Source organism: Triturus cristatus, chromosome 12 (genome assembly GCF_964204655.1).
Source record: "Triturus cristatus chromosome 12, aTriCri1.1, whole genome shotgun sequence".
Taxonomy (NCBI): Eukaryota; Metazoa; Chordata; class Amphibia; order Caudata; family Salamandridae; genus Triturus; species Triturus cristatus.
This window is the reverse complement of record NC_140595.1, coordinates 202961034-203249391: the sequence shown is the minus strand read 5'-3', so window position 1 is coordinate 203249391 and position 288358 is coordinate 202961034. Positions and strand designations below refer to the sequence as shown.

The 288358-nt window shown below is 46.1% G+C and overlaps 1 protein-coding gene across 2 annotated transcripts; it reads right to left on the bottom strand.

The window, feature by feature from the left end:
- Positions 1 to 120984: 120984 nt before the first annotated feature.
- LOC146773067 (fibulin-7-like) lies at positions 120985 to 288129 on the bottom strand. 2 transcript variants are annotated; one of them, XM_085640091.1, is made up of 8 exons: positions 287788 to 288129; positions 242039 to 242195; positions 224438 to 224644; positions 176519 to 176644; positions 173920 to 174033; positions 141691 to 141828; positions 141467 to 141605; positions 120985 to 122443 (listed from the first exon to the last, which is right to left on the bottom strand). In XM_085640091.1, exons 1-8 carry the CDS (start codon positions 287848 to 287850, stop codon positions 122083 to 122085), a joined length of 1305 nt encoding a protein of 434 aa, XP_085496217.1. In that variant the 5' UTR covers positions 287851 to 288129; the 3' UTR covers positions 120985 to 122082. The 2 variants fall into 2 exon arrangements, with proteins under 2 accessions (XP_085496217.1, XP_085496218.1); XM_085640092.1 differs by lacking the exon at positions 176519 to 176644.
- Between the last annotated feature and the right edge of the window lie 229 nt (positions 288130 to 288358).

The window sequence follows — 288358 nt, the reverse complement described above, 5'->3', positions numbered from 1 at the left end:
AACTTGCTGTTTTATTGGTAACCAGTGTAGTTGGTTTACCAGCGGGAATGCATGTGTACATCTGGAAAATTTGAGAAGTAGACGGGCAGCTGCATTTTGGATACTTGTAATCTGTGGAGGATGTTTCTAGTTAGTTCTAAATAAATGGCATTGGCATAGTCGAGCCTGGGCAGGGTGATAAACATAGTTCAAATTTTCCTGGCCTCAAGAGGTAAGAGGGGTGCTATTTTCCTTAACGTTTGAAGCAGAAATATGCGTTTTGATACCACAGATCCAACATGGACTATCATAGAAATATTGCAGTCTACAAGAACTCTGAGGGTTTTGGCAGATGTTCTGTGTTTGGAGAGCATCCCCAACTGTGAGTGCCTGCATATGTGCATGGTCGATGCTGATTGATTTCTCAGCAGTGACATTAATCCCTTAAGGTAATCCATGTCAGCGATGCGGTCCCTCTTTACACTTTTATTTCATCTTGAATTCTCTAAGAGTATTTATTTGCTTTTCTCACGTGTCTCTGTAGGTTTTTTCCATGCAACATGTGACTCTATATTATACATACTGTTGAGAATTTCCTTTAGGTGGCTGGTGTGTGCAAGCTATGGTTTATGACGGGCACGATTTAGAGTTCGGAAGTTTATAGCAGAGGCAGTGATGGTTTCACTAATAAAACAAAAAATATTGGTGGACCACAAAGAGGAGGCATTGCATGAGGCTAATGGACATGCCAAGGTAAAATAAGCAGTCTATGAAATATGAAAACACACTGACTCATTTTAATAAGGTCAAGCTGAAATTTGTAGTTGCAGATCATCTGCTTAATGCTCTGAATCCTACACTGTGTCAGCAGTTATTACCGAGACTGGGTATTTAGGAAAAATATTCTAAGCTTAATAGAGGGTCTTGTTGGTAGTCATTGCTGGAATTGTGCATCATGCAATCATCGCATTTAATGCTTTTATGTCTCTCAGTACTTGCTGAGAGGAAAGCATACCTCAATCTTTTGATTATTGAGACTGGTCTGTGGTCAGTTAACTTTGCTTTTGATTATTTTTTTTATCTTTACACTTTGAGGTTTATGTGGCTCTATTTTTTCATGCTATTAGAAAGTTATTCATGAAATACTATTTAAATCCCCTTTAAGTCACATGATTGTTATGTTGTTAGTTTTTGTTATAATGAATTTTGGTGTATGTATTTCACAGTGTTTTAAATGATAAATGGTAACATGAAAAAAGTATAACGGTTTGTTTATTATTAGTAGTAATAATACATTGTTTCATTAGACTTTTTTCTGTGTAAGCATTTACCATTTAAAAGATATGCATAATAATAACAATAATAATACATTTATTTGTCGTGCCCTTGTTGCATTGATATGTGATCTAATCACAAGAACTGCCATGCTTTGGGACATTATAAATATATATAAAAAAGTTGTCAATTTCTGTACGTTATTTGTGTCTCCGTAAGACATACAATATAATGACAGTGGCAATCTATGTTGTTAGAAATTATTATTTAAGCTCTTAACATTCAAGGATACAATTGGTTTTCGATTGGTCATTAGTTGTTTTAACCTCTTGCGTGCCCCGCCCTTTCCACGCCCTGTGCCGGGCTTTCTATTAGCGGGCGGGGTTCATGACGAGATGGTCTCGTCATGGGCACAGCGCAACCGCGGCCCATGACGAGACCATCTCGTCATGGGCACTGAAGGGGTTAAAAAAACAGCCTGCAGTGTAAACACTCTAATCAGTTCATTTAGTATTTGGTGGAGTAGATTGACAAGGCTCCCTCTCCACCAAACCTGTTTGTCTCCCGTCCCAGGTAAAGAGGTGGCACCTGCTAGGTTTCTGATAACAGAGGCACAGCTAGTCTCCATCAGAAGTCTACGACCCTGCCCTGCATCCCATCTGGCACAGGGCCTCTGGTCAAGACATCAGAATGCTCGTCCTATCTAGAATTATCCTTCTGATGCATATTATTCCTGTTTATCCAAGGGGTATCCCTTACAAAAAACCTTTACGTTTTTTAAAAAAGAACCCTCACCCACCAACCTAGTTGGTGGCATGCTTCATCATAGGGTTCCCACCCAGGTGGCCGAATGCCTCCTGGGTGTGCTACGACAATATTTGTAAGTTCAATCTTACCACATTTGAGCACACCATCGCGAGTGTGTTCACTTTCACAAACTCAGGCTGAGAATTCAACTTGAGATTTCTGGTCCTGAAGAAAGCCAATCTATTGGGCTAGTATTTGCTGAAACATTTCGACCATTTTAATTTCTTGAGCACTTTTCACAAATTTTAAGGGACTTACAAGATCATTTTTGCTCACATACATCGAGACGAATCTTTTAATCCTACCCCAGGAATTGCACATTAAATCAATTTAGTATCCTGCAGGTCGTTTTAATTTATCACGTTCACACAAAAAAGAAAAAAACCCTGATCTGCTGTAATCAGGCGTCGAGCACACCCAGGAGGCATTCGGCCCCCTGGGTGGGAAACCTATGATGAAGCATGCCACCAGCTAGGTTGGTGGGTGAGGGTTCTTTTTTTAAAAACATAAAGGCTTTTTTGTAAGGGAACCCCTTGGATAAACTAGAATTGCCAGTTGATTCAAGAAAATACCTTTAGCTCGTTCTCATTGTTTAATATTTGAATTTGGGGAGACAAACAAGTCTTTGGACTCTCTCCTCTCTCTCTCTTATGTTTGATGCATATTATTCCTGCCCAGGGCCATCCTGCAAGGCATGGCAGTCCTGGACATGAAAAAACATCAATGACTCCACAAGCAGGATGAAAACACCTTATGATCACGGTGATTGATATTCTTTTTCTAATGAGATAAAGCCCTGGTTTGGAGGATTGTTTTTGAAAAACAAAAGAAAATGCTGACGGCTGTTATGATATGGTGTTTGGTTAGCATTATCGATTTTACGGTGGGGCACTTTGCCAAAATGTTCCCTGGCATTATGAAGGACGTCTCTGCTTATTGGTCTTCTGCTGGGCAGGCAGAGGCAAGGTCATTTGCTGCAATAGTTAGCTGGAAGACTGCCGATGGTATAACTTTAATCCATCATTAAGATCGTAAAAGTGCCTTTACATCATAAAAATAGCAATCATGATATATAAAAAAAATACAGAATAAAAAATGGCGGGGTTAGGAACTTGAGCCTTTTAACCGGTATCTCTTCATGTAACAACACTTCAATTCCATTGATAACAAGTTGATCAGGCCTATTCATTTCCATAGAACAATGCAAACAATGCTGAATGATTTTTTATAACAGACTAGGCATAAGTGCAAATTTTAGTAATAAAGTGCAATTTTCTTCAAGTGAGCATAGATATTCTAGATTTTAAAATATAATCGCACAGACGAAGACTAAAAAGAGAAAAAGAATACATCAAAAGAATTCTACAGTATAAAATCAGCCATTTCTAGGCCCACCCGTCATTTACGAATAGGATTATTCAATTATTTCAGCTCCTGCTCTTCCGTATGGATTCACTTCAATCGCCATAACCAGGTGGACATAGGATATTTCACCACTGAAAAAGTCACCAGCCTGTAGCAATCAGTCTGTAGCATCCAGCTGCATCCAAGTACCTCCTAATACCCAAATCTCTGCACAGCGGCAGCAGCAATTTCTTCTTCTGAAGGTCATAGGCGGAGCAGAAAAAAAGGAGGTGAGGGATGTCTACCAGGGGGCCTTTGCAGGCTGGACAGTTTTACCACTCCGGAATGAGCTAGTGCCCTTTTAGCACAAAAGACTGGTGTAGGGAGAGTATGGTACCTAATCTGCAAATACAGTTTGCGAACTAGAGGCGGCCAAATTTCATTAATTGACCTTTCATATGCAGGGAATGGTTTAAAATGTATATATTCTGTGGTTAAAATACCTCTGTTCCCTGAATGATATCAGTTGAAACATAATCCCAGAACATTGCTTTAGGATTCATTGTAGACAGACAGTTAACTTCCTCCAGACAAGACCAGAACCTCTCAATCCCCAATATCCTTAGGGCCGACCTTAGATAATTTAACCAAGGACTTTTTTTTAACAGCGTGGGAGTACATGAGGTCCCTTATGAGTTTGCGGTAAACTTCTAGGGCAGACAAAGTCCATAGCCTATGCCAGTATTGCAATGGCCTGAACTCAGCTTACCAGAGATCTGCCTAAAGGCCATGTCAGGATACAGTGGGATCAAAGCCATGCTCTGTGGAAGTGCAAAAAAGGACTTAATAAACCTGTTTTCCGATACAGTTAATATATCACATTTTGCTTGCCCCCCGATCTCGGAACCATATAAAACGGCTCCCAGGGCCTTAACATCATAAATCTCTATAGCAGGAGTGATTTTCATAAAAGACCTTTGATACTCTAGAGGTGTAGTGCAGCAGAGAGAAATGAGATTTTTGTACCTGCATGGTCCAGTCCAAGTTTGGTGTTAATCTTAGACCCAGGTAATCGAAGTTGCAAACCTGTTATATGGGATCTTTGTTGACAAACAGCTTACAAATTATGTTCTTACTTCTTGCAGGATTAAAAAACATAAATTTGATTTTTGCACTATTAAGCTCCAACCCACGCTTGTTCCAGAAATTGTTAATAGCTGCTGTAGTCCTTTAAGTGATTTTGAGATCAGCAGTGTATCATCTGCAAAAAGTAAAGTGGGTACACGCTGGCCTGCAACTGTGGGGGGAGTCACAACTGTCCCATTCCAGCCAAATTCCTACGTCATTTAAGTACAGCAAAAATAAGGGTGGGGACAGGACGCAGCCCTGTATCACCCCCGCAATATCCTTATGGGGTCGTGGAGTTGACCCTGCTGCCCCCACCTAGCCCTTGCGTAATGTTCTTCGTGCAGATTGGACGGGATACCCATCTTATCTAGGGCTCCCCACAGTAGTGCTCTTGGGACCAGATCAAAGGAGGCACAGATATCGGTGAAGTCAATAAAAAGTCAACCCCCTTTGATGGTTGCAAAAGATACAATTGAAACAAAAGATCTGATCAACCATGCTAATGCTGCATCTGAACCCCGCCTGGAACTTGGAGATTATGGGCCAGATGTAGGTGGCCTAATAGCGATCGGTAACGCTGAAATTAGCAGAATTCCATGTTTACGATCGCTGTGTGGCTGCGAGCAATGTAGGTGAGTTTAAACCTACTTGCAAAATAAGGAATCGCAAAATTGTGATTCCTTATTTTGCTCTTGCATTTAAGGAATCGGAAATTGCGATTCCTTAAATGCAATGTAAGTAGCACAAAAGTAAGTGCACTTTAGCCTTAAGGAATCGCTAATTACCACCAACTTCAAGTTGGTGGTAATTAGCGATTTCCTTTAAAAAAAAACACTTTTTTGCGTTTTTTAAAGTGCCACGTGGCACACTTTCATGCCCTTAGGGCATGTATGTGAGCCACATGTGCACACATGCACTTTTCAGGGGTGCAACAGGGTGTCCTTTTGACACCCTGGCACCCTTGATATAGCGCCCGCTATTTGCCATTCTTTAATAGCGATTCGCTAATAGTGAATATCTTCCCATTCATTCCTATGGGCCTCCTAGCCCATAGGAATGAATGGGTAGGTATTCCTTATTAGCTAATCTCAATTTGCGACTTGTTATTAAGGAGTCGCTAATATTTTAGCGATTCCTACCTACATTCAATTTTGCGAGGCCTTAATAGCGAATTGGTAAAATTCGCTATTAAGGATTCGCAAATTTGATTTTACCTACATCTGACCCTATATTTATCTCCTTGGTCCAGTTAAAAAAACTTGCCTGCAGAAGATCTTCTGAGAGGCTTCTATTAGACTAATCGGCCAGTAGTTACTTAGGATGCTATGTTGACATTTCTTATAAATCGGAATAATCTCTGCGGTAAGCCAGGTAGGAGGGATCTTCATACCCTTTAAAATTTAATTTGAGAGATAGTTCATACAGGGACCCAAGATCCCCAAATGGAATTTAAAAAGCTCATTTGGGATCCTGTCAGAGCCTGGCACTTTTTCTCGAATAGTGGACCTAATGGCCTCTATCATTACCCTGACCTCAAATTCCAAGGTATTATGGTTCTCGATTTTCACTGCCAGTGCTGCATCAATACCCACCCATGCAGGGTCTGCACTGCAGGAGTAAAAATTACTAACGTGTAATACCCAATCCTGGGGCTGTACAAAGTATTCCACCGGATTTCTCCCATAATTTCCTCTCAATGTCTGAGTATTCCAAAACCTTCTGTTACCTTTAGAGCACATGGCAAAGGTCAACTCATTCCAGATTGCATCTTCCCATACCCTCTTCTCTTTGGTCACTTCTCTTTTGTAAATCGCCCTACAATGTGCAAGTTGGGATTTATTTTTTAGCTTTAGCAGCTAGCAGAAGCTCTGTTGTAGCCACCCTACAGGATTTAGTATACCACGGAGCTTCCTTCTGGGGTTTAGGAGTACATTTGATGCACTGCATCAGTGTCTTTAATGTAAGTGAATAGCGTTTTGTGGGCCTTTTCTAGGTACGGGCCTCTCTCCAATGGGAGTAGCCCAGCCAATATCACTAGCTATTCCTTGGCCTTGTTGACCACCTTCACCAAGGCTTCCAGGTGTTTTTCAACCCATACCCAACTGATAGCTTTTCCATTGTTGGAGAGCACAACATCCCCTACTTGTGCATGGCCTTTGTTACATGGAGCTTGAGCTAACCAGCCCACCATCTACAAACTAAGGGCATTATGATCTCCTTACATTATCTGATTTCACAATCCCTTCGAATTACGGCACAACTTAGCCATTCTAAGATGTCCGCTTTCTTCTTATATTTCGACCTATTGTGGAGACATTTTGTCCTACGTTTGTTTCCATCTTCAATATTCGACCTTGGGACCGGTATTCCGGGAATGACGTAGTATTTGTCAGGGGCTTTAAATAATGGCACCACCCTGCCAGGATCAGCCCTGCCGGTTACCATGCCGTTATGTGAAAGTTTGCTGCTTTAAAGGTAAGATGTGCGCCTACTGAAATTCAGCTTAAGCGGTTACTTTGCCGCTGACCGCGGCCCCCGCAGGGGGCCACCAGAGCGGTCGGCGCCCTAGTGTCGCCTGGGCACCGGTCACCCCTCCCCACGCCCCCCTCCTTCCGGGGGGGCAGGGACTCCGGCCGGTGTCCCCCTCCTCTTTCCTGCCCGGAAGTGACGCGACGGGCGTCACTTCTGGGGCTCCTCTGGGCGTGGGGGAGGCTATATAGCCCTCCCCCACCATGCCGGCGACCTCTTGTCGCCTCGCACGCCGCATCCCTCCCTACAGCTTACCCGGCGTGGTTGGCAGGTGGGGGTGAGAATATTGTAATATTTCCTTTTTTCGTTGCAGGCGGAGTTACAAGGCGATCTGGAAGCAGGCCGGTACCAAGGGTACCTCTGCGTGGCACCATAGGGGGTGCCAGAGCCAAATCCGAGGAGCCTCATGGGAGGGTCCCGGAAGCCGTGTCGGTGCCCCGCTAGTCCTTCGGGCGGTTGTGGGCCTGAACAACCAGGGGTTTGCTATGCTACGCTCCGCCCCGGGAAGGGGCGTGAGTAGAAGTTACCAACGGTCACGTGATCCTGGAAGAGAATCACTTGGACGGTAGCATAGGCGGGGTTCGCCCCAGTGCTGCCCGGCTCATCAGGCGGGCAGGCGGCCCAGTTGGTTGTCTGCCCTTGGATCGCCCGTAAGATAACCCACCTATTACATAACGGTGTATGTAATAAACCTGCAGCATTTTGTACCCAATCAAACAGTCTGAGTGTGTGTTATTATTGGGTAATGTATTTTGTTGGAGGGGGGACTGAGGGGTGCCAATGGCGATACTATATAATTGACACTTTATAAGACGTTGGTCTAGATTTGTCTTATGTTCGTTATCCACATGCCCTAATATGTATTAAAACGGAATTCTCTGGGGGCCTTCCGGAGCAACGAGCACAACGCAAGGGTTTTCCAGCTTTCCGGCTGTGGCGACTCGGCATTACATTTAACATATTATTATTCAAAATAGAGCGGTGATTTATTTCAATGCGGTTCCGCTACTAAGTTTGTGCCTTTAAATACGAAAATATTACTGATTTAGTTATTTTAAATTGAGGGCGCATAAATGCCATAGCACCGGCATAACGGTGGTTAGTCACCACGCTATAAGAACATCTTTTTCCGGTATTACATTCAACATCACATAATTTTCATAGAGTGGGGATTCGTTACTATGCGTCCCCGTAACTATGATTGTGTATTCAAATATGAATACATTATAGTTTTAGGTACTTGAAATAGAGCGCGCATAAGTGCCATAGCAGCGTCATGATGATGGTTATCTATCACGCTATGACGATATCTCTTTTATATATATTACGCTTTTTGTATATATATTATACTTTTCATGACACATCTTGAAAGCCCTTCAGAGAGCAGCATTTGCCGTAGTTAGTGTGTGACTTTTTTACTTAGATTGCACATTTTTTTCTTTCTATAATACGTCTCACCATGGAATTGTGATGATTTCTACTTCTAAGTAGTTCCTTCTCTGTTTCCTCTTTTTCCGTATGGTAACTCTACGATTTGTTTTTCACGTGGTATAATATTGGTTGCAATTATGTCATTTCTTACCGCCAAGGGACGCACTGGAATACTTAATGATATATCTGATATTCGTCACCTTTATTGACAGGTCATACATGAGGACCTGTGAGTCAAAAAGTCCCTCGAAGTGATTGTGGTGACTTGATTACTAATATTTATTCTGGATATTTGGAACTCTCAAATTTCTTTGGTGTGAGGTGAGTCTGCCTATTTTTATGATTAGCATTAGGTACTACTCCAAGTAACACATTGTTGGATGGAGCCAAAAATGGCTTATTGGTATTATAGTTGTCCTGTGTACGTAACAATGAGGCTATGCTTATGACAATACTTTTGGGCACTACCACTAGGTTACCAGTTTTACTGTTTTCATCTTAATATTGTCATCGCTGGCTTACTGGTCACCCCCTTCTTTTTGTTTTAGATTTCAACATACATGTGCTTTCCTTTTCGAGGCTGACTGTGCCCTCTGAGGTCCACACCTACCCATCATATTAATCATATGTACTAATCAGCTGGATACTGAATAGGTGAGAAATAGCCTACAATATTACGTAATTTCACCCGTAGTTTTTCTTTTTTGTCACTTGAAATTTGCAATTAGTGAGTTCCATTAGCAATTGGGTTTCTTTGCTGTTTGAACTGGGTGATGGCTCTTTCTAGCCCACCCACCTTTTCTTTAATAGGGTTACCATTTTCCATAGGTTGGGTTAAACAATATTTTTGATATTGTAGTGTAGACAGGGTTCTGCTTGCACAAATTGCTATGTTAGCATAAGCGTATTAGAAGTTTAAACGCCATTTTGACCCTTTGCCGCTTTTGCACACTACACTACGTGTAACTGTTATTGTAAGTTAAACTGCTTGCTTTTCTTCACATGAGAACGGTCTGTTTTTCACATCCCTAGACTTACACCGCGACCTTAGTCTGTACACTGTGTGCAGAAGTCTTCAAGGTCATAATAACAATGTATGCTGTTGATTCAGGTTGACCGGCCCACGCTCTAGACACAACATGCACACAGCTGCAAATATCTGAAACTCGGCTTTTAATATTGCATTGCTTGCATGATGTGGGCACTTGGAGAAATCTTTTCCATCTACAGAGAGCGTTGCTGATCCTGTGATGTGATTCATCTCAACTGATCTTGGAGGTATGGGGTTCCCCGTTCAAACCTAGAGACCTTCTATTATTATAAAACTAGCTCCTAGCCAGGGGAGGGTGGTACACAAGGTGCTATAAGACCTGTTTCCACTATCATTATAACATGATTTCTCCCTTTGTGTTTTATGGAATTGTAACAATGCTGATTGTTTTATTTCTAATCATTTGCCTGCTGATGTTAGCCAAAATACTGCATCTTAGAGCATGTAATTGAAAATGAACATTTTAAACTTTTCCGTGTCTCTGATTACTCATGTTGTGGACTTGTATGAGAATAAAAACAAGTGTTCTTGATTCCCACCATTCCTGAGAGTACCCAGAAGTCGCTTGCTCTGGGTTGTCTAATCATTGGTAGCTTCGCTGTAGTACGGAGAACGAATGAGACACTGATGCTAGTCGGATAGGGGTTCTGGGTACTGAGGTGAGATTTTTGGTACACCACAATTCACTGAGGTCCTGGTTTCCTGTACCTAGTTCTGTGCATGAGCAGACTCCCCGCAACATGGTGCACCTAACGTTTGGTCTTGTATTCAAGACGCTTTAGTAGTAGTGCTTATATTTGTCCACACCACCCTCACTACGGTTTCCGGTTGACGGAAGTGACGGATTAACCTACCTATAGGGATAAATTATAGGTTCATTCAAGCTTGACAGTTAAAAAGGCTTGCATTTTGAATTACTGCCTCTTTTTTGTGCTACATTTCTTATAGATTGTTTTTTCTTCTCTGTGTCCTTATGGGTGATATTAATATAGCACCGCATAGTCGCGCGGCGCTCCGGGTCTACATGGGGTGCCCGACGATGGTATGTCAGTAATTTTTGTGGTGAGTGCCGATGCAGCGTTCCCCTTGGAGCTTTTCTACTCTTGGGTTACATTTCCTGCAGTAAATGCGGATGATGAAACATTCCATTCTTACACTCGCACCACGATACCTGCGAATTGCACACCATATAGGACACAGGAGAATCCGATTTCGGCATGGCAGCATCGCATTTGGTTTAATTGCGCCCTCCCCCAGCCGTAACTCCTGTTCGGTTAGGCCCCTTGTCAATCCCTGGGGCCACTTGGCCAGTCTTGGCCGGGTTCACACCACATCCACGTTATTTGCAAGCCCCAGTGGACGACGTACGTCAGCTACATACCGCCTTGATAGCGGTACACAATGGGAGTCTATGTACGCTTCGTACAACAGGCTCCCATTGACTTCAATGGGGCTCCGAACGACCCGTGTCCATCAGCGCTTGTTCGCATTGTACTCGGGCGCTCGGAGCCCCAGAGCACGAGTTGGTTGGAAAACCCTCAGGATCCGAGTCGGACGGAGCCTTTTCCCAGCAAGGACGTGAGCAGCCCCGCCTAACTGATGGTAAAGGCAAGCAGGACGACTTTCCACGTCAACGCCCTCCGTTTCAGAAAAAGAAAGTTGCTGCATTAACCGCAAGGTATGCCACAGATAGTGAGAACACAGCTTCGGAACCTGACATGGGCACTAACACTGCTAGACAGCGCAGCAGAGGTTACAATAACGCGGCAAGCACTGCGTCCGTATCTGAAGGCGACAGCAACTGACATGTTCATCACAGTAGAAACTGCTGACACTAAAGTGGCTCCCCCTGACAGACTTTATGAAATAGTCCTTTTAATTAAGGGTGACATACAACGTACAATAAGAGGGATTTTTGGGGAAAATCTGACCTCTACATATGACATTTTGTTAGTGGAGGCGGACTGGCCCCCACCTTTCATTTTGGCCGCTCCTAGAGGGGAGGAGGTAATCCTCCCCTCTTTCGCACACACTGTGCCAAAGAAGCAGGCGCAGAACTTTGCAGAAGAGTGAGCTCAGGTGCTTGCATCAGTGTTGTACCGTACTCAGGTCGGTTGGGATAAGCTTTCGCCCAGCCATGAGATTCCACTGCGGTCAATGTCACAGCCACAGCCCCAATATCCCATGCGGCAAGAAGCGAAAGCTCCCGTTGCAGACATCCTTGAACAATTGAAATATCAAGGTGTAATTGAAACGTGTGTGTCGCCCATAAATAATTCTCTATTCTCTGTGACCAAACCTGGTGGGTCGTACCGCCTAGTTTTGGATTATCGACATTTGAACTCTCATTGTTGGACGTCTGCGGTACAGAATACCCACAGTTCTGCCCTGGTTGATAGTCACGTGAGAAAAAGGTTTAAGACCACACTTGACATTTCAAATGGCTTTTATAGTCATAATCTGTCCTCTATTAGTAGTCAATGGACAGCCTTTACTTCTGGCAGCAAAAAAAAAACAGTTTACAATATTAGCCATGGGCTATAAAAACAGCCCGGGCGTCTTTGCCGCACGTGTTGTCTCTCTGTTAGAGAGCATTGATGCGTAGTCGTATGTTGATGATATCTATCTCACAGACGAATTATGGCCGCATCTGTGTCGCGTTGACCGTATCATTGTCATGTTTGCAGACTTCGGTTACAAATTTAACTTTGCGCAATCACACATTGCAGAGTACACAGTGTTGTTTTTGGGCTATGAGCTCAACAACGAAGAACAAGGTTTAGCACCTCACTTCCTGGAGAAATGTGCATGTTTGCGCGCTCCAACAACTCTGAAAAAACTATAATCTTTGCTGGGTTTTTTTAATTTCGGGCGTACTTATATTCCCGGTTATGCCCAGCGTATCAAGCCGCTATATGCCTTGATACAACCTACTTTTACCAAATCTTGCTGGCTTCCAGAACATTTATCAGTACTGCAATATTTGCAGTCTGATCTTCTTGAATCCAAATATTTACTGACACGTGACAACCACACAAACCTGGTAATAAGAATTGTGCCAGGCGCAGTGGGTTTTATGTATTTCACATTTAATGAGGGAGACACAGTCCCTATAGCTTACAAGTCACACTTGTACACTTCGGCTGAAATGCGCTTTTCTTCTGTCAAAAAACTTTTGACTGCAGTGCAGATGGCGATTCTAAAAAAAAGAGCGCTGTTGCAGGGGAAACGCATGTTGGTTGTCACACCGTATCCTGCCCTTGAGGCAGTGACGAGAGCCAGTGCACCGAATTCTAAAGCTTTGCATCCACGTTGGATACAATGGGCCACTTCGTTGACGTCTCCAGACGTTTATCTTTGATTCCTCATTGGAAACTCAGGAGTACTTGCAGTATGAATTTGTTCATCCTGCTCCTCAGTCCATGCGGCCGCTTGAGTATTACCATTGTATCATTTACACTGACGGTTCGGCGCGACTGGATAAATGCATGCTTATTCAGCAGCCTGCGCAATAGTGGTAGGTACCATGGTGAATGGTGAATTCAAGTCCGATGTCGTGCACACGCAGACATTAGGGGACTGTACCGCCCAGTTGGCAGAGCTACGTGCTCTGGTGCTTGCACTAGAGTTTGCTGATCACCGCGTGACTACTCTTATTGTAAGTGACTCTTACTACTATGTACAGTCTTTCAATGAAAATGTATTCTTTTGGACTCAGAATGAATTTGGGATTCCAAAGGTAGCACAATCAAACATAAAATGCTTTGGGTTCGAGTTGCAGAACTTAAAGAGCATCTGCCTCTCGTGAATGTAATTCATACTCTTGGTCACCAGCGCGTAGGAGTACACGCTGTTGGTAACAGTTTAGCTGACGAAGCAGCGAAAACAGCAGTGGTGACATATCTAGTAGCAGCAGTTACAAGATCCAAAAGTAAGATTGATGATGACATCTTGGCAGCTATTGCTGCGACCGAGAAGGGAGATAATTACCCTAGAGGTTTCCCTTCCAAATACTCTTATCATTTAAGTCCTGATAAAGTTCCCTATGTGAGAATTAACGACCTTGGTAACAGATTGATTCCCAACGCGGACCGCAGACTTTCCTTGATAACAGCCGCTCACAAAGCCATGGCCTCAGCTCATGCAGGCGTTTCAGCGACTGTCACTATCTTGCAGCAACGTTACTGGTGGCGCGGATTGTATAAACAGACTCGTGATAATGTCCTTAATTGTGACATTTGCCAGCAGATTAAGTCTTCAACTGCTGCGCGTCCACCTCAAACACAGTTGTATATATCTAATAAACCACTTGGGTGTGTTTATTTAGATCGCTGCAGTCCATTCGCCTCTGATACTGCGTATAAGTTCATCTTAGATGCAGTGGATTCGTGCACACGCTTTGTATGGGTATGGCCACAAAGGAGTGCTGATGCTCGAACTGTCATCAGGGATTTGTGTGTCTTTGTGGGAATTTTTGAATGTGATACCCTCCATTCGGACCAGGGTCCGGTGTTCGCCTCTAAGGCGTACAAAGAAGCCATGAGGTCTTTGGGGGTCCAAGTCAATTTTTCATCTCTATACCAGCCTGATGGCAATTCTGTTGTGGAGCGAATGAACCACAATCCTTAACAGCTAGGGTTTTAGGTACTGGCAGAAACTGGTTGGCCCATTTGTATAGCGTACAACGTGCACTGAATAATCTCCCTAGAAGGTCTCTGGGTGGGCGGACCCCATACGAAATGCTCTTTGGCATAAAAATGTTTGTCCTGGACCTTGATGGTCTAGACATGGCGGCGTCAGCCGCACCCTTTGACGTAGATGATCATTCTGCTGTGTTGCAGAATCTACAAGAGGCTCGAGACAGTCTTGCAAAGGAACACTTGTCCTCCACAACTGATGCTGCACTTCTGATTCCGGTAGTAGGCTGGCTACCTCGAGTCGGTGACCTGGTCCGTGAGAGGTGGAAAATAAGAAGGAGTTCGGCCCCTCTTATCGTGTACCTGTTCCAGTGCTTGGCGTGCAGGGTACAAGAACAGTCATTTTACCTCCACTTCCTGGTCGCAAGGATAACAGGTACATCTCCATTGACAATGTCAAACTACGAGTGGCCGATTCTTCTTAGTATGACTCCAGCGGTCTCTTGTCCAGCAATGATGAGAAATTCTGTTTTGGCCTCGGCAAATACGAACAAGCCTGACATTGCCATTGAGATGCATACAGTTACTAATCCATTGTTGAATCCACCGGCTGGTGATCCCCATGAAGATACTGAGTATACCTATCCCACAGATGTGTCGTTGCCTGGTGTGCAGACAAGTGCTATTGACCAGTCAATCAATCAATCAAGTATACTTTATTCGGTTTTAGAATTAAAACCATAAAAGTTACATAAATCCATAAAACAGTTCAAACATACAATGAATAACAGTAAAAATAAATAAAAATCCCATTAAAAAAAGCAATATATACATCTGGTACTAAAGACTGATCGGGCGGGGAAAGCACACAAGAGGAGTGTCTGCCAATGGCTCTCTGTACAAATCCTGGATCGCAATGATGATTTCCAAAAACCTACTATAAAAGATACACATTCTGGTTTCAACAATTGTAGATAAAAAAGGTCTCGGCGGACCTGGATAAAATTCAGCTTCTTTAAAAGAGGTGTTAAAAAATATCTACGAGGTACTTCATAAAATTTACAAAAAAACATAAAGTGTAGCAGATCCTGAGGAGACACTCCGTCGCAGCCACAGGGTGCTAACACCTGACCTCTGCAGCTCCCTTTAGGAACAGCAAGCATCAAGTGAAAATAGTCTAAACGAAACCTGATCAATAGAAACTGCTTATGAGATGAAAGTGGCCACAAAAGATAGGGCTCAATGGATGGCGATGTTTTGAGCACCATATGTTTGCGGACAATAGTTTTTCCAAGTTCTAAGTCATCTCTACCAAACTTTTTTAAGGTAGCGAAAGTTTTATTTACAAATTCCACATCCTTCCCTTCAGGGTAATCGAATCAGGTTTTAAAAACAAGTCCGGCCGTCCCAGCTCTTCACAGCATCCCTTGATATAGTTTAACCATGGAATGCGTGTCATATGATCAAGGCTCATGTTCTCTCTTAAAATCTGATGGTTAAGAGCTAGATCTTTATTTAACCAGCAATTAAGCCAGTACAACAAGGGGCGCATAGTCAAAGTATCCCCTATATAAGGCACCCCCAGTTCCTCGTCAACTACCAAATTTGATGTTCCGCTGGGCACTCCTAAAATGCGTTTTAAAAATCATTCTCCACCACCTGCAAAGCATCAGTTGCTACATAGCCCCAACTTTCACTCCCATAACTAGCAATGGCAACACTTTTGGCCTGGTATATCTTCAACATTGCCGCGATTGGGTGACTACCCATCTTCGCGGCAACGTTGAAGATTGCGGCATTTGCCCTTATTACCTCCCCATTTTTCCTCTTGATCAGGGCCCCCCAGTTTAACCGGTCATCTACCAAGACACCCAGGTAAGAAAATATCGTGGTCACCGGAACATTCTCATTACCCACTTTGATAGGGTACTGTTACTTCGGGCGGATCCCGACCTGCATAATATAGGATTTCGAGTTATTATTTGCAAGGTCACGATCTTCCATAAATCTTGGGAATGTATCAAGCAGGGTCTGGAGTCCCCTTGCCGTCCTAGCGACGAGGACCGCGTCGTTCGCATATAGCAGGACGGGCAGACCCCGTCGCCCCACGTAAGGGAAATCAACCCCTGTTTTTACCAGGGTATTTTCCAGATCGTTGATAAATAGATTGAATAAGAAGGGGGCCAGGATGCATCCCTGCCTAACCCCCTCTCTATTTTAAAATCCCTGGATACACGAAGATCCCTGGCAAATCTAATTTTGGCCTTGGTGTCCCTATGTAGATCCTCCAGGAAGTCAACCAAGTTATCCTCCACCCCCATGGCCCTCATGGATTGCCACTATTTCCCCCAATTGACACAGTCAAAAGCGTAGGAAAGAGCCATGAAGGCCATGTATATTGTACCTTGGCGGGCGATTGTGTACTTCCCCAGGATCATATACAGGTTAAGGCATTGGTCTCAGGAAATGAGGGGAAAAAGGTCCCAATCCCTTACTAACCGTAAAATAAGCATAAATCCTTCTCGTGCTGGTTCTTGCCCGTAACAGGGGGAAGGCCCCTATCCCCCTAATTTAAGGTAAAGTTCTGAAGGTGTGTCTGGGCAAGAGTTTTGGTCTTATATTTCAGGGGAAAAGATTTCCAAATCAGTACAATTTGATCCGATGGAGTGAGTAATTTATTTGTACTTTATTCATAAGAATGAACGTAGAGAAAGAGATGGCACAGCCAACACGTGTTTTGCCCCCTACATGGCCATCCGGCCTGGGGCTTCCTCAGGGTGGGTAAATTCGTATTAACTTCTCGACGATGTTTAGGGTAAAGATACCAAATGGATTCTTAAGTCTCGGCTAATGCCTTGTACGGTGGATTTCTTCGGCTTCACCTGAAGACACACCTTCAGAACTTTAAGGTTAAGGCATTGGGCCTGGGTAGACCACCCTGGGCGAAAAGCGTATTGTATGTCGGAGATGATTTTCTCTGCCGCCCAGGAGGATAATCTTCCCAAGAACACCCCACCCACAACCTTAACCACGGAATCAGGAAGGGAGATCGGACGATAACACAAGGTACTATCGCGATCGCCCCTCTTGAAGACCGGCACAATGGTCGAGGTGCCCCAGGAAACCAGGCAACCAATCCTGGCGGCCGCATTAAGCACTGCCATCAGGACCGGAGCCCATCAGTTGACCAGTCACGTTTTTCATTTGACACTTAACTCTACAACATCGAGTGCCCCATCGAAAATTTCAGTTTTTGCTGTTTGGTTTAAAAGACATTTTTTAATTCCCCCTTGGACTTACATTTGGTTGGTGCTAATCTCTATTTTTTTGTTCATGTCGATTGGATTTGTGGTTGTATTTTTTCGTCTAGTAAATGGACATTATCTTACAGAAAGATCTGCAATTAGATTAATTGATGGAACTTTGTCACCCCACTCCTCATCACACATCATGAAGAGGGACCAGACTTTTGTCAATATTACTGCCTGGCCTGTGTTAGATGGGATTGTATGGGATGCTGTAAAATTTCAAATTCATGGCCCTACAGAGGTGATTAATGTCCCCAATGTACTTCGTGTTTCTATGGGGGATGTTGTGAAACAAAACATACGCTCTGATGATTGGGATGTCCAAGCTGTCGAGGCTCTTTTTTCTGATTTGAAATATTATGCTGCATTCGATGCTGAAGATTTGTACTTAGACTCAGCGAATTATGCAGAGTTATTTTGTTACCAACACTATGGCAATCATTTCCTGCATAAAGCTAATACATTTGGAAATGTGGTTAATTATACACAATGGGAACACTGCCCAGCCCCCATTGAAGGTAGTTCGAAAACTCTATTGGAAAAATTTACATATTTTACTGATTTTAGTCGATCCAATCCTGAAGCCTTTTATTTCAAAGTGATTGCGGGACCCACTTCCAAAGTTAGACTCACACACACTAAATTATTGTATTCAGAGGGGGCGTGGGGAAGAAGGCAGCGTAGGAGGACGCATAGATCGGAGCTCCTACCTGCCGCCCGCCGAAAATAGCACCAGCGGGCCTCTCCGGGGGGCGATATCCTCCTGGGTGACGGCAGTGGAGCCCTACTGGTAGGGGGCTGTTGGAGCGGGCCCTGCAGCCCCGCGATAGACGCTGAGAGCCACGGCCCCAGGGCGGCCTAGTGGGCGGCCCGGCGGGCCTATCCCTCGGCGCAGCAGTGGGTGGCTTCTCCTAGCGGTAGTCCGGCATTCCGGATCATCGGGGCCAGCCTCTCTTTGCCCGGCGGCCACGGCGGCAACCCAGACAACACGCGGGTTGCCCGCGGCGCTGCTCAGCCGCCTCCAGATTCGGGATTGCCGGGGGGGCGCCGGACCGGAGACAGAGCGGTGGGACCCATCGGAGCAGCTGCCGGGGCTGAGGTGTGACTGGGACTGGGCGAGCCTGGCCGTGGTTGCGTAAGGGGCCTGTGGACGGCGGTGAGCGCTCCCGCGGCCCAGCGGGAGGGGAGCGACAGCACGGTGAGCGCCGGCGGCCATCACACCATGATCTCCTAGGGCGCGGTGACCCCGACCTCTTCCGCTGTGCAGAGGAGGCTCCTGGGCGCGATTGATGCGGACCCCTGGAACCGGATCTGACGGATGCAGCAAGGTCTGGGCCTTGCCCGGGTCGCCTGAGGAGAGAAAGAAACCTGTGGAGCCCCGCATACTGCCCCTGTGTGCACCGGTGGAGTTGGACCAGACAGCGGGGGTGGCGCGCGGCCTGGAGAGTTGGGGCCGAAGCTGGCGCTCCCCCTGCTCCATAGAGACAGCCTGCAGTCCGGTGAGTGGATACACCTTGGGCTGGATCCGGTGTTGGCCCTGAGGCGCTCTCGTTAAGCCTGATTGTAAACACTCTGCCGCTGATCCTGGGGCCCCGGGGCAGTCCCCTGATTGCTGGTGGGGGGGCCTGGGTCCTAGGAGCTGCTCCGGCCACCAGAGCTCCTGACTTTGCGGCGCCCGGGCCCGGACTTTGCTTACAGGCCTGCTGTGGCCTCCCGGGGAGTATTGACTGCGCTTTGTAGAGAGGCGGCAGGACAGCCTAGGGGTCGCTTACCACTTTGAAGGCTCCAAGAAAGAGCTCCACTTGGTTCTGGAATGCTGATCGCTGTTCCAGCCTTGGGACATCTTGTGGAGTGGTGATCTTGGCCGCAGCGTGGAATTGAGCCTCCTATTGGGGAAGGGAGAGAACGGGGCGTAATTCAGGAGATCTGCAGCGTCCTGTCCTGATCAGCGGAGGTTCCGCTTGCTGGACGCCCGGGACAGGCGGGGGCCCCCCTAGCACGCGCCTCTTTTTTGTTGTAGCGCTGAAAGCGCAGGGGCATGTCCACGTCCAAGACACGAAAGGGGAAAGCTTTGACAGACGTATTTGGTCGCTCGCTGTCCAATCCTAACATGGCGGCAGCAGCGCCTGGGAACGTGACCCCCAAACCCCCAGCGTCCGCAGAGGATGAACCGATAACAAAGGCGTTTTTAGAGTCGCTGTTTTGCACTCTCCGTGAAGACATTCAGTCAGTAAAAACCGAGTTCGCAGCAGAAGTCAAGGAGATGAGGAGGGATATGGATGCTATTGGAGAACGAGTGGCCTCTCTGGAGGAGAAAAGCGACGCTGGCGTGACAGAGATAACAGTGCTCCAGCAAAAAGTCATCAGAGTGCAGGACCAACATATGGACATTCAATCACACCTGGAGGACTTGGAAAATAGGTCCCATAGACATAACATAAGGATCCGGGGGGTGAAGCCAGCGGACGACACCAAGGACCTGTTTAGTTTCTCCAACAGCCTCCTCCGACACATCCTCGGTGACTCCCACACATCAGACATTATCCTGGACAGAGCACACAGGGTTGGGCCACCTAGGGCACCCAATGCCCCACCAGCAGACATCTTGGTCTGTGTACAGGACTTCAGGATTAAGGAAGCCATCCTCACTAGGGCACAGTCATTGCATCCTATCTCTTTCTGCGGTCATTCCCCTGTGCTATACCAGGACTTAGCTCTGATCACCCTGCAACGCCGCCGGCAATTCCGCCCTGTAACTGAGCACCTTTGGCAACTGGGGATCACATACTCATGGGGTCACCCCTTCCGCCTCATCTTCCGCTATATTGGAAAACTTCACCAACTCCGCTCCCTGATGGACACTTGCCGGCTGCTGGGCATTGCCCTACCGAATGACGATGACGACGCACACAGCGCTGGATCGGGACCGGAGGTCTCTCCGTCGGGATGGCAAAGACAGAGCAGGCGGAGACGCCCTTGGAAACCGCATCAATCTGAAATTGCCAGGAGCCAGCGGGCGGCCGTCACGGCTGTCTCGGAGGCCCTCGCATGCGAGGGTTCTAGCACTAAGTGATGCCCAGGGGGATATGTGTCTGCTTTTTCTGCCTTGGCCCGGATCTCTGGCATGCTTCCACATGGAGTGTAGGTGGGCAGCGGGTGGAGTGGTGCTCTACCCCTTGGCCACAACACGGAGCCCCCTCTTTTCTCTGACCAGTCATCTCAGGATGGCGGACAATGTCAACTGACTTTATGCAATCGAACTGTCCCCAACTGGTTGTTGTATTGGGGCCGAGGTCCAGGGAATTTTGGGGCCTTTCTCTTTCCCCTCTTTTTTTTTTCTTTTTGGTTGGGTCCCCTCGTCCACCCCCTTCCCCTGCGCTCTGCGTCTCAGCTACTTGAAGGGGTGGATTATCCTTCCATATGCCCACAGTTCTTAGTCTACACAACTGTCCGCGATGTACTAAAGCTCCCGCCTTCTGCTACATTTCATGTCACATAACCCGGTCCGTATCTTGATGTTTAATGTGCGTGGCCTAAACAACCCCATTAAGCGGAGGGCAATCCTTCATTACCTGGAGCACTCTAACGCCGACATATGTCTCCTTCAGGAGACGCACCTTATCCCCAAGTACCACCATAGAATGAAGTCCCGTGCCTTCTCCACACAAATGTTTTCTTCTAACTCTACTAAACCGGCTGGGGTTGCCATACTTGTCTCCCGCTCCTTCCAGGGTAGGGTGGTACAGAAACTCAAGGGTCAGTTGCTCGTATATCAATTTCAGGTCGCTGGTGTTTCTTTTATAGCGGGCTCCTTCTATGCTCCCAATGAGGGGCAGGAAACATTCTTCCACAATACTCTTACTGAGGCAACACCCAATTCGGAGAGGTGTCTATTGCTGGGGGGGGGATCTGAATATGGTATTTGATAACATTCGCGACTGCTCCTGTCAGCGATCAAGTCAGGTTGGTGCTCTCTCGTCGGCGGCCTCGGCACGTTTCCAAGATCTAGGTATAGTTGACATTTGGCGCCACTTTCACCCCCACAGTCGAGCACACAAGACATACGCCAGAATAGATTATCTCCTCGGCTCCACCCCGATGCAGACTCTTGCGTGCGACTTCGAGATCTTGACAGCATCTCTTTCAGACCATTCCCCGGTCATCGTCTCCTTCCGGTTCCCCCCTGCGCGGCCACCGATGAGACACTGGCGACTTCGCGACACACTGCTCCACCGGGTTTCCACTGTTGATCAAATTAAAGTCGCCATCACTAACTACCTTGCCCTCAATAGCACCCCGGACACCTCCTTGGCAACACAATGGGTGGCTCTCAAGGCGGTATTGCGAGGGGAATTTATAGCTATTTCTACTGCCGAAAACCTAGAACGTAGTCGCAAATGAGCAGAGCTCACCCAACGGGTGGCTGAGCTAGAACAGATGCACCAACGCACGGGGGCAGCCAGGGCTTGGCGCCAACTCTGTGTGGAGAGGAAACAGCTCACGGTACTCGATCAGGACCGAGCCGAGTATGCGGCTCTCCGCCTCCGTCACTCCTATTATGTCGGGGGTGATAAATGTGGTCACCTCCTCGCACACAAGTTACGAGAAACTAGGCAACGTCAGGGAGTGCAGGCTATCAATACTCCCGGGGGGGAGCTCACCACTAATGACACATTCATTGCGGAAGCCTTTAGAGACTTTTATGCAACACTGTACTCAGGCGACACTTTAGATGCACAGCACTGCAGCGATTATCTGCAGGCGGCAGCGATAGCCGCTCTCAACAAAGCACAGGCTGACTACCTCGACAGGGACATCGGCACGGAAGAGGTTATTGCAGCAATTTCCCGGCTTAAGCTGGGTAAGTCACCTGGGCCGGACGGTTACACGGTGGCCTTCTGTAAAACGTTTTGCGCACAAGTAGCGCCCATACTGCGGGATTTGTTTAACACCTTCGCAAATGGCGGGGCTATACCAGAGGAGATGGTGGAGGCATCGATAGTAGTTATTCCGAAGCCCGGGAAAGATAGGACACAATGCAGCGCATACAGGCTGATTTCCCTGTTAAACGTTGACATCAAGTTGTACACCAGTATCCTCGCCACTCAGCTGGCGCCATATATGGCCCAACTGATAGAACCGAATCAGGCTGGCTTTATCCCGCAACGGCAAACGAGCGACAATACTAAGAGAATCCTCCACCTGATAGAGAAGGCGTCCCGTTCTACAGGGGAGTACATGCTGTTGGCTATTGACGCGGAAAAAGCCTTCGACAGAGTCCATTGGCCCTATCTAGAGCAGGTCCTGATCCGATTCGGCTTTGGTGATAAACTGCGCTCTCGGATACTCAACTGTTATCGCCTGCCCAAGGCGACCATTCGGGTAAATGGCCAGACGTCCTCGCGTTTCTCCGTAGGCAGAGGCACTAGGCAGGGGTGTCCCCTTTCACCCCTCCTGTTTGCACTCTATATGGAACCGCTGAGGGTTTGCAGCCACCCTCTTATTACAGGCATTCGTTTTGGAGGCGACACTCACACCATCAGCCTCTACGCTGATGATATTTTGCTCTCCCTCTCTAACCCGATCCCGGCAATGCGCGCTCTTTTCGTAGAACTGTACTGCTTCTCGCAGGACTCCGGCTTTAAGGTCAACATTGATAAATCAGTTGCATTAGATATATCCCTCTCCACTGCCACACTGGCCCATTTGCAAGACGAACACACTCTCCAGTGGTCGACCTTTTCGATCCTGTATCTGGGAATTCAGCTGGCGCTGTTAACTATGCCAACCTTCGCTCACTCCTCCGCACGGAATTGGGAAAGTGGAAGTACCACACTTTATCGTGGTTAGGCAGAATAGCTGCCATTAAAATGACCATCCTCCCCCAAATCCTGTATCTCTTCCAGACCCTTCCCCTTCGGTTGGATTCAACAGACACAGGCTGACCGTACGAATTTCATCTGGCAGGGCCGTAAGCCTCGGTTCAAACATGCAATCGCGGTTCTCCCGCTGGAGAGGGGGGGGTTTCGGGATTCCGGACTTACAGCTTTATTTCAACGCTGCACAGCTCCGCTACCTGGTGGAATGGTACCGCCTCGAATCGGAGAAACACTGCCTGTTTCAGGCTCAAGCGGTGGCAGCTATGCCCCTACAAGGCATCCCCTTTCTTCGGAAAACAGAGAGACCGCCCAATCTATATGCCTCATAGATCACGGGGACGATCATGGAGGTTTGGGACCGCACCAGCATTGCCCACGAACTGACCTCCTTTCCCTCCCCACTGACGCCCCTCTTTAATAATCCTGAATTTCACCCTGGCAATGATCCTAAGGCCTTTGCTGCATGGCGTTCCTCCGAATGTCGTTCCCTCGGTCATCTCTTTGATTTAGAGGGGATCCTCTCATTCCCACTACTTAAGACACATTACGCCATCCCTGAATCGGAACGTCTACGGTACCTACAACTTAGGCACTGGGCGCTACACCCGCAAATTAAACCCGGTGCCCAACGCCTACTGACTCCATATGAAAAATGGCTTATCACCCGCACATCTGATAAAAAGCTTATTTCTGACCTATATAAATAGCTGCTACTGAGCACTACTCACACTTATAACGCAGGACGATTGCGCTGGAAGCGGAAATTGAGATGCACCCTTAGCCATAAAGAATGGGAAGGTATCTACCACAAGGCACGGCACTCGGCATACCACATAAGCCTCACAGAGACATTGACTAAAGTAGCTACTTACTGGTATTACACGCCCTAACTTCTTCTCGTGAAACATTTGTCCTTCACGTAGCTAACACCCGCACCGAGGTGCATGCGCTTTTGAATACTGATCTCCCACTTCATTTTGGCGCTCTAATTCACACTATATTCAATGCCTCTTCAACAACTGGCTTGACGCATTTTTTCAAAATTGTGGGCTCCGGCCTTGTGACCTCGTTTCAAACAATATTTGGTGTGATACCGGCATTTTTTTATTCTATTTTTTCCAGCATCTTAGGCAGGTTACCATTAATTCTCGCCTTGGCTGCCGGTGTGCTGCTGTTGATTTGTTTTCTCCGAAATGGCGGAACAATCTGTGTCACAAGACAGCCTACCCCGGCTGTTTCAGCTTCGCAATCGGATGCTTGAATACTATGGAACGCTACCTCTGGCCACTTTGGCCAGAGGTAGCGTATGGATAGCCTATGGATTATCCTTCCGGTTCTCATACTTTACTTGCGTGCAACCTGTCTTCCATTGCCTGGATTGTTCATTTGAATGGGCTCTGAATTTGTGTCTCTCCAATATGGCATCTCCTGCCCCGGTTTATGATCGATTGATGAGTCCCTTAGTGGCTCATGAGTTGGACTGTTCTAGTATCGGGATGATGGCCTGCACGGCAGCGCATGGAGTTCTAGGGAATCGGGATATATGTGCAGCAGCACATGACTTCCTGACACGGAGTTACCTTGAAAAACACGCAAGTTGTCCTCTGCTGGTGCTAGAGGCTCCGGCTATCGAAGAACATGTATGTTCCTTTACTTTATTAAATTGGATGGCTGAATCCTTTACTGACGATAATAATGACTTCCTCTTGGAGGCTGTTGCAACATACTGTTCCTATACGCTGATGGATTAAATTGGCACTTGTCCATCTTCAAACCTTAGCAGTTCTTGAATTTTTTTTAGAACTATTATTTATGTATTTTCTCTCTCAATGCAGGGCAGTATACCGCCCCTTCGTGTTTTTGTTTATTTTTTTTTTACCTCACAACTTCGAACTTATCACTTCCAAATTATCCGGTTTGACAAATTATGAACTTGGTTCTGTCTCACTCGAACTTGAACTCTGCGTTCCTAAATTGCTTCCCTTTTTGTTTGTGGTCCGATCAAGGGAGGGTGTAGTGAAGACAAGGTTCTGCTTGCACACATTGCTATGTTAGCATAAGCGTATTAGAAGTTAAATGCCATTTTGACACTTTGCCGCTTTTGCACACAACACTACGTGTAACTGTTATTGTAAGTTAAAGTGCTTGCTTTTCTTCACATGAGAACGGTCTGTTTTTCACATCCCTAGACTTACACCGCGACTTTAGTCTGTACATTGTGTGCAGAAGTCTTCAAGGTCATAATAACAATGTATGCTGTTGATTCAGGTTGATCGGCCCACGCTCTAGACACAACATGCACACAGCTGCAAATATCTGAAACTCGGGTGCTTTTAATATTGTATTGCATGCATGATGCGGGCACTGGGAGAAAGCTTTTCCATCTACAGAGAGCGTTGCTGATCCTGTGATGTGATTCACATCAACTGATCTTGGAGGTATGGGGTTTCACGTTCAAACCTAGAGACCTTCTATTATTATAAAACTAGCTCCTAGCCAGGGGAGGGTGGTACACAAGGTGCTATAAGACCTGTTTCCACTATCATTATAACATGATTTCTCCCTTTGTGTTTTATGGAATTGTAACAATGCTGATTGTTTTATTTCTAATCATTTGCCTGCTGATGTTAGCCAAAATACTGCATCTTAGAGCACGTAGTTAAAAATAAACATTTTAAACTTTTCTGTGTCTCTGATTACTCACGTTGTGGACTTGTATGAGAATAAAAACTAAAGAGTGTTCTTGATTCCCATCATTCCTGAGAGTACCCTAAGTCGCTTGTTCTGGGTTGTCTAATCATTGGTAGCTTCGCTGTAGTACGGAGAACGAATGAGACACTGATGCTAGGCGGATAGGGGTTCTGGGTACTGAGGTGAGCAGAATCCCTGCAACAATATTTTTGATATTAATGTTCCATCCTTTCTATTAATTAGGAGGATCTCTGTATTTTACAGGCTTGGCTATTTTACACTTTTTTGATATGGCTATTTTACACTTATTTGATATGAATGTTCTTTCCCTTCGTACACATAAAAATGTTGTTCTTGGTTATGAAATTTATATACCCTATATGATATGAATGTTCTCTCCCTTTGTACACATAAAATGTTGTTTGTGATATTTATATATATGTATATTTGATGTGAAATTGTGTATTTCTTATTGTTATGTAACACAATTTGTTTTTAAATTGTGGGTCTTGTTGGTGTTCTTATAATGGTCATTTTATGTATGTACCATGTATGTGAGGTTCAGTCATATGATTTTGTGGGTCGTCTGTATTTAATAATGTCTTTTTTGATGTTTGTCATGTGTTATTGATGTCACGTTTTGTTTATAATTGTTACAGCCCTGACGAAGTTCCCTCTGGCCAATTGGGAAGGAAACGCGTTGGCTGTGTGCCAGTTTTAAAGATTGATTAAATAAAAGAAGTAATTTTGGAACGAATTTGGCTTGCTTGATTGACTCCGCCACAAGTGCACCTTCCATTTTTCTTGAACATTTGGCTACTATTGGCACCTCCGGACGGCGGGTGCAGGAAGTGATTGCACCACTCACTAATAGAATGTACACAAGGATTTGATGTGCTTGACCCTGGTCTGCCGTTTGTTCTTTTTCTGTTGGCATTATGATCGCTATTGATCCATTCAACTTCTACCATATCATGCACGAGTGGTCATTCAGTCAAATGTATTAAGAAATATTTGATCTGACTAACATGGTCAGGTCAATTGTACGTATGGCTGCCCTTGCCATTCAACCTAGATCTATTGTTTACAGCCCTAAGGTCAAATTTTGGGGACAATGCCAACAGCTATGCAGCCCTAGGGGTCCATTCCACTATGGGAAGATCTTTAGGAGGGATTTTCCTTTTAGCATTCAGATCAGCTGTTAAATTTAAATTTGCAGGCACAAGTGGCTCAAAGTTTCAATTAAGAGCACCTGTCATCAACACCATCCGTTTGCCCTTATACTCCAGGATGAAATCCTCAAGTACACTCATGGCTTTGGTTTCTTCGTTCCTGCCAACTACCCGATTATACACATTAAACAACAGTAATGAGTTGCCGCCATGAAAGTCCTCCCGAAGTACTAGCACATCCCGAGACTTAAATGGTAGTTATCTTACTGAGATATGGGTAGTCACCCATATTTCCAAACCACCCAATGGTTTTCCCCTGGGTGACAGGGTAGCGTCGATACAGAAAGAGGAGTACCCAATCCTAATGACCGGAGTTGTGCTCCAAGTCCCCTGGAAGAGACAGATGTCATGAAGAACTATAAACTGCCCCAATCAGAATCCCCAAACTTAGGCCCAATACCGACCACATTCCAAGAGAGTAAATTCATCAAATTGAAGGTGGTAACTATGGCAACGTCTTGTCCACCCAAGGCACTAGCACTCTCTTGTGTGCATTCTCTAATCAACCCATCGGAGGCCATTTTAGAGCTTGCCCCCTCACTTCCTATCAGTTGGCCAGACACTCTTATGGTGGTTACGTTATGTTTTCCTTCAGGTGTGTATGGGCTTGCACTATCCATGGGCTCTAGATCTCGCACCCCATTTCCTAAGGAGTGATAGCCTACAGACGTGCCCTAAATATCAATAGTGCCCAGTCAATCGATTTCGCCCAACCTGCTATACCAATGGGAGCTCTGATCTTCTAATCTTGGGGATTATGGGCAATCTGTTCCTTCTCTGTATTTAATCTGTATTTGGGTGTTAACAGTGCAGATTCTATGAGCATCCGTGGACAGGAGACCATCAACCAGTGATTGGTTCTTCAGAGTCACTCTCACCAGATCACAGAGGATTTCAGGGATCACAATCTGCTCAACTCTCAAGATGTCGCTCCTAATGAGTGAGTGGCATTTTTTGACATTCCGAAACCAATTAATCACTTTGTTGGTTAAGGAATCCTGTCCTTCTCTATGTCTCTCTGTGACTTTGAGAACATGAGATAGGACGATCTGGGGCAGGTTTGTGAGTTGTGCCGTATGAGCTGGTTCCACTAAACACTAACCCTACCTGCAACACTAACCCTCCCTGTCGATGGTGGTGGGGGGGTGCCTGGGACATGATAATCCCTTATAGGTGCCACTCTATGAGTCTGCGCCCCTTGTGATGTCACGTCTTAGGTCACGTCTGCTCATATCCGCCCCAAACTCACCCCTTTCTCCCTGGTGGGGGATATGAGTGTGCTGAGGCACCCCTGAGCTTGCTTAAGCAGTGATAGAAGAGAGTAACCAGATCGCAGAGCCCTGTGATATACGAGCGAGGGGAAGTCTTGTAGTCGTAACCCCTTGTGCTGGGTGGGGAATGTGATACCTTGGAGACTTTACACCCCAGTATACACCTTGGTCTGTGTGACCCGTATACGGCTCTTGTGTAGCATCACCTCACAAATCTTGCCCTACAAACCTTTTATAACCAATTTCAGATCCTATACCTCTTCCTTCAACCCCACTATCATCTCCAAAATGTTATCAGCACCGATGAGTGTGATAGGCATCTCTTCGTAATGAAGGTTAGCCCTCTGCTCCCACCCCAGACTCGTCATACCCTTGGGAACTTGATACAGAAAATCTGTTTTCAGATACAACATCCCTATTGGCCAGAATCGGCGTAGTTTTCCCATTGGCCTGGTCAGCGATAGCTGGGTTCCAACCATTTTTCAAAGAAGTAGAATCAAGGGTCTTCCTTAATAGACATATCTGGCACCTTCTTCCTTGCTCTTTTCTATTGGACAGGGAGTGTGGGTACCACTGGTGAAGGGATTTTTGGTGCAGTGGAGGGGTTTAGTATCTCCTCAACTTCCCCCAATCGCTCATTAATTCTGCTCATCACACAGCTCCCCCCCCCCCCCCCCCCCCCGCTGATTTCAAACTTTTCTTTGCCATTAGAGAGCTAAAGGCAAAATCAGCAGCCTTCCTGTGTCCCTTTGTCTGGGTTTAAACAATGGGGTTCTGTACCAGAAAGAATATCGGTCCAGCAGCATCCGCTCTCAAAATTTAATGCACCCCTAAATGTAACAGCGTAGCCGAGAAAGTGAAGTTTGGGAAATAGAAAGTCGCAGTACCTTTTGGACATGAAGTTAGAGGGTTGGGTCAGCCCGGCCTCTGACGGGCGTGAATGGGCGTGGACTGGCCCGCCTCGGCGCGTCCTGGCCAGGAGGGAAACCGGTGCGCCGGGATATAGCCACCCTACGGGCAACGTCGCCGTACTTGCGCCTCCAGGCGCAGGAATTTCTGGGAGGTGTAGTCTCCCCGGCAGAAGCTAACGCCCCCGCAGTCGTCCCACGCAGCAGGGAAACCGGCAGTGCTAAATGCTTTCGTCGGGGGTAGGCCCACCCGCTGGACAACGTTGCGGTACTCGTGCCCCTAGGCGCATACATTTCTGGGTGGGTGTTGTCGCCCCCCGGGCAGCTGCCACCAACCCACGAGGTCACGGCCCCAAGCAGTGTGTTCAGGCGCGTATGGAAGACTGCCAGCTGCCCCGGTCTAAATGGCCCTGTAAGTACCTACAAAACTATGTAGCAGGCTTTTCTCAACACTCTTTTTCTCTTCATCCGTTCATCCCTCCAGCCCATCTTTCCTAAGTCATGCTCCTGCTACCCTTTTTGTTACGAACCCTGGGCCAGGAGCTCACGCAAATTAAATTTTCAGATAATTATATGATGGTGGGGCATGAATGAGCTCTGACTATTTTGGCATTTTAAGCAAAAATTAAATTTCCAGTTATATATGATGGTGGGGCATGGATGGGCACTGACTATTTTTGCATTTAAAGGAATATGATTTCCCCTCAAAATCCAGTGTTTTCACACTAGTTAAAAGTTAACCATGTAATTCACTGTTTTATTTTAGTCTAAAGCATTTTAAGCTATATCATAATTGTTCTTGATCTCAGACTTTTGTCTGCAAAACTACAAGTGACTTGGATTGATCTCAAGGATGACTATGTTTTTGGCTGTGTTGTTTTTTAGGTTCCTCTGCCTCTCTCTAGTTGAAAGTAGCCTCTGGTATTTGAGCTGATAGTGCCTTATAATGTTGGTCATGTGTAGTCTACATTTTTAGATTTCAGTTGTCAGTGGCGCTTCCCCACTTTAATCTGTACTGATACTACGGATAGTATTTGCTTTTAGAAGCATGACTGTCCCCTTGGCTTTTGACTTCGGATTAGCGATTAATGTTGCTGGTTATTTTATGGCCATGAAGCGGTCTCCTCATGTTCTAGTTTCTTGAGAGACATTTACTCAGTCTGTCACTGGGACAATTTCAGTGACATATTTTGTGACTTATCACAAGCGGGCAAGAAAGAGATAATAGAGATGCGCTCATTACTCCTAAACAACGCCCAATAGAAACTCAGAGGGTGATATGTGTGACCACATATTGCACCAGGAGCAACGAGATTAATAAGAGTATCATTGATGAACACTGGAAACTTATCTCAGACGATCTTTAGATTACGGATCCGCTGATGAACTCTTTAAAAAAAGAATGAAACATCAGAGATCATGTGGTTCAAACTCTACTCGCCACGCCCCCTAAGTCCACTATTCAAACTCTTTGGAAACTTCCAGAAATAGTGGGCCATTTTAAATGCTCGAAATGCAAAGTGTGCAAATTGACCATTGAAACGAAGAAATTATGCTATACGCAACACACCATAGACCTAAATGTACACTCCAATTGCAACTCAACAGATGTGATTTATGCCATCTTATGTCCCTGTAATGAGTTGTATATAGGCCAAATGAGGCAAAAAATGAAAACTAGGATATTCCAACACTGCAGCAGGATTCGATGTGGCACAGTGGGAGCACCCCTTGTTGAACATTTCATCGCGAAAGCGCACAAACCAGAATCAATAAGATGGTTGGTTCTGGAAAGGGTGTCTCTGGGTAGTAGGGGTGGTGACATTAGTTCTATTCTGAATGTGCGAGAATGTAAATGGATGTATACTATGGACACAGTGAATAATGGCCTTAACCAACTTGATGGCACGAATGCACAACTTTTCATTCTCAACACTGAATAATGTGCATTAACCATGGTACCATTGACCTCTCACCTGTAAAGATATTGTGGCCTAATGGAGAGCATGGTAGGACTGTCTCCTAATGGTTTACTATATTCTGTTCATATGGCTTAGTTGTAATGTGGGCGTAGCAAAGACATTCCACTTGTGTAAAACTCCTCTTTATAAATAACGCTACTGTGTAGTTTGACCAGAAAGAGCGCATATGACAGCATTGACATGCATCCTAGTATTAATGACATTATTGAAAACCACAATGTTTTACTAAATGTAATACTCAGGATGAAATGTCTCTTTGTGCATTGTACTTTATTTTCTCCATAGACTCCTAAATCCAAAGACATATGCCAGTTAGAGTATTGTACACAAGATCTTATACTTCTATTTAAAATGTATACAACCCTGCAAATTAGCGGCCAAACCGATCTCTTTTTTAATATCCCTGGCGTGTCACCGACCCTTGTTTGAGAAACCGTTGTTAACCAGTGAGAGGCCTCCGGTATTCACGTTTTGATATGTGCAGACAACGAGCGGCTGCTCTCAACGTGCACATACCACTTGCGCCGGTTATATGCAGAATGCTGTAGCTGCGGCTTATTCTCTCTTGAGGATTGGAGCCCGATGGTTAAAATTATAGGTACGTGACATCGTCATTAAGATCCAATAGCGGGTACAGTTGCCCACTAGCCATGGTCACTATAGATCTACTACTTGTCTCCTACTTTATAGTAGTTTTAGTTTGGTGACGAACGCGGTTGGTTTAATAACGCTGTGCATGGTACGTTGGAGGCTAGTCGATCACCTCAAATAGGTTTGTTTAATCTCTTGGTCCCCTTTGCTGTAGAATTGTACCATTCGTTTGGGCTTTCTCTAATCTCCGCTAATGCTCACGCTGCCACCTCGTGTACGACCAGTTCATTTGGTACGAGTGCGGTAGTCATTTATCCATTTATTGAATTCCTTATGTTTTGTGCGCATCGAGGGCCATTAAACGCTCCCTCTTACCCCACTTTCGCTTCAATAGGGTGTCAACATGCCAGCTAAATCATGAGAATAAATATATATATATATATATGTATATTTATTCACTTAAAAAAACATAGGTTTCACACATTTTATAGTTAGGTGGACATTTCACTCATAAAACACCAATGAAATTCCCCCGTTATAGTTAGTTCTGATAACTATAACTCACGAGACCGCAATCCACTGCTGATGACGTCACATATTACATCACTCATGACATGGTCAGTGGCATCACTCATGACATCATCCTTTTGATAGAGTGGTGGTCGCGCGAGTTATAGTTATCTGAACTAACTATAACGGGGGAATTTCATTGTTTTTTTACGAGTGAAATGTCCACCTAACTATAACATGTGTGAAACCTATGGTTTTTTAAGTGAATTTGCAAGGTTTTTTAAATGCTAATTCCTAACTATAAAAGTCCAATTGGCCGCACACCGCTCCACCTACCAGCGCCCTTGGGGCGACCCGGAGGAGGGGCTAGCGGTGTGCGCTCCATTGTGGTTGTTTATAAAAATGGCTCCCTCGAGCTTTGAGCTGACGAGCTCCTGGACGACGCACCTGCGTGCCTGTGCGGGCACTGAGGCCTTTGACGGTTGCTTGGCGGCCCTCTCTTCCACCCCTAACTATTTTCTCTACTGAGGAGGGAAGTTATCCCGAAACCCGAGCCATGTCTCGGGCGATATTTTAAAACCCGGGACATGTATCGGGTCTAGAGATCAAACAAGTACTTACTTGCACCCACTGGGGTGAACCACTCGGGAACTTCATGTACCAGCTTCCCTTGGGGCGACCCGGAGGAGGGGCTAGCGGTGTGCACTCCATTGCGGTTGTTTATAAAAATGGCTCCCTCGAGCTTTGAGCTGACGAGCTCCTGGACGACGCACCTGCGTGCCTGTGCGGGCACTGAGGCCTTTGACGGTTGCTTGGAGGCCCTCTCTTCCACCCCTAACTATTTTCTCTACTGAGGAGGGAAGTTATCCCGAAACCCGAGCCATGTCTCGGGCGATATTTTAAAACCCGGGACATGTATCGGGTCTAGAGATCAAACAAGTACTTACTTGCACCCACTGGGGTGAACCACTCGGGAACTTCATGTACCAGCTTCCCTTGGGGCGACCCGGAGGAGGGGCTAGCGGTGTGCACTCCATTGCGGTTGTTTATAAAAATGGCTCCCTCGAGCTTTGAGCTGACGAGCTCCTTGACGACGCACCTGCGTGCCTGTGCGGGCACTGAGGCCTTTGACGGTTGCTTGGCGGCCCTCTCTTCCACCCCTAACTATTTTCTCTACTGAGGAGGGAAGTTATCCCGAAACCCGAGCCATGTCTCGGGCGATATTTTAAAACCCGGGACATGTATCGGGTCTAGAGATCAAACAAGTACTTACTTGCACCCACTGGGGTGAACCACTCTGGAACTTCATGTACCAGCTCCCCTTGGGGCGACCTGGAGGAGGGGCTAGCGGTGTGCGCTCCATTGCGGTTGTTTATAATTCCTAACTATAACGTGTGTGAAATCTATGGTTTTTGCAGTGAATTTGTACGGTTTTTTAAATGCTAAGTTATGTATGTATTATTATATTTTTTATATATTTATTTTACAACAAACTACGTATTAAAACATTTTTGGGGGGGGGTTTTCACCGTGCGCGCACCCCGCGATTTTTTAAAAAAACAATTAAAAGGTTTTTTTTCTGCCTTCGGGGTCCTTCAGGGACCCCCTGACAAAGGCTAGGAGGTCAGGAACTCTCTACCCTGCCCCCTTTTCACGTTCGCCACCTTCCTTTTTCACTCTCGCACTCAAAACAAACAAAATGGCGGCCGACACTTCCTGATTTCGACCGATTCGAACGTTGACTGACATGTAACCACCAATCAGAATTACGCTCGCGCACGTTAGGGTGCGCGCACGGTGCGTGCACGGTGCGCGGCTATAGATATTTATGTACTTTAACTGCAATTTTCTCCGGAACTACTGAACAGATTGACTCCATATATGCAAAAGGCACATCCCTGACCTGAGGACTACCTCTTTGCCAAATTTCAAGTAATTCTGTTCAGCCGTTCGGGCTGTACCTTCGATTAAAGGTCCTATGGGAAAATGCATGGGGAAAACGCTTTTTGGGACCCCCCTTTTTTCTCGGCCCCCGCTTGACGAATCCCCCCGAAATGTTCAGGGTAGGAGCTGAGCGGAGCGCCCCATTAGTTTTGAAAATTTCGCGAGGATTCGTCAACCGGCGCCAAAGTTATTCAAAATAGAATTTTGAGATTTCCTATGGAAACACGGTCCTAACTATAACTATCTACTGGCGACTGCCAGTAGATAATATATATATATATATATATATATATATATATTCCTAGCGCAGTCACCGTATGTCGGCTCCCCATGTAGGGTTTGACTAGAAATTCTCTCCTTAATCGTACAGGGCTGTATTGATTCCAATTCATTTTCACCTCTGTATGTTACGCCTTCAGAAACCAGCCCTTTGAACAGGTTGACATAATACCAGACCTATTCTTGTATTTTGGGAACCACCCTATTATTTTGGAATTGTCTTTTCTTCATTTGACAGATTTATCCTGTCACTGTGAGGGATCCCTTGACCCACAGTTTTAATACAGATGCTCGTGCGTGCACGTTTGGCCGTACTGATCCCATAATTCAGTAAGTGATATGTTAGTACCGGGATAGACAGTTATTGACCCCACATGACGGAACAGCTCGCATTTTGATTCTGTGTCTTCTCGGCATTTAGGAGCTCTGTTGACCCCACTCTCTTTGACTGCCCAGCCGGACTGAACGCCCTGATGGCCTGATTAGGTAATCCTTACCTTTTAGTATGAGCATTCACTACCTAACTTTATAAAACCATACCCCCCTAACACGGAGTATCCAATTGCTTTTTGGTGCTCCTTGTTCACACATTCCTGATGAAGACCCACTTTAAGGCTTGAATCACCTCGAACATCCTAGTGGTCAAAACGTTGACTACTAATTCTGCACAAGCCCTGACGACTGTAATTCATTATCAGTGTCTTCTAATGCTATGTGTTCTAACTGGAACAATTGACCTGTGATAGGCCGGATTGGTCTCACTATGTGAATTTGATGTATATATGTCACATCACCTTTCCCCTGTCCGCCACCCTCACTCACTCACTTTGATCTTAAATACCCTGACCCTTCCTTTCCAACACTAGAGCACCTTTTTTCAAAAATACGTAAATTGATTCTAGATGTAAGAGCAACTGACTTGCCGAAACTAAAGTGAATATTGCTTTGAAAATAAATTGCATTCACTGCAGACTATGCAAGATTGGTATTGTAAATGCTGCTATTTCTTTTGTTTTGAAAAATTGTTGCTACTGTGACCAATTGTTTATTGTACTGCAACTTCTCCAGCAGGTAAAAGCTTCTCAATTTCTTGTTCTGCTGAGGTATTATATTACAATTGCTTCTGCCTTTTTTGACGCTCCTCCTATTTGTGATATACATTGAGTCATATACTTTGTAGCAGGGGGTAGAACTTCATAAGGCCCCCCCCCCCCAAAAGTATATCCCCTACGTTTGACAATTGAAATTTTGTGGTGTGCATTTTCTTATTCCCTTCATGCAAAATATGATGTTGTCTTTGCGGAGCTTTACTCTCCATATCAGGTAGAGGATTTGCCTTTGCTTGAGATTTCTTCTCATCGGGTGAACATTTTGAGATTAGTGCTTCAATGTTTAGCGGACAGCTTAAAGCTTTAACCACCTAATCATCTTCAGAATTGAATAGTAGTGATGCCGCCTTGCAATGTATTACGGGTATCCTATAATTAACTAGCATGTATAATATTTTTCTTATTCAGAATCTCCCTTAGTCTGTGTATAATATATGCCAATACAGTTATGCTCCTTACCCTTCCACCTGCATCACTTTCCCCCATAACATGTAATGAGGGCCATCTATTGCCATATTTTTCCGACCTTAAATCATTTAAAACTTACCATTTTAATTTACTTTGGCATGAAGAGCTATCAGTAGTAGTATTAAGACCTGAGTGAGTATTTTTGCACAACTTATGTGAAATTGGTGTACACACACGAGTCCGTAGAGTCTGCTTCTTTGGTGGCAGAAGTTGGCACCATCTCAGAGGGGAGCTGTAAGCTGGTTTCTTTCATGCTCTCTTTCTTTGCCTGCTATGGGTCACTTCTGTTGCCTGCTTGTGCTGTTTCTGCACAGTCTTCCCTGGAAAGAGTTAGACTGGTGTTCAATGAGAAAGACTTGTGGAGTTTTGGTTAATGCTGAATGGATCCCTGAACTAATTAAAAGTAGGGTTTATTGTTACTGCTCTTGCAGCAGATTCTTGTAGATTAATCCTGTGGGTTTCAAAGCCTGCTTGATTGTCTTTCGACTTCCTTCAGTTTCAAGAGATTCTGCTGGGCCCATTGGCTTTACTTTCAGATGCATGTAGTGCTAGAGTCACTCCTATGGTTTGAAACCACGTGATGACCTTTTGACTACCATGATTTTAATTGACTTTAGGTGTTTTTTTTTACCCTAGCCTGAATGTACGGTATTATTTTTCCCTGCATATGCCTTTCTTGCCTTGAAGATTTCTTTCGTATCTCTTGTAGTTTTAAAGTGGGAGTTGTCACAGAGTAAAACAGCTTACCAAGAACAGAACGTGTGGGATGTGCGTTTGAAAGCATGAGAGAGAGAGAGACAGAACAATGTGGAATGTACGTACTTCTTAGTCTCAAAGTGCAGTGTTGTAAGCAGTGGTGCTCAAATGTGCATTATGTTGTACATTGGCAGATGAAGTGTGTGATGCTAGAGTCAGTGGTGCACAAATGTGCATTGTGTTGTACATTAGCAATTATTATGAAGTTCTCACTATTGGCTTTGACATGCTCTCATCTCATCTTGAATCCTTAGGTTATTCACGTTCAAGGTTGTTTTGTATTCTGCTGGATAAAGGCTTTTGTAAGCTTCGCTGGGACAATGTGTGGGAAGTGTGCTTGGTGCCTTTTCCGAGAAGAGATTGTTGTCCCCAGAGAAATGTGTGGCATGTACAGCTCTGTCTTGTAGTCAAAATACAGGGGCCTGGCCACCTCTGTCTTGACCTTGTCACAGACCAGTACTGTCAGCTCAATTTTTCGTAACAGAAGAAAGGGGGCGAGATTTCTAGAACCTTCGCCTTTGGTTGAGTAAAAGGTATTAAAGGCGGGGGATCTTGACCCAGACGAGAGCTCAATTGTGAGGCAAGCATGTCGTCACAAGAGAACTTGTGATATGAATCCCAATCGCAAGTCCAGCCTGGCTGTCAAAGGAATCCTCCAGCTTGAGTTGACATGGATGTCAAGTGAACGATCGGTGAGGTGTTTTCTTTGAGCATTAACCTTTGATGGGTGTGAGAGTCTGTGTGCACATCCAAGGTAATCGTCTGATGTATTTAGTGTATATATCTTTCTGACTTCTTGCGGGGCGTCCAGTAAAATTTGCTTGTGTTTTATTCCTGCTTGTGTTGAATTTCATATTATTATCCATGCATGTAACAGTTGCATTTGCCAAGTGTGTTGTTATTGCTTGTGTGTGTATGTATATGTATATATATATATATATATCCAATCGAAACTGCTCCCCAATTGAAGATGCCACACACTATCGTTTTTTTCACCTTTTATTTGGCAGGCAGCAGCGAACTCAGTTATGCCCTTCCAGCGTGTCATCCGCCATTAGCGCCATACGCGTTTCGGGTTCTCTCCCTTTATCACTGGCTTGGCTTTGCGGTGGAGAAGCGGCTGTACACAATTGTCCCCCTCACGGTTTTAAATGGCATAGTCCCGCCCCAATGGGCGTGTGCATGCAGTGCACCTTGGTTAACGTAGTTCAGGTAAGTATTACCACAATGGCTGCGGCCGTTCTTTTCCCCTCCATAGATTTCAATCCCATCGGGTCGCTGTTACGGACAAAGACAGGTTGGCTGCTAAGTTTTCGCCTGACCAAAGCGGTAACGATGTTCCTGTGCGCGCCTCAGACTCAAGGCGCAAGGACCTGCTGCAGTCTGCAGTGGGGCGTCTTCGTGGCCAGAGCGGGCCACTACACATCCAATCGAAACTGCTCCCCAATTGAAGATGCCACACACTATCGTTTTTTTCACCTTTTATTTGGCAGGCAGCAGCGAACTCAGTTATGCCCTTCCAGCGTGTCATCCGCCATTAGCGCCATACGCGTTTCGGGTTCTCTCCCTTTATCACTGGCTTGGCTTTGCGGTGGAGAAGCGGCTGTACACAATTGTCCCCCTCACGGTTTTAAATGGCATAGTCCCGCCCCAATGGGCGTGTGCATGCAGTGCACCTTGGTTAACGTAGTTCAGGTAAGTATTACCACAATGGCTGCGGCCGTTCTTTTCCCCTCCATAGATTTCAATCCCATCGGGTCGCTGTTACGGACAAAGACAGGTTGGCTGCTAAGTTTTCGCCTGACCAAAGCGGTAACGATGTTCCTGTGCGCGCCTCAGACTCAAGGCGCAAGGACCTGCTGCAGTCTGCAGTGGGGCGTCTTCGTGGCCAGAGCGGGCCACTACACATCCAATCGAAACTGCTCCCCAATTGAAGATGCCACACACTATCGTTTTTTTCACCTTTTATTTGGCAGGCAGCAGCGAACTCAGTTATGCCCTTCCAGCGTGTCATCCGCCATTAGCGCCATACGCGTTTCGGGTTCTCTCCCTTTATCACTGGCTTGGCTTTGCGGTGGAGAAGCGGCTGTACACAATTGTCCCCCTCACGGTTTTAAATGGCATAGTCCCGCCCCAATGGGCGTGTGCATGCAGTGCACCTTGGTTAACGTAGTTCAGGTAAGTATTACCACAATGGCTGCGGCCGTTCTTTTCCCCTCCATAGATTTCAATCCCATCGGGTCGCTGTTACGGACAAAGACAGGTTGGCTGCTAAGTTTTCGCCTGACCAAAGCGGTAACGATGTTCCTGTGCGCGCCTCAGACTCAAGGCGCAAGGACCTGCTGCAGTCTGCAGTGGGGCGTCTTCGTGGCCAGAGCGGGCCACTACACATCCAATCGAAACTGCTCCCCAATTGAAGATGCCACACACTATCGTTTTTTTCACCTTTTATTTGGCAGGCAGCAGCGAACTCAGTTATGCCCTTCCAGCGTGTCATCCGCCATTAGCGCCATACGCGTTTCGGGTTCTCTCCCTTTATCACTGGCTTGGCTTTGCGGTGGAGAAGCGGCTGTACACAATTGTCCCCCTCACGGTTTTAAATGGCATAGTCCCGCCCCAATGGGCGTGTGCATGCAGTGCACCTTGGTTAACGTAGTTCAGGTAAGTATTACCACAATGGCTGCGGCCGTTCTTTTCCCCTCCATAGATTTCAATCCCATCGGGTCGCTGTTACGGACAAAGACAGGTTGGCTGCTAAGTTTTCGCCTGACCAAAGCGGTAACGATGTTCCTGTGCGCGCCTCAGACTCAAGGCGCAAGGACCTGCTGCAGTCTGCAGTGGGGCGTCTTCGTGGCCAGAGCGGGCCACTACACATCCAATCGAAACTGCTCCCCAATTGAAGATGCCACACACTATCGTTTTTTTCACCTTTTATTTGGCAGGCAGCAGCGAACTCAGTTATGCCCTTCCAGCGTGTCATCCGCCATTAGCGCCATACGCGTTTCGGGTTCTCTCCCTTTATCACTGGCTTGGCTTTGCGGTGGAGAAGCGGCTGTACACAATTGTCCCCCTCACGGTTTTAAATGGCATAGTCCCGCCCCAATGGGCGTGTGCATGCAGTGCACCTTGGTTAACGTAGTTCAGGTAAGTATTACCACAATGGCTGCGGCCGTTCTTTTCCCCTCCATAGATTTCAATCCCATCGGGTCGCTGTTACGGACAAAGACAGGTTGGCTGCTAAGTTTTCGCCTGACCAAAGCGGTAACGATGTTCCTGTGCGCGCCTCAGACTCAAGGCGCAAGGACCTGCTGCAGTCTGCAGTGGGGCGTCTTCGTGGCCAGAGCGGGCCACTACACATCCAATCGAAACTGCTCCCCAATTGAAGATGCCACACACTATCGTTTTTTTCACCTTTTATTTGGCAGGCAGCAGCGAACTCAGTTATGCCCTTCCAGCGTGTCATCCGCCATTAGCGCCATACGCGTTTCGGGTTCTCTCCCTTTATCACTGGCTTGGCTTTGCGGTGGAGAAGCGGCTGTACACAATTGTCCCCCTCACGGTTTTAAATGGCATAGTCCCGCCCCAATGGGCGTGTGCATGCAGTGCACCTTGGTTAACGTAGTTCAGGTAAGTATTACCACAATGGCTGCGGCCGTTCTTTTCCCCTCCATAGATTTCAATCCCATCGGGTCGCTGTTACGGACAAAGACAGGTTGGCTGCTAAGTTTTCGCCTGACCAAAGCGGTAACGATGTTCCTGTGCGCGCCTCAGACTCAAGGCGCAAGGACCTGCTGCAGTCTGCAGTGGGGCGTCTTCGTGGCCAGAGCGGGCCACTACACATCCAATCGAAACTGCTCCCCAATTGAAGATGCCACACACTATCGTTTTTTTCACCTTTTATTTGGCAGGCAGCAGCGAACTCAGTTATGCCCTTCCAGCGTGTCATCCGCCATTAGCGCCATACGCGTTTCGGGTTCTCTCCCTTTATCACTGGCTTGGCTTTGCGGTGGAGAAGCGGCTGTACACAATTGTCCCCCTCACGGTTTTAAATGGCATAGTCCCGCCCCAATGGGCGTGTGCATGCAGTGCACCTTGGTTAACGTAGTTCAGGTAAGTATTACCACAATGGCTGCGGCCGTTCTTTTCCCCTCCATAGATTTCAATCCCATCGGGTCGCTGTTACGGACAAAGACAGGTTGGCTGCTAAGTTTTCGCCTGACCAAAGCGGTAACGATGTTCCTGTGCGCGCCTCAGACTCAAGGCGCAAGGACCTGCTGCAGTCTGCAGTGGGGCGTCTTCGTGGCCAGAGCGGGCCACTACACATCCAATCGAAACTGCTCCCCAATTGAAGATGCCACACACTATCGTTTTTTTCACCTTTTATTTGGCAGGCAGCAGCGAACTCAGTTATGCCCTTCCAGCGTGTCATCCGCCATTAGCGCCATACGCGTTTCGGGTTCTCTCCCTTTATCACTGGCTTGGCTTTGCGGTGGAGAAGCGGCTGTACACAATTGTCCCCCTCACGGTTTTAAATGGCATAGTCCCGCCCCAATGGGCGTGTGCATGCAGTGCACCTTGGTTAACGTAGTTCAGGTAAGTATTACCACAATGGCTGCGGCCGTTCTTTTCCCCTCCATAGATTTCAATCCCATCGGGTCGCTGTTACGGACAAAGACAGGTTGGCTGCTAAGTTTTCGCCTGACCAAAGCGGTAACGATGTTCCTGTGCGCGCCTCAGACTCAAGGCGCAAGGACCTGCTGCAGTCTGCAGTGGGGCGTCTTCGTGGCCAGAGCGGGCCACTACACATCCAATCGAAACTGCTCCCCAATTGAAGATGCCACACACTATCGTTTTTTTCACCTTTTATTTGGCAGGCAGCAGCGAACTCAGTTATGCCCTTCCAGCGTGTCATCCGCCATTAGCGCCATACGCGTTTCGGGTTCTCTCCCTTTATCACTGGCTTGGCTTTGCGGTGGAGAAGCGGCTGTACACAATTGTCCCCCTCACGGTTTTAAATGGCATAGTCCCGCCCCAATGGGCGTGTGCATGCAGTGCACCTTGGTTAACGTAGTTCAGGTAAGTATTACCACAATGGCTGCGGCCGTTCTTTTCCCCTCCATAGATTTCAATCCCATCGGGTCGCTGTTACGGACAAAGACAGGTTGGCTGCTAAGTTTTCGCCTGACCAAAGCGGTAACGATGTTCCTGTGCGCGCCTCAGACTCAAGGCGCAAGGACCTGCTGCAGTCTGCAGTGGGGCGTCTTCGTGGCCAGAGCGGGCCACTACACATCCAATCGAAACTGCTCCCCAATTGAAGATGCCACACACTATCGTTTTTTTCACCTTTTATTTGGCAGGCAGCAGCGAACTCAGTTATGCCCTTCCAGCGTGTCATCCGCCATTAGCGCCATACGCGTTTCGGGTTCTCTCCCTTTATCACTGGCTTGGCTTTGCGGTGGAGAAGCGGCTGTACACAATTGTCCCCCTCACGGTTTTAAATGGCATAGTCCCGCCCCAATGGGCGTGTGCATGCAGTGCACCTTGGTTAACGTAGTTCAGGTAAGTATTACCACAATGGCTGCGGCCGTTCTTTTCCCCTCCATAGATTTCAATCCCATCGGGTCGCTGTTACGGACAAAGACAGGTTGGCTGCTAAGTTTTCGCCTGACCAAAGCGGTAACGATGTTCCTGTGCGCGCCTCAGACTCAAGGCGCAAGGACCTGCTGCAGTCTGCAGTGGGGCGTCTTCGTGGCCAGAGCGGGCCACTACACATCCAATCGAAACTGCTCCCCAATTGAAGATGCCACACACTATCGTTTTTTTCACCTTTTATTTGGCAGGCAGCAGCGAACTCAGTTATGCCCTTCCAGCGTGTCATCCGCCATTAGCGCCATACGCGTTTCGGGTTCTCTCCCTTTATCACTGGCTTGGCTTTGCGGTGGAGAAGCGGCTGTACACAATTGTCCCCCTCACGGTTTTAAATGGCATAGTCCCGCCCCAATGGGCGTGTGCATGCAGTGCACCTTGGTTAACGTAGTTCAGGTAAGTATTACCACAATGGCTGCGGCCGTTCTTTTCCCCTCCATAGATTTCAATCCCATCGGGTCGCTGTTACGGACAAAGACAGGTTGGCTGCTAAGTTTTCGCCTGACCAAAGCGGTAACGATGTTCCTGTGCGCGCCTCAGACTCAAGGCGCAAGGACCTGCTGCAGTCTGCAGTGGGGCGTCTTCGTGGCCAGAGCGGGCCACTACACATCCAATCGAAACTGCTCCCCAATTGAAGATGCCACACACTATCGTTTTTTTCACCTTTTATTTGGCAGGCAGCAGCGAACTCAGTTATGCCCTTCCAGCGTGTCATCCGCCATTAGCGCCATACGCGTTTCGGGTTCTCTCCCTTTATCACTGGCTTGGCTTTGCGGTGGAGAAGCGGCTGTACACAATTGTCCCCCTCACGGTTTTAAATGGCATAGTCCCGCCCCAATGGGCGTGTGCATGCAGTGCACCTTGGTTAACGTAGTTCAGGTAAGTATTACCACAATGGCTGCGGCCGTTCTTTTCCCCTCCATAGATTTCAATCCCATCGGGTCGCTGTTACGGACAAAGACAGGTTGGCTGCTAAGTTTTCGCCTGACCAAAGCGGTAACGATGTTCCTGTGCGCGCCTCAGACTCAAGGCGCAAGGACCTGCTGCAGTCTGCAGTGGGGCGTCTTCGTGGCCAGAGCGGGCCACTACACATCCAATCGAAACTGCTCCCCAATTGAAGATGCCACACACTATCGTTTTTTTCACCTTTTATTTGGCAGGCAGCAGCGAACTCAGTTATGCCCTTCCAGCGTGTCATCCGCCATTAGCGCCATACGCGTTTCGGGTTCTCTCCCTTTATCACTGGCTTGGCTTTGCGGTGGAGAAGCGGCTGTACACAATTGTCCCCCTCACGGTTTTAAATGGCATAGTCCCGCCCCAATGGGCGTGTGCATGCAGTGCACCTTGGTTAACGTAGTTCAGGTAAGTATTACCACAATGGCTGCGGCCGTTCTTTTCCCCTCCATAGATTTCAATCCCATCGGGTCGCTGTTACGGACAAAGACAGGTTGGCTGCTAAGTTTTCGCCTGACCAAAGCGGTAACGATGTTCCTGTGCGCGCCTCAGACTCAAGGCGCAAGGACCTGCTGCAGTCTGCAGTGGGGCGTCTTCGTGGCCAGAGCGGGCCACTACACATCCAATCGAAACTGCTCCCCAATTGAAGATGCCACACACTATCGTTTTTTTCACCTTTTATTTGGCAGGCAGCAGCGAACTCAGTTATGCCCTTCCAGCGTGTCATCCGCCATTAGCGCCATACGCGTTTCGGGTTCTCTCCCTTTATCACTGGCTTGGCTTTGCGGTGGAGAAGCGGCTGTACACAATTGTCCCCCTCACGGTTTTAAATGGCATAGTCCCGCCCCAATGGGCGTGTGCATGCAGTGCACCTTGGTTAACGTAGTTCAGGTAAGTATTACCACAATGGCTGCGGCCGTTCTTTTCCCCTCCATAGATTTCAATCCCATCGGGTCGCTGTTACGGACAAAGACAGGTTGGCTGCTAAGTTTTCGCCTGACCAAAGCGGTAACGATGTTCCTGTGCGCGCCTCAGACTCAAGGCGCAAGGACCTGCTGCAGTCTGCAGTGGGGCGTCTTCGTGGCCAGAGCGGGCCACTACACATCCAATCGAAACTGCTCCCCAATTGAAGATGCCACACACTATCGTTTTTTTCACCTTTTATTTGGCAGGCAGCAGCGAACTCAGTTATGCCCTTCCAGCGTGTCATCCGCCATTAGCGCCATACGCGTTTCGGGTTCTCTCCCTTTATCACTGGCTTGGCTTTGCGGTGGAGAAGCGGCTGTACACAATTGTCCCCCTCACGGTTTTAAATGGCATAGTCCCGCCCCAATGGGCGTGTGCATGCAGTGCACCTTGGTTAACGTAGTTCAGGTAAGTATTACCACAATGGCTGCGGCCGTTCTTTTCCCCTCCATAGATTTCAATCCCATCGGGTCGCTGTTACGGACAAAGACAGGTTGGCTGCTAAGTTTTCGCCTGACCAAAGCGGTAACGATGTTCCTGTGCGCGCCTCAGACTCAAGGCGCAAGGACCTGCTGCAGTCTGCAGTGGGGCGTCTTCGTGGCCAGAGCGGGCCACTACACATCCAATCGAAACTGCTCCCCAATTGAAGATGCCACACACTATCGTTTTTTTCACCTTTTATTTGGCAGGCAGCAGCGAACTCAGTTATGCCCTTCCAGCGTGTCATCCGCCATTAGCGCCATACGCGTTTCGGGTTCTCTCCCTTTATCACTGGCTTGGCTTTGCGGTGGAGAAGCGGCTGTACACAATTGTCCCCCTCACGGTTTTAAATGGCATAGTCCCGCCCCAATGGTAACATTGCGCTGTGAGGTCCTCCCTGAGTCCGCTGCTGCCTCCCGAATAAAGAAGGTTGAAACATAGCGTTGTGTGGGTATCTTCAATTGCGGAGCAAGTTCATTTGGAATATGTGTGGCCAGCTCGGGTCACGAAGATAACCCCGCTGCTCGCCGCAGATCCGTGTGCCACAACTGGGGCACGAGACACGGAACAACGTACCTGTTCGCAGGGGCATCACTACAGCAACGAACTCGGAAGGGGACAGCCGGCGACCCGATGGGCAAAAATCACTGAGGGATAGATGGCAATGGCACCCACTATGGACCTTCATTACTACTCTGGACTACGTTTACCAGGGTGCTTTGCAAACAAACACGCCCACTGGGGCGGGATCAAGACCTGCTTATCACCTGTGCAAAATCAATGGCCATGCTTCCACTCTCCCGACTAACACCATGCCATGAGGAAGAGATTGACTCTCGAAACGCGTAGGCAAGTGGTGTAACATTGCGCTGTGAGGTCCTCCCTGAGTCCGCTGCTGCCTCCCGAATAAAGAAGGTTGAAACATAGCGTTGTGTGGGTATCTTCAATTGCGGAGCAAGTTCATTTGGAATATGTGTGGCCAGCTCGGGTCACGAAGATAACCCCGCTGCTCGCCGCAGATCCGTGTGCCACAACTGGGGCACGAGACACGGAACAACGTACCTGTTCGCAGGGGCATCACTACAGCAACGAACTCGGAAGGGGACAGCCGGCGACCCGATGGGCAAAAATCACTGAGGGATAGATGGCAATGGCACCCACTATGGACCTTCATTACTACTCTGGACTACGTTTACCAGGGTGCTTTGCAAACAAACACGCCCACTGGGGCGGGATCAAGACCTGCTTATCACCTGTGCAAAATCAATGGCCATGCTTCCACTCTCCCGACTAACACCATGCCATGAGGAAGAGATTGACTCTCGAAACGCGTAGGCAAGTGGTGTAACATTGCGCTGTGAGGTCCTCCCTGAGTCCGCTGCTGCCTCCCGAATAAAGAAGGTTGAAACATAGCGTTGTGTGGGTATCTTCAATTGCGGAGCAAGTTCATTTGGAATATGTGTGGCCAGCTCGGGTCACGAAGATAACCCCGCTGCTCGCCGCAGATCCGTGTGCCACAACTGGGGCACGAGACACGGAACAACGTACCTGTTCGCAGGGGCATCACTACAGCAACGAACTCGGAAGGGGACAGCCGGCGACCCGATGGGCAAAAATCACTGAGGGATAGATGGCAATGGCACCCACTATGGACCTTCATTACTACTCTGGACTACGTTTACCAGGGTGCTTTGCAAACAAACACGCCCACTGGGGCGGGATCAAGACCTGCTTATCACCTGTGCAAAATCAATGGCCATGCTTCCACTCTCCCGACTAACACCATGCCATGAGGAAGAGATTGACTCTCGAAACGCGTAGGCAAGTGGTGTAACATTGCGCTGTGAGGTCCTCCCTGAGTCCGCTGCTGCCTCCCGAATAAAGAAGGTTGAAACATAGCGTTGTGTGGGTATCTTCAATTGCGGAGCAAGTTCATTTGGAATATGTGTGGCCAGCTCGGGTCACGAAGATAACCCCGCTGCTCGCCGCAGATCCGTGTGCCACAACTGGGGCACGAGACACGGAACAACGTACCTGTTCGCAGGGGCATCACTACAGCAACGAACTCGGAAGGGGACAGCCGGCGACCCGATGGGCAAAAATCACTGAGGGATAGATGGCAATGGCACCCACTATGGACCTTCATTACTACTCTGGACTACGTTTACCAGGGTGCTTTGCAAACAAACACGCCCACTGGGGCGGGATCAAGACCTGCTTATCACCTGTGCAAAATCAATGGCCATGCTTCCACTCTCCCGACTAACACCATGCCATGAGGAAGAGATTGACTCTCGAAACGCGTAGGCAAGTGGTGTAACATTGCGCTGTGAGGTCCTCCCTGAGTCCGCTGCTGCCTCCCGAATAAAGAAGGTTGAAACATAGCGTTGTGTGGGTATCTTCAATTGCGGAGCAAGTTCATTTGGAATATGTGTGGCCAGCTCGGGTCACGAAGATAACCCCGCTGCTCGCCGCAGATCCGTGTGCCACAACTGGGGCACGAGACACGGAACAACGTACCTGTTCGCAGGGGCATCACTACAGCAACGAACTCGGAAGGGGACAGCCGGCGACCCGATGGGCAAAAATCACTGAGGGATAGATGGCAATGGCACCCACTATGGACCTTCATTACTACTCTGGACTACGTTTACCAGGGTGCTTTGCAAACAAACACGCCCACTGGGGCGGGATCAAGACCTGCTTATCACCTGTGCAAAATCAATGGCCATGCTTCCACTCTCCCGACTAACACCATGCCATGAGGAAGAGATTGACTCTCGAAACGCGTAGGCAAGTGGTGTAACATTGCGCTGTGAGGTCCTCCCTGAGTCCGCTGCTGCCTCCCGAATAAAGAAGGTTGAAACATAGCGTTGTGTGGGTATCTTCAATTGCGGAGCAAGTTCATTTGGAATATGTGTGGCCAGCTCGGGTCACGAAGATAACCCCGCTGCTCGCCGCAGATCCGTGTGCCACAACTGGGGCACGAGACACGGAACAACGTACCTGTTCGCAGGGGCATCACTACAGCAACGAACTCGGAAGGGGACAGCCGGCGACCCGATGGGCAAAAATCACTGAGGGATAGATGGCAATGGCACCCACTATGGACCTTCATTACTACTCTGGACTACGTTTACCAGGGTGCTTTGCAAACAAACACGCCCACTGGGGCGGGATCAAGACCTGCTTATCACCTGTGCAAAATCAATGGCCATGCTTCCACTCTCCCGACTAACACCATGCCATGAGGAAGAGATTGACTCTCGAAACGCGTAGGCAAGTGGTGTAACATTGCGCTGTGAGGTCCTCCCTGAGTCCGCTGCTGCCTCCCGAATAAAGAAGGTTGAAACATAGCGTTGTGTGGGTATCTTCAATTGCGGAGCAAGTTCATTTGGAATATGTGTGGCCAGCTCGGGTCACGAAGATAACCCCGCTGCTCGCCGCAGATCCGTGTGCCACAACTGGGGCACGAGACACGGAACAACGTACCTGTTCGCAGGGGCATCACTACAGCAACGAACTCGGAAGGGGACAGCCGGCGACCCGATGGGCAAAAATCACTGAGGGATAGATGGCAATGGCACCCACTATGGACCTTCATTACTACTCTGGACTACGTTTACCAGGGTGCTTTGCAAACAAACACGCCCACTGGGGCGGGATCAAGACCTGCTTATCACCTGTGCAAAATCAATGGCCATGCTTCCACTCTCCCGACTAACACCATGCCATGAGGAAGAGATTGACTCTCGAAACGCGTAGGCAAGTGGTGTAACATTGCGCTGTGAGGTCCTCCCTGAGTCCGCTGCTGCCTCCCGAATAAAGAAGGTTGAAACATAGCGTTGTGTGGGTATCTTCAATTGCGGAGCAAGTTCATTTGGAATATATATATATATATATACATACATACATACACATTTGAATGTTGTTCATTTGACATCTGGGAAAGCGTTTCTGTTAGAGAGCATTACATAAATAAAACCCCAAGCCTTATACTGAGAACAATCTTTGATGTGCTTCATTTTATAAAGTGAAATCCCTTTTTTTGCTTTATTGTGTTTGAGTGGTGTTGTGTATTATCTGGGAGGGCGAAGCAAGACAATGCGCTGTCATGCTTGGGCTACACTGTCGGAAGTATGGAATTCTCCTCTAGTTATACCTCCTGCCATCAGTAGGGTTTTGAAGAATCAGTGTCTGTACACTCAGGATTTCTTTGACAATCTGAGTTTTAGGGAAGAAGTTATTTCTCAGACCGCCTGTCCCAGATTTCAACATACACATCTTGATGCACAGAGGAGCTGGAATTCTGTATATGTCCAGATAAGCCAGAAAGCTTGATCTGCAGTGCAAACTACCACCCTACAGCAGTTTATGCAGTCACTACATTTATCCAGTGGTGGTTGGTGACATTTGAAAGTGGGCGGGTGTAAAATTTTGGGATGGGTGGAGGGGTCCTATAGCGAGCTTAGCGAACGAGCCTGAACGTTATTAAGAGGGTTTCTCCACCCAAGAAAATCTTGGAAAAAAAAGTGGGCAAATGATGCATTTTCAAGCAAAGTGTAGTTATGACATCAATAAAGAGATTTCATAGGTAGCTGCTTATTTAGTATAACCACAGAATTTCAAAACAGACTTTGAGATAACTATGCTGAATATCTCACAGATTTCTTTGTTTATTGATATACCTTTACAAATGAAATCTACTGAGGAAATACAAGTTATTGTGATTTGTCGGACTGGACACAGAGATAGCAAGGAATAATATAACAAGTATTTGCAATGCAATAGGTCTCAGATTTTACGCGAGTTTAAGCTATTGACATTGTAAATGACAATGCTTTTTATTTATGTTTCAAAAATGAAAAAAATAGGCTTTGATATTTGCAATGTCCCTAGCTCAAACTCGCGTATATACAAGACCTATTGCATTGCAAATTCTTGTGTCTTTTCTGTTTCTCAATGAAAGGGGGAGTTGAGGGGTCTCTAACCAGAAGGGGGAGGGTGGGATTTTGAGCAATCCACATACTTTGGCAATGAGAAAGGAAAGAGATCCCGGTGTTGTTTTAGTTACCAAGGCAACCATTGAAAATAACCCATTTAAGGCAATGACATGACCTCATAGGAGTTCAGAGGCTCCGACCCCGACCTCTCAGCTGACAGAGTTTGGCTATGGAGCAGTGAGACGCTGCTCCCACAGTGAGCGCGGGGGCTGTAGAGCAGTGAGACTCCGCTCCCTCAGTGAGCGCAGGGGCTATGGAGTAGTGAGATGCTGCTCCCTCAGTGAGCGCGTGGGCTGTGGAGCAATGAGACTCTGCTCCCTCAGTGAGCATGGGTGCTGTGGAGCTGTGAAACTCTGCTCCCTCAGTGAGCGCAGGGGCTGTTGGGCAGTGAGACTCTGCTCCCTCCGTGAGCGCGGGGGTTGTGGTGTAGTGAGACTCCGCTCCCTCAGTGAGTGCGGAGGCTGTGGAGCAGTGAGACTCTGCTCCGTCAGTGAGCGCGGGGGCTGTGGAGCAGTGAGTCGCTGCTCCCTCAGTGAGCACGGGCGCTGTTGAGAAGTGAGAGGTGTGCTGGGGTTGTGGAGCAGTGAGACCCCGCTCCCTCAGTGAGCGTGGGGGCTGTGGAGCAGTGAGACGCTGCTCCCTCAGTGAGTACGGGGGCTGTGGAGCAGTGAGACGCTGCTCCCTCAGTGAGCGCGTGGACTGTGGAGCAGTGAGATGCTGCTCCCTCAGTGAGCGCGGAGCTGTGGAGCTGTGAAATTCTGTTATTTCAGGGAGCACAGGGGCAGCACTTACTTTCTACTGCTTCAACTTTTCGTGACCTTGGTAGGGTGTTCTATTCCCTGGGCCTCCTGCCCAGCACCAGCCTTGTGCCACCCACCACCATTGGCAGATGGCGCAATGAGTACTCCTGGGAGGACCAGGACACCCTGAGTGTGAGTGCACCCTCTCCAAGGAGGGGGTCGGTCTCTTCTCAGCAGGGACTGGGTCAGACCTCCTACCAGACCTTCACACCCCCTGACTCTGCCAGTGAGGGGGGGGGGGACTCTGCTCTACCCGGGAGACCAGTTGTCCCTCTTCCACCCACAAATGTTCCTAAAAAAAATGTTTATTTTGCTTACAGTGCCGCTTTTAGAAATGCAAGTGTGGAACACTGATAAATATGTCCTCCGTGGATTGATGTCACCGGAAACGGGGCAGTTAGGTGGTATAGGATAATATCAAAACTGCGTGAAGCCCCGAAAGAAAGCATGCAAGTGCTACAGTGCAGGTCCAGAACATGCTCGTTGTCAGCGAGGATGCCGGTTTTATCCACACATTTCCCTGGTTTCATCATGGAGGCGTCCGTTACAGAAAAAACAAACCTCTCCAAAGAACCTACAGTAAGAAGGCGAAGAGCAGAGCAATTGTTATTCCTCGTGCATTTAGTGGACTTTAAAGTTTTAAGGCTGCTGCTTCAACCAGAATAGTACTATGACCACCTAACTGTTAGCTACAACGGGAAGGAACCGTGAACATCATAAGACGCTACTTTATGAAAATACTTAAAACCTGTTGCTTCTGTCTTCAGAGGGATGGTCGGGAATCATAGAAGTGCACGCCAGGGCTTTAAGTGGGGGGGGTCTGTGGGGGTCTGAGCACCCCCAGTTTTTTTAGGGGGCCTCGAAAGGGGTCTCTAGGGGGCTCTATTCTCGGACCTCAAAGGTAGGGTGACCAGACGTCCCGGTTTTTGTTTGGTGTTTCGAGTGAGCATGCGTGCACGCACTGCTTAAGGCGTGACATCATTGTAGCAGGAAGGGAAATCCTTTGAAGAGAGACACTTTCTCTCGGGATTTCCCTTCTCTTTGAACACGCAGCGCCACCTACGTCATCGTGCCAGCCATCGGCACAACAACAGCTGGTTAGAACCGGCACGACCCTGCATTTACGGCCTGCAGCAAGATTTCTCCAGCAGCCAGTGTGACCCTGCTCTGCGAGGGACGAGGGTCTACAACAGAATCCAGCAGCAGTGAAAAGGAAACTTAATTTCGTGATGCCTCCCCAGACCTACCAGCACCGTCGGGACCCTGCCTCTGCATCAGAGCTGCCTCAGCCAGGATCCTTATGAAGCCACACAAGACTTACCCTCCCAGCCTGCAAGCCTGCAACGTGAGTGTTTTAATGGCCCTAGACAACTGGTATAAGCGGTTATGAGGATGCGACTTCATGATTTTCTTAAGCACACAATGCTAGTTATCTTGATTTATATCACTCCCCTTCTCGGAGAGGCCACACCCCTTTAAGAAATTTGCCACGCCCCTTTTAGAGCACCCCCAGTTTTTTTTCCCCACTTAAAGCCCTGGTGCACGCAACACCGAAAAGTATCTCAAACTGCGTAGGGAACTTTTCATACGAGCCCAAGGAAGAGCAGATGGCGGAGGTTTCAATTTTAAACAAGCTGTCGCCATTGCGCGAATGAAAAAAAAAGTGCTTACCGACTAATTGAAGGAGACAGTATAACGCCGCAAGTAAAAGATCCAGTCCTGATGGGCGGTCCCAAAAAGAGACAGGGCGGTAACAAGGAGGGACTAAGAAGCCTCATTATCAATCAGAAGCCAGCATTTACCATGGATGATGACGCCAGCCAATGAAAAATGTGTGCGGGGCTTCCACACCACTTCCAAAACATACCCTAATACAGCATGCCTCGCAAAGCCAGCAGCGCATGCGCTGCAACGCTATGCTCGACCTAAAAAGGCAGTAGGGCACCCTTCAAGGCACTATAAGTCTCATTAAGGAGATAAATGTTAGGATCAGCTCAGGCCAGTGGTAACAGGAAACTGTCTTGGCTGATGCCTTGGTTACCCTGATCCCGAGGTGACAATGATGGTACCAAGGAGTATACAGATTGGAGAATTTCAGACTTAGGATAAGTAAGAAAAGAACAATAGAGAAAACCGTCGGGGAGTAATAGGGACAGGCACTGGTCCTGAATAGCAGGCTCAACTGACCGGGAGAGGCTGTAATGGAAAGTAAATACTAACAGCAAGACATGAATGCATACAAATCAGGACACTTGGAGGCAACAGGAAAGAATACTTCAACAATATAACAAACACAAGTCAGCAACATCTAAAAAACAAATCACCCTGCCAAGACCTTTTGTGGCAGCCAGTCAAGGTGTCTTCACCCTGCCCAAGCTCCTGGAAAAGGCAGTTTCACGTCGTAGTGTACAATTCAAATGGATAAAATCAAGGCATTAGTGACCATGAAAATATGTGGTCTGTGTATGACAAATGTATATGGTGAAAGTATATGTTTACTCCTGACTGACCAGGTGTAAGAAATACCTGCAAATAAATATAAGGCAGTGTTATTAGTGTCTTTTTGTAACTATACTTTATAACTTTTTACATGTAGCTCTTGTGTCAAAATGCAAGAAAGTATTTAATCACGTTGGTAGAAAAGCAACCGTTTAACGCACACAGCGCAAGTAGCTCACTAATAAAAGCTGTTTTGGAGGGGGCAGACAGTAAGGGGAGAAACTGCAGATAAAATGCATCTTTGGAGAAAGCAAGGCAGTCGGTGCGGGCTTATGCTGGTTGTTGACAGTCACTGCTCCCTCTGAGAACACCCGAAGAGTCTTTAGAGCAGAGGCCGCCGCCGAAGGGGACCTAAAGGGCTGGCGCCATAACCGACGCTGAGCCCCCCCCCCCCCCCCCCCCCCCCGGCGAAATCAGTTTTTTATGCCACAGAGCAGTGAGCTCCGGCGTGTCCCCCCCCCCCCCGCTGCGGCCGCCACGTAGTCACCAGCCCCCCCCCGGCCAATGAGGGCCGAGGCATTATACAAACCAAGCAAAGGCGGTCCAGCACCTGGGGGGGGGGGGGGGGGGGGGGGGGGAGAGACATGGCTTGGCAGTTCGGGCTGGACTGTTCCCATGAGGCACAGGGTCAGACTGATTTGCATATGGCCATGTCTGAACTGGGGTGGTGGAGTGAGCTAAAGAATGATGATGGATTAAACCCAGATCAGTTGACTGGGGGTGAGTGTTTGATTTGCTCTAACGCTCCGTCCATCATACCCTTTGGTATCATTTTGAATTATTCAGCACTTTCTTGGAATGGGCATTACACGTAAGACACCCGATAAGGGGGAAACTCCACTACCTCGATGATTTTCTGTTCACAGGCCCCGCAGCATCCCCTGAGTGTGGCGACACCCTAGCAGCATTTGTAAAGTTGGCAGGGGAACTAGGGGTACCACTATCAGCTGACAAAACGGTAGGCCCAGCAACAACAATCACCTTTCTGGGAATAGAGCTCGATTCAGTCACTGGCACATCCAGGCTCCCCCCGGAGAAAGTGGAGGATTTCAGGGAGGAAATCAGGAACCTCTGTGGGCGGGACAAAGCGACACTGAGGGACCTTCAGCGACTGATTGGCAAACTAAACTTTGCGGCCAGGGTAATCCCAGCTGACAGGGCGTTCGCCAAGTGGCTGACTCAACTGACAAGTGGGCTCACCCACAAGCACCACCACGTCAGGCTAGGAGCAGAGGTCAAGAAGGACCTAGCTATGTGGGACACGTTCCTGGCAGACTTCAACGGGTTACTTATATGGAGGGAAGGCTGGGTGACCAGCAAACAGATTGCGCTCTACACCAATGCGTCAGGCAGCACAGACTTTGGGGCAATCCTGGGCAGGAGATGGTGCGCAGGGGAGTGGCCCGATAGCTGGCGCAAGGCAGGCGTGACCAAAAACATCACCTTCCTGGAGCAATTTCCCATCATAGTCGCACTCACGGTCTGGAAGCGCGAACTGCAAAGCATGAAGCTGACATTGTGGTCCGACAACAAGGGGGTAGTGCAAGCGATTAATAGGGGCACAGCCAGATGCCCGGATACACTTCGACTAATGCGCAGATTGGTTAAGTTACAGCTGGAGGGCAACATAGACCTGCGGGCACGCCACGTGCCAGGGGTTGACAACGAGATCGCAGACGCCCTGCCCCGCGCAAGGATGGAGCAGTTCAGGGAACTGGTACCCGGCGCAGAGCAGGAAATGACCCCTTGCCCGGGCCAGCTGTGCGACCTGGCGGGATAGATTTGTCAGAGCTGGTCAGCCAAGCCCTCAGCCCGGCAGCTGCTAGGAGATACAGAACATACATCAATACTGTGATGCGAGTAGGGGGGATACTGTCAGGAGTTGACGCACGGTACGTCTGCCTAAGGACCTCAACCCCCAGGGAACCTTGCGATAAAAAGGGGAGGAGTTACGTCCTTAAATCGGGACGACGCACGCCGGACGGGCGTGCGTTATTCTCGTATGCGACCCTGTCGCATTATCAGAAGGAGTCTTCGTTTTAGTTCTTTAACAGACGCGCGGATGCGTCTGAACCGTCCCTCACAGCCTGGATTTTCACGGAGCGGAAACCGGCAGCAGGCGCTGCAACACCAGCACCAGAGCCGACAGAGGAAATTCCGGACCGGACACCCGGCAGTTCGTCATGAATGGGGAAATGCTGTGTGCTTCGGAGTAGTGGATGAAGCTGTCTGCTTAGACGTAAACTAGAGCCCGAAACGCTATTCAACGCTCGGAGGTAAGAGCGTGAGACATGGCCTAGATAGAGCGGGCAGGAACTGCTATTCCCCATATGAGCACTAGACTTGGCCTCAGCGCTGGCATAAACGGTTCAATTATTGGAGCACGAGACATTGCCTTACAGAGTTGGTAAACACGGGCAACAGCTGTGCTTAAATCCGTGATGGTAAACCTCATCCCTTTTTGTTTTTTCTCCTCTCCAGACACAGGGAATTGACTAGCACGTTGTCCTAGGGTAATACCTGATGGAAGTGGCTCCAAGTGGGAGCGTGTTTGTACTTTTTGCGGAACCCAAAACCTGCCTTCAACAGGAAACAAGGAGTTACTTGTGACTTTCAACGAGGGGACTCTTTTTGGGGCTATTGGAATCAAAACTCTGTGTTAGGGCACTACGTTCCATATTGGTTTCCCTATTGTTCCAAGATAGGGTGGTCTAAGGACATTTGGTGTAGATCGCTCAGAGGGTATGCTGTAATACCGAACTTCTGAGCTTAAGAGAAACTTGGTGGTTATTTGTGGGACAGGTCAGCTGTGATACCTACTAGCGAGACTCAATTGAGAGTAGTGTTGCATGCACTTGTATTATTTCACCTCTCTGTTCTTTATTGTCACAGGTCCTACTTCCTGCTGTTTCGCTTCCCGTTCCCTTCCCATACTTGATCACCCTAATACTCTGTGCCTTCAGTGTAGGAGTTGGGGATGTCAAGGAGTGGAACCCTTATTGCCTCGCACGAACCCTGAGGAGTGCCCGTCTTTGGACAGGATCGTTACAGATACAGTCACTGGGAGAAATAGCAGCCACCCGCAGGGCAGCAGAACGATTCATACGGTGGGCGTTTAACTCCCAGAAGTCTAGGTCATGGACACAAGCCCACCTGTGAGCCGTGGCATACTACTCTAGGTTAGAGACTGGGCTGGACCCCGTGGCCACACACTACATTAAGGCGGCGATGAAGGGGTGGAAGCGAACTGAGAGCGCAAGGAGGAATACCAGACGCCCGATAGACTTCGCAAAACTAAGTTCCTTGCTGGGGGTGCTGCAAGACATCACGAACGACAGTTTCGAGCAACAACTATTCAGGGCAGCCTTCGCCACCGCATTCTTCAGGGCGTTCCGTGTCAGCGAGCTGGTAGCTCCCACGAGGGCGGGCCCAGAAGAAAGCTGCCTACAAGCAGGGGATGTCCAGGGGAAATAGAGCTGCTACTAAGGCGTTCAAAGACAGACCAAGGTGGCAAAGGGGTGGTGGTGAGGTTGCGGTGCATCGAAGACAGGAAGTGCTGCGCACTGTGCTTTTTGATTGCTCTCATGGCAATACGCCCGGCCGGCGATGGCCCGCTGTTCAAACATAGGGACGGTACTTACAGCAGATTCCAGTTCACCTCGATCATGCGCCTTTCACTCAGCAAAGCGGAACTGCCTCCATTGGTGTTCGGGTCCCATTCATTTAGGATAGGGGCCACCAGGACAGCCCTGCAGCATGGGATGTCCGAAGAGGGGATACAGGCGGTAGGGAGATGGCGGTCAAAAGCCTACCGAACTTACATAAGACCCCAGCTCATGTAAGACAGTAACAACACCCCCCGCCCAAACACTTCAATGACTACTTGTCATTTCTCCAGCAGGAAGGAGACCGCTCTTGGTTTGGGTGGTAGGACACTCTTTCATAACTCGAATGCAATCCTGGTGGCAGCAGGAGGGGTGCAGGCAAGAACGACGGCCGACGGACACCTGCATAAGGTGGTTTGGCCAACCGGGAATGAAATGGGAACCGCTGCCGGCGAGGCTCGCGGAACTGAGGGCAGAGGCCGGCGGGCACCCGGACGTCTTGATCATACACCTGGGGGGGGGGGGACAACTTGGCTAAATGAGGTAGGCGGGACCTGCTTCAAGATATACGAAGAGATCTGATGGAGGCGGGCAGAGCATTCCGAGACGCCTCCATCATATGGTCCGAACTGATCAGCAGGAACGAATGGCGTGGGGCACAAACACAAAGCGCAGTTGAGAACTCGAGAAAAAAACGGAACCTCACCGTGAGCAAATTCTGCAGAACCAACGGGTTGGAGTCAGTTAGGCATGGCCTCATCCGCAAAGGACAGGGTGCACCTGTCCAATAAGGTCATGTGGGTATTCTGGAACAACCTTTGGGGCGCAATGGCATTGGCGGGTTGCAAATAAAGGAGCCAACGGAGGGGGGAGCCGCAGGAAGACGGAAGGCTCCCTGGCGGCGTGGCGAGAAAACTACAGGGATAAGGGTTGGTACGAAGGCACACTGGAGGGCGGTGCGCCAGAATAGGACCACTTACCTTGGGATGCCTTACGGCTGGGTGAGTTGGCCTATGGCCGGAGGCTAGGACCACTCACTCTGGGATGCCTTACGGCTGGGTGAGTTGGCCTACCACAAGCGGGTAGCTATCGGAGACGGCGCTCGCTGCCCAGCCCCCGCCAGATGGCTGGGCACAAAAAGAATCGGCAAGGTAGCGAGTTGTGGCCTAACTCTGGGACAAAAGCTACACCCCTGGAAGGGCATATCCAACCGAACGAAGCAACGACCCCGTAGGGCCAAGAGACAATACAAGCCTGCAAATGACCTGTGTAACGAACTGTCAGTCTAATATGCAATGTGTCCAATGTACATATGATTTTGCAAACGCCAAGTATATCGAGATGCAAACAAAGCAAGACACAAGATGACAGCTCAGCAAAAATGATTTATGGCAGGATGTACAACAGTAGGGATATGTATATGCGGGTATGCATAATAAACTGCGGCCAACAATGACCACCACAAGAGCAAGTCTATGTTGGCTTATTTATGATAAGGAATGCAAGTATGGAAAACCGGGAGTGGGGCAAATGCGGGGGTCATTGAATTAGGTTGCCAAGCTTCATTGCTCTGAAGTCGGCCTTGCCTCCGCCCTGCAGTTTTCTCTGTTTTGCTTTTTTTCTCTGCTCTGCTCATGTACCACACACAATTGAGAGATTGCATAGTTCATTGTTAAGCATCAGGATCAAACCCCTCATCTTTCAGATAACTCTGCTGCTCCCCTGAAAGAAATTTTACGATAAATGTTCATTGTCAAGTTAATAATTACTTCTGACTCGGCCGAAGCAGATGCCTACACTCCGGAATATCCAGGCAGGCACTAGGGTTTCACTGAACCACCTGGGCGCACATCTCAGATTTACAAGCCAACTCGTAAATGTGAAGACTAGCACTAAATGTGCCCTGTACTTTGGGTGAGTCAAATGTAATTATTCACCATAGGAAAGTGAGCAGCTTTGCTATTTCACAGCCTTAGTGCGGCTAAGTATTAATGAAATTTTAGGCAGTGGAACACCAAAGTTGCTCATATTCCTTTGAAGGAGTGAGACAGTTGTCTCCCAAGCAGACGTCTATTGTGCCTACTTCTATCACACGACGTGGCAAAATTACGCTTCCTATATGATAGAGCCAGACAATTTTCCACCTCCAAACAACCCACAATATCTCACTATTTTAAAACTGTTCAGACTTGCAACAAATGGAGCTTACTTGTCAGCAGTAGGTGCTGGTGCACCCCAGCTCTGAGTGGAAAATGCCATCTGGTGGACCCCAAATAAGGCTGTATTTTACTAATAGACTGTTACCATAGGGCCTATGGCTCTTGCTTGCAGTGGGGCCCACAGCATGCTTAACTATTCCACTTTGCAATTTGATGCTCTGAGTGAATGGAGTTGGGGATTATTCCCCCCGCTGTTCTTCAAATATTCCCCATCCACACTGTTGATATAAATACTATGAGTCTGCTATTATGACTTCACCTTCATGTAGGGCACAGCACAACACAAATGTTTGTGGTAATATGTAGTGGGCACGTCGATAACATCCACATGGTCACAACTGTTGAGCTATGCTGCTAAATAGTGATTTTGTATTTGTGAGCACATGTACGCTTGCGATGTGCCCAGGCAGTCTGCCAAGATCTCCAGCAAGAGCGTCTCTGCCCACATTTTTAGCGAATTCTTTCTTATACAGTTAAAGTCTCATGACTTTGAATGGGGATATACAGAATAGAATTCACTAAAAATAGTTTGTGGCTTCACTTCAGCTCTATACTCATTCCCAGAGCATTGGGTTGGCTCTGTTTAGTTCACGAAGCAGGGAAAGTAAAGGAAACCACAGGGAAATTGAGATGTGTGCAACTCCTATTGCTTTTTTTGTTCTTCTTCCGGCCCTCCTGTCCTTTGGTGAATAAATACTGTGTACAAATGACTCGGCTGAAGCAAATGCCTGCACTCCAGAAGGCCCAGGCAGGCACGAAGGTGTTATTCGGTCTGCTGAGCCACCTGGACCCACATCCCAAATTTACAAGCCAAGCCATTAAAGTAATAACTGGCACCAGGGCTTTAAGTGGAATGAAAAAACTGAGGGGTCTCGCAAAGGGGCGTGGCCAATGTAATTAAGGGAGTGGCTTAAAAACACGTAAGCTAAAATTTTGTGCTTGGCATAGTGTGCCGCCCGACTTGTATTTTGCGGTTTCTGTTATTGCACCCGGACATATGATACAACAAGTAACATCATACCTACAAGTCAGGACTATTGTCTTTGTCAATAGTTGTTAGTTGCATAAGATAAATAAGCAGCAACTATGGCTTGTATATAATATTGAAAAAGCTTTCACTTAAAGCCCTGGTGACACCACAACAATTTTGCTGCTCCTGAGTTTCAAAAGGAGAAGAGAAATCCAGAGAGAAAATGACTCTCTTTAAAGGATTTCCCTTCCTCTAAAACGCTCACTTGGCATGACGTCATGCTGTAACTTCTCCACTAGTGAGAAGTGAGCAGTGTGTGCACGTGCACATCGATGTGCCTGCTGTCACTGCAGTCCGGAAAAAAATGGACCACCTGTGCCGGGGCACAAAACAAAGCCCGATAGAGACCCGTTTCGAGCCCCCCTTTAGAGAACTGCCGGTGCTCAGCACCGGTGAGACCCGGCCCACTTAAAGCCCTGAACACTAACAAGTCTTTACGCTAATTTGACTCGGTCGAAGCAGATGGACTCCGGGATGCCCAAGCACAACTGCGCCAGTGTGCTATTCAGTCTGCTGAGCCAGAGCCGTGCACACATCCCATATTTAAAAGCCAAATAGTTACGCAAATCATAAATGTGAAGACGGTCACCAAACAACTCACTGACTTACCTGTGGGTGGATTGGAAGCACGATGATGATCGAAGTATGCAGCTCCTTTTCAAAGCTAGCAACGCATGCTTGCGGTCTGTCTTTCTTCGTTCAGCACCGAGGAGACTGAAACACAGCCTCCTCCCACCGCTGTATGACGTCACATGCACACGTTCGTACCGCATCTTTCAGCCAATGCAGATACTGCTCCTACTGTTAAAGGAGCGCCTAGATTGGCTGGGGAAGACAACTTCACCGCTCATACTGAGCCCAGGGACTGCAGCTCTTTGAGTCACCCCCAGCTCCGGTATGCACAGGTGATGAGACACTGAGAGGCCTCTAATGCACGTGTCAGGTTGGCCAGAGAGCTGCAGCAGCCCAAGCTGACATGCGCACTTGGACTCCGTCAGTCAGTCTGTCAATATTGTTACTCCCCACCCCCTCCTCAGATTTGCACTGGCTTCTCCAGGTCCCGCCACAGTCCACGATGTTGTAACCAGCCACGGCTGTGGCAGGTCTTCAATGTAATTCAAAACAGTTTTAGCAGTATTACATTTTATTGAATTGGGGTGCAAAGGACGCCAAAATATAACTGTGGCAACGCCCCCACGCCCTAATGGAAACACCACCCCTGCATTTATCCCTCCACTGTCACTGCAATAGTGGCAGAGCCTTCAGCTCATCTGTGTGCATAACTTGATTTCTTGTAAGAGGTTCTATTCTCAGTGTTGCCAAAATCATCTAGAACAAAGCTGGCAATATCTCTTCATATTTCTCTATTGAGTCAGCTAGGTCCTGGATGAGAAGTTGTAAGCTACCACAAGCATGTAGAGGATAAGGTGCTGGAGCTCTCCTCACTCCAGTCTCGCAGCAGCCATCTTCCATAGATGATCAATAGACGTGTATAAAGATAGTTTGTTCAGTAATGACCCGCACCTTAGAGTTGAGTCTTGAAAGCCCATTTTAGAGCTTTCACAGCCTCTTGTTAAGCAATTGCCTCTCTATCATACCCTAAATCGTTCTGACTCTTCCCTGCTGTTTTTCAATGTACTTCATAGAATGTATTTGGGCTAAAGCCTAAACTGGATAGTCCTAAATAGGTGACTTATATAAAGCAGTTTGATTGTGTTTGTCTTCAGGAGACTTGGTCCTTGGATTTTTTTTTAATCAATGGTTTTGTTTCTTTTGTGAGCCTTCAATTGCGTCTCCTTGGGGTAGAGCTAAAGGTGGCCTACCCATACTGATTGCTTTGAATAGGGCCGGTGCAATTCAGAATTCCCCATTTAAATCACTGCATTATTTGGCACTTTGTTTTGAACGGCCACTGGTTAGGTTTAGATAATATTATTGTAAAAATGTACAAGAATAATTCTTTTATAAGGGGGCGCTAGAGGGCGCACAGCGGAATGGCTGCCTCTTGAGACAGCTCCGCCGGACGGGGAACGAAAATGGCGAAAAAAGCATGACCGGGGCCGTTTTGAAGCCAGGAAATGTCGCTGCACTGATCGGAGGCTGCCCACAATAGAAGGGGAGCACGAGAACAGCCCAGCTGCCCTGCAACCCCTGAAAACACGGGCTAAAGTGATCCGTGACGCGAGAGACTAACGGCTCCCAAGATGGCGGCACCCGCTGAAGCGAAGACGCGATCGTGCAGGTAGCGGCCCAGCCACTGAAGAACGCTCCTTGTGGGCGATGCGGACACTGAACTGCCCTCGGATATCCTTTGCTGGCGTGTCGCGGTGGCCCTGAAAGTTCAGACAGCGACCGGAGAGCGCTGCGGAGGCCGCGCTCAGACGCGGTGGCGCTGCGGACGGACGCTGCCCTGGACGGAGCGACATGCTGCCCGATGGCCAGAGGTGAGGGCTGGGCCATGGTGAAGCTGCGCGGCTGGAGCAAATGAGTAGCGCTGGGCTGCGGTGGCGATCGTGGGAACGGAGGGACGCTGCGGAGAGCCGGAGTGGACGTGTACTACAAACTGACTGCATGATAACGTGAAGCCCGGACACTGGCGAGATCCATAGGAGGCTGGAGCGACGCTGCTACCGAGAACATCACACGGTGCGCGCCCTGGGGGGTGCCGACTACGCAGGCCTGCCGGTGTGCCGGTGAGAGCTGGGCCACATGGCGGTCGTGGGGGCGCTGACGGACGGCACTGGATCCCAGAGTGGCATAAAGAAGTGAGAGCCTGAACAGCGGCCATAATACCACGACACCCCCTAACCCCACCCGAAGGAGAGAAGGTGCTGATCGGTGACTGTGTCGGCCGGACCCCCGAGGCCCAAGGGCGCCAGTGGGCAAAATGGGGAAACCAGAGGAGACCCAGTCAAAGCTTCCATTTGAAACTAAGCGCCAGGCTAAAGGCGCTGTAATGCCACCAGATGAAGTACCGGGTGCTGAGGACTCGACACCACAGGGCATGGCGGAGGCGCTGAGGGCCATCCAGAGGAGCCTGCAGGATGTCCATGGCAAACTAGACACTATCACGCTGCGTGTTGACAACATGGCGGCGAAACTGGACGCGCACGGGGAACGCCTGACAGAAGCAGAGACCCGCATTGGGGCGCTGGAGGACGCTTCGCAAACCACGACTCAAAAGTTCACGGAGGCTGAGAGACTGATGGAGGTGCTAAAAAACAAGGCAGAAGATTTGGAGGCGCGCTCGCGACGCAATAACGTGAGAATCACGGGGGTTCCGGAGTCTACCAACACTGGACGGATGGAGACGTACGTCGAGGAGCTAATTAAGGAAATTGTGGGCGCGGAGCACCTTTCCCCGATGTTCCTCATCGAGCGGGCCCACAGGTCACTGGCCCCGAGGCCGAAGCCCGGGGCGCCTCCGCGGCCTATAGTCGCCAGAGTCCTCAATTACAGGGACCGCGATGTTGTCCTCCGCATAGCGCGTGAAAAGCAACAGATCACGCACCAAGGGAACACCCTGGCGTTTTATCCGGACTTTACAATTGCAGTTCAACAAGCGCGGAAAGAGTTTAATCCGGTAAAAAAGAAACTTCGTGAGATGGGGGTCGATTATGCCATGCTGTATCCCGCCCGGCTTCGAATAACACACGAAGGGCATGCGGCGCTGTGCCATTCGCCACGAGAGGCGCATGACCTGATCAAAAAAATCGGTGCTAAGCGAAAGGAGAGGAGGAGAGTTGAGCCACATGCGGACGCGGACTGAACGCCTGTGCAAAGAAATACCAGAAGAACGGCTAAGCGACTCCACACCATGAGCTGCGCCTGTGGCCCTGACGGACTGGGCTGCGAAGGGCGAAATGGCCGGTAAGGCGACTTCTGGCAAGGCACAGACGGAGACTGCACCTGCTGCGCACATACATGCTGGGGACTGTGAGGAACGGATGGCCGATGGCGGGGCCGCTATGTCCGTCATGGTGATACAGACCTACCTATTGCCTGCGGACCACCGGTGGTGGGACGCCATTGCCGGACGGGACCTGCGTGGCGTGGGAAACAGCCGTCCCATGCTGGGAGGGCAAGGGGGATTTTACTGGGACTAAGGACGGCCCCACCAGAGGAGCAGCAAGAGCGACAATACCTGCCTCCCAGGACTAGATCATAGATACATAGGTAAGCTGCGGGAGGAGGGACAAACTAATGACTGGCGAGAACTCGTTGGCCAGCAGGACAGTAAAACTGTAAATGGGATGTTATGAACGCTGCTGCTGCCGCGATGGGCCCTGGGGAAAGTCACTCAGATGCTTACACGGAGATGGGACCCACTGGGGTCTGATCAAGTAGTTGTCCCTGTCCACATCCATTGAGTTGGATGGAGTAGTGTGTTCTCGGCGGTCCCCCCAAACAAAGGGAGATCCCCGAATTCAGTTACTCTAATGTTTAAACTTAGTTATGGGGTATGTCTTTGGCATGGTTGGGGTGCTGAAGTGGGTGGGGGGAAGGGGGGTATGGTTGGGAAGTTGAAATGTTGGTCACGGTACATGAGGCGCACTGCTGAAATCCAAGTACGTTTGCTGAGAAAAAAGAAGGTCATTACCCGCTACGCCAGCGATAGGGGCGCGCACTGGAGGTGGGGGTGCATGGGACATACATGCTGACACGGGGGAATGGCTGATACAGGATTGAGGGCGGGATATATTCGATTATTAACGTGGAACGTCCGGGGACTTGGTAACCCCAAAAAAATTAGGCACACGTTGGCATATCTAGACAGGCAGCGCGTAGACATTGCACTACTGCAGGAAACCCACTGCGCACCGTCACGCCGAATAACTGTGGGCCGTCGATGGGCTGAATCAGTGCACTATTCCTCTTACTCCTCATATGCGCGGAGGGTGATGGTGCTCATCAGAAAAGGACTTAAATATACAATTGAGAAGGTCGAGAGGGATGACGTGGGGCGGTATGTCATTCTGACTGGTCTCCTGCGGGGGCAGCGGCTGGCTGTGGTAAATGTATATGGGCCTAATGTGGACGATCCGCAATTCTACCAGTCATTGTGGAGCAAACTGCGCGACCTGCAGACTTCGCACGTGGTGTGGGGTGGAGACTTTAATCTTGCGCTCTGCGACGACATTGACCGATCAGGGACGACTACAGAACCACATAGGCGCGCACTCCATGTCCTCCAGGACATAATGGCAGATAGAGCACTCACTGATATTTGGAGGAGTAGACACCCGGCTGAGCTGGCCGCTACTCATGTGACTACGTCGCGAGGTAGCTGGTCCCGTATTGATTACTGGTTGGTCTTAGGGGAAGTTGCACTGTGGACGAGGGAGGTTTGTCACCTGCCTAGAACACTTTCCGATCACAGCCCGGTGCTCCTCACCTTGGAGCTCCCAAACTACACTCCACCCCCATTCAGCTGGAGATTTAATGCTAAGGCACTCATAGACCCCCTATACGCTGATACCATCGGGCAGGCGATACAGGACTACTTTGACAATAATGCGACCACTGCGACCGACTCGGGAGTGCTATGGGAGGCCTGCAAGGCCACTATACGTGGCGTCTGCATCAGCACTAATGCGGGCATCCTTAAAGATATTCAAAAGCAAATCGGAGCCAAAGAGGACGAGCTCCGAGCACTGGAGCGTGAATACGAAAGCACTCAAAATGCTCGGACATTGGGGGACATTCGGACAGCTCTGTCCGAGTTTCAGAAGCTTGCGGACGATGAAATTAAGTATACCATGAAACGACAGGTGGCGAGGGCCTACGGGGAGGGCGGCAGGCCAGGTAGGCGGTTGGCGACTAACATATGCGAGGGACGTGCACCGCAGAACATACAGGTGATACGCGGACAACTAGGAGAGCGGAAATATGGTGAGCGAGAAATATTAGGGGAATTTATGGCTGCATACGGAGAGCTGTATACCTCCAGGCCTACGGCCTCCGAGGCTGAAGTCGGGGAGTACCTCGACGATGTGGCGATAGCGTGGCTTTCGGACGCACATCGTGAATACCTATCCCAACCCGTCACAGTGGAGGAGGTCACAGAAATAATTAAGTCGCTGCCGAATGGTAAGGCTCCAGGCCCTGATGGCTTCACGTGCGAATTTTATAAGGCGTTTGTTGACCAGCTGGCCCCCCGCTTGGTGGAAATGTATGGTAATGCCCATGAGCAACAGCACCTGCCGCCAACCCTACGCGAAGCATTACTATTAGCACTCCCCAAGCCACAGAAAGATCCGGAGCTCTGCGACTCATATAGACCGCTGTCCCTCATAAACGTAGACAACAAAATATTGGCCAAGCTACTGGCTGCTCGACTAAACCCGCTGATGCCCAGACTGGTCTTACCTGACCAATCTGGATTCATACCCGAGCGCTCCACGGCGCACAATACACGAACGCTGTTTGCGCTTTCCCATTATTTGACACCAGAGACGAAAGCTGCGGCGGTCTTTTTAGACGCGGCCAAAGCATTTGACTCGTTAGAGTGGACATATATGACTAAGGTACTGAGAAGGATGGGCTTCCCACTCATGTTTCTCCAGTGGATCCATCTATTGTATGATGCACCTGTGGCGAGGATTAAGGTAAATAATTATATCTCAGACACCATAGATATACGGAGGGGGACGAGGCAGGGATGCCCGCTATCCCCTCTCTTGTTCGCATTAGCACTGGAACCTCTTGCCTGCAGGATAAGACAGGGGCATCACTATTCGGCCCTGCAGTTTCCGCAAAGGCCATTGCACATATCGTTATATGCAGACGATATGCTGCTATACGTGAGAGATCCGCAGACCAATCTGAACCCGCTACTGAGGGAATACATAAAATTTGCGCGTCAGTCTGGTGTCACTATAAACTGGGCCAAATCACTGATTATTCCCTTGACCGACACCACGCACCCGCACCACATAGATTACCCATTGGAGTGGAAAACGGACCCGGTAAAATATCTGGGTGTGTGGTTTCACAGGGACCCGGAAATTGTGATCAGGGCTAACTACGGGACGGTGATTGACACGCTGGAGGAGAAGGTGGGGAGATGGATTCAATTGCCTTTATCGCTGGCAGATCGTATTGCTATAGTAAAGATGGTGGTACTGCCGAAGTTACTCTACTTGTTCGCTAACATCCCTATACACCCCCCACGGGAGGTATTCCGCAGGATTGCTTCGATGGTCCTCAGGCTTGTCTGGGCGGGAAAGACAGCTAGGGTGGAGATGCGGACGCTCACATTACCGTACAGTCAGGGAGGGTTCGGGGTCCCAGACCTCTATCTCTACTACCTTTGTGCGCAGGCGCAATACGCACATTACTGGTACCACAGGATTCCATTTCTCACCCACACTGCGATTGAGGAGGGAGATGCATTGCCAATCCCACTTGAGGCGATCATTACTCACCGTAGGCCCCCTTTGCACACGCGAGACATAAATACTGTTGACGCCACAAACAAAGCATGGCATACCATGGGCAGATTGGCCAATAAACTACCGCTGTATGCCCCGGCGCTCAGGCTTCAATGGCATCCGTCCATCTCGGTAACGCAAGAAAGGTTGGGATTGGACCTATTGCGCCAAGTAGGCATCGACACTGTAGGAGACTTGTACGAGGAGGGGACATTTAAAACACTTGCACAATTAACATACATTAGTAATATGTCTACACTTTTTCGTTTTAACTATCATAGGATACAAAAAGCTGTAAAGCAGCTGTATCCAACGTACCCCCTAGAACCGCAGGCATTAACAGCGCTGCAATGGCTGATAACCACACCTGCAAAAAAGCACCTGGTATCAACACTATATATAAAAATGCAGGAGGACATAGCGGGAAACACACACGCTTCCATGGGCAAGTGGAACAGCTGCCTAGACACGCAGTTAACGGAGGAGGAGTGGACAACGGCCTGCACACTGACGGGAATGCTGACGCCCAACGGCAACCTCCGCATACTACATTTCAAATACCTACACCAGACGTACTACACGCCGGCTAGACTACAACGGTATGGGCTGCGTGGGGACTCTAGATGCGAACGCTGCGGGTCTGAAGGGGCAGATTTCCTACATCTGGCATGGTCCTGCGCAGCAGTGGGAGAATACTGGGAGCAGGTGACGAGAATACTGGGGGTCATGGTGGGAGGTGGGGTGCGCTGCGAGGCCAAAACCTGTTTGCTGGGGCTGCTGCCCGACTTACGGGCCCTAAAGCGTAGATTCTGTGTGATTGCGTTGCTAATGGCCAAGCGAAGGGTCTCGCTATGCTGGAATGGGAGGTGAAGCCCGAAACCGAAAGACTGGCTTATGGACTTAACGTACTGTAGAGATACCCTGAAAACTTACGAAGAGGAACTCCCTGCGGGATCGACGCCCAGAGACTACTGGGTATACCTAACCCAATATCTGCAAACTGTTTCAACAGAGTCCACGAACGATTAGTACGCAAGGGGAAGGACGATGGGTATAACAGACCTCTGATTAGGAAATGAAAAGGTAACATGGATGAAGGGTGCTGTTGTGCTGTGACCGCAATGTTTTGGTTGTTGTTTGATTGTAAATTATAACAAATGCCAATAAAAAAAAAAATAAAAAAAAAAATTCTTTTATAAGCTCACATAATCTAATTCCCAAAGGTGATTTTAATGTATACTTGTGCAATTTACCCCCTGAAAGAGGCGTGTAGGTCGTAAAATTCCCAGGGAGCGGATCAAATACATTTTCAGAAACATCAATTGGTGTTAAACTCAATAATAATCATCATGAAATTCAATCTCCATTTCGCTTTTGATATCCGTAACGCCTGATCTCCAGAACTTTCCACTTTTATTGGCAGGGGTCTTTCTTCTTCAATTGATTTTATGGTCCTGTCAGATGATCTTTGTGCAAAGGTGTTTGCCTTTATGGTATCCCCTCAGTGTGCTAGTGATCACATACCTTTAATTCCGACCAATATGTTGTAGAGATAAACAACTTACTTACTTTAGATCGCTCTTTTTCTGGTGGATACCGTTTCTCCCAGCAGGTTCCTCAACTTTTGAGTATCACAATGTGCCCTCCTTACACAGAAACTTTTCTTGACAGGTATCCCACCTTGATAAGGGCGTTGCAATGCCCATTGCTCCACCTGCGGAATCACGCAATTTCCCTGGAGCCATAAGAAGCCCTTGTCGGTATGCTGACGTCAGTTTCCACCCATTTTTTTTCTCATGCCTTTACAAGGCTTAATTGTGAAACCATCATCACAAGTGCAATTACAGATTCTAAACTTTAAATCAAAGATATATATATAGATATATACACATATGTCTGTTGAGGTGTTCGGTGCCGGGCACTGCTTAAGGAGCATGCTATGCAGTGAATCCAAGGCACCATGGAATTGATCAACAGCGCTTGCTTCACAATTTTAAAGGTTCAAGCAGTATCGAATGGAGTGAGCAGAGGTGAGTGCTGCTGTGAATATAATTTGAGCATGGGTTATTTTCAGCTAGTAGCAGTTGGATCAAAAGACACCCAGTTGAAAATTACTTTTGATGTTTTGTAAATTTAAAAGGCAATATAAGAAGCTGTCAGCAAATGGACGCAGCCATGTGGGAAGGGCTAAACAAACTGAGGCATTATAGATTTTTTTCAAGAATACAATCTGCAGCGCTCACGTCAGGAAATAAATTAGACATAATGATTTTTACACAGTGGTTATCTAAATAATATAAAGTGTTCATTGCAGTGTGAGTTATTTCCATACTGTCTTTTTAAAACTAGACGAGTGGCTGGCAGTGGTAGGGTGAACATATGGAGAGTTTGTATTTACCTCAAGAATCTGTGAAACAGTAAAAGACAATACGAGAAGGTGCCAGCTCTCGGATGCAGCCATGTGAGAAGGGCTGAATGGAAAGAATTGTTATAAGAGGAATTCCAACTATAAACTGTGCAGCGCTCTTGTTTTGAATGAACTATACTTCACAAATGAACTATAGAGGACGATTTCTACACCGTGTATATCCACACTGCAAGAACTGCACATTGCACAGATGATTTTATTGTATTTCTTTCAACTAGTGAGTGCACAACAAAAAAGCATGTTGACATTTAAGTTAATTCAAAAGAAAGACTAAAATTAAAGTAACTTGTTAATGTAATTGGCATCACTTGTTGTGAGAGCTTAAATAGCGAAGCAGAAATGGCGCACTTTGAGGTTGATCAAGGCTGCAAGATCAGCCGAAATGTGTTCCTGTTAGAAAGTGCTGTTTGCTCATAAAAATGACATTGTTTAAAGATCTTTCGCTTGATGTGCAAATAGGTGTTTTTAACACACACACACACACACATACACACACACACACACACATATATATATATATATTATCTACTGGCGGTCGCCAGTAGATAGTTATAGTTAGGATCGTGTTTCCATAGGAAATCCGCAACATTCTATTTGGAATAACTTTGGCGCCGATTGACGAATCATCACGAAATTTTCAAAATAGGTGGGGCGCTCTGCTCCGCTCCTTCCCTGAAAGTCTCGGGGGGATTCGTCAAGCGGGGGCTGAGAAAAAGGGGGGGTCCCAAAACACGTTTTCCCCATGCATTTTTCCATAGGACCTTTAGTCCAAGCTACAGCCCGAACGGCTGAACAGAATTACTTGAAATTTGGCAGAGAGGTAGTCCTCAGGTCAGGGATGTGCCTTTTGCAGGTCTGGTGTAAATCTGTTCAGTATTTCCTGAGAAAATAGCATTTAAAAGCATATATATATCTATAAGCGCGCACGCTGCCGAGCGCGATTCTGATTGGTTGTTAGATCTTAGTAAACATTCGAATCAGTCGAAACCAGGAAGTGTCGGCCGCCATTTTGTCTCTTGCAGTCTGAGGGGGTGAAAAACAAAGGTGGAGAACGTGAAAAGGGGGCAGGGTGGACAGTTCCTGACCCCCTAGCCTTTCTCAGGGGGTCCCAGAAGGACCCCCAAGGGCCAAAATTTCCTTTAATTTTTTTGGGAAAAATCGTGGAGTACGCGTAGCGTGCGCGTACGGTAGAAACGGAAAAATTCCGCGAACTGCGTAACGTGGGCGCGCGGTGCGCTAAGTGCACCGTGCGCCCACAGCGTGCGCACGGTGCGCGAAGTGCACCGTGCGCGTACTGTACGCGCACGGTGAAAAACCTTTAAAAAAATAAAAATACATAACTTAGCATTTAAAAAACCGTACAAATTCACTGAAAAAACCATAGGTTTCACACATGTTATAGTTAGGAATTAGCATTTAAAAAACCTTGCAAATTCACTTAAAAAACCATAGGTTTCACACATGTTCTAGTTAGCTGGACATTTCACTCGTGAAAAACCATTGAAATTCCCCCGTTATAGTTAGTGCAGGCAACTATAACTCACGCGACCGCAATCCTCTGCTGATGACGTCAGATATTACATCACTGATGACATATGTGTCTTTCTGAAAAAAAAATATTTGTAATATATGTATAGCTAAAAATTATTGGAAGAAGACATGGGTAAATAAGTGTCTAAATACAGTGATGTAATATCTGACGTCATCAGCAGAGGATTGCGGTCGCGTGAGTTATAGTTGCCTGCACTAACTATAACGGGGGAATTTCAATGGTTTTTCACGAGTGAAATGTCCAGCTAACTATAACATGTGTGAAACCTATGGTTTTTTAAGTGAATTTGCAAGGTTTTTTAAATGCTAATTCCTAACTATAACGTGTGTGAAACCTATGGTTTTTTTCAGTGAATATATATATATATATATATATATATATCCATATATATAATATCTTGCATCTTGCAGCCTTTATCAACCTCAAAGTGCGCCAGAGAAGATACAACCCTACTACTCCCTGTTTGTTTATGTACCACATTGCTGTAGTATTGTCTGTTGAGGCCTGCAATGACTGACCGCAAATGGAAGGGAGCAACAGCTTGATATGCTATTATCGTTTTTCTGGAGACCAAAGTTCTTGGTTCTCCAGATTCCTCAAATTAGGTCCCCACCCTAGAGTGGAGGCATCCGTTATCACTGTGGCCACCGGAGGAGGAGGGTGAAACGACTTTCCTTGAGACAGATTGCTGGACACACCCCACCACTGAAGATCCGCTGCAGTGTCTCTGGAGATCTTGAATGACTCTTTGAGATCTCAGTTGTGTTCAAACCACTGCCAGTGGAAGCACCACTGGAGTGCCCTCATATGCCAACGTACATGGGTTACCAACAGACATTGGAGGCTATCAGACCTAGCAGATACAAGACTGGAACCATAGCTCCATTCTGAAACATTGGGATCGTAGTTGTAATGTCCAGAATCCTCCTCCGCGGACGGTAGGATTGATTCACCGTAGTGTCCAGTACTGTCCCTATAAACGGGGACCCGTCCTCCCACCGGTAAAGCATGCTCTAAGAAGGGAAAACTAGGACTGCTTTCCAGTGACATTGGAGGAGGAGGAAGATGGCGGCTCCTCGCTCTATAACCTGTGCCGCCACCTATTACTTCTGTAGAGGGATTGGATGGTTGCTGCTGCTGATATTGTTGCCTTCCACGAAAGGAGATGTTCCTGCCAAACTCACAAAACCCCTAATGCCTGTAATTCCTGGGCTGTGATTGAAGGCCCAAAGATCTAGTTGGTGCCTTGCTTTCTTTGCCTCTTTCTAAGGCAGAATCTGCTTTGGTGTAAAACAGTCTTGAACCATAGAAAGGCAAATCCATCAGGGCATTTTGCATGTCCGTGGAGAAACCAGATCCTCTTAGCCAAGCGTGCCTCCTTGTAGCGTCTGAAGTCCCTATTGCTCTTGCAACTGAATCGGCAGAATCCAAATCAGACTGAATGACTTCTGAAGCAGCAGCCTGACCATCATTTAGCAGTTTGGTAAGGTGTCTCTGAACATCCTCAGGCAGTTCTGGGATTCAGTGACATACTGCCCGAGAAAAACACTTTCTTCACCTACTGCTCCATTTTTCAGACTCCCTATCTGCTGGGGATGAAGGAAAAGACCCAGGAGTTAGTTTTGAACAACAAGAAGCTTGTACCGCCTAACTCTCAGGTGAAGTGTGAGAGGACAAAAGGAGTGGATCTCCTGGAACTGTATTGTATCTTCGAGCAACGTGTCTAGAGACTGCAGAGGACAACATAGGCTTTCTTCAAATCTCTAAAATTGGTTCAGTCAATGCCTCATTGCAAGACAACAAAAGCTTTAATGTAGAAGAAGTAGAATGAAGTACTTTTGTGAGCAAATTAGACTTAAGCTCAGTAGATGGAAGCGGCAGTTCCAACATATCAGCCACCTTTCTAATGACTGAATGGTACGATGTAACCTCTGGTGAAGGAATGCCTTTTGGTGACAATAACTCACATTCTGGGGAATGTCTAAACCCCTTGCCTTTGCTAAACCCTCAAAGTCCAAACCCAGAGACACAATCTCTCCTTCTTCCAGTTCAGGACCTCTTTCACCAAAAACGTACTGCTCCTCCCCAGGGAGCCTCTGAGTCTCGCTTCGAAATCTATGCCTTGGCTTCAATAGCAGCGTTGGTAATGGTGCAGGTGATTCTGGTACCTGTGTCAGAGGCTATCGGAACTCGAGTTGAGTGATGGGATGCTGGAGCAGTTTCAGCCGGTGTCGGAGAGGGTGCAACTGACGTCGGTAACACTTGCTGAACTTTATCTAGCAAAGGAGCCGCCTTCCTCAGCACAGTAGTTGGCTACGAAACCTGGGACATCGGCATAAAAAGCAGGAATGATGCCTGCTGATATTGTGCTGGAAATCCTCCTAATGAATACGATAGCAGATTCATAAGGAGCACAGGCGTAAAAGATGAAGTCATCGCCATGCTGAAAATGCTGTACATAGCATTTAAAAAATTGGAAGGGTTCGCCCCATGAGCACGGAAAGTTGGATACTTCTGTGTCTCTTGAGGAGATGTAGCAGGAGGAGGAAGTGGATCCACCTCCAGATGAGGACGTCCAGGTTAAATCATTGGCGGCCTTGGAATTGAAGGCGATGCCGGAAAGGCTACTGGAGACTGGTCAGGTGTCACCTCACCTTGATCTTCACGCAACTTTGGATGTGGAGACACCAACTTCGGAGACTCATCTGTTGCAGGAGGACATTGGAAACCATGACGCCACTTATTCTTTTTTCTCTTCGCTGAGACTTCCAACACCCTCTCTTCTCCTGTCTTGCTTTGGCCATGAAGAGTTTCACTCCTGTCTCCTTCATGTTTAGTGTTTATCTTCTGGCATGATGAACAGGCATCAAAGTCGTGGTCCGAACTCCCAACACCAAAGACAATCATCATGAGGATCAGTGATCGACATCTGACCCTCTCACTTTCTGCCAGGCTTGAGCCCAGATTTCCTAGGTGGAGATATTTTTCCCAGCAACAATGTTGCAATTCTGGAAAAAAACTTTGAAATAATCCTAACTCTCTGGAGAGCCTATCAGAAAACCATTTCACGTTGTAGGCACGGAAAAAAGGGAACTGACATCAGCATGCCAACAAGGGCTTCGTATGGCTCCAGGGACGTCATGCAGTAGGCACTGTAATGCTCTTTTTGATGTGGGAGAGCTGTCAAGAAGAGTTTCTCTGGAATGCTGGCACATTGGGATATAAAAAGGTGAGGAATCAGCAGGTGTGTTGCTGTGGCTAAAAACAAGGGGGTGCTGTTAAAATAGAACAAGATCAATTCCACTGATCTGGCACACGGTAGTGGTACCCATTTTATGACATGCCTAGATGCCAATGAGGTCCCCAAATTAATTCTAATTTCATTTGAGGAGATCAGCAAGGGTTTAAACAAATTAATGTTGAGGCCTCCTTGGTGTTCTGCAGAGAAACTGTGTAGGTGGTTTGATCATTCCTGTACAAAGTTTCACAAGTCACTTAAAATTGCAAAATATAGACACTCATAAAATCCAATGAAAGTTAAATTATGTAGGGCTGAATGAAAAAGGGTGCTCAAACTTAGACAAACAGCCATCAGGGAGGGGGCCTGTGCTTTCTTAGCTTTTGGCAGTGCTTTGCTCAACAATGCCGAATTTTTAAAAAGTGGTAATGCTCCTTATTTTAAGAACTTTCATTTGTCGTTAATCTTCTCTGTTATTTCCCAGCTAAATTGGAGGAACACTTTGCAAATGGACAACCCCTCCTGAGATCATACTATGATTTTCTAACACGATGCTCTAGTGAGTCTTGTCTTTGAAATAGGGAAGGTCAGGTCTGTAATTCTAAAAACACAGGGGGGCACCAGGTCCAGCTGGAGCCCAGCAAATATTGTTAAGGACAATATAGATCTCTGGGTACCAATCATTACAAATGTATTGAGAGGAGTATCAACACCCACCCACCCAGGGCTTTAAAGGAGTCTGCGATTGTGCCAATTTTAAAAAAAGGGGACAAAGTGGTCCCAGCTTGTTACAGACCAATTTCTATCCTGGATTTGCTGCTCAAAGCGGCGGAGAGGGTTATTTTAGCCAGACTTGTATCATGCGGCCAAGATAATCATATTTTGTCAGATGTGCAATATAATTTTCATTATAGCTTGGGAATCATAGACCAATGTTTAAACCTTTATTTGTTAATGTTAGTACACAGTAGCAAGAGCTGGGGCAATCAATTTAGCTTTGATGAATTTGTCCTGTGCTTTTTTCATAGTGTAACTTGAGGGAAGCTCTGGCACAAGATGTTGGACCTGGGTGAGGATTCTTCAATTGTTCATTTTTAGCCCCACTCTATACAAATACTACCGCTGGCGTACGATACAGCCCTTATGGTGAACGTGCAGATTCTTTTGTGATCGGGAGGGGTGTCAGACAGGGTTGTTTCCTGACTCCTTTTCTGTTTACCTTATGTATTAATGATCTGGATTTTCATCTTAGTTCACTAGGTCTGATCACACCCTAGATTGGCGCCCACTCGGTCCTAGTGCTCCTGTATGCTGATGATGCTATGCTATATGGCATGTTCCGCAGACAGGTTAAAAAAAACAACTGGATTCCTTCTTTAAATTTATGGAGGATTTGCACTTGGAAACAAATTTAGCAAAAACACGTGTGATGGTGTGGAATCCCAGATCAACAAAGATGAAGTCCTTTTTTTATTGGTTCATTGTCGATCAACTAGGTTAAAACCATTCAATACTTGGGAGTCCCGATGTACTTGGGTCTCACTTGGCACCACCTCACTACCATTAGAATGGAACAGTGTGAGAGGTACATTGAAGCCATTTTTAGATTTACAAAGAAATTATGCTCAAACAATAAATGAAATCCTTGAGCTATATAAGAGTAAATGCATCTTGGTTACAAAAAATGGGGCAGTACTCTGGTTTATGCTGATCACAAGAGGATCCAAAGGCTAGAGATGCATTTATGCCAAGACTCCTAGTTGTTCTGTCTAGTAGCTCTGTTGTGGCTTGCCAGTCGGAGCTGGAAGCCAGGTAAATTGCAGATTTCATTAAATTACATCTGTTGGCTTTTAATTTTCGGGAAAATCTGAGTAATCATTTAATCGCACTATCAGCTTAGATTTTTTCTTCTTGGTGAACAGCCTCCGAAATCCATGGATTGAGTACATAAAGAAATGGGTTCGCCTGGATAGGCAAAAACTGACATTTTCTCTACCCCATTCTTGAAATCTGTGATCTCAGAGACCAAGTAAAAACACTGTTTATAGAAAAATGTCAAGACTAGAATTTTGGTAGAATCATCTAAATCCTCTATTGTAGAAAATGTGCTTATTTCATCTGTCAATAACATTTAACCGTACCTCTTGTTTACACTTAATTTGTATCACAGATTTCTTTAGAGTCGGTTTAGGTTTAATTTAGTTCATTTTTCTTGAAAAGCTTATGTGGTCTAATCTACCCCCTGTCCATGCAATAATCGTTCTGTGCAATCTTATATTCATTTTATCTTTTTTTGTCACCTTTACGCCAATCCCAGAAGGCAGTTTCTGGTTCCAGTTCTATGTCACCTGAACATAAGGTCTCATATGATGGCATACACTTGTTTACAACAATTATTTTTGGTGTCTGTGTGTTTTTCTCTTGTTCATTTTTTTTGTTAATTTTTTTAACTAACTGTATTAAAAGCAGGGGCTCCATTCATTGATGTACATTCAGCTTGTATGTTCTATTTTAGCGACACATATAGACTTGTTGTTTTTAAGATTGTCCGTAGATTCTTTTTTATTGACTTCATCTAATTATTAATATTTCATTAGAATGTCCTCATGGCAACAATGAAATGTTTTTTTCTGTGTTTTTGGATTATTTTGTCTTTTTTGGCATAGACATTGCCGAATAAAGTTGATTTGATTGAGTGATAAATAAAGCAACCACTTCTAAAACAAATATTTTACACATGAGAATGCAGGGCAGGATAGAAGGACAGGGATGTTTAAAATTAATAACATAAAAAGCAGAATGGTGTAGCGTATTTTGGGGACAAATAGATCCAAACAGAATTATATTGGTTATGTTTTTTTTTTTTTTTTTTTTTTTTTAAACCTTTATTGACATTTTAATCAATTACACATATGGGCCTACAACCCCCGGGGCCGGCCGCTAAACAGTCAGAATAACAGAAAGCAGGGCTATCACAGTCAGTACCTCGGGGAGCAAAATCTCGTCGCTAGCATACTCTCAATCTCTGAACAGCCCAAGTAAGAGACCAGGAAATAAAGGTTTACATTTTATAATAGAAAAGGATGGAAGGATCAGGTGCCAAACAGTTTCCCAGCAGCGAAAAATGGCAGGCAGAGCGATGAACGTCAACAATATACAGCAGTCTATCTTAGCAATGGCGCTTGAAACAGGAAGTTCAGGATGTGGAGAAAGGACACGGCCATTTGCGCCTGCAACCCCCTGCCCCAAGACCCAGGAAACTCCACGGAAATTATGGCACTCCGGAAACAGCAGTGATTAACAACAAAGGAGTTCTATCATGCTGATCCCAGAAAAAGACAGGGAAGAATAAGAGAAGAAAAAGAGGCCATAGAAAAAGGAGGTGAAAGACTAAAGAATCCCCCCCCCCCACCCCCCACCCTGCACCTCTGCAGATGAGTACGGCCCCTCCCCCCAGCAGTGTGCCTGTCGCCCCGGAACCAGACCCGAAATATAGAAGAAACAGAGAAGAAAAGTGGGAAAAGAGCCCCCACCAGACGGGGGGGTAGAGAGAGTATTAATAAACTGGAGGAGGGCCTACAAAACACGCCCCCGGCTTCTCCCTCCCGCACCATACGTTGTCCCATAAAGCATACAATAAAGAACACAAAATCGACCCTGTCAAAAAAGGAGTAAGAAGCATTACGTACTTGGTACACTAACAGTTATGCCGTGTGAGCACACAACTCCCGAGCCCGCCCGCCTAGTAGGTGACCACCTCTGAAGGGTCAGCCTCATCCTTGGCCACTCTTTGCAAACCCACCCATGCATACCCCTCGTCCCAGTGCCATGTCCAATGTTACCAGGGAGAGAAGTGTCCAATAAAACTCAGGAAGCGACACACACAGGTAGGGTAGAGGGCTCTGAAGATCGACACAGTCAGTTCCATGAAGGATCGTCTTTCCCAGTGCCGAGCCAGGATTTACACTGCACACCAGGCCCAGGAAGGCGGAATCAGCCAGGGCGGGCGACCGTAGCCTGGATGTTGCCTGGGTTGTCGGAGGCCGCGCACGGGACAAGGCCACCACCCCCCACTCAAGCCCAAGACCCCCGGAACCGACCAGATCCACCGCCAGCTGATCATACGTTAACATACTGTCCGGAGATTCCAGGCGTGCACTATTCACCGGGGCGGCCACGACACTGTCCCCCCGTGCGCGGCGTAAGAAGCCCCAGTGTACCTGGGGATAGGCAGGCGGCAGCTGTTCCGGTGCTAATGTCACTCCATCGAGCTTGCTCCCCAACACCGAGGCGCCGTGAATCAAGGTGGAGTGAAGGGCACAGAGAGCCTCGAGAAGGTCACCGTACCCCAGTACAGCTCCCGGCGCACGCTCCGCTACGCTCCTCAGAGTCGCACCCTCCCAATCCTGCTGCAACCCAGTGTACAGGATGGTGGACTCTGGCATACCAAAATGGCCGCTGGATAGGTCCATCCCAGATCGGGACCGGGACTCAGACACAAGCGCCTCGGGTTCCATGGCACTGGTAACAGGGTCCCGAGGGCAGGCAAACAATGTGTCCGGCGTGTGGTCACGGGCCACAGTCGTCCCCACCACGGACCAGCGCCCGCGAAAATCCGGGAGCGGCCCGCAAGAATCGGGGCAAGGTACGGGCGACGTCCGGGCAGCTCACCGGCGAAGGATGAAGCAATCACCGGAGAGTCTTGGAGTTGCCACCTCGGGCACGCACGCGTTCAGCTACGCTTAGTGGTAGGAGCGACCTCGGCGAAGCGCAGTCCGGTATTCGTACCACTCCGGTAGTCCGATCCCACCCAGTCACCAAAGGCCGCTGTTGTTGCACTGCCGCCCGGCCACGGCGTCCACTCGAGGTCCCGGCTCCAGGGCTGCACAGGCCGCAAACTTCAGACGGACATTTCTCCGGCGGTACCGCTGCTAGAAACTTCGGGGTCACACGGCCGGTCGCCGCTCGCGTTCACCAACACGGGTAGATAGCGCAGGCTAAGGATCTCGTGCAGGATATCTGTGCGGGGTGCGGAGGTTCACGGAGCCGGGAGCCTACGCTGCCGTCCCGTTCGCCATCTTGGCTCCTCCATATTGGTTATGTTTAATGTTGTCATAGAGTAATGGAATTTGGCAAATACCAAACTATGGCACTTTGTTCACCCCAATATTATTTGGTTCACACTTGTCAGACTGTGTTCTAACAGAGAAAAGGACCGCTAATGAGTTATGCTCTATTAGACAAAGACCTTTGGGAGTAAGACAAACCTGTCACAGAATCTCTCATCTGCATGTAACATAAAATGGACTCCAGCCCATGTGCCTCAAAATCACTAAACACACACAATAGTTGGCATTTAACTATATACATTTGTGAGAAGCTGGCTTGGTATATGGTGCACACTTATGTAAGTGGGCACCTTGAACCAATCCAGATGACCCTTATGGTGGTTTTTTTTTTTTTTTTTGAAACATTTTTTATTGTTTTCATAGCAACAACACAGTGCAAACCCCGCTTCCTCCCCGGTCAAAGAATGTATTGCACATACAGAGTTACCAGCCAATATCCGGGAGAATAAGCTTCCAGCCCATACGGGCCCTCCCTCCCCACCCCATGTCAGTGTGCCTCCTATCTTTCGCCTCGCTCCTGATGTGCCCCCTCCCTGCCATAAATCAGACATGGGTGCCCACCCTCCACTAGGGAACCATGGCTTTCCCCCGCGCTTAACCACACCCTTGTTTCCAGCGCTCGCTACTACCCCCCTTCTACTCCCCGTTCACCGCCTCCTCCTGCCCGCCAGATGTGTCCCCCTCTGTCCCGTTGTTAGCCATCAGCCCCTGAAGTTCCACCACCAGCGCCTCCCACGCGCGGGCCGTCGCCAGCGCCTTTTCGTCATCCCTCCGAAGAGCTAATTGCAACCGGAGCGCACCCTCAGCCCCCGCCCAACGCGCAAAGGCCGCCCTCCACCGCAAGAAGCTAGGCCCCGTCCTGGACTTCCAGTGCATAGTCAGTTCCCTCTTGGCCATTATCAATCCTAAGTCGTAAAACTTGCTAGTGACCTTCGTCCGGCGGGTGTGTGGGAACCAAAGCAGTAAACAGGCCCCCAGGTCCGGGTCAATAACACGGTCCGTCACCTGATTTAGGCAATCCATAACCTCTGCCCAATAATCACCCAACTGAACGCAGGACCAAAACATGTGACGAAAATCAGCGCCCTCCCTTCCGCACCGCGGGCATTGCGAGTGCGCACCCCCAAAATATTGCAATATTTTAACCGGCGTCAAATATGCCCTGTGCAACGTGAAAAATTGAACCAACTGGAACCGGGCGTTGCGCGTACCCTTCCAGGCCCGCCGCACCAGCGTGGTCCAGGTAGTCTCGGGGATCGGTTTCTCAAGGTCCAATTCCCACTTGCCCCTCAAGGCGGCAAGGGGCGGTAGGCCTTCCGACGACAGTCTGCGGTAGAGACAAGTAATGGCCTTGGACGTCCCCGCCGCCATCACTACATATTGGCAACCTGCAGCGACCGGTGGCTCCGAGAGCCCCGCATTCCAGTGCCGCTGAAGGCTCGCTACCAGGGCCGCGTGAAGTAAAAAGTCCCCACGTGGGAGCCCATAGGAGTCCTGCAACTCCTGGAAAGGCAGCAGCACCCCTTCCCGGAATAGGTCGCCCACCATCTGCACGCCCAACTCCTCCCAAACAGCCAGCCCAGACCAGTCGCCTCCATGCGGGAACGCCGTACACATTCCCAAAGGAATCTCCGGGGCGTAGGGGCGAGTTATCGCCGCCCTCCGCTGGCACCGGTTCCAACACAGCCGGAGTGTACGCTCTTCCAACGTAAGCAGGGCAAGGTCCAGCCTCTGCTGCAAGACTATGAAGGCTAGCACATGCCGCGGAATCAACCTGCCCTGTGGGCCCTCACCCTTATGGTGGTTTTAGTGGTCTTTGACAACCTTAGAAAGCTCTCTAAGTGGTAGCTGTGGAGAGCAGCCTTCAGGCTTAGTCCAGGAGTGTATAGTAGCTTGTTTTACCAGAACATAATCTTATTGGTATAGATTAAGTGAAAAAGAACCACACAGTATATTTATATAAATATGTATTTATTATAAGACAGAAACACATACAGATATATCCTAGCCGGAAATATACACAATATTTTTCAATAGAAACAGGTAAGTAGTAAGTACAGATACACAGTGGTCGCCAGGGGGAAACCAAATCATATACTAAAATAGTGGTATTCAAACCACGACTCAAGTCAAGACTATACCTAGAAGATGTAGAAGTGCCGGGGACCCAAGGAACCACCCGAGTTAAGTAACCAGGAACCCGTTTGCAGAGTGTGAACATGACTGCGGGCTCAATACAAGTCAATGGGTAAGTCGCAGTTGCGACTTTAAAGAAGGACACTTCTTAGTGGACCCTGAAGAAACCACGAAGAAGACAGAAGGTTGGAGAGTCACCTCACCCGTGGATACCCTAGGAACCAGGATACCTACACCAGGGAAGCTGGGTGCATAGGTGTGAAATGGCATCGGAAACCACCGCCAAACTCAATGGAGGACTTCAGGAAGCTGCTGCTGCTGGAGAATGTGAAAGTGTCCGGTAGAACCCAAAGGTGGATTTAAGTTTAGACGTACCTGCAAGCAGAGGGGACAGAGTCTATGCCACTCAGGAGTGACCAGGAGGCACTTAAGAACAAATGCCCACAGATTTTGAGTGTTGCAGGAGAGCTGACGGTGACCTTGAAACTGCAGCTGGGAGGACCAGGCGACGCTGTGGAAGACCAGGAGCCATTCACGAACTGTCCCACGTCAGAGGTCGAGAGTTGAGGGGTCAGTGCCTGATGGGAGCACAAACAAGCCTGTGCAACTGCAACCAACGAGGAAAGTCAAGAAGGTACAGTGTCGGGACCAGCAAGGTCCTGGTGACTCACCACAAGCAGGGGAATCAGGGCAGGCCCTGAGCCATCAGGAGAGCCTGCAGAAATCAAAGGAGACCCTCAGTCGGACCCAGAGGCTGGAAGCACTGGAGTCGCAAGAGGACCAGCTCACCAAAGATGCAGGCACACGGTGTAAGTGATGCTGTGAGGACGGGGATCTTGGTCACAGGAGATGCTCAAGGATGAGGCTACTTGCAGCCCGAAGATCTTGGAGGGAGGAGGCCAACAAGCCTTTGCAACAGCAAGTCGACATGGTGCACAGGGGTTGGGTTCCTGCGGCTCCGACGAGGGATACTGGCCTCAAACTTGGTGAGAGGACATGACAGGCCTTGAGGAATGTAAAGAACCACCACCTTTGTTGCTGCGGGATCTCGGAGTCCATGGGAACCAAGGATCAGCAGACCAGTCAGCTTAGTTGCGGTGCCTGCAGATGCAGGGAAGTGACTTCTTCACTTCAAGGGAGATTCCTTCAGGTGTCTTGGATGCCCACAGGGCTTGGAAGGTTCCTGTATGGAGCACAGGCACAGACGTTGCAGCAGCCAAGCAGGGCATCGAGATCTGGAGCAGCAGGAGTCATCCCAGTTGCAGCCTTGATGCCCCGAGCGATGTCCAGAGTACCCGGACGGTCGCAGAAGTGGTCTTGAAATTAATCTTGTCCCATGAAGAATCTAGGGACCCACCCTGAGGTAAGCCCTTAAGTACCCTAAGGAAAGGGATGGGATGATTCAGGGTTCCCTCCCAGGTGAGGAGTCAGACAGTGGTCTGGATACTCCCATGTACTTTGTCCAGTTTCACACCAGAGCGGGAGCCAACGGTTCCCTGAGCTGGATGGCACTGGACTATGCAAGGAGGGCACCAAAAGGGCCCTTCAAGCAGACTGAGTGGCACTGGCAAGTGCTCCCACCTGGCCTAATACACTAAAACCTGTTTGTGACAGGATACCTATTGTTCTGCCTTCCCCTGTTCGAGCTTGGCTCAGCAGTAGGATGGCAGAATCGTCTCTCTGGTCGGCAGCAGCCATGTTGCGCTGTGCAGGTCTAGAAGACTGATACCAGGAGCACTGAGGGCCTCCCGGTGCATTGAATCATACCTCTCACACAGTTTACATTGTAGGGGTATGATTCCAACATGTTTTCATGGAATCATACCTCCCACACCGTTTATGGTGTGGGGGTATGATTCCAACATGTTTAATACCAAACATGACAGGGTTCGTTACAGTCCATTTAGAGATGGTCATCGCGTAATGACTCATGGCCACTCTATCATAATGGCTGATGCACTTACAACCCAGGAGAATGGACTCCGAAAGATGTAGGGGTGTCCTGCTCATGCAGGGTCACCCTCAGACTTAGAACTGAGCGCCCTGCCTTCAGGATTGAAAGGCCTGCTCTAGGGGTGTATCACGGTGCGAAGACGGAGTAGGGTAGACGGTTCCATACTTACCGGCATCCCAGCACAATGAAGTCCTATTCATTCACAAGCAGGCTTCCACGCCAGGATGGCCCTTTAACTCCTCGGAGCTTCCAGCCAAAGTGGAGGGCCATATAGAGAACCGGATGACGTTGTCCATCGAGGACCAATCTGGGGAAGTCGTCACGAGGGCAAAGGGGGAAAAAGCTGTTGGATTAGAGAGAAAGAGGGCGAACGCCGAAGAGTGTTAAGAGAAGGAGCCAGGCCAAACCGTGAAGACTGGAGGCAGGAATCGCTCCGCGACTGAAGCCGAAGAAGACGTTCAGCGGGAGGAGGAGACGCCAGGAGGCCAACGACCCCGCGCTTCGCCCCTCCAGTCTTTTGGAGGAGCGTGGCTGGACAAGGTACGATTCCGCCTTCGGGGCTTTGTAGGGCACTGGGTGGAGAAGGGAAACAAGTAGAGGGAGGACATGCTTTCCTTCACTTTGGCAGTTTCCGAAACCGGAGGGCACTCGGTGGAGGGCTTAAACAGGGTGCGGTGTTGTTTCCCCACGGGATCCCTACCCTTTGTCCTGGCATTCCATTTCAACCTGGTGACCCTAGTATTTTCTTTTGTTTGTTTTTGTTCAACGGAGGGACATCTCCATTCCGACCTGAGGCGGTAGCAGTTCATGGTGACCATAGGAAGAGACGCTTCCTGTCATAAATGCAAGCTAAGACTTTGATAATTTTAATTTCCCTGCTACTAATGTAGTAGTATTGTGTAGTGAATTGCTGATGCTATAGGATAGGATCTCAAACAGAAACAAATACTCTGTGAGTATTAAACTTACTACTCAGAGCTTCCAATCATCATCTGAAGTCTTTTACGGTCCAAGGTAGTGGGGGGCCCCAGGGCCCGCTCTCAGTCTGACCCTTTTCAGTCTCTATGTGGTGTCGCTAGCAGACCTAATCTCATCCTTCAGCTTCAAATTCTATGCTTATGCTCACAAAACTCAATCACTAATTCTTCATCTGGATGATGGAGATGATTCCCTTCAAGACTGCTTTTTGAATCTTGTATGGGAATGGTTGCCAATTGAACGAACACCAACTCACTCCGACTCAACTCAGATAAAACTGAGGTCATGGTGTTCGAAAATCCCTTCTGCTAGAACTCATCTTGGTGGCCTCATTCTTTGGAGGCTTGCCCATGTCCCAGTACCAACATCTGTAACGTAATAGTCATCTTTGATACAAATCTGACTTTTAGTGCTTACATCCGGAAACTTACTTCCACTTATTTTCTTATCATAAAAATACTAAAATAAAGTCTTACCACTCATCCCTACAGCCTTCAGACAACAGTTTACCCAGTCAGTTATCATAAGCAGATTGGATTACTGCAACGTCTTGTTTGTGGAACTTCCTCTCACTATGTCTCGTAGGATACAACACATTCAAAATGTGGCACCCAGATTAGTATTGAATATTCCTAAATATTCTACTGAACTCTCCGCATGGTAAAACACTTCACTGGCTTCCCATTCAAAATAGATTAGTCCATTTGTCCACACACAAGAAACATCCATCCATCTCTCCCTCCCCCCACTTCCACTTCTTAACGCATGACCCTGCTGGGCCTCTGGTTTCTTCCACTGCCCGCGTTGAGGTGTGTGTCCTTCTCTATGATAACCGTAAAGGTCTGTAACATTATCCATGTGGAACCAAATTTAATTTGGTTCTATAAAGCCTTGAAAACTTATCTGATTCAATAATAAATTTTGTCACTTGCCATTGTGTTTCAGTATATTTACTTACAGTCTGCAGCGCCATGACTCCTATAGGTGTTTGCTCGCTGTACAAAACACAAACCAGTAAATCATCTCTTCATGGTGCTTTTCTGCAGGTAATCAGTAGAGTATTGGGTTGCATTCCTGATGCACTTCTGTAGATGAAAGCTTCCAGGTAAGAAACGTGCAGACTCACAATTGTCTTTTCAGATGACCATCATTCTCACTCGATGCTTTGTGCTCGTGGGTTGTCTTTAATCCATTCTTCGTTTGCTACTTGTTTGATACACAAAGCACCCTTTTCATTCTACTGAGCATATATCATTTCTGCAGCACCATCACCAAGAAACGTCTGATTCCACCTGCGATTAGTACTGAAGTAAATCCAGTAAAAAGACTAAATGTTATGCATCCGAGTGTTTGTGAAGCTAACCGTAACATATATTTGAATGCATTTAGAATTACATTTACTACTGCTTTTATATGTGATACCAAGCCTGGCGTTTTTGAAACATGAAATCTAGTTTCTAAGCTTTCAAGGAAAGCTGGCAGTTAGTTAAGTTGTCTTCAACAGCTGTGTATTTGTGTCTCACTATGTGCAGTTTTTGTTGTATAATATTCGTTTGCTGATTTTAATGCTATGCTTATTTCAATAATAATGATACTAGGCTCACTAATTTGTCAAAGCCTGCATATGAAAATGTTTTACTATCTGGCCAGCCGAGCAAAGTAATTGCACTTTGCAATGGTGGATAAAGTTTTTAACCACCATGTAGGAGAGTAGGGTCTGCAATCCTATGATCACCCAGATTTTTTGCTTTTGCTTCATTGGTTTACGACTTTCCCCGGCTGTGGGCCTGCCAATCAGACCCACAGCCTAGCTGTTCTCTCTCGAAATTATCACATGTACATTAGGTGCATCCACTAATTGGAACTGGGCCGCCTTGTCAGTCCCTGTCTCAGCATACCACAGGTATCCAGGGCATCGGTGTACCCAGGGCCTACCAGGGGCTGAAGCATGTATTATGCCACCCCTGGAATGGCCGCCCAAATCTGACACAACTGGCTGCACGACAGCTGGGGCCACGTGGTGTAATCACCCGTTGCTGTAGGTGTAGTATTCCTACACCTAAACCCTAAAAATGGACACATGGATTCCTATCAGTCACTCCTATAGCAGGCCTTATCAATCCTGAAGGCAGAGTGCAGGGAATCATGTGGCACGGTGCTCTGGCGCGAGCTGAGCCCGTCGACGGCTTGCGGAACCAAGTCCTAATAGCCGTTCCATGGTGACGCGGGCCAACTACTTTTAATGCAATTGCTAACTTTGGCCTCACCTCGCCTATACATGTCGAGTAAGGTGTCATACGAATGGGAATACGAACCCCTCGCCAGCCCCGGCGACGGGGTTAGCATTCCCCCCTTTTAGAGGGACACGACATGGAAGTAACCTTGAACCCCGGTTAAAGTTGACTCAAGCCTCAGCATCACAAAATGGATGCTGCCACCAGACACAAGTCTGACCTCCTGCTGCTGGGGGACCTTCCAGCAAAGGGAGCTTGGACAAAGGGTTTTCTGTCGAGGGCGGTGTTAGCACCATCCCAGACAGGGTTTGTGTATCCCAGGTAGGCAGGGCTGAAAGGAAGGTGATTGCCAGTGGCACCCCGGTGCTCACTGTGCATAGCCCGGCTCAAACCAGTTTCGGGGGCACACCAGCCCCTGAGCTGGCGCGAAGCCGGACAAAGGACAGGGGTGTAACCACCCCCCTCCTGGCTCCACCCATAGGTAGAACCTAGTCACGGGCCAGCCCCTTTTCTTAGAATAAAGGTAGGAGCGAGTCCCCTTCCCAAATTGGATAATCAGATAATCGGATAACTCCGAATCACGAACTACTTTCCACGAAAGGAACTCTTGACTATTTCTGAAGACTCTCCCTTGTGGCTAAGGAGTAGCCACCCTGCACCAGCAGGCACCATCTAAGCGCTTGCGGTTTGCTGTAAGTCTCTCCTACGGATCAAGACTGCCCAGCTCGACGAGACCCGAGTCCCTGCCATCTCTGACCTTTTACCTACCTCATCAGCCCAGCTGAGAGTCGTAGGTGTGACGAGACCTGCGGGACCGGCTATCTTCAGAACCTGCACGACGCTTATCTAGCACGCCCACTGAGGGACCCTCGAGTGAGTGCACCTAGGGTTTGAGAAGCCCTAACCCTGAGCAGCTCCAGCATCGAAGTCTGCCTCCCCAGCATCCCCGAGATCTGCTTGGGGGCCCTTCCGCTCCTTGTTGTTCACCGCGTTGTTCGACCACTTGCCGACCGGCTTGTGGCCCTCTTCACGACGCACCACGATTGTTTCAACAGAGGAGTACCACGGACCCTCCTGGTCCACTCCCAACGCCATCTTGGCTCCCCCGCTTGGGTGGCCACTGCCAAGATCCGCTGCCCCTGCCTGGGCCCCGCATCATCGACAGCAGACACCTTCGTGGGACAGCTCGCCCTCCATCCTGGTCGCCGCCGCGCCTCCTGGTCCGAGGAACAGCCGAGTCCGACGTCACCCACTCACCTGGTCGAGGTGACTTCAGCCGGTACCCTCCTGGTACCCACACGATCGCTGGCTAGCGGTTGAGAACTGAGTCCCCTCTGCTTTCAGGTTTCCTTCATCACCGATCCAGGCTTGGATCGCTCCGAACATCGTCACTGGTCGCCTGCCAGCAACTTCTTCTTTCAGGCTCCTGAGACTACACGAGGACTCCCGACATCTTGCCGAACTTCACGCAGCCGCAGCCTCCGGGCTAGGTAACTCGAGCATCTCGGTGCTCCATCGCAGGTTCGCTCTACAAGTGTCCAGTTCCTTTTTCGTTTAGTCCCACTGATCGGATCACTCCGGAATCAGTACCTCCAGACTCTAACCATTCGCATTTCACTGTTAGTGTAGATGGTTTCTCGTGCCCCTCGGGCATTTGTGTAAATTGTGCAACTGAAGTATTTTCCTAAGAGTTTTGTAGTGTGCTTAGCTCCCTGACTCATAAAGAGCCAGGGTAGTCTTGTTATAAATAAATATCCTTTTATTTTCATAACAACTTGTGTGGTGTCCTTTCACTTGGTGTTCAAGGGGTATATGTGATGGTAAACAGCTGGCTTAACACGCCCTCTAGAGTTTAGCCTAAAGACTGCTCGTATCCACGCTACTAGGATAGCTGGTCTAAAAGGTTGACTTACAACCAATCATCAATAAGGGTCGTTTGGAATGATACACAGTGATCACTAGAATAGTGAGCACTACATATCAGGCCAACTTCTCACATTGGTGAGCAGCGGTTGGGATTTGAGCTTGCTGTTGTTTTACCACACACGTATCCTAAGAATATCGCAGTGAAAGATCACATAAGTACCCAGGTACATATAACTTAACTTAGAATACTCCGAGTTCTACTGAACCGGCTGTTGTAGTGTAACAGGGCTTAGCACACCCTGACTACAACTCTTAGCAAGGGATCAGTAGGTAAACCCATAGTGTAGGTAGGTGCAACACTTACACCTCACTAGAAAAGCATGTCGATCCACGGAGAGTCTTCGCAGACTCCCTTAGTGGTCAGTGACCCTCCACAGGTCGTGTCACGATATGCAACTCTTAGCTTCAAGGAGATGAGACAACTGTGTGCCTCCAGGAAGCTAAACCAGGGTTCTAACCCTACCATCGCAATACTGATAGGTCTCTTAGAGGCGTACGATGCTAGGAGGTCCTCTAACCCAGGTCCCCCCAGTGCAGATGGGAACATGCCTCCCTTAGAGGGAACCCTCGGTGACCCAGACCTCGACCTCCACACAGAGGAGGAGGACGAGGACGAGTTATCGGGAGACGAGGCAGACAAAGGTCCAGTGGTAGTCGGCAGGCTTACAAGGACCAACTTAAGCAGGCATGAGAACGGAACTGGGGGAGCCCCGGGCCCACGCTCAAGCAGGCTTAACCTTGGGAACGGACGAGCTAGGTCTCTCTCCAGAGGCTCTGGCAGATCGGTTCATACACATGTCTCTCAGGCACCCTCTCAGAGAGGAATGACTTCCCCTCAGAGGAGGGAGCATGAAGCGAAGATGCGGGAGGTCAATCTAAGGATCGAGCGGGAAGAACTTGCCCTCGCCAAAGAAAGACTTGCCTTAGCCCGAGAGCAGAAATTAAGTGGGTTAGATCCCACTGGTGGCAGCATTCTCAATAGAGAGAAAGACAGGGGTATAGACACTAGACACCTGAGTAAAATAGTGCCCCCCTTTAAACAAGGGGACGACATCCACAAGTGGATAACTGCCTTGGAGAGGGCCTGCACTGTCCAGTGCGTCCCCCCAAGTCAGTGGGCAGCTATACTGTGGCTTTCCTTTGAAGGTAAAGGAAGGGACAAGCTCCTCACTACAAGAGCTGAGGATGCTAACAACTACCACGTCCTGAAGAACACACTGATTGATGGGTTCGGCTTAACCACGGAACAGTACCGGGTGCTGTTCCGGGACACCCAGAAAATTCAGTCTCAGGATTGGGCTGACTTTGTCGATTGTGCCACTAAGGCTTTGGAAGGCTGGTTGCTGGGTAGCAAGGTTACCGATTACACAGGATTGTACAATCTTATCATGCGAGAACAGATTTTAAACAACTGTCAGAACCAATTGTTGCATCAGCACCTTGTCGACTCGGATCTGACCTCTCCCCAAGAATTGGGAAAGAAGGCGGACAGATGGGTCAGAACAAGGGTCAAGCAGAACCAGAATCAGAACCAGGGTGGTCAGAAGAAAGCAGACCAAAAGGGTAACAAGAACGAACAAAATGACCAGAAGTCTTCGACAGGCCCCCAACAAACCAAAGAGGGTGGGGGTCAGGCTTCACAGAAGAAGAAGACTCAAGAAGGCCAGACAAAAAGGTGGTGCCAATACTGTAAAAGTAAGACTCACTGGTTTAGTGAGTGCACCAAGAAAGGAGGGCAAACTCCTACCACTGCAGCCCCTAAGGCACCTGCGCCCCCTAGTACAGTCAGCAGTGGTAGTGCGCCTCCCAAGGCATTAGTTGGGTTAACCTTGGGAACCGAGGGGAGTGACGACTTAGTCGGCACGCTCACTCAGGCCGTCCTTGTCTGTACCGGGGATATGGATATGTCCCTTGATGCCAGTCCCAATACTTTGGGCAAATACAGACAGACACCTTTGATAAATGGAAGAGTGGCTCAGGCCTACAGGGACACGTGTGCCAGTGTCACCATGGTGACGCCTAACTTCGTGGACCCTGGACAGATCATGCTAGGTACCAGTTACCTAGTGACCAATGCCAGCAACGTCACTACCAATCACAGTATGGCAGTTGTTGATTTCTCCTGGGGAGGGGTAAGTGGCCCGAAAAAGGTTGTGGTTAGTTCAGACCTCCCCGTAGAATGTCTGTTGGGCAATGATTTGGAAACGTCACAATGGTCAGAAGTGGAGCAGAGGACTCACATGGAAATGTTAGGTTTGCCAGCACATGTCCTTGCTGTGACCAGGTCACAGGCCAAAAGATGCCCCACTGAACAGGTGCTGGATCCTGGAAGAACGGACCAGACACCTTCCAAGAAAAGGAGCAGTAAGGGTAAGGCTTCGCCTTCCCCCTTGCCCCAGGTCGTGGATCAAGTCTCCGAGGAGGCTGACCTTAAAGAACTGAGGGAAACTGAGCCGCAAGAGCTTGAACCTGGTCAGGTTGAGTTTCTGGGCTCAGGGGGACCCTCCAGGGAAGACCTGGGGAAGGCACAGTTAGACTGCCCCTCACTTGAACCCCTCAGACAGCAGGCCGCTGCTGAGGCTGCAGGGAACGCCACAGGTACCCACAAAGTGTACTGGGACGATGGACTCCTGTACTCTGAGGCAAGAGACCCCAAACCTGGTGCGACCAGGAGGCTGGTCATCCCCTTGTCTCTGAGAGGTTTCCTTCTCACCTTGGCCCACGAGATTCCCCTTGCAGGTCACTTAGGCCAGAATAAGACTTGGGACAGAATTGTTCCACACTTTCACTGGCCCCACATGTCCGAAGATACGAAGGAGTTTTGCCGCTCCTGTGTCACTTGCCAAGCCAGTGGTAAGTCAGGTGGCACGACAAAGGCCCCCCTCATACCACTACCAGTGGTGGGGGTACCCTTTGAACGAGTGGGGATCGACATTGTCGGACCAATGGAACCCCAGACAGCATCAGGGCACAAGTTTATACTGGTGGTGGTGGACCACGCCACCAGGTATCCTGAAGCTATTCCCCTTAGGACCACTACAGCACCTGTGGTGGCACGGGCCCTACTTGGAGTGTTCTCCAGAGTGGGCTTCCCTAAGGAGGTCGTCTCAGACAGAGGTGCAAACTTCATGTCGGGATATCTGACTGCTATGTGGAAGGAATGTGGTGTCAACTACAAGTTCACCACACCCTATCACCCACAATGCAATGGGCTTGTTGAGAGATTCAACAGGACCCTAAAAGGGATGATTCACGGGCTACCTGAAAAGCTTCGGCGGAGATGGGATGTCCTGATACCCTGCCTCTTGTTCGCCTACAGAGAGGTCCCGCAGAAGGGGGTTGGCTACAGCCCTTTTGAGCTTCTGTTCGGACATCCTGTAAGGGGACCCCTTTGTTTGGTAAAGGAAGGATGGGAGAGACCTCTCAGAAAGCCGGCATCAAACATTGTGGACTATGTGCTCGGTCTCCGCTCGCGGATGGCGGAGTACATGGAAAAGGCGTCTAAAAACCTGGAGGCGAGCCAAGAATTACAGAAAGCTTGGCACGACCAAAAGGCTGTCCTGACTGTGTACCAGCCTGGACAGAAGGTGTGGGTGCTGGAGCCAGTGGCCCCAGCAGCACTCAAAGACAAATGGTCTGGGCCCCACACGATCATTGAGCAAAAGGGAGAGGTCACCTACTTGGTAGACCTGGGAACTCCCCGGAGCCCCCACAGGGTGCTCCATGTAAACAGGCTCAAGGCATATGTCGACAGGGAGGGCATGGGCTTGCTCATGGCCACAGATGAGGGACAGGAGGAGGAGAGTGACCCTCTCCCAGACCTGCTCTCTCAGAACCCTGACGATGGATCAGTAGATGGTGTTGTCTTTTGTGGCAGCCTCTCTGGACATCAACAAGAGGATTGTAAACAGGTTCTTCAATCCTTTCGACATATGTTCTCTCTGACACCCAGTCAGACCAAGTGGTGTACCCATGAGGTCGACACTGGGGACAGTCTGCCCGTAAAGAGTAAAATCTATCGGCAACCTGATCATGTCAGAGACTGCATCAAGACAGAGGTGCAGAAAATGTTGGAGCTGGGAGTCATTGAACCCTCGGACAGCCCCTGGGCTAGTCCCGTAGTGCTCGTGCCGAAACCTCACACCCAGGGCGGTAAGAAAGAGATGAGGTTTTGCGTGGACTACAGGGGTCTCAATGCAGTCACTAAGACTGACGCCCACCCGATACCAAGAGCAGATGAACTTATCGACCAGTTGGCCTCGGCCAACTACTTAAGTACGTTTGACCTGACCGCTGGGTATTGGCAAATCAGGTTAGCTGAGGAGGCCAAGCCCAAAACAGCATTTTCTACCCCGGGTGGGCATTATCAGTTCGTGGTAATGCCCTTTGGTTTGACAAATGCACCTGCCACCTTCCAAAGGCTGGTGAATCGAGTTCTCACTGGGTTGGACGACTTCTGTGCGGCGTATCTGGACGATATCGCTGTCTTTAGCTCCACCTGGGAGGATCACCTGGTCCACCTGAGGAAAGTGTTAGAGGCCCTGCAGAAGGCAGGCCTCACTATCAAGGCCACCAAGTGCCAGATAGGGCAGACACAGGTTGTATACCTGGGCCACCTTGTAGGTGGAGGCCAGGTTCAACCATTGGAGAGCAAAATACAGGCCATCCAGGACTGGGCTCCTCCAACCACCCAGACTCAGGTTCGAGCTTTCTTGGGCCTGACTGGTTATTACCGGAAATTTGTCAGAAATTATGGATCCATTGTGACCCCGCTAAACGACCTGACAAGTAAAAAGATGCCAAAAAAAGTTCAGTGGACAGCAAGCTGTCAGAAGGCATTCGATGACCTAAAGCAGGCCATGTGCACAGCACCTATCCTAAAGAGTCCAGACTACTCCAAACCATTCATTGTCCAAACAGACGCTTCGGAGCTGGGTGTGGGAGCTGTTCTATCGCAACTGAATTTTGATGGTCATGACCAGCCAATAGCTTTTATTAGCAGGAGGCTGACCCCCAGAGAGAAGAATTGGTCAGCTATCGAGAGGGAGGCCTTTGCTGTGGTTTGGGCCCTGAAGAAGTTGAGGCCATACTTGTTTGGCACTCACTTCAAGATTCAGACCGACCATAAGCCCCTCTTGTGGCTAAATCAAATGAAGGGTGAAAACCCCAAACTACTTAGGTGGTCCATTTCCCTACAGGGGATGGACTTCACAGTGGAGCATAGACCTGGCACTGATCATGGCAATGCCGATGGGCTCTCCAGGTATTTCCACTTAGAGCAAGAAGACTCACCTGGTCAAGGTTAGCTTATTGTCCCAAAGTTTGGGGGGGGTCATGTAGGAGAGTAGGGTCTGCAATCCTATGATCACCCAGATTTTTTGCTTTTGCTTCATTGGTTTACGACTTTCCCCGGCTGTGGGCCTGCCAATCAGACCCACAGCCTAGCTGTTCTCTCTCGAAATTATCACATGTACATTAGGTGCATCCACTAATTGGAACTGGGCCGCCTTGTCAGTCCCTGTCTCAGCATACCACAGGTATCCAGGGCATCGGTGTACCCAGGGCCTACCAGGGGCTGAAGCATGTATTATGCCACCCCTGGAATGGCCGCCCAAATCTGACACAACTGGCTGCACGACAGCTGGGGCCACGTGGTGTAATCACCCGTTGCTGTAGGTGTAGTATTCCTACACCTAAACCCTAAAAATGGACACATGGATTCCTATCAGTCACTCCTATAGCAGGCCTTATCAATCCTGAAGGCAGAGTGCAGGGAATCATGTGGCACGGTGCTCTGGCGCGAGCTGAGCCCGTCGACGGCTTGCGGAACCAAGTCCTAATAGCCGTTCCATGGTGACGCGGGCCAACTACTTTTAATGCAATTGCTAACTTTGGCCTCACCTCGCCTATACATGTCGAGTAAGGTGTCATACGAATGGGAATACCAACCCCTCGCCAGCCCCGGCGACGGGGTTAGCATTCCCCCCTTTTAGAGGGACACGACATGGAAGTAACCTTGAACCCCGGTTAAAGTTGACTCAAGCCTCAGCATCACAAAATGGATGCTGCCACCAGACACAAGTCTGACCTCCTGCTGCTGGGGGACCTTCCAGCAAAGGGAGCTTGGACAAAGGGTTTCCTGTCGAGGGCGGTGTTAGCACCATCCCAGACAGGGTTTGTGTATCCCAGGTAGGCAGGGCTGAAAGGAAGGTGATTGCCAGTGGCACCCCGGTGCTCACTGTGCATAGCCCGGCTCAAACCAGTTTCGGGGGCACACCAGCCCCTGAGCTGGCGCGAAGCCGGACAAAGGACAGGGGTGTAACCACCCCCCTCCTGGCTCCACCCATAGGTAGAACCTAGTCACGGGCCAGCCCCTTTTCTTAGAATAAAGGTAGGAGCGAGTCCCCTTCCCAAATTGGATAATCAGATAATCGGATATCTCCGAATCACGAACTACTTTCCACGAAAGGAACTCTTGACTATTTCTGAAGACTCTCCCTTGTGGCTAAGGAGTAGCCACCCTGCACCAGCAGGCACCATCTAAGCGCTTGCGGTTTGCTGTAAGTCTCTCCTACGGATCAAGACTGCCCAGCTCGACGAGACCCGAGTCCCTGCCATCTCTGACCTTTTACCTACCTCATCAGCCCAGCTGAGAGTCGTAGGTGTGACGAGACCTGCGGGACCGGCTATCTTCAGAACCTGCACGACGCTTATCTAGCACGCCCACTGAGGGACCCTCGAGTGAGTGCACCTAGGGTTTGAGAAGCCCTAACCCTGAGCAGCTCCAGCATCGAAGTCTGCCTCCCCAGCATCCCCGAGATCTGCGTGGGGGCCCTTCCGCTCCTTGTTGTTCACCGCGTTGTTCGACCACTTGCCGACCGGCTTGTGGCCCTCTTCACGACGCACCACGATTGTTTCAACAGAGGAGTACCACGGACCCTCCTGGTCCACTCCCGACGCCATCTTGGCTCCCCCGCTTGGGTGGCCACTGCCAAGATCCGCTGCCCCTGCCTGGGCCCCGCATCATCGACAGCAGACACCTTCGTGGGACAGCTCGCCCTCCATCCTGGTCGCCGCCGCGCCTCCTGGTCCGAGGAACAGCCGAGTCCGACGTCACCCACTCACCTGGTCGAGGTGACTTCAGCCGGTACCCTCCTGGTACCCACACGATCGCTGGCTAGCGGTTGAGAACTGAGTCCCCTCTGCTTTCAGGTTTCCTTCATCACCGATCCAGGCTTGGATCGCTCCGAACATCGTCACTGGTCGCCTGCCAGCAACTTCTTCTTTCAGGCTCCTGAGACTACACGAGGACTCCCGACATCTTGCCGAACTTCACGCAGCCGCAGCCTCCGGGCTAGGTAACTCGAGCATCTCGGTGCTCCATCGCAGGTTCGCTCTACAAGTGTCCAGTTCCTTTTTCGTTTAGTCCCACTGATCGGATCACTCCGGAATCAGTACCTCCAGACTCTAACCATTCGCATTTCACTGTTAGTGTAGATGGTTTCTCGTGCCCCTCGGGCATTTGTGTAAATTGTGCAACTGAAGTATTTTCCTAAGAGTTTTGTAGTGTGCTTAGCTCCCTGACTCATAAAGAGCCAGGGTAGTCTTGTTATAAATAAATATCCTTTTATTTTCATAACAACTTGTGTGGTGTCCTTTCACTTGGTGTTCAAGGGGTATATGTGATGGTAAACAGCTGGCTTAACACGCCCTCTAGAGTTTAGCCTAAAGACTGCTCGTATCCACGCTACTAGGATAGCTGGTCTAAAAGGTTGACTTACAACCAATCATCAATAAGGGTCGTTTGGAATGATACACAGTGATCACTAGAATAGTGAGCACTACATATCAGGCCAACTTCTCACACACCACATTAAATTATTTCACTTACAGTCACTAGATAACTACAGACTTTCTTTAAATAATAGCAATTCTTTTCACAATTCAATTCAATGTAGTTATTTGTTACGGAACTCCTATGGAGGTCCACAAAAATACACCAACACAAGAAAAAACATACTTTATTTTTTTTCCCTTTTTTTTCACACACTACAGTAAATCAAAAACGGAGGAAAGAGAGAAAAACATACCTTGTAAAGGATGCAAAATCTACATTGTCCAACCAGCAAACCAAACTCCCCAAGAATGTCCTAATAAATGGCCAGAAATGTTTTAAAAAATGTAAATATCCCATGGCAAACCATTTCATTTGGTGGGGACAGGACAAAAGGTTGAGCCTCCTGAGCAGAGTGAATATTAAATTTGATGAATGAAGGTCTTAAAAACATGCGCCGTGCACTTTGAAGTTCCGGACACACAAATAGCACGTGATTAAGATCCTGAATTTGTTAAAACCCAATTCACAGATTCTCTCCCCTTTAGGAATTTTTCCCCAGATGCCAGTCACTTCTCTCAGGGGCAACAGGTTGGTTCTCAAAAGTAGTATCAACCTTCTAATCCCATGTGGGAGAATCCATGAAAGATAGGGTGAGGTGTACTCCCCACGGCACTCACACAGATCACCTCATTGCGGGCTTTAGATTGACTTAAGGCTGTGTCTCTTACCATACTAATCGTGCTTACGGAATTCTTTAGGAATGACTTCAGTACAGACTTTGGCATGGGTGAATCACAATTTAAACTAAGCCCAAATGAGTCATTTGCGTAGGCAAATGATCTAAAAAAAGCCGATTTATCTTTTGGTTTAACAAAGATTTCCATTCTCAAAGTTGCCCTAAGGGTGCCCTCATCTCCCCAAAAGAGGGAGTTCCCCCACCTCAGGACCTCTGCCAAGGATGAAGTATATGACGAGACTAGATGGAATTCCAAGTGTAGAACATGTGGGGCAGCCAAAGAGTTTAAATTACAAATTTGGTGGAAAAACCGGCCTTCAGCCTTATCAAAAGCAAGCCAATAGTTCCTATCCAATACTTCTGCAGCGTATGTTAATGAAGGGGGAATTTTAACCTTAAATACTGACAGAACATGATTAAAATGGCGTCTCCCACAGGTTTTATAAAATCTATTTAAAGCGCCAGCCTGGGTGGCAGCCTTACCAACACACCGTTTGATATGCTCTGAGTCTCGCCCGTTTTTTGAGAAAACCTTCCCCAGATACAAGTCGACCGATTCAAGTTCTTCATGCCCCAACAACCACTCATACCCTTTCTTTATTCTGAGACCTTTCTTGCGGAAGACTAAAGTTTTGCTTTTAGCAATATTAATTTTCAGAAAATGGACCTCCGCATATTTGGTCAGGGTATCCAGACGACGTTGGAAGCCAATAAGAGTTAAATCGAAAATTACAACGTCATCGGCATATAGTAGGGAACCAGTGGACATTGTACCAATTCTAGGGGCATCCCCTCTCACTGAGTTTAATTTGCCGGGGAGGTCATATATATAGAGGGAAAACAAAAGAGGGGCCAACAGGCAACCCTGCTTAAGCCCTTTATAGGTCTTAATCCTACAGGATAACCCCTGCGAGCCTCTCATCATCACTTGACACCAAGTGTCTGTATGTAATTCTATTATAAGGCCCAGGAGGTGGTGTGGCATACCAAGATGGGAGAGCTTTCTCCACAGCGTCTGTCGATCCACATTATCAAATGCCATGGAGAAATCAATGAATGCTGTACAGACTGACATGCTTTGTGAGAAGACCTATTTCTCTACGATGGTCTGGACAGCCGCAATGTTATCCAGCGTTCCATGGTTCTTTCTGAAACCTGTCTGTTCTGGCGGTAAAATGTTCTGGTCATGTGCCCATTGCTGCAGATGATGAAGCATACTTTTTGCAAATACTTTGCCCTAAGCGTCCAGCAGCGCTGTCTGTCTGAAGCTAGTAGGTAAACTTTTTGGGCCCTTTTTAAACAACGGAACTATGATACTCTCCTTCCAAGAGGAGGGAATACTAATCGTTTGAAAACAGAAATTAAACAGTGGCTCCAAAAAGGCTCCCCATGCAGCTGGTTCCTTTTTGATTAACATAATCAGGATACCATCCGGTCCTTGTGCGCCGGAGGTTCTGGCATTCTTTATATGACCTACTACCTCATCCCTTGACAGGGAACCATATTCGATAAAGGAAGACTCCTCTGTTACAGGCATCTGAAAAAGCACGGAACTGTTAAGTTTATAAAATAGTGAAATATAGTCCACCCACTCTCTTTCTGGGATCTGAATGGGGAGTGCCCTCTCTCTAGATTCACAATATTCTCTTCCAGGGGATCCTCATCAAAGTCATAAGCACTGAATATTCCCGCCCATGTGCGGGGACCCCGGAAATAATCAAAATTATATATGAAGACCATATATATACAGCTCTGTATATGTATACACATATAATATTTTTTCCAAGCAAATGCAGCCCCCATAGAAGGCTAAACAATGTAGATACAATTATCTAATAATGCACCATAGGTATAAAAATACACCTAAATCTTTTTGTTGTTGTTTTTGTAATGAGGTAACACACTCATAACAAAGGAAAAAAGAACACTGTGCAAAACACAGATCCATCAAACATTGTTAGCCTGCAGGCTGCATTGCAATACAATACCATAGAGACTGAAAAGCCTTGTACAGGTAAAAACTGGCACCGTGCCTTTAAGGCAGCCCTGACTCCAATATCCCATCATGCCTCAGGGGTGACAGTTGGGTCAGTTGTTCTTTCCGGCTCCTTCTGTCAGGACCCTGGAATTCAGCTCTCTTCTTTTTTGACTTTTCAGTCAAGAATTTTTACTTTTCTAGTAATTTTTTGGACTTCCTCTGGTTAAACTCTATCAGGGAAGCGTATATCTGTGTTTTCTGACTAAATTTAACAACTTTTTCTGTCAGAAAAATGCCTTCTTTATTCATGCCGTGTCCATCCTGTGGCAAAAAGAAGGCCACTTCAGACACACACTAGGTGTGTATTGTCTGCCTACCAGAGTCTCACTCTCCTGCATCCTGCCGTCACTGCAAGGACCTTTCAAAGAGGACTTTGAAAGAGAGAGAGAGAATTAGGCTTTATGGCCTTTCGGAGCGGTCGACGTCGAAGCAGCTGGTCTCTGTCTGTTCTCCATTGGCGTCGGGCTCGGCGTCGAAGACTCCAGTGGCGGGATCGTCGCTGAGAGGTGAGGAGTCCAGGGGGAGTCATGCTTCCAAACGAAAGTCCACGTCGACACTCGATCCGGCGGAGAAGCGCATTTGTTCGTCGTTAGCTACTTCGAAGTCAAGAAAACATCCTTCAACGTCGAAGGAGGCTCATTGCCGATCAACGTCGAGAAAACACCGTTCGACGTCAAGACATCGCTCAACGTCAAAATCGACACCAAGAGAGAAGTCGACGTCGCAGGAAGAGCACAGGCGTTCGACGCCGAAATCAACATTGACGGCGAGGCAAAGATCGGTGGTCAAAAGATCTTGCAAGATCTTCGACGTCGAGACATGATTCGCCGTCAAGAGAAAGACGATCCTCTTCGAAGGTGCTGTCGACGCCGAGGCAAAGATCATCGTCACAACAGTCAACGTCGAGGCGGGTGCCTCCGTCGGAGTCGACGTCGAGGCGGGTGCCTCCGTCGAGGTCGACGTCGAGGCAGGAGCCTCCGTCGAGGTCGACGTCGAGGCAGGAGCCTCCGTCGAGGTCGACGCCGAGGCAGGAGCCTCCGTCGAGGTCGACGTCGAGGCAGGAGCCTCCGTCGAGGTCGGCGTCGAGGCAGGAGCCTCCGTCGAAGTCGACGTCGAGGCAGGAGCCTCCGTCGTCTAAGTTCTCCAGATCTTCGGAGAAGATGGTGACGTCGAGGCGAGATTCCCCGTTGGGTTCTAGACCTCCGTCCAGGACAAGCCCTCCGTCGACGACAAGGCTCTCGACGTCGAAGCAGGACACATCGCCGGTGACCCATTCGGCATCCAAGTCCAGGTCTCCGGTGATAGGCCTATCACCGTCGAGACGGTTCCCCGAGGTGGGATACCAGGAGACGTCACACATTCGTCTGACGCTTAGGAAAGTATCAAGACGCAAATCTCCTTATAGGGTGATATATACCACATCGGAGCACGATTCATCGCGTCCGATCTCCATTTCACCTTCAGCCTCTCAAGATTCAAGATCAAGATCCGGATCACCGGAACTGTTGGGTGTCTCTCCAGTTCCTCCGGTGGAGCATACATCTCAAGACGAGGGCCATGCTCTACCTCAGAGCCCCGTCAGGAAAATGCCTCAGAATCCTTCCATGATTCAGGCAGTTAAGGAGTCCTTAACAAGACTAAGGACTCTGGATCAAACATTACGACCAGCAAGATCCCATTCTCGAGGAAGAGAATTGCGAGGGTGCTCACGCTCGTCCAGAAGGCGATCCAGGTCTACCTCTCAGAGGAGAGAATCAATCAGATCGGGGAGAAGGCGACGGAGGTCTCCTTCATCTTCCTTGTCAAGCCGTTCGTCCAGAAGGGATTACTCACCCACACTCACAGATACTCCACCATCTAGAGTGTCGCTAGTGGACGATATCACCACTTTTCAAGATGTGCTGTGCAGAGGGGCGACTAAGTTGAACATTCCCATGCCTGTTCAAGAAACCACCTCTTCTGTCATCTTCGAGACCCTTCATGAGAGAGCGGTGTCTCGTCCATTGTTGCCTTTAGTCCCTGGGTTGCTTAAACCAGTAATGGACATCTTCCTAACGCCAGCGTCTATCAAATCCGCGCCGGCGCGGATTCTTAAAAAATACCGTCCAGCCCCCGAGGATCCTCTGTTTCTCAAGGCGGACCCTCCACCGGACTCGGTGATTACAGCTGCTGCCAGAAAAACGTATTCAGTGGTGTCATCATCCACAGTGCCGCCAGATAAAGACAGTAAATCGCAAGACTCTTGGGGCAGAAGAGTATGTGGCTCGGCGGCCTCAAGTCTGAAAGTGGCTAGTGCCTCAGCGCTTCTGGGGCGCTACGACAGATCACTATGGGATTCCCTGCAGCGATTTATAGAAAAAGTGCCTTCTGAAGACAGAAAGGACTTCGAAGAGATCCTGCACGAGGGCAGTCTAGTTTCAAACCAAGTGATCAGCGCAGCAGCGGATGGAGCAACGTTGGCAGCGCACTCATATGCTCACGGGATTTCCGCCAGAAGGTCCTCTTGGCTGAGGCTGACAGCTTTGAAACCGGAAGCACAGGCAAGAATTCTAAATCTGCCTTTCTCGGGTAGTTCGCTTTTCGGTTCTCATGTGGACGACGAGATGGCTCGGATGAAGTCAGAACTCGACACCATGAAAGCCGTGGGCTTAGAGAAATGGAAAGAATTCCGTCGCCGTAGGGGAACCGACAGGCGTAGCTACCAGCAGAGGGTTCAAACCCCTCACTGGCAGAAAAACCAAGATCAACAAGGGCCAAAGAAACAGCAATTTCAGTCCCGTAGATCATCCAGGGGACGTGGAAATAACCGCCAGGCCGGCGGTGGAAACAAGGCTCAAGGAAAGCAATGAGAGCCTGCTTCCTCCAATGCCGTCCATCGCTCCGGTGGGAGGAAGTATTGCACACCATCTCCCAGAGTGGCAATCCATCACAAAGGACAAATGGGTTCTGAATATACTGCGGCATGGATACTCGCTTCGTTTCCGGAGTCCTCCTCCCTCGATCCACCCTGTACAATCATCTCAACACCTCAAGATGTTAAGAGAAGAAGTAGCGACCCTGCTGCTCAAATCAGCAATAGAAAAAGTCCCCAGGGCGCAGAGAGGAAGAGGAGTCTACTCCAGATATTTTCTGATCCAAAAAAGAAATGCAAAAGCAGAGTTCAGACCCATCTTGGACTTACGGACACTAAACAAGCATATCAAAAGGGAAAAGTTTCGCATGCTTGCGCTTCACCAGATATATCCGCATCTCCGGCAAGGCGATTGGATGTGCTCGCTGGATCTGCAAGACGCGTATTTTCATGTTCCCATAGTAGAGTCTCATCGGAAATTCCTAAGGTTCATGGTGGGGACCTCTCACTATCAATTCAAGGTCCTACCATTTGGCCTGAAATCGGCCCCTCGAGAATTTACAAAATGCATGGCAGTAGTAGCGGCTGCACTGAGGCGCGCAGGAGTCTTCGTCTATGTCTATCTAGAAGATTGGCTGATAAAAGGACCATCGCCTCAGAGTGTGCACTCACAGCTGGAACGCTGCCTGAACCTGTGTCACAGATTGGGGCTTAGGGTGAACTTCAAGAAATCCAACTTCACACCAACCCAAAGGATACCCTACCTCGGTGCAACTATAGACTCCGCAGTAGGAAAAGTGTTTCCTTCGGAGGAGAGACGGTCATCCCTGATCTACAAAGGAAAGCAGATTATGACCAACAAGCTCTCTACAGCGCGACAGATTTCGTCTCTGCTGGGGGCCATGGCATCCTGCATATTCCTGGTGCCCAATGCCAGGTTGAGGATGCGTCCTCTCCAACAAGATCTGGAGGACAAATGGGACCAAAGGAATTCACTGTGGGAGGAACCAGTCTGTCTTTCCTCAGCGGCCAGGCAATCAATCAAGTGGTGGTTGAAACCACTCAATCTACAGGTGGGGCTTCCGTTTCATCAAGAACCCCCATCTCAGACGTTGATCACCGACGCATTCCTGCAGGGTTGGGGTGCGCATCTGGGATCCCTACAGACTCAAGGACGGTGGTCAAGCAGCGAAAGGTTGTTCCACATCAACATGCTAGAACTCAGGGCAGTCCACCTAGCCCTCAAAGCATTCCTGCCAGCTATCAGGACGAGTCCCATTCTAGTACAAACGGACAACACCACCACAATGTACTACCTGAACAAACAGGGGGGTACTCGATCCAGGACGCTCTTGCTGGAGGCTCAGTCCCTGTGGCACTGGAGCCTAGCAAGGAACATTTCAATAAAGGCGGTGCACCTGCCAGGAGAGCTCAACGTAAAAGCGGACTTGCTCAGTCGTCATTTTCAAGATCCAGACGACTGGGTACTCAACAACGAGGTACTAGAGGGCATCTTCAAGGAGTGGGGACGTCCGCAAATAGATCTCTTCGCGGACAAACACAACGCGAAATGCCGAGGCTTCGCCTCAAGATAACATCGACCAGGATCCATAGGGAATGCCCTTTTGATCGATTGGTCAATGACATTTGTGTACGCCTTTCCGCCGCTCCTGCTGATCCCCAAGGTGGTGACCAAGCTGCAACACTCGTTTGCCAAGATGATCCTCATAGCACCGGACTGGCTGAGGCAGTGGTGGTACACGGATCTCCTCCACATGTCGATCCGACCTCACAAGCGCCTGCCGTGCAGACCGGACTTGTTAACCAAGATGCAGGGGAAGATTTACCATTCCAGTCTTCCCTCGCTGAGCTTAACAGCATGGCTCCTGAAGTCCTCCAGTTTGGCCATTTAAACCTTCCTCAGGAGTGTATGACCATACTGAAGGAGGCTAGGAGGCCTTCTACAAGACACTCTTATTTCTGTAAGTGGAAGAGGTTTTATGTATGGTGTATGCAACATCAGTATAACCCTACAAAGTGTCAGGAGGAAGTGATTTTGCCTTATCTCCTTCACTTAGCCAGACTGGGGTTGAAATTTTCATCCATTAAGGTTCACCTAGCGGCCATTACAGCATATAGGCGTCAAGCTGCAGGTGGTTAAGGATTTTTTGCAGGGGCTCAAAAAGGTTTACCCCCCAGTAAGGCCTCCCTCGCCTTCTTGGGAGCTGAACCTGGTTCTATCAAAACTTATGAGTTCACCTTTCGAGCCCATACATAAAGCTACTTTGCAGCACCTTACGTGGAAAACAGCTTTTTTGATAGCTATCACTTCAGCTCGTAGGGTGAGCGAAATACAGGCCCTCTGTTCTAAAGAGCCCTACACTATTTTTCATCTGAATAGGGTAGTGATGAGAACTCATCCATCTTTTTTACCAAAGGTGGTGTCAGATTTTCATGTTAACCAGACTATCTCCTTACCTACCTTTTTTCCCAACCCCTCATCGCCAGCTGAGAGGGCGTTGCACTCTTTAGATGTCAAGCACGTTCTTAAGTTCTACCTAGATAGGACTTAGGCTGTCAGGAAGGCTGACCACTTATTTGTTAACTATGGTGCTGTCCGCACAGGTTTTGCTGCATCTAAGCGTTCCATTGCCAGGTGGATTGTGTCAGCCATTAAATTGGCTTATCAGCTGGCGCAGAAGCCACTGGCCGCTCGACCTAAAGCGCACTCCACAAGAGGGAAGGCGGCTACTGCTGCTTTTCTCAATAATGTCCCACTCTCCGAGATCTGCAAGGCAGCCACTTGGAGATCTGTCCACACATTTAAGAGGCATTATTGTCTGGATTCGGACACCAGAGCAGACACTCAAGTAGGACAAGCCTCCTTGAGGAATCTGTTCAATAACTGAATTTGTCAATGGTTTATTACTCCATGTATAGTGCAGTTCTCAGTTGCCTGCAGGTGGAAGGTGGACTTGCTATTCTATTCAGTGCTTATGACTGTTGATGAGGATCCCCTGGAAGAGAAGGATAAGTTACTTACCTGTAATCCTAGTTCTCTTCCAGGGGTATCCTCATCAAAGTCATAAGCAACCCACCCGCCTCCCCAGGCAATTTTGAGATTTGTATTATTTAACATGGAGGAAATATATCTTTGTATGTAGGACTACAGTCCCGCAAAGAACAACTGACCCAACTGTCACCTCTGAGGCATGATGGGATATTGGAGTCAGGGCTGCCTTAAAGGCATGGTGCCAGTTTTTACCTGTACAAGGCTTTTCAGTCTCTATGGTATTGTATTGCAATGCAACCTGCAGGCTAACAATGTTTGATGGATCTGTGTTTTGCACAGTGTTCTTTTTTCCTTTGTTATGAGTGTTTTACCTCATTAAAAAAAAAAAAAAAAAAGAGATTTAGGTGTATTTTTATACCTATGGTGCATTATTGGATAATTGTATCTACATTGTTTAGCCTTCTATGGGGGCTGCATTTGCTTGGAAAAAATAATATATGTGTATACATATACAGAGCTGTATATATATGGTCTTCATATATCATTTTTATTATTTACGGGGTCCCTGCACATGGGCGGGAATATTCAGTGCTTATGACTTTGATGAGGATACCCCTGGAAGAGAACTAGGATTACAGGTAAGTAACTTATCCTTCTGCAATCAATTGACAATACTTTTTTTAATCTTTGCCTCTCGCAGCTTCCCTCAACCCAATCGATTTAGCATCCATCTCATTTCTCTTTTCTCTGAGTTTATAACGGCGTCTCACTCGCTTAAGGCGATTAATTTCCTGTTGTATACCCTTGGAAAGTTGTAAATGTTGTTTTGGACTAAATGGTTAATTTCTTGATTTAGTGCCTTCAGCGAAGGGGTGCCCTGGTTTATCCTACGGGGACCAGTGGAATCGGAGCTTACATTTTTTATCTCCTTCATTTGGGCCTCAAAAAAACGGTATATTATTAGCAAAAACATGGCCCTGCTGTACTACAAAAGTTTTCTTCACTATCGCACCTATCTCTGTGGTATTTTTTTGTGTCCAAAATGAATGTCCATTAGCTTTATAAAAGCCACCGAGCCCTGACCCAAGTTCCCTTGATTCAGTGCAGGTAGATTAAAGACCAATGTCAAGCTTATTACACTGTGATCACTCCATACTGACGGAGAAACCTCTAAGTTTTCACAGGCCCCAAACATTTGGTAGGAAACAACCACATAGTTCAGTAGGCTTTGTGTATGATGGTATTGAAAAGTAAATTGTGTTATTTTATCGACTGGCACCCTCCCATTTAAAATGACCAAATCTGCACTTCTAATGCTATCAAGCAGGAGGAATCCCCGTTTATCTGTTTTTATTTTATCCGGTAGAGAGGGATCAGGAATATGCCAGAAATCCTCTTTATCTGGGTTAACCTAAATCTCCAGTGCAGAATTGGAGATTTTCGCATTTAGATCTCCCACTGATACCACTAAGTGGCATTCTTCCATGTTAGATATCTCATTAATATATAAGAAGAGTGAGCTCAGCAGATGGTCAAAATTTTTCCCGAGGGGGATATAAAGATTTGCCACTAGGAAGAAGGTAGGCCCGCCAGACTCTCCCAAACATACCAGCTTCAGGCAAATACAAAGATTTGATGGATGGTAAAAAAAACGTTCTGATTCCAATTAATCGAATTCTTAAGCAGAATGGACCCCCCTCTAGCATGTCCCCTTTACGAGTGCTTAGCATGACAGGAGAAAGTAAAAAAGCCACCACAATCAAAATCTTTACATAACCAAGTTTCTTGTAAGCAATTCTTTGCACATTTCACAAAATGTGTACCATTTTCATTATTATGAAAACTTTAAAAATCTTTCTCTTTGTAGACACCTTCAATGTACAATGAATGTTTAGATATCTTGGATTATATTCATTGTATTAAACAATTTGCATATATGAGATGTTAGTAAAGAAGTGGTACAATCCTCAGTGTTGAAATGCACAGGTTGTTCTTTCTACAAGCAGTGCAATGAATATAACTCCTTCCATGAATGATGCAGACATTAATTTCCCAAATGGGTATACTCTTTTTCAGGAGGCTACCTTCGAACTGTAAGATGTCAACCAGTTTTGTAGTAAAACCTTATTTAAGCCATGCAATACTCTTTTTCATATGGATTAAATGTAGACATTTCAAATTCCTGCACTGAGACTAAACTATATGTGGAGTCCCATTTACTCAACATATACTGATGATCATGTTAATTCTAAAGTTTGAAAATTATGAGTTGTTGATGAGGTTCCATGGCACTCTGCGGATTGTATCACCTATAAAGAAGACTGTAATGCAAATATTGCTTTATATTGCTCTTGTTCATGCTTTAAATTTTCTAGTGTTTAATAAGCCTCTATCTCTCTAATTTCTCTTGCTAAATCTCTTGAACTATTAGCTGATTTTTGCCATTCAGCCAGGGAAATCCAAGAAATAATATCTCTTTTGGACCTACTCTTTTGTTTCTGACCCTAAGAAAGGAACTCGCATCAATTTCTTTGGTGTCTAGTAAAAAATTACTAATGCCATGTTTACATAGTTTACCAATACTGTAAGTGTTAACATGGACCCTGCCATATCTAGGTTGTAGGATCCACTCTTCTTTGGCAAATCTTTGATTATTGTCTCTTCTATGTAAGTTCTAATTACAAGTTCCTTTATATTCAGTAAATTCTGTCTAGACATCGAATGGAATAAACAATCGTCCAGCACATGAAAAACCTCCAAAAATATTATGTTTGATAGTGATTCAAAAACATGAAGTATTTAGGATAGTAACATGCAGGAAATAATGTTTGGTCCCTTAATTTGTCAACCGTCAGTCCCCAAACCAATTTCAATGGTATTGCTTTTTTCAGTGTATTCTACCACGAAAGCAGGTGAATATATTAATTTGTATTTATAATAGAAGAAGGGAGATTGCCCGCAGAACTCTCTCCCGTAGGCCAAAGCACACCCACGAGTGTCAACTTCTCCTTGTGCACTACCCTCTTTCTTCTCTTCTCGTTTCTCTTCTTTTCTTTGACTATCCCCTCCCACTCAATACCATTCCTTTTGTAAGACAGTGGAAAGGGAAACATCGAACATGTAGACCACTTACCTGTATCATTGGCAAACATAGCCAGTTTGTGATGTTACCCCACGATGGAGAAGCAATGACAATTGTATATTTAAAAAAAAAATTCTTAATAAAATACTTGGAAATTAAAAAAGAGACACACAAGTCAGGTTTGTATAATTCTCATTATAGAAGTAGGTGTTGGTATTGAATCAATGTTTTGAAGGGGGATTGAAATAAGGGAATTTTCCAACAAGTTCAAGTTTACTTTCCCACATTGGAGTGATGCAGTTTCCCCATTGATGGTGTGGGAGCAACATTTTTTTGGCAATAGATATTCACAAAAAAAACAATCAGCTTATTTAGTATAACAACACAAATAAACATAGTTGTTCACTGTGAGGTGAGGCTCTGTATCGTACATGGAAGCAAAGGTCTGTAGATCATATCCTATTCATTGGGGAACCATCCTGGAAGTAGGGTTTGATCTAGGTTTAATTGGAAGGTGTGTGGTAGTTGAAGAGTCCTGCTAGGCCCAGATCAGATCATCTAAGTCCCCCCAAGACGCATCATCCTGCAGCAGTGTGGTTGTCAGGCTCTAACGAGACTCTTCAAAAACACACTACTAGTGACTGTACAATCCTTGCTTACTTGGCCTCCTAGCTGATAGAGCAAGAAATCCAATTTCTGGAACATATTCACCATATACCATCCGAATTAAGGACACCACCGTTGCCAGACCTTCTATTTTGTTCTGAGTTCATAACTGGGAAAGTCTCTCATTCTGATAGTTGAGAATTGGAATGTTTTGAATTTCAGACACTTGGATTAAGCAACTTTTCAATAGGTTCACAATTCAATGTTAATAGTGGGACTGATGTTTCTGTAGCATTTCCAATCAGTTTGGCACTTAAGGCATGTTGATTGTGCTCAGAAATGGTTGGTCTTCACTCTTAGGAGGTTCTGACTGGGTTTAATTTTTTGACGTCATCAATCGCACAGTCTGCGTTTTTTTAGGAAGTACCACTGGTTTGTTGTACTGCATGGAACATCTGATAAGGGTTCAGTGAATCAATGGACCGTGTTGCTTCTTTTTCTTCTTTACTGTGGTTATATCATAGTTATGGTTCCTTTTTTTAGGTTGAGCCTGGGCAGCTCATGCACTGCTGTGAGGCATGCAGTAGTGGAGTATGGTTTTTAAGCCCTGCCCACTTTCTGCCCATATTTTTAACTGGCTTGTGTCATTCTCCTTTGTAAACTCTGGCTTCCGAGTCATTATTAGGCTTGTTAGTCCCTCCTTGGTACCTCCTTGTCTGCATTTGTTACCTCCCATAACGACTGGACCTTTTACTGGTATTGGTACATGGTCTGTCTTATAAGTCGGTGAGCACTATTTTATTTAACCCCTTCCCTGCTCATGACGGAACCGTTCCGTCATGAGCCACGGTTGGCGTGTGCTCATGACGGAACGGTTCCGTCATGACACTCCCGTTGGCGGCCGCTCCGCCTACGCGGCGCTGTTTCCCCGCCTGTGCGGGGGGACAACGCAAATGGGCGGAGTCATGACGGAACCGTTCCGTCATGAGCACAGCTCAACTGTGGCTCATGACGGAGCGGCTCCGTCATGAGCACAGGCCCGCCGCGCTGCCCCCCCGCCCCCCCCAGCGCTGCAGCGGAATGTCCGCAGCAGCGAAGGGGTTAATGCTATTCCCCTGTTCCACCCACTACCTTGCAGCATGCCTCCCGCTTTTATCCAAATTTTTACTAATGGCAGTCCGCTTTAACTATAGCAGCCGTATTTTGTATTTATTCATTTTAGCAACGCGGTCCGCATTTAGTGTCCGTGCCTATTTATTTTGCTTACCTAGTGCCCATATGGCGCTTTCACATTCCTAGAGGCAGCGCCCCTGTCTTGACACAAACCGCTCTAAAGATAGGTACGCGGCCAACATTAAAGTGAAACCGCGGCAAGGGCGCTTTTACCCGAAAAAAAACATCTGTTTGTCAACTTGACAAAGAGATGCTTTTCTTTTGTCAAAGCCCCCATGCCACGGTTTCACTTTAATGTCGGACACGCACCTTTCTTTAGACGCGGCTTGTTTAAAGAAAGGGGCGCGGCCTTTATGAATGTGAAAGTGCTGCATGGGTGCTAGTAAAAAAACAAATATTTGCAATGCAATAGGTCTCGCATTTGCGAGAGTTTAAGCTATTGCATTGCCAATAGCTTAAACTCTCATCAGTGCGAGCCCTATCCCTATTGCATTGCAAATGCTTGTTAACTAATACTACCACAGGTTCTCCATAGGCACACATAAACCCATTCATTCCAATATCTATACGACAAATTCTCCGAGCTTCTGTAACCAGCCAGTCACAGCAGGCAATGATGGTCCTGTGGCAGACTTGATCAGGCTTCATCAAGTTAACTGCAAATCCTGTAACACATCAAGATGGGGTATTCTTCCCTTCTGTGAGATTTGATGCATACATCCTGACTCCAAACATTTCACATGGTGTACAGATCAACAAAACATGTTGTGGCATAATATTTAAAGCTCTGTGTGCAATATGTGGGTTATTTGTCTCCCCTTTGCCCTAGTTTTCTCTGAGGCCCTGGGTACAAATTAAGTAAAGCAAACATAAGGAGATGATGGACAGAGTGCTGAAACTTTTCAAACACTCACTCCCAGTCACAGATCTGGGTTGAATCCATCATCATTCTTTAGCCTTTGCCACCCCAGTTCAGACGCAGCTATATGCAAATCAGTCTTGACCCTGTGCCTCATGGGAACAGTCCAGCCCGAACTGCCAAGCCATGTCTTCCCTGGACCGGAAACCAGCATCTTGGGACCGGTTTCGGTCTAACAGTCTTCATCAGCCAGGCTAGATTGAATCCAGTAGCAAAGTGAGCAAAGGACCCACGTCTGGGCATAACCTGCCAACTTAGGGCAAACAAAGCAAATATAAGGAGATGATGGATGGAGTACTGAAACTTTTCAAACACTCACCCCCAGTCACAGATCTGGGTTGAATACATCATCATTCTTTAGCTCACTTTGCCACCCCAGTTCAGACACAGCTATATGCAAATCAGTCTTGACCCTGTGCCTCATGGGAACAGTCCAGCCCGAACTGCCAAGTCATGTCTGCCCTGGACCGGAAACAAGCATCCTGGGACCGGTTTCGGGCTAACAGCCCTCATCAGCCAGGCTAGCTTGAATCCAGTGGCAAAGTGAGCAAGGGACCCATGTCTGGGCATACCCTGCCAACTTAGGGCGAACAAAGCGGACTGTGTCTGAAGTGGGGTGGTAAAGTGAGATAAAGAATGATGATGGATTCAACCCAGATCTTTGACTGGGGGTGAGTGTTTGAAAAGTTTCGGCACTCTGTCCATCATCTCCTTGTTTTTGCTTCGTACAAATTAAGTAAACACAGTGTGTTTGGGTAGAGGTGGCTCGGAACCCGCATAATGGCACAAAAAACACAGTAACCCAAAAACCTACACCCAAAATGGAAAAGTAACCACCCAAGTCAATTTTAATGATTTTATGGTGAAAGTGGTATTCCTAAAGCCTTGAAGTCTGGTTAATCCACTAGGGATCTAGTAATCAGGGCTTGTGACACTTGGCACAGTTCAGGGAGAGAGAAGTTGGGGCTTCGAACTAGGGGTTGGCAACACTTGTTAAGATTCACTCTGCGTAATTCTGCATAGTTACATAAAAATCCCACAAGGTTCCGCAGAGTTCCCTGAGCGGGCAGAATTCGGCATGCCATGCTGCCCGCGCTCATTTTTAGCGCCAGGAGGCTAGTTCCGTGCTGTAAAATCAGTGCAAATGGTACCATGCGGCGCGCCAGAGGGCGCCACTTTTTTCTGTCGCTCAAGTCGATTTTCTACTTGACCAATAGCTTTCTCTGCAGGAATGGTTGCAACCTGCCGCAACTGTCCACATTGAGATCTCGCCAGGAGGCGTTCTAGCGTCTGAAAATCACGCTAGGGGATGGATATTCTCGCACGCCAACTTAACGTTAGTGAGCTGCTCATTAGAAAAAACTCCACCACACTGCGGTTGGTAGATTTTGTCGGAACTCGCTTGGAAAACAAAGTGGGCAAACCTCCACAGGTAGAGCGGGAAATTTTTTTTTGATAACCAATTTTATTGATTTTATGAGGTAGTGAACAAAGTAACAGCACCAGTTATGGTTACAGTTTACAAGACAAGGCAGAGACGAAAACTTATCACGTCTGTATATAAAACTGACAAGCATGAAGAAGATATTGACATTCCAACCCCAGTCCTTGGTTGCGCAATTCAAAACCATTAGTCCTCCACCACCCCAACCCATTTGCTCCACATGCAACAAATTTTTTTTGGGATCCTCTGGTGGCATACAGTGGCCGTTCTTGCGCGGCACACCAGTCGACTCCCCTGCACTAGCGCACCATTGTAGGAGAAGCTGGGTTCAGCCAGTGGGCCTCTATGTCTCTTTTGGCCACCATCAGCGCTGTGTTTAGGAAGAGTTTCTCAGCCCTGGTACCGTCCAACCCCTCGGTGACGCCCAGGAGCACGGTCAATGGGTTAAGGGGAACCTCCTAGCCCAGGACCTCAGTGAGCTCCCCTGCCACTGACTCCCAATACCTCACGATCGCGGGGCAAAGCCATACTATGCGATAAAAGTCCGCTTGTTGGTGTGAGCATTGGGGACAGGAAGCATTGGGCTGAAGCCCCGCGCGGTGGAGACGCTGCGGCGTGAGTTAAGCAATGTGAAGGTAGTATATTTGGACTAGCCGAAGCCATGCTGAGACTGTGATTGTTTTGGGAGCCATCCATGCGTCTACCCAGTCAGCTTCCTCTATTGACCCAAGCAAACCCTCCCACCTGTCGCGGAGTTGAGATAGTGAGTTGGGGTGTTGTTTGTGAGGGAGCGATAGATATGGGAGATCCCTCCCTTCACCAAATTGCCGGTCATAACCTGAGCTTCAGGTGGGCTGTACTCGGGCAAGGAGGTGCCCTCTGAGATGTGAGAGTGAAGGGCGTGACGTAGCTGCAGGTATCGAAAAAACTGGGAAGAGTGAAGAGAGTATCGGGCCTGCAAATCTTGAAAGGAGTGCATGTGGGTTCCACTCCAAACATCCCCCAATAAGGAAATTCCAATGAGATCCCATGATCTGAATCCTGAGAGGTTAGCAACCTCCCAGAGCCTGGCACCGCACCACAAGGGCGTATACTGGGTCAGTTTATCCGAACAGTTTATGTGCCGCAAGGAGGCCCGCCAGGCTAGGAGTACATCGCGTGTGACCTCAGGGAGAGTTTGAGAAATGGTGTTGCTGTACAGCATCACTTGAATGTTGGACAGGCCCAGGGTGTGTAGCTCCAGACGATATGCCGGGTCGGACCAGCTACCATTAAACCAGTTATGCATGGTGAGGAGCCGGGTCGCTAAGTAATAAATATACAGGCTCTTCATCCCAAAACCGCCGTCAAAGGGTGGGATCCGGCATTGGGTGAGGGCCAGTCTGGGTCTCCGCCCGCCCCATAAAAATCTAGTGGCCAGGCTGTCTATCTCCCGAAACCACGATCTGGAGAAGGAAAAGTGCGTATTCTGGAGCATGTACAGGAATCTGGGCAGAATCATCATTTTAAATAAGGCTATTCTGCCCAGGGGGTTCAGTGGCAGCGTTTGCCATTTGAGAAGGTCTGTGCGGACCCGTTTCACCAACGGGGTGACATTGAGTGACCAGGCGAGGTCGGGGAGAAGGGCTACCCATATCCCCAGGTACTTGAAGGACTGCCGTCGAAGAGGAATCGATGACTGCCAATCAAAGCACTCCCGTGAGAGGTGGAGGGGAACCAGGATGGATTTGGCTGAGTTTAACTGAAGGCCAGAGGTGCACTCAAAAAGATCCAAGGCCTGAAGGCATCGGAGCCCAACCGAGCAGGGTCGGCTAAGAATAGCAGTACGTCGGCGTAGAGTGCAATTTTATCCTCTTCAAGGCCGGGCCATCTCCATCCCGTGAGAAACTGGTCAGAGCGGACAAGACAAGCGAAGGGCTCCATCGCCAACGCATGAGAGGTGAGAGGGGGCACCCTTGCCTCGTGCCCCTCCTGATAGGAAAGGGACAGGACCGAGCTCCATTGACTAGAACCTGAGCCCGTCGCTGACAGTATAACGTCTTGACCAGGTTGCGGAAGGGGATGCCAAAACCCATTTCCTCCAGGACCGCCTCAAGGTATTTCCAATCCACCAAATTGAAAGCCTTCTCGAAGTCCACAAGAAGAAGAGATAAGTTGGGAGTCAGCTGGTGTCGATTCGCTAGAGCGAGGTGGAGGCGTCTGAGGCATTGTCTGGTTCACCTGAGGGGCATAAAACCGCACTGGTCAGGGTGGACCAGCGAGGCCATGTGTGGATGTATGCGGTTGGCCAAGACAGTGGCAAATATTTTAAGCTTTGCATTAATGAGGGAGATGGGGCGGAAGTCAGAGCAACAGTGCGAGGAAGGCTGAGATTTAGGGATCACCACAATTGTGGCCAAGTCCGTCTCCGGACGGAATGAGCTGCGGTCGATCGCTTATTGGTACATCTCCAGGAGATGAGGGACTAGAGTGTCCCGGTAGGATGCATAAAACTTCTGGGGGAGCCCGTCTGGTCCAGGTGTCTTACCCATAGCCATGCGTGATAAGGCGTCATGAATCTCCTCAGGGGTGACCGGAAGATCAAGCCCCTCCGCCTCAGACTCGCTGAGGCACGGGAGGGGGAACAGTTCACTCCGGAGGAGCTCTGGGAGCAAGAGACTAGGGGTCCGAGCCGAATAGAGAGCGGCGTAGTAGGCGGCGAAGCATTGTGCCACCACTGCAGGGGCACGATGAACCTCTCCACTCGAGTCGATCACCTCAGGGATGATACGATTGGCCATAGGATAGGTGGACAGATGATGGAGGAGCTTCCCGTTTTTATCTCCCCATCCATATACTCGGGCCACGGAAGACCTCCACAGCAGCTTGGCAGCCTCCAGGTAGGTCTGTCTAATCTCATCCCTCAGGAATTCAAGTCTTCTGTCCTGAGCTTCGGTTCTTTCCTCCAGGGGCAGAATCTCGAGCTGGGTGGCTTGGGTCTCCAGGAGTGTGAGCCGGGAGTCGTGTGCCGCGCGGTTACGTTTGAGTTGGCCTTTGGCAAAGCCCCGAATGGTGGCCTTTCCGGCCTCCCATAGGGTACAAAAAGAGGACACCAATCCTTTCTTGCTGTCGAAGTAGAGGCAAAGCTCGGCTGCCACCTGCTCTCTAAATTTCTTGTCCTTGAGGAACCAGGCATTGAGCCGCCAGATCAGGCGCAGGGATTTGGGAAGATTGCCTATCTGCAGCGCCACGGTGAGTGATCCGATACGCCTCTGGGGAGGATGGAGAAATCCTGAATCACCCAGCAGTCCTGGGCCGGTAGGAAGACATAGTCAAGTCGCGCATGGGTGTGGTGAGAGGCTGAGGTATGGGTGTAGTGTTGAGTCGCCGGGTGCCATAGTCTCCAGGCATCCCCGAGACCTAAATTGGTTGCCCAGGTCAACAGGAGGCCAGACTGGGCAATCCTGGAGGTGGAAGGGGGTGTAGCAGTGTCGAGGCCGGAGTCCATAACAGTGCTGAAGTCCACCCCCCCATAATGGTCGCCCCCAAGGGCAAGGAAGCAACCAGTGAGGTGAGTTGCGTAAGTGTAGAGGCCAGCAGGGGGGGGGGGGAGTAGACAACAAGCAGATTGAGAGGTCGATCCCCAAGGGTCACTTCCAGGAGGACAAAACAGCCCTGAGAGTCATGGGCCACCCTGTACTCCACTAGTGGGAGGGCATGGCGCACCAGGATAGCCACCCCTCTCGATCCGCGATTGAAGCCAGAGTGCCGGACCCCGCCATAGCCATATTGCGCCAGGAAGGGCAGTGATTGCCTACCAGGTGGGTCACCTGGAGCAGGAGTATGTCTATATTATGACATTGGGCATATCGCAAGACCGCTGCGGGCTTGACCTTATCCAGCAGGCCATTAATATTCCAGGACACTATATGGAGCGGCATCGTCCCAGTATGATGATCAGGCATGGGGAACGTGGGTGAGGGTCAGACAGTCGGTAAGGGTGGCAGATGTGGTTGGAATGCAGCCATGACATGAGGCAGTGGATGCAATACCTTAGCGTTGGGGGATGCGCGCTAGCTTTGTTGCTGAGAAGGAATACTGGTGCAGAAAACAGTGAAAACAAACGATACAAACCGGGGCATCCGCCCCTCCTCCCACGAACCCCCCCTCCCTATACTTCAGGAACGGAAGCATCTGTTGCCCAAACGGTAGAAAACTAAGAGAGAACCAAACTAAAATGCTTGGGAACAGGAAATCGTGGAGGACCCCTCCTCATAGTAGGATGTTCATATCTGTGTCCATCGGGAGATAAAGTTAATAACCAGGCAGAGTGCAGCCCCAGGGAAGGAACCGGTAATAATCAGAAGACTCAGGTGGACTCAAGCAGGGCCTGTAAGAAGTGTCGGGCTGCTGGAGAGGTCCGTGTCTGGTAGGTCCAGTAGCGATGGGCGAGGCGAGGCAGTCCCAAAGAGGCAGACCGCCGCCCGGCAGGGGGGGCTCCAGCTAGCAGCTCGGGAGTCAGCTGCTGAGAGGGGCCCAACGGAGAGTCGGAGCTGGCGCGCCTCAAGCCCCTGCGTCTATTGGAGCGGTTGCGTTTCGGTCAGGGGCAGGCATGTCTCGCCGGGCACCCCCAGCACTGTTTGCAGGAGGCGGATTCGGGACACTTAGCCTGTCGCCCATGTCCATGCCTCTCCAGGGGTGTCGAAGAAAAGGGTTTTACCCTGAAACACCATTCGCAGACGGGCCGGGAATAGGAGCCTGTATTTGATGTTGAGGGAGCGCAGCTTCTGCTTGACTTCCCCGAACAAGCGGCACTGGCCCTGGACCTCACGGGTGTAGTCAGGAAAGATCATGATCGTCTGACCCTCCTGTTTGAGGTGTTGCTGTTTACAGGCCTCTGCTAATATAGAGTCTCGGTCTTTGAAGTTTAAGATCCGTATTATGATCGGTCTGGGGGCGCTTCCGTTGGGCGTTTAGGAGCAAGCGAGTGGTTCGCCTGTTCAATCGCGAACCATGGAGAGAGGAAGCCCTCTGACATCCATGAACGCAGCCAGCGCTCCACGAAGTCCACCGCTTGCCCCTGCACCACGCCCTCCAAAAAACCAACCAGGCGAAGGTTGTTGCGACGCGACCTGTTTTCGGCGTCCTCAGCCCGCTGATGCAGCTCCTGGGTGTGAGATTGGAGGTGAGCTACCTGGGTCTTGAGCTGCTGAACGTCGTCCTCCACGGTGGAGATGCGGGACTCGGTTTCTTTAATCCGGGCTTTGGCATTGCGGAGATCCTGCCGAATAAGAGTCGCGTCAACCCGGACTTCCGCAATCTTACTTTCCACTGAAGATTGCGAGGTTTGGATAGCTTGGAGGATGGTCGACAAGTCTGCAGCAGCAGGGCCCTCTTTGTCTGCGGTCCCTCCAGTCGCTCTGAAGTCCGTAGTAGTGAACCGGTCAATTTTGGTTTGAGTGGCGGGAGTTTTTGATGCTTTGTCCCTATCCATGACTGCTGCCCAGCAGGTGGAGAGAGTAAGTCCAGTCCCTGGGCGCTCAGGCGGGAAGAAGGAGAGAAGAAAGGAGGCGGTTGCGGAGGGATGGGGGAGGACCCGGCCACTCCACACCTCGCTGCCAGACCGACGGCCGATGTCCTCCCTCAGCAGACCCACTCTTGTCTGTGGAGGAGAGCCGCAATCGTGCAGGGTTGCGATGGAGGGCCAAGGCTGGCATTGGGACTAGGACTCCAGGGCCGACACGCACGAGGGACCAGAATGCAGCTCCAGGGTGTTGAGGCGGTGGGAGAGCCGGTGATCAAGGGAGGGTGTAGGGAAGAGAGCAGGACCACTCGGACCCCGCCACCCGACAATGTTGCCGACACCTTACAGAGGGCTCCTAGTCGATTTCGCTTGTTTGGCCCATAGCTGCCCTCAAGAGGGGATGCAACCTCAGAGGGGGAGCCACCGCTGCTCGAAATAGCAGCCAAGTCTCCTCCCACTCCTCCCCGATGTGCCAGGAGGTCGCCATGCGCCGGGCCCACCCCACTCCGTGGCCCTCAGACCAGAACGCTCTCAGTCAGCCAAGCAGGGCTTGGGGAGTTCTGTGCTTCCGAGACCTACGATCGTGCCGGGGGTGGGGGGGGGGGAGGCCCATGCCAGGAGATGGGTTCCCTCTGCCGCCTGATCGACGGCCGAATCACCCACCACCCAGAGCCAAGGACAGGCGCAGCAGCAGGCCGGCTCCAGCAGACACCCCCACTCCTCTCCTCTGCAGCAGTCATCCCTCCGCCAGGTCCCCAGGCGCCCAGGCCTTGCCGCCACACTCCGCATGCAGGCACCTCGCGGGTTGGGGGCCTAGGAGTAGTGTGGGCTTCCGTGACTCTGCCCCGGGCTGCCTCAGGTTGGGTCGGTGGAGGCTGAGGGAACACACGCCTCTTACCACCGCCGTCCAGACAGCTCTCCAGGACACCACCAGTGTTGCAGCACCCAGCTGGTGCTCGAAAGCGGCCTCTCCAGGCCGCAACCACAGAACCAGCAGTCGGTCGTGTGTCCGGGTACACCCACGTCTCAGACGTAACTCCGGAGCGTATGGCAAACCGGCCCTCCCAGGCCGCCCGGAGCGCTCCTGGCCAGGTAGAAACTGGATCCAGCACACCATGATATGCTAGAATCACTAAGGGTAGAGGAAAATCCCATTGTACCAGAATCATGGTGACTCCCTCAGACAACAGGATGCTACTCTTGAATCCAGTGGCCAATGGATTGGCCTGCAGATAAATGGTATGCTTTATGCCAACAACTCTCAGGGCTAATGATGGCTGCTGCGATGTTTGTTGTTTAATTGTAGTAGTAATTGTCGTAGTAGTAGTATTGGAGGTAAGAGCTAGTGTTGTAATAGGTGGGTTTTCTTAGGAGCATGGAAATGAAACACTGCCAATGCCTAATGTAAGGCTGTTACATGCACCAGACGCTACCATTGCAAATGGCCTGTCTCCTCTGCTTTTGCTTCTAGGTGTTAGAAGATGGTTATTCCCCGTGAAGCAGAGAAGATGGAGTGATTGGTAACTTTGTATCTTTTTTGGAGGTGCAGCCTTCCACACATTTGTAGATGAGGAAAGGGACCTTTTACTTGATTCTTTTTTGTAAGGAATACCAGTTCAGGCTTTTCAGATGAGATAACACAGATTATTGTTTTTAGCTCAAAGATTAGGGGGTTAGATACAGTTTGGGTTTACTGTAGTTTTAAGACCTTGTACAAGAATAGACCATATACAGCACTGCCATAGTCAAGGCAGAAGTTAAACAGTACTCCTACAAGTACTGCATGGTTTTTATAGGGAAATTACGGGTAGGATTCTTTAAAGTAGTTTGAGTTGTAAGAATTAGTGTTTTAGGTGAGCTCCCATCTGAGAATCAAAGCCAAGGTCAGCATCCCAAATGACTCCCACATTTTTTACTTTGGATTCGGTAGGTTTAGTCTGGCCAAAGCAAGTAGGTGCGGTCATATGGAGTTTGTTTGGGGAGGCATTGAAAGCCTATGACCAGAATTTCAGCTTTAGGCCCATTTAGCTTGAGGTTGGTTTGTCCGTTCATAGTCTCAATACCCAACAGACCACTGGCTACAGCTGGGAATTGACCTGTCTCTCATGCAGTTCCTGGGATATTTGAATGTCTTCCAGGTAGCATTTTAAGGTGATGGTGAGGGTGTAGGAGATCCTCGTGGAGTTTGATGTATATGTTTAATAATAAGTGCGACAGAGGCGATATCCGCCAGTGAAACCTCAGAGGTAATCGGGCTGGTACTCAGAGGTCAGGACAACCCAAAATTAAGTATTATTTTCACGTTCAAAACCAACATCCATTGTCTTTGCTTTGTGATCATTCCGCAATTCCAGGGCCTGCTGTGTACTGCAACATATAGACAGTCAATTTAAAGAGTGTGACACAGGTATATTTCATCCATTGATTAATAAAGTGAGCAACACCAAATGTACATATTATTAGTTCTGTTCTTTATTTGATACACCCTGTAAAGTGTTACATTTTTCTGGCTTATTAATGTTCCCCAGATAATGTCAATTGCTTGATTGGAAACTTAAATAGGTTTTAAAATGGAAAATATTACATTTTCTTAATCTCCTTTGCGTTAGTGCACTGAGTGTACATTACTTGTTTCTTCTGTTGCGCTCATGGAGTACATAATGAAAAGGCGTAATAATAAACTTTAGCTATAATGGAAGTAAGCAAAAATCATATTAAAATAAGTGACATGTCTAAACTGTCTCCTTCTTTACTGCTTTTTCAGACTAAAAACAATCTTGATTTAATGCAGTTTACTGTTCTTTCTAATGTGCATTTTCTTGAATGCCTTGACAAATGAAGGCTGTTTGCTTTCTCATTTCTTTCTTTCTCTTAACTTATTCCCTATTCTCCTGACAATTTTTTCTTTCCCGTGATTTTCTTCCGTTTTTCTTTCATTCTTTCTGTTGTCATTCTCACTCTATTCTTTCTTGCTTTCATTTTGTCTCTTGCTCCGTCTCTGGTGATCTACACTCTTTATACTGCATTCTGTCCAGTTTTAAATTGGCTATTATCAATACTATTACCTTCCATTATTTCTACTTTCTTTTCTGTTATATGACAGTCACGTTCCTTTTGCTCCCCCTCATAATTGCACTCAATGCCTTTTATATATTTATATAAATATATAGTGCTTATGAAAGGAGCCACATTTTCATTATTGTTTTTCTTCAGGAATCAACAGATCAGGACATACATGTGCAGAAGCAGCAGTGATATGAAACAGACCACAGTGCCTTCTCTGCTCAGATGGGACATCCTGGTGAAGGGTGACAGGTTAGTCCGTTTTAACAACCTTGCCACTGTTCTTCTTTCCTCTCTTCAGACTGCCAACATGATTTCAACCAATCTGGCGCACTCACACTTTGTTATTGTAATGCTGGTAACTTGGCTGTGTACTGTAAATGCGGATCTTACAACGTGAAAGGATCTCCAAGCACATGCGATTCAGGCCCAGGTCTCGAACCACGTTCAACAAATCCTGTTCCTCCAGTTGCCTCCATGATCTGTCCTGGTTGGGCTTTAGAAGTCATATTGGGATACAAAGATAGTGACATGAAAGATATGCCTTCCCAGAAGTGCCTTCCTAGACATTTCTGTCATTTCTAGCTCCACCTCTATGGTGGCTGGGCCAGTCACTGGGCTGTTCAGGGTGAGTACACCTGTGTAGCGGTCCGAGCGCTCAACGGCAAGAGCACTGTGGCCTGTCCCACTAACGATGGCAAAGCGGAGGCTGTCCCCCATAGTGTGGCTGGTGGACATTGTGAAGAGGACCTTAGGCACTGACCGGTTGGAGTGGAGAGGTAGATAGTGGTAGGAGATGGTATTGGCAGCAAGTCGGCATGATTTACTGTCCATTGGGCATGGGTTGCGCTCACACTGACTGTGGAAAAAAAAAAAGCCCAAAGTGAATAAAAAACAGAAACAAAAGATATAACACAACAGAAGTCACATATTTATATAATATTGACAGTTGAAGGACCACAGAAGCCTGTATGTCTGAGCAATGTTATTCGAACTATAAGAAACTGTGAAGTATCTTAGAATGAAAATATACATGTAATGATGTCCACTCTTGATGGACATTTCCTGCCCATTCACCCACAATGTAAGCGTACTGCTTTCCCTGTTCTGAAAGATTTGCTGCCACGAATAAATTCTCTTGGAGACCTGAATTTAATTACCTCAGTTGTTCATAACCTATTTCAGTGTCACACACTCATACGCACTAGTCTTCAAAGGAACCAAAAAGACAATTCTCAAATTTAATATCAAAATATATATATAATCAATACGTTCATCAATTAATATCTCCCGCAACTCCAGTGAATTAATTAAAACTCATAGTGGAGGAATCCTTACACACTTTTCTGCTACAACACAACCAAGTTTGCGTTATGGCCTCACAGGAGTAACTTCTAAATTGAAGAGATTTTAGTGAAACATAATGAACATCTCATTAGTGGCTTTGGCTACTGCTACATGTCTTGAACACATATCGTAAGGGTGTTCTTTATCTAAAATAGGATGTAGGGTTCATCTCCAAACCTTTAAAAAAGCCCAAACAGAGTTGAGCTTGCCTTACCTTAGAGTGAATAAAGGCAAAAACTGTATAAATCGTTAGGAGGGATATATTCTTATTGTGCTGATGAAGGTAGTCGTATACTGTTATACCCACTCAAACGTGTCAATGCCTAGTTTTGTTAAATTTGAGGAACAAAGTTTCACATGTTGAGAACATATTTTTATGACAAATGTGTATGTCTTATGTATTGTCTCTCCTGTTATTGTGTATCTCTGATATATCTTTTTAATGATTTTTATTACTAGGTTTTATATTGATTTTTCTTGATGAACTTATATATTTTGATATTAAATTTGGTAATTGAGGATGGCCTTTTTGGTTCCTTTGAAGACTGGTGCGTATGAGTGTGTGCTGCATAGGTAAGCCCTGGTCCTTCTCACAGTCAGCGGCCGCCTGAATTGTTGCAATTCCTTTCATAGGGGATGCCATACAAAGTCACTAAGTGACCAATAGACAAGCAAGGGGCACCTGGACAGCACAATTTTCAGACTACAAATGCACAGACTATATCACTCCACTATTGAAAGCCCAACATTGCTGTTGGTTTGAGAGCAAAACCTAGTTCAAGGCACCACACTGTTCACCAGGTGGCACTCCACCGATCTACACTACCCAACTAAAGGCATTACACCTATCCAACCAGATACCTAAGGTCAGTGGTTAACAAGCTTCTTGCTGTTAGCCCAGCCAGGTACACAAGTTTTGGGGATAATTTACTACATGTACAAGGTTCTCCCCCGTAACCTCCTCCACATCCTTCCTGTCCTTGAAGATGACTGCCTAAGATTCAATAAGAAGCTCACATTAAACCTGTGTGAACGGCATTTAGCCCCAGACTACCCATGGAGGAGAGGGCTATCCCCAGATCCAAGGAACCTATGATTTCCTGCGTTCTTATTCGCTCCTCCCTTCTCCTCCCTTCTCCAGCCGAGCGAATCACTTTGAAAGAGCTGAAAAGTTGCATGAATGCTATACAACAAACTTGAATAAAAAACGCTCCTTTTGCGCCTAACATGGACAACTATCAATGTCTCAGCGAGGAGCTCGCAGCTTCAGTTTGATTGTCAAGTTGGTTCTGTGTATGTATGCGGAGGCTGTCCTGTATTTACATCCCAGCGGTCTTCTCTTCTAAAAGGTTGGCAGGACAATGTGAGAAGACTGTTACTGCATACATTATCCTTGGGGGACTCCACTGCAGAAATGGCTGGTTACTCGCAAAACAGTTCAGTCGGTGTTCTTTAAACTTTACAACTGTTTGAATTTACCAACCTACTTATATTTGCTCTCAAATATTTTTGGGGTTGTCTTTTTAACCATGATTTGACGTCCAGTGTAGTGGTTGCAGTATGGGCAGATACCATGCACGATTTTTAGGATACCTTTGCATACATTTATTATAAATGGTTCCACTTTTTACATATTTTTCAAGTAAAAAAAGAAATATATATTTATATTGTCTGGATAGTCATTCAGTGAATAAAATGCGTGCACATAGGACAAAGACACCAAATATATTTGTCAGTTAGTTAACAATTTGTCTATACATGTATTTATTTATATACACACACACACTCCCATCAGTGGTGTTCAGTGGTACAGATGCGATACGCTGTGCTCAGTCCCAAACTGTGAAAAGATATGTAAGCAATGGTGCAGAAACAATTTGAAATGAAATTGGTAAAATTCAGCCAAACAATAGCTACAAGTGGTAAAACTTAAGGTAGAGGGCAGGGACCTCACAGACCCTTGCCAATTATCATTAAGACATGAATCTTCGAAGGGACAGTCACTGGTGAAATGTTGACGTTCTGACCCGTGAGGAAGAAAACGGGGGTCCTCACTGAGAAAGGTGATGATTAAGCAAATATCTGAGAATGACGGAAGGAGAAAGAGCCCAAGAATGGGGCTCTTGGGTGTCATGATCTTTGGCACAGGCTTTCAAGCGCGAGAGCACAGTATTCTGAACTCATTAGTTCAAAGTTCATTCCAAGGAAGGAGAGGCTGGCAGTGCACTCCTAACGTCAGAGCTGCTTGGCCAAACAGCTTGCATCTCTGGAGGATGCTCTAAACCTAAGCGCCCGAACACGAGCTACATTTCTATTGACTATGAATCCACTGATTTCTCCCAATATTTGGAAGTAGTGGTAGCCCTGTTGAATTATCCAGGATGAGTTGCCTCGTGGTTCAGACCACCCTTGCTAGGCAATCAAGATGCGTTGTTGCTGAATCCAAGACCTTGTTGCCTGATCTTGTGGAAACCTTGCAGACTGTTTTCTGTCGTAAACCTGTTATGAAATTGAAGCTGGCTCAATACAGATGAGCATTCTAAAGAATTTAAACATACTCTGAATATGCGAATGGTTTTACAGTAGCATTTCAGAGATAAACCTTGAAGGAATATACACGGTATTTGTGTTGCACTGTACATAGTAAGCTATTTTTTTAACACATTTTTGTGTTTTCAAACAGTACAAAGCACGGACCTGACGGGTTCAGTAGTGCAGTAAGGCGCTGTTCTAGGTGCATAAAACAGCAATACATCTACCAGTGTGGTAGACAACGTCAATGTTATCAAAGCAATGCACCCCACATTCATTTTATAAAGACCTATCCAAGTACAAGCAATAACTCCCGCCTACCCATCCACTTTACAGCTCTTCTGTGACCCTGCCCCAGTATCAATAACATATAAGATGCCAATCGCACACCAGCGTAAAAGGATAGGTATACCCAGTCCAGTCGCATCCAGGCCCACATTGTGTGAAAAGAAGAGGCAGTTATGACTGTCCCTTGTAAGGTACATCATCTGGCCCTGGTGAACGAGAAGGGGGGTCCAGTTCAGGTTCTGTGAGACAATACACTAAGTGCTCCCAAGCTTGTGCCCATCTATTGAGCCACAGCTCCTTCTCACTTCCAAGAGTAATATTGCACTCTTGTATCCTGCCCACTGGATAAGTTCCTCCCTCCACTTTGTTAATCTAGGGTCCCTAACTTCCTTCCAGTGCATAGTAATCTCCCTTTTTGCTAAGACCAGAGCTAGGTCTACAAACCTGGTGGTGATCTTGCGTCTAGTAGGTCTCAGGAATCCCCCAACTAGGCAGGCCAGGGGACGTGTGGGATCGATCTCTGGGTTTCATCATTAATACAGACCACCAGTTCCATGTGCAACATCTCTGCCCCATGTTCACCACACCTTGGACAGGATGCCTAAGTAGCTCAGAAGAGTGGGATGCGTTATATGAGAGTGAGATAAGCCCTGTGCGGAATGTAAAAGCTGATCAATTTAAAGCTGCCATTCCTGGACAGCATATATGTACCCATAAGAATTTTGGCCTAGTCCGCTTTTGTTTTTGGATATTAAACTATGTGAGGAATGGGAAGGATCCTCATCACTTTTAAATGCTGTTGGAATTTTAGGTTTCAGGAATGTATGATAGAATCGGAGAATGTGTACTCACACAACATAAGTTCCAGGAATGATAGTGTTCCATCAATACCCCAGAGAGTCTGAGGTGTAGAGATGCTGTGGAAATATATCATGTGCAACAGCTAGGGTAGAGGACTCTAACCAGAGATGTGTATTAACTATATTAAGCTTATTTTTAGATGTCCACTGTAAACCAGCAAACTTCAGCACCAGTAGAATAGACGTTAGCAGACTGGCGATACCCAGTGTCTTTGGTTTTCTATCTCATTCAATTCCCCTTTCTTGAGGTTTACTCCTAACCAACATATTACTCTTGTGTATGGTTGACTGCAGATTCGGAGAAGTGTGGAAAAGTACATCGCTCCCTTTGCATCTGGAATTGAGGGTAGTACATTCTGACATTAGGTTGTATAACATCCAAGTGAGTTAATGCACTATTTTCAAACGATTAACGGTAGAGGACTGGAAAAAACGATTTTTAAAAAGGCTTAGCAATTTGCTGATGCATAGTACATAGTCAAGTATGGCGGTGCGGCAGCAGCTGTCACTGTGTGAGATAACAAGTGAGGTTTCCTTGTTTTGTTTACAAATCCTGAAAGTCTAGCATAGATTCAGCTACTTCTAATCAACGCTGGACATTACTGCACTTACTTAAATTTACTGTTGTATGGGTGTGCACAAACATTAGACGACAACCAGTGGCGAAACATTAGCCCCTGAATCCCCAGCGGTGTGGGTGGGCACCTAGCTCCAGGGTGCCCCCCTCCGGCACTGTGCATGGGTGGCAGGGCCCGACTGGAAACCCAAACCAGCCCTGACGATTTTGACCGTCCAACCCCCCTACTGCTTTTAATGGGGCCCAATATAGCAGCACTGCTGCAAACACAGCCCCAGTAACAAAAACAGCCCCCACCACTGCAAAATCAGCCCCACCCTTCCAGCCTCCTGGGTTAAAGCCCGACGCCCGCTATGGCCAATCCGGCCCTGATTTGGTAGCGGGCCCTTGCCTGAGATCAATCGACGGTGTCCGTAGCGTGGGGGTCCCCCTCCGTGTACTTTGCAGGGGGCACACCTCAAGTTTGGTTACGCCACTTACCACGACTTTTTTATTGGTTGAAGCTCAGCCGTTTTAGAAAATGCTGGTTTGTACTGCTCCCAGTAGTTACATTTGGTATTTACTTTTATAGATATTTTTTATGCTAAAAATATAGGAGTTTCATTTTTACTTACAAAGCCTTATTGAAACACAGCCTATAATAATGACAGAAATGTAAGTGAGAACAGACAGAAACATGAAAAGAGAGAGACATGAAATATACAAATTATTAAATAAAATACAATAAATTAATAGAGAAGTAATAAAGTTAGGGCATATTTATTAAGACTTGCATTCCCCTTGTGCACGCAATGGGGTACGAGAGCGACGCAACACTTAAGTTAGATTTATTCAAGCCACAAAAGGCCGCCTTGCGTGGCTTTATAAAATCTAGAATAACGGACTGCAGTGCAACTTGTTGTGTTGCGTTACTCTGCCCCAGGGAGGTATTCCATGGGTGGAGTGTGGGTGTTCCCACGCATCCACCTATGGCTTTTGGCGCTTAACTGGTAGACTGGGGAATGCTTCAAAATGCTAGGCCTCCCCAGGGGAGGGGTAGCGAGGAGAAATATATTTATTTCTCCTTGTTACTTCCTCTTTCATGTGTGTGGCATTCTGCCTCAGGAGAATGATTTTGTGCAGGAAGTTGTCCCTTCCTGCATAGAACCAATTCTGCTTACATCGTAGGCACCCTTGCACCATGGTGCAAGGGTGCCTGCGTTGGTGCTAGGTAGCCCATTGTGCGCCAGCTCTGGGGAAGGACAGGAATGCACCATATAATGTTAGATACAGCGCATTCCTGTCCTTTTCCTATCACGCAGTGCAGCAAGGTGACTTGCTGCCCTGCATGATTTTTTTTTTTAATAAATATGCCCCCTAGTGAGGCTGCACTGGCAAGGGTAGCACATAACAAGATATGAAAAAAATGTATGTAATTGACTGTTCAACAAGGAGACTATGAAAGGCCAATTCTGAACATTATTTTTCTAAATGAAGAACACATTTTTAGTGACATAAACGACCACCTGATAATATCAAACAATGGAGGATAAGTGAGCACTGCTGGACAAAGGAAATAAGGTATGGTGGAAACAAGGCAGAAATCAAAGATAAAATCCTACAGCATGGACATCCTTGACATGAAAGAGACTAAATATTAGAAAATTCCAAACACATTAATTACATATTAGCGTTTGTCAACTTGAGAAGAACCCTGTATTCTAGATGTCACTATTGAACTGTGAAACAGTGATGAGTGTTTTGAGTTATCAATGCAGATTTTCTCAATTTATTTTCCCTTTTTCTTCCGAACATGTGAGAGTTTTTCTAATGTAGGTGTTGGACTTGGCCCTCTCTGCTGAGTCAACCCCAAACATTTTGCCTTCACCCCTCCTGTTTTCTGAACCTGTTTCTGTTGGCATTTAATACTTTGTGCACTTTACCACTGCTAAGCTGTAGTAAAGTGCTTGTGCTCGCCCCCCAGAACATTCTACAATTGGCTTACACCTGATTGGTACATTTAATTTACTTCTATATCCCTCATATATGGTACCCCGGGTAACCAGGGCCTGTAAATGAAATGCTACTAGTGGGCAGCAACGCTCATTGTGCCACCCACTAAAAGTTGCCTTTTAAACATGCTGCAGACCTGCCATTGCAGCCTGTAGTACACTTTCAAACTTCAAATTCAACCTGGCAAAATAAACCTTTTGCCAGGCCTAAACGTTCCTTTTTAATACATATAAGCTACCCCCAAATAAACTTTTTTTTTAACCGAACATAACATGCAGCATGTGTCAATATGTGGTATTTGTGACAGTTGGGTCTGCCAAGGTCCTGGCTTTGCCTCCAACAATTTTGTAGATATCATTGGAGTATCCTGCTTTTCAAACCTGTTACAACTTTTGGCCTGTTTTTGAAGGTCTTGTGTGACTTCTGCCTCTGCTCCCATTAAATAAAGACCAAAATTTACTGTACCAGAAACACTAACCCAGATTAGAACAAGTGGATAAGGAATGAAGTTTAGATATGGTCAAGAAAACTCAATAAAAGCTTGGTGCTAGACTTTAAATGCAGCTATGGAAGTACTAGAGGTATTATTTACCAGGGCAGGAGGGGGAAGTGGCCTTGTGTGCCGCCTGTAGAAGAAATTGATCACTGAAGTAGGCCCTAAAGAGCCCATATGGCAGGGTGCATTGTATGCATTATATTTCAAAAGTAGGACATGTATTTTAAATGCCCTGGTAGTGAAAAACTCCTACATTTGTTTTTACCTACTGTAAGTCCTTCCTCTCCTATAGGATAACATTGGGTTACCTTACTACATTTAATAACTGCTAACTTTTGATTGGGAGCAGGTAGAAATGTCATGTTTGGACTCAAATTAATTGTCATTTCAAATCCTCTTCAATGGTAAAGTCAGATTTTAGATCACCATTTTTTTGAAAATACCACTTTTAGAAAGATGGCATTTCCCTGCCCTAAACTTTCTAAGGCCTTTTAGGAGTTTCCAGCTACCCTGGCCTGTTAATTGCTCACCCATCAGTAATGGGTATTGGGCCTAGACAGTGAATAGGACCTATGTGCAGCTGGAAGAGGGCCCTCCTGCCAGGGTGAGATGGGCAGAGCTGTTCCCTGCCCCACTTGCATTTCAAAGGACTGCCTCCAGCACTCTCACAAGGGAATGTGACACCAGCCTTTTTTTACCCTACACCTCTTGAACCCGGGGCAGGAGAAGGAAGGAACTTTACAGAACCAGATATGGGGGTGGACAAGACGTTTCCCCCACTTCAAAGGGTTGTCCAGTTATACATATTAAACCTCCTGAGCCACTCATCAGTACACTCTTGGACCTGTAGACATTACAGAAGAAGGACTGCCTTGTTCTTCAGAACACTGCTCTACTACTGGAGGGGAAGCCTGCTTTGCTCTCCAGAGGACTGACCTGCTGCTTGAATCCTGCCTTGTTCCCCAGAGAATTTCCCTTCTGCTTGCAGCCTGCCTTGTTCTCCAGAGGACTGCCCTGCTGCTTGCGGCCTACCCTGTTTTCTGAGAAGACTGGAGCTGCTCCCTTCATCCAGTGACTCCAAGGGCCAGTTGGCGTCAGGGGCATAATGAGACCAGAGGCCTCCCTGCAACTGCCCAGCTGACCTGATTCAACTGGCCCTGTTTGACCCTCCAACTGGACATGCCTGAACCTTGCTTGCTTCTACCGGAGTGAGTTTCTGATCCCACGAAGTGCCTCCCCTGGACCATTGGCTCCCATCAGTTGAGCTCCTCCTGTGAAATCCTGAAGTTTTTAACTGTGTGCGCTGGACTTTGAGAATGTACTTTTTTTCAGCAGGATTAACCTGGTCCCTGTATCTGGCTCGCACTCCATCTTGGTCGGGTTGCACTTTTGACTTTGTCCCAGTCAAGCATGACTAGATACCCACACTTAGCGATTTCTACTTCTTGGCACTATCTTTAATTAAATCTTTTAAATTGATTATCTCCGGTTCTCCTAATTGGATTTTTGTTATGATCTCATTTTATTTATTATAGTTTATTCTATTTTGCTAAATTGGTGTGGGATATCTCTTGTGTTATGTTTTCACTTTATTACTGTGTGTATGCATCATAAATACTTAACACAGTGCCTCGAAGTAAAGCCTGACTGCTTTTGTGCCAAGCTATCAGAGGGTTAAGCATAGGCTAATTTAGTGACTTTTGTGGTTCACCCTGAAGAGGATTGTGGTTGTTGCTTGAAAAGAGTTTACACCACCTCAATCAAAAACCCAATTTCTTAAAGTAGGGAAGTGTTGTACCTTGCACAGTCCTTCCTGGTGTGCAGGGTAAAACGTGGGTATTATTCATGTTGATGATAGAGCCAAGCTTCATGTGACTGCACCTCTATAATTGCAGAACTTGCAATTGCATTAGTAAGCTCAATCACATAATAGTTGTGAACATGTGTACTCAAGGAGAACCTAGGTGAGTCCAAAGTTCACTTCACTTAATATGGCAGTTCCGTACATGAGAGCAAGTGCAGGATGCTATCACCAGCTTCAAACATATTATGAAAGAATATACAAGTTGTAACCCATCAACAGAAACAAACATTACCAAACTTCTGGCTGTTCGGTACTCAGCGCCACCGCCCAAGAAACCCACCGCTCCTCTCTGGATTGCAGAAAAAACATTATTTCCAATACATTGACAGTCCATTAATTCTGTATATATATATGCAGTTTGTTGGACTGAATAAATAGTTTGCACCAATCGATGGGTCTGTGTTCGTCTTTGCATGAGGATTTACGCGTGTCGGAGACGAAGTCCTTTGCATGTGTGTGTGTATGTGTATATATATATATATATATATATATATATATATACATACATACATACATACAGAGTGGCTCATCTGGGTAAGCCTTTGTCTTGCCCTCTCAACTAGTCTCCGGTTCCTCATTCTCTCAACGATATTCTACCGGATCAGGGAGTATATTCATTTGCATGGCTACTATAATCGAGTTCCAGCTATGTGCAATGGGAAATTTGCACAGTCCTAAGGTGTCCTCCCTTCATAGGGACCCAGCCTCTGTTCTAGCCCATTTGAGTACAGAGCGAGTCCAGGCTACTAGTGGTGGTGAATCTTTGGATTTCCAGCGTTTCGTTATGAGTCTCTTAGCCACCACCAGCCCCAAATCTATAGATCGACAAGTGGCTCTGTACTTTTTTTTTTGTCTCGTGTGAACAATCCTAATATACATGTTTACTACTTGTTCCAAAGGCATCTATCAGTGCAAGCAGCTAAGTGTTGTATCACTCCCTCCCAATGCTGCCTTAAATTGGCACAAGACCATAACATATGTACAAATCTGCATCCTGACAGGGGCATCTTGGACATTGCATGTAATTTCTATTAAAGTAGCGATTGATTTTCTCCAGGGTTAGGTATGCACAATGTATTATATAATATTTTATTAGTTTAAATCTGGCATTGCGAGGGACTAAGGTGAGACTCTCCAGGATTATTTTCAATTTTGTGTTTGTGCATGGGCGGCTTAAGTCAAGTTCCCACCTCATCCGCAGCGGGGTGAGATCTGCTGCTGTGTGAAAGCAAAGCACATCTGCGAACCAAGGGGTGAGATGCCTGCCATTTCCCATAAAATGTATATATTGGAGTACTAGTTTGGTTGGTGGTTCTTGTGTAATGTCCCCCCAGTTGCGTTGCAGTAGACTCATCCAGGAGGCATGCATGAGGAAGTGTCCTGGAGGTCATGTTCCCACCTTTGATATAAGGCACTCTGCCTCATGGGCTTTAGGAGGCCTTCCTTAGGGATGACACGCATATATCAAAGATAACACATTGACTTTCCTCACATGGTGAGGGCAAAGTAGATTTCAAGCAGTTTGAACTGCTCCTTCAGTCTGCAATGGTAGGCCTGCTGTCTGTAGTTTAATTGGGTCACTCAGGGCTGCAAGCCTTGGAGTCTCCTTTACCACCCATGCCCTCGGTACCACTTGTACCATATACTAGGGACTTATAAAGGGGTAAAGTCCTTGTTCATTGAAATTGCTAATTTACACATAAGTTTTACGGAGAGGGCACTGGGGCCTGGGCAGCAGGCTTGAGCGCACTAACAGTTCTAATCATCAGCATTGGAGCAAAAGGTGGGGGGGGGGGCAACCTTCCAAAAGGGCACTTTCCTACATTCACTGGTACTCTCACAGACTTTGCATATATCTGAACCTGGTCCCGTCTTCTTTATATTATCTCTCTTTGTTCATTTTGTCTAAGCCTGATAATGTCTTCCTGTCACATGCTCTCATTGTCAGTCACCTCTCATTTTCACTTCTAGTCCTGCAACTCGTCAGTGTTTTTGACCTCCTGCACATTTGTCTCTTATTAAAGACTCAACCTTCTCGTCCTCGCTTTCAAGACCATTCATGTTACCTTTTGGGTACCCCTTCTCCGACCCTTTTCTTGTTCTCTCTCCGTGTGAACTCTACCACTCCTCGGTTCCCTCCACCATTGTATGTCCTTTCGATCATCATCTCTCGATCTGCGCAAATAACCTTTGCAAATTTCTCCTCCCTATTCCCATGGCTTTCAGAGTATCATATTCTTAATTCAGCATTATCTTCCACTTTCTCAACGGAGTATGCTTTGTCATCTGTTTCTTGTACCTAAATTGGTGCTTGTCATTATCCTTATCACGTTTCTGGCTCTATTCCCAATGACTTTCTCTCCTGCGGTCATTAGTAGCAACCCATCTGTTATCTTCGCTCCCAGTTCTTTTGCTCTGCTCTTCTCTGCACGCACTTTTCTTACTCCTCTTTCTCTTTGTTTTGTCTCCTAAACACTGCACTACCATCTCCAACACTCTGTTCATTGGAACACATATCAATGTCTGATGTATTCCTGTTCGTATTGGACATCTGTCCTCTGTTGCGCTCTCTTTTTTCACCCCTTTCTCTTCTGAACCTAGGTGCATGCTGCTCCCATTGCTCATACTTCTCAGTATTGCAATATATGTTTGTACTTCATTCTCCAACACCATTTCAGTTCTCCTCTTTTTATTAGCCCAGTCCCCCTTATGTTGCACCTTTCCTGTGATCTCTCCTTTTCCCCTGTCAGGGCCCTTCCTACTCTTTTCTTTCTTTGTCCCCCATATCTGTTGTCCCTGTGCACTCCAGCCGTCTGTCTTTAATACCACTTCTAGTGCAATGTGCCACACTTTTCACTGTGTTCTTGTTGGGTATGCTATGCCGCAAATCTCTACCTTCAGGTGTTTTCATTCAGGCAGTGTGTGCTGCCAGTACCCCTGAAAGCGCTGCCCTCTGGGGACCATGTGCTTCTTCCTACTAGCAGGCGCCCTCTCTCCACCTTCTCAGCCTCCAAAAGCAGCCTCCAATATCTTCTTCACCACTGCAATTTTAGTCTTTATCGGCTGTGTCCTACTTTCCATCTTGCTGCACTCTTAATCCCAGCTTATTAAAACAGAACTATAGGTGGTTTTGACTGAACTGCTCTCTGTGAGGAACTGTGTCACATAGGGGTAATTCTAAATGTTGTGCATGTGCTCTTCCAAATGAGCTGTGCAGTCCAAAAACAATTAAAACCGGACAGTAAAATCAGCCTTCAGCTGGAGAAAATACCCTCAAAGGTGGTTTCCTATATACCTTAGAGCCCTTTCAATATATTAAACAAAATGAACGTGCTTTACCCATTAGCGCAAGTCAAAGCAGCTGCCTTTCTTGCTCAAAACAATGTCTAATGGCTCCACTTCGCTCCTGTGTTGCTGCCCACCAAGCCTCCAAACCGGAGTGACCCGGAAAACGTGTCTCCCGTGTTATCTAGGCATTTGGGGGCATATGTATCAACATCTCCATTTGCGATTCCCAAATAGCGATTTTTAAAGAATCGCTATTTGAGAATTGCAAAACGGGATGTATTTAAACAATCGCAAAACTTTTGCGATTTCTTAAAATTCCTTAATTGCGATTAGCAAATTGCGAAATCGCAATTAAGGAATTCCTTCCCATTCATTCCTATGGGCCAGGAGACCCATAGGAATGAATGGGAAGTAATTCTCAAATTGCGATTCGCAATTTGCTAATCGCAATTTGAGAATAATTTCAAAGGTGCAAGGGTGTCATGATGACACCCTGATGCACCCCTGAAATGAGCATGTGTGCGCATATGGCGCACATACATGCCTTAAGGGCATGTATGTGCGCCACGTGGCACTTTGTAAAAATAAAACAAGTGCATTTTGAAAGGAAATCACAAATTACCACCAACTAGAAGTTGGTGGTAATTTGCGATTTCTGAAGGATAATTTGCACAACTTGGGTGCGTGTTACATATCATTTAAGAAATCGCAATTTGCGATTTCTTAAATGCTTACGCAAAATTAAGAAATCGCTAAATTAGCAATTCCTTAATTTTGCGATGGGATATTGGCTTCTACATCCCGATTAGCGATTTTTCAATTGCAAACGCGGTTATTTTGCGAATCGCAGCGTTTGCGATTTAAAAATCGTTTGATACATATGCCCCTTGGTTCAAAGAGATGCAAATTTGTGGCACAGTCAGATGCATTGGTATGCTCACCTTGAGTATGCACCATGCCAGGGACAGATCTGGCAGCATCCATTCCAGAAGTATCGTTTTTTGGTTTTTTTTAACAAGGAGAGGCTTGTATCAAAAGAGCAAAATTGGTCGAGTATCTTCCTGGTGGCTTTGAAAGGCTGTTCATTTTGGTCAGACATAAAATTACAAGCTGATGTCTCCGGGAGATCATCATGGCAACAGTCAGGGTAGTCAAATGTCATGGCAGTACCTCTACCCCATGACTGATTCCAGCGAAGCCCCAGCAGTGATGGGGTGGAATCAGTCTTCACAGGTGAGTGCCACGGAAAGGTTGGTAGAGCTGGGACAAATCCTGATCCATACGAGGCTTCACCTCTGAGTCCCACATGCCAGAAGAAAGTAGACTTCTCACTCAGTCGCCAGAGAAGCAGTCTACCTAACGACACATCTCAACAATGTGAGCAGGCGGACTGCTGTATGACAGTTGGGGTTCAGCACAGTGCACATGCTGGTGGCAAGCCCAAGGCAAGTCCGTCTATGTCAATCCGTCCTGAGTCTATGTGTCCAGCAGTAAACTGTGGTGCCTTGAGCCTCGGAGACCTTTACAAAGGTTGAATTTGAAGAAATAGCTCGCTATGTGACTTTTGAGAAAGTTTTGCCCCTCTGATAAATACATTTCTTCAGCACATTATTATAATGTGGCTGTATAAATCAGCTGTAACTAACCTTCCTGCCAAAATGTCTTGTTAGATCAAAAGAAAAATGTAGTACCTGCCAGAACTCCAACTACGGAAGAAATGCCACATGTGCCTGTCCAGAAGGGCGAAGCGTTGGAAAGTAAAGGAAATGTACTTAACCGTGCCCCACTAAACTACTGCTCCTTGACCAAACATGAGTGACTGATTTGTGATGTAATTGTCAACAAGCCCTGAGATTTGCTATTTCTTACTGAGGCTTGGCTGCATAATTACTTCCATTCTGAGGTAGCAAAGGTAACATCAAGACAGAAAGGGTAATGTAAGAATACTGGTGCATCAGAGTGCACTGAGTGCTGGTTTGAACAGGGTAGGCACCTCTATCATTAATCCACGTGGCCCCTGCCATGGAAGACTCCCTTCCATGATTGGGAGGATTAATGAGGTTGAGGTGTTGCCATTGTTTACAAATATTATTATAAGATTATTTGGTGTTGGATACGGGCCCGATAATGCAGCTAAAGAGTCCAATAGTGCTGTGATCAATTTGTGTAGGTAATAAGCAAGGTGGATTAGCAAACTTATCATGGCAGGATTTTTTAAGTTCCATATTGATGTTCTCATTGATAAAGGTATGGCTAAATTTATGCAATCCATAGAATTCCTTGACTCATAGCAGATGTTTATTAGGGCCACACACTGCAGTGGCTATACCTTTGACGGAATCTGGCCCACAGCAAACTTGGCATTGATCTGAGCGATTAGCTATTAATTTGGTAATGTAATAAAGAACTTATTAAGCGCATGTTCACTCAAAGGTTTTATGGCACTAACACTTAAGAGAGAGCTAAGATGTACTGGCTATAGCTACATCTCAACGGGCAAATGCTTTCACAAATAGCCATGTTTTCAATGTCCGTCTAAACGGTTCCAATGATGTTAGTGATTGAACAGCTACTGGAAAAGAATTAATCCTAGGCGCCAAAACTGAAAACTTGCTCCCTCCCATCCTTAGGTTTCGGAATCTAGGGATTAATATTAAGTCGACTTTGGATGAGTATAACTCACCTCACGCTTAGCAAACAAATCTGGAGCTTAGCCGTGGATAGCCTTGAAAACTAGACAGTAAACCTTAAATTGGATCTGTTGTAATATCGACAGGCAGTGAAGTTCTTCCAATTTAACTCAATTTGAAGTAAATATGCCATTTCCTAAGCGAGGCGGTAAAGACTTCTTACTCTGGGAAAATGAATGTCAAATTTATGCTAAATAAAATTTCATTGTGCTTTTGCAAGGATTGTAAACTCGCTTACCCGAATTGTTTGTTGGAGCAGCTATTCTCCATATTGGGTGAGATTATTAAGGATCATGTGTTGGTAAAAAAACGTTTCCTTAGGCCTCAAAAATGGTTTGTTTTCTGATACTCTGCATAATATCAAACTCCAGATCAGAAAGACATAAATCCTCTGGAGGAAATCCCACAGAGTCAGATAAAGGCTAGGCCAGTCAGTCATTCATCTTTATTTGACTTAACCAGCCATAAAGGAATACAAAAAGACATTCAATGCATCTGAAACACCGACATCTGATTCTGGCCTAGGCCAATTAACAATACTCTAACGTTATATTCTTTACTAAAATTCATCTGCTGGGTCACAAATGACTTCAAATGTCAATATTCAATAGTTAAGCAGACATTTAAGAACATTACGAGGGTAAAATATGAACCAAGTCTGTTCCTACGTTAAGGTGCTTTTCTAGTGGTATTTATGGCAGCTGATTACGCCTCCAGAATTTCCAGGTTAATTCAAATCCATAATCTGAAAATGCGCATATTTTTAAAATTCAATAAAACAAAGCAAACCACCTTATTTCAATTTGTGGTACCATTAAAATGTCCAAGTACATTATCACAACATGTGGCCAATATAAACTGTATGTTAAAAGACAATTCATAAAAAATACCAAGGTCATGCGACTTTGTATACAGTTAATTTGGCGAGAATGCACAAGGTTTTATTACTCCTATCTTTTTCTAATGGGCAATGATACTTTCATATAGTTGGCTACCGCAATACAAATATCAGGGGTGGCTAATGAATACAACATTTTTTAAACCGTCAGTATATGTACAATGGTGGATTTTTCTTTAACAGTGGTCTTAAAAATTAGCCCCCTGGCGTTTTATATAAAGTGCAGAACAAGATAAAGTGTAAAAGTGTTTTGACTTGTCAAGTTATCACATGGACAGAGTGAGAGGTCACTACCCCAACCACTCTAGCGTGGAAACGCCAGTAGGAAATGCACGTTACCTAGGCGAAATCTAGTTAAATAAAATCTAATCTGCAGATTGATAGTAAATGTTAAATAATATTGCATTGGGAGAGGGTACAAGAGCAGGGGAGCACTCTCATCTAGATGGCGATAATGCACGTCTACCCTTGCATGAAAAGCCTCTTTGATAGCACCTAAAGGCTAGGCTTTGTAATGAACTATTTGTAAAAATGTTATCATGCAGCCAAAAGGCAACTCTCTTAATATTAGACTCTTGATGGGGCGTAACTCTTCATGGCAGGCCTTAGTTGCCAAAGTCTCAGCCCCAGGTTCCTGTGCAGTCAGTGGGTGGCTGATTTGCTGTCTGTGGTGGTTCCAGGGGTGCAGATAGTCTTCTGATAGCAGAGGGTAGAGACCTGTTTTGTGGTCTGTCAGTGCTAGTACAAGATTTGTAAACAGTGGGCAGTGTAGAGGAGTGCTGGGCTCCTGATGAGATAGTATCTGCTGCCAGTTGCTTGGTTGGATGAGGGTGGCAAAGTGCTTGTTTGAGTGGTCAGGTGTTGCGTAGACAAGCATATGATTCGCTAGAGGGAAATACAAGTGCTTTTGCATCGGTTTCACAAATGTAGGGTGCCTTTATATTTGTTCCTTGCTCCTCTCTGCAGGATTGGGGGAATAAAGCCATTTTCATTTCAGGGAGGATAGCAACGAGGGAGACGAGTCTTCTGAAAGCTGATAGTACAGAGGAGCAGTAGGAATAACCTGTATGTCACAAATGAGACATCTGATAAACTGAAAATGTCCACACAGCTCTTCTCTGTTGTTTTTGCTCTGTCTTTCTTGTGAAATGTTAATAGATGTAGTTCTTCTGTAAACAAAAGAATGGTCTAAGACAGTGGTTCTTAACCTATTGACTTACGAAGACACCCAGTGATTCACTACTGGAAGCCGGGGAACCCTGGCTTACCAATTTCTATGATTTAAACCTCAAAACACTACACAAAAACATGTATACATCATATATACACAAATTATGAAAATTACTTAATTCACAAATACAAAAATATGCGAACATTGAAATTTTACTGTTGATGGGAAAGATAAAGCTTTTCAAAACCTCATTTTATTTCTAAAATACATAGCAATATGCTAGCCTCTAACATATCACTGTCTTTTTTCTCCTAAGTTATACTCTCTTTGTCAGCACAAGATTGCTGCTTCAGCTGTTGCCACCAATAGTCCATACTAGAATTGCTGTACTTGTGCTTCTCCCACAAATCAAGATAATGATACCAACTTGATTTTTAGCTTCCAAATATCTCCACATATACAGAATGTTTTAAAAGTTTCAATTTAGCTTTTATGTATATATTTTATTAATCAGATAATATTTAATTTTATGAACAGCTGCAGACCCCTTGAATAGGTGTCCACAGGTTAAGAACCACTGGACTGAGATGTATTAGGACATGCAGTTCTTATCGTCTTACATGACCCATATAAGCTGCAGTGATTCTAATCAGCATGATAATATTACAAGGATATTGCCTATGAACACATATAGCCCATTCCATGCAATAATGGTGTCCGATAACAGGATTCCAGGACACTTGTCAGACTATTCTTCCCAGTTGTGTATCATTCAGAGGAGAAACATCCAAGGCTTCACTCAAATAGTACAGTCCATTTATAATACCATTTAGAAAGATGGAATCAAGGCTCTTGGCGTACTTAACAAATGGACATGAGACGCCCCAATTCCCAGTGTTTTTTATGTAAATTTGATGTTTTAGTAGGATAACATTTAAAGACCTGTACATAACGTGAGGTGGTCCTTGTGATGCCACTGCCATTGAGTTACTATTCAACATTTCTTCCTCATGAAGAAACATGATAGCTCAATAGTCTACGCCGCCAGTCATTTGGAACTGGTCCTCATGTCTAGGTTCTGCAGAGACAAAAGATTAGTATGCCACTAACGGAAGAAGACCAAAAATTCATAGAATCCCTAGTACGGAAACATCTCTGTGCGGGAAGGAACAGCGGTGCTAAGGCCTGAGAGGGTCAGTGAATTACAGAGCGCAAGACATCTCCAGACATTGGCTTACGGCAGGATACACTTTAGCAATTAAGAAGATACCAGCAGGATAGAAATGCTCTGGGCCCGATTCACGTTTCTTTCAGTTAAGGAATGTCCCTCAACCTGGAATGTCCAGCACTTTATTTTAGGACAGCAAGAATACACAGATTTAATGACAGTAAAGAGCCATATATCAAGGCCCTCAACAGCTAAGTCCATTCAGGGATGAATATCCCTGTTATAATATATGCAAGGATCCGCCTATTCTATTGCTGTTACAACTAGTGCCGTCAACATATGGAGAATCTTGAGCAGCTATGGGATGCTATGATACGTACAGAGGAAGTACAGGGCCCAAGACTATGTTTCATACATAGACATCATAAAATAGTGGGTCCCAATATAGCCTTATTCTTGGAATTAGATCACAGAGATGCAATGTGGATAATACAGCGACTATCAGCATCTAGAGGCAAGTTCCTTCACAACAAAGTCTAAACATGAAAAATTACTTACTTTTTCAAACTTTTCTGCAGTGCTAAAAAAATCACCTAATTTCAATGCACGCACCACAGATAATTCACTCCCACTTGCAAATGTCATTGTAAAATTAGTTTTAAAGCTTATTCCCTTCCGCTGCTTTCTTTTATCTTAGGAGACCACACTTACTAGCTAGATGTCTTGACATAGCTGGTGTTCAAGCGAGACTTTGGGCACTCCGGCCGCACACACTGGAATCCCCCGTAGACATTGATGCACATCTCACTCAGGCTGCAGTTGTGCTCATTATTGGCACATTCATCAATATCTGTAAAAACAGAGCAACAAGCTACAGGCGGACTGTAGGCACAGGAAAGATCCATGACACACCATCTTCCAAAGACAGGACTTACCCTCACAACTGTTGATGTCTGTGTTGAGGAGGTATCCAGAGGGGCAGGCACAGCGATATGAGCCAGGTGTGTTGATGCACTCATAGATACATATACGGTTCTGGCGATTGATCTGGAATAGCTCACACTCGTCAACATCTAGAAACAGGTGAAGCAATCTCAGTTACTGTTTGGAAACAGGTTTGAGGAGAACTGAAGCAGCTTGTCAAGCAGAGGCGTGATGGCCAGTGCTGGATTAGACAGTACGATGAGTGATAAATGAAATCAATCTCAGCCACTTGTAAGTAGTCACTCTTGGCCACATTCACATATATCTAGCACATTTGCACAACTACCTGCAAAGACCAACCATATGCAAATCAGCCCTGGTCCCACCCCAAAAGAGCGAGCCCAGTCCCAACTAAAGTTGGTTGACATAAACATAAACGTAAGGTTCAGAACAAAAAATAGTAGCTCACCATTAGTGCAAAGACACCAAGTTGAAACAGTCAAACGTCATTTCAAGTTTTGGTGGTTATCAAACAAATAAAAGAAATTACCAACCGTGATACCAATTTATTGCAAGATGAAGCAATGCAGGCTTAAAAATTAAATACAAAGTTTCAAAAAGGATCAAATAAGTTTCTTTATTTTAGTGTTTTTGTGTGAACATTGACAGGACTAAAACGGGACAGGACATAGAAGAAATACAGGACTGATTCAGTCACTTGATTTTTCAGTGTTCATATTACTTTGTTTACCCTCACTGCCAGAGCATCATTACTTGGTTGCCGTCTAAAGTACCAGGTAGCACATATCAAAAGCTCATGAAGTATCACATTGTTTTACAGCACATCCTTATATTGATAACAACTTGATTATCACAAATCTGTACTGTTAATTGGCACATTGTGGGGTCCTTGGTGGTGTCTTATGTCGTGTTACGAAAGAGATTGAGGAGCTCCCTATCAGAAGAGATACATATAACAATATGAGTAAAAAGGAAAGAGAAGCTGTGAAGAATCTAAGCTCAAGGACTGACATTACAATAAAACCAACAGACAAAGGTGGGGCTACGGTTATTCAGAGTACCACAGCCTATCGCACGACATGTTTGAACCTTTTGGCTGATACCAAATTTTATCAACCTCTCTCTAGAGACCCCACCATACGTCTTAAGAAAACCATAAGCTCCATAACCACTGAAGCACTCAAAGAAGGATGGATTAATAACAAAGAACACGCGTTTCTGAATTGTGAAGACCCTAGAACACCTATCTTCTATACCATACCTAAAATACACAAGGACAAATTCCCTCCTCCGGGAAGACCAATTGTGTCTGGTATTGGGTCCCTTTTGGAGCCTCTTTCGAAATATACTGACTGGTTTCTCCGACCATTAGTCACACGTACCAGGTCCTATATACAGGATACTAAACATCTTCTGAACACTCTCCAAGATGTGCCATACAATCCGGAGAAAAACATACTAGTGTGTCTAGATGTAGAAGCTCTCTACACGAGCATCCCCCAAGAGGAAAGCATTGAAGTGATTGAAACCATCCTGAACAATGAGGACTGGACCTGGGAAGCTCCGGTGAGCTGGGTCATCACCCTATTACGTTTGGCACTGAAAGAAAACTTCTTCAGATTTGATAACCAGCTTTATTTACAAGTCCACGGAACTTTTATGGGCAGTACATTCGCGCCGAGCATAGCATGCCTGTATATGGGGCAATTTGAAAATGAATGCATATGGACCTCCAATCCATTCTCAAACAATATAAAGAAATGGTGGCGTTACATTGACGACGTTCTTGTCATATGGGAAGGAGACGTAACCACACTAGGGCAGTTTCACGGATGGCTTAATAGTCGGAACCCGCATCTTAAATTCACAATGACCTATGATCAAGACCATGTATCATTCCTCGATGTCATTATCAGTGCAAAGGACGATGGCATTGTCAGTTCCCTATACACTAAGCCCACAGACAGAAACAGTTTGTTACATTTCAACAGCGCCCATCCACGTGCATTAAGAGAGAATTTACCCGTGGGCCAGTTCCTACGTACACGTAGAAACTGTGCAGATCTGACCGATTACAAAATTGAGGCAAAAATCCTGGCTGGAAAATTGGAAGAATGATCCTACCCAAAAAGAATAATTGAAAAGGCACAAAAACGATCCCGGAATACCCCAGGGGAAGCTCTAATTGAAACTCATCAGATGGCAGAATTGAATACCCTTATCTGCGTTACCACCTTTAATGCATCATCTAATGAGTTCAAGAAAGTCATTAACAGAAAATGGCTGATATTAACATCGAACAAATTGAGTTTTGAGAAACCCATGTTCTCCTTTAAAAGGAACAGGAGTTTAAGAGATACATTGATTCACACAGACTTACAAAAACTAAAAACCACATATCAGAGTACCCTTTGGAACCAGCCACAAGTTATGGGTCACTATCCATGTGGTTCATGTGTGGCATGTGCATTTACGGAACATACCAAAGAAATTGATCTGGGTATGCATTACAGATGGGAACAGAGGTCCCATACCAATTGCAACTCAGACAAAGTCATCTATGTAATTAAATGCCCATGCCAGTTGATGTACATAGGGATGACAGGGAGAAAAATAAAAGTACGCATTAACGAACATAGAAGTACGATCAGGAGATCCATATCAGCAACCAGACTCACTGCACATTATCTAGAGAAGAAACACTCAGACAGCGACCTATGGTGGTCTGTAATTGAGAAAGTTAGAGGGGTTGGAAACGTGTCAAAAACCCTCTTAGAACGAGAACAAAGATGGGTTTACTGATTGAAAACCCACGTGACCGGTCTAAACGACCACATCCCTTGGAATCAATTAAACAAGAATAAGTAGCCCCTATAATTACCCGTGTTTGAGGGATAGATATGAGGATATAAACTACGATCTAGTGTGTGTATATAGACCTTACATTATTAATATAAAACACTTGGGTCTATAGTATATTTAACTTTGGTTTAATTTATAGGAGTAATTTTGGGAATCCCATCAACACCAAATATTGTGACTCTGGGGTATGTACATAACCCCACTTGGGATGGCCAAGATATCACAATTGATAAATCAGGTACAATTGATTTGTCAATAATTACGAAACACATATGCCTCTAACAGGGAGGATATAGAGAGTGATATATGCATATCTGATTTTCCTCGGGACTTGAACACCGGCAGATAAATGAATAACGTAAGGGAAATGAGTTCACATCACTACGAGAACCACTCATTACACAAAAACTGCATGTCCCAGACACCCCTTAGCGGTACATGCGCAATACACACTTCCGCGTGGGGGCGTGTCCTCGAGGCTCCGGAAACAGACGGGATCATCCATCAAGGCCTAAATACCAGTTTAAAAACCAGGGCCGCGAGAACGGGAGTGATTCCAAGCTGTGGAAACCTCTACCAAATAGGTGTCTATACGGGGCAGGACCCTTGATGACGTAAGTAATCTGACTGTGTGAGATGAGTAGACAAAGCAGGAAGTTGGGACACAGAGTGATTACGAACGAGTGTTTGCCCATTTTGCCTCATTTCCTTTTCCTTTTTCTTTCATATTTCGGCTAAAATCTGTGGGAATGGACTTCCTCTCTATGAACGCTCGTTTCAAAAAAACCTCGATCGTTTGGTCGGGGATGCACCGATTTGAATATATTTTTTATGTTGCGAATTCACAGTGTGTGACTACAGGGCTACCCTACGTATAGAGGTCCCACATGATGTTTATCCTCTCCTAAATTGGGGTACGCGATACTGTGTGACATATGCTGGAGTGTAAATGAGTATCCACAAAAGAATGAACTGAGGATGGATTTGTTTTAAACTCGTGTTGATGTGTTGAGAGACTGCCTGATAAGACTTTTGTCTTATAATCACACGCTAATGAATGTGTGAAAATAGGATGCGGCAAAACACCGCCACCTTAATTTTTAGTTTTTACATGCCACGATAATGTGTCATAATAGGATGTGGAAAATCACCGCCACCTTAATATATACACGCCACAATGATGTGTGTCACTTATACGAGTGGTTATGCCTAATCACGCGCACATTCTATTTCCTGGTTTCACGTATGATGATGTGGAGAGTATAGAGACAATCAGATTAGTTTTTTGGTTAGTTTCTTTGGAAAACGGAATTGATGCGCTTTATATGTTGTTTGTCTTCTTTCATGTTTCTCACAGATGGAGTGAATTGGTCGACAGAACGATAGAATTTTAATAAGGAGCAGCTATCTGCCCTTACTACACATTAGTATAGGGAACTTCCCGTGTACTTTCCTAATCTCACAGGGGGTAGACGCCCTGAAGAATGTCCGTGCACCCTTCATGGGGCAATTAGGACAGAAACATGTTGGCAATAGGGTCCTAGGACCATAATATCCTGGAAACCCACTTCTTTCGTTTTTACTATCAGTGCCAGACCCAAGAATAAAGGGAAACTGGGGTCTGACACCTATTTTTAATCTTTAACCCCCTGGCCAAAAACCATCTCATTAAGTGCTCCCTGAAATATTGGTTGAGCCCACCCTGACTTTTAGGTGTCGGGGTGTCCCGATGATGAAGCATGACACCACTAGGGTGTGTGAGGGAATATAATAACAAAAGGATTTGCTTCCTTCCCCACACTTAGGTGGTGTTACACACTTCTGATAGGGCATACCATCTTTTGAGTTAGTAATAGATTATTATTGCTGGCTGGTCCCCAACGGGAGTACTTATAGTGATCTAGTATCACATTGTTTTACAGCACATCCTTATATTGATTACAACTTGATTATCACAAATCTGTACTGTTAATTGGCACATTGCGGGGTCCTTGGTGGTGTCTTAGGTCGCGCTTTGTATGTAATATTGGAACGTGGAAGGGGGCTGGGTTCTCTGGTCGGCAGTTGCGGCTGGAGGCTCGGTGCTGCTGTATATATGGAATAAACTTCTGTTTTCCTACCCGTGTTGGCTTCCTTTCACTGGCGATGAGTGGCAGCACAGAGGAACCCACAAAGCTGAAGCCTCCCGGACTGTGGTCGTGGTCCTGGGCGCCCGTGTTGCTGGCGTGTCTTGAATTTGGCATTCTCATTTCCAGTCTACGTCTGAAGTGGATATGTGGTGGTTTCTGGTTCCCGAGTCCCATGGTATTGGTGCGCCATTGATCCCGGTAGATTTACAAAGGTTTTTTTTTCAGTTTCATTTCCAACTGCCGTAACACACTCACCAGCATCAGCGTCATCACGCTACCTCCATTTTGGTTTGGTGCAACGTCTAAAGTATTACGAACATCTGAAAGAAACACGTTCGTTAGATTCCTCACCTTAGAATATCCCCAGGCGTCAGACTGGATCCGGAAGATTTTTCGTCGGCAATACCCCTTGCGCGTCGCTAGGCGTCGTCTGCGGCTCCGCGTCCGTCGTCGGCGTCGTGCGCCGGAATGACGTCGTCGGAGTACTTATACGCCGCCCTCGCGCGCTGACGTCAGTTCTTTTTTCCGCACCAGTAAGCGCAGATCCGGGAGAGCTACCTCTTTAGTCACTTTTTGACTAACTTTTTCGATCATTTTTGATCTTGTCTCGACTCCGGTGCCGGTAGGATGCCTGGTTTTAAAGCCTGTGCTGACTGTAGCCGCTTGATGTCGGTTACGGACCATCACCGCCGGTGCCTTTACTGCTTGGGCCTCGACCACGACGCGGCGTCGTGTTCGGACTGCAAGGCCCTGACCTCAAAGGCTAGACGGGAGCGGTCCCGTAAGCTTCTCGAGCTTCGCCACTCGGCTCCGCGCCCCTCTCGATCCCGGTCCAGGAGGAGGTCCAAGGATCGGTCGCGGAGCCGCAGCCGACGTCATCATCGATCGTCGGGATCCAAGTCTTCGGGTAAGTCGAAGCACTCCAAGAAGTCCAAGAGGCGACACCGCTCTTCGGACTCCCCTCGCCGGTCGCGCGACTCGGCTGAGGGTCAGGGTGGTTCCACCCCCGCGGCTCCAGCGGAGCCGCGCAAGTCCCCATACCCACCGGTCCCTGGGACTGACGCGACGCCGGCGGAAGTCAGTGCCTTCCTCTTGGCCATGAGGAACCTGGCTCCGCCGTCGACGCCCGCTGGCACACCTTCGGGCCCCACGGACCCGACTGGGCAACCTTGCCTGCCGGCGGCTCCGGCGCCGTTGACGGCTCCGGCCTCGACGCCGCAAGTGCCCGAGGGACCCGTTCCCGAGTCCCCTCCGACGCCGGTCGACCTCGTCACGCCTCCTCCGCCGGCGTCGACACCGGTACCACCTCCGACGCCGACGCCGCTCGGCGTCGGGCCCCAGTTCAGCCCCGCTCCGGGCCCGGCGCCGTCACGGCGTCGATGGACGCCGCGTTCGGCGCCGCTGGAGACACATTATGTCTATCGCCCGGCTCCGATCCTTCCTCCTGCATACCAGGAATCGGATGATGGGGGCGAATGGGAGGGGTCCGAGGATCCTATGGCCGTTCAGGCTCAACTGTCACAGGACTGGGCAGATGAACTGGGGGAGGCCAGTGGTCTGGATACCTCTCCAGACACTGGATTCATCTCTCCTCCGACTGTGGCTTCGGAGGAGGGTGCTGCTTTCTCTGTGGTGCTGCGCAAGGCGGCCGCAGCCCTTGGGCTCGAGCTACCTGCTGTGGCTGTGAGGACTAACGTCCTCACTGAGGTGCTTCAGTCTGCAGCAAGCTCCACTGAGCCTCTGCTGCCATTCAATGTGGCCCTCACTGATGTTCTGCAGGGCACCTGGTCCAAGCCCTCCACAGTTCCTCCTGTGGACAGGAACGTCGCCAGGCGCCACCGCCCTGCTCCGGGCGACCCCAGTTTTCTGTCCCAACACCCTACCCCCGAGAGCCTGGTTATCCAGGCCTCTACCTCCCAATCCTCCTTCCTGACCGCTCCGCTGGACCGGGATTCCAAGAGGCTGGAACAGTTTGGCAAAAAGCTGTTCTCCTCCCTTAGTTTGGGCCTGCGGTCTTTGAACACCGCCTGCCTCTTGGACCGTTATTCCCACTCTCTGTGGGATACGGTGGAGGACGTGCTGCCCCTGTGTCCGGAGGAGGTCCAGACACGACTTACCCAGGCTCTGGCCGATGGGAGGGATGCAGCGCGACATGCTATCCGATGTGGGCTTGACACTACGGACTCGCTGGGTAGGGCGATTTCTACCTCAGTGGCGCTTAGACGTCACGCCTGGCTGCGGTCCACGTCCTTTTCGGGCGATGTCCAGAGCACCCTCATGGACATGCCCTGTGATGGCACTCGCCTTTTCGGCGAGAAAGCGGACAGTGCGCTGAATCGCTTTAAGGACTCCCGGGCTACGGCCAAGTCCTTGGGCCTCTCGGCCCCGCGGTCGCATACTTCCGCTTTTCGCCCCTTTCGTGGCCAAGGAAGGGGTGCCTCCTCACGTACGCCTAGCCACCAGGCGCAGAACCAACCTGCGCGCGGTCGCGGACGTGGTTTCCGCCGAGGCGGTTCTGGAGGACGACTAGGTCAGTCCACATCCACCCCGGCAGCATCCGCCTCAAAGCCTTCCTAGTCCGAGCTTTCAGGCCCATTCCACGCCAGTGGGCGGCAGAGTTCGCCTTCACCTGCTCCACTGGCGGTCCATCACATCGGACAGGTGGGTGCTGCAAATCGTCCGAAGGGGCTACTCCCTCCCCTTCGAGACGACCCCTCCAGCCATGCCACCACAGCACCACCGTATCTCGGGGGATCATTTGAATCTTCTCCACAAGGAAGTTTCGGCCCTCTTGGCCAAGGGGGCCGTCGAGCGCGTTCCGAGCCCAGAAGTAGGTCGTGGTTGTTATTCCCACTACTTTCTGGTTCCCAAGAAGGGCAAAGGGGGCCTATGCCCTATCTTGGACCTCCGGAACGTCAATGCCTTCCTCCGGAAGGAAAGGTTCAAGATGTTAACTTTGGCTCAGGTTCTAGCTGCCCTAGACCCTGGAGACTGGATGGTAGCGTTGGACTTGCAGGACGCATATTTCCACATCCCCGTCCTGCCGGCCCACCGGCGTTACCTGCGGTTCACGGTGGGCCCAGAGCACTTTCAGTTTACCGTGCTCCCCTTCGGCCTCACCAGTGCCCCTCGGGTGTTCACGAAAGTGATGGCGGTGGTCGCAGCTCATCTGCGCAGATCAGGGGTTCCAGTCTTCGCCTATCTCGACGACTGGTTGTTGAAGGCGGGCTTGCCCCAGTCAGTCGTCTCCCACCTCCAGACTACGGCGGATCTCCTGCATTTGCTAGGGTTTTCCATCAACGTGCCGAAGTCACACCTGAGTCCCTCTCAGAAGCTCCTCTTCATCGGAGCGGTTCTCGATTCGGCGCAGTTCCGGGTCTATCCACCGGAACAGCGGGTCCGGGATATACAGGCCCTGATTCCCATCTTCCGGCCTCTATCCTGGGTTTCGGTCAGGCTAGTGTTGCGGCTTCTGGGGCTGATGGCCTCCTGCATCCTACTAGTGCATCACGCCAGGCGGCGCATGCGGGCTCTGCAGTGGGACCTGAAGTTTCAGTGGGCCCAGCATCACGGCAACCTGTCCGACCATGTCTTGATCTCGGAGGGCACTGCACAGCAGTTGCAGTGGTGGCTCACGGACCGCGATTGGGTCAAGGGCAAGAGCCTCTCCCTTCCCCAACCGGAGCATGTCGTAGTGACGGATGCGTCCCTCCTGGGATGGGGTGGCCATATGGGAGATGCGGAGATCAGAGACTTCTGGTCTCCAGCGGAGTCTCGTCTCCACATCAACCTGTTGGAGTTGAGAGCGATCCGACTTGCACTGAAAGCCTTCCTTCCCTCTGTCAGGGGAAGTGTCATGCAGGTGTTCACGGACAACACCACCGCCATGTGGTATTGCAACAAACAGGGCGGGGTGGGGTCGTGGACCCTTTGTCAGGAGGCCCTGCGCCTCTGGACATGGCTGGAACAACAGGGCGTCACCCTAGTGGTTCAACATCTGGCGGGCTCTCTGAACGCCAGAGCAGACGAACTCAGCCGCCAGTCCTTGATGGATCACAAATGGCGTCTGAACTCCGAAGTGGCGCAAGGTCTCTTTCAGCAGTGGGGAGAGCCTTGGTTAGATCTATTCGCCACCGAAGAGAACGCGCAATGTCAGCAGTTCTGCGCGTTGGAATTTCCAAGGCGGCACTCGCTCGGCGACGCTTTTCGTCACGAGTGGAGTTGCGGTCTGTTGTACGCCTTTCCGCCTATACCACTTCTGCCCAGAGTGCTGAAGAAGATCAGGCACGACCGGGCCCAAGTCATCTTGGTGGCTCCGGATTGGGCACGAAGGTACTGGTATCCCGAGCTACTCAGTATGTTGACCGATCCTCCGATACGTCTGCCCCTTCGGGAGGATCTTCTGTCGCAGCAGCAGGGGACGGTCCTCCACCCGAACCTGTCCAGCCTCCACCTCCATGCGTGGAGATTGAGCGGCGGCAGTTGATGCCATTTGACTTTCCTCCTGAAGTCTGTGATATCATTCTGGCAGCCAGGCGTCCCTCCACAAAGACGGTATACGCCTGCCGGTGGAACAAATTTGTGCCATGGTGCACAGCAAAGGCTGTGGATCCCCTTTCCGCCCCTCTTTCTGAGGTTCTACTGTTTCTTCTTTCTTAGGCCCGGCAGGGCTCTGCCCTGGGCACCCTGAAAGGTTATCTTGCTGCCATCTCTGCCTTCTTGCGGCTTCCTGATCAGCCTTCTCTTTTCAAGTCCCCTGTAGTTACACGCTTTCTAAAAGGCATTACTCACACGTTCCCTCCTGTCCCTTTTGTAATGCCTCAGTGGGACTTGAATCTTGTTCTCACATTTCTAATGTGTGCTCCCTTTGAGCCTCTTCATAATTGTCCTCTTCGTCTGCTGACGCTTAAGACTGCTTTTCTGGTAGCCATCACCTCGGCTAGACGGGTGAGTGAGCTCCAGGCTTTATCTTCAAAGCCTCCTTTTCTCTCTGTTCATCCGGACAAGGTTGTCCTTCGGTCTCGTCCCTCCTTTCTTCCGAAAGTGGTGACTCCATTTCATCTTGGGCAGTCTGTCACCTTGCCCACCTTCTTTCCGCCTCCGCATCCTTCCAAAGAGGAAGAGAGGCTCCACCGTCTGGACCCAAAACGTGCGCTTTCCTTTTATCTGGACCGCACAAAGCAGTTCCGGGTGGACGACCAACTTTTCGTTGGATACGTGGGTGCTAAGAAGGGGAAAGCTGTGCACAAACGGACCATCTCTCGGTGGGTCGTTTTGTGCATCAAAATTTGTTACTCCTTGGCAAAAAAGGACCCTCCTGTTGGGCTGCGCGCCCATTCTACTCGGGCCACGGCGGCTACCACTGCTTTGGGACGGGGTGTTCCTTTGCAGGACATCTGTCAGGGCAACGTGGGCTTCGCTACACACGTTTGCCAGGCATTATTGCCTCGACAGCCAAGTCCGGAGGGATGGCTTCTTTGGCCGTTCTGTCCTCCAGGACTTTCTGGTGTGATCTTGGTTCGCAGACCCACCACCGGGGATGGTATTGCTTGGGTATCTATTCTAAGGTGAGGAATCTAACTAACGTGTTTCTTTCAGATGAACAAGTTACTTACCTTCGGTAACGATGTATCTGTAAGAAACATTAGTTAGTTAGATTCCTCACCGACGCACCCATCCTCCCCGTTCTGCGAACTGACATCTAGGGTTAAGGTTATCCTTTTCAGGCCCCTAGATTTTATTTTTGGCACCAGTGTCGGTCTTTGCATGGCTCTGCGTTCCTGGCGTGGAAAGCTATGTACAAGAACTGACGTCAGCGCGCGAGGGCGGCGTCTAAGTACTCCGACGACGTCATTCCGGCGCACGACGCCGACGACGGACGTGGAGCCGCAGACGACGCCTAGCGACGCGCAAGGGGTATTGCTGACGAAAAATCTTCCGGATCCAGTCTGACGCCTGGGGATATTCTAAGGTGAGGAATCTAACTAACGAATGTTTCTTACAGATACATCGTTACCGAAGGTAAGTAACTTGTTCATCGCGTTCACATTGTACGCCGACATCCAGCGCCATCTTAGTAAGCCCCATTGTTTGCCTGTCTTGGATGCACGGTGACAGGCACTCCTCTTCTCTTAAATGCGGGGGCACAGAAGGAGCTACTCACAAGTGGAAGTATCCTGTCTGTCGGCCTACATTCCAGCTCAAAGTGACAGGCACACCCAGTATACAGTAATTTTTGTTTGTTAACAACAGAGTTAAGGGTAATTTTGCCTGCATTTTTACCCTCATTGGAACAAACGGTGACAAGCACACCTGGTTTTCAGCAACTTTGGTGGTGATTTTGGGTTGTGCGCCACTGTGTCATTTCAGCATCTCCAGTAGCAACTGTTTGGGCAACCATGGAGAAGATTTCTCCACCTCCAGAATTTTTTTTGTGTCCCAGGGAAAGGTGATTGCCGTACTAATTATATCCCATTTTTAAGATAGCCTGGCTGCGAATTTCTTCATAATCGATGTATTTATCCTTGCTTATTGCTAGGTATATTTGTGCGGGTCTGTATGGGACAGATGAGCTTGTGGTAGCAGAGATCCTTAGATGTTTTTAGAGGCTAACTAATCTGTATATTTTATATTTTAATTTTTATACCTTTTAATTGTATTGCAATTTTTAACTTGTTTTGAACTTTTATGATCTTTGTTTTAATTGGATCAAATTAAGAAAATTGATGATGATGATGAGTGTCCCAGGCAGCCCAATATTAAGTTGGGAATGGTGGCATGAGGCATTTGAGGCCTATTTGGAAGCCATTGGTGAGGATACGTTTACGTCAAAGAAGAAAAAAGCTCTGTTATATAATTTAGGTGCTAAAGGCAGGAGTATCCTCAAGACATAGCCTGCTGAGACAGTACTGATGCGTGCAGGCAGTGGTGAAGATGGTTGATGAGTATGTTTCTTTAGTGCTCATTCTGAATAAGAGATTTAACCTCAAGAAGAATGTGGTGTTGGAATGACATACATTTTTGCAACGTTACCAAGCTCCAGGTGAACCTATGGACGATTTTGTAGCTGCGTTACGCACCCTCACTATAACATGCAACTATCGTGACCTCAAGGACGAAATTATAAGGGATCAACTAATTGGAAAAAACTAACAACCAAAAGATTCAAGAGTATTGCGCACTCTCAACACTGTATGAGGGAGATGGATGGAAGCACGTCTACACATGAAGTGAACGCCTTAACAAAAAAATTTAGATAAAGAGAATGGGAACATTTTGGAAAAACCTTGTGTAGCCAATCCCCGGTCAAATGTTAAGATATCTAGTGAGCGTGTGGAAGTAGTGTGTTTCTGTTGTGGTAGCCAAATGCATGTGAGCAGCACCAGACATTGTCAAGCTTCAAATGTTGTGTGTTTCAAGGGTGGTATGCGGAGCCATTTCGCAAGAGTGTGTAAGTCATCCGAGAGTCAGAGAGGATGAGGCCAAACAGTCATTAAATCCATTGAAGATGGTGGTCAATCTAATGAAGATGGAGTGTGATTCTAATGTTTTCTTCATCATCATTGCATGTTGATAATGTAGTGTCAGCCGTGCATCACTTTGTCAAAAGGAAACCTCCCATATGTGAGATTGTTATAAATGATGTTGAAGTATCGTAATGACTGATTCAGGTTTGCCGTTCATGTTGATTGGTGAATCTGATTTTGCCAGATTGAACATTCCTAGGGCAAGACATCCACTGGCACGGTGTTTGTAGCCACAGGTGGGTCTAATTTATTGGGATGGAATGAGCAGGGAAATTTGGGCACCATTATGGACCCCAACCATCCTGATTTGCTCTTACCCAGACAACGGTTATTGGAAGTATGTAACAAAGCGGTGTGCAATGTAGATGAATGTGAGTGGTTGGTGAAGTATCCTGGTGTTTTCACTGGTTCTCTTGGCAAGCTCCAAGGGTTTAAACATCAAATCACTTGTGCAGTACCCAAGGTATACAAAGTGAGGCGCATTCCCCTCATCATGAGGTATGAGCTTAAATTTGAGTTGGATAAGTTGTGCAAACTGGGCATCAATGAACCAATTGAAGGGTCTGAATGGTTCGAATCTGACAAATCTTTGAGATTGTGTGTGGACTTGCGCGACCTGAATGCTAATATTTGGGTTGATCGGAAACCTCTGCCTAATATCAGTGAATGGTTGTCCACAATAAAGGATGCTGTGGTATTTACAACTTTGGATATGTCGGCAGTCTACTATCAGGTGGAGTTATGTGAGGAGTCGAGACATTTGACTTCTTTTGTTACCCCTGAAGGTGCTTTTCGTTAGAGACGGATTCCGTTTAGCTTAGCCTCGGCATTGTTTATCTTGCAAAGACTCATGAACAATTAGTTCAAGGGCATAAGTGGAGTGCTATGTTTCCAAGACGATATTTTGATTTATGGAAGTAATAACAGTGAACATGATGATAGATTAGAGAAACTGTTGGAAGTTTTGAATGCTTCTGGTTTGACTTTGAAGAAAGAAAAATGTACCTTTTGCTGCGATGGGGTGGACTATCTTGGCCATCATGATTCAAGTAAAGGAATCGAGCCCAAGTTAAAACTGTTAAGGGCTATTGAGGATGCACCTGCGCCTAGTGGTAAGGATCAACTTAGGTCATTTCTAGGCTTGATCGAATACTATGGCAAGTTTGTGAGCAATTTTTCTAGCAAAACTACATGTTTGCGGCAACTTTTGAAGAGCAGTGTGTCATACGAATAGAATGCCGAGTGTCAGAATGTTTTTGAATTGATAAAGAATGAGATTGTGACTGCTCAACCCCTCATACCATCCAACACCCACGACACATCACTACCGACACCAGCAACCATGGGTTGGGTGCGGTTTTGATGCAGAAAAGAAATGTTGACAAAAAGGAGATTATGACTTTCGCATCTAGGATGCTTCGTGGTGCTGAACCACCATATTCCACGATAGAAAAATAAGCTTTGGGTATATGGTGGGGGGTTCATTACTTAAGGAATTTGGTGTGGGGCAGTCAATTCATTCTATGTACTGATCACAAGCCATTGGCTGAGCTTTTCAAAACTGGCAAAAGGGCAACTCCTCACAATGCAAAGTGGCAATATCGCATGCAGGAGTATCAATATAACTTTAATTTGTTACAGGCGTCTGAAATTTCGCTGCGGATTGTTTGTCACGTCTGCCAATCAAAGAACATATTGAGGAGAGTGAGGATGATTTGGAATTGGTGTGTTCTGTGTATGCTGTTACTGGTGGTGTGTTGTCTGAAGAGGAATGTTGTGCTGTTACTGACATAGATGGAGTATTGCAGAAAGTGATTAAGTATGTGGTAGGGCAGTGGCCATAAGCTTGTGACATGGAAGAAGCACTAATCTCATTTTGGAGATCTGCTAGTGAGTTGACTTTGGTTGGCGATGTCCTTTTTAGGTGTGACAGATTGGTTGTACCTGATGAATTGAGGTCTACAATTTTGGAATTTGCCCATGAGGTGCACATGGGTATGCGAGCAATGAGAAGGAGAGTTTGTGAAGATTTTTGTTGGCCTGGGATTAACAAGGATGTATAACATTATATGAGGGCATGTAGTGCGTGCATTTTGAGGGATAAGTCACAGGTTGTTGTGCCATTACCAGTTCAGGCTGTAGACTGCAATAGTGTGTACTGGCATAAGTGAGATTTTGCTATATCCATTCCTTTCGGAGTTCTTGGAAGTTCACCTAAGTATGCGTTGGTGCTGGTAGACATACTGTGAACAGGGCTGGACTGGCCGTAGCGGGCACCGGGCAAACCCCCGGTGGGCCGCACGGGTGGGGGCCGGTGTCTGGTCCCTGGGGGCCGTTTTTGTTACAGGGCCGTTTTTGCAGCATAGATGGAAAATCGGCCCTGTAACAAAATCGGCCGAAAACCGGCCCTGGCAAAGAGCTCGGTGGCACCCCCAACCCCCCCGGGGGGGAAGGGGGCTGGCCGGGCACTTTGCCAGGGACGGTTTTAGTTCCCAGTCCGGCCCTGACTGTGAAATTCCTAGGGCTACTTCAACAACAATACTAAACATGTTTATTTAAATAATAGTAGTGACACTAGGAATGGAAAAATACAAAAATATTTATTATGAAATAAGTTCATTAAAATGTAAAGCTTCATTCATACCTCTCCCTAAAGTTTTTTACACATTGTCAGCATATTGAATTGATTAAATGTCTGACAACAATACAGCACATAATGATATTTGCAACATAAAATCTCATGGATTAACCTAATAATAGGGTGGTTTCCAAGATGTCATCTTGGAAACCACCCTATTATTAGTGTAAAATACTTTAGAGAGAGGTATGAATGAATGGATGATTGATTGCAGTTAGTATGTTGTGTAAATAGCCATTTTTCTGTAACAAAATGCACACACAGCTTTAAATTTTTATGAATTTATTTCATAATAAATATTTTTGTATTTTTCCATTCTTAGTGTCACTACTATTATTTAAATAAACATGTTTTAGTATTGTTGTTGAAGTAGTCCTAGGAATTTCACAGTATGTATTTCCCTGCCTAGGTGTAGTTCACATTAGTATCAGGGGCCCCCTTGTCTTTACAGTTGTTGGTGCTGGTAGACTACATGTCCAAGTGGACTGATTTGAAATTTGTCAATAGTGTGAATTCAAGTATAATCAATAATTTAGTTCAGGTTGGATTTGTCGGGGAGGGGTTCCCTGAGGAGTTGGTGACGGATAAAGGCGTTCAATTGGTCTCCAAAGAGATGGATCAATTTCTCAAATCTAATGCTATCAAACACATAAGAACATCTTCTTACCACCCTCGCAGCAATGGTCTTGTGGAAAGGGTGAACCGTTTAATCAAAATCGACTGCAGCTAACATTGATAAATGGGTTGGCTTTGAAGGAAGTTATTCGTGACATGTTATGGGCTATAAGAACAACTCCTCATGTCAGTACAAGTATGTCTCCATTTTCATTGTTAAGAGGCAGGGTGGCATGTACCCGGTTCAACAGGGAATAGACGGGAAGTAAGACACTTGATTGTGTGAAGGAAGGAAAGGTGTTGGATGTGCACACGCATGTGCAGGAAAAATATTGCGCTAACGGTAATGGTCGTGAAAGAGAAATTGACGTGAGCGTTGGTAATCTGGTCAGAGTTGTCATCACTCATCATTGGAAGAAGGGCCAATCTAAGTTCTCTTCACTCATGTTGGTGAGGCAAGTCAAGGATCGTGTGGTGGTGTTAGAGAATGGTAAAGTGTGGAGCAAAAGTATGATTGTGGTGGTACCCTGTTCTAAGGTCTATTTTGTGTGTAAGAAAATGGGTGTGCAGATGTTGGAGGAGGTTAATGTGCAGGGATATGGGTGGAAAACGCATTAGCACTCCTAGAAGGAAGTGTGTACCCAAGAGATTTGACGAATATGTTATGCAGTAATGCTGTATAGTTACTGTTGTGTTCATGCATTTTGTATCTTGTTTTTGTGATTTGGTGCCTCATTCTGTGGACACCCATACCTTCTATGCCTTATACTTTTGTTTGATGTTAGTTTTAATATAAGAAAGAGGTTTTGTGTTTTTTTCTTTATTGTAAGGAAAGGGGATATGTGGGGTCTGTGCTGTGGCTTAGCTCGCGCTTTGCATGTAATATTGGAATGTGGAATGGGGCTAGGTTCTCCGGTTGGCAGTTGCGGCTGGAGGCTCGGTGCTGCTGTACATATGGAATACAACTCTGTTTTACTACCAGTGTTGACTTCCTTTCACACATCTCCCATCTCATGCTCTGTTTAACAACAGTCAGTCATTGGTGGCTGCCCATCTGCCGTAGAGCTGTTGCCCATAATGTGTCAGCGTGGTCTGCCCTACTAATTAAGCAAGAGCCTCCGATTGTGGATTTTCTTGACTCTGGTGCGCTGGGTAGGGAAATTTAACAACTCCCGGCATATCAAGGCCATTATTTTTTCCAGACCCTCTGGACATCCTTGACATGGTACCTAGCACTATTAGCTAGAGCATTTCATCCTGACCCTGAAACCATTTCAATCATCTTCCTTGCTATATTCTTCCAGAGACATTGTATTTGTCTTTTATATCTGCAGTCAAGTCCTAGGCCTAAAGTGGGATGTGGTGAAACGAGTGACTGCAGTGGGTGCCAATAGTCCTGTAAGTAGCCCTGCTAAGTTAAATATTTACTGCAGCTGTTACATTCAGAGATACATATCTCTACAGTTTAAGTACCTTTGAGACTCCACAATGGGTGCTAGTCCAATAGTGCATGTGACCTACTGCAATAAACAAATCATAACCAGCTGATTCCAAAATTGGTTGCAGAACTCCAGAGCATTGGACTGTGTCTTAACTGGACACGGGTAATCGAACCTATAGACACCAGTTACTTTGTCACCCGATCTTCTGGATAGCACTTCTTTGTGGAGGTTTCTTGATTGGGTTGGTGGACTTTTGGACATAGAGAATTCTTCTAGGACACATTATTTTCATTGTGTACTGGAAATGCAGTAGATGTGGATTCAGCCTACTGAGTCATCAAGTATGGTACACAGTGAAGAGAACAGTAACATATTTGGGTGCACAGTCATTACATCTTCATCTCATGCACAACCCTGAATCTCTTGCAGGATACAGCCCTCACAAGAATCAATACATTGAATGAAGATCAGAGTCAATCCAAACTCAGTGACTCAGGTTAGCTATGGTCATATGACCAGTGTTGTAGAAAATGAGGCATGTACAACAGAGGGGCTATACAAATATTTCAAGTTGTATCTGAGCCTGAGAAAATGCTAGCCTCCTTGTGTTTCTGCATCTTACTCTTAACTGTTCTATTAGTCTATCAGCCCATAAATTACTTGTAGTCTTAAATATGACTGTATTTGAGTTTCCCTTACTGACCATGTCCTAGAGTAAACCTTAACTACTCCGCCTCACTGCCTAGAAAGTCAAGTATCCAAAGATTCTAACTTGGCTATCCAGTTAGAGTTCAACAGTATTATGGCCTTGTGGCATCCATTCTTAATGACAGCACCCACTAAGCATACTGCCCAATAAGTATTGACTGCCAAAGGACCCAAAGAAAGGGCTTCACAATGGTGATCACAACATTCCAGGGTTTAGGTGACACTAAACACCACTTTAATAAGAGCCAGTTTATCACCAGAAAAAACTAGTTACGGTGAGAGATAAGATAAGTAATAAGTCAACAATGAGAAGCCTGAAACTGCTACCACTTTAGGAGAACTGTAAAGCCAGGGGCCTTTAGCCTCCTGGCCTAAATATTGATCAGATGCTGGCTACTTTTCTATCCTCCCAGTCCACTGGGGATATATCCTCTCAGCTAGGAAGAAGTATTAATGCTAAGCCATCAGGGGATGTAGTCAGTAGCCCAATCTCTACAAGTGCAGCAGTCCACAATACCACCAGTGCTTACTTTCAGCCGGTGGTGGCAGATGCGGGCTACCGGCACTTATTTTTGGGGACCGCAACTTATTTTCCCTCATCACATTTTCACCCAGAGCTAGAGAGAGAAAAACACGCAAGGAGAAAGACAGAAAAAGAGTGACGAAAAAGTGAGATACAGAGGTAGGGAGTACTTGGTGGCGGATGAAAGAGCTATGAGGTGGAATCAAGACTATGCAGCCTTGGAACTTGCACTCTGATATTCGTAGCACCAGCTGTGGACTTCTGAGCTACAACTTTGGGCACCAGCACTTATTTATTTACAAATTACCAACTGAATACCACCTCTGACATCCTAAAGTTTAGGAATGACCATCCTTGAGGCCAAGGATAGTCGATGATGAGAATACCAGGGAATGTTTAGCTCCAGTAAATCAGGTTGACACAGCAGGATAAAGATGGCAAAGGAGAGGGACACATTTTTTGAGGAGAAAAAAACATGCAAATATCCTGAATATTACAGCATTAGAGGTGCTACTATAACTCATCCACCATCCAAAATGCCTGTGCAGACAGTAGTCACTCCCCTTTCTTCCTCATTGTTCCAAGAGAGATTGTACCCTCCGAGCATCAAAGTAGATTGAACCTTCCTGCACTATTGGTGCTGATGAGTTGGGATTGCTGAAAACTGCAATGTAAAACAAAGAAGCTGGCTTCAGTTGAGAAGCAGCTCTACTAAGCCTTATACCCCTTAGGTGTTACAAGACTAAATTAGAATTAAATGAGGACAAGCATCTGAAGTATGAGAGAGGATGAAGGGAACACACTATACTTTGTTGTGCAGCCCTTCATAGGTTCATAGGTTGAACAACTAAGACATTGATGTTCACTGGAGCTTAAGTTGTATTTGACTGACTTTGAGTCTGCTCCCAAGCAGCTATTAATAGCTGTTAAAAAGTAGACAGCCATAGGTTTGGTTAGATAGAATATGAACATCAGTCTGAGTAGCCCAAGGGAAAAAAGCTCCTTAGCACCATGGCCAGAGGCCTGAAATAAAATGTAAATGTCTATTCCTAGCATTCCAAACCGGGACAGAACCAAGGGGTAATGATCCTTTCACCAGGGCCACAAGAGACATGGGGCAAGGGAACCCTTTCCTCGGATATTGGTTGCTTTTCATATGGCTACAAGAGCCATATAAAACAAGATTACTTCAGTATGAATTCCACTGCAATCACTCAAATAGCCAGCCTTTATTCCACATTAAGAACTAAACCAATGGCCCGGCAGAGGTGGCTACAGTGTGTTCGGACAAGTTGGAGCCTAATCCTGAAATTTTAAATCAGACCCCAGTTAGCAGACACCAGCGACCCTACAATGTAATTTTAGATGGACAGGCCGTCAAGGCTCTCTGAAATACTGGGACTTTCATAATCATGGTCAAGGAAAGGTTTGTTGACCCCTAAACTTGTATTATTGGTAAAAGGAATAGTCTAGCATGGCTGCAATCAAGGTTTCTCTATACTCACTGGTCCATGCACAGCTCTAGGTGCATGGCATCTTGGAGTGGATACTAGTGTGAGTCACGAACAATATTGGAATGGGCCTCCTGTTATGAAATGACCTGATGGAGTTGAGGGTGGTGGACAGAGTTCTAACTCGTTCTCAGACTACTGCCCACCTAGGAGCAACCAAAGAGGAGGTGTCTTATGCTGAAGGGCTACCTCAAATCAAAGACAAAGTGCTATTGCTATGGAGCCTCCACGGATACACCAGTGAAGAGCCTAGTACTACCTGCTCCAGAAACAGTATTCTGAGCATCCTGCATGTGACTAGATGGTGGAGTCTGGATCCCTAGATGAGCAGCAGTGTTGCTGGAGGGCCCAGTTAGAGATGAGTTTTGGAAGACCTACTTATACTGTTCCACTCGATTAAGCTTCTGGAAGCAGGCTGGTACCAAGGTGCAGTCAGAGGGCTGTAGGTGCTTATAGGTTGCTTGGGAAAATGGGGTCCCTTGTGATCCTGAATCTAATACTAGCGCAAGGCTAGTGGTCCCTCACGTGCACAGGAACATTCTGATGCAACTGGTCTATGAGGTACCGTAGCTGGGCACCTGGGCTTGAAAGGTGTGAGGCAAGGCCAGACTGGCTGGACCAGACATTGGGCGTTTCCTGGGGAGGCTGAAAGGGTGGGAGGCTGGTTTTGTTACTGGAAGGCTGGTTTTGTTATTGGGGGCCAGTTTTGCAGTACTCCACTGTCGGCCCCCAGTAACAAAATCAGCAGACCAGCATTACAAAAACAGCCCTCACTTTCGTTTCCAGGCTCTCTGTGTTTTTAAAGCAGTGGCTGCAGAGTTCTTTGTATATTGTTATCAAGCAGCAATAAGCGTGTCATGATATCTCTGGTGATTAATCTTCCTGCTGGAGTGAGCTGGAGTTGTGTACCACTCGAATAGGACACGTTACAATGCATGCAAATACATTGCATGACATTACAAAGCGGTCATTACAACAACCGCGTTGTTACATTGCATACCATTACAACGCAAGTCGTTACAACGACTTGCTGTAGGGGGCGCGCTGGATTTTGAAATAGTATAATTTACTATTCCAACTCCAGTCTGTGAAACAGTAGGAAATGTGTTGGATTTTAAATCCAAAACCTTCTGACCCCTACAGCAAGTCTTAACAACTTGCGTTGTAATGGTTTGCGATGTAACAACGCGGTCGTTGGAATGACTGCGTTGTAATGACATGCGATTTATTGCATGCGTTGTAAACGATGTTTCCCGTACCACACAGTTCACGTAAATGTACTTTATGTGCATAGCTCTGAGGGTTACTGCTTTTGTCACAAAGATCCTTTTGTTACTGTGCAGTTTTTAAGTTACACTAGTAATCTAGCACAGTGAACTATGAACTGCTATCAAAGAGCTGCATGCAACCTACATGAGACAGGTTATAAAGTTATGTTTTTTCCAGTCTTTCATTATCCTAATGTTGCTAAAAAAGGGTTTGTTTGTGTAGAAATAGATTCTTATTAGTAAATGTAACCCTAATTACTGTGTTACATTTTGAATACCAAGTCTGTGCTTCTCTAGCCCAAGAACTCTTAAAAAATGCCTACACCTTGTAGTGCCCTTGGTCTTATGTAAAGTTTTCTGTACACTGACTTGCACATATATTATTAATTGTCTCTATGTGTGTTAGTGCTCTGGCACCATAATCTGGTATAAGAAGTGCTATAAAACAAATGAAATACATGAGAGAGGGGCTTTGGAGAGATGAGGGACACTGTTGGAGGGTGATAGTGAAGGAATCATTGAAGGGTCTCAATAAAGACTGCTGTATCCTTGTGCACTGTAAGCCTTTCATTTACTATGCTTTAAAAGCTAATACAATGAATATATTTTGAAAAGTGTGTGTGGTAGAATGCACCATTTTTGCTATTTTCCCCCACATTTTCTTGGGGGGGGAGAGAACCCCCCCAAACCCTACTTGTAGTGGTTGGGGTCGCTCGCTACGCAACCTATGGGGGCTGGTCTGACACAATATGCCTGGGCTGCTTTGGATTCCCAGTCCAGCCCTGCTACTAGATCAGTACCAAGTCTTATTCGCATATGGCTGATTTCTGTCTAGAGAGGCATAACGGGCATTAAAATGAACAACTGGAATACATCCTGACTAATAACCAGTGGCTGAGATTATTTCAAGCATTCCACCCATCACATTAGCTTTTCTTAGTAAATGGAATTAGTGGCAACAGATTTGTAGTCCTGAAACTGAGACCTTTTACAAGCACTGCTATGGGGAGACATTTTTTTTTTTTTTTTTTTGGTCCTCATTTTTCGCCCTTGGTTACCAAATAGAGGCGCAAGAAGAGAGACATACTGTCACAGGAGAGCTGGTGGAGGTGCAGACCTGTTTATAAGGTATCACCTCCCAGTATTGTCTCGGTACTCCAATAGCACCCCCTAAAGACAACCAAAAAAAGAAAAGAGAGAGTGATATTGCTGCAGTCAAATACCCATTGCTGATGTCGAGAGCGCCCTGGTGGGTATACCAACACATGGAATTTCCAAACAGCATAATCATTGGACCATGGGGGGGAAGAAGAAAAAAAAAACACCCCACGGACTGATGTACCGATTACGCCCAATTCAACAGAAGCCAAAAACTTCTCTTGTCAGGATTTCCAGCTCTTGTTAAATCTACTTTAGAGGTTTGTAGAACTGAAGTGCTCCAGTCCAGCAAGGTAGGTGGTAACGAATCCTTCCATTTTCTACAAATTTCTCTTCTAGCCAGCAATATGCAATAGAAGAGAAGATTTTTCGCTGGACCCCGAATCTCAGGTGAAACTCCAAATATTACGAGAGGAAAACTTATCAAGACTTCAAAGCCGAAAGCAGTTGAAAGTGAGAGACTTATCGCATTCCAATAAGGGAGCAGAAGGGGGCACTCAAAGAACATGTGCATATCTGAGGCAGCTATCAGCCCACATTTAGGACATGCCACTGAAGAGTCTTTTGAGAATTTTGAAAGTCTCTGTGGCGAATAGTAGGCCCTATGTAGGGTAAAAAGATGATTCCTACGATGCCAAGCAGGTTTCACTATATCCCACATGATCTTAAAAGATGTAAACCACAGATTCTCGATGTTCTGGTCAGTAATGGAGGAAGCCCACAACAACTCTGGCAGATGGAATTCGCCATCAACTTCTTCCAGTAGTAGCTTATACCATAGTGAAACCTCCTTTCTGGCTGGTGGCTTATCCAGTAAGTGCGTCACTAGATTACTGTCTCCTCCTAACACAAATCTGCCCCTAGAAGAGATCTGTGAGTGTGCCCAACTTGCAATCTGAAGGAACTTAAACCTAGAGAAGCCCGGTCCAATTTTAGATAGCAAAGCCTCCCATGGGAGCAAACAACCTTCCACAAATAAGTCCCCCCCCAAGCCTCAAAACCTGCCTCTCTCAATGGTATTGCAAGACTATCAAAAAGCCAATCCGGGCTACCCGGTGAGTTCCACAATGGTGACCTACTTGCAAAATAACCAATCTTTATAGAGCACCTAAGTTTCACCCATGTTTTTGCCATATCTCGCAACACCTTCAGTTTCACTTTTTTTAAAAATTTCGGATCACCAAATTTAAACAAAAAACCTTGCTGGGCCGCCCCTTCTCCTCAAAGTAATGCTGCAAACATGCATCCAATTCCAGAATTTGTGGGCATTTTTAGCAGCATCCTAGCATGGGAGAATTGAAATGCCCACGCATATAGCTGCAAATCAGGCGCCGCCAAACCCCCCTTCTCTCTACGCCGACTAAGTTTTTTCCAAGCAATCCTAGGTATATGGTCATTCCATATGAAAGAACTAATATCACTCTGAAGTTTAGTTATCAGAGAGAGTTCAAAAAATAGGGGAATGGTGTTAAACAAAAAAGAAATTTTTGGCAAAATAGACATTTTTATTAAGTTTACTCTGCCCAAAATTGATAGGGTAGGCGAAGACCAAAATTGCATAAGTCTTCGACATTCTTTGGCAACATTAGAGAAATTTGATGGTCCAATTTTATTTATATCCTTGACAATATTAAGGCCTAGATAGCGCAAGATAGAGCTCAACTGAGCCCCTGCCACAGATTCAGGATCGTTCCAGACCTTAATATCAGTTTTAGAGGCATTGATCTCGTAACCTGATACTTTACCAAAATCATGAGCCAAAGCAATTACTGAGGGGAGAGCCGTACGTAGTACTGAGGAAAAGACGAGAATATCATCAGCATATAGGGCTACTTTCTTTCCCCACCCCCCATAAGTGAAGGGCTTGATGTTACGATCATCCCTCAGCCGTTGAGCGAAAGGCTCAATATATAAATCAAATAGGAGGGGGGGAAAAAGGGCAGCCCTGACGCGTACCACGCGTGATGTTAAATGGATTTGACAGTTCTCCATTTACTAACAAAGAAGTTGAAGGATTCTGATATAGGAGTCTCACAGCTCGCCGGAATCTCTCCCCGATGTTAAACCTACCCAAGACCCTCGACAGGTACACCCAGTTCACCCTATCGAAGGCCTTGGTGGCGTCCAATGTAAGTACAGCCAATGGGAGAGACTCCATAGTTGCCATATCAATGGCTGCTATAAGATCATATGTCAACTCATACAGCTGACGGCCCCTCACGAAACCCTTCTGATCTGAATGCAAAATCCCCATTGCTACTGCTCCCAGTCTATTTGCCAGAACTGACGCAAAGACTTTGTAATCAGAATTCAGGATTGAAATCGGTCTATATGAACCGCAACAGGTAGCTGGTTTTCCTGGTTTCAATATTAGGGTTATGGATGCACTATTCCATGAAATAGGAGGAGACAATCCTTCCCGAAGAATCTGGTTAAACAAAACTGTAAGAAAAGGGAGAATTGTTGTCTCCAGAGCCATATAAATTTCAGACGGCAAGCCATCTGGGCCGGTTGCCTTACCCTTCTTGCAATTTAAAATAGCAAGTCTAACCTCTTCCTGCGCAATCTCCCGATCCAGATAGGTACTCTGTTCAGGAGACAATACGGGAAGGGGTACTCCCTTCAGCCAGTCTTCCACTTTGCATATCCTCAATATCTTTGTCTTCATGATATATGTTGCAAAAGAAATCCCGAAAGGCTCCTCTAATATCCTCATCGGCAGAATATGTTACAACACCAGAAATAATTGAATCTATATTGTTTCTGACCTGGTCGGTTTTTGCCTTCCAGGCTAACAACTTCCCTGCCCCCTCTCCATATTGGAAATGAGCTAATTTGCTCGCCTCCCACCTCTCAAGGACCCGCAAATTCAAAGTTGAACCCAGTTCCCCTCTTAGAGTAACTAGCTTGTTCTGCCATTCCTGTAGAGTGTTAGCAAGGACATACGGGTGCAAGACTATTTCCGCTTGCACTCTAGCCATCTCAGCCTCCAAAGAGGCTACTGCTTCTCAGTAGATCTTTTTCTTATATGTGGCCTTGTTCGTTATCAGGCCCCTTAAAAACGCCTTAAATGCATCCCATACACACTCCGGGGGAGCTGAAAGAATGTTGTTATCCAGAAAATTCTGAGCTTCAGTTTTAAGAGAGTTAATAACCTCTAATGACGAAAGCAAAGAGCGATCAAAGGTCCAGCTTATCGTCGGGCTTTTAGAAAAGCCCCCCAATTCTAAATAAACCGCCGCGTGGTCAGAAAGATGGAATGGGAGGTAAGAGATAATTTGCACCAAGTTAACAAATTTTTGACTAATGAAAATGTAGTCAATTCTCGACTGATGATGGTACTTATAGTTATGGAATGAGACACCTCTTTGTTGCCCTGATTTTACCCTCCAGATATCCACATAACCTAGCTGCTTCATATTATCAAGTAGAAAGGACCTGGTTTTAGACAGAGTTATAGCTCTACTGGTCGGGGACTTGTCCAATATAGGATCTAAAACGATATTAAAGTCCCCTGCCACGATGGTCGGCTCTGGAAACGAGAGCAGGTGGTGGGAGAAGATGGTTTTCAAGACTGAAGGATCATCGCAGTTAGGGCCATAATATCCTACTATAGTAAAAGGAGATCCAGCTATAATTACAGATACAATATCCCATCTACCCCCTGAGTCCACCATCTTAGAAACTAATCTCGCCTTTACAGATTTCTTTAAAAAAATTGCTACACTCCTAATGTGTGCTGTTTGCGATGTTGTTACGCAGAGGTCAATCCACCTATTCTTTTTAACCACAGAAAACAACTCACATTCAGTTAAATGGGTCTCTTGGAGTATAATAACCTGCGCATCTGAGACACGGAGATATTGCATTATCTTATTTTTCCTAGGACTAGTGCGCAGCCCATTAATATTCCAAGAGATAATCTTCAACTTACTCATAACATAGGAATCCTCCCGCCATCACCATCCCCATACCAATCGCCCAATAAACCAAAAGCAGAAATGAAACAAACCCAGCAGCATTCTTCACTAGAGAATAAAGAAGTGACCGTATAACTCTCCAGCAATGGCAACTTTTCAAAACATTAACTAAAACAAGAACGAAAATGAGGAATTTTGTTTTTGTTTTTACCCCTTGCAACCCCTCCCCGTGCCCTACTCTACCCCTCACCCTCCCATGGGAAACCCTTACCCTATCTATCTGGAAATTCCAGAAGGTAGTGCCCCTCACTGAGTTCCCGTCCTACATCTAACAACACAAAAAAAGAATAAAAAATCACTACACAGAGATAAATAACCATCTGCTTACTGCGTACTACAATATAGAAGCCTGTAGATACATAGCCCTGTATTATTTAAGTGTCTGTTCTCATAATAGTTTCTCCTACACTTACACTACACCTACACTGACCCACCCTTATCTTTCCCCATAGTCATCAGTAGCTCGTCTGCTGCTAGCACCAATCTAATATTGTGCATTTTATTTTTATACATGATTTTCAATGCAGCAGGAAAAACTAATTGGGCCACTGCACCATAGCCTCTGAAAGCTTCGAGCCTCCTTCCGAACTCCCACTGTTTATCTAGGGTGGTCCTGGAAAGATCAGAGCGTATCTGAAAATTATACCCCTTCCCACTCACAGATTTCTGCTTGAGGGCCAGATTGAGAATAGCCTCCTTAAGAGAATATGTATGAAAGTTCACCAAGATCTTCCTTGGTTTAGTTCTTTGAGGATTTTTCCTGAAAGGATCTCTATGAATGCGCTGAATGTCTAAGGTTAGCTCTTCCACTGATTGATCTAATCTTAGGGATTCTTTCAACAGCGAGATAATATATTTCTTAATATCTGAGCCTTCGCTATCTTCCGGGACATTCAAAATGCGGAGGTTAGTGCGTCGAGCGTGATTCTCTAATGTCTCCATCCTCTCGGCCAACATAAGGTCCTCTTTTTTAAGCTTAATAATATCTGCCCTTGCTTCATCTAGATACAGGGACAGTTCTGTTACAGTATCTTCCAATACTTCTGTTCTTGTAGACAGACCGCTGATTTTACTGTCAAGAGACTCACAGAAGCTTCTTATTTCAGACTGGTTCGCTGCTGATGTTTCAAACCCTTTTTTAATGTCTGCAGACAAAGATGTAAACATACCCTGTAGGGAGTTAACTAGTGATGTACTATCATAACCCTCAGCCAGAGGGCCGGAGAGAGCAGACATGCAGTCCTGGAAAACTTCATCCTGTAATATCCCTCTACTAGGTGACCCCAATAGGGAGTTAGGCGGAACCACTAAGGATCATGGTTCTAAAGCTAGAGCAGGAGAAGGAAGAAAATGCATAGGGTCCGAAATTACAGAGGTGTGAAGGTAGGAGACACACATACTTTTAAAGCACCATCTGACATTACATCCACCTTTTCTGCCGTCTCAACTACTCCATCCAAAGTATCCACATCTACGATGACTATGCTAGCTTCCAAAACCACTTCCATACTCCGAGATATAGCCGCAGAATTCACAGGAGTCGCCTCATTGGAGTCTCTTGTGATGCCATAGAGATCAGCGTATTTCCCTAAAGATCTTTCACAGGATGCTGCTCCGCAAGATGTAGAACCTGTGGAACTATTTTGAAATAGGATCGGAGAGACGGGGTTATCTTTGACCCGGTGTTGTTAATGAACTTAGTACCCTGAGAGGTCCCAACTGCTTTGCCCGTGTATGCTCTCTTAGCTTTAACCTGCCCAGTCAAAAAAGATGAAACTTTCTTTTTATTTGATGGACTCGTAAAATTTGACTCTGGGAGAGACTGCTCGCCGTCTTTATTTAAATCAGAGCCAGGGCCATGCTCACTTCCTACAGTCTCTATATTTTTGTTCTTCTTAGCCCCCTTACAAATTAACCCACGCTTGCCCTTCTTTGTTTGCCCTGAAACTTCCACCAGGGCTCCGTTACCTGCAGACCCAAGGCAAGCCACCGTATCGTTGTCGGCCCCCCTGGAACCTCCTGTCAGCGTTGTTGGCGTATTACCGTTCTCTCCTGCTCCACGCAGTACACTAACGCGGGAGCTGGCGGCTGCACCGCGAGAACCCCGGATGAGGCTGCGGGTCTTTCGCCCCCGTCGCAGCTCCAGGGTGGCTAGGCTCCAATGCCACAAGCTTGTAACAGCCTGCAGCGGCTCCAAAAAGGTCAAAGGCTGCAGGAGACGCGGAGAGGAAACCTGGTGTGCCGCCTCAAGAAGGTAGAAACACGCCCCGTCCACACACATGGGGCTCAGCGTAGTAGTACGAGGTAATCCGACAAAGCGGCAAAAATATCCAAAAACACTCAAGAATGAAACTTCCAAAATTGCTTAGGACATTAAAAGACAGGCTGACTTCATTTCGTGCGGACGACTGTATTTCAAGAATTAAAACGCTGGGACGGGAACTCAAGAGCGGAGCACCGCGGCAGCTCAACTCGCCGCCGCCATGTTTCCCCCCCTCGGGAGACATTTCACTGGCTCTCCCTGGTAAAAGTCCCCATAGCAGGGATTATGTGTGGGTCATTAATCGGGGATCTGTATTTGATAAGGGTGAGGTTTACTGATGCTTGGTGAATAGTTGGGTCCATTTGGACACCATGTGTTTGCTGTACAATGTGGTGGCATTCCTTATGGTGATGTTGGACATGTCTGGCTCCATTGTCTACTTAAGAGCCTCAGCCCTCACCCCTCACCAGCATAACCCTAATTTTCAGAACAGTTTTCAATTACATGTGCTTAAAATGACAAATGTTTTATAGGCAGTCCTGAATTGGCATTTATAAAATATTGCCATACTTTTATGTTGTCCCAGGCTAGTATGATTTTTCAGTGAGAATGGGATATGCACCCCCCAAAAAACATTGTTACAAAAAGTTTTCCAACCAAAGTAATTTTAATTGTGATTTCTCTAAAAATAGGCTAATTAATATAGGTTTTAAGGGCAGTTGAAGTAATCTAGTTAAGCATGCTTACATTTCATCCAATTATGTTTAAAGATCTATGATGGATCATTCCTTGCTTCTACCTTCCATCTATCTACTTTATTCATATATATAATGAAGTGGAACATAATTGGAACCATTAGGTTACAATAATCTTTCAGAATCTAGTCTCACGCAGCAGTACAAATGACAATGGCATCATCAAACATGATTTATTTTGGGAAACCCCATAAAATCCTTACATACAAAATACATTCAGTGAAGTCCCAGCTAAATAGAATCATAATGAATATAAAATTTAAGATCATATCATTCATAACAATTTATAATGCTTAGAGAAAACATGTTCTACATTGAATATCCACATTTCATACATTCCTGTATAATAAGTAGTAGCAGTATTCAGATCAAAATTATCTAAATAGTCCAACTTCACATTAACCTTGGAAGTCACCATTTAATCAAAAAGTATGCTTTAGCACAATGACAATTATATAAACTGTTGGGTTCTAGATTGTGTGCCAATACACTTATCAGTGCTCTCAATGCATTTACCCATAGTCTCCACTAATATAGAAGAAGCAGAGAAACGCTAACATCCAAGATCAAAGAGAACACATACTTATGGAACAATATGTCTTCTTGATAGGTATTAATGCCTGTCAATTTAAGTCCAGAGAAAGCGTGAACATTTTTACAGAAATCACAGGAATCAGAAGATGGAAAAATGTAATTCCTTGGTCCTTAATTAAGGATGCATCTGATAGCGTTCAACTAGGACACTTTTCAAACATAGGGTCCCTTTCAGGAGACATGGCCAGCTGACCCCGCTAACCGTAGTTCAAGGCCCCAATCACTCTTTATCAGCAAAACCTAATTTAATAATCGCTCAGTCTCATGCTTGCACAGCACTGGCATGTAAACCACTACAATACTTTTCATTGAGCCCGGGTAACACCTTCTTACTTAAAGCTGTCAGAAGTCAGACAGACCAGAATGAGACAGCAATGAGTGAAGAAAAAGAATCAAGGAAGATGCTTGGTTTGATTGTCCTCTAGGAGCTCTTTGATAGATATTGTTTGGTTCATGTGCATGTGAGGAACCGGATGATGCTATCACGCTCAAGATCAAAATAAAGGAACACCTGGGGAAGATTAAGCAATCATCTAAGACCAGAGGTTTTAATAACAGCTAACTGTATGTAGCTGATGTTTCCCCGGATCATTTCTCCATATAGAGATACTTTAGAAAGCTGTAGTCTAGGCTGTATGACTATAATATTTGGGAATCACCCTTCACCCGAACTCCTAACCAGTCAAATCTGTAAACCCTTTCTACAGGAACTTGCTCCAATACAAGATTAGACTTAAAGGATTTGTGGGACTTTAAGGCTTTGCTTCTGAAGCTGGTCAAACACCTTTCTACACAGAAACTTGCAAATCTTTCCAAAAGAGGGACAAGGCCCTTGGAAAGAGAGCTGCCTCATCAGCAAAAAAGGGTGGTAACCATCAATCCGAACAGGGATGGAGCATATACGTTAAAAAATAGTTAGCAAGCCAGCAAGATCGTGGAGTAAGAGAAGCAAAAACAGAACCCTCATCTAACTGCAATAAAACTAGAACAATAACCAGTTTGCTCTCAGTTAGGGCTGCAGCCAACCCGAGCAAAATTACTAGACTACAGGGAATGTAAACCACTTAAGACTATTCGCTACTGCTATGTCACGTAGCACAGTCCAATGTTTGGATCTCAAGCCTCTGTCAAATAAACTTTTCATATAAACAAAAGTTAAGGGTCACATGCTTGATGATCAGAACATTTAATTGATAAACCTACCTATAACAGCCCATATTCTTTTGAAAACTAAGAGGGAATTCTAAAAAGATAACATTATTGCATCTGATTCGTTCGTCATGTCTTGTATTCAAGACCTTATCATAGATCTTCAGTACAGTCTATGTAACTGATTGGAGAAACTTCCTGAGCTATTTTTAAAGATCAGAACCATTTCTGCCTCTAACCACGATTGGGGGAGTTGGTTGTTCATAAAAAGCATGTTATTTTATCTTGCTACGCTTCACCAACGCCACTTTCTGCCGCACAGAGGTGCAGCTGAAGATTCCTGATTCAGCCTGACGCCTGCGGAATATTCCAAAGGTGAGGAATATGCGGCTTGATAGAGTCTCTACCAGAAAGAGTGTTACCGAAGGTAAGTAACTTGTTCTTTGAGGATCTGGGAGAGTCTTGCACAGAGTTTTCTCCCTGCGTGGGGGACCTCATGCTGATCTGCGTTGCCCTGGTCCAAGGTGCTTTACTTGGCAGACCTGGGCAAGAAAAATCTCTGTCAGAAGGCACATCCTTAATAAAATGGGCCTCTCAATGCTGTACCCTGGCAGCCTTGTGGTAGATGGGTGGCTTGGAAAGATTTTCTGATGGTGAAGAACTTCCCCATCTTAAACTCGGGTGTGAGAATCACAATTTGGCGGAATCAGAGTTTTACCAATGCCTTATGGATGACCCAAACTCTGTCTGATCCACTAACTCTACTCCTATTTCGAATTTATCTAGAATCAATAGAATTAATTTATTGTGGGGCTCTCCTATTGATATTTATTCAAACAGCACACTGGGACTGCATTGCACTGCAAGCTATTTATTTGGATTATTTAAGGATTTTTAAGATGACAGGATGTACTGTGCCTCCCTTTTTATGATTATAATGTGTACTGTAACTCAATTATTTAATACAACATTTTGAAAACAAAGACAAGCATGAAAACAAAAGCAGTGACTGCTATATTTTATGCCTGTGATTTTCTATCTTGCTTCCTACAGAATGATGGCAGCACCCCGCTAAGGCGCATTATCTTACCGCCTTACCTTGGCAGATGCCACCAGCCTTGATCAGGAAGCCGCTGTCACAAGTGCACTGGCGGGAACCCCCTGACTCGGCACAGCGGGGCTGGCGGCTGAACGGTGAGTTGGTTGCCACGGCTGCAAGAGAGAAAACAGTACTTCATTTTTCCCCACTTGATTTTATTTATGAACTCACTGTTGGCTAATCGGTAGACCCATAGACACTGTTTGCAGAACAGGGAGCTCTGATTCAGGCACTGACTTTTAGTGACCCTTTCCTGAGACACTGGAGACAAAGGGAAAAAGTCAACTAATATCCTGAAACAATCTACACCTACGCTGTCTGTAGTTGCCCACGGTCACACAAGATCTGACACTCCAATGGTTGATCTTTAGGGCCAAATTCACAAAGACTTTGCTGTGACTTCTTCTAGTACTGCTTGAACTAAAGAAGAACTACTACAAGAGTCACAACTACTCATAGCAAAATCTTTGTGAATGCGGCCCTTGACTTTAAAAAAGAACAAGCAAATTGAAATAACTTTGCTAAAGTAACCCTAGTAGTATCGTTTAGAAGCAGAATGTGAGGAGATTCAGGAATGGAAAAAAGTAAGGCTTTTATATTTACTCTTTGTAAAGTCATTGTATTTAAGAGAGACAAAGCTTTGTGGATTAAACTGCCTCCCCATCTCTTCTAAGGTCCATTTTATATTCATATGTCATTAAACCCATGATAAAAGGCTCCAAGTACAATTTATCCTCCCCTAATCTTCTTTACAACAAAATATCCTTTGAGCTATGCATATTTCTTCCAGTCTTTTTTCCTTGCTCACTGGATGAAAAAAGATAGATGACTGTGATCAATGTAACAAACACGGCCTCTTTGCAGAACTGCTGATTATATGTTATGTTGAGCAAAAATAATGGGGGGACCCGGTGTCCCTCAGAACCTGGGTGGGCGTATTATATAAATACAATGGTTCTGTCGGGAATTTCTAATTTCTTTTAGAAAGTTCAAAAAATATTCATTACATGTAACAGATATCAGATAAATGAGGAAAGAAACACACACCAATAAAAAGTTTGCAATTTGGTAATTTAAGGGAATAAAGTATTATGGGCTGTCGTAATATATAAGTTCAAAAGAACAAAATATTGGTGACTTGTGGTGATAAAGTGACATGTGATGATAAATAGTATATACAATATATTTCAAATGCGGTAAAAGTGAATAAGTAGAAAGGTACATTATTTCTTGATCTGTCTTTATGGTTTTTCACATAGGCTACAAGATCCTATGTGAATTAATCTGTGATCAGAAGCATTGTGTAGACATATAAGGGTGTGTCGACGTTTCGACCCTGTGTACTGCGCAAAATAGAATAAGCGTCACGGTGGGTGTTCCTCAGGACAGTGCAGATGGGTATACAGCCCAAGCGTAGATTTTGGTTAATATCTGCGGGCGAGAAGGTTTTCTCAGTCAAAGTTGTAGTCCTGGTGAATCAGGAGGAGGCCTTGAAGATTTTTGAGGTAAAAGGATGATGTCTTCAATAAATTTGGGGTTTTAAGCCAGTCGCATCATTCACGCGATCTGTAGTTCAGCACGTCTTGTTAGCTCTCAGACAGGACTGAGAGCTGACAAGACGTGCTGAACTACAGATCGCGTAAATGATGCGACTGGCTTAAAACCCCAAATTTATTGAAGACATTATCCTTTTACCTCAAATATCTTCAAGGCCTCCTCCTGATTCACCAGGACTACAACTTTGACTGAGAAAACCTTCTCGCCCGCAGATATTAACCAAAATCTGCGCTTGGGCTGTATACCCATCTGCACTGTCCTGAGGAAGACCCGCCGTGACGCTTATTATATTTTGCGCAGTACACGGGGTCGAAACGTCGACGCACCCTTGTATGTCTACACAATACTTCTGATCACAGATTAATTCACATAGGATCTTGTAGCATGTGTGAAAAACCATTAAGACATATCAAGAAATAATGTACCTTTCTATTCTACTTATTCACTTTTACCGCATTTGAAATATATTGTATATACTAATTATCATCACATGTCACTTTATCACCACAAGTCACCGATATTTTGTTCTTTTGAACTTATGTATTACGACAGCCCATAATACTTTATTCCCTTAAATTACCAAATTGCAAACTTTTTATTGGTGTGTGCATTTTCCTCATTTGTCTGATATCTGTTACATGTAATGAATATTTTTTGAACTTTCTAAAAGAAATTAGAAATTCCTGACAGAACCATTGTATTTATAGATTATATGTTATGGCTTGGCTTAATGTGCGTCTCTTGGTGGAAAACGTAAATGACTGCTCCACTGCTCTGTAGGCCAGGCATCCTCCATTTACCTCCTTATCTTTGTTAGAAGGAATTGAGATGGAATTCCAAAGCATTTTATTCTGGCATAAAATGGCAGAATAGTTGCCTACCCCATTGTGTCTCCACATGAGATTAACACACCACTCAGGACTACACCTCGTCTATCCTAACAGAGAATGTATGTTCAATTGCATTGTGCCTACTGCTGCTTAGTTTCCATGTGTGACATGTATGTGCACGAATGTGTAGAGAGAGGATAGGAGCACCCACTGGGATAGACAGAGCTTTGGCAGTAAACCCCAGACCAGCCGCTGGGACACAGGCAGGCGAAGCGCTGATTGTCATTCACACAGGTGCCGCCGTTGGCACAGGGGTTACTAGCGCATTCATCGAGATCTGTGAAATAGATAGAGACAGAGAAACTTTAGGCAATGGGCATCATTTGCAATCCAATGTTATGCTCCTCTTGTGCAGAAGACAAGAACAAAACACAGAAACTTCAAATTTGACTGCAGGTAAGGAATATCAGACCCACCTACTGTTAGACACTTGTTCTCTTCTCACAGACCCTTAAAATTACAGTTTCACCCTTGTTTACTGAGTGCATTTGTTCCACTATTTCAAACTGAGGCCTTTTTAAATTAGTTTTCTTGGTCTTCACCATTCGAGCTGGGTTGACTGTTCCCTGCTCTCAATAAACATAAGATATGTAAACATGTATCATACACAGTGTTTCATTTTGTTTTTGAGTCCCCTCCCACCATAAAGTCTCATAAAGAGCTTCAGGATTATGCCATTGGATGTATAAAACTAGTGCAGATGGTAGCACCAACTACAGTGATTATATTACGTTTTAAAGAATTTCCACAGAAAGTTTTTTATTTTAAGTTTCTTGCCGTGCGCTCATTACAAGCTGCAAGGTGAACTTTGGCTTATGGCTCCCACTACAGCTACTAGTAAAGTCAGATGTGTGTTATAATGGCATGCATTGTTTTGTGGGAGCAAGAGAGCGCATGTCTGTACAGGGCGGGAGTGAGCAAGCTAGTTGTGAATGGGATGAACTGCCATATCCAGGAAGGTCTCTCCTTTCATCCCTTCCATACCATCTGCCCAAATCCAAGGAATTCTTCCTGTGCTGGCTCTGCAAAAGGAAAGACAAATCAAAGGACATGGAAACGTAGTTCTTGAGCTCAAGAGAGCAAATGGCTTTTTGGAGACCTGGCTAGTTCATCATGCAGATTACCACATTTTCCATACCCACATTATTTGCCCTGACCCACTGAGTCTTTCATGTGGATCTTTTAAATACAACACATAGGAACCACTACAGTCCTTGTATTCCTGCGTAAAGATGTCCTGTCTCTCTAGGGACTCTGTCTCTTTATTTTCAGTTGCATTTCAACACATCAAGAGATTCAGCCATCACTGACTGTGATTTCTAGTAATGGCTATTGCATCTTCATTCAAGGGTACTTCTGCATCTCCGGGTAGATGACCCATCAAGTTACGTGCAGCATAAAATGCCACTCTTCGACGATGCATGGGCCTCTTTCAATGTTGACTGAATTACTTGTGGGTAATTCTGGATTCTTAATATTGCTACAGCTGCATAGGAGTGAATTTGTGGACAGTCTCAGATTGAAACAGCGGTGGAAGTCTGTGTGCTGGCCTAATAATGTGGTGCACATATAAAAGCCTTTTGCTGTCAAGCTACAGGTTGTGCCTACCAACTAGCAGACACAGCGGATTCCGTGGCCGAACACCATCTATCACTTGATATGGCAAAAACATGTTGCCATTCTGCAGAATGCACAGAAAGCCGGGGTTCAACTTGACATTTTTTTTTTTTTAAAGAGGCTGTGTGTCAACAGGTACATTGGCTACAAGGCCAAAACCAGGAAAACAATTAATTTATTTACTTCAATTGAAAGTATGAATCAGTTAACCCCAGGATACCTGCAAGGGGAAACAGTGCACTTTTCCCACCAAGCCACTTATGCTATTCAGCTTAGAATGTGAACTCATGAATCAAATCGTCTTATCTAATTGGTGGCATAAGATTATCTTTGGTTGAATCTACTCTGTAAAATAAGAACCTACATAATATTAGGTTAGCATCTTTGTTAACAAAGTTCAGATCCTTCGTGAAGTTCCACCTTATCGAGCGGTCATTTAGGGCTTCAGCACATAGCGATTGCTTATGAGTGTTTTCATTTCATCTCCCGAAAAGTGCATAACATTTTGTATTTGCAGAGAAAATGCAATTTTAAGATCTCTTAATAGATGATGAGTAAAGGTTCATAAAAACCCTTTTGTTTTTTGCAACGAATCCTTGATGGCCTGTAAAATATAACATAAAAATATAAATACATGGGAATGCTTGTCCCAAGATCTTTTGCAATTATAACAGACAATATGTATCCTCTAATACTGAAAGTTGTGATTAAATGGACTAATATCAGACAGTTTTATATTAGAAAAAGGCTAAAAAAAGTGTCCTCTTTTTCCTCTTCTTTTTAACATTGAAATTGAAAGCCCAGCAAAGATCTAACCGTTGCTGAGTAAGAATGTAATGTTATCCTACATGCAGACATGTTTTTAGTCATGCCCAATCCTGCAACATGTATTTCTGCTCAAGTTGATATTATATAAGTGCATCTGGTAGATTTGCTGGCTACCAAATACTATGGACAAAGCCCAAAGTAATAAGCTTAATGGAGACTTACAAGAATCGAAACACAATGAATGGAAAATGGAGGTAGTTCAAACATCAATTAAATATCTGCGAAAGCTTATCTTAAGATCCTTAAAAATATTGTATTAGACAATTTATCTCTGTTAATAATGGAAATCAAGATAAATATGAACAGATCTGCTGTAAATTGATAAATATGGGAGGAAATCTGTAAAATATGTGAATGCATATTATATGTGACACGTAACTTATATTTACATACACACAGTAAGTTCTTAACATAGATAAGATGTAGGACCTTGTGGAAATATGGATTTTTCTGGTCAGTTATGTCCCCTATCTTGGACCCCAACGGTTCTATGTGCATGTTACAAGTACATGTATGTTCCCTCCAGTTCCAGTTATGAAGACGCAAATACATGTGCGTCCACCGTTAACATGTCCTCTGTTGATCCGCCATGAATGGGCCGGATATTCCATTCCTAAGTACGAAAGGCCACCGCCTTTATATGGTTCACTTATGCCCTTTTACAGTCCAGGCAAGTAGGCCCTGATTCTGTCATCAAGCTTTTCTTGCTTTCTGTCTCTGAAGCTCCAGTCCGAGCCTGCATCTGTGACCATGAACTTTGTCTCATCCTCTGCGCGGCTCACGATGCCCGACATCAGCTTGCTGCCTGCCAAGAACTGTATTTCACCTTCGGAAATTATCTGCTCCGCTCCCTGCCCAACGCATTCCTGTCTAGTAGTTTAAGTAAACATTCTTCCAGCTACCGAGCAAAAGGCCCGGCTTCTCTGTCCTCATGCAAGTAATTCATAGCCCTGTTACCATGGAATATTCCTACCCCCTCGCATTTAGTGTAGACACTTAGACGCTTGTACACGCACTAACAGTCAGTATAGTCAGTATAGAATAAGATTCTACTCTAAGAGACCTTTCTTTTGGATAACATAGTTCTTTAAACATAGGATGTTAGATATGATTTGGGATTAGGTTGACTTGACCCTCCAGACATCTGTCGCCACATGTAGAGCTAAATGTCAAGTCCCCTCCACCTACTAGATGCACGTCAATCACACGTCATGCTGCTGCGCGCGCATTCCTGTCAAGTATTTCTGCTGACATTGCGAAATTCTTTCATGTAACCGCCCTCTTATGACATCACATCTGATGACGTTCTTTAGATCACGCCCAGTTACGCCTATTTTTGCTACGCATGTGAAATGTTATCTTTGCTATCAATTGTTACGCCTCTTGTATTGGCCTCACTGTAATGCCTATTGTATAAAAGTAATTGATTGTCAATAACGTATGTACTTCACTTCCTGAACCTTCGTGGTGATGGAACTTGGAGCAACCGATTATAATCGACCATTGGAATAAAGCCCATTCCGAACCTCTAATACCACGGATTCTGCCTCTTATTTACTGAGCTATTTTATTATGTTTCTGTATCAAATTAAGTCCCGGTAATTAAATTATTTACCACATGAATGGCGCCCGAACAGGGACACTTTCTCATCTCACGCGCCGGCGGTGCGTTGCAGGCCCGGTCTCCTGCCACAGCTGGACGGACAATAACGCGTACCAGCAGGATTTCCTGTATCTCCCTCCGGTCAAGCGGGGGCGACTGAGGCTGCGATCAACACCCAGACGAGGCGGTGAGAAGTGCGAAGTATCCCGACCAGAGCCTAGCTGAGAGAGCAAGATCCGAGGTATACAGAGGCCCACCAGTTTCCGAAGTCCCAAGTCGAGTCCGGTGTCTGAAGTTTTCGAGTCGAGTCGAGTCCAGTCCGGTTCAAGTTCAGTTCAGTTTCCGAGGCCTTCCGTTCCGAGCTACCCGGTGAGTACCATTACTGGGGAGGCGTTCTGGCGCGCACATAAGTTGTGCCGGTCCAGACGGGTTTGGGTACACAAATCCGGTCTGCACTGTTTCAGCAGTGTATCTGTACTGTTTAGCAGTATATCTAGTATATCAAGTATATAAATTCAGAATAATTCAGATAATGCCGAGTATTATGTTTAAGTGATTAAGTTTTCCTTAGATCGTCATCATCATTGTTTGCTCATTTAAATGTTAAATGTTAAATGTGTTAATACGTTCTGCATATTGTGGTATGAATGACTGTTTATTATCGTGTTTATTGTATTAAGTTTGTTCAAGATCAAGTATCAGATCAGTTCTCAATATGCCGCTCTTTTCGAAATTAAGACAGATCACAACTAGAAAAGGGGTACTCGAAGAGGCTGTTCCTATTCCTCCTAGGGACACTCCAGGGTACTTCATGTATCATAAACATGGCCTAGATGCTATATTATTTCTTGATTTATGGGTAGACTACACTAAGGAATTACCAGAAAGTCAGAGGTGGCCCACAGCTGGGACCTGGGATGCAGAGTGCATCGTGAAAGTAGAGGAAGAATTATGAAAAAAAAAAGCTAGACAATCACAGAAAGACGCCATTGAGTTATGGCGTAAAGAATCGTATAGACGTACAGAAAAAGCACGTAGACAGGAAGAGAAGAGTAAAGAGAATTCAAGTGAAGTCCGAGAAAATCTATTAATTGAAGAAGGTGCACGAGTGAAATCAGAACAAGTAGACAGACAAAGACATGCCCTTATGAAAGGTATGTATCCCCTTCTGGCCGAAGGATTACCTAAGGCTACCGCGGGGATACCAAAAGACTTGCCACCCCTATTATTCCCAATAAAAGTACATCCCAAGGGGCATCCTAGAACCGCAGAAGATGTTTTTCTTTCCTCATATTTAGATGACGCAGCTCCCGAGTATGCTAACCCCGCCCCACATAGACCATTGGCCGGGGAGGTTCAACGCCAAGATCCTGTATCTGTATCTCTGCAACACCAAATTCCGACACCAGTTCCGGCAAGCACATCTGTTTCCACATCTGCTCCTACAGCTACTTCCATAGCTGTGTCCACACCTATAGTTGCTGTATCACGTTCAACGAATCCTTTCACGCCCGATACCCCAGATGGGGCTACGGGAGGTGCTACCAACATTTTTTCTACGCCACCCAGAATAAATAAACTTACCTTTCAAGAGTCAGCACATTCACGTACCCCCAAACTCATAAATGCCCGTACGCTTAAGGAACTTCTTATAGATTGTAGATATGACCCTGTGCCCGGCAAAGAGGACGAAATGATCATGGCATCATTACGTATCAGACGAGCCGCGGTGTATTTAGGGAAGTTACCAGGAATGACTATGCATCTTGATAATATATACCATTTTGTCCATACAGGGCGAGATTCTGAAAGTATTAACAGAGATATGGAATACCAGAAAGTAGAAATAAAAGGGGAACTGTTACGTTTCCTCATAAATTGTGTGATCAGAAATCAAGACCGACCGGGGGTAGACCCGGAAGTAATGCAAAATTCTTACCAGATGGAGCCAGAATATATCAGAAGGGAGACATGATAAGCAAAATTGTATAATAGCCATGTGCCGAAAGATCCGTAAAGAAATAGAACGCTTACACGAAGAAAGATTAGCGGTAGACCAGTTCGAGCAAAGCGAGGAAGAAGGATCAGGACTGCCCACAGGACAGTCAGAAACTATAGCCTATGTAGGTAGAGGAAGATCTTGTAATAATACTAGATGTCTTACTGATCCGATACGTCCGATATGTCTAGAAAATAACAGGAATTTTCAAACACCTAAAATAAATATGAGGTCCCCCGAGCATTCGTTCCAAGCCGCTGACAAATTACTGCGAGAACGAAGGGGTTATCATTTTCTTGATTCTATGGATGAACAAGAATTAGCTAGGTCAGCCGTTCATTGGGTTGACAGTCCCGGAAAGTATGATGATGATACAGTAGCACACACATTTTTGAATCTCACCCCAGATGAACAGCGTTTAGCTGGGATTTATATGATTCAACAACTTCTTATACTATATAAAAGCCAACATTCAGATCCTGGTCCCTTACCTGATATATTGACTGACTTACTCACGAATAGATGGAGAGGTTCAGGTACTAAGTTAATTAGAGAAATACTAGAATCAAGAAAGCAGTACATTCTTTTTATATGCCCAGAACATGTCTCACTGCCCATCAAGGAAAGAACCACGTATTACATGGACAGGCAGAATCCCTTACGAGAAGTGCACCCAATAAAGGGCGAGGACAATGAGTTTAAACGTGTATATGTATATACGCCCATATCGAAAATAGAATTGTTGGAAATGAAGAAAGTGGTACCCAGTCATGACAAAGACCCAGCGGGTTTCCACCGAGAAATTAAAGACATGTTACTCATGGGAGAGTATACCTATCCCGACATTATGACTATATTAAAGGTATTGATGCCTGCTGGCATTTACGAAAAACTGAAGGAAAAAGAGTGGGAAGTGGGAGACCAAAAGATAGATTGGACAGCATTAGAAAATGAAGAAAAGGCCCGAGGTCCAGGTTCGGGGCTTGGGGACAAAACTAAAGCACTACCAGGTTTACTAGTACAGGTACTGCCACGTTTATTAACCACGAAAAAGGAAGACTGGGGTGCAATCTCAGCCTGTAAACAAAAGCAAGATGAAGACACTAGTGATTTCTATGCCCGATTCGAAAAATGTTTTGGTATAAATAGTGGTATAAAAGCAAGTAGCGAGTCATACCCACATCTGTTTGTGACAAAATTAGTTGAAAATTCTTTGCCTCAAGTGAAGAATAGAGTATTAAAATTCGAGAGTACCTGGCAAGGTAATACCCCATCACAAATGCTACAAATGTTACAGTACCATTACAATAGAATTAGAGAAGAACAAGATCATGAACAAAGACGCATGAAAGACACGAAAATGAAAATGCTAGTCTCCCAGACAGTTCCAGCTGAAGGACATAAAAAGGGTACAACACATTCCGGTGATTCAGCAGGACCTGTAAAAGGGACATGCAACTATTGTAAACAGCCAGGTCATTATGTACACGATTGTCCAGTTCTGAAGCGTAATATCGCCACAGGTATTACAAAAGAAAGACCACGGCCACCTAGACAGGATCAGAATGAACAAGGAGCACCGCAGCATGTACAGTCCATGCCAGCTCCACAACAGTCTATACAGTTTGTGCCAGCCGCACCAGCGTTGCCTGCTGCTGCCACACAAACCACGACACGACAGCTGTACCAGACCGCACAGTATGACTATCCTGATTACCAACGATACGCATGAACCAGCCTAGAGAGGGAAGTTGACTTACCCCTTATCGAGGTCCCTGTAGACCAAGAAGGACCTTATGTACATAGTGAATTATTAGGTCAAGACAGAAAGTTTTTACTCGATACAGGGGCAAGTCGAACAACTATAAAACGTAGTGAAGTTCCAGGGGTACCCCTCTCAGGCTCACAGAATATTTCCCTTGGTTTTTCAGGAAAACCTATTGTTAATGAAGTGTCACAGCCTCTTCCACTTACGATAGGGCCTTTGACCCGAACTACAGATTTATTGCTTACTAAATCATGTCCAGAAAACTTGTTAGGAATAAAAACACTGAAAGCTCTAGGAGCCATAATATGTTGTTCTCCAGAAGGAGTAAGATTGTTTTTACGTGATTTTAAAGGTCATTATGTGTCTAGAGACATGGATCCCCGATTGCAGACTTTACCTACACATCTATGGGCACAAGGCCCTACTGATGTTGGTTGCATGAATATTACACCATATCGAGTCACACTGAAGGCAGGAGTGGTACTACCACGAATGCGACAATACAAGTTACCCCCAGATGCTGTAATGGCTTTACTGCAAATCATTGACGAGCTCATTGCCCAAGGAGTGGTTGTAGAAACAGACTCCAATGTATGTAATTCACCGATAATTCCGATTCTTAAACGAACAGATCCGAAGGCCCCGCCAGTATATCGATTGGTTATTGATTTGCGCGAATTAAACAAATGCATTGTGCCACAATTCCCTGTGGTTCCAGATATCTCGTCATTACTGACAGCTATTGATTTCGAAGCAACATTCTTTACTGTAATTGATCTCAAAAATGCCTTTTTCAGCGTCCCAATAGATCCGGAAAGCCAATATTTGTTCGGATTTAGTTTAAATGGACGTAGCTTCAAATTCTCACGCGCACCTCAAGGATTTACAGAAAGCCCCAGCATCTATAGCCAAGCACTGAAACGAGAACTCGACAGTATACATATGCCAGTCAACACTGCTTTGCTTCAATATGTCGATGATCTGCTGATCACCGCGAGAAGCGAACCCGAATGTGAGAAAGCATCACTGACAGTTTTACGATTTCTAGCCGAAAAGGGGCACAAGGTGTCCCCTTCTAAGCTGCAATTCTGTGTCCAGCGAGTTGTTTATCTTGGACACTCGCTGTCCAAGGAGAGAAGGCAGCTTACACCCGACCGCATTCAGTTAATAGCTAACATGCCAATACCCAAGACACAAAAGGAGGTGCGGGCTTTTATAGGCCTCACTTCATATTGTAGGCAGTGGATCCCTCAGTATGCATTTCTAGCAAAACCACTCATTCAGTTGACAACACAGGAGGCAGCCACATCGACTGTTCTCCCTTGGACCCAGGAACACACACTAGCTTTTGAAAGCTTAAAGAAAGCTCTATGCCAAGCACCTGTTTTAGCAACACCATGTTATAGTAAACAGTTTACACTCTTTGTTACAGAACGCGAAGGTACTGCTTTGTCAGTACTCACACAGGAACAAGCAGGATCACACAAACCATGTGCTTATTTTTCTAGTACATTAGATCCCGTAGCTCAGGCTCTGCCTGCGTGCCTGAAATCAGTGGCAGCGACAGCTTTAGCAATCAGACAAAGCGATGCCATAGTGTTAGGACATCCATTGACAGTACAAGTACCACATGCAGTGGAGGTTCTTGTGAATCGAACGCAAACACAACATTTGACTATAGCAAGACTTACAGGGTACGAACTCACATTGTTTCAGCCACATATAGAAATCAGACGTTGTAACACATTGAATCCTGCCACACTTTTACCTGTAAATGGAACAGACCCACTAGCTCATGACTGTATTGAAGTTATTACAATCACGACGAAACCCAGACAAGACTTAACCGATGTTCCATTGTCAGACCCAGATCTGACGTTGTATGTAGATGGTTCATGTATGAGAAAAGGTACAGGAGAACTAGTGGCCGCTTACGCAGTCACAACAGACACTGAAATTATTGAAACAAATTGCATAAATACCTTGTCCGCTCAAGCCGCAGAGCTCGTCGCTCTGACACAAGCCTGTATTCAAGCCACAAATAAAAAAGTCAACATATACACTGATTCACGTTATGCATTCGGAGTTGTACATGACTTCGGCGTGCTGTGGCGAGAGAGAGGTTATTTAACTTCTCACGGTGCCCACATTCAGCACGGACCCCTCATTCATGCCTTATTAGATGCAATACATCTACCCATTGCAATATCGATTATGAAATGCAAAGCACATACGAAAGTTACTGATATCATTTCTCAAGGCAATGATTTAGCTGACCGAACAGCTAAACAGACTGCTCAAACTCAAACATCCGACATGACAAAGACAATAGTCCCGACGCCAACACATTGTATGACGGTTAAAGATCCTACTCTTGACGTAATTGATATACAGACACATGCTACACCAGACGAAATAAAGAAATGGATTGAATTAGGAGGGATCCAAACGGATCAAGGATGGATGATGAAGGAAAAGTCTGTGTGGTTCCTTCCTGATTCAATGGTCCAAGTCATTATTAACACTGTCCATAGTCCAGCGCATCTAGGAGAGAAAGCTATGCTAGACAGCATTCAACATATTTGGTTCAACAAACATTTACGAGCAGCAGCCAAACAAAAAGTTCGTACCTGTATGATCTGTTGTCAGTTCAACCCAGGAAAAGGCATTCCCGTAGAGCAGGGTGGATTTCAGCCTCCTGATCACCCTTTTGAAGTCCTCCAGATGGATTATATCCAGATGGAACGATGTCGAGGATTCAAATATGTTCTCATAGTGGTTTGTGCTCTTTCCCGTTGGACGGAAGCATACCCGGTTTCAGATTACACTGCCCCGACTACTGCCAAACAGTTAGTTCGAGAATTCTTCCCACGATACGGTTTACCACGTGTTGTTCACTCTGATAACGGCCAGCCGTTCTCATCCGAACTAATGAAACACGTTTCACTTTTGTTAGGATATCAGTGGAAGTTTCATTGTGTCCGACACCCCGAAGCAGCAGGTCTCGTAGAAAGACATAATCAGACTCTGAAAATTCGATTGTCCAAAATATGCAGGGAGAAAGGTGTCGACTGGGTAGTAGCATTACCAGTTGCGCTCTTTTACATGAGAATGGTAGCACACTCTCGAACAGGGCTATCCCCGTATGAGGTGATCTTTGGCAGACCACCAAATATGTGGGGGACGCCTATACCACGTAAAATAACTGATATTGACTGTAATATGCTGACAGATTATTTGGCTTCCTTGATGTCTGCACTACAATCTTGTCGTTCACAGGTAGCTGCAGCTTTTCCTGACAACACTGAAGTGAAACCCCATGACGTAATTCCGGGGGATCTCGTTTTAGTGAGGAACTTTGATCGAAAGACTCAGCTGGATCCTAGGTGGAGGTCGCCTCAGCTCGTGTTATTAACGACGAGGACAGCCGTGAAGATCGAAGGCAGGAAAGGTTGGATTCATTCAAGTCATATCAAGAAATTTCATGGACTACCAGCAGATGTGAATACCACACCTCGTGTGTCTTCACCCATTGACTCAAAACTTCCTCTTGCTGAAAGAAGTAATTCCGAACATTATAAACTAAAACTCAGGCCCAATCGGTCAAGCAATTTGATTGTTTAAGTCCTCTCCGAGGTGAAGCGGTTGAATTGTCTCTGACATGTATCCCTTGGACCTGAATAGAGATAACACCCGAAAAATGTTGAAACGACAGGCGTACTGTAAATCACTGCGTAGTCATTGTACAGTGACGTTATTAATTTTATTTTCCTTAAGTCTTTTAATAATTACTGCAAGTATATTGTTGCACATATATTATCCTATTTCTAGACATGTTTATAATGTTACTGCTGAACATTCTTTTAGTGAATTACCGCCGCATGAATTGGCATATAGATTTGCGCTGCGCAATAACACTTTTATTAGTATGTTACATCATTCCCATCAGGTTAGCAATGCTACAAATTGTTGGATATGTGGCCGACTCCCTCCCTATCAGAACTATGAAGGAATTCTACCTCTCTTTCCATACCCGTTCACACACAATGGCTCCTGTGGAGCATGGTTTAGTCTAATTAATTCCCTTGATTCGAATTCTGCAGTTTATCAAGATAACTGGGTATAGGGAAATCTGAACTTAGTTTTACTTAAAGTCTGCCACCCCAACAAGGAGGGACTTCCCCAGAGAACAGGAACTGATCTAGAAAATGAAGTATATGGATTAGGTAATTTTACGCTTAATCTCCTGATCTTGAATGTCGAATCCGAAGCTAATCCAAGTTTGCCCGCCATGTCAGTATTTTCAGTAAAAGGTGAATTATGTGTGAGAAAGAATGGTTCCATACATATGGGCCATAGTAGATGCACCACTGTAATAGAATTTAGTGATCAAGGCAAGTCTACATTTAGAGCTTCCCGCCATTCCTATTTCATATGTGGTCAGACGGCATATGTACGTTTGCCTCTAGATTGGGATGGTACCTGCTACATTGGATTTCTTTTGCCACCTGTTTTCCTAGCTCCTCCTGATTATCACAGAAATACTCATTTAGTACACAATAGAGAAAGGAGAGATCTCCCAATAGTCGATTACACTGAAACAGCATGGGAAAAATACACAGATTTCAATAAAGGTCTCTTTCCCTATATAGGTACCGTTACTAATAGTAAACTGATACGTAGATTAACTAGAACCCTTGAAGCAGTAGTGAACGAAACTATTTCCGCCTTAGGCAATTTAACAGAAGAGCAGTCTGCTATGCGGATTGTTGTGCTTCAAAATCGTCTTGTCCTTGACGTCATCCTGGCCGATAGGGGCGGAGCTTGTAGGGTCATCGGATCAAGCTGTTGCATTTTCATACCAGAAAATTCGCCATCTGTATATAAAGCCATAACCCGTCTCCATAAGATTGTAAGCCAGATACACCAGAATCCAGGCACCTGGACTTGGTCCGGTTGGTTTTGGAGCGTGTTATCAGCCTGGGGATGGAGAGTTCTATCCTTCCTAGGTATTGGCCTTCTCATACTATTCAGTTGCTGCTTATGCCTGCAATGTGGACCAGCGATCTGTGGTCTGTGTGCCACATCGTGCATTCCACATCAAGATTTTCGTTCAAGATCCCGGAAGAAGAAAGAAGAACAAATGATGCTATATGAACAGATCAATGGATTAATGAAGATTGATATCTCTTGACGGGCAAGTAGGGGACAAGGAGGGAATGTGGAAATATGGATTTTTCTGGTCAGTTATGTCCCCTATCTTGGACCCCAACGGTTCTATGTGCATGTTACAAGTACATGTATGTTCCCTCCAGTTCCAGTTATGAAGACGCAAATACATGTGCGTCCACCGTTAACATGTCCTCTGTTGATCCGCCATGAATGGGCCGGATATTCCATTCCTAAGTACGAAAGGCCACCGCCTTTATATGGTTCACTTATGCCATTTTACAGTCCAGGCAAGTAGGCCCTGATTCTGTCATCAAGCTTTTCTTGCTTTCTGTCTCTGAAGCTCCAGTCCGAGCCTGCATCTGTGACCATGAACTTTGTCTCATCCTCTGCGCGGCTCACGATGCCCGACATCAGCTTGCTGCCTGCCAAGAACTGTATTTCACCTTCGGAAATTATCTGCTCCGCTCCCTGCCCAACGCATTCCTGTCTAGTAGTTTAAGTAAACATTCTTCCAGCTACCGAGCAAAAGGCCCGGCTTCTCTGTCCTCATGCAAGTAATTCATAGCCCTGTTACCATGGAATATTCCTACCCCCTCGCATTTAGTGTAGACACTTAGACGCTTGTACACGCACTAACAGTCAGTATAGTCAGTATAGAATAAGATTCTACTCTAAGAGACCTTTCTTTTGGATAACATAGTTCTTTAAACATAGGATGTTAGATATGATTTGGGATTAGGTTGACTTGACCCTCCAGACATCTGTCGCCACATGTAGAGCTAAATGTCAAGTCCCCTCCACCTACTAGATGCACGTCAATCACACGTCATGCTGCTGCGCGCGCATTCCTGTCAAGTATTTCTGCTGACATTGCGAAATTCTTTCATGTAACCGCCCTCTTATGACATCACATCTGATGACGTTCTTTAGATCACTCCCAGTTACGCCTATTTTTGCTACGCATGTGAAATGTTATCTTTGCTATCAATTGTTACGCCTCTTGTATTGGCCTCACTGTAATGCCTATTGTATAAAAGTAATTGATTGTCAATAACGTATGTACTTCACTTCCTGAACCTTCGTGGTGATGGAACTTGGAGCAACCGATTATAATCGACCATTGGAATAAAGCCCATTCCGAACCTCTAATACCACGGATTCTGCCTCTTATTTACTGAGCTATTTTATTATGTTTCTGTATCAAATTAAGTCCCGGTAATTAAATTATTTACCACAACCTTTATCTGGAATCAGAAGAAACCATTTTTTTCACTTAATAAATTGCACATTAGTGCACAAAATGGGGGTTTATTCTATGCAACAAAGCTTTAGTGGAAGAGTCAAGTCTTAATGAAAGCCAACATTCTAATCAAAGCAACAGAGGATAAAAACCTAGATGGGCCATGCCAGAAAATTTCTTCTTTGGAGTGAGTGGTGCAGAAATACTGATAAGATCATCAAAAAGCTAAGTAAAAGTGATATTCTATACGAGGTCAACCTAGGCATGGAGGTATGTTGCCCATTACTAAAGGAGGTCATTAGGAGGATGGGGGTGGGAGAGACATTCCTTGCCATGGCAAGGCTTGCATTAATAGATTGGATAGTGAGAGGGCTCACAAATGTCAATGACTTGGCAACATTCCCACTCTTGCTGGGTACTAGCTCGGGTCTCCCTTTATCCTTGCTACTGTTTGCTCAGGCAGTAGACCACTGGCTTACATGCCAAGGGAATAACAAGGGGGTTTGCTACACAGGCCGTCCGGTCCTGCCCTGTTTGTATGCTGATATTATCCTTTTGTTTGTCAGGGATGAACATCTGGCCAACTGTCAAAGAGGTAGTAGCTTCTGCAGAATTGTCTGAATTAATTGGAATAAATTGAAGCGTATAACCCTGCCTAACACTACTAGCCAAATCGGAGAGAGGAGATGGGTTTTGTTTGGACAGCAGATGGCATCAGGGATCTGAAATTAGTTGTGTGGATCTCTTTATCCGTATCTATTTTGAGATGTGGTAAGGGAGTTTTGGCAGTAAAGAAGAACTTTTTTTTTTTTAGGTGCTCCAGTACATCTGTTGTGCATGATCTTCCATATCAGGTTAAAAGTATCTGCATACACTTGAATTGGGCAGGGAGGACAACCAACGGTGGTCTGGGGCACACTTTATAAGGTTTTATGATATGTGTGTCCAAGCAGTGCAAGACCTTCAGGTAAATTATTTGGTAGCTCAGGCTCACTATTGATGTACTCGTTTTCAGAGGCTGTGGTCTAGCCACAGGTGCAAATAGAAAGGGCATTTGCTCATCCAGCTGGAGTGACAGAAGGTCTGTGGGGTAGACCATAGTTGGGAGGGCATGGAGCTTGCTGGTAAAGATATTAGGTATGAAGATGGTTTACACCCCACATTTGCCATGTGTGAATATCCCACGAGTGCCGGTATCCTCGATCTAAGGTTTCATAAACGTGTGCATAAAGTGAAGATTGTTCAACTGGATAACCTCTTCCAGTAAAATCAGTTTGCACTTTGGCAGGTATTAAGGATAAACTGGGCCATGCTGTGTTTGATGCATTTTTGTATTTTAGAACTGAGCACATTTTTTAGGCCTGTCTGTTGGTGTTCACTGAGCATTCCACACATTCTATGTACTTGACAAAGCCAGCTGTATGAAAGAGAAATGCTTGACTTGTCTCCACTCTGTATAAAAAATGTTGAGCTTATTGAAGGCTGACTGTGGAAAGAGTAAGGATAGGTGGAATGCAGAGGTACATGCACCAGTTACAAAGAACAATGGTTATACCTTCGTAGGCAGACTCAATTTGTATCATTCAACAATAGGCACACGTTTCTCCATCTTAAAGAGCTCCATTAAATGTACAACCCCTGGCAGGTTTACATAAGATGTGCGCGGACTTGCCGAGGCAGTGTAATGCAGGTGATGCTGAGGGAGCTCAGTTCTTGCATCTGCCTGACTCGCCAGGAGTTCTGCAAGAAAGCATCTTCCACGTTGGAAAATATGGTGGGGATACAAATTCTATTGGATCTGATAGTATTGGCAGGCACAACTCAGGACATCTCGATGGAAACTAGAAGACTGGTTGCCCTGGAATTGATGATGGCAAAAGGTTGCATTGCTTTGAGCTCAGGGAACAGGGCATAGCCAAAGGGTAAATGCTGGCTCTTTGAGTTGACCAAATGCCATGAGCTTGAGGACTAAAACTTTAAAGAAATTGCTCAGACGTCACGACCCATGGATATCTGGATACCTTTCGTGGCGTAGCTTTTAAATATTAGCCGACATTACCCTGCCATTTGGAGGGACTGGTAAGACTTATTTCATTGTGTGGTACTGCAGCGAAGCCTAAGTAAGTTTGTAGGCAACAGCTGGTACGGGTAGGTGGTGTGGATGACATTTAGGTTAGTCACTTGAAAATGAAGTGCTATATGAATGCATATTTAAACAATGAATAAGGTTTATTAAAAACTTAGCAATAAAGTCTTTCCCAAGGCTGGGTGGGTCTCTTTTAGGGCAAGGTATCATTATATATTTGTACTAATTATGTCTCATAGTAATGTGAATGTTAAAGCCTGCCTGCTTCACTACAATATAGTTTTCTTACTGTACACCTCTGACATTGCTCTCACAGTACAGAAAAGTAGATGAAGTAAGCTTGCGCCTAGCTTGGTAGACTCTTCAGCATGGAGGGTAAAAGCCAATCTGTGATAAGTTTACAAGCAAGTGACAATCAGCCAAGCGATAGCATGAAATAATATTCAGAGTTGTCCAGTTGAATATTCTTGTGTTAGACCCAATACTGTATTAACAGCCTCTCAATCACACGCTCTACAGTGGTGCAGTACACAAAAGAGAAGAGTGAAGTGACTGTGTGCTAACCAGGGAGCAAGCCGGTGTGCATAAAAGTAGGCACCTGGCAAGTGGCAAGAATTGAAAAGTGCTAGATATGGGAAAATTATGACTGAGAAGGATTTTTTTAACTTGATGTGTTAAGACAATTTAAAGAGGAGACGAGGTCTGGATGCTAAGTTGTTGAGTATGCAATCTGGAAGCTGACATAACTGAATTGTGTATTGTTATGCCTTGTTAACCTTATTGGCTAAAATTAAAATACTTTACATAAAAAAATGACTAGAAAAACTGAACAGACTTTAGGAGACAGGGTGACTAGATTACAACGTAGACATCAGAGGGTATTTTTAATTAGTTACATAAAGTATATCAAAGTCACCCTATGAAAATGGAAGTTCTTTCAGCAATCTGTCATTGAGTCGCCTGATCCCAGGCTGTTTATGCTTTGGGTGAAGACCCCATGGTTGACGTTTGTAATTTTATTGAGAAAATTACATAAAATAGCACGATTTTAAGAACAAAAGACATTTTATGTTGGGTGGTTTCGCCCAGGGATGTGCTGGGAAATGACAGGGCGTTTTAAATAACATTGAGAAAAGGACATTGATCAAAAATACACAGAATTTAAATACAGTATTTCAGATTGTTTCCGGTTACCTCAAAGGAAGTTTGGGAAAAATAAGTTCAAGTTGATTAATGTTTAGATACTTAATTACAATCATGCACATTAAAATTTTACATTAAAAGACTCCGACCCTTTAAGCAAGTTCTGAACACCCTATTACATGGTGCGGTCGCAAACTCCCATTTCCCTATGGGAGCTTGTGCAGCGGTCAGAAACCAGCCGCAGCACAAGATCCCATAGAGAAATGGGAGTTCCTGTAAATCCCTGCACCGCCTGGCAGGCACCTCACGATACCTAGAAACTACTATAATTTAAGAAGGGCACTCCCTAAATTAATGAAACTTAGATTTCTAAATTAACTCATTTGGTGTGCTTCTGAGGCCGGCACGCTGTCTGAACATGCCTAAAACAGATATAAACTTAATGCAAGTTTGACAGAACTTGCCATCTGAGCACCTTACCCTAATAGCTGATGCTAAAAAGATTCTTTTGAAGTTTTTTATCAATTCAACAAAATCAACCATATAAATGTGAATGAAAACAAACAGAACGATATTACACGATCTCTCAATACAGAAATGACATTTATTTTGTTGAAGTCACAAAAAGTGTCTTGATTGTAGTCTGAAACATAATAACATATCAATCCATGATTTTCGTATTCATGCCTGCCCAATGCATTTCGGGCCTCTTATGGCCCTTCTTCAGGGGCAATAGTCTGCAATCAATACAAACAATGTAAACATTTTTTAGTGTACAGGGTAGCACTTTTATCAAGAACTAAAATACAGTGTTGTGTCATGAAAAGACAACTAAGTATCATCATTACTTTGATATAAAATCAGTATTATTGCCAGACTGTTTCACAAAGAAATTTGCACTAAGACACCAAAGAAGATCTCATTCACCCCGAGTGATGGTGAAGTAATAAATAAATAAAGTGACTGGTCTAGAATATAATGTGGCAACTACTTATATAAAGAAAAATACCTGGTGTAATCCGTCCTCATGGACTACCTAAAACGCAACAATGACAACAACTAAAATTACTGAAAAAAGTTTTTCACCAACCGTACCCTCTGCAGATAACATAAACTCGAAAGTAACTAACCTCCAATTACTTCTTCGATCGGTATGCACATTCGGATTCCAAATCTGTACTGCAGGCCTTATACGTCAGACACGGTAGCAATGAGGAATAACTCGTAGCGTTAACTATTGGAAACGGTTCTTCGCTGTTGATATAGTACGGACTCTTGCGGGTTTCGTTTAAGGTGAGCACGGTATTTGACATAACGGTAGTGATGTAGGCTTACTTCATTCGAATTAGGATCTCATTTTGTTCTTTAACTTTTGTAGCTTCATTGTTTAACGGCTTGCAGTACAGATTTGGAATCCGAACGTGCATACCGATCGAAGAAGTAATTGGAGGTTAGTTACTTTCGAGTTTGTTATCTGCAGAGGGTACCGTTGGTGAAAAACTTTTTTCAGTAATTTTAGTTGTTGTCATTGTTGCGTTTTAGGTAGTCCATGAGGACGGATCACACCAGGTATTTTTCTTTATATAAGTAGTTGCCACATTATATTCTAGACCAGTCACTTTATTTATTTATTACTTCACCATCACTCGGGGTGAATGGGATCTTCTTTGGTGTCTTAGTGCAAATTTCTTTGTGAAACAGTCTGGCAATAATACTGATTTTATATCAAAGTAATGATGATACTCAGTTGTCTTTTCATGACACAACACTGTATTTTAGTTCTTGATAAAAGTGCTACCCTGTACACTAAAAAATGTTTACATTGTTTGTATTGATTGCAGACTATTTCCCGACTATTTCCCCTGAAGAAGGGCCATAAGAGGCCCGAAATGCATTGGGCAGGCATGAATACGAAAATCATGGATTGATATGTTGTTATGTTTCAGACTACAATCAAGACACTTTTTGTGACTTCCACAAAATAAATGTCATTTCTCTATTGAGAGATCGTGTAATATCGTTCTGTTTGTTTTCATTCACATTTATATGGTTGATTTTGTTGAATTGATAAAAAAACTTCAAAAGAATCTTTTTAGCATCATCTATTAGGGTAAGGTGCTCAGAGGGCAAGTTCTGTCAAACTTGCATTAAGTTTACCTCACGATACCTGCCACATGGTGCATGGATTTACAGGGCGGCACCGTAGATGCCACCAACCGGAGGCATGGGCGCCCTGCTAGGGGCCCCCAAAGTCACTTTCCCACAGGCTTTTCATGTTGGAAAGCCCGACATGAAAATCCTGTCGGAAACTGATTTCATAATCCCGACGGTCTCCAACTGTTCGATTTACTCCTTGAACCCCTTGGAAGCCAGTCGGTCCAATCGGCCGGTTTAAACTCCGACTGCCCACATTGTAATTAGGCGGTCGGACTTTAAATCAAGGATGTCGGTCGGAGAGCCTTTGACCTGCGGGCGGAGTCTTAACGACCTACTTCCTAATGAGCCCCATAATATTCAAAGCAAGCCAAAATTTGAATAATAATAGGCGTAAGTGGGCATCCAGTAGCGTTGATATATCAGGGAACACCCTCAGATTTTCCCAGGATTCCAACATATAGCTTGCTGAGGCCTTCCTCCTTACATACTCTACATCAAACGAGTGTGATGCTCTTCTGCAGGCCTATTTTAATTCACTTTTGGGGAGGAGAGATGCCTCAGTCAGCTTAATGTCTCAATTTGTAAAGCCGCAGCGATTTTCATTAGTGTATTTATGACCTGCGCTGCCTATTTGAACACACGCCTTAACGATTTTGTTAGCGCGAAGGACAAATACCATCTGAATCTCTGAGGCAGAGATTTTGTCCTAAAATCGCAGGGTTGATTTGCAGGCCAGGAATGTCCAGGCCTGCAAATCTCCCTCCAATCTTATTGCCGGCCCCATCACGCTTTTTGGGAGACCTAACAATTTCTTCAAGCATTTACTCTCACACTTCTACCAGCTTGCCTCTGTACTTAGGGACAATAACTCCGCATAAAGGCATTGTGAGGGAACCATTGTATTATAGGCGGTTTAAAGAGGCCTCCAAGACGGACCTTTGAAGATGTACTTAAAACGTACTAGGCCTCCTATAGTTGAAGCTGCCCGAGACTCCACTAGTTCTTTATGTAGGGCCAGTTCAACTTTTTAGAGAACCACCTTTCTAGATATGTACGAGGCTACCACTCCACCTTCGTTTTACCCAGCAGCCATTTAAAGAGTTTCGAGTGTTTCCCAAAGGCAACTGTTTTCGTTTTTTCCAGATTAACCTTAAGTTCATTTTCTTCACAATAAGTATTTAATCTATCCAATTTCCTCTGTAGATCTACTTGAGTCAAATCTAGGATAGCCAGATGGTCTGCATAGAGGAGGCAAGAAATGTGCCTACCCCCGATTTTCAGAGAGAAGGAATAGGTGGAAGCAAGCACTCCAGGGAGATCTGCAAGGAACAAAGAAAACAATATGGGTGCAAGGACGCAGTCCTGCCTTAGCCCATTTTCTAAGAGAATTCTTTTCAGCTGGACCCCATTTAGGTCAAGCTCAACTTGGGCACAATTCTGTGAGTGTAATTCCTGCTAAATTTGAAGTGAACTGGAAGGTATTACCTCCTGAAGTAACTTTGCCCGCAGAATACGTCGATCCACAAGATCGAAGACCGAACTAAAGTCGACGAAACAGAACAAATTCCCTGTCTATTCCATTGCCTTTTTCCCACAACCCACAAGCTGAGACAGTGATCAACCATTAAATGCCCTTGCTTGAAGCTGCCCTGTTCCATAGGGATCCTATCATTGCACTCAATCCAAATCCTAAGGGAGATAAGAATTACCTGTAGAGTACAATGTCGCACCAACGTCAAGCAGTCTTATTAAGTGGGAATTACCCAGGACATCCATCTGCCTGTTTTTTGTGAATTGGCTTGATTATTGCACCCTTAAAGCTTGGCAGGAATATACCAGACTTTGTTATAGAAACAAAGACTTTTTAGAAAAGAAGATTGCCCACCACATTGGAATTGACTTTATAACACTTGCAGGAAGATTATCTGGCTCATCTGGAAATCTTGGAAATCCTTGTCAGAAAGGGAGAGAAAGATTAAGCAGTGAGGGTCCTTTGGGGCAGAACTGATACTACTTGGTTTCAGGCAGCTTAGGATCTTGGCTACCTAGGTGAACTCCCTTCAGTAACCCAAACATTTCAGGAACATATTAGTACCAACAATCCACAGCAAGAATACTGTTCCTTTAACATGACAGGACAAAACACTTTTAGCAGAACTCCTTCTACTCTAATGGAGTGGACCAACACTTTTCAGCATGGCTACCATCCTTTAATTGGTTTTAATAACCCATCCCAACACATATGCTATGAATGGGCCAGTACTTGTGCTTCTCAGGAAGGCTGTTAACTTTTAAGACAACAGTAAAAGAATGGTTGAACAAGACTTCCATAGTTTTATCAATTAGTACTAAAACTTCTCAGAAGAGCTGCTTTACATCATATGGACAGAATTAACACTACTTTAGGACTAATGGACATTTTTTGTGGTTCTCAAGCTACAGTATACAGTTAGAGATCATTGGCAAACAAACCTAGAGAATAGACTGGAACAAATGCAATGGTTAACATTGAGTGATTTCAGGATCCACATAAAAGGATAAGACTTTTTCTGTGAAACCAAGTTTATTAAATTATATTTACCGATTCTAGAAGACCTTAATAGATGGGATACACATTAAGTGTTCTTGTAGGCATAGCTAATAATAAAATAAATTACTGCTTAAGTTGAATTTCTCCCTGCTTGCAATCTCTCCATACGAAACACAGTGTATAGAGGACACTCACAGGATATTTTTTGAGAGTGAGAATAAAATCATATGCTTTGTTTGTGAACACTACCACGTTTTAGAAATCTGAAATTTGACACGTACACTTCATATAATTAGTACTCAAAATGTATTATAATTAATGGAAAAAGTAAGCCAGCTGAGAACTTGGAAGATGTTGGTGATCAGGTCATTGGGAGGGGAGTATTTTATATGTTACCTTTCAACACGAATGGGTACTCCCACTAGTTAGAATTTTACATTGAATAGTAGTATTCCACTTGGTTCCTCTGACACCAATGCAATCCGCATGAACCACAGCACAATTATAAAAAAAATTAACTTTTACTTTCTAAAATGTACAGGAAAAATCCTTGATCATATGGCATAAGAAGTTAGATCTCAATATTTTGTTACTGTTTATTTCACATTTTTATGCAGCTGGACTGTACTCGGCTGAGTATCAGTGGACTATACAGTAAGACAACTATAAAGATCAAGTAATCGAAGAGAACAGGAAAACACTAGCAGCTAAAAACTTAAGCAAACCAGTTATTCGTAGGATGAGATGGGCCAAAATATCCAAACTGACAGGGGGCCCAATTACGAGTACGGCTCACAATGGTGGTCGAACCACCACCCCCTACAGAGGGGCCCACCTACAGTATTCTGAATAGCGTTCGAACCGCCACAGGATCGCTGCATTCGTGGGGATTCATGATACCGCGGCGGTGGCGCAGCGTTAAGGAACAGTAATATGCTGCCCGTGCCGCTGAAGCACCACCGAGCATATTCTGAGTTGGATGTCCACCGCCCAGAGTGGTGGAGAGGCAACTAAGTGCCGGTCCTGGGGGTTAATTCAGGGGAGCACATGTTATGCCCCCCGGAATTGTAACCTCGTTCCTGCACTGTGTGGCATGCACAACGTGAAGCATGCCACACTGTGCACGATCATGCTGCAGATGCTGTCTTGGCTTCAGTCTGCATGTTAGGCTCTCCTATGAGCCTAACAGACCACCATTGTGAGACCGCGGCAGCACCACCCACCCGTCCTGGATTTAAGTTGTAATGCGGCAGGTGGACGCACTACGGGCTTAGTGGTCTTCCTGTAGGCTCAGTAATGGCGGGCCAACAGCTCTGGCAAACTCGTCATCAGGCCCAAAGTATACATTGAGGGAGAGGAAGAGGAGGGAAAACAATGAGGTGTAGCAAAGATGAATAATCATAGGAGACAGCTTGAAGCTAGGGATGGAAACAAAGGAGCAAATAATGAGATCAATGTATGAAAACAAAGCAGATTAAAGTAATTTGGAATGGAAATGGCATCGGAAGTAAAAGAAGCTAAAAATAAGGGAAGGTGGAGTAAAAGCTTACAGGGTGGTGAAAGGGGGAATAGGAAGGAAGATTAAAAATGAGGGAGTATAATTAGGCAAATTAAACCATGAAGAGAAGCACAGGATAGTAGCTGCAACTGATAGAGAGGTGGGAATGGAAGGAGGCAGCAAGAGGAGGGGATTGGGTTCATGGGCAGAGGGAGAGAAATTACAGTAGCAGTTAGATGTCAAGATAAATACTAAACAGGTAAATCTTTAGATTTTTGCTGAATTGTTGAAGGTCTGTTTGTATGAAGCATACAGACTGGGGAGCAGCCCGGTGTCATCTGATGCTTTTCGATACGAGCCTGAAAACTCTGTTCCTCAACTTCTTACTGCCACCTGATATTTTATTGAAGATGATACAGGTAAACTTGAAAATAATTCTTGCTTCTGCATGCAGCCAATGTAGTTCACAATAGATTGGGGTGATGTGATCGAATTTCTTTGTACTGGCCACATGAGTCTGGAAGTGGAGTTCACCAGTGCATTAACTGGTGCCATGTTAGACTTGTTTGTACCACTCAGAATAGAGTTTCAGTAATCTAGTCATGACATTAAAGAGATTGGATGACTGGTTGAAAGTCTTTAGGCTGATGTAGGGAGCTTTAGTTTGTTCAAGAAGAGAGTAGCTCTTGATGAGTTTATTGTGTGCTTGATGTACTCGGACATAGAGAGATGTGCGTCTAGCAACATGCCGAGAGATTTCACTTTGATGGTAAGCGTGGATGTGAAATTGACCGACAGAAGTTTTAAAAGCCAGGCATGGTAAAGTTTACATTTTTGTCGGTGACGAAAAAGGATACATTCACTTTTTGTCTGAGCTTAGCCTGAGAAAGCTGTTGGACAACCACTTGCAGATGTTGGGGAGGCAAGTTTTTAGGATGCAAATGTCGGTGAAGGACACGATTTTCATGTAAAATGTGGTGTGCGTACCATATTGATGGATTGTAGCACCAGAATTCTCAATTATCTCTCTTAGTAGGTCTATGTATAAATTAGAGTTGGCGTGAGGATTGACCCTTGCAGATTTTCACAGAAGATTAAACCGGGGTTAGAAGAAAAACGTTGACTCTCACCAGGTGACTGCAATGATCTAATAAAGATTTGAGCCACCTAAGAATTATTCCTTTGAAGCATCAGCAATTTTCCAGGGGGTGAATAAGCTTCTGCTGGTCTATGGTGTCAAAGGTCGATGAAAGGTTGACGAAGATCAGCTGGCAGGCAGGCTTCCGCTTATTCAAGAATAGAATGAATGTCTTGAATAATTTGTAACGTTGTTGTTTTGGCCCGGAGCCCTTGCGGAAGTCAGACTGATATGATGTTAATTCTATTTTTCACATCTAATAATGTGGATTTTAACTGATGCACTGGTCTGTAGTTGGAAAGTTAAGAGGGGATCTGCTTGAGGAATTTTTAGTAGAGAAATCATGATTCTGTTCAGTGAGTCTGGACAAATGCCTTCTCGTAGGGGTGTGATGATTAACGGACACCAGAGTATGAAGAGATATTCCATGTTGGGAAAAGGTGATATAGATATTTGCCTATTATCCTTTTGACAGCCAGTGTTGTTTATGTTCTAAATAGGTAGCATTTCACCCCAAAGAATTGTGAAAATCAAGGCCACCAGTCACACCATTGTTTTAGGAGTGAGGGATATGTTTACAAATAATATCAGAATGTGTAGTTATTTTTGCTCTTTAAAGGAAAATGTTACTGTTTATCGGAAAGTTTTTAGGCAAAGTTATAGAGAAGGAAACAGAAGTATTGATCTGCATGTTCTCTAGCAGAGACCAGGTGCAATGAGAGAACCGACTGTTCCTTGCACATCTATGGCTTGGCAATTGCAGGGAATGATTAATTGGTGATCCAGTCTGCATAAGGAGGCCTCCTTATCCAAAGTGCCATTCCTTACCAATGCACTAGTCAGGGTTCTGTGAGGCAGTATGAAAGTAGGCTACATGCACACAATTTGTCAGTCACAGGAATGTGTACACTCTTCTGTCGTCAGGATCACTGCTGGTTTATCAACCTTCTTAATAGAGAGTGGGATTCTCAGCCGAGTGGGCACCAAAATTTACCACAGGGAGCTCCTACCACTTGGGTGAAGTGCCGTTATGATGTCCTAGGAATTAATAAGTACCTAGCTACTAACCTGTTCCATTTCTTTTTCATGTGTGGAAAGGTGACATCCACCTAGATCTAGGTTGATCACACAACAGACCCTAAATTAAAAAGGCAACTTGCCTTTGGAACAATCCTGATTAGCAGCAACATACGATCTAGCATAGAAGATGATTTGAGCTCTAGCAGAGGTCCTGTAAAGCTGCAACCGCATGTGCAAAGCAAACACAAGATGGTGATAGACGGAGCGCTGAAACTTTTCAGACACTCACCCCCCACCCCCCCAGTTACAGATCTGGGTTGAATCCATCATCATTGTTTAGCTCTCTTCGCCACCCCAGACACAGCCATGTGCAGCATTCCTGAGGAGCACATCTTGTACAGTACATATTACAGGGACTCCCTAACCTGCCCATTTCCACGTAGAATTGAAGGTGTGACCTCCTGACCAGCACAATTTTCAGGGTAGATTCCTAACTCTACTACCCAACATTCACTGGACACTGAGCACCCCTCACTTACACCCTAGATTGGTGTACTTGAATCGTAGGTGCTGAGCTGGAGTTTGTGAGGTGTCAGATGTCTCAACCTTTCCCTCCCATAGTGGCTTTCCGCCTGTATGCTGGTAGACGGCTGGTAAAAAAGTGTGAGCTGTGGACTGAGATTGAAAGTTTGATTAAACACTAGCTCCATGACATAATGATCACTTACCCCCAAATCAATAACTTAAAGTTTGCTGCTACACCAAAATGTTCCATTGAAACAAAGATCTAATCTATAGGTGTTTTATTCCTACCATATTTAAATATAGTAGATGCTGGGCTGTCATTTGCAAAACGGCCATTCAAATTGATCAAACTATGCTGCATAAGGACTGATGTTAACTCCTTGGCTTTGTTAGAGGGTTTCACACACAGAGACAACACACAAATGGGATCTCATAACAACACAAGGCATCCTGTAAACAGTCATCAAAAGAAAAAAGTGCCATTTTAAATTGAAATCTCCAACTAAATAAAATCAATTTACACATTTAAACAAATTAATAATTCATTAGCTCTTTAGTCATGTGCTAATTCAATTAAACACACTAGCAAATAGATACAGAAAGTCTCTAATAAGTTGACCTTTTTGGTACTAAGAACTGAGACCAATGTTAGCTGTCCTTCCGAGGCCCAACCTACTGTGGAAGACAATACGGCGTCCCAACTAATAACAACAAACCCTTCAAATGAGGGGAACTCTCCCAGCTGAGTTTCTTGCAACATAAACATGGAATACTCCTCTAAAGTGCATTTACAGACACCTGAATTTCTAAACTTACTAAAACCATGAATATTACAAACAAAAATTGTACTCGCTGCAGGTTGCCCGGGTACCTAATCATAATAGCACTCAAACCCTCTATTTCTGAAATTGTGCATATTGTCTGCATTATGCTTATGCTCTTGTTTAAATCCGAACAAATCCCTTCTCCCTTCCACTTCATCGTTGGTGAATGCTACTGTTATGATGCGCTTTGAGGAGTCCTCCCTTTTGTAACGCCGGCAATTTTCCTTACCAATACTGTTCCTTCGCCGGTGCAGTAGTTCAATTTGTGTGGAGACCAAATCTACCCTGTGATTTCTTAACAGGGGATTAACAAATGAAGTAACATTTGTATTAATATGGCCGTAGAGACCGCCGTAGCGGGCTCTACCAGCCATTAAAGGCCCGCTCCAGAGTTAAAGACCTGAGCCGAAGACATTGGGGGGTGGGTTGAAGAATGTTTATGCACACAACTAAAGTAGCTACTTAGTTTTTGAGTTCAGTATGTTTTAATTTAGCTTCAGTCTCTTGGTAGTTGTGCATAAAATTACGGGTGAGTGCATTTAGAAATCGAAATAGCACTTCAAAGTTTAAAACTAATAATGGTGAACTGAATTTCAGGATTATTTTGGTAGTTTTTTTTTAATTGACATTTAAAGATTGTTTAGTAACACAGGAAAGGAGACATACAACAGACATGTGGAGCAACTTTCAGGATGTTATAAGTACATCATCGACATCAAAGTGTCAATATCAGGGATCAAGGCATCCCCCCTTATGCTCAACCGTCCCAGCCCAACTAGCCACACCACCGGCTGTAGGCAGTTCTCAAGTTTACTGGAAAGTTAATCCCAAATCCAGATAAAAGCTAGCTGAGAACGAGGGTAGAAATCACCAGCCCTGCAGACGTTCCATAAAGAATCATCTCCCTAGCAGTGAACTGGCGAACAAGCAACTCGTACCAGTTATTGTCTCTCTATCCCATTCCCATTCCCCTCCATGGTATTGTGGCTGCTCAACATTCTGTATGCAGCTATAGAATGCATGGTGGGAAATTAGGAGAAATTCTTCAGGTGGTGGCACTCCTGCAGAATTATTATATATCCTTAGAAGAAAGGCTATCAATTCTTCTTCTCTATTAATTAAAATCGGGGAGAAACAGAAAGTCAAACATTGAAATGTTGGAGCAGAAGGCTTATACCAGCCATTGTAAGACCTGAGGCACTACATTGTCTTCAGTGGAACTCCCAACATTCCAATGTGCTAATTCTGAGTACGTTTCCCTGTTCTGACACCTACACACATCCTTTCCACGTTAGCTGACTGATGAGATTGTTATCTTGTGTTGCTAGACCATGCCGAAATGCTGGAGCTCTGCCTTTCAAAAGAAACAATATATGGCTCAATCCTTTTTAGGTCGAGCCTGGGCAGCGCATGCGCTGCTCTGCGGTATGATGTATTGGAGAATGGAATAGAAGCCAAGCCCACTCTCTGCCCATATTTGTCATTGGCTTGTGTCATTGTCCTTCATAAATGCTGGCTTCTGATTAGTTAATAGGCTTGTTAGTCCCTCCTCAGTACCGCCTTGTCTTCATTTGTAAGCTCCCTTGAGGACTGGCCCTTTTACTTCGGTTGTTATACGGTACGTCTTTATTAGTCTGTAAGCACTATTTTCTTAAATGAGTTTCTCCTCCTGCTGGCACGATATGCTTTCCTGCAATATTCAGTGCACCATGCATGCTTTCACTTTCCGAGCAACCCGGGACAATGACGGCCGCTTCTTTGAATAGGTCTCACATTTACAAGAGTTTGAGCTATTGAAATTGTAAATGACAATGCCTTTTATGTGTAAATTAACAAAACAGATAAATAAAAGGCATTGTCATTTACAATGGCAATAGCTTAAATTCTCGCAAATGCTAGACCTATTGCATTGCAAATGCTTGATTAGAAAGTGCGACCAGAGTCCAGAACTCCTTACCTCCGAATCTACGTACCACTACCTCAGAGGCTAAATTTAAATCTAAACTGAAAGCTATTCTATTTGAAAGACATTTTAGTTTATTTCTTTTTTTCCATTCTACACCTTGTTGACTTAGTTCCTGTACTGAAAGATTCCTTAAGTCTTATCTCTCTACTTCAACTTCACTGGACTTCTTGTAGCTGGCACATCCTGTTGCTCACTATTTATAACAATTGTAAAGTATACCTTGCTTTAATACTCTGTCTATTGTAAATTTCCCAAAACCAAAAACATTGGATAATGTAATTTAAATGCCTATTTTATCTGGAGAAGTGTGGCTCAATGATTAGAGCGGCAGACCCTGATGCAGAGGTCTAGCCCGGGACCAGGGTTCAATTCCCCGCCTCGGCGGGTCTTGGGCTCAAAAATTCCACGGACCTGATAATTCTCGCCTCGGTACCATTCTAATCATGGAGTCCCACTCTGCAACTCTGGGCAATAGCTTGCTTATTCTCCACAACGGCCCCCACAACGCTAAGGATGCCTGGCCTTCACCTTGGGGGTGCCCAGGAGTGGACGCCTCACAGGGAAAAGCCAGGATGGGTTCCACAGCGGTATTCGTACAAGCGCCGAGAGACCTCCGGGTAGTCGTGCGCTATACAAGTATACATACATACATACATACATACATCTGTAAAGCGCTGGAAGACCTTTTGATAATGTCCGCCCCATATACAACAATATACATGAATAAATGAAGGGAAAAGGATTCGGGAAGGAATGAAAACGAAGGAAAGGGGGGTGGTGGGAGCAAATACAAACAAAGGAGTGGAAAAATACCCTAGAGGCCGAGGTGAAAATATAATATGTATTTGTTAAAGCACATGTTAACCCTGGAAGTAGTTGGCACGGAAATAACAGACATTTATTGTTATCCGCCTCAACGGTACTCATTTTATTGACTTTGGAAAGATGAAAGGCTGATTGGACCCAACAGGATTAAAACCATGAGGTCAAACCGAGAAGCCTCCAGTGGGTGCATTAGTCCACTGCACCCTCAGACCCGGCTAGGTTAAAAGGTGAGGGGATGAGAGTGGAGAGTGACATAACGAAAGGGGAGGAAGAGATAAAGGGAAGGAGGTGGGGAGAGAAAATGAGGTGTTGGAAGGGGGAGTGGTTGAAGGCATGGGAATAAAGAGGACATCTGGCTAGGAAAAGAGGGGGAAAAAAGATAAATTAGAGGAATGGCTGGGTGGGTACAGTGAAGGTAAGGTACAGAGGGGGCTGAAAAGGAATTAACAGAGGGAAGAGAATAAAGCGATCGGTAGGTAGAGAAAATAGTCAGGAGAAATGTATGCAAGGGAGGGAGAGAGGAGGGTGAAGGAAAGTAGAAAGAACATTCTCGGATGTGAGGAGAAAACGAGGAAAAGGCTGGGAAGGAAAGGGGAAGGATGGAAATGGAATTCAGGGTGGTGGGAGACGCAGAAGGGGAAAGGAGTAGAGAAGGAAACAAAATGTGAGACGGGAGGAAGGGCAGCTGGTAAAGCACAGAGAAGGAGCAGCAGAGGCGGGAGTGGTGAAAGGGTGTCAGCAAGGGTGTGAGGAGAGGGATAAATTAGGAGATGTTGAGCCCTGGGTGTAGTACTGAATTACAAAAGATACCACTGTAAAACTGGATAACCAAAGGGAAGGGGACCTGACATTTAGAAGAAGTGTGAACTGGATTATAGTGAAGGTTTACGGTTGTTTTTTTAAGGAAGGACACTACTAGTGGTGTCTGTGGGAGAATGATTTGAGAGAGAATTCAGGGGTCATTTCGATTTTGCGGTCGATTTGAGCCTGGTTCGTAAGGTGGATTCACTCACCTTGTCCCTGTGTTCACTCGCCCTGCTCTCTTAATATTTAAGCCAGGTCTTCCCCTACTTCTCTGTGTTCCCGGTTCAGCCTCCAAGGGTGGGCCTCCCCAGCCGGTGTTCAGCGCGCCAATGCTGTAGCGCCCTGGACCTGGTAACCTGCTTTTTATACTCGAGACACGTCCAGTGTAGGCCTTCCAGAGTGTCATAATGACGTCACAGCGGTGCGGGAGAGACCACGTGCCTCCACACTACAAGGGGGCGCGCGGCAGGTCTATGCTTGTGGGACATCCTATTTCATGACAGTATCCAATTTTTAAGTTGCTAAAATTAATATAGTTATGAACGTGAAAAGGTTTACTCCTCCCTAACTGCCACCTCAACTGGACACTACATTTTTATGTGCAACACAGGAAGCGTCCCCGCTCTAAACCAAATTGTTTTCATATCCCACAGGCTCGAGATTTGGGAATTGCTCTCGGCCGGACTACAGATTAACTTGGCCTTGAATGCCCCGGACACGGCCCAAACAGAACAGGAGATTGGTTTCCCTTGTAACTACCACTAGGCAACTTATTGACGCACATCATTGAGTGATTGCTGGGCCCACTAATCGACGGACCCTGACACACTAGGACCTTGGTTTAACTGACCTTGACGGATCCTTATAAGAGTCGGTTGCCCCAATTTCGTCCTGAGGAAGATCCGCACGGCCGAGGTTTAAATTACCCTCGCGGCCACAAGACGGATCGAAACGTCGACGCCCCTAGTACAAGGCCTGGACCACACATGCTGTTTTCTTTGAAAAAACGTGCATCACAGGAAGTTATATCTGTATGAAATGAAATGTAAAATTGTATCCTTATCATACATGTGGCCAGTCCCGAAGGAACGGTGAATTACAACCGTTTCCATTTCTGTTTAGAACATATCAACCTCTATCTCCTATGCCACTACTTTGAAGTCTTTTCACATCCCCTTTCTACTTGAGCACTTTCTCCCCGCACGTTCCATCTGGAGCAACCTTCTACATTGAGTGCTTGATGATTGTACTACTTTGATTTATGAAAACGATTACATTAGTATTGTATACCATTGGCATGAAGAATTAAATGCATGGTTGAGTAAAACATTGGGTATTGCATTTTTACTGTTCTTACATATTATTGTATTCATTACTTCGAGCGGGTGCGGCTGCACGTGATCAACGCTCATGAACAATTGGTAATTCTATGAAATACAAGGAGTATTGACTGATCCTTTTCTAAAGCAGGTCTAGGACCATTGTTTTTTGTATTTTACGAGATATAACAGAGCAGCTTTTTTTTTACATCGCCACTTTTGCCCCAGAGAGTTCCACGTGGAAGGTAAGGAGATTTTCAAACGAATACTCCAGGAAAGTTATTTTGTCTTTGACTTCATGTAAAATGTATGAATATTATATTTTTACATAATGCACATCCTCACCATTCACACTCCTGTATATTCCCATTTAATTAATAAAAAGCACTGTCTCTGCGCCGCCTGAGCCTCATTGTATTGGACCCCACCAAAAGTTATGTATGTAGGTTTTCTGCATGTAGATCACTGCCCTATATTGATCTCTGCTCCTGAAAAGGCGATGAGGTCTGAGTTAGCTCAGTATGAGTTTTCTCAGTTGTCAGCAGGCTGACAACGACCATAGTAGTTTAAAAAATGCTGCAGGTAGGACTGCTCCTCAATCTTTATCAATTCCGACCCACATTGTTTCAAGTCACCCTGCTGGCACGGTACACGTGAATATAAAGGGATGAAGGCACCAGACCACGAGGTCCAAATAGCTTCCCTTCCGGAGCAGTGGAAACCCTATTTAGTTCACAGCTTTACCCAAAATATGAGGTTTGATTTTTTTTTTTGCTATTGTTTTTTTTTCCTGTCGCCCTTTAACGGCTAACTTGGATTTTGAATTCTACCCCCTTGAAAGGAGCCAAGGAGCCATTTCCAAGTAGCAACCGACCCTTACAACATGGATTAAATAATTTCATACCAGCACTCTCCAGGTTCTACCCTCATCATCTCTCGTCAGCCACATCCAAAATGTATGGCATGTGCAATCTACATCAATCAATCAATAAATAAGGGCTTTGTAAAGCGCTTCTATTCACCCGTACGGGTATCAAGGCGCGGAGGGGGTCTGCTGATCCGTCTGGGCGTGGAGGTTCAGTCGAAGAGCCATGTCTTGAGATCGTTCCTGGATTGGGTCAGCGACGGGAAATGTTTGAGGTGGAGAGGCAGGGTGTTCCAGGTCTTTGCGGCGAGGTAGGAGAAGGGTCTTCCTCGGGTTCTGGTCTTCCTCGGGTTCTGGTCTTCCTCGGATTCTGGTCTTGTGGTACTTGCTTCTTCAAGAACATTTAATTCTGCATTTCCTTTCTCCGCATCAGACTTTGGCACTTACTACTCTTTAAAAATCACTACAATTAAACACACCCTTTCTTCAGGGGCGTAACAAAGGCTCCCGCAGTGCGGGGGGGCCTTGAGCTCCAGGGGACCCCCTAAGCAAAGTATGCTGGCCTGAGAGCTCCTGAGTGAGCTGGAAGGGGGGGCCCTGCATGTACTTTGCAGGGGGGGCCTCCTCGAGTTTCGTTACGCCACTGCCTTTCTTTACTACTTACCTCTTGACCTTGATCATCTTAGATCCCTACTTCTCGCCAGTTGGCAACCTGCTACTCTTGCAGATTTCCCCCCTACACCCCCAAATAAGTAATCCAGTGCTCATATCTTAAAACCCTTTGTGTGCCCATTATAACCCTTTCGGTCCCTAAACCATATAACCTCTTGCTCTAACCTCCAGTGTGCTACCCTGCCTGACCTCTCTATTCAACCACCCACTCGTATCTCTCTTCACTGCCTCATTATATTTAACTGCAGTGGTTCTACCATTACTTCCCCAAAAAATTATAGCGCACCCTCCCTCCCCTTCTACTGCCTGGTGTCTGCTTCCCCTTTTCTCCAAAATATCTGAAAACCTCTTGTTCATATGTTTATCTCATTTATAACAATCTACCCAACCTTTCCAGTCTGGTTTTCAAACGCCCCACTCCCCTGAAATAGCTCTCATTCATGCAGGTGACTTCATCATTACCGCCTGTCACAACAACCTCTCAGCCATCCTCATATGTCTGGATCTATCTGCCCCAGTTTGACACTGTTGACCACCCTATCTTACTCAACACCCTTGGGTCCCTTAGCATTACTGGTTGCATGTTCAATTGATTTCCTGCTACATCTCAGACCGTAAAGTCCATCACATCACTTCCCAACCTATTACCAGACATTATCCCGCAAGGACATCTCTTTGGTTCTCTCATTTTCTTGGTCTACACTACGGCTCTTGGATTGGTGAGCTCCTCTTCTCATTTGGATTCTCTTGCAACAATACTCTTGTCCTTCCCAACTTTCTCTCCCTTTTTGCGAACCAGGTTATCAGAATGTCTTGCTGCCGTTTGTCAGTGGATGGCCTTATGCTGCATCACGCAGAATTCAGCTAAAACGTAGGACCTATTCTTTTTTGCCACCGCTAGGGTTAATTCCATTCCTAATTCTTCCTACTACAAGGCATGCTCACTTTTGCATGTCAGGTAGAAGTGTAGGTATAGGGTTCAGCCCCTCTATGCGACTATAATCTTTCATCACACTACAGCCAAGTCAGCAAGATGTTGCATCCTAAATATACGCAGAATTTCTTCTCTTATTCCTTCCTAATTTCACCATAACCACCTTGTGCACTGTCCTTATTGGGATCCTCCCACCTTCTTGGACATACTCACTGTAATACTTTTCCACTGAACTGTCTGTGCTTGCCCAACCCCGAGGATTGTAAAACAAAAGTAAAAATTCTCCTTTAGAAACTTGAAGGCCATTGGGGTAAATTGTACCATGGGAGGGACGCAAAATGTACATACGATGAATATATATATGTATATGAATATATATGTATATATATATCGATTTTCCCTCTATGCTGATATCTTGTACATAGTTTTTTTTTTTTTTTTTTTAAACCTTTATTTACACATCAAATATTCACAGTCATGGGCCTACAACCGCCTGGGCCGGCCGCTAACGTAGAAAAAGGGGAGGAAAACAATAATACAGCAATCATGAGAGCAGGAGCGAACCGCACACGTAACGGCTGCAGCCGCCCACAACTGAACCCAGCACTACAGAAAGGTTTCTTATTAACTGTTTTATAAATAAAAACAACAAAAGGAAACTTAGACCAGGCAAAAGAACTCCATTAGCAGGGACTTGCTCTCTCATGAGCGGGGGACAACAGCGACAATGCAGCCCATTACAGAGTTACTCACGTTAAGAAGGGCAGGGGGGGGGGGCAGGGAAGAGATCGGTCATCAATCCTGCAAAGCGAAAGGGGAAAAAGACCAGGAACATCAAAGTCAAGGGGACATCGTTACGTCTGGTGTGACCACCAAGGGGGGGGGGGGTGCATATATCCCCACGGTAGGAATTCCAGGGACCCCACATCTTACTCCATTTCTTAGGTTTGCCTCTGGCCACGTAAACCGCCTTCTCTCGGAACATGCACCAATCCATATTCTCTTTCCACTTCGTAACTGTGGGAGGCCTACCGGAACCCCAGAGCTGTGCAATGTCTCTTTTAGCGATCATGTTGCCCAAAGTCACCCAGCGTTCTTGTGCCACATCGCAGTCAGTCGGTTCCCACACATTCAACACACATCGCCAAGCCTCAGGGAGCAGAGCCACACCCGTAACCTCCTCCATCACTGCATGCACACCAGTCCAGAAACGTAGCACCTTCGGACATTCCCACAGAATATGAAGAAAAGTACCAAGCAGGCCACAACCACGCCGACATAAACCATCACTTGTGTAACCCATGTGAAGCAAGCGGGGACCGGTGACATAGACCCTATGTAATATCTTTAACTGCACAAATCGAAGGCGAGCCGGTATGGCAACCTCCCTCGGTGAGGCTATGGCCGCGACCCAGTCCTCATCATCCAATTCTAGGCCATCGGCGACCCAGACCTCTCGCAAATGTGTGAGGAGGTCCGCTCGAGTATTGATCAGTTTTTTGTAGATCAGGGAAATAGTACTATCCAGCAGGTAACCATCAAGTAAACGATCTTCCAACGGGGAGGCTTCAGGGATATCTGCAGGATTCGGGAAAGCGGAAAGTAGCGCATGGCGCATCTGTGCATAGCGGAAGAACTCCCTATCGCTCAGCTTATATTCCGTCTGAAGAGCTTCAAACGTTTTAAAAGCGCCCTTCGTCCAGAGATCCCCCACACGACTAATTCCAATCAAATCCCACTTCTCAAAGCCCTTAGTACGCCACAAACCACCCAACGCATCAGACGCATACAGTGGAGTCGCACGAGACAGACGGCCCGTCCATCCCGTAGCAGCGGTGGCGCAGTGCCAGGCACGTACTGCATTTTTCGTAGGACCTGTTAAGTTAGTGCCACCCTTCGTGGAATAGAGCGCCCTATTGAAATCTTTGCCCGGCAACAGTAGCTTATCCATCTCGTACGCGGGGTTCACCGCCGGGCCATATGTCCCATGGTTCACCGCCACCAACTGGGACGCCCAATAATGCCTTCTAATATCAGGGAGAGCTATGCCGCCGTCATACCACGGAAGGGTCAATTTAGCGAGAGCAATTCACGGTCTCCCATCCCAAAGTAGTTGACTCTGTAGGCTCTCTACCTCACTAAAATATCGGGCGGGCACCACGTCCAGCGTATTCTGCAATGCATACAAAAAGCGTGGAAGAGACATCATTTTGAATAAGGCTGCCCGGCCAAGCGGTGATAGCGGGAGCTTCTGCCAACGAGCAACATCGGCCCGCAGCCGCTGGAGCGGGGGCAGCAGATTCAGAGCATAACGGACCGCCGGATCCAGGGACACGTGGATACCTAGGTATTTAAATCCAGAATGTGAAATCTGAATCGGACAGCCGCGAGGGAGAAAAGGGGGGTCGCCAACCAGCACATAAACACAGGATTTCACCCAATTAATGACAAGCCCTGAATTGCGACCGAAGGAGTTTAATACATCAAATAACACTATCAACGATTTCCGCGGGGAGGTGAGATAGAGCAAAAGATCGTCTGCGTAGAGCGACACGCGATCCTCAAACGTCGGTGTCCACCGAATACCCGTCATGGAGGGTTCCCACCGGAGCCACGCCGCCAGGGGCTCCAACGCGAGAGCAAAAAGAAGCGGGGACAGGGGGCAACCCTGCCGCGTGCCCCTCCCAAGCAAAAAGGGGGTAGAAACTCTACCATTCACCACCACCTGCGCCAGCGGTTCCATGTATAACAACTTCACCCATCCAATGAATCCAGGTCCAAAACCAAACTTAGCCAGCGCCGCCCAGAGATACGACCACTCCAACGTGTCGAACGCCATCGTGGCGTCTAAGGACGCCAAAATGGCGGGCTCCTGAATAGAATCAACTCTCGCGAGGACTCCGTGGAGGCGCCGCAGGTTCAGCGCGGTGTTGCGGTGCGGAATAAAGCCAGACTGGTCCGGATGTACCAGGTCACCAATGACTTTAATCAAATGATTAGCGAGTACTTTAGCGAGAATCTTAGGTTCAGCATTTAGGAGTGAGATAGGCCTATAAGACGCACAGCAATCATGCGGCTTGCCCTCTTTATGGATCACCACAATAGACGCTAGACGTTGATCACGCGGAAGGGAGCCGGCCTCTCGGGATGCAATAAACATCTCGCGGAGATAAGGTGCCAGCCTATCTGGACGAAGCTTGTATAGCTCAATCGGAAGGCCGTTAGGGCCGAGAGCCTTTCCTGAACGGACCGAGCGAATCGCCGATGCTATCTCATCGTTCGTCAGCGCCGCATCCAGCAATTCTTTATCATCGACAGAGAGGCACGGCAATGCAATATCTCGTAGCAGTTGACGAGAGTCGTCTTCTGGCCTCTCCGAGACCGGAGAGTAGACGTCACACAAATGGTCCGCAAAACAGCTCACAATCTCCCCCGGATCCGTAACATTCACACCATCAGCACGCACAATCACCGGGACCACACGACTAGCTCGCTCTCTCCTCTCCAGCCATGCAATCAACTTTCCAGCCTTGTCACCAACATCATACAAGCGCCCCTGTTGTTCCCGACTAGCGAGCTTGGCCGCATCCGTAACCAACGCCCTATAATCCGATTGTTTAAGGCAAAGGGCATGGAGTTTATCCCGTGTGACCCCCCGCCCTAGATCCTCTTCCCAATCAGTTATGTCAGACTCCAGGCGTACCACCTCCTCAGTTTTACGTCTCTTAGCAAGGGAGATCAAGGATAGGGCCTGCCCACGGATGACCACCTTGAAAGCCTCCCACAATGTTACGGCCGATGAGACTGAACCCTGATTTTCTACAAAATAACAGTCAAGAGACTTAACCAAAAGGGCACGAGTTGTGGGGTCATGCAAATACCAGGGATTAATCGGTGCCACCCTCCCCCCTGACCCCAAGACCATATCTAAGTGTAGCAGGACCGGGGAATGATCAGAGATGCCACGAGCCAGATGTCTGACCTCCCCGATCATTTGAGCTTGGGCGGCCGGCATCAGTACATAGTCCAATCTAGATAAGGAGCCGTGGGCGCTAGAGTGAAATGTAAATTGGGCGAGCCCCAGATGCATCGATCTCCAACAGTCCACAAGCCCCATAGTGTCGATAAAGCCACCCAGCCAAGAGTGCGCCCCGGGGAGTTCTCTGGGAGGGTGCCGATCCTCTCTACCCGATACCACAGAATTGAAGTCGCCACCTACCAGCAGGAGGCCCTCCGGGAGCCCAAGCAGCAACCCTCCCAAGTCCGCAAAGGTGGTGGTTTGCAACCCAGGGGGGACATAAACTGAAACCAAACACAAAGTCTGTCCTTCCCACCGGCCAACCAACACCACGTAACGCCCCCGATCGTCGTGCATCACCTCATCAATTTCCAGCGGGAGAGAGGATCGAACCAAAATGCCCACCCCTCTGGAGCCGGTAGTAAAACCAGAGTGGGCCACCAAACGGTAGCCCCTTCTATTCATAGCATGGCATGAGTGTCCCACCAAATGTGTCTCCTGCAACAGAACTACATCAGGAGAGAGACGTTTCAGATATTGTAGCACCACCCCTCGCTTCAATCGGTCCCCAAAACCATTGACATTCCATGTTAAAATGCGCAATCCCCTACCCCCCATTTTCACCACAATGGCCACCCCACCCACGTTGAGAGCAAAAAACAGCACACTGATTGCCTGGTACAAAACAAACGCCACACAAAAACAACTCCCCTACCGCCACCCCCCCAACTCCTGTTACACACCCGCCCACCCTGCACCCCTGCACAAGACCATTAAGCCACCCCAACTCGCAGTGTGCCTGTCGCCCCAACATGAACCTACTCTACGGAAAGAAAGAAAACCCCCCGAGGAGGAAGAATCTCACCAGATACCCCGCAGCCTCCCAATGATGAAGAAAGGGTGATACAATCCTAGAGAAGAAAAAAACAGTACATCAAACCCAAGTCGGAGGTGAACACAAAATTGTCCAGGAACCACCAGTCATTTGTTCACACTTGATCCGCTGATCCACCACCCTCATCCTCGGCTCGTTCCTCCCCGCCGCGCCGACGATGCAAGGTGTCAAGCCAGTCCTCAACCGCCTCGGGCCGGTCGAAAAAATAAGTCGGTTCCTCCAGTTCAATACGTAGCTTGGCCGGGAAAAGCATAGAGTACTTCAAGCCCATGTCCCTCAGCCGCCGCTTGACAGTCATAAATCCCATTCGCTGTTTTTGTACCGATTGTGTAAAATCAGGATAGAAACTGATGTCCACATTTTCATACTTCGTTGGGCCATTCACACGGGAGGCCTGCAGGATTGTGTCACGGTCCCTGAAGTTGAAGATCCTGGCAACGATAGGTCGTGGTGGGGCCCCAGGCCTCAGCCGGCCCCCCGGAACTCTGTGTGCCCGCTCCACCGTGAAGAATTTGCTGAGGCCTTTCGGCGCTAGTTTGTTCAGGATCAGATCTTCCACAAAGAGATCGACCGGCCCATCCTCCGACTTCTCCGGCACACCGATGATGCGCACGTTATTCCGCCGGGCCCTGCTTTCAAAATCCTCCAGTCTCTTAACAGAGAGGTCGCTGAGGGCCCGCAAACTGCGGATCTCCGTCTGCAGTTCAGAGACATCTGTCTTGAGGCCCGATGTCGTGAGATCGAGTGATTTGACCTTTTCACTGGTTTTCGACAGGTCTGCCCTAAGTAAGTTGACATCGATCAACACGGTGTCCAGCTTGTGGGCCAGCGAGTTGAATTGCTGGCCGACCAAAGCCTTCATGGCGTCGATGGCACCCATAACATCTTGCAGTGTCAATTCCGTCGAGGGTGACGGGCCGGCCCTCCTTGGCCGCATCCGAAAGCCCACTCGAGCCGGGAGATCCCTTCTGCTGGGCATAGCGGTCCATGTTGTTCGTTTGCACGTAGCCGCCTCTCCGGGTAGCTCTAGACTTTTGCTTGTCACCGTCCAGCCGGGCCGCCATTACACAGCAGGGAGAGCAGATCCAGTATACCTGTTAGGCGTAGCGATCACCCTGGGGAGTCCACCTGAGTGATGGACAGCCCCCTTTGTCAATGCCACTCGACAGCCACAGATCGGTCCAAACGTAGAGCGACTGCAAGCGCCCGCCACCAGACTCGTAGAGGAAAGTCAAAAACGAAAGTGAAACCAGGGGGGGACGGGCCCGCCCAGGACTCTGGAACCGTTGTTGTTCGATTGGAGCTCGGGGACAGTGCCAACCCGAGTCCGGGGTGGCGCCGCAGGGCAGGTCTCTTTCTGGAGTACAGAATAAGTCGAGTTCCCAAAGTCCGATTTAAGTTCAGAAAACGGGAATCACCTCAGCTTCAGGTCACCCGTAATATTCCTTCGAAATAGCAGGATTATAGCCAGGATAGACGTGGGAGGCTGCGAGGGTCTCGGGAGCCCTGTGCCTACGCGTCCATCTTGGTTGCGCGCTAGGCTCCTCCTCCCGTACATAGTTTTTGATAATTGGTAATTTGATTTCTGTTTGCCCTTGCTAGACAATGTACCCTCGCAAGCTATTATCTTTTTGGGTTATGTTACTGTAATTAGTCCATCTATTGTATTAGGTGCAGCAACTGAAACTTAATTCTCAGTTTTATATGCAATATTCCTGATCAGCGTTTTACTTTATTCTCAAATTAAGTGGAATAAATTAAATACATATCGTCTACCACAGTTGAAGCCTGGTTAGTGCTAGTGACCGGCGGCGGACCCTCTCCCCTTAGAAGTGGCTAACAAAGCTTGCCCACGCCTCAGGGCATGAAACGCGTTGGAGACATGACCAGGATTAGTAAAAGCAGCATGAGGTGGGTTATGGAGGAGAAGGTACTAGAGATTTTATGGAGCTGCTCCATTAATTAATGTTTTATTTTTTTATTTGGCAGAGTTTTATATAGCGCAAACTTGACCCGAATCGGGTATCAGAGCGCTTTACATAGCACCAGTTGCATTACATGAGAACACATTCATTTTTGTTAGGCATGGGGAGATTAAGTGATTTGCCCAGAATCACAGGATGTTCAGCGTCATTGCCGAGACTCGAACCCAGTTCCCCAGATTCGAGGTTGACCGCCCCAGCTGTTAGACCAACTCCTCTCCCTTTATTGTCGGAGCTTACAGGTTGGCTCGTGTCAGGTGTGTGCTGCTCACCCAGTTTTTGTTTTAACTTTGTGGTCTGGTACTCACAAATTGTTTTTCCATTATGGATGCAGGACTACAAATACCAGACTGCACACTGAAAACCAGGAAGGCTTGGAGTACCTGTGAGCTCTCTGCTCAATAATTTTAGAGCTAACGTGTACATGACCTTTATAGATAACTTGTAACAAAGACCCCTCCTTATAGATGATCTACAGGTGTTGCTTAAGACTAGATGCTTTATCTTTACTTTTAAAATGGTATAATAAAGTTACTGCAGTGCTAGAATTTGCTATCTGTGCGAAACTCTAAGCCTTTGTTATCTTGTAAACATAGCATACATTTCCTGCCCCAGTCTTGCACAGCGTATACAATCCATACGAAGGGGGGGGGAGATTGTACCTCTGTCCTCCCTCAGCCATTGGTTTATTACAGTTGTTATTCGTGACATGCTAGCTACTGTACTGATACAGTGAAGTGTGAGTGGGTCGAGAGGAGCATTCTATTTTTTAATTGCACTGTGCGGCTGGAGAGAACGTGTCCAGTCTTTTCACGGGTAGTCCATTATTTGAGCCTGAAACCTGTTTGTTATTCCTCCTAATATGGATATCTTCTGCCGCATTACGGCCAGCAGGACCAGAGCTGTGGCACGCCGGTGATTGCAACCAGTCACATAGGAACAAGCATATTTAAGTAGTGGTGGGAATGGACGATGACCTTGAATTGGTTGGGACACCTCTTGTCACCAATGGAATAGCCAGCGCAGTTCTTGTTCATTGGCTGTTGTGCCTGATAGACTTACAGTGGTTTAGGACTGGCTGGGTAAATGTTTAACAAACGTTTATTTTCTGTGATATCTGGAGTTGCCTCCTCCTCTTCATCACCTACCATCAATGGAAGGGAGCCTGACTCCCTACTATAGGATTTGGCGGATATTAATTTAAGCAACTATCTGTCATGTTGTTGTTTGTTTATGCCCTACGTGCTATGGGAATCCCCAGACGCGAGTTCCCTGCTCACTGTGCCATAGGATTCAAGCTATACATCACTGATGAGCCTTAGGTCAAAACGATTAATTCAAGCATTTCATCCATTACCTTGTTGTTGTTGCAGTTTACGCCCTAAGTGCAACGGGTACGTCCAGACGTGGGTCCGGTGCTCACTGTGCCATAGGACTCAAGCAATACCTCACTGATGAGACCTAAGTACAGGTCTGTGGTTGCTTGAGGACTCTTCTGTGGGAGTCCTTGCTTGGCAGTTCGGGACAGACTCTTCCCATATGGGCAGTGGTGGTACTAATTTGCTTAAGGTGAGTCTTTGTCTAGAGTGTCATGGTGGGCAAAAACGATGGTATTGAATGCTGCCCAATCGATTGCCAGCGGCTGAGATCAATTCAACGATTTGGTACATCACCTTGTTGTTGCTGAAGTCCCGCTTATTGAGGAAATGTATAGGGCGCCTGAAGCATATAGAAGGCATAGCACCATTGCATTATCTCTTTGTTGAGGTGGCCTTAGTTTGAAGGACACTGACTCTGCCACTTGTGCTGAGTGACTCTAGGCATGTGACAGTCACATTCCACCCCCTCAATTACTACTTCACTGCTGCATAGCCTGGGGGTTCAGGAAGAAGTAGGTGAAGCCAGAGAATGATAGCCCTAGTCAGAAAAGACAGGTAAGGTAAAAAAACAAAAAAATGCAATTGCTGTGGAGTGGGCTGGTGTGCATGTGGTGGGTTAAAAGTGTTAGTGGTGTGGCTGGTATCCGTATCCCTCTGACTGCCCTTATTCCACTCAGTGGCAGGTGCGTAGATTCAAGGGGGAGGGGGACACCCCCCAATATTTACTTACTGTCAGTTGGGTAACATGCCCCAGGTGGCTGCCTGGCAGGGTGACTGTTCAACTATTGCAGAGTACAGCAAGGGGCTCAGGGCAGGGCTCAGGCTGTGCATGGACAGGCCCCTGGCACATTGAACCCATGTAATTCACCTCAGATTGTAGTGTGCACAAACAAAACATAGGTTATGTGACTGATGGGGTTTCCTCTGTCTCTCACAGAAGTCGCTTTACTCGAGCAGACAGAATAAAACAGACAGACTTGTCTGAGCCCGACCTAAGGACTCACCCATCCTGCTCTGTTCTTCATACGTTCAGTCAGATCTTCCGCATCCTCGAATCCCAGCCGCTTCCAAGCATGTCAAGCATGGTGCTCGGCCTGCCTGTTGGTGCCTGGGGATGTGGGTGCGGCTTCTGCTCTCTTCCTACAGAAAAACGTATATTAATGTTGTTTGTATGTGTGTGACTGTGAGTGTGTGTGTACAAGTGAGTGCACGAGTGTGGGCATCTGCCTATGTGGACGTATGAGTGTGTGCACGATTGTGCATGTGTGCTTGCCAGCCTGTGTATGCACATGAGCGTGTGCGCGTATGTGAGTATGTACACATGAAATTGCGTGTGTGCAGGGTCGGTCTGTCCTGTAAGACAACCAGACATTGCCCGATGGGCTGGTCTGACTGGTCAGTATGTGGGCAGGCTTTTTTGAGAGCTGGTTTTATGGTCTGCTGGGGGGGGGGGGGGGTTTACTGCTGCTTTCCCTGATATTAAAACACACATTGCCTGCAGCAAGCTCAAATTCACACAGCCTTCTATACCATGCAGAACACTTAAACAGTGGGAATTTATAAGTTCAAACCTGGCCTAGTTGACAAACATGGGCCCCTTTTCAGCTATCTAAATCACTAATGGGGGTCTCTTTTATTTTGGAGCTCGGACTATTTTCTGTCCCAGTCCGACACTGAGAGTGTGCACCTGAGTTTGTGTACATAACAGTGTGCTCATGCGTTTGTATGGACATGATATTGTGTAGATGTGTACATGAATGCGTACGTACTTCGGAGTGTTTGTGAACATGACTGTGTGTGTGTAGAAATCTGTCTTTGAACCTCAGGAGCTTCACTCAGCCTTTCAAGCTTCCGAGATCATTAAAATGAGTACCACTGAGTTGGGGTAAATGTGTGCCTTTGCACTTATATGTTATATATGTGCAAATAATGTGTGCATGTCAAAGTCGGTGCTCTTGAGTGTGTGCACATGTACATGTGTTAACAGGATTGTGTTTGTCTGTACAAGCATGTGTATGTGCACCTGTGTGTGTGCATTTGAGTTTGTGTACTTAGTGTGTTCATGAGTGTGTGAGCACAAGTGTGTATGGACATAATATTGTGTAAGAGTGTGTATGTGCCTGTGAGTTTTTGTGAACATGACTGTGTGCAGATACCTGTGTTTGAATCTCAGAAGCTTCACTCAGATTTTCAAGTTTCCAGGGTCATTAAAATGAATACCACTGAGTTGTGGTAAATATGTGCCTTTGCAATTACATGTTATATGTGTGCAAAGAATGTGTGTATTTGAGAGTCAGTGCACATGAATGTGTGCACAAGATTGTGTTTGTACAAGCGTGTGTATATGCACCTGTGTGTGCCCAGAAATCTGTGTTCGAATCTCAGCAGCTTCAATCAGCCTCTCATCCTTCTGAGGTCTATAAAATGGGTTCTGTTAAGTTGGGTTACCATAATCGTCTTTTATTCAGTGCCAGGAGACCCCCAGTGGTTGAGGTGTGCTTTTGCAAACTCATTATGTGAGTATGCAAAGAGTGTTTGCCTGTGAATGTCGGTGTACATGAGACTGTGTGTGTGAGAGTCAGTGCATGGGTTGGTCACAATGGCTGATGCAGCACCCAGAAGTTCAAAATGAAGTGCATTAGAACTGTTGTTTTGCATGTCATGAATAGCTTCTCCCAGTAGGCTCTAGGTGCATTAGCATCTGTATGTCTGTGTGTATGTCTTTCAGAGTATGGAATAATGGTATAGGGCAGTGCATATCAAAATACTTTTGGCAAGGCTCCTTGTGAGTTACTGAGGCATGGAATGGAGTCGTTCCCAAGAGGGCTACTTGTCTGACTGCAGGGACCAAAGCATCTGCAATCTGAGGCACCAAGTGAAGATTCTGGGGACACCTGCCCATTGGACCTTACAGCCTGGGGACTGCAGATGCTGCCTGGGTTTCCTCTCCTGCATCAAAAATAGAAACTTTGATTATTATTTCACGTTTAGTAGATGAAAGATGTTCACCAAAAATAGAGGATGTCTCATCTGCCCTATTTAAGTGTATGCAAATATACATTTAGAGTGTTTACATTTGTACATACTGTAAATAGGGTGGATGGGATATCAGCCACATTTTGGCAGATGTCCCTCATCCCCAAACTATAAATAGTCCCCTTTGTTCTTCTCATTCCCCCAAATACATTTTTATACTAAACCACAGTCTCCTTTCCTACCTCCACCATTCTGGGCATCATGCTTAGATATTGAGATCTTCCCCATGATGGGCTTTGATGTTATGCAACAACACAACGGTTTTTGTAATGACTTAGAAGTGTAGAGAATGCAATACTGGGGACTCTGTCACTTGCCCTGCAAGTCCTGGGCACAACATTTATGATTAATTTCTAAGTCGGTACATGTTCTTCTGCTATGAAAGCTAGTGAACCTATTCAGCAGGATGCCATAAACCCTTACTGTCCCACACACAAAATAATTGTTTGTTCATGGTCACTGGTTCCCAAAATATCAAGCTCTGAAGTTTCACCTACATGGCCATCAGCAGCAACTGGCTAACTGGGGCTGCTAGACTCCAAGGGGAATAAAATATTTTGACGAAAACCAGACACTTTCAAAATATGAATTGGTGAATATCCCAGTACTGCGAGTACCCTCTTTCAAGCTACTGGCCTTGATTTCCAACTGGTATAAAATGCAGAATGAAAGTCAACATACCATATACCTTGCATACACTTTCCAAAGGAAAGGGTCACGTTACCTATTGATCACCTAATGACCACAGGAGTGCGAGGATTAACCTTTCACCGGTTTCCATATTTTATGTCCTACCGACTACAATCCGAATGTCTTGACATTTCTGCTTCTTAATGGTTGAGGTTCCATGTGGAGTCCCTCAAGGATCTGTCCTAGCCCATCCTGTCCCATCCCTACATATACCCTCTAAGGGTCTCATCCACTCTTTCGGATTCTACCCCTAACGTAGGCCAACAATTCTGCTTAAGTTTGATGCAAATGCTAGTAATCGATTAGAGAGTTTAAAGAGTGGCTGTTGCGTATCCAGTGCTGGGCATCTGACAATTGCTTTGAAACTGAACACAGAAAGAAATTCTCTTAATTGGAGGCAATTCCTTTTGCTGGTCACTGTAATTATGCCTATCAATCTTTTTCTGGTTCCTATTCCGGTGTCTAAGGAAAAGAATCTGGTCATCTGGCTTGACCAATACAATTGTTCCCTCATATCTAGAAGAGCTAGGTCGAGCATTTTTCCCAACTTAAAATGCTGAAGAAGAAATGTCTTTACATTCTTCCAGATAAACATAAACAAGTGGTCGTGGTGTGTCCTCTTCTACCTAGATTAATGTAATGGTCTATACTTTGGTTTGCTACAGTAAACATTGCAAAGTTTCAGCAACCTCAAAATATGGCTGCATTGAAATTTGGCCATGTTTTTCAAGCTCGCTGCAACCTTTTATTGGACACCATTTAAACAGACAATCCAATTCAAGGTGCCTTTCACACTGAGCCTTTCATAAAACTAGACCTATATTATCATCATGCAAAATGACTCAATCCATGGCAAGCAGACCTCCATAATCTGACTTTCTGCTCTTCTGGAAGTCCTATTACAAGTGTTACAGAACTGGATGTAAAACCTCTGAGTGTTGGGACCCAAAATCTGGAAAAACCTCCTCTTAAAACACCGGGACTTCGCCAATTCAAGCGTTATCTCAAGGCCCATCTTTTTTTTAGCTGCCCTTCCTGAAGTGGTCTATTTTGCTCTAGTTCCTAGCACCAGAATGCTTTGGTGAATGTGAACCTAACAAATAAATATTCACTCAGCCATGCAATGCCCTCTCCACTCTACTATGTCCATTCAACCAACTCCTGACTTATTCTTGCATTCACTCACCAATTCACATAACCACACACGCAATCTCACAAATTAACAAATAACTACTTTTACTAATCCAAAAAAGCCAGACCATTGGATTTGGAAATGCCTGTCTCAGGATTTTTCATCCAATGGCTTCTGTGGCAGACTTTCACAAAGGTGGATAGTTTTTTACTGACCTGTGCAGATACAAAGATCTCCTGGTTTACTGTGTGAAATACAAGTACACACCTTCTCCTTTCCCCATATGACTTGACAGCTCTAAACGTGGCATACAAAAAGCCTTGCCCAAGTGAAAAGGTAGAAATTAATTCCTGACGAATGCAATTGACTAATGCCCCATTTACCGTCGCCCCAAACTCTCCTTACCACGGGAACGTGTTGTGGGTGTAGTAGATACTACAGTCTTGCAGTGGGGTTGCTGCCCGCTCCAGGTGCGGTTGCTTTGGCATGTCCTGGATTCTGACCCGATGAGCTGGTATCCCGGGTCACACAGGAAGTGGACCTCATGTCCTACAGCAGCCTTCCTGCCCAGCTTCTTCCCATTCACAGGTGCTGCTAGCGCAGGGCAGCTGTCTGATCAAGAGAAAGAGACCAGGTAAAGACCATGGTTCACAATTTCTAAAATAGTAACATTGCCAACTTATGCAAACGCTACTCACCAATTCATCCTCACTGGAAAAATCTGCATCACCTTTTCAAACATTATTCACAGTTGGTGACTTCAAAGGGCAAACCTCCCAAACATCTGACATCATCCTCCGTAAAGAGACAACAGTTTTGAGAGATACCGGATTGTAAATGTTTGATTTTCATTTTAAACTGATTAAATGTGCTGAACCATACACTATGAGCACAAAAGTGTCAGTAATTTGCAGCAAAGTACAGCAGTAGACTTTCAAAGTGGATGTCAAAAGAAATGTCTGTTGTCACATGTTGTAATAACAATTTCCTCAACAAGGATGATTCAGCTGGACACACACCCCCAATGCAATATGTAGCATGGTAAACTTTACATTCTAACAGTGTGTGACACTGTACGCACTCTAGGTGCATGGAGCAAGTCCTGTTAGCTGTCCACTACAGATAGCTTTAGCTGTCTATTGTTGAAAGACATATTGTGTACATTACCAGTCCTTTGAGTGGTCTTTGGGTGAGCCTATGGCTTACCACTGGTTTACTTTTGGGTCTATCTTATTTGCTTGATTCTTGTTCTATGGCTGTCCTCACTCTGCTTAAGTTTGTCTTTCCCTAGAGCATAGCTGTGTTACAGTGTCTCTGATTGGATGGGATGTATCCTTCCCCTGTTTATATTCAGAGAGCATCTTTCTTTTTCTTTCAGCACTCCATCAGATAGCTTGTTTTTCTTTCTCTCTCAGATGGTTGCTGTTTCCCCCTCACACATTCCTGCCCCCTGTGCTGAGCGCTGTTTGACAATTGTATCTTTATTGAGTGGCACCAAGGCTGCAGGCGGAATCTGTGCTCATGCCTGTGTGGGAGTTCTTGACGACGTGCATGCTCAGTCGCCCTCACCTCCCGGTTGTTGCTGCAGCGTTACCTCATTTGTGTCCCTGGGAGACCAATTCATAGTGCCCATGCGTCCTGGTGAGAGGTTGCTGTTAACACCCATGGGGGGTGGGCATATGCAGGCGTTTGGGCTGCCTTGGCCTTCTGGAGGACTGCTGAGCTAGGTGGCTTGATGTCCAGCCAAGCCGGGTGCTGATGTGGTGTTGACCAATGGGCTAGGTAGAGGAGGTGGGTGCTTGAGCAGGGTATCTGTCTCTGGAGAGGATTGTACTGTCAACTACCCACATGAATGGCACTGAAACTGAAATTAAGAACATAATATTGGGGTAGAGACAGTTCAGAGTCAAGGTAGTATGCGCAAATTGACATTGTGTGCCTTTCCAGGGAAGAAGGAAGTGCCTTTCCAGGGGGGAGAACAACATTTTTACAGCAAGAGCAATCCTCACAAGGAGAGTAGTGACTTATTTTGTCTGTTAAAGAAGTTGATCACTTGTATTTTCACCTTTGTTTTTTACTACCAGGCTCAAAGAGAAGTGCAATGTATCTTCTATGTAAGAGAACTGAACTAAGGAGATATTAAGTTTAAATATGAAAAAATAAAGGTCCTTGGTAAGCCTAATGTGAGCATGAAGTTAGTAAAGCCTCTTTGCCCTAAAAGAATAGAGACCTTAAAAACCAAAAAAAATAGAAATTAAGAGAAGAAGAGGGTGGTGTCTCAGTTAATAAGGAAGATAAAGGCTTGTTAAAAACATCAGTGATATCAGTGGTTCTTGAATTAGAGGCTTCAGATTCACCCTCAGCTCTCTAACTTGTCGCTTCAATCAAATAAAGTGTGTAGACCATTACCTTAAACCCCGTAGTGAGAGGGAACCACCTTCTTTGCATCTTCCTAATATGGAAAGAGATGGTAGTATAGGGAACAGTAAAACGGTACAGTTAGGAACTGATTAATTAGTAACCCCAGAGACAGTATCATCTGACTTGATTGCTGACTGTGATTTGTATCCCTTAGAGCTGTGGCTTTCATCTTCCCCGCAAATTGGAATTGAAACCCAAAACTTAAGTAATATGAGTAGAGAATTTCATTTTAGAATGGACTCCTGGCAAAGAAATACAGAAATAAGAGTGGGTGAAAGAAGTCTGGGAAAGACCCAGAGTTATTAGAAAAGGAAGGTCAAGATAAGGCCACCTCTCAAAAGGTTTCTGCCACCTCCTCATCTTTAATTCTAGACATTTTGCTTTTGATACAACAAATGCACAGTATTTTCGAAGCAGTGGTCCTGAATAATGATGCAATACAATTCCAAATTAATTTGTTAAATGGTATTGTGGTAGAACTGAGAGAAATAAATAGCTGCATGCCAGAATTCGTATTGAAATGAAGCCCAACAAAGTAATGGGAATAAATAAAGAATTACAGAGGGTGAAGGGAAATAATCAGTATATATTTCATACAAACCAGTGCAGTAAAAAGATGATGAGATTGTGTCTTCTGTAAGAAAGGATGTACAAGTAAATATGGTAAATCTAGTAAAGCAAATGGGGGGGGTTGAGTCCTGCAATTAAGACCAACGGTTTTTGAGGGAAAACAGGGAAAGGGATTCAGAAAAGATCTATGCTATAACAAGTTCAAGGAAATGGTGAATAAAAAGGATGGAATAGTAAATAAAATAAAGATAGAAACATCATATGATGTGATGATTATTCCCACCCACTCAAGAGAATGACACCTCTTTTAGTATAAGTAAGTATTAACAAAAGAAAAAGGAAATTAGTTACTGCTAAGCAGCTACGAAATATGGAATAAGATTTCCATGAGAATGAGACTCCTTATGATTGTGATGTAAAAAGGAGTGTAAAAAAGGAAATAAAAGAGGAACTGCTTAGCCAAGGCATAGGAGTGAAACGAAAAGGTAATAGGAGAAGTATAAAGCCTAAGCCTATATGCTGATTTATGTAGAATATGTAAAAGGATAAAAGAAAAGCCTAAGGGCCAAATGTACAAAGCCATTTAGCATTTCTTAAAGGGCCAAATCACAATTTGGGTCCGTTCAGAAATGCTAAATGGCCATTTCATATGTACAAAGGGCCGAAATAGGTTGCAGTTTGCAATTTCTACCCGTTAGAAATCACAAACTGCAACCACGATTTAGGAATTGCAAATGGGGATTACCCATGTGCGATTTCCTCAAGCACATGCACAAAGCATTTCCTAAATGCGAATTCGGCATTTAGGATAAGCTATTCCCATCGACTTGGAGTCGATGGTAACCGTGTGCAAAATTAAAATGCATTTAAAAATGTGATATTTAATGTGGCATGAAGCCCACAAATGCCCCTATATGTGCATTTACATGTGCACTACCAATTTCGGGGTGCCTCAGGGGGGCCTTAAGGCCAGAGGCACCCTTGGGTTTTTTCCTAAATTGCGATTTCTTATTAGGAAATCGCACTTTAGGAAATGCAAAATCATTCATACCTATAGGCCTTCAGGCGCATAGGAAAAAATGGTTTCGGATTTCCTAATAACGATTTCCTAATAGCGATTCTTATTCTGTAGGAATCGCTATTAGAGAAACACAAGGTATGTACATATCAATTTGCATTTCATAAATATCTATTTCTTCAGAATGACTATTTACGAAATGCAAAAAGAAACCTTCGTACATCTGGCCCCAAGTCCACTCAATAGACCAAGATTATTTCAAATCTTTGATAAATATGCCTTCTTATTTCTAATCTCTTCCAACGACTTGAACCATAAGTTTTAATTCACACCTTGTCAAGGACCTAATTTTGAAAGTAGAAGAGTAATGCATTGAAAACGGAGTAACGATAATTGACAACATAAGTATAGAAAAGGAAATAAAAATCTATTTTTAAAATAACCATGCAGCATTATCTACGAGACAAATTTGGGCAGCTTGTGATAGATTAACAGGTAAACTCAAAGAAAGAAAAGTAGATTAGGGGGATAGAGGATTAAAAACAGCAGTGTATAAAGTGCAAAAACTATTGTTTTGAAACCTTAAGCTGTGAACAGGATAAGACATTTTGTTTAGGTGATGTGGATTAGGATAGGAGTTCCCCAAACAACCTGAGATACATAAATTGGAATATGCACAAATTAAAAAGACTACAAAATACGAAGTGCATAGATAAATATTAATTCTGTTTATCTAGTAATAGATAACATTATAAAATAATACAATATAATCTGCTATCAAGAGGCATGGTTGTGGGGGGATATCCCAGTATTTGATGACTTAATTCATGTATTCAAAAAAGCTTCCGCGAATGTGGTTGGGTGAGCCTAAGTTCAACTTAAGTTGTAAATTATGTATCAGGTTGGGAGACAAAATGTGGTTAGATCCAAATCATTCAATGTTTGTTACAATACTCGACAACCTGTATACTAAGAAACAGTTAGATGCTTTGAAGTGGACTTGAGGAAACTAATGTATCAGTCATTCAAAAGCTTGGTTATCTTATCGGGGAATTTAATGCAAAATGATATCCCAAAAAAGAAGATGGTTGTCAGGGAGATATTATGTCTGCGTACAGTGCTTAATTTGAACCACTGGTTGCTGGTGGAGCCCACTGACACATTTTTGGGAAACCAGCCCATATTTTTCCACATCATACATTTACAGAGAGCAAGGGGGAAAAACACACAAAGTGGAAAGATGAAGGAAGAGAATGACAGAAAAACCATCATAAAGAGAGAAAGCAGAAACCTGTAACAGTGCGATAAAGGGCAAGTAGTATCTGGCAGAGAATGAAAGTGACATGATGTGGATTCAAGACAATGCAACCTTGGTATTTGAATTCAAAAGCACTAACTACGGGTCTCTGAGCAGAGCTTTGGGCGCTGGCGCTCATTCTTTTACAAATTTAGTACTGTCTGTTTATGAAAGTTGATTTCCTCAGCCGCACAACGACGAAATTTGATAGAGACTTGACTGTGGTGTTAAACAATTTAGGATTTGTATGTCTGAATGACTGTTTTACAGATCAAATCCCTGCTTCTCAAACCTTTAAGTAAGGAATGCAACAATGCCCAATCGATTGTGTTCGTCCATTCTGGTATTTTGGATTATTAGAAAGGTTTAGTGTACAAAAAGAGTGTGAAAGCTTTAAATTCCCAATAAGTGTACAACTTTGTTTAGTGATAATGAACGGTGTTGGACTTGGCCCTTTTGGCAGGTTCACCCCTAAACTTTTTGCCTCTTCTGTGACCTGATATTGGTAGTTTTTGGCCTCTGCCCACTTTAGCACTGTGGCCCAGTGTAAAGTGCGTGCGCACTCTGAGTGTTTGTGGTGAGATTGGTCTGCCCTCCCATAGGAATGCATGGGGGATATGTGTGTCCATGGTAATTCCCGGTGTGAGAGGAGGGCAGGGTCGAGTTTAGTATGTGCGAACTCGTGAGAATAAATGCTGCGCAATGGTGTGAGTAGATTTATTGTGACTGGTGGAGAAGTGCCACTTTTAGAAGTTGGCATTTCTGTGTGCTGTGTGTCTGCCTGCCAGCCTGATGTGGAGTGCATGTCTGGCTTGTGATTGACAGGTGCTGGATGGTGTGGGGAATTCCAGGAGTCAGGGTGAGTCAGCCCAGTGGTGAACAGAGAGATCTGCATCTAGATGGGAGGGAGGAGTTGCACCTGGCACCTGAATAGGGCTGTGCCTTCCCTCCACAATGCCGGCTCCGCCCCCTGTGGTGCGTCTGATCCCTGAGCCCCCACCTAACAAAGGAGAGAGGAGCTGAGCAAAACAAAGTGCTCCAAAGCTCCCCTATACCAGTTCTAACTGGTATCCCTAAACCCTGTGCTGTGACACAAAGGGAATTTGTTGATAAAAATATAGGGGCTGTGACCCCATGAAAATGTTCTCTGTTGTGCTGTTCTAACTTGAGGGGGGCCTGCTGCTGGGCTCCAGGAGGAACCGCCACTAGGGACTGCCTCCCTGCTGGAGGGCCTTGTGAGCTGGCCTGCCTGGGCCCAGCCCTGGCCCCTTTCCTACTAAAGGACTTTTCCCTCGACTTTGGGACTAAAAACGCCTGGACTGTGACTTCAGGAGCCTGGGATCACTTTGTTTGTAATTTTTGAGAAGCGCCTGAGAGCGCTTTGCTTTTATGGGAAAGAGCGCTTCTCTTGTTGGAGGAGCGCGTGGGCTCTGCAGCGCCGAGCCGTTCATCAGGAGGGAGTCCCTGGCGTGGGGACCCCCCATGCTGCTGGGGAGAAGCGGGAGCCCACCCCGCGTTGTCGCCGCTGATTTGTGCTGAAAACCGAGCCGGAGCCTACCCCGCATCGGTGCCTTCATAGCGGGTACCTACCCCGCTTTGTATGCTTAAGAAAGAGGGAGCCTACCCCTCATTGCCGGACATTTTTTAGGTCTCGCCTAGCGGTGCAGCGCATGCGCTGCTCGCTTTGCGAGGCATGCAGTATACACTATAGGTGAGGGAAGCCCCGCCCACTCCCCGTCTACTTTTTCATTGGCTTGTGGCATTTTCCTTTCTAAGTGCTGCATTCTGATTGGTTTAGAGGCTGCTAGTCCCGCCTTATGACGGCCATGTCTCCTTCCACGGCTATTGGCCCTTTTACTGCGTGTTTCCTGAGCACTACTTTGTTCCCGTGCCACCCCTCCAGCTGTCCAAGCCTTCTCTCCCGCCCCCCCACTTCCGTTGTTCATGCATTATTAACGCCCGCCCACCTTCACTCCCGTTTGCTATTCAATTAGTCTCCCGTAAATGCGAGTCCTCTTGGATTGCAAATGCTTGTTTTTTGTTGCGGTGGATCTATGTTCACAAAGGAAAGCGCTTGTTGTAATTACTTCCTCATGTTGTCTATCTTCTATGTTTACTGCTCTCATTGTATGAGCCCTAGTAGAGAGTGCGCGCGAGAGAAGCTTCTTTGTTTTTAGTGCGTTTTGGCGAAAACTTTCCCTAGGCTCTCGCGATAATTGCAGCAGCCGGCTTCAGTTGCTGGTTTGTCGGATGCGCTGGAAAAGCAGTCTGTAAGGCGGGCGCGCTCTTCCTCCTCCAGCAGCGCGTTGAGATCAAATTGCTGCCTTTTTCTTTTGCTTTCCCCGCCCCCTACTTAGCGGGAGGAGCCACAGCTTGTCCGAGCAGGAGCTCATCATCGCTTGACCATCAGGAGCCCCAGCGTGAATCCGAGGTGCCCATGAAGACCACGGTACCGCAGGTTCCCGAGGAGCCATCAGCCGCCGGTACCGACATGCCGAAGGAAGGCACACTGGTGAGTGTTGGTAAACCAAGGCTATGCGAGTGCTCCTTGTCTCTCAAAATCCTATGGCTGTCAGTTTGACCACGTAACTAAGCTACAAGCCGAATGCAGCTTTTTTTGTCCCCTTTCTAACTCCTGTCCTGAAGCCGTCGGGCTGTCACTTGTATCTTTGCTCCCACCACTGGCCACAGGACAAGAATACCCCCCACCTGCCGCCTGCAGTGGTAGTTGTCAGTCTGTGCCACTGCTCCGTCACAAAGCTACACACTATCCACAAGTGAAAGAAAGTATTCACGGGGCACATCGTATACACTCCCGTGGCTCGCCCCGCCCCTTTTATTCTCATTTGGATCACTATCTTAAGTGTGCTATCCGTCCCGAAGTGCTGCGAGCAGCTGAGACACTTATCTCCTCACATTGGCTTGAAACATAAATTCTCCCTCTTTCTCTGACGTTTTCTGCAACAGCAACTGACCCCAAGATCAATAAGCCATATAATTTATTTCAGCTTCAAGGAGTTGCCTTATAATGAAGCATTATCCAGAGTCTGGCTGCAAGTATTTTAACGTATTGGAGCGAGGTCTTGTACAATTTTAACTTTTCCTCCGGAGATTACTTAAATGACAATCCAACGCTATTCAGCCCCTGCTTTTAGAACGCTGTATTTTATATTGTGTATTAATTCCGTTTTAATTATTGCCGTTTGGAACTTCTCTGAGTTACTATGGTTTTCTATGTTTCTATATTTTGTTTCGGGAAAACGAAATGGTTTTAATTAACTGAAACAAACTCACTAAGCAAACTGTTAGAATTGCAGTCGTCGTTACTTACTCTTTTTCGGAGAGTTACAGTGGCAGAATGTAATGCTTCTAGCACCGGGGATCCTTTATTACTAGGTAGTGTGAAAAGAAAAACATTCACCGTTAAATACCTGCCAAGCTCTCACCTAACGTTGATAATGTAGTAATTCATAAACATATATTTTTTTTTGGTAGGATGGGTGCAGAAGGTTTTCTTTTAGCCTCACTGTGCTTGTTATTATCGTAGACTTTGAGAACACCTTGGGACAGATTTACAAGCCCCTTGCACCACCTTTGCGTCACTTTTCCCATGATAAAAATGATGCAAAAGTGGCACAAGAGCCTTGTAAATAAGCCCCTTTATCTTTAGGCTTGCTTACGTCTGTCAAAGTCAGTGGGCGTCCTATTCGTAGCCAGATCTCTGCACTCTTTTTTTTTAATGATACAACCCTAACTTGGCCACTCATTCAAGACCTCAAATACTGAATGGCACCCCGTTATTCCCTGATGTTAAATCCAATTCCATGCTACTTTTGGCAAATCGCATTATGTGCTTTCCAGTTTGCATTTTTAAATTAGATAGGAGCCTGACGTAATGTAAAGTCTAACTTGGAGCATTAGTTTTAAAAGTCACTTTTGCCTTGCACAAAAGCTTGGTTGTGTGTAGTTTCGGAAAAATGTTTTAGATCTTTTATAGCCATCTTTTTAATAAATGCTCCGACACTCTTAATCATGTTTCAAACCAGCACTGAACGCCACTTTCCATAATTCCATTCACAGCGAGAGACCGTTGGAGAGAGACCCTCTACTCTGAGCAGGTGGGGCACAGAAAGCCCACACAAACCTGAGCAATTTTTCAACAGATTCACCCACTTGCTTCACAGTGGCCATCCATAGCGAGACACCCCTCCTCCCAATCTCTACCAAAGGGGAACCAGCCCCTTCTCTCCCAGAAAGAACATTACCAAATTAGATTTTTAAAAATGATATCCATGCAAATGCGTATCTCCTTGGAAAACGTATTTGATTTAAATTATTGGTTTGAGTAACATTTTTAAAAAAAATAATCTTCGTTAAATTAAACAGTAGCATCAGACTAGCCCTGAAATTCCTCTACTGGCTCACAGTTAAAGAAAAAGTGACGCTTTAAAGCCCTTAGTCCCTCTGGCTAGAAAGGGGAGGCACCTGACCTGGAAAAGCTTGCTCGATAATATAAAGAAAGTAGACATCTGAGCAGGGCTAGGAAGGCGGAAAACAAGTGTGGGAGCTTGTTAGGTTGTTTACATTATTTGCTTTGTCAATGGTTGTTAGTTGCATATGATAAATAAGCATCATATATGGCTTTGTTGTATATAACATTGAAACTGCTTTAGGTCTGAAATGATGATACTCTGAAAAAACTAAAACGAGTCTCTTTGAAGTTGTATCAAGGACAGTAAAGGGTGGTACTGCTAGAACAGTAGATGTTTCAGCGCCCAGGCTAATGTGCTGCATAACTAAATACATACAAGATCCCCAAGGCGAGACCGATTGCATTGCAAATGCTTGTTATTCCATTACTGGCGGGTGCCCACCCCGTATCGCCACTTTGGAGGGAAGCCGGAGTGCTGCCTGGCAACCGGGTCTCCCGCCACCAAGTCAATGTAACGCAGAGCGGAGGCAGGAAGTCCCGGCTCCAGGGAGATCACGGGGATGGAGTTGTCTTCAGCCGGGGCCCCCGAGAGTGAGGGAGAGCCCCGCGAGAAGCTGAGAGTTGTGGCAATTGCTGGCGGGGCTCCTGTGTTGGAGGTAGGAGCCCCGCGTACCGCCTGACCACCTGGAGGCTCCACGGAGAAGCCGCAACCGTCTGAGAGTGAGGTGGAGGGGGCCCGAGGCACATTGTCGGTGCCTGCCCCCGCCTCATGTCAGCCCCGCGCAGTCTGCACCGAAGAGAGGAGACCAGAGGGCAGCCAGAAGAGTCCCAGTGAGTGGGGGAGGATCTCTTGCGGGAGGCTGCATTTGCTTCACGAAGTCCCCGTGGGGCTTGGGGGCATTTCCTGGCGCCCTCAGGTTGTTAGTGCCAGTGAAGGCACAGTGCCTGAGCGGTCTTGCAAAGGGAGCGGGCCGCTCCAATGACGGGGGCCACAATTGTGGTAATTAGAGCCAGTGGTGCCAAGCCTTATTGTAATAGGATCACAGCTGCCCCGCCTGACAGTGGGCAGCTGCAACGTTGGCACATTGAATTAGAGGGCACAGTGAGTGCCCAGCCTTTATTTTTATTACACAGCTGCCCAGCAAGTAGTGGGCAGCTGCTATGTTTAGGCCTGATCAACTGCGCACTTTGCTTTGCTGCTTTTGCAGCCCGCCCTGACATTCTGGACATTGGACATCTTGAGCCCCTGGGTGAGGCCAGTTGGCCTGGGACCAGTGTCAGGGCATTGTGCCCCCGATTGGGTCACACTGTTGTTATGCCAATTATTTCCTAAAGATGTTTATGCTTGTGATGCCTACTGTAAATGCCTATTGCGTAATGTGTGAGGCTAATGAGGTTTGGGCCTAATGTAGTTTTATGCCTAAGGTGATTCATGCGCAAAGTGGTTTATGCATCCTCTGTTTTACACTGCAGGATCTCATGCTAAGTTCCTAACTTTACCAGTAGTTACTGGTTGTGCTCTACATTTCCTATTTGTGCTACATTTACAAGTGGTTATTTGGGATGGTTTTGACAGTGGCCCCATTGGCCCCGTCGTGTGTAAATAGTCCCCTGTGAATATTGCTTAGTGCCAGTTGGCATAGTGTATATTATGTGATTATGTTTCTAATGTATTTATGACAATACAAAGGCTATTTTTATATATAACCTTGTGTGGAGTTCCTTTTGTGGTGTACCTAGGGTGTTGTTGCTGTGGGCGTGCGCAAACGCTTTACACATTGCCTCCGGGATAAGCCTGACTGCTTGTGCCAAGCTACCAAGGGGGGTGAGCAGGGGTTATCTTTGGCGTGTAACTCCCTTGCCCTGACTAGAGTGGTGGTTTCTGCCTGGCTTTGGCGCAAGCCTTAGCCAACCAGAAATCCCATTTCTAACAAACGGCCAAACTTACTTTTCCCATTACAGGTTGAATGCTCGAAGATTAGTTAACCGTCTTGGTGAAAAACAGATAATGAGGTTTCTTGCCCAATTTCAGTTGAAAAGTTCCTTTGATAGTATAGTGGAAGTCTCAACTGACCTAAATGCTTGGTATAACAAAATTGTACAGAGTGTTCTGAAATGTTTGAATGTAGAGATTGGGAAGAGAATGTACACAGGGAAAGGCAAGTGGAACGGAAAAACCACAGGATGGTTTAATATTCATTATTTGCATTAAAAAGTAAACTAAGGAAGTTGAAGAAGGGGAAAAATAAGGTTGGAAACAGCAACATAGAAGAAGAAATTGTAAGGATTAACCTTCAATATAAATCCTTCATTAAACAGAAAAAGAGTATTTTAAGGATAATTGGAAAACAATAGTGTCTGTGATTCAGTCAAAAGATTCCAGGATATACTGAGGATCAGTTCATTCCGGTACCGGAGATGAACTCAGTAAAGTAAATGTTATGGTCCCGGAAGATTGGTGGGTAAATTATTTGGAAAAGACTTATTGTAAAGGGTGTAGTGAAACCTCATCTGTAAAATATGAGTATGATGAGGAGCGTTTGAACTTTCTGGGAGGTAATTATGGCTCTAAGGTTTGCAAGAGAAGCCGGTCCGCATAATGCTCCATCTGTAGAAATAAAGTCAAACTTATTGGTGGGCGCAGTTTTTTGCCCTAACCATCAAAACAGCCTCAGCTGTGTGGATTGACCCTGAAAGCTGGAAAGGGGCCATAATAAAACCTGTTTTTAAGAAGGGTAACTCATCAGAAGAACTATAGGCTTACATGTCTAACTGATGTTGGCTTGAAAGTCTTCTCAAAGCTTTTACTCATCAATCCGCAGGGGTTGATAGACACAACCAAATTAATTCCAGTGGACCAAGTTGAGTTTAAAAGAGCACATTCAACATTAGACAGTTGTTCCAGCTCATGCCACATAACCTGGACGTCGAGAAAAACAAAGGGCAATTTTTATGGTTGCTTCGTTGACTTCAGGGTGGCTTTCAACTTGGCAAACCGGGAAATACTCTAGGAGACACTAAAGGAATTGGAAACCTCAGGAGGAATATTGAAAATCATTAGAGAAATGCATAGAGGAAAGTGGACCAGTCAGATTAAAACGATCTTATGGATTTACTATCAGTTACATCGAGTACACATGCATTCTCACCCAGAATGGGAGGAAGACTGTTCCCTCTCTACTTTTTATATGCTGATGACCTGGTAATCATAGATGTGACACAAATAGGGTTAAAGAAGAAATTGGATGCTTATCTAATTGTTATGAGAAAAAGAAACTAACAATAAATATGGAAAAGGCCAAAACTATAGTTTTTGGTCTTAAAAAAACGAAAGTACCAATGGTTCCTAGACAAAACAAGGGAAGAGGAAGCGTCTGCCTGCAGATAATTCAGAATGCACTTACATCTGATTTGGATTGGAAGATGCATCTAAGATGTGGTAAAACCTGGATGTTACCAAGCATAGCAGTGCTACAGAAGTTCAGTAGGGATTATAGAGCCTCCCCCTTGGTGCCAGTCTTAGCTGCATTTAGAGAAATCTTTGAAACAAAATACCTATATGGTACTGAAATATTATATATAAGTGAGTTTCAAATTTGGAATGAATTGGGGGGCAGTGTTTAAGTCTATCACCTATGATACAAGCAATGATGATGGAAACAAGACTCGTTTACTGGTATTTTGTATTGCTGAAGTTAATGCTAACATATCGGAATAGATTACTGGCATCTGGAGAAGACACAATCACCTTCTACTGTAAAAATTAACTTTTTAGTAGTGAGCTGTGATGGGCTGCGAATCTAAGCGGACAGACGAAAAGAATAGTTGATCTCCTATCTTTAGATTCTCCCACCTTGGATGCTCCGGTGTGAGTTTCATGATCAGACTTAAATATGAAAAAAGCAATGATGTCACTGGAATACATTTTGAAATATTTCCAAACAAAGATCTTAGTGCCCTAACTGATAGAGTCTTCGAGTAATGATGGGGTATTTCTGTGCATTTTAGTGTTACTAGATCAAGATTTGAGATACAGACTTTTAAAATTTAGGATTGGGTCAACCCTATATTTGCCTTTACTGCATTATCCAACTTGACAAAGACAGCGAGGGGGAATTGTACATACTGTTTGAATATGAAATGCTAAAATGTACACACTTTGTTGCATTAGCAATTTTACAAAGTAGAAAAGTAGAGAACTTTAAAACTGATTTTGATTAAGTATGAGCTAAATTCATGCCAGAGAGCCCTGAGCTATTTATTCACTATGCTTTCCTTGGATGTAATAAGTGCTGTTGGCAAATCTTTACAGATGGTAATAAGCAAGAGATTCTTTACAGCTAGGTTTTATAAGATTTTAATATAATGACTGGCTATGTAGGATTTTCACAAGCTTAGAGTACTTTATATGTAATACGCGTCACGGATGAGCTATATATACAAAGTGATGATTTTAGCAAATTCTTTTCATATAATGCCAATTCCCTTTCATTATATTTTGTAGTGTAATTGTTTAATGAACAATGGTCCCACCAAACTTAATTTTTACCTGTTTTGACACTGTTTGAGAGGTGTCTGTTGCTCAGTTGGTTTGTGCTGAAAGACATGAGCTGCCTTGACTTTTTTGTTGTTCGTTTGAATTCTATCTGATTGTTTTCTGTTTGGTTGCATCTTTGTGTTTTGTGTTGTGGTGGGTATTGACATTTATGGATGACTGGTTTGTGGTAGACAGTGAAAGGGGACATGATCAGATTGGACTGAGACAAGCTCCACAGATCTCTATTTGACTGGCATGTGTTGGTGTCTTACGAGATGTCCTAGGGACTGGATTATGACCATTGTCTTTGGCTGCCAGAAGACATGGGTCAGTATCTGCTAAGAATGTGTATCTAGGGATGTGAGGAAACACCAAAAGATCAGTGATTGGCTGCTCTGCGCTGGAATGGGAGGAACCTTCTGTGTACGATTGAGAAGAGGCTTGTAGTTTCCCTTCCACCAATGTGTACTGGCTGTTAGGAAGGCTAAATAAATAAAGATCTCTCATTGCTTAGTGAGCAGGGCTGTGTGGAGAGGCCTTCAAGATTATGTTATAACATATTATTGCCATTTGTAAAGTGTATAGTAATCTTTTTTTAAGCCCTCATGATGCTTTTGGAAGTTCGCAGGTGACTTTCCAAACAGTTCCAAATTCCTATTTCAGATTTAAGTATGAATTGGCGTGTTATGCTGTGTTACAGACATTGTGTTCTGGTATGACTATTTGGTAGTAAATATTGAGCTCTTGTTGTATGATTTGGTGTTTGAGTTATGAAGCCAGAAGACTTTACCAACTACTTTCTCTTTTTGTACCCAAGTACAAATTACTAATGCCACTCATAGGAAATATAGTGTGTTGTTACTTAGTATGGGGTATTTTTGAGCTGTGTTAGATTTGTGTGTGGTATTTTAGTGTGTCCTATGTTTGTGAGATGTTCTATTCTATGTATTCTGTCGTTAGACTGTGGTGGTGCTCAGACAAAGCAGCGCAGATCTTTAAACTGTTGAGCTCTCAGTAAGGCTCTGAAGTATTGGGGTATATTTAGTCCTTGTACATTTCACTTCTTTTTCACTCTTCATTTATAGTAAACTTCTGATCAATTTTCATTGAAGTATTCTTTCATGTAAATGGTTACGCTGCCTACAGTTAGACCTTACTGATGTTACACACCTGTAAAAAGTTCTCTGCTCCTTTGTCTGAGCGCTATCGCAATCTATGTCTTTGTATTTGAAACTTGTGACTTCCATGTCAGTGATCTGCAATGGAGCTAATACCTTGTTGGAACATGTACTTGAATATTATGCCGCTTAAATTATTCTTTAGCATTTGACGTATGCTCCACCTAAAAAGATTACATTCCTCTACGGAGCTATTAAATGTGAAATGTCATTACGTCAGGAGCTTACCTATGTGAAAATAGAATTGTACTAACTGATTAAATGAAAGGAGATTCCCTCATTGAGACAGAAATGGAAATTAAAAAACTTATTTCAGTTCTACCACAGTCTGTGTTTGTGTATTCTGTTGCATGTTTTAGTGTGATGTTTTTGTGGCAAGTGCTGTTGGCATCATGATAGCTGGCTGTGTTCCAAATACAGGCTGCTTTGAGTGTATGTTTGTAGTTCTGTTTAATGTTTTTCTTTTGGCTGTTTGTCTGTGGCTTATTATGATGGGACATGCTGTTGGGGGAATATGAAATTTAACTATAAGATAAATCTGGGTGTTGTTCAATTTAAAAGTGTTTTTTTAGTTTCGTGTGTTCCCTTCAATGTTTATTTATTGCATACATTGAGAAAAAAGTGATATCAAGAGCTGACCCCCAACTCCTCTCTTAACTATCGGACAAATCCACCAGAACCAACTTCTCTGACTTCATGATCAATTTGGCAAACTGGATGAAGGCCAATTGCCTGAAACTCAACTCCAACAAGAGGGAAATGCTAATCTTCTTGAATAAGAACTCCCCCTGGGACTCCACCTGGTGGCTCCCAGAACTCAGACTACCAACCAAGCAAAAAACCTGGGAATCATCTTAGACAAAAACCTCAATATGACAAAACAGGTCAACATAGTCAATTCCTCCTGCGTATACATTCTCTGCATGCATCACAAGATCTCAAAATGGATACCCTGGACTACAAGACGCACCATCACACAAGCTCTCATCACAAGCAGACAGGACTACGGCAACACACTTTATGCAGGAATCTCCAACAAACTCTCCACAGTCTCCAGACCATCCAGAACACTGCAGCAAGATTCATCCTTGACCTCCCGCCCGTGATGATCCTACATTACACCACACCTCAAACTCCACTGGTTCCCCATAAACAAACATTGCCAATTCAAACTTCTTTTGCACGCTTATAAGGCACTGCACAACACAGGTCCAACTGACCTTAACAACGAACTTGACTTTCACCAACCCACCAGATACCGGCACTCAGCGTCACTTTCACTCGCACTTGACCCTGTGTCTGCAAATGCAGAAAAGGAGGCTTAGCATTCTCCTACATTGCACCCAACACCTGGAATAACGTCCCCCTTTACATTAGGTCCTCCTCACTCCTTGAATTCGGCAAGAAGCTGAAGCCCTGGCTCTTCGACTAATTTCAACCTCAGACTGACGCTTACAAACCTGCTCCAGCGCCTAGATACTCTACTGGGCGATAAACCGCGCTATACAAATCCACATAACAAAACTATGTTGCATATACAGATTGTATTGTGTATATGATAGTAGTTCTGTCTAATGCTAATGTTTTTTTCTATTGGATGTTTGTCTGCAGTGTATCATGATAGAAAGTTCTGCTGGGAGGAAAATGACAGCTGATGACATCATAACCTGTGCTTTGTTGAATGTAGAAGAGGTTTTTTGTTTAGTGTGTTCTGTTCAATGTTTCTATATTGGGTATATTGAGGAAACAGTATATTGTGATCCATATAATAGCAGTTATATGTCCTAGAAGGGCGTTGTTGGATGTACGTGGTATATTCATGTATGACCAGTGTGCAAGTGCTGTGAAGTGGGTCATGGATTTCTTAAATGTACTTGTGTTTGGAGTTGTATGAAAATCCTCAGGATAATTGATTGGTCAACTGTGTACAGGACCCAGTGAAAAGGCGTAGGGTACTTTGCTGAATATTGAAATCCTATGTTGTGAAGAGAAGATGATCTTGGGCTTTTGGAAGGAAGATCTTATGCTACGTTTTGAAGGAAAGGCCTAGGATTCTTTGGTGGGAGACTGTCGAAAACCTGGCTGTTTTAGTTGTTAGATGCGAGTTATGTATAAGCCAAGCGTCAAGATACACCTTTTGAGTGCGATTCGTTGTGGTTTTTTAAGTGGATACAACATAACATAACTGTCAGCGTGGTATGAGATGGCCCAGGTTCTCTGGTGGAGGACTGTTTGTTGTAATAGGTGAACACCTTGGAGACTGTACAGGATTGTGGAGTGCAGGCCTGCAGAAGGTGGAATTGTGTTTTAAGTGGGATGACTCTGTTTTGGGCTTTAGGAGAACATGTTGGCTAGTCTAGTGGATGGTTATGTGCCGGTTTGTGGAAAAAGACATTAGGTTGTCCATTGAATGCCCAAAACGTAGGCTGTGAGTGGAATCATCAGTGTGTGTGTGTGGCATGGGTTTGTGCTGGACTGAGAAGGTGATCATATATTGAGTAAGGAGGGATCATATATCACTTCCTATTTGTGGCGTATCAACAACAAAGTTACCGTTACTCTTGGAAGCCTGCTTCTGGAGTTCACTTTGCAGCATGGTCAACTGTTTCTTCATGTTTCGCACACCCTGAAGATAGGAGGCCTCTTGAGTAGACAACACTTTCTGCATCTGCCGTACAGCACTCATCACTTGATGTTTAGTCACACAACCCTAGATATAAAAGAATATTAAAAGGCTAGAAATCGATCCTGTGTACGACATAATGTGTGCAGTTTAGGAACATATCACACAGCAGAAGCATGGCACATAACCCAGTCCTCAAGGATAAGTCAGTAAGCCACAAAGACACAGTTCAAGGAACTGCAAAACGAATATATTAACACATAACTGATTAAACACCTACTTCATAAACTGGTATGTACATAGTGCCACTGAAAAAGGCACTAAACATTGTTGGTGGCTAAAATACTAATGGCATTACTGCAAACCTAAGAACAGTATCCTAACGTCTCCAAGGTAGCTCAGTCAGCTAAGCTCTCACTGAAATCTCTGTGTAAAATTCACATGATATTTTAAAATGCCTGCATGGTCATTGGGATATTCACTCTTTCGATGTTAGTATATTGAATCTTGAATAATATTACCAGCTGTTATTAACAGTGCCACAAATAGTCAAATGTGCAGCAGCAAGTGATTTTGGTATCATGCAAGTCGTAAGGTGCCATGAGGCCCAACAGTGAATGTTTGTCAGGTTTCAGGTGCTAGAAAGAACTCAATCTTCCTGCTCTTTTGAATAGTTGTAGATGTTTTTTTTTTTTTTTTAATTTATAATATGTGGACGAGGGTAACTTCCCTGTGAACTGATGTACATTGTTTTTATTGCAGTAGCGTTCTAGTCAAACACTCAAAAGGTGATGGGAGGAATGCTTGCAATAAGTCCAACGTGGTGTGTTAACCCTTATATAGTGCATAGAGTGTGTAGGCCCCAGGGCTTGGCCCACTTGTGCTCTTTTTTGCAGATGTTTAAACATCTGCAAATTTAAGCGCATCCAAAAATGAACTGGCTTGGCTCCCATCCTGATGAGTTGGCCTTTCTCACCTCCTTACCAGACGAGGACGACAACGATTCCCATGGGGATTCGATTGATGAGGCGGGCCCCTCTAGACCCTGGTGTCCATCCCCTGTCATCACCCCCTCCTTGCCCTCACACGAGGTCCTGGGATCGGAGGACCCCTCAGTTATGTTGGATCCTGATGATCTGGTCCATCCCGCTCCGCGAACAGGTCCTCCTCAGCCAAGGTGGCCAAGTATGTGGCGAATGGCCTCAGTAAGCCTTTAGAGAAAGAGGTGAGGGCACGTCTCGGAGCTGGGTGCCTGTGCCATTGTGGCCCTCACGCTGGAAGGGTATAGACCGGTCATGGACAAACTCCTGGACATCATTGGCCCCCTAACATAAATCCTAGATTTGGCAGGAGAGGCCAAATCCTCTGGCAATCCGGTCTCCCCGAAGCTCCTTTCCAGGTCCGCACAACGCACAGTGATATTCTTTGGCAATGCCAACTGTGTGCTGTCTACTGAGAGGTGCCACTCTCTGTTGATTAAAGCAGACTCCAAGTTGGGGGATTTGATAGTCCAAGGAAGAGGGTGCGGTGGCCCAAGGGAGGATGTTCGAGGAGCCCTTTATAAAAGAGCTAGAGAAATTAGTTTCCACATTCATATCACTCGACAAGGTAGAAGGCTTCCATGAAGAAGATCTTTCATCCACAAATTGATGTCAGGCCCGCCGTGGTAGGGACTGCTTGGCTGGATGCTTGTACACCCAAGGCCCTCCTCAAGGTAAAGGCTACCGCAACTAGCAGTGGAAGGACCAGTCCCACTCTGGGGAATTCTTCCCCTCTAGGAGAGGCCAGAGAGGTTGCAACGTAAGAGGCCCTTCCAGAGGGCACTTTCACAGGGCCCAGTCAGATGAGTGTTCGCCCTTTTTACCTAAAAAAGGGTGGGAGATCGTCTGGCGTTCTCTGTACACAACTGGGAGTTACTAACCTCCTACTTGTGTGTCCTGCAGACAATTCAGGGTCTTCACATCGAGTTTTATGGCTGCCCAGTACAGCGCACCTATCCATGTCCGTTGTTTTGTTTCAGGGAAACAAGCTACCTTGACAGAGCAAGAAGTGGCGGAATTATCTCTGGAGGAGGCAATGGGGCTTCCTATGGAGTTACATCCTCCGCTGACACTCTTTGGTATATGGGAACCTACAGATCTATGCCGATATGAGAAAATTCTAGTAAACGTGGGGTGCATGGTGGTGAAATGAGACATTGTTCAGAGGTGGGGTTCCGGGGTACCCCCAGGCACCAAGACTGGGAGTTAGGAAGGGAGCATTGTAAACTTGTGGACCGGGAAGCTTACAAGGGATGGGGCTGCCAGAAGAAATTTGACAAAATCTGGGGTGGCTTGGTGGCGGATGCTGATTGAGAGCTTGGACGAGGTGGCTACTGTATGTCTACTACAGGCTGTGAGGGTGGAGGGTCGTATGGTCAAGCAGTCTTGGTATGTGCGAGAGCCAGGGACACAGGAGAAGGGAGATGAGGTCACAGGAAGCAGGCAATGAAGAGGAGAATATTAATCTACAATTTTGGTGTACCCTGGTTCGGGGTAATCACGGTGGTCAAGGGACTTGTTTTGATAGGTTGGTATTCATGTATACGCTGTTATGTATAAAAACAATAAGCATATATTAAAAAGAAAAGAAGTGGAGTAATTACTGCAGAAAGACTTAGTTGCCTCCTCACATCTCCATCTGCGGGGTTTCCTCAGCAACATCTTTTTGGTGGAAAAGCAGGATGGCGTTCAGCGACCCATGATGAACCTCAAGGAGTTCAAAGGTCATTTCAAGATGCAAGGTATCCATCTCTTGCAAGATCTGTTGTAGCTGGACGATTGGATGGTGTGTTTGGATCTCAAAGACACATACCTGATGGTTCCCATTTTTGCGCCCCACCACAGGATCCTGCAGTCCCAATGGAGAGGACAAGTGTACAAGTTCAAGACCCTGCCTTTTGGTCTCTCCTTGGCCCCCTGGTGCTTCACCAAGGTGTTGAAGCCGGCAATGGAGTACCTCCGAGCTCAGGGCTTTCTTCAAAATTATCTATCTGGACTACTTCCTCCTGATGGATCAAAGCCACAACAGACTGAAGGAGCATTTACAAATGACAATTCACCTGCTGGAAGGCTTGGGCTTTGCCATCGACAAGAAGTCCCTCTTGACTCTGTCCAAAGAGACAACCTTCTCCAGGTTCGTCATCAACTTATTGGAAAGGACTCTAAGTCTTCTCTTTAGGAAGATAGTAAAGATTTGGAGAGAACTGAGAAAGACTTTGTCCTGGCCAACAATTTTGTTGCCTCAGATTGCCCGAGTGGTAGGTCTTGTGTCATCCTCCATACAGGTAATCTTCCTGTGCCCGTTGCATTACAGGGCCCTTCAATGGCTCAAAGCCTTCCACCTTTGCTTGGGCCTCCAGTATTCGGAACTGATTCCTTTGATGCAGTATGTCAAGGACGAAATGAGGTGGTGGCTGGCACATATGGAGGCGTGGAATCTCAGGGCCATTTTTGGTTCCGACTTGGATATTATCATAGAGTCCAAGTCCAGCAAGTCTAAATGGGGTGCGCAATGCTGGGACTCTCACAAACCCTGAGGGGACCGACCCACTTATACAAAGTCGCCAAGACTCCCAAGAACAGTGGGTCTGTCCACGAAAGAAACAAAGACAAAGACTTCCAGGCCCTGTGGAACCCTGAAGTCTCACCTTCCGGACCTACCTCTGCACCCGATGTCCATGACCCGAGTCCAGGAGGCCGACCAGTCCAGAAAAAGTTCCCCAGCTGTCCTGAGTCCGAATCCAGTGATGGGTGTCGCCTCCAAGCCCCTGTGTTGACGCCTGCAGCATCAACATCGAGACCCCTTCCACAGCGACTTGCTTGTTAAAGAGAAATCTGATGTCTAAAGACTCGCCTGCGGCCCTGGGACCTACCAACCAGTTCGAAAGGTCTCTGGACGCCCCTACATCCGAAGTCACTTACCTGGCTGTTGGTTTCCCTTGTCTGGCTTTCTGACAGACACCTGCACCCCAAGACTGATTTTGAGGATCTCCATTGAAAAGCATTGGGCACCCGATGCTGTGTAAGCACACTACACCCGGCCGCCCGTGCCCCTGGTGGTGCAGTTTTGGTGCTGCCTTGGGTCTTCCTTTGCCCTCACCTAAACCGCAAGAGATCTACTTCCTAGCCTAATTTGCCTGCCGGTGAGCAGCCTCAATTCGCGGTGCCCTTTGCCCCATTGGCTAGCATTGGCCCCTGTACCGAATTGTGCACTTTGCAACCGGTCGCCCTAGTGCCGCTGGTGGTGCAGGTCCAGTGCAGAACCAAAGCTTGCTGAACACTGGTTCAGCACCCAAAAGATATTTAATTTAAAACGTTTTACTTACCTACAAGTACTAACTTCGATTTCCTCCATAGGATTGTATGGTGGGTTTTTCTCTGAAAAATGCGCTAAGTGATGAGCTGTCTGGTACTGCAAACCAAAGTAACTTAGTGCCTTAAAAAGAGTCAACCTGTTTCCTAATGTCATGTGTTTCTTAGACTGTTTTATGAGTTTGTTTCATGCCAAACTTGAAAAGTAATATAAAAGTTATCTAGAGGGAAAAAGGTTATCTAGAGGTAGCTTCAAGTGTTTTTGAACAGCTTACAAAGCATTGTTTAACTGCAAAAGTAATCTGAATGTTCCTACAAAACCAGTGTTCACTGTTTTTTGAAGTAACATTGTATTGGAAGTATCACTTAACTGCTACTAAGTAAACCTTGGTTATAGAAATAAACCAACAAAATAACTTTTTATACAAACAATTGGTCTGGATTCAGTCTTTGAGTGGGTGACATACTTTCTTGCCTGAGTCTGCACAACAACTGCTTAACACTACCCTGCTGATAAGCCTGACTGTACAACCACACTACCACAATAGATAGTAAGGTATTATCTACTTTAGCCTCTGCTATACCTCTGGGGATCCACTGGACTCACTGCACACTATACCTCACTTTGGTATAGTATATACAGAGCCAGCTTCTTACATGCACCATTAAAGACAAAGTTCCAATAAGTCACAACCAATAGAAGCATCCTCAGTATCAACCAGTGTCCTAGAAGATCTAGGTAGTTCTCGGGGAGTTTACAGTAGCCGCACGCAGGTACATTACTAATGGGGACCAGATCTCCTGAGGGCTGGAACCAGATGGCATCAGGGTCCAGTAGTTTTCCAATTGTTCTTGGCAGTATACAGCATCATATAACCAGTCAATGTTACTTGGTACCCCACGTCTTCCCCCAGCTCATTGTGACTCTTCATTTGGCTAGGAGTAATTATATGTCCACTAATTGGCACTTAGCATCAGGAATATGTTAAACAAACCCCAGTGGCATAATCATTCGAGCTCACATAACCCCATGTCCAACAATGGCTCCGATAAAATCAAAAACTTCAGACCAAAAAGTTTGTGTCACAGGACATTGTTGAAAGTTTGCTCTGGGTGCCATGCAGCTCAGATAGCACGCATCTGTATGGAGACCAAGTCTATGAAGCCTCTCAGGGGTATAGTATAATCAATGCAAGTACTGAACATGAATTATACGTAACCTGTAATTGGGGAGAGAGTACAAGGGTATACACAACAGTGTCTCTAGCACTCATCGTAAATGGGGCTACCCAAGTTAAACTCCCATGATTCACAAGACCGGGAAACCTCCACAGGTATAGTTCCCTGCATTGTGAGATATCATTTTATGATTAGACTGTAGAAGCCATCTTTCTTTGTGTGATACCAAATGCTGTAACCTTCTAGGCCCTGTTAAGTTGACATATCATTCACTGCAGTAAATGGTTGTACCTTGGCTTCCGAAAAAGTGGGGAGGTGGCTGTTACCAGCATTTCAAGTGCTTGAAGCTTTTCAGGGGCTTTCGGAAAGGAATCGTGTTTTGAATGAACTGCAGCATGCAGTTAAAAATAGGTGACTTTATACAAAAAAGTGTTAGAAGGTTCATGCAAAGCCTGCTCTGGTTTGATAAAGGTACGCCTGGATACAATACCCCCATGCTAGTCAGCTGCTGTGTTCAGAGGCGCTTGCCTGTGCCCACATCTCTAGTTAGCGGTAGTGTTTCGTTGTCAAGAATGGGTATTGATGGCGCAAAAAGGTGATCCACATGCGGTCTGCATCGGATTCATTCCATGCCCATATCCTACAAGTGACCGGATCTATTCGTGACCGCCGCTGATGAGGGGGCAAATACAGAGCCATGGATAGGGGCCGAGGAGCAACATGATCATGTTCCAGGGCTGTGTGTGGTTGGTGTTGTATGGGGTGTACCAAGAAATGTGCAAATTGTACTTGTGCACAACTTTAGTGGAGGTCCATATCAGGGGCCACAATTCCATCCTACTCAAAGGGAAGGATGAGCAATTCCCATGATACTCTGGGCTGCTTACCTGCCCAAGCTAGTGTGGTCAAGCATTGTCACAGGCATCAGCGAAAAGATTGTGACCTGAGTAAAGGTAGGTTCACAAAAAATAAAGGAAGTTAGGGAGCACCACCATCTTGGCGATAGCCGGCCTCCCTGTTAGTGAAAGTTGTAGTGAGCACAAGCTCTCGAGCCTTTCTTCCAGCCAAGAGATCAGACGTCCATAATTCGATCTAGATAGCTCAGCATGTTCCCGCTAAGCCAAATCCCCAGATAGTGCACCGGTTCCACAGCCCAGCAGAGCAGAAGTTTGGACTCAAAATGAGAGGTAACATCTGTCAAAGCAAATTAATTGTGACTCCCGATATGCCACCAAAATGAACGAATTTCCTGATTAAGACAAAAAGATTGTCTTGGGGATCCTTCACGTAGAGCGTGACATTGTCTGCGTATATTAAAACAAGCATCGCTCTAGGTGTGAAAGCCAGGCCTCTGTGTGCATGGTGCTGTTGTAACCATGCAGCTAGTGGTTTCGTGGGAATAACAAATAACATAGGTGAGAGAATGCAACCCTGGCGGGACCCCCTTGTCATTAGCAATTGTACAGAAATGGTCCTATTGATGCGCAAACGGGCAGTTGGTCTCTCGTAAATGAGCCCTACCAGCTGAAGAACCTTTAGCGCTAATTCCCGTGCGATCCTGAAGCTCAAAAACATAAGGCCACTCGAGCATATCAAACACCTTCGTGGCATCTGAAAATACTGCAGCGGCCCTGCATGATGAGTCAATCGTCTGGATAACAGCAAAATAGCTGTGTAAATTAAAAGGAGTGGATCTACCGGGGACATACCCAGACTTGTCCGGGCACGTAATGATTGGCAGGAGAGGCAAAATATGAGGCGATCAGTTTAGCCAAGATTTTGTTATCAATATTTATCATGGATAGCGGGCGATTGGAGTCACATTTGCACGGGTCCATGCCAGGTTTAGGGATAGTCACAATTAGTGTCTCACGCAACGATGGTGGGAGAGCTCCAGCCTCTAGAGACTCATTTTAAGCAGGTAGGGGGCTAGAAGCACTGCATATTCTTTATAGAAGGTGGCCGTAAGGCCGCCGAGGCCTTGTGCTTTGTCCCCGGGCAGCCCCTTGATTTGAACGACATCTTCAATTGTAAACGGTGCATCTAGGAAATGTAATTGGCCATCTTCTAGCTACAACAATTTAATTGTGTTGAAATAATCTGTATAAGTCTCGGTTGGTGGAGTATGTGTGGATGAATAGAGCAAGGTGAAAAAGGAGGTCATAGTGTGCTTAACTGCCTCCGTACCAACTTGCAGGGCAACTTGGTGATCCTCAAGTTCACCACATAATCACTGGCCCAGGTCCTACGCAAGAGATTAGCTAGCGTTTTCCACGCTCTGCCGCCCTTACCATATTGTCTGGCTCGGCCTTCGCGGCCAGAATAGCAGCCCTCTCGCTGTGCTGCTTCTTCAAACAGGTCAAGCTTGGACCTAATCTGTGTGAGAGTAGCCTGATACCCCTCAGCAAAATAGTGTTGTTCAAGGTCACTTAGCTCTGTTTCCAGAGTGGACAATTCTCTTCCTAAAGTCTGCAGAATCCTAAAATACGTTGCAATGCAAACCCCCCTAATGACAACTTTAAATGCCTCCCAGAGAGTCCAGCGGGACTTGACAGAATCCCCATTGCGTTCAAAATAATCCACTATTGTGTCCCTCACCTCTTCTCAGAAGATCTGGTACCTGAGGGCGCTACTGGGAAGGTGTCATTTAAACTTGCGCTGTATACTACCAGGGATGCGCTGTTTCAATAGAACATGGGTGTGATCGGAGCGTGTGCGTGGTCAGTGGTCTACTTGATGGGTCCATGAGTCAACATGTCGGGTAGCCTAATACAAAACAATACGGGACCAAGTGTTGTGTGTAGTGGTTATACGGGTGCCCTCTCTATCTGATCTGTGTTCGGCGCTCCAGAGATCTACTAGGTGATTATCTAACAGGATTGTGTGCAGTAATGTAGAAGCATTTGGGTGTGGAGCTCTAGTCGTACTATTGCGGTCAATGCCAGGATCAATTACAATATTGAAATCCCCACCCCACAGAAGGACACCTGGGCCCAGTGTCCCAGTTGAACCCCAGACTTTAGCAAAGAAGTCAAGCCAGTCTGTGTTGGGTCCATAAACTGATAAAAGACAAATGGGATGGTTGTAAGGTTCACCAGCCAGAAGTACGTAGTGACCCAGAGGATCACATAACGCAGTTCGTGTACGCCAGGGAATCGCTTTGCGGGTGACAATAACCACCCCTGGACATAATTGGAGTAAAGCGTTGTGTGGCATTGGCCAAACCATTTGGCTCGCTGGCGCATTCTGGTGGTCTCAGTAAGGTGCAGTTCTTGAAGCATGCAGATATCTACATTAGGGTGGCTGCATGTATGCAATGATCTGTCTGACCTACGTGCAATATTCAGGCCCCTAACATTACAAGTAAGGCAGATAAGTTTGTTCATCTCGGGACCTGGCAATGCAGGGACTGTGGTGAGCTCACTGGCAGAGAAGCTAAGGTGCAAAAGGTTTGGACTAAGCCTGACCATAACAGTAAGGAAGAGTAGGTAAAGCAGCAAAAGCCACAGGAATAGGGAACAACAAACAAAACCCCGACAATCCACCCACCTGCCACGCCGACCCCCAGTTGGGCTAGTCTATGTAAACCCACCCTGATAATGCTCCATTAAACACCCCAACAGGGGGAGCAAAAACAAGATCATGGGAATCATCCTGTGGGGGCGGAGGGTATGTGCCAAGTGTTTGGTGTGCTCTTTCAACCACCAGGAGAGCAGACATTGCTCATCGAATAGTGCTCGCAAACTCCACGCAAGCATGGAGTTGGATTCAGGGATGCCAAAGACGTGCAGATTATTCCTCCTCGTTCGCACCACTAAATCTTCATTTTTGCTATGAACGACCTCCAGGACTTTTTCCATCTGCAGCATTTTTTCTCCAGTAGCATGTTTCTCATCGTCTAGATCCAAAGTACAACGCTCCAGTTGGTCAATGCTGCTCCCATGTACACCACCTTTTCTTTAAGGCGATCCATCCTCTCGGTCAGTTGATCAATTTTTGAGTCAATGGATGTGAGACTGTGCTTAAGGTCCAGACACGTTAAGCGAATGGTGGACGGTAGAATGGAGGCATTGTCCTTGGAGGGATCTGGGCACACATCTTCAGGAGGCCTCTCTGTGCCGCCGGCCCACCTGTGGTTTTCAAACGTGAGCTTGGGCTGTTTGGCATCGGCTTTACCCATCCTATTGGCTCCTCTAATGCAAAGTAAGGGGTCAGTGGCGATGATGGATCAAGTGAGAAAAGCGTTGGGGTCAGTCCCGCCTCACCCCAGCGAAGCACATGCGGGGAGGGTACGAGCAGACTAACTGCTGCGATGTGTGCGAGCCTCCAGCGGTCAAGAGACATCTCGTGGCAGAAGCATGGGTTTGTTCTCTTTTGGAGGGAAGCAATGGGGCCACCAGTAGTTGCGCACATCCATGTAGGGGCCCCACCGCACTCCATGGGCCACCACCCGGGGTCACGAGCAGACCTAGTCCAGCAGGCAACCGCAGTCAGGCGGCCCAAATATATAATGCTCCAGCTCCTCTATGGTAAGGCACAGAGACCATGTACAGCCAGCCAGTATTGACTGGTCCTCCAATTCACATAGGGGATTAGCGGTCTAACAAGGCAAACAAGCACTAGCAAACAGGAGATATGGCAAATGGTATGTAAGCACAGTCTTGACTGCCAGGTTAAAGCCCTCAGTAATGGTGAAAAACTCTAATAGCCCAGGAGAGAGTCAGGCCATAGGGTCCCCCTCACACTTATCAGAGGCCCCAGGCACAGTAAGGGGAGGAGACACGTCAGGCCGGCTAACCTGGAGCACACTATTTATGCACCAATTTCAGCTAGCGCTGCAATAAGGGTCTAAAGGTCAAGTGTGGGTAGTGCTCGCCACCTCCAGGGTCACCGGTACCAACAGCTGGGCCGACAGAGGCTGCCTGGGTCCAGCCCGAATCACCCTCAGGGCTGAGCAGATCAGGATAATGGCCTGTCCGTCTTGCTGTCCCTAGACAGGGGTTCAGGTATCACTGCAGCAGAGCCGTACCTTGTAATATGGTGGCAGCCTCTGATCTGCCTCCCCACGGCCCCGGGTCCTGTGGCCACCAGCGCTCAAGCCAATGTCCTTTGGTCCAATCCCGCACGACTCTCCTCATCTGTGCAGGGGTTATGATCGCACTGATTCCAGATGACTCACACAAAGGCACAAGTGCACTAAATCACTAAAAGTGCACCCCTCTTGCGACAGTGCAGGGAAAATCAGGCACCACTCCTCTGGTCCACCAGGGAATGCTCGGGTCTCTTTTCAGCACGGTGTAGGCCGCATCTGCAAAGTAGGCCGCACTGCTCGTGGCAGCTCAGCCCAGAAGACAGGGTTGGCAGCAGTAAAAATGCAAAATAAACGCTGCCCTCCGTAGGAGCCTGATAAATAATAACCCAGTATTTTTTTTGCCTGATAAATAAAGGGAATATCTCCCCAGCCGGGTGGCGATGCCCGCACTCAGGGAGGATGAATGTAAAACAACCATCTTCGGCCTGCAGAGCCTCACAAAGTGGCGGCCATCTTGCTGTCGGGCTCTCTTGATTTTAATTGCACATATATGTCACCAGGCCACAACCAAAACCTTCAACATACAGAGGTGAAGGATATCAAATAAACTTGTCCAAAGAACCACATAAATGCATAACACACCGTTCTTCCCAAAATGTACGAAGTAAAAAAATAGAACACGCAAAACATCTGAACACACCTTCGGAAACAATCTGCATCTACTGTGATAGTCTTTGTATTTGAGGCGGTGGTGGATTCACCCTTAAATTAATGAGGATGATCCGATCTAGAATGCATCAAAGAAGATTCCCTAGCAGATCAGACACTGGAAGCATAGATTACATGGTTGAAGTTTCAATTCAAACTAGCGAACCCGCCACTACCAGGCCTCGATTCAGTTTATCTGGCGACTCGCTTCTTCAGCCCAAATTGCTCCTGACTTCTGAGTCACTGTCACTCCCTTCCCTCAAGATACCTATGAACCCTCTGAAAAGCAAGACATTTCTTATCATAGTTTATTTTCGTCTTCTGGCAGTTAATTGGGTACCTTCCATGTTTATTACTTTCCAGGGGGACATTTCAAATTCCTTTGTCAATACTAGATCACCTAGGCCAGTCATAGACTTCTTAGCCCTCCTTCTGTTGCTGCATTGCTCATGGCTTCTCATCCTACAGGCCATTGTCTTTGCATCATCTGGGGGCTCAGGGGTCGGATAATCCGTGGATACATCCTTGAAAGTAGTATTGAGTGAGTACAAGAAATCTTCCAGGGAGGCAGTTTTAGTGTATTAAATGATTCTGATATCCACAGTGATGATCATCGCCACCGATTCCAACGGTCCATACATGATGTCCCATTGTTGTTGCCCATCATCAGGCCTTGGCAGAAGTGACGAGGAGCTCGCTTTGTTGTGACATTTGAAGTCTGTCGGTACTCTAGGAGAAAAGCAAAGATAGCCTACTCTTTACTTCATCCACTAGTGTTTCAGTTGGGTTTAAACAATATTTTCATAAAACGTTCAACCTCCCCATTACCCTGAAGCCATCTAGTGTAATTTTGAGATACCTAATCCTCAATGACGCAAGGTTCTCAGAGACGTTTTGGCCCAGAAAGATAGGCCTGTTATCTTTTGTCAGCTCTTTCTTCACCCCAATGCTTAGCTACTACTTTCTCCAGCTCTGCGATTAGTTCATCTGCTGATGTGGAGGTTACTATCACCACTTCTGGATAGTTGGAACAATAATCTATGATTACAAACAGGTGATGACCATCTGGCAGAGCTCCAAAATTAGCAATGGCCCTTACCCATGGGGACGGTGAAATCGCCTCAGTGATTAACGGAGATGGTGACTCAGGAGGGATAGAAGCCTGGTAATAAGTACATTCCCCTATGGTGTATTCTATAATTTGGTTGAACCCCTGAAAACACACCTTCCTCTGAAGCCGGATCTTGGTCCTTGCAATCTCCTGGTGTCCGGAATATGCCAGCAGAGCAGCTTTGAAAACTAGAGTTCGAGGAATCATCAAACAGTTTTCTTTTACAAGGCAGCTATCTGAGATCACTGCCAGTTTGTGCCAGACTTTATGCAATGACATGGGAGTCTTCTGTGCTTTTTGCATACTTGTCAACAGATATGATGTCAGCGGCTTCCAACTCCACACTACCATAATGGCCAACCACAGAAGTCATCACTCTATGTGGCAGTCTGGAGGTCTTCAAGAGACACTGGTCTCATTCTGGATGGGTCAAGTATGAGTTTGATGTTGCTAGTTGATGATGTCTTGACAGGTATTCTTCTGGGTTTTGTACCCCTGCTTAGTAGTTTTTCTCTATTTGGTGGTGGAGGCTTGGAGGATAACCCAAGGAACAAAGGGATCAGGGGTGTGTGATCTGTGTTGACACTGAACAAATATCCATACAGATAGAGGTGGAAGTGGCAATAGCCGCAGTGTATCAAAATTATTTCTTTTCAATATGAGAATATCTTTATTCCCCAAGGGCCACAGCATGCCTTCCATAGTTAAGCCAATTCACTACTTGGTTGTCTTGAGGATAACATGGGTCTAAGGCCAGTGGGGCTATCATTTACAGATAGCGTGCCAGTGTAGGGCCAACTCTAGAAGTCATCATTCTATGTGGCAGTCGGAACGTCATGAAGAGACATTGGGTTTCATCTTGACGAGTCAAGTATGAGTTCAACTTATTCTTCTGGCTCATGAGCCTCCGTTGTCTTGTTTGATGTTGCTAGCTGATGATTTCTTGATGGTAGTCTTCTGGGTTCTGCACCCTGCTCAGTTGTGTTTCTCTATTTCGTGGTGGAGACTTGAAGGAGACCCACAGGACAACGATATCAGGGGTTTGTGATCTATATTGACAACGTACAAATGTCCATACAGATATAGCTGGAGGTGGTGACATCCCCAACGTATCCCAATGGCTTATTTTCGAGCCAAAAATATCCTTGTTCCCCAGGGGTCACAACATGACTTCCATAGGCAAGCCCATTCCCTACTTGGTTGTCTTGGGGATAACATGGGTCTAAGGCCAGTGGAGCTGGCATTGACAGACAATTCTGTCTCTTAGATGAGTCCAAATATTTGTTTTTTTTTCTTTCGTGCTTCTTGACCTTTACGTTCGTGCTTCTTGACCTGGAAGGCTGCCTGCAGAGTTTCTCCTCACCTCCACGGGAATTCTGATTTGGTCAGCTCTCATGAAAAATTTGAGAGGTGAGATCCTTAATGAACATCACACAGCAGGTTACCATTACAGAGAAGTTTTTAACTTCAGTTATGGATGTGAAAGGATTTGTAGATTTGATGCCTTTAACCTTGGCTGGTTCTGGGGCAATATCTTCAGCCAAACATCTGTAGGCAGAGAAGCAGATATTGGGTTTTAGGAGCTCACAATTCTTTTGATTCAGTGTAATTCCACTGTTAGTCTCTAAATAACATTCCAGAGGTGAGCATTGTGTTCTAATGTTTTAGTGTGTGCAACAATTTTGCTGCTGACATTAATTTCCCCTACAAATCCAGTTTGTACAACTCTAATAATAATGTTTTGATCATACTAGACCTACCAACGTTCAGTTGTTTCTTTTGACAAAAGCCATAGTAGATAGAAAATGGTCATAATATACCTAGACTGTAGGTCTAAAAGAGGTGGGTGGTGTTTCGAATGGAGATCGGTCTTTGAGAACCAACAAGATCCTTTGACTAATGCCAAAAGATCATCCACTGCTGGAGTGGGATGGCGTTCTCTCTTCGTTGTTGTGCTCAGGGGATGTATGTCTATGGATTTGAATACCTAGGTGTATGTATATGCATACATCTGAAGGTGCCAGAGGTTTTCTGGCGATGACAATGGGCGAAACCCACAATGTTGGTCCAGTGTCTCGTTCTATTATGTCAGATTTTTCAAGTTTTTTAACAGTTCTGCTTCAGACTTAGGCTGTAGGTGGAAGGCCATTTGTCTGTGGCGTACTGCAACTGGTTGAATATATGGATCAGGGTGGAGTTTCACAGTCTTGCCTTTCAAGCATCCAGTGCCTTTGAATATGTCCCCAAACTCTCTCAGTAGGTTTTCTATGGCACTATTGTGAATGCGGTAGGTGAACTGTATCAGCTTTGACTGTTCGTCCATCTGTCTGTTTAGTAGATTAGCCGACCACTCTTGAGTAGCATACATTGCTGTCATAATTGACTGGTCATCATAAGATAACTTAATAGTGAAAGCACCACATGAAGGGTAGAGGTGCTTTATTGCCATTGGCGTAAACCGTGCTTAATTTGTGCTGGTGTTTACAGGAATGTTGTGTGTTCCATTTTTTACAGCGTTGAGTGACACAGAGGAATCCAAATTGACACAATGGTTGGAGTTTAATGGGTAGTTGGTAATCGTGGCAGTAGCTTTTGGCAGCGGCAGTGGTTGGTGCAAGTTGCACTGGCTGTCTGTGAAATATCTTGGGTCCTGGCACTTCTTTTTCTTTTACAAATTAAGTCCCTGATTTGAAATCTTAACTTTTGTAGGTCTCGTTTTCACCATTACGTTTATAGATGTTTTAGTGTCAGTTAAAGCAACCAGCTCTCAACCCAGCTGTGCTTGACATTTTGGCTGACACTTGTCATGTGTTTATACTTTTCAGCATGGCATAGACCAAGTGCACCATTCCTTCATTCCCCTGGTCGTTGTCATCCATGTGTTCATTGAGACATTCAAGCGGAGGAGATGCAATGGCAGTGACCGCTTTCTTTGAAGGGATTTTGCTGCCTGGTGGTAGAGTGCTAGATTTTTGCAACATGATTGGATTTTCCATAGGCCACACGCTTCTTCCCTTGGCAGCCAGTCCGACATGCACGCTGTAGACCCAACAATCCAAAGGCTTTGAAACAGCCTGAGTACTACTGGCACCGCCCCCCAGCCTCAAAGTGGGCACTGGGTGAGCCTGCTTCCACAACTCCTGGTGCTGCTTTCACAGCATGAAAGCAGCTATAGGGTTGGTTGAATTGCGTTCCACAAGCAGGAAGGAAGTCCTTCCTTTTCCTGCTCATGGAAAGGAGAAGTGCCGCACCGGTCGTGCTCCAGCTCCGCATTTATGGTGAGTCGAGTGCCTTCCCGCCCCACCATTTTTTTTATTAAAGCTAGCTGTTACTGTCTGAAGTTGCTCTCCCCAGGGTTTCTATTTGGTGGCTTTGGATGAGGGTGTGCCTGAAAAGGTATTATCCCTCCAATAGACAATATATCTGTTTCTCAAAGGTTTGTGGCAGAAAAAAACACTGGTAACTAGCTTATATAGTTCTCTGACTGAGACCGATCTGAGGGACTTTCAGTCGTTAGCTCTCGGCTAATGAACAGGTGACCTACAATAGTTCTGGGGCTACATCCCTTGTGAGATGTCGTTGTGTGAAGTGTGGTGGGTAACGATAAATGTCTCTCGAGTTTTTCTTTTCTTTTTTTTCACACGCTCATCATGAGTTTCCGTCCAAATGTACATACTTTAAAAAATTGTGATGATTATTTACCTGCATGTTGACATCTTGCTTTGCTTTCACTTGTGACTGCTCACTCTTCTGATGCTGTGGCTGGTCTACTGGCATTTCCATAGTCCCAGAGAGGCAGGCAAGTCATGAGTGGAACGTAGAGGGCTTTTCTCCATCATGAGCAGAATCCCCACCCATGAAGTTGGCTGTGGAGCTGGAGCATGGTTTGCAGAGAGCCGCAGGCAGTGATGAAGTGGCGCCTTGGGGGACTCAGGTGTGGTCAGCTGAAGGAGCGGTCAGGAGCACTTTCTAATAAAGGTGAGCAGTGGCGTCGTCACTTTGGGTGTGATGCAGTGCCAGGGTCGGATTAGCCTGAAGGCAGGGCCACTGGAATTATGCTTTTGTGGCAGGTTTGAGTAAATTATGCTCTACATTTTGTAATAATATTACTCCATTATTTTGTCATTATCTGAAAGAAACTATTAGTTATTGATTCCTTACCTTAGAGTTACCCCCAGGCGTCAGACTGGATCCGGAGAATTTTTCTTCAGCAGTATCCCTGCGTGTCTGTCAACTCTGCGTTCGTCGTTTGCATCATGAACGCAGGAAAGACGTTGCGGTATCTACTTAGATGCTGCCCCTGCACGCTGACGTCAGTTCTTTCTTTTTCTGCACCAGCCAGGACAAATCCGAAGAGAGCAGTACCCTCGTCACTTTTTGACAGTTTTTTCGACTTTTTATCGACTTCTTTTCAAGTAGTTTGAATCCTGGTGCATAGCGATATCACTTCGGCAGACCGGCTTCAAGCCTTGTGACTCCTGCAACAAGCTGATGTCGGTGACGGACCCACATCTCGTGTGCCTCTGGTGTCTGTAGTGCGACCACGACCCAAAGTCGTGCTCGGACTGCCAGGCCATGGCCCTGAAGTCTTTGCGGGAGCGGTCCTGAAAGCTTCTGGAGGCCTGGCAGTCAGCTCCGCGCCGCACGATGTCCCAGTCGAGAGGGAGGTCGCGGTACTGGTTGCGGAGTCACCACGAAGACTCCGCATCGAAGTCTTCGGGTACGTTGAAGCACAAGAAGAAGGCAAAGAAGCACCGTCGCTAGTTGCCTTCTCCCTGTCCGTCGGCCGATGAGCCGAGGGATGCGGATGGTCGTCCTCCTTCGGCTCCACCAGTGGAGCCTTCTGGGTTGACACCGAGTTTCCCCCTCTTTCTGGGAACCGGAGCGACTCATGCCCAACTCTGTACCTTTTACGAAGCTCTCCACTCCATCTTTGGGCTGCCCGACTCCGCTGGCGCGCCTTCGGGCCCTGCTGACTTGGTTGGGGGTTTCAGGCCTTTGCAGACGCTGGCTCCGGCCCCAAAGGGGTCCTAAGGATCCAGGCCTGGATCCGGATCGGTGCCGGTCGACCTCACAACACCTCCTCCGGGGTCGAATCCATTGATGACACCCCCGCCGCCTCCTCCGACACCGGTTTGATCCCCAGTCGGTGTTGACCCGAGCCTCCACCTCGACCTAAATACGGAGCTGGACCGGCATCGGCCGACGCTGATACCAGCGCCGACTGGCACCTTTGTGCCGGTTTACTATCCTGGTGTTCCCTATCGCCCTGAGTGGCAGCCAGGAGAGCGTGAGAAGGACTGGAAGGGGTCTGTTGACCCTCTTGCAGACCAACTTGAAGATACGGACTGGAGAGAGGAGTTGGGTGAGGCCAGTGGTTTAGACACTTCTCCAGACCTTGTCATGCTTTCTCCCCCTACTGTGGCTACGGAGGAGGGAGCCTCCTTCACTGTGGTGTTGTGTAGGGCAGCTGAGGCCTTGAGCCTTAAGCTTCCTACGGTGGTAGTCAGGACTAACCTCCTGACTGAGGTGCTTCAACCGGCAGCTACACCTTCGGAGCCCCTGCTGCCCTTTAATGAAGCCCTCACGGACATTCTCCTGGGCACTTGGTCCAAGCCCAGCACAGGGGCTCCTGTGGATAAGATGATTGCCCGACGCCACCGCGCGGCTCCGGGTGACCCAATTTTTCTCTCCCAACTTCCTACCCCTGAGAGCTTGGTTGTCCAAGCCTTTACTTCCAAAGGCACGTTCCCTTCTGCTCCCCCAGATTGGGAATCCAAGAAGCTGGAACACCTTGGGAAGAAGTTTTCTTTCAGCTTGGGACTGCGGTTGGTGAACACCGCATGTCTATTGGGCCGTTAAACTCACTCTGTGTGGAATACAGTTGAGCAGGTGTTGCCGCAGTGCCCGGAGGAGGGCCGGGCCACACTCTACTGTGCGGTTGCCGAGGGGAGAGGTGCAGCAAAGTTCGCCATCCGCTCATAGCTGGACACCGCCGACTTGCTAGGCAGGACTATTTCAACGTTGGTAGCCCTGAGACGCAACGCCTGGCTGAGGTCTACTGGCTTCTCGGGTGATGTCCAATCTACAGTTTTGGACATGCCCTTGATCGCTGTTGCTTGTTTGGCGACAAGACAGACCACGCGCTTGAGCGCTTCAAGGATTCTCAGCCTATGGCCAGGTCCTTGGGCCTCGTGACTACATCTTACCCCATGCAGTCTGGATTTTGCCCCTTTCGTGGCTACAGAAGGGGTGCCCTTCTACAGGCCGGCGCAAGCTACTCAGCCTCTGTACAGCCATGGACGTGGGAACCAGCGTTGTGGGTCTGGAGGCCAGCGGGCGGGCCAGTCGACCACTGCCCCTTCTGCAGCAGCCTCCAAGCCCTCCTAGTCCGACCTTTCAGGCCCATCAGTTGCCAGTGGGTGGCAGGATCCAACATCACTTCCCCCACTGGCAGACCATCACGTTGGACAGGTGGGATTTGCAGATAGTCCGAAGGGGCTACTCCCTCCCCTTTGAGACTACCTCTCCATCCATGCCACCGCAACTCCATTGCATGTCGGAGGATCACTTGGCCCTTCTCTGCCAGGAATTTACGGCTCTCTTGGCCAAGGGAGCTATCAAGCAAGTTCCTGCCCCAGATCTAGGTCGTTATTCCCACTACTTTCTGGTGCCCAAGAAGGACAAAGGCTTGCGTTCTATCTTGGATCTCAGGAACGTCAACCGCTTCCTCCGGAAGGAGAAGTTCAAAATGTTGACATTGGCTCAGGTCTTGTGTGCCCTCGACCCTGGTGACTGGATGGTAGCGTTGGACTTGAAGGACACCTATTTTCACATTCCTGTCCTGCCTGCTCACTGGCGTTACCTACGGTAGGCCACGAGCATTTTCAGTTCACTGTGCTCCCCTTTTGGCCTTTTCCAGCGCCCCTCTGGTGTTCACAAAAGTGATGGTAGTGGTCGCAGCTCATCTGCGCAGATCAGGGGTTCCATCCTTGACCTATCTCGATGACTGGCTGTTGAAGGCGAGCTCGCCCCAGGCTATCGTCTCCCACCTCCAGATTACGGCAGACCTCCTGCATTCGCTGGGGTTCACTATCAACGTGCTAAAGTCGCACCTGATTCCCTCTCGAAAGCTCCTTTTCATTAGGGCGGTTCTGGACACAGCACAGTTTCGGGCTTATCCTCCTGAACAGCGAGTCTGGGATATTCGGGCTATGATTCCGATCTTTCAGCCTCTATCCCGGGTTTCGGTCAGAATGACCTGAGGCTGCTGGGCCTCACGGCCTCCTGCATCCTGCTGGTGAACCATGCCAGGTGGCATATGCGGACTCTGCAGTGGGACCTGAAGTTCCAGTGGGCACAGCATCAGGGGAATCTTTCTGATTGCGTCCAGATCTCGGATGACACTGCACATCAATTGTAGTGGTGGCTAACGAACCAGGATTGGGTCAACGGCAGATCCCTCTCCCTTCCCCAACCAGAGTTCACAGTGGTAACAGGTACATCCCTTCTGGGGCGGGGCGGCCATATGGGGGAGGCGGAGATCAGAGGCCTCTGGTCTCCAGCATAGTCCGGGCTCCACATCAACCTTCTGGAGCTCCGGGCAATTTGTCATGCACTGAAGGCATTCCCTCCTTCTGTCAAAGTAATAGTGCAGGTGTTCACGGACAAAACCGCCGCCATGTGGTATTGCAACAAACAGGGCAGGGTGGGGTCGTGGACCCTTTGTCAGGAGGCCCTTCGTCTCTGGAAGTGGCTGGAACATCAGGCATGCCCCTGGTGGTTCAACACCTGGTGGGTTATGTGCACGCCAGAGCGGACGAGCTCAGCCACTGGTGCATGATGGATCACGAACAGCGTCTTCACTCATAGGTGGTGCAAGGTCTCTTTCAGCAGTGGGGAGAGCCTTGGTGTTAGATCTATTCGCCACCGAAGAGAACGTGCAATGTCAGCAGTTCTGTGTGTTGGACTTTCCAAGGCGGCACTTGCTTGGCGACGCTTTTTGTCATGAATGGAGTTGCGGTCTTCTATTTGCCTTTCCGCCTATACCACTTTTGCACAGAGTGCTGAAGAAGATTAAGCGCGCCCGGGCCCAGGTCATTCTTGTGGCTCTGGACTGGGTACGAAGAGTCTGGTGTCCCGAGCTCTGACACATGGTCATCGATCCTCCGATCAGAATGCCTCTTTAGGAGAATCTTCTGTCGCAGCAGCAAGGGACCGTCCTCCACCAGAACCTGTCCAGCCTCCACCTCCTTGTGTAGAGATTGATCGGCGACAGTTGACAGCTTTCGACCTTCCTCCTAAAGTCTGTAATGTCATCTTGGCAGCTAGGCGTCCCTCCGCTAAATCGGTATACGCCTGCAGATGGAACAAATGTGTGGCATGGTGCACAGCAAAGGCTGTGGATCCCCTTTCTGCCCCTCTTTCGGAGGTTCTCCTCTTCCTTCTTTATTTGGCTCAGCAGGGCTCTGCTCTGGGCACTCTTAAAGGCTATCGCAATCTCTGACACATGGCCATCGATCCTCCGATCAGAATGCCTCTTTAGGAGGATCTTCTGTCGCAGCAGCAGGGGACAGTCCTCCACCAGAACCTGTCCAGCCTCCACCTCCTTGTGTAGAGATTGATCGGCGACAGTTGACAGCTTTCGACCTTCCTCCCAAAGTCTATAATGTCATCTTGGCAGCTAGGCGTCCCTCCACTAAATCGGTATACGCCTGCAGATGGAACAAATTTGTGGCATGGTGCACAGCAAAGGCTGTGGATCCCCTGTCTGCCCCTCTTTCGGAGGTTCTCCTCTTCCTTCTTTCTTTGGCTCAGCAGGGCTCTGCTCTGGGCACTCTTAAAGGCTATCGTTCGGCCTTTCTTCGCCTTCCAGATCAGCCTTCTTTTTTCAAGTCCCCTGTTGTAAATCGCTTCCTTAAGGGCATTACTCACCTGTTTCCTCCTCTTCCTATCGTAATGCCCCAGTGGGACCTGATTCTAGTTCTGACTTATCTGATGTGTGCTCCCTTCGAGCCATTACATAATTGTCCTCTCAGACTTTTAACTCTGAAAGACTGCTTTTCTGATTGCCATCACCAATACACACAGGGTTAATGAGCTTCAGGCTCTTTCTTCTAAGCCTCCTTTCCTTGCTGTTCATCCGGACAAGGTTGTCCTGCGAACTCAACTTTCTTTTCTTCCTCCATTTCTTTTCTCTTTCCACACAGGACAGACCATCACTTTGCTCACCTTCTTCCTGCCCCCGCATCCTTCTAAAGAGGAGGAGTGGCTCCACCGTCTGGATCCACAAAACAATTCCGGGTGGATGATCAGCACTTTGTTGGCCATGTGGGCCCCAAGAAATGTTGTGCCGTGCAAAAATGAACCATCTCTTGATGGGTCGTTCTTTGCATTAAAATTTGCTATTCTTTGGCGAAAAAAGAACCGTCTGTGGGGTTGCCCGCTCATTCCACCAGGGCAACGGCAGCCACTACTGCTTTGGAACGTGGAGTCCCCCTTCATGACATCTTCCAGGCGGCCACGTGGGCTTCCTTGCACACGTTTACTAAGCATTACTGCCTGGACAGCCAAGTCCGGAGAGACGGCTTCTTTGGCCAATCAGTTCTCCAGGACTTTCTGGTGTGAACTTAGTTTGCTGACCCATCTTGCTGGGGTATCTATTCCAAGGTAAGGAATGCATAACTATTAGTTTCTTTCAGATGAACAAGTTACTTACCTTCGGTAACTATGTATCTGTAAGAGACATTTTAGTTATGTATTCCTTACCGCCCCATCCATCCTCCCCGTTCAGCCAACTAGCTTCTAGGGTAAGGGACTCCCTTTCAGGGCCCTAGTTTTATGCACCAGTGGTCAGTGTCTTGAATGGCTCTGCACTTCTGGCGTGGAATGTCATGTAAAGAACTGACGTCAGCGCGCAGGGGCGGCGACTAAGTGGATTCCGCGACGTCATTCCGGTGATCACGACGCCAACGACGAACGCAGAGCCGACCGACGTCACCTACCGACGCGCTGGGGTACTGCTGTAGAAAAACTCTCTAGATCCAGTCTGACGTCTGGGGGTAATTTTAAGGTAAGGAATCCATAGCTAATATATGTCTCTTACAGATACATTGTTACCGAAGGTGAGTAACTTGTTATTTAGATCTCTGCTTGACAGTGCATGCGCTTTCTTGAAGAGAATTGTTGTGTTCCGTTTGTGGGCTTCCAGGCCGTCCTCCTACCATTAGTAAATTTCAGCGTCACACTAATTTTCTTTGATTCCATTTGTCATGGTATGGTTGGGTCATACTTTCTTCCTGTGTTTGGCCCTACCATAACGCATGGATCAAGTACGTCTCCTTACACTGCCCCCGTTTGTGGAGCTATTTTTTTCTTTGTTTTCAAGCACTCCAAAGGATTGCTTCTTTTTTGAGGCCGTCTCCTTTGTCCACATACACAAATACCACTAAAATGCATGCGGTGTACATAAACGAATGCATTTCTTAAAAAGTTGTTAAAACACAAACAGCACTTGTTTATTTTATTTTTTGCACAATCCGATGATATTGGAGCTCTCACTCCATCCTCCATCATGCCATAGCGTGAACAAACTGCGATTGGTATGGGAGTGCCTCCTGCCCTCTCCTGTTGTTGCTTGCTCATTTCTCCATCCCCTCCTGCTTCCCTGCTTGACCCGTCCCTCTACTACCTCCCTCGTTGCTGCTGCTTTTATTTTATTTTTTGCACGATTCACTGGTATTGGAGCGCTTATTCCATCCTCCATCTTGCCACAGTGCTAACACATGCCGATGGTATTGGAGTTCTTTCAGTGCTCACCAGTTACATTGCACAATGACACATTCATTGTTGTAGGCAGGGAGAAACGTAAGTGATTTGCCCAGAATCAGAAATTGTTCAGCCGACCCGAGATTCGAACCTGGTTCCCCTGTCGGCAGCTCTGGCTGTTACGCCATATCCTCACTTCACTTCAAAGCTCCTCAGCTGTTTCTTACTATCACTTCCATGTTTGTTCAGCAAGACCCCGTCAACACTGAACAAGCATTGGCAAAGCCAATAGATTTGAGCAATGCCTGAGCTATTGGTCTTGTTAATATGAATGTCTTTTAGCCACGTTGTCTAGCAGCATATCTGCTGTTCAGCATGGCTGAAACTCGCTGAAAAAATTGCTATGATGCGGCCAGTGCAGGCCATGTCATAGCACTTTTTTTTTCTAGAAGGGGCAGGACATTAAACTCAACATGAGGGGTGAAGAGACTCTGCGTTGGCTGAACATCCTGTGAGTCTGGGCTTTCAGTAACTTTCAGCCATGCTGAACAGCAGGTATGCTGTTAGACAACATTGCTAAAAAGACATTCACAGTAGAAAGGCTAATAGCTCGTGCATTGCCGAGACCTCTTGGCTTTGCTTATGCTTGTTAAACTTGTTAACACTGTTTGGGCATTAGTCCCACTTTAACACCCAAATATAGCAATAAGCAACAGAAAGGTGACCAGACAAGCTTTGCATAGGGTGTTTCACCACGCCCAACACGAGTTGCTGCATTTTCAGTACCTTTTGAACAATTTGAGCCAGAAATGACTTTTTTTGGTTAAAATCTGCATATTATACGGCAGATAATAGATTGCGGCAAATCTATAATTATGTGTAAATCGGCTCAGTCGCACAATTGCATAATTCCAGGGGCCGTGCCTATAGGGCAATCAGGCAGCGTCCGAGGGACTGGTCTGACAGATCAGTGCGTGGGTAATTTTTTTTAGGTTTGTGGGTATATTTTATGGTTGGGTGGGACAGTTTTAACTGATTTCCTTGCTATTACCTCAAACGTTGCTGATAGCAAGCACATTCGCATGTAGTCTCCCATACCTTGCAAAATACCTATACAACATGTCTTTACAAGTTACAAACTACTCTATGTGGAAATGTGGGCCACTTTTTTTTAACTATCTTATTTACTAATAGAGTCAGTTTTATTTTGGTGCTCGAGCCCGTTCTGTCCCAGTCCGATGTTGCGCAGAGCAGGTGATAAACAAGCTGGACACTAAAGTAGTTAATATACCACTCATTTACTGCCATAAAGCACTGGAAAGCTTGCTTTTACTTGCACATAATTCACTAGGATGAAACCAAAATGTTCCCTAGTATAAGGTCAAGGATCAGCCTGCCGTTTCCAGAGCCCTTTTAAAGAGCAAAAATCTGTCATGTGTAGGCTCCGCTTCTTCCGTTTTGTCAGCTTTTTTCTTAATTTTGTGAAATCACCCGACACTTCTTATAGTTTCCTAAAGGACAGCAGTAGTCTTTCCTTGATGGCACAGGTCAGAAGTCCGAAGCATTTATTTCTCATGTGACCACTCCTTGTGTTCTGACTGCTCACAAAACTCTATCTTTAGTAAATGTTTTCTCTATTGTAGGAGTGCAACAAATTTACCTCGTCCACATTGAACTTTTCAATTTTAATTCGCTTGTAGCTGTAATCTCTCTTTTGATTTCAATTATTTTATTATCACTTCTATGTGGAGTAGTTTTTGATTGCCAATAGGAGGCCTGGCTTCCTGTGTAGATTGCTTGTAAATATTTGCCAAGCATAGCTTTCAATATTTAATGTGTCCGCCCGTGTGAGCGCTAGTATCCCTATTTGTGTAAGGGTTGAGTTGGCTTCCCTGTCCTCAGTAGCCAGGATCACAATCTTCTTGACTGACCCCCCTCTTAGTGTAGCCTTTGAGTTTATCTTGAGAGTCCCATATTCAACTTAACTACCTTTTATTTTTTTTGTAAATTAAGTTTTATGAGTGGTTACAGAATATTAATAGAAGCAAAGCAGTCCAACATGACAGTCCCCATCATAACTGTGAGGACTTGCACATTACATTTAAACTCCGGCCTACAGCGTGCGCCCAAACAGCAAAGGTGGCGTATCAGCAGGACAACATGGGTCATATACCCGATAGTTCTTGATCAGTTCCTCGGTGCTCGTCCAACTCTGCATCCCGCCGCAGATAACAGTGGCATGGGCCCATATATCTCTGGGGTCAGACTATTCAAGGAAGGGTTCATCATATGTTTCAAATTGATCATTTAATTATGTGACCTCCAACATCCATTGTTTAATCGTTGGGACTCGCCCCTGTCCCCAGTACCTCACTACTAATTGTCTGGCTACCAGCTAGGCAAAGGATATAGATTTGTGGTTAGTATGTGGATTCTACTGCACCCAGCCAAGCAATTCTATAAATGGGGATGGTTGTAAAGGAACCTATCAATCAGGGATTTGTGAAGCTCACTACTTACCCGTGAGGGTCTCAAGGCGCTGGGGGGTGGGGAGGAGGATCCGAGCAGTTTCGTCCATCACATCCGAAGAGCCCGGTCTTGGCGCTCTTCCTGAATGCTTGCAGTGTGGGGGTTCGTCTGATGCTGAGGGGGTGTTCGTTCCAGATCATGGCCATGATGTAGGAGAAGGCTCTTCCTCCCGTTCTGGCTCTGTGGATGCGTGGGATGTAATGTCTTCCATAGTAGCTAATTCTTTACACCAGAATTGATAAACCATTGCACAGCTCCATGCTACTAGGAGAAAATCTTCTCCCTCTACAGCAACGGGCACACTTAGTCGCTACTTATGCAGCATTACAGTAGTGTTATATATCCTGTGAAGGTACTGGTAATGGGATAGACGCAAACGACTGCTAAGCAGGAGCTCACCAGTTTATGCACCGCAGTGTTCTCACAGTGCATCCTTCAGTAGGCCTAGATTTGCCTCCCACCCTGTTCTTACTGAGCTTTCTCTAACAGGCAAGTCAGTTTGCGCTTCCTTATACAACAAAGCGATAAGCTTTTTAGGTCTTGCCTAGTGTTGCAACGCGCATGCGCTGCTCGCTCTGCGAGGCTTGTTGTCATCGGGATAATTTGGAAGTGGAGTTTAAGCTCCGCCCATTCTTTTGATTGGCCTGCTTCACCGTTGCGTCGCCGTTTACGCTTAACGCTGGCTTCCCATTGCAAATGAGGCGTTTTGGTTACCTCCCTGTCTCATTCTCCGACGGCCCATCTGGACTCGATAGTTTACTTGCAGCGTTAGGCGGTCTTCTTTAACCCCTTCGGTGCTCATGACGGAACGGTTCCGTCATGAGCCACGGTTGAGCTGTGCTCATGACGGAACCGTTCCGTCATGACCACGCCCGCGCAAGAAACCGTCAGCACAGCGGCGGAATTTGCGCAGCATGGAAGGGGTTAAATTACTGGGTAAGCACTTTAAAAAAAAATATTTACAAAGTGAAAGCTTGTTTAGCATTGCGTTAGCCTCAGCTGTAAGTAGTTTTTTTTTTCTTTTTTTGACTTGCGGTAAAAAAAATGTTGCCTTTGTAATTTCGATCGTGTTTATGCTATCTGCATTCCCTACGTTTTCGTATTATATCCATTATCCACACTACCCTCACTCGGAGCAGGTAGATGCTTGGCTCCCCCACCTTCTGTCGTATTCCACAAAACTGTGTAGGTTTTGAATACTCTGAGACTGCACCTCTACCAAACAAGGCCAGGTAAGTTATTAAGCCTTAGAAGTGTCTGGGAAGCCCAGAGCTGAGTTTGCCTGGAAAATTTCGGAGATGTTGGTTTCATTTTTCCATTATTTTTTTTTATAAGCCATGTGAGGTTTTTATTTGACATGGCCAGATATCTGTGTTTAGTTTGAAGCATGGTCACGTGGTTCGCCTGGGATTACAAAGGGTTTCTGAAAGGAGGATGGAGCTCTGAGTCTGGACGTCAATTCAGCAAAAGCCAGGGGTAGAAGACGTGACGTCAAGCGCCCTTTCAGCACCCTCTCCCCCAATCCCTCAGAAGACCACAGGGTTGACCCATTACCCCACCCATGGCGCTCTCACAGCCTTCTATGTGCTGCTGAGGGCTGGGGAAAACCACAGACTAACAAATCTGGTCACTTTCCTATCCTAACTTCAGTGCCATCCTTGGGCCTGGGGAGCTGGGCTCCTAGGGATTGGGGATGGGGCTCACAATGGACTGACCAAACTTCCTGTTCTTATTTTTATTGCAAGCTACCAGTGTCCTTCATTTTCTCTATAAATCTTCCCACTCTTTTTCGTGTGTCTCCCTCTCACCTCCAGTTTAGCACCTTAATAGGCGATTGAAGTGTAGGGACGGGGGATATTTGTGTTCAGGCTGGTGACTTGTATGGTGATCACCCAGGACTTCACTGACCTGTGAACACAAAAGACAGTCTCTAGCATTATCTGATGTAGCTAGAGGGAAAACAAGGTCACTGCACAACATCCACTGCCAGGGATCTTCTGATGGAGGCTGTGTTTACAACTAGAATAGCGGCAATGAATGGTGTACTCGTGCATTAATGAATAAGATTTATAAAGCACACAGTTAATGTTAGACTTGGCATCTTTTGGTGTGTTTCCCCTGAGTTTTTGCTTTCTGACCTCCCGGTTTTGACTCTTGTTTTTGCTGGTGTAATGATTCTGCGCACTTTTCTCACTGCTGACCAGTGGTAAAGTGCAAGTGCACCTGTAGTAAAATGTGTTATGGATTGGTGTTTCCATCATTGGCCTATTTGATTTATGTGTCAGTCCCTAGTAAAGCGCACTGCACGTGCCAGGGCCCATAAATCAAATGCTGTTGGTGGGCTGCAGCACTGGATTGTGCCACCCACGCAAACAGCCCGTAAAGTGTAACTCTGGCCTGCCATTGCAGCGCCTGTGTGCAGTCTGGGACTGCCATGTCGACTTGGCAAGTGCACCCACTTGCCAGTCCCTAAATTTTCCCTTTTCTACATGTTAGTCACCCCTAAGGTAGGCCCAAGGTACCCCTGTGGGCAGGGTGCATTGTATGTGAAAGTTAGGACATGCCCTGGTGTGTGTGGCATGTCCCGATAGTGAATTACAGCCAATTTCGTTTTCACTATTGCAAGGCTACCTGTTCCCATAGGCCAGAATGGGCAGTTTGGTTATAACATCCTATGATCCTAACTGACCCAGGGAACATGGTAGAAGAACGAATTTAGTATGCTTGAACTCAGAATGATAAAATACATCTTTTAGTGAAGTTGGTGTTAATATTCTGTGTTTGAAAATACCACTTTTAGTAAGTAAGTATTTTCTTGCCTAACCATCCAGCCTGGCTCTGCTAGGTTGTGTATTGCATGGCTGGTTTGTGGGTGACAGGGGCTGGGGTGGCTCCAGGAGACAGGGTGAGTCAGCACAAGGCTGAATAGACCTATCTGCATTGGGAGTGGTGGGAGGAGTAGCACCTGGACCTGAATAGGGCTGTGCCTGCCTTCCACAATGCTGGCTCCACCTCCTGTGGTGCTTCTGATGACCCTGGACCACACTGACAAAGGAAGAAGTTGTGCACTGGCAGAATGCCCCCAGAACTGGTTTGGACTAGGTACAGACACTCTCTGCCTGCAGAGAACAAAGGATTTGGTGGTATAGATATTGGGGCTCAACCCCCAGAACTTCAGAACTCTTTTGGATCAAGAAGACTGCCAAGAAGAAGAGCTGGAGAAGCTGTGAGGAGGAACTACTACTTTGCTGTGTTGGCCTGCAGTGGATGCTTCTGTCTTGGGCAGTGAAAGGACTGGACTGAACTTTCTGCAATCTACTTTTGTGAGTTTCTCTAAGGGCTGGAGGTAGAGTTGCCCCCTGTTGAAGAAGTCTCAGCAACAGCAAAGACTTCAAGCTCTTCTGCCCTCAGCACTGGGGACTGTGTGTTTTGTGCTGCAACAGAAGAAAAGCAACTCGACGACGTCTACGACGCCTCTGCCGACTCTGTGTCCTGACGGCACCGCAGAGGGCACCGCCGCAACGCGACCCTGGTCTCACCGAACACGGCTGCTGGCACCGCCACTGAGCCGCTGCTCGCACCACGACCTGTGCGCACCACCTCGCTTCACGGCGACACCTCGGCCTCCCCGACGACGACGCTCCATGCCGGAATCAACGCCGCTGCTTGCACCGTGGTTCGAGGGCACTGCTCATATAGTTACACAACACACCACCCTCATTCCGCACTGCTGCTTTGGCCTACCGACGCCAGTGCCATCGACTCCAGTTCGTCAGCCGATGACCGCGCTTCAGCAACGACGCCGCCGCTGCTTGCACCGTGACCTGCGAGCACCGCCTTCATCTCGCACCGTGGCCCTGGTCTCACCGACGACGCCATCTGACGCCGCCACCAAGCCGCTGCTCGCACCGTTATCTGAGGGCACCGCTGCACTTCGCACCGCAGCACCCGACGCCTGCCGACGCCAGCGCTCCTGACTCCATCAGAGAGGAGATCGACCTGCAACATGTGTGACTTCTGGGCCCCCACGACTCCTGCACCGACCTCCGGAACCGACGCCTGCAGACGCCAGGCTTTCTGAAGCTCAACGAGAGGTCGCTGACGCCCTGAATTTCTAAAAGGTACTGTTTTCGGGTCTTCCCGACACCGTAGCTGGCCCGCGACTCCGTGGTCAGCCAGAACTGTTTAGATTTGTTTGCTCACGACGCCGGGATAGCCCCGCACGGAGCTATCGACATCAAGGAACTGTTTTTCAAGGTTATTTTGATAACTGAAGATTTTGAAGTACTGTATCGTGCATTTTTATCGTGTTTGGTCTTGTCTTAAGTATATAAAAATATTGGATATTTTTCTAAACTGGTGTGTCTGTTTGTAGTGTTACACTGTATTACTGTTGGTTATGTGCAAATGCTTTACACACTGCCTCTAAGATAAGCCTGACTGCTCGTGCCAAGCTACTAAGGGGGTGAGCAGGGGTTATTTTAGGAGTGAAACTCCCTTATCCTGACTAGGAAGAAGGATCCCTATTTGGACAAAGGTGCAAGCCCTTGCTAACTAGGGACCCCCATTTCTAACAGCCTCAGCAGGTAAATGCTATATGTGCAGGCATAATGGGCACCACAAACAACCGCTTCAGACAGCAGAGAAGGGGTTTCTCTTTCCTAAACAGCATAGCATAAAGGCAATGCTGTTAAGTTATCATAGTCAGGGCCACTGGAATTCTGCGGCAGGATTGACTTTTATGCGGCAAGAAAAGGCAAATTATCCTGCATAATGTTGCACATTTTTTGAAAGTATTCATTATTTTGTCATTTTTAGGTCGAGTCTGGGCAGCGCATGCGCTGCTCTGCGAGGCATGCTGTATTGGAGTATGAACTGCCCACTCTCCGTCCATATTTTTCATTGGCCTTTTTCATTGTCCTTCATAAATGCTGGCTTCTGATTCGTTAATAGGGTTGTTATTCCTTCCTTACTTATTCCATTACAAGGTATGCCTTATTTAGTCTGTAAGCACTATTTTCTTTAATGAGTTTCTCCTACTGCAGGCATGACATGCTTTCCTACAACATTTAGTGCACCATGCGCACTTTCACTTTCCAAGCAGCCCAGGACAATGCCGGACGCTTCTTTGAAATTAAATGGGTCTCGCATTTACAAGAGTTTGAGCTATTGCATTGTTTTTGACAATGCCTTTCATTTATGTGTTAAATATCAAAACAGATAAATAAAAGGCATTGTCATTTACAATGCCAATAGCTTAAACTCTCGCAAATGCGAGACCTATTGCATTGCAAATGCTGGTTGGGAGATGCATTGCCTACAGTAATTTCCAACGGTTTAAACCTATCAGGCTCAGGTGGAAAATTTGGCGTCAATATTTTACTTGTCGCTTTTAGCCTATATTAGATAGGAGTATCAAGAGGGTGAATCATCAAGGTTGCTCGGAGGTCATCCATGGTGTTAAATTAATTGTGTGAGTATAATCCACCCATGTTTTAATGTGTAGTTTCTGAAGTTGCGATGGCGCGACTGGTTCACTCGTTGCGAGAAACAATGGATGTGCATGCAGGGGCGCCTAAACGGCATACAATACTTTATGGTTTTCCTCTTTTTTCTGAGGCCCTCCAATACCATAATCGTGCAGGCCACCGTGTTTATTTCAATATGCACAGTGTTAGATCGCCACCATAGGACTGTAATTAGGTGGGTAGGATCCAAAATATCCTTCTTAACAGCGATGTGAACAGTGTTGCAGTATGTGAAACCAAAAATGCGCATATGGGCTTGGGCACATAAGTAATATAGCTCGATATTACGGATGGCAAATCCGCCTCTATGATAGGGTTGTGTCATGGTGTCTAGGTTTTTTCCCATCCCAGGTAAGTCTAACAAGAAAGGAGGTTAGCATTTTAAAAAAACATTCTTTCAGCCAAATAGGGATATTTACAAAGTAGTGCAATAATTTCAGGAGCATTACCATTTTAATGTGGCCATCGTCAACAAAGTTTCAAATATCGGTTTATTTGGTCTTCTTATGCAACAATTGTCCTGCCATAGTTGACGGACAGGATTTTCTACCTACTTAGTCTTATCCATATCCCAACATATTTTATGGGAGCGTCACACCATTCCCAGGGATATTCAGTGTCAAATCAAGATGTTGACCGTGTTAGAGGGACGATAGCTGACTTACTCTAGTTTATGGTCAGGCCAGACACACCAACAAATCTTATAGCCTTGCATATAATGGGGTCCAAGTTTGTCTAAGGCTCTCTAAGATAGATGGTGATAGCATCAGCATACATTTATATTAGTAGGGGGCCTATTCCGAAATCTCAATGCAGACTGCGTATAGTGCTGTCTAAGTTTAGCTGTGAGGGGCTCCAAGGCAAGCACAAATAACTTGAGGGCCAGGTGACACCACGGTCTGGCTCCCTGCAATTCGAGCAACTGGCAAGGAGAGCCCACCAGTCGTGTAAATTCGAGACATCGGGAAAGTGCACAACAGTTTAACCAGGGCCAAAAGGAGATTTCATAACTATGCGGCTCAAAGTCAGCATGATAGTTCTATTGTGGTGAATCACACGCTTTTGTAGCATCTAATGATATTGCACCAGTGGGGATTTTGGTAACGACTTGGTGTAAAATGGCAAATATGGTCTGGAGGTTATGCATGGTGGATCTCCCTGGTACAAAGCCTGTTTGATCTGGCAAAACCAACACAAGAAGATGCAGTAACAGTCTATTGGGTATGGCATTAGCTAGTATTTTGTTATCACAGTTTATAAGTGACAGAAGTCAATAGGACTGACATTGGTCAACCGGTTTAGAAGGCTACTTGCATAGTCGGTAGCAGTTGTCTACTGCCCAGTTCCTCTTCATACGCCTCCAGGAGTGGTGGCGCTAGCAAATCAATATATGTTTTGTAAATTTGGTCCGGCAAACTGGGCCCTTATGGCTGGGGATCCCTCCTATGGCATCATTTATTTCATCAATCGTGAGCAGTGGGGGCTAGAAATTCACGCTGGGCTACACATAGCCACTCCAGGGCTGGGTTTTCCATGCATCCGTGTACTTGTGCAGAGGTGCCCTGACAATTAGGTGCATAAAGGTTGCTGTAATACTCATGGAACACCTCTCATATTTGCACGGCTTCGTAGCGTGTTTGTCTGTCCTTCTGCACGATTTGAGTTATGTCTTTTGCGGCCCAAGTTTTCTAAATAATGGTAGCTAGCACTTTCCTGGGTCTCTTGCGGTCCCTGTACGCATGGACCCAGACATATTTGCCCCGGTAGTTTCCCTCCCGTTCCCCAAGTTCATTGTGTTGGGTAATGTTGCATTTGAGCTCTTCCATGTACAAAGTATCATCAGTGCTAATTACTTTCCCCTCTAACTACTTTATCTTCAATTCTAGTGTTGTCGTAATGTCCCTAATACCCCATGTTGCCTAGCCAAACACTGACTCCTCAGCATCACCTTGAACGCCTCCCAAAGTGTAGCCAGTGTAGTGACGGACCCTTTATTTTCTGTTAAGTAGTTTTCTATGTAGTCTGTATTTCATCCCGGAAACAGCTATCTTGAGCTCTCTCTGCAATAGATGGCACAGGATTGTGCCTGGGGACACATCGGACAATTAAGGGTAAGCGCCACTAGAGAGTGGTCAGAGAGCATGCAAGCCTGGTGTATCACTGCCCTCACCCAGGTGCTAACAACATGGATTATGAGCCAGTAGTCTAATCTGGACCACATGTTGGGAACTGCTGAGAAAAATGTTCCCTCTGCAATGTCAGGATGCCTATGACTCCACACATTCACCAACTTGTGATCCTTAATATACCTGCCCAATATCATTCATTTATTCGCCAAGTCTAGGAGCTGCCTCCAAATGGCGAGAAAGAAATCCAGGTCCTCCACGTTCGCTCCATAGACATTCACCAAAGTGACATGTTTGGGTTGGAGCAAGGCCTGCACTATGACATATCTTCCGGTGTCATCACTTACTGCCTTAATCGAGTGAAATAGAGTACCCTGTCTGACCAGAATAGCCACCCTCCTTGAGTAGGATGACAGGATACTTAGTGCTGCCCATTTCTGGAATGCACATGTGTTGGCATGGGGAGGGTCATATCTTGTAGTAACGCACTGTCCACACTTTCTTGGTGCAGGCATGCATGCACCATCTTCACCTTTCCGGGGTTGTTGAGCCCTCGTTCATTCCATGTGAGAAACCTTATATCTTGTATGTCATGAGCGTGAGTGCACATATGAGGCAGTGCCAGTGTGTTTGTAAGAACACATTATTCTGCTCTGTTATAGTGGACTGTATAACTTGAGAACACAGTGAAATAAACAACCTTTCCCTCCCACGCCGGTATCCCCAACTATCCAGCGAATAATCTCCTTCCCCCTCTCTATTCCCAACTCAACTGGCAGCACCATAGGAGCTGCAAAGCTTGCTCCAACGAAAACTAAGTAATAAACAATATCCTGGAGTTTACCATTCAAGGATGGTCCTGAGCTAAACAATCTCTGTGCTCTAGGTTCTGTGCCAGGCCAAAATAAGTGTGCAAGATTCAGATAATAGAGTGGTACAGTGCAAATTGTGTAGACCAGAGAAGGTCCAATAAGCGGTTGTTTGACGTGCATGTAGTATTGACCTGGGTAGCCTTTAATCCTTTCAGGAAGTTGTTTACCTGTTGCGGATTTTGAAAGATTGCGTGCTTTCCCCAGTAAGGGATTTTTATACCATCCCATATTGTATATTCAGTTGCTGACGTTCTTTCTTTACAGGCAGAAATGCGTGTGGAGCCTTCCGCACCGACAACTCGTAGTCAGGGTAAATTGAAACGCTACATCCTTTATACTGCAGGTCTTTTTTCTCTCTAGTTAGTTGCAACATTGCATCACGATCCCTAAAGTTCAACAGCCGGGCTATATTGGGCATAGGGGACGAGGCACAAGTGTGTTTTTTTTTCTTTCATGCAGATTTATATAGCGCGAACTCGACCCGAAGGTATTGGAGCGCATAACACGAGCACTGGTTACGTTACACAAGGACACATTCAGGCACGGGGAGATTACGTGATTTGCCCAGAATCACAGGATGTGGACGCCACCCCGAGGCTCGAACCTTGGTTTCCAGCACCAAAGTCGGCAGTCTAGCCGACGGACCACATCCTCTCCCCAATGTGTGATGGGCTTCTTTATGATTAACCATTTTGGGAAATGTTCTGCTCCAAATAGTGCTGCCAGCATTTCCTACACAAACACCTCAATTTTTCTCGTGGAGATGGACTCTGCCACTCCATTAGACGCAGGTTGTTTCTTCTAGATCGTGACTCAGGATCCTTAATGAGGGATTCATAATTGTCTATTTGAGGAATATCTCATTGCTGGTCTGTTGGCCGTTATCCATGTAGGAAGTTTATTCAGCTTCCAAGATGCGGCCATCGTGTTTTCTTATTTTGTGGGTGATGTTTTCCATTTGTCCATGCGCGTGCTCATGGAGTCTATCTTGTGATCTATGGATGTGAGTCTGTGCTATATCTTGCTATGGAGCCCTAAAGTGACCTGAAACACGAGCCCACTACTTGTACATGTATCTCTTGGGTATAGTTTTGGAAGGCCTGGCAGAGTGGTTATTCCTTGCGCACCCTGTTATCTGTGTTTTTTTGCTATAACATGAATATTTCCTCATCTTAGGGTCCAGCTCCATCATGTGCCCTCTCATTCGTGTAGTATGCAGAATATGCTGACCTCCTCATCTGGATTGAGCTCACTAATCTATGATTTGCTCTCAAACTAAACTGATTCACAAAAAACTAATCCAAAACTCTTTTTTTATGTTTTTGTTGGTGGGCACCAAACACAAATTGATGTTTCCAAGAGAATGTATGATTTAGGGTTCTTTGGGTAGGTCACTTAAAACTGCTAGTTAGGCCATGTTATTAGGGTTTTTTTCTCTTGCATATCAGTATGTGAACTCACATATATAGTGTTAAGCATTAGTGTAAAGAAACGTTTTGTCTTGTTTACGACCATTGCAGCTCGTATTCTACAGAAGTGTAGTTTTAAATGGAAACACACCTGTGGGTGTCAAGAAGACAGTTTGCAGTCGGTGGTACTTGAAGGACTGCAGATAGACCTACTCAGTTCATGACGTTTTCTGATAGGGTGTAATATTTAGTCTGACCAATTTAAAACACATTTTAGGAAATCGTACCTCCCAAATCCAGAGCTGCGTTCTGTCCACACTCATGCGTACATGAGAACGCTGGCGGATGAAGAAAAGTGACATCACCAGACTTTCAGGTTTCCACACCAGTAACCTGAGAAGAATCTTACACATTTTCAGAATGTGAACCCTCTCCAACCAGGAACTGCTTACCAGGTGTAAGCAAGAGAGCATGGACACCATCGTTATGGGAAAAAGATGGAAATGGATAACGACACACCATCAGAAGAGAACAAGACTCCATCACAAGACCAGCTTTCCCCTGGACCCCAGGAAGCAAACAGAAATGAAGACCTTGAACCACAGCTGGGGCACCGTACAGATATTTGCCCAAGACAGGCAGACAGAAATGAAAGTTCTTTGTTGCTGCCCTACATGCCAGTCACCATAATGGTCAGTAAGTAAGTACGTATCTCCCAAATAGACAGAGTCTTTGTTAGGAAAGAAATATTTCAAGGCCCAAAGTGGTGCAAAGCGATACATTGGTTTTTACTTTCCAGCGCAAAAGGTATTTTGTGCTGGAAAGGTGCTCTTATCTCCTGGCAAAAAGGCCTTTGCACTGTTTTGCATTGTGCATCAAGGGGGAGTTACTAGGGTACTACTTGGGCAGATCAGCGTAAACACCCATAGGTTTTGACGTATAGGCTGATCTACCAAGATAGCCACAGGCTTTGAGTCACAAATTAGCATCTTCTTGAAGCAAGTGTTAACAAGTGGAAATAATTTCATTTCTCAAACCAAGAAATAGGCTTTCCATGTGTAGCACACATCCAATGCGTGAGATCCTTCTCAACTGTGTCTAGGCAGAGTCATTTGTACTGAAAGGGTATGCTTTCAGTACAAATCGTACAATCGTATGCTTAACCGCACACTCAGCTCTGCACCAGGGTGAGACTGTGCTTTGTACAAGCAATATTTGAAAGATTGAGAGGGACCCCTTAAAAACCAAGGGAGATAGGGTACTTAACCCAGATAAAAGAAAATGTTCCCTTGATCCACCAATTAACAGAGCATAAAGTATTATGTCAGAAAGAAAGTTTTCTTTGGGAATTAAATTTTTTCTTTATTTTTTTAAAAGTATATTCATCCTTATAGATCATACAAATTCATTAAACATTTCATAAACATCAAAATTGTTTAAAAAACCTCCTAAAATACAATACAGTTTAATTACAATCACATAAAAAAGAAATTTTATAACACCATTATGACCAGCATAACGTTGAGACAAAACACAAATTGTAAGATTCAGAAACTCCTCTTTACGAGTGCACATCAGATTCAATTTTTAGAAATACAGTACATTATACGTTTACAAATCTGTATATACGTAATCTGTATTTGTTCTCTGATTGCGCTATCCACAGCGTCGACGCATTTCGATGGTTTCAGACTGATAATGCCATCTTTATCAAGACCACATACTTTTGTCTCACACTTCAGTAATTTTCCTTTGTGATGGGGTATCTTTCTGTGCTCCTTATTCTTTTTATGTTTCAGAAAACCCACTTCTTTCACCTTCCTCGTGATTTAGAGTGACATATTTTATCCTTTCTTCTCGTGGTAAATGCGGGCTTGCCGGTTTCAAAGAGCCTCTTTCTGTGGTTCTGTTTTCCGACTTTCTGAACTGCGCGGTATTTTAAAATGTTTCTTCCTGCACCAGCGTGTCTGATTGCTCGCTGTCTTATAACCGTACTGTTTGTTTTCGCATCGGAGCCAGGTCTATGGTAATTTTCAGAATTCCTGCGCTGCCGAATATTTTGAAAGCCTCTTCCTACATTGGCGAGTCTGATTTCTCGCTGTGTAATGACCGTCCTGTCAGTATCCGGATCGGAGCTTTGTACAAGCAAGCCTCATTAGAATGCCAGCGTTATAGGGTACCGCAGCAGAAGGCCAATGTTATAATTTATGGTGCTGCACTTTTACCCCTTTGACCAACACAGCATAGCAAATTTGGCTGCTGCACTGCATGAAAAATGTGTAACTCTGCCCTTAAATGTCACTATAAATTTGGCACATACCCTGTGCACCACCACCATGTTGTGTAGTTGTAGGAGTGGAATGGTGAGGCTACTCAATTACGAGCGAATATTTAACTTGAGGTGGGGGATTGGAAATATACTGCTTAAGAACACTAGTGTGAGCAATAATCTACATCATTTTGTGGTTTTAAGGCAGCAATAGTGAATAAAGGCATTAGGCAAGAAAACACTGAGCTGGTCTAAATGAATCGCACAAACGTAGCTGCTGCTGCTTCTTGGCGGGTGCCTATATCAGCAATACCTAGATTCACTTAAGGCCATGTGGACTTGTCTCTTCTGATTCAAATAAATACGAACCAAATTGATAACACTTAATTACATTGAAGCATAGTATGGAGTACTTGTGACTAGTTTTAGTTTTTTTTTTAAGAAGGGAGTTTATCAGAGATACCAACACCTTATACTGTAATACTTTGTTACAGCGCTCTTAATTATCATTATAATTGTGAGATCATCTTGCATTGGTAAGCACTCTCCCTTATAACAGATATCTACTAGTGTACATTCTCTGATGCTGGACATGCTGGTTATGGGTATTATTTTTATTTTAGCCTCCTCAGTGTCATTCTTCTCCTTCTTGAAACTGGAGAAAATACATAAGGCCTCTGGACAACTTGTAATGGGAATAGATACAGTGAACACATTCATATGGAGGAGCAGCAGTGAGTGCCCATAGACCTAAGGGGTCCCTTCAAGATATTAGTCAAGATTTTATAAGCATCAGTCTACAGCGGCCAGGGTTTTATCTGGGCAGTACAATTGGAGACTTCTGTCATACACAGTGCATTACGTAATGGGCATCACTGGTGAAGGCTCTTATGCACCCTGAACATTTCTAGCATAAGTAGCAGACGGTTAAGCTTCCTTTCCACACATGAGGTGCAGCAGGCATGGGTAAAAGATTCCCGCATACATATAGGCCCATTACACCGCAAGGAGGAAAAGTGCAAGTATCCCTCAAGCACAGGACAGGTTCAACACAGATTAAGGTAGTTCATCCTGCGCACAGGCAAACCAGGTATGGCATGGGCAGAAGCAGTATTATGCTAGATCTCACCCCCTATTTAGGAATACTGAACAGACCAGTAACTAAAACCTGAAATGCCAAGAGTTAGTGAACTTCTGTTAGATAACTAACACTACCTCACAAGACTGTCTATTCGAAAACTAGCACACCTCACAAGACTAAAGACTTGATAAACCTTTCATTGGAATGGTGCTCAACCACCAGGAACCGCATCAATCCCACCAATCCCTCATTTAGCACTCACCAAAGAAAACCTCTTACAGGGGCACAAATGTCACTCTCCAGGAAAACTCATCATGTTAACTGGAACACTCCCACCCTCCGCAGGTGCCCACTATCGGGCTCTTCAACTTCTTCTTTATACTCCCCTTCTACAACTCTGCCTCCTACCACTGCCATACCTTCTATCTCCACCCAATTTTCCCTGCATACCTAACCCTTTCCCACTCCATCCTGCCTTGTCATCCCTTATGTGCCTCACTGTTCCTCTCTTCTCCTAGAATCCATCTACAACATTCTCCTATACATTACCATTCTCCCCTCTAATTAACAACCCAAGCAACATATCTATCTCACATTCTTTTCCATCTGATACTACCAGTCTCCCAACTATCATCCTCCTAAGTCCTCACCTCAGTCTCCCTTTACAAATCTCAAAACCCCCTCTCTATAGACTTCCCACCACCTATCTGACTCCTGCTCCTTTGCTGTCTTTAAAAGACACAGACCAGGTTCACTAATATTTCCTTCCTCCAGTCCCAGTCCATCCTTTCCCCCTCTGCTCTCTCCTATCCATTCCTTTCCCCCGCCACTTCATAATATTCAGGGCAATTTCCTACACTGTCTTTCAAGTGTAATCATCAACATCAGCTAACATTACCCCACCTACCGTCCCCTCTAAATACTTTGTATACCCCTCACAAAATGTCTCCTGCTACTCTACGTTTCCCCCATTCAACCCACGCCATTCAAATGGCCTCTTTCTCATTGAACTACTAAATGAACCTGCTACCACTCCGTGCTAACGTTCTGCTGTGACACTGGTCAGAGAAACACAACTACAAATTTACAAGAGCAACTACAAATGCAATCACCTATGCCAGAACCAGAACAATCTTCAGAACACATAACCAAACCATGAGCAACTAATTCACTAGACAGCTTGCCCTATTAAAACATCATCTCCGTGTTGGCACCCACTTTTGCAAGACAAAGCATGCATATATTTTCAGCATACAGAGAGCGATCCCAGGAACAGCCCGTAAAACAGCTGGTGTACTGTCAGTAACCATCATTTTAATGTTTTGTTTTTTTTTTAAACAAATTTTTATTGCCTTTTAGATGTCATGTAACATGTTCCTTGGAGTGTCGAGGTACAGTAGATAGAACCACCCAAGAAGATATATCTGAAACACTTAGTTTTTTGTTACCCTCGCTTGACCCCCTTTGTACATGGCAACTAGAATGATCACCATGCTGTCTCCTACCAGTATGCCACGTATGCAAGATATACCCCCCTCCCCTTCACCCAACAATAAGGCAACAAACCAAAACTTCCCTCGCCCCCCCCCTCCCCGCATTGCTGTCTTCCCTTGACTATTGTTCAGCTCGGTTAGTAGGCTCTCTGGCACGCTAGGCATGAAAACCGATGCTGTGCCGGGACCTTCTGTTGTGACCCCCTTCTTCACCCAACCATCATTTTGATGTTAACCTAATACACTGGCTTTTGCATCATACCCAACAACAAAATTCTTCCACCTTTATTGACCAACACATCAAGATTTACCTATAATACTAGTGTGTCTGTCTTATTTATCTAATGAACCATTACATTAGCATTCTGACAACCACTATCTGACCAAGGTGCTTCTACCTAGGACACTATCAATGGTGTTGTTTCCATTTGCCTGTTCTGTGGCAGAACAGGCAAGCATAACCAACAGTTCCACCTCCACTTCCATGACGACTGGAGAAATCGCCAGAGGAAACTCCAGAGAAACAACCTGGACCTTCATCAAGGACTTCAAAGCCACAGTCAAACTCAACACCAATCTGGCACCTTTACTGCCCTTCAGCAGCAGCAACCGTCCCCGTTGTCTAACCAACAAGTGACTACACGCAGTAATGCCCGAAAAGCAACGACCTATCTTGCAAACTAATCATAGCCAACTTGCAAAGCATAAACAGCATATTATATTTATGACCTTCCACTAGACTTCCACTTTAGACCTCCCCCTCATCAGTGAGACCTGGCTAGAAGATGTCACATCCATACTGCATGAAGCTGTCCACAACAGAAATCACCAGTGCTGAAACTGCCCACACAAAAAGGGCCGCAGAGGGCTAGCAGTGTTAACAAATACACTTTACCAGCCTCCAGTATTAAAGAATCCTGAGGCTTGGAATGTGAGTCACTACTTGTTGACGACTCACCCTTTACGAGTTGCCTGTTGACCATCGCCTCACAGCCCATTGTTCGCTAATGTCTCTTGGACTCAATAACCAACATTGTTATTGACCATCGACATGCTAAGAAATCTTAACAGCTGCTTTGATAAACTGGCACTGGATCAGACCTGTGCCTCCTTGCTAACTTTGAGAGACTGGACTTCTATCATGGGACCCACCTGTTCAGCAGGCCACACTTTTGATGCTATCTTCACCTGAAAAGGGCTAGTCTCAGTCACAGAAAAAACCCTGCTATCTGCAGCAATCTCTGCATCATCAGCTTTAACCTTAGTCTTCCATGAAGTCCGTTGGTCCTACCATATCTATGTCCCTTAGACTTAGGAAGAAACATGACCTACATTCCCTTCAAATTAATCTCACTGCTACTGCACTCAACACTACTGGCTTTCAACGTTGTTGGTGGAAGGCAGAATGGTTTAATGGTCAAACACGAATGCGAAAATACAAAGAAAGAAAATACAAAGCCTTGAAAAACAATAGAGGACATCACACAACCTGAAGTGTAAGACCTGGCTCCAGAGACATTACAAGATAAACAGAACATACATCAAGAGAGGAGGAGATGCCAATAATCCCACTGCATCGCATAGGCTAGATTCCCTACTAAAGAACTATTCAAAATGCAGTCTGAATTCTGCAACCCAGCCTGCCCCTCAACTGGCCAAAAATAGACTTAGGAGCTCTAAAATTCTTTGGCAGATAACTTTATCAGTAACAAAACAGCAAATATTGAAGCTCACTTTCTCTTAAAATCAGGCAGTAACTTCTGTCCTAGCTGAATAATATTACCTAAATTCAACCTACACCTCTTCAACCTGCTAAAGTTAAAGAACAGCTGAGTTAATCTACACCTTAAACATATCTGGCTCTCCAGCAGACCCATACCCATTCAACATACATACAAGTTTCCTACAGAAACCCTCTGCTGCCATACAGTTAAAAGTAATCTTCAGTTTGTCACTAACAAATGTAGAGTTGCTGATGGCCCTGTACACATCTTATATGAAGCCCATATTAAAGAAGCAGGGACTTCTCTGTCTGGCCCGGCAGACTGTACACTAATATCCAAAGGACCATTCCTTGGTAAAGTCATTGATAAGGCGGGTTTCTGCTGCACCACCAGGTTTATTGCATAAAACAAATTAATGTCTGAAAGACAGGATTCAGACCAGGGAGGTAAATGGAATCCTCATTAATCTCCATCTGGGATACCTAAAGTATATGGCAGATTCTAATGGAATTGCAGTCCTACTTCTGCTTAATCTGTCAACAGCCCCTAAACCGTAGATCATCAACTTCTGGTAGGAAAGACTAAACACCACAGGAATTCAGGCACAGTTCTAAACTGGATTGAATCTTACCACTCCGACGCAGACCAGATTTTGACATTCCCAGTGTTCTGCTAATCACCATTCCCTTTCAGGTATGTGTCCCCCCGAGTCTCAACAATCGACCATCGCCTGTTTACGGTATACCTGTACCCCTTCCTCACTAAATTAACTCCTTCAAGCTAAGCTGCTACCACTATGCCAGTGAAACCGAAAGGATTTTAAAACATGTTAAAAACTCAGCCCTGCAGACCTCCACCTTCAGGAAATGCATGTTAACAACGGAACATAATGTGCTAACGAACTACATACAGTTTAACGCATTGAGAACAGAAATACCCACCTTCGGAACAGCAAAATCAGGACCCTATATGAACATGGCTCCTAGAGCTGGGACAGTAAACATCCACACTGAAAGAAGCAAAGAACTGTGGTGCAATCATTGTCTTCAACTAATCTATTCCTTAAATCCATTCTTGTTGATGCTGGAGCCCAACTCTGAGCCTCGCGCTAGGCTCCAGACGTAACCACTCATGGGAGACACCAACACCTTCCTCCAACCATACACAAGAGAATAACTACTTCTCAACAACTGGAAAGCACTTTGGGGCTCCCTAATGGGTAGAAAAGCAATATATATATATCACGTGACGCAATGAGTGGGAAAAAGTGTTGATAAACTGAGGGAGAAGAGACTCTCGTCATGTGAGCAAGCCCACCTGTTGGGTGAAACGCGTCATCCACCATGCCGAAGGGTCAGATTTTTAAATAAAGAAAAGGAAATCACGCACAAACCTGGAGTCCGTGTCCCATTTGTTAGACTGTGGAGCAAGTCGTGGGAACTCTGGTGCTATATATATATATATATATATATATATATATATATATATATATATATATATATATATATATATATATATATATATATATATATATATATATATATATATATAATGCACAGTTGGTGCAATGCAAGATTTATTCACACACACATTCCCACAAACACACAAGTGTAGCACAGATCAAGATGATGCATGTTACCAAAACCCATAAAGACCAATACATCTAAACAGCAGAGCAGTGCAAATGTCCCTCACCAGTAAGGACTGCACAGAGCAGTGTCGGCACACAAAGGCAGAGAACAGGTATTAAAAGTAATAGGCAGCCATACCCTAGATGTGAGGGTAACAGGATGTGGCAAACTCCATTGCCACCGATCTCTGACGATTCTTCATGAAAGGACAGGCTGTTTCCTGGTACTGGGGCGGCCACGTCCACCCATGGGGGCTGCACTGCAGCTGACTCTCTTTGTCCTGGTCCCCTTCTCTCCCTGTGTCCCAATGAAAGGTCATTCTACACAGCACCCAACACCCTGTTCCACATGACCACTTTGGTGATCTGGCTGATTCGTTTGTTTATTTACTTGCATTTATTTATTCATTGAGTTTTATTATTGCATGAATGTGACTTGGCCAAACGGTGTTAGAGCGCTGTAAGAAAAGCCCCTTAGAATCATAATCTTGGATAAAAGGGAATAAGCGCCATGAAGCATCGTTTGGCATTTGAGTCCTATCCAGGCCAGGGGCAGAGCAAATGAGCGCGGTGTACAGACTGTGGTGAACTAAGTGGGAAGGTGAGACTAATATTTAAGGGTAAGGACCACACCCAACAGCATATTGGGGTTAGAGAGCTGGCAAGAAAGGGCCTGGCCTTCATAAGTATGTGCATGGAACCGGCTGAGTGCCCGCCCCATTCCCTCAATCTCTATAGCCAGGGCTTTAAGTGGGATGAAAAAACTGGGGGGTCGCTCAAAGGGGCGTGGCCAATATAATTAAGGGCGTGGCTTAAAAACATTTATGCTAAAAATCTGTTCTTAGCATAGTGTGCCGCCTGACTTGTATTTTACTGTTTCCGTCATTGCATCCAGATATATGACACAACAAGTAACATCAAACGTACAACATGCCAGGACTATTAGCTTTGTCAATGATTGTTAGTTATGGACTGCCAGTGCCAGTTCACAAAACAGAGCCCGATAGAGACCCGTTTCGAGGCCTCCTTAAAAAAACTGCCGGTGCTCAGACCCGGAGAGACCCGGCCCACTTAAAGCCCTGTCTATAGCCACTGCGCTGGAAGCTGAACAAAGGATGGACGGCGCATGCGCGTCTCTTACGCGCAACTAAGCAGAAGGCCCACCGCATCATTAACAAAGACATAAGAGCAGGGGACTCAACTTTTGTCTTCGGAGGCCACCGCGTGCGCTTCGAATACCCAAAGCTGCCTAGTCTTAATGCCGCCTCTTGCCTCTTTCTCCCAGCAGCCTGCACTTTCTTATTGTCGCACTCTTGCACGCCATTGTTCATCCCTCCTTCCTCCTATTTCATGGTTTCCAGTATTTCTCTTGTCCATTTGTTCGCCCTTGTATAACCATAACTCCTGCTCTGGGTAAAAGCCTGAAGATGAACAATAAACCCTGCTTCTCATAAATGATTGCCAGTGCCCACCCCAGCACACATTCCAACCCTGGCGGGATCACTCCTGCACGTGCCGTGCACGCACCCTCTCCCGCGACACCGCGGTGCGTGATTAGGGACTGCTTCCCTCGAGATATTCTTAAACGGAGTGAATTCTATTGCAACAGGGGCTCATTCTCCGTGTGTTCAGTCTTTAAACTTTATGGTACGACTGGTAACGTGCACACACTAGACTAGTGTCTCTGGTGTTAAACAGACACAAACCACTCCGTTCACACTGGGCACAGCCCAATACACTGGTCGCTGATTCCGCTGGTGTGGTTAGACCAGTGTGCCCTGTCGGGGAGGAGGCTGGAGACAGAACAAGGCACAAGCCTGGCGACTGCAAGGCGCTCTGTGAAGTGCGCACCCTTGGGTGTCCACATACCTGTCCTTCGCTGGCTTCCAGGCGCAGGAGGCCCAGCACCACGAAGGCTAAAACTCTCAGCATCGTGGCGTAGTCTTCTCCTCAGCAGCAGTCCAAGGTTACTAGCAGCACCGTGGCGCTTTCCCCACCTGCTGGGGTCCGTCAGAACTCCCCGGAGACAGGACTTGAAGCAGTTCTGGGAGGCGAGGCGCTTTGAGGTACAGCGGTCTCAGTGGCTAGGAAGGCATGGTGATGGTGCGATGGGATTTTCGCGCCAGTCACTGCAAACGGCGATATCGCCTTTTTGTTGTTTCTTCACGCTTGACCCCAGAACTTCGCTCTGGCTACAAACGCTGATCTCGGACCCTGCCACTTCAAGTGTGTTAGGTCAGGGAGAGCTTCCCTTTTTATACCGCAGTGCGGAGTGACAGCCCAGTCATGCCTGGCAGTGCTGCCGGGGCGTAGGTTTGGCGCCCTTTCTAGGGTGGGCCAGGGGACACTCGTCCATGCCTCCTTTCCCCACCTCACTCTGTTCCCTAGTTATGCTTGGAAATTAGCTCGGTCAGGCCGCCAGAGAGAAACCGCCAACCTC

Bases quoted from the DNA above. Each gene is read 5' to 3' on its own strand.
- LOC146773067 (XM_085640091.1), bottom strand. From the start codon at position 287,850: ATGCTGAGAGTTTTAGCCTTCGTGGTGCTGGGCCTCCTGCGCCTGGAA. The intron at 141,829-173,919 runs GTAAGGCGGTAA...ACCTGTTTCTAG, and splicing joins GGCTGGTGGCATCTGCCAAG to ATGTTGACGAGTGTGAGCTA. The intron at 141,606-141,690 runs GTAAGTCCTGTC...CTGTTTTTACAG, and splicing joins AGACATCAACAGTTGTGAGG to ATATTGATGAATGTGCCAAT.